Source organism: Chroicocephalus ridibundus, chromosome 1, assembly GCF_963924245.1.
Source record: "Chroicocephalus ridibundus chromosome 1, bChrRid1.1, whole genome shotgun sequence".
Lineage (NCBI taxonomy): Eukaryota > Metazoa > Chordata > Aves > Charadriiformes > Laridae > Chroicocephalus > Chroicocephalus ridibundus.
Window position 1 is genome coordinate 104,615,806 of NC_086284.1, and position 287,408 is coordinate 104,903,213.

Sequence of the window (287,408 nt, forward strand, 5' to 3'; positions counted from 1 at the left end):
TGGAGTAATTTACACCTCCTAACGCCTCCTGGCAGGTGGGCCACCAAGCCACATGCCTCCGAACTCCTTGTCTATGCCGGTCTACCCACAACTGTGGAGGAAGATGAGGATTTGGCATCCAGCTGCTGGAGAGCAGCACCGCTTCCTGACTTCTAATCTGGTCCTGTCGCTATGATCCAGGCTAATTTGCACGCTTTTAATAGCAGGGATTTTCTAGCTGGGATCACTCTGACATAACATGGTTAAGGAGCAGCTCTATGTGCAATTATGCCAGGAGGTCTGAGGGACAATGGCAACCATTGCTCGGGGCAGGCTGAAGGGCACAGATGGGTACAATGCAGCCCCAGCCATGGAGGGTCAGCCACCTCTCCAGACCCAAATCCTTACCATGAATGTTCATTGCAGCTGCAGCTGGCACCCCTCTGGCGAACAACAGGCCCAGCCAACTTCCACAAAGTAATTCTTGTGCCTTTTTTACAGCATGTCGCAGCTGCCACTGGTGATTGCTGGCTGTGACACTGGGATCTGGGCATGAACCAGAGGCATTCCTTGTAGGAACATGCCATCCTGCAGAGGTGTAATGATCAAGAGCAGCCCATTCACTTCAGGATGTGAAAGGCCACAGGCTCTGGAGGTGCAATTTTCATTCTCTCTGGGTCCCTCTCTCATTTCAGCCATGGGTAAGCATTGCCCTCTGGCAGACTTGCCTTCTGGCAGTGCCTGACACCCACTGATCAGGATTACCACAGCTCAGAGCTGGCAAGTACCTTGAAGAGACTGCTGCTGGGAGGTGCACAAAGCCGTCTGCTGCCTAGTTTTCCCTGGAGCTGTTGGCTTTTCATGGCATCCTGAGCATCAGGACTGTATTCTGGAGAAACAGCAATCGCAGCAGCTACTCCTGGGTCACTGCGGGGGCACTTGTCTTCACCCTGCCATCTGCGGGAGAAGCAATCACTACCATCGTGCTGGGTTTGCTCAACTACGCTGTGGAAACTTGTAGCAGAGGCAATTCATGCTCAACCACATCAGTGGCATCACCTATGTGCACAATGCCCTCGTGTTTCTGATCAACATCCCTGTCATGATCTTGGTTACCACTGATGTCTGTGGTGGACACAGCACCCATGCTGAGTTTTCAGGTTGTGTATGCCAAGTCGTGCCTGCCTCTGAGTAGCTGAGAGCCTGCAGGTAGTACCTCAGACATGGTTTGTTGCCAGCACAGAAGACATTATTTGGATGCCCAGGACCTGCTGTATGCCTGGGGATAGCAGAGGAGCCTTTAGCCTACCTGTTCAGGTCCATGTGTAGAGCCCACAAGAGCTCCCATCACAGAAGGATCACCTCTGCACTGGTCGGTGAGTAAATGCCCCTTATCTCCCTAGATACTGTCCCTGCTTTGGTTTGACTGTGGGACCCCCAGCTCCTCTCTCTTTTAAGCCTCCACACTGCTTCTTTACAGAGTTTTCTCATTGCTTTCATCTCAGCAGCCTCTCTGCACACCGAACTCCTCTGTGTCCCTGAGAGCAGGCAGCAGCCTGCATGTCCAGGCAGCCCAAGCTGGGACTCCTCACCCCTGCGGGGCATGAAAAAAAAATGAAATGTTTTCTGTCTGAAAGCAGAAGGAGAATTCCCCACACTGGACCACCTTTCTGCTTTCTTCTGTCACTCTGAAAGCAGGGGATTGTGTCCTCTAGGGCTCTGTTAGGAGCCCACTGTGAGTCCCCCGCACAAATGCTTGAGCGGGTGCGCAGACATGTCCTGGCCAGTTTTTGTGATCCTGCGGCTCTGCCTGCTCCATCTCAGCAGCTGCGGGAGAGGAGCAGACCAGAGCAGGATGCAGATGACTGTGATTTGACTGTGGTGGTGGTCAGATAATTGGGTTTTGGAGGATGTAGCAGTAGGTGCTGGGCTAATCTCACTAGTACAAGCCATTGCAACTACAGCTTGCTCCTTGCCTCCTGCCAGCCAACACTGAGAGCTCCTGTTGTGCCTAGCTGTTTCATAGAATCATAGAATCATTCATAGAATCATTGAATGTGTTGGGTTGGAGGGGACCTTTTAAGGTCATCTAGTCCAACCCCCCTGCAGTAAGCAGGGACAGGGGCTACATGAACTACATAGGGGCAACAGTGTGTGACTGTGTGATGCACCGTTGCAGAAACAAAACAAAGTCAGTTTTGCTCTGTACCCCAAATTCACTTTAATACATTTCCCCTGTAGCTCTTGGCTGAAGGTACTCACTGTAAAAGGGCAGGACGGCTTATTGCATCAGGTGCATGAAGCAGCATGTACAACATTTATGGGGATTATTTTACAGAGACTAAGCTGTAGATGATGCTTTCTAAAGAAAACAAGGGTGGGAAAGGAAAAAATATGCTTAAAACAAGCTAGACACATCTTATGTGGTTTCTTACATTTTTTCAGTATACGCCTGGTGTCTGGTAGGACCACAGAGAAAAAAACACTGTGTGAATGATTTTAAATAGCGTGGGGGGAAGAGTTTAGAGGTAATGTTTGTTCCAGTCAATCCAGAGTTTATGAGTGATGGCAAGTGTATTAGTGTGTGCCAGCCGCTGGATGGCATTAGTGGTCCAGGTTTCCTTTGACAGAGTCTACCTTCCACAGTACTTCTACTCTTCATTTGCTAAAATACTGGAAAATTTGTAGTAGCTAGAAAAAGAAAATAACCAGGCACGTTGGTTATTTTATACATACACACGACTCCTCCTGCCCTCTCTCATGTAAATGTTACCATCTTCATCCTTCTTTGGGAAACCTAGAGGTGAAAGAAGAAATTCCAGTTGCGCCTTATAAACCAGCAGACCAACCACCAGCTTTTATGAAACGGCCGCTGACTTTTTGCAGCCCATCTCATCCCAGTGTAGGGCACTGGATTTTTATCAGTGTTGGGTTCAGGCGAGCCCTGCTCAGTTGAACCAGCAGTGTGCGAGTTGCTGGTGTCAGGCCCTGGGAAGTATTTAGCTCTTCAGAGAAAGTCCTGCGTGGGGAATCCTGCACCTATCTGACAGGCATTCAGATCTAGGGACTGTGAAAAACCAAAGCCCAGCTGAGCCAGGCAAGGTATTATAAGTTATACTTAATTCCCTGTTAGTGCATAGATCAGTCCATTTCAATTAAAATAAGACCTAAACGGAACATTTTGGGAAGACGATCCTTGCTCCATTAAACAAGAACTGTTGTCGTAGGCTCCTTATTGCCCTTCTCCTAGTATATCCCTTTAACCAGACAACATGCTTCATGTCTAATCCCATTTTATACAGATTTCAGCTTCAGACCATCCGGCAAAAGCACAACTTGGCTAAGACCTTATAGTCTGTTGGATATGCTTGATAACATTAAGATTTGTGGGTGAGGGGTCTGAGGAAGCAAAGGGGAAAAATGATGTAGGCTTATCAGATCAACAAAAATCAGTTTCCCCTTTTTAAATTAGGTTTGTATTTTGGAAACCTTGATGAATCTTTGGCTGTGTGACAATATAAACTGTGGAAAAAAAATCTCCTTCCTTATCCCACAGTGCCTGGGGAGGACAGTTGATAGTTTTCTGGAAGAGAGAATCTGTCTCACAAGGGTTGAAAAAAACTAGTCTGAAAGGAGATCAGAAAGCCTTCACGTTTGTACAAGTGATTGCTCTAATTCCTCTGGGGACACAGAGGACATCTCTATATGGCATCTTACATCAGACTGTAATAAAAACAAGGGGCATAAGGACTTGCTTGTGGGGGAAAAAGCCCATCCATTGCAGAACATGGAACCAGTCTGTCATGTTCACATGGTTTGTCTAGGGAAAAAGGATTTTAAAGTGAACGGCACAGAGATACTTTGTGAGTTTTCTAAAATTGCAATAATCACGTAATGTCAACAGCTTCGGTAAAAATAGCAGGATGCAGTCTTTTGCCCTTTGGCTACACGTAGGACCTCACTGGGACAGAGAGAAGTGGGGAACGTAACAACCCCACGTAACATAAGCCCCTTTGTATGCATGAAATGGGAATACCAATTTAGACAACACCTGGCTCCTCCAACATACCATTTCCTGATTACACAGACCACTAAACAACTCACCCTGCTTCAAATACGAGAGCAAAATGCCGAGGACTCAGACGAGCTAATCCCATAACAGGATTTAGTAATGAAAGGGCGCAGGGGCAGCGCTGGTGCCCACTTAACATTGCTGGGGCTGAATTCCTTGAGGAGCCTCCAAGGTTTTTGCCTCCCCCTCTCCCCTCACTCAGCCAAATGTACTACGCTAGGCACGGAATCATTTGTTCCTTCCACTTCCAGCACAAGCACAGACTGCAGTTTGTCCATGTAGGCAGAAAACAAGGACCCATTGTGGAGAAACCATTTGCTGGAATTGGAGGGTAGAGTGACATTACCTGCATTAGCCTGGCAGGGCTGAGTTACGGGAAGACAGCAAAAGCCCTTGTGTAAATAGAAATAATGGAACTAATAAACATAAATCAATAGGCGCAAGCATTCAGCAACACCTAACACCCTCTGGTCCCCTCTGAGGTAGGATCTAACATCCATCACAGCAGGTGAGGGCAAGATGGATGGGTATGCTCTTGGCCCAGCCAGCTCTGGACTCCTGAGCTGCCCAAGACTGCACTGGCAAATTGCCTACGTCAAGGCATCTCAGAGGTTTAGGGTACAAGCAGAATACTCTAAAAAGCCAGAATTCACGAAAGTCATGGACTTGTTTAAAACTGTCCTGGAGGATGCATCTCCAGAGAAGCTATCTTGGACGCTGGTTTCACCTGCTTTCTGCCTTTTCCCCCAGCTCTTACAGCACATATTCTCACTTGTGAGAGTCCTTGCAGGGTAGCACTTTTGTCCCTAGCTCCTCAAGAAGAAATAAGGTATGTCTACACTTGCTGAGTTTGGAAGGAGCAGGGAGTAAGTGCAAGCACTGGATTCCTGATTATCTGCACTGAGTAATTGTTAGGTCAATGTTTTGGAATATTTCATCAGCCCCTCCAAGGTATGTTTGCCAACAGAGCAGGCTAGCCCATAGCTGTGCACAGGGGCTGTGACGTTTAGCTGCTAAGCTAGGAATCAGTCCTTGGTCTTCTTCCATATGCAAGGAGTAGTCTCTTCTGTCACCTCATCCTTCACTTTCTAGCATTTCTTAACCATATCTCACATCCCTTTCAAGACCATGTCCTTCCAAAGGGACTATAGGCGAGACTGCCTGGGACAACTGCTCGAAGCATGTGGTATATGATCTGCCCAACCACTTGTTAAGCTGTGTCTTAAATTGCAGTAGGTGAATCCATGTTCTTGGTTGACCTTGGGAAAAAAAAAGAGGTATTACACCAGGGGTATTTGTGGCACCACAGACAGCAAGAGTAAAAATGACACAGATTTGCACTGTCTGCTTTATTTGTTTATTTTGAGGAAAGGCAGTGACCACATCAGTGGCTACCTACAGAAGCAATGATGCTAAGAGTGGCTTAAAAATATAGACAAATTGAAGGCAAGCTCATTGAGCTGCCTGCCTCTGCCCCCCATTCCCCCCTAATTCTTGCCTTTCTTCTCCATTCCATTCCACACCTACACACGTGTGGGAGAAGATGGTCTGTAGCAACTCTGATCACTGGTTTTGCTCTCCGTACTGACATCTCCAAAGGACTAGGAAGCTGGGAACGCTTCCCATTGCTTTCCTTCCCCGGGGCAAGGATGGCATGGGCAGGCCATGCTCTAACCCACTGTTAAGTAAAAGTTCACTCTCTCTGACTTTAATATTATAAATGAATTATTCAAAGAGTCCGCAGGCACAATCGCCTTTTCATAAGGAGCAGGTAATCAGGAAAACATTAATATTTGAGGAAGAAAAGCTGCAGGCTAATGATTTAGACAGGAAGGGCAGGGGTACTCTCTCCCGTGCCTTTCATAAGCAGCTGTGCACCTCTGCCTCCCATGGTCCTGACACATTATGGGGTAAAGTATGATTAATTCTCCGTAAACGTGTTTGGGCTGTAAGTTTGCCTCAAAAAAGCAAATGGATTCGACATCACTGGGGGCAGAAGGATTGAAGGCCTACTCACCCTCGAGCAGAGGGGCCTCTTGCCCCTTTCCCCTGTCACTCTGCGGGCTGCAAGCATGTTTCGCCAGGTAGCCCTTTTAGGAGACAGGACAACAGGCAAGTCCAATGGACTAGAAAGCTATGTCCATAAGAGTTGCTCTGGGAGTATGTTCCTGCAGATCTCCATGCTGCTCAGAGTCACCTCAGTAACCAGGAAAACAAGTTACCAAGAGCCATGCTGAACGCTCTCCACAGGTGAATGCCCTGCTGCTGCAGCACATGGGCTCGGGAGCACACAGGTTGAAGTCATCTTTCCGCACAGCCAAGGCTGTACAGATTCCCTGAGTCCACACGGGGAAGGTAACAAGGCCAGACGTGCAGCAGCCCAGACCTCAGCACAGCAAGCCACCCGAGCAGGTAACAGAGCAAGCTTATAATGGCCCATGCCAAAGCCAGGACCACCACGTCCCCATGGTTATCAGTGACGAAGTTCAGCAGGTGATGCAAACGTGGTGGTGCCCACCTACTGCAAGAAAGCCATCTCATGGCAACACAGCTCCCAGGTCGCATCTCAGTCCCCATCTCCCCATGCTCAGGGGGAAGAGCAAAGCTGTGCCCTTTCTCCCAGAGGGGCTTGTGCCTGACTAAGGTGCTGATGGGCAGTGTCCGACTCTGCATGGTCGGTTACCGCTTGCTTGTTCCTCACCATGCTCAGCTGGCAACTCTTCTTGTGTTGGGGAGCAAGAATGAAATGCCTTGTTCATCCACTGCTCAGGCTGTAAGGGGAATGAGCCAGTGTTCATTTAGGTTTTACATGCACTGTATCTGCTCTCCAGGTAGTAATAGTGTGATGTATGACCTCCACTGAGGACTGCATGAAACTTTTGGGCTGTATAAATCCTACGCAACTCTCCAAATGGATTCAACTTTACATTGGCCATTGCTAAGCCTCTACCAAGGGGCAAGTTTCACCACTTGTGGGGCTGACTTTCAGAAAGCAGTCTTTCAGTCACCTGAGCCAAGTATTCCTCGAGTTTTTGCTGTGACTCCAGTCACTACAGGACAAATAACTTGCCTAGAGGAGAAGAAGGAGTGGTGGGGACAAGAAAAAGAGGCAGGGAGGTTGTGAGGCGCTACAGTAATGGAGGATACACAGATGAGAGGTGCCGGAGGGGTAATTTTTTCCCTGCTGCTACCACCAGGTGATGCTACAGAGCAAGCCACCAGAAGCACTGAAGGCTACCTCTGTAGGAGACCACATGCTTATAAGCTGACTAATGCCCTTTTCGAGATAAAATGACTTCTTAAAATCCATTCTTATTACTCAGACAGATATTTCTTAGACATCATCTCTGTGGAACATCCGTGCCTCTCCTGAATTACTCAGACGAACTCTTCCCTAAACCTCCCCGTAAGGGGGATTACTGCACAGCACTGGCTGCAAAACTTGCTGTCACATCCCCAACTACCAAAGCAGTCAGTGGTACAGCACACACATGCATGCACCAGAAGGATGTCCACGTCACTCAGTGCGCCGCTGCCTCTGAAGAAATAACATGGAGGAACCAGGCAACAACTAGTCACCAGAATTGACTCCTACAAATGGCCCACGGAGAAAGATGCCCCAGTTTGAAAATGGAGGAGGGGGGCATTTTGCATAAAACAGACAATCAGACGAACAAAACACCTTCAAAAGTTGAATCTGGAGTTAATGAACCTACTGGCTAAAAAGGCATCTCAGCTATAAAGAAGATGCTAACTTTTAAGATATATTATAGATGCTCCCCTCCTGCTAGCACCTCAGTATCGCACAAGCAGTATTACCTACCTCTCCTGCCACCTCTCCCTTGTGAGCATTTCAACAAGTACTGACTAAACTTGTTCTCATATTAGTCCAGCTGATTATCATAATTCAATTAAACCCAGAACAACTCATCTCAATCTTTTCTTAACATGAAGATTGCTGCTTCTGTTTCAGAAGTGAGGAAGGGCTTGTATGCCTGAAAGCTGCTGTTTCTCATCAGTATCAATGGATCTAGTGAAAAAACCCAACAACCATCTAACACCAAACCAAACTGCCTGTCCCTGCAAACACCCGATTTGTGGGCTTAGGCTGTGCCTTTCTCAATGGCAATGGCACCTCGAGTGACTTCTGGCTCCTCTCTGCTTTCCCCACCCAGTCCTACCTCTACCGTCTCCTTTTGCTGCACCGACACCACTGTTCATGGCGCTACTTGCTGTTTTCTTTACATTATTGCTAAACCAGTATAATAGCTTTCTGCTAAGGGAAGGTTCTCCTTTCCTTTTTGCAGGTACCAGCACCCTCCTGTCCATCCTTCCAGCCTGCTCAGGGCGCTAGACTAAGAGAAAGCTGATGTCTTGGTTTTGGAGAGTTAATTTTTGGGTGATTGAGCTTGCTCACCGCCAGGTCAGATTGTGCAAGGCAAGTAGTGAGGGAGCAGGACCAACACTGCCCCTTTGCACTGTTATTTGCTGTTAAGGGTGGTTCATATGTGATATCAAGTTGCATCCCAAGAGAAGAAGTGAGATTGGTCAGCCTGCCTAGAGGTGCCACAGAAATCTATGTTCTCAGCCTGTGTCTCCTGACGACAAAGCCTGCTGTTTGACTGGTAGGCTGTCTTTCTTGCTCTGCCATTTATAAGGGGTATCTTTCATGTAGGCACTCTCCTCGCATCTAGCTTTCAAAATTTTGGTTATTTCTAGCCTCTTAAAGTGCATCCTTGACATTTCAGACAGTGCTCGTGCTCCCTATGAAGTTGGCACTCATGCACTCAACACACCAGTCTCTTGCTGGTTTATCCCACACCTCTATCTTAGTGTATCTGCAGATGGAAGGGTAGAGGAGGAAAATGTTGCCACAAAGTGTGCCATCCCTGTCCTCTCTGCTGACCTTTGTGGGTTCCTTAGAGTTCCTTTCACAAAGGCAAAATCCAGACAAAAGCCTGCTGGCGGTTTTAGTGAGATGGTCACAAGGGCAAATGTCCCTTCTGGGATTTAGTTAAGGACAGTAAATGATTTTCTGTCTGTGACCTACATCAGGGCTGAGGCCAGGTTTCCAGTAGCAAAAAGGCTAATGCAATAACACAGATTTTGCTTAGGTTTACATGTGTGGGTTAAGATAATCCCACAAGAGACAAATATTTTCAATGATGGTCCTTTTTTTTCCCCTCCTCATATAGGCTTTCCAGTAATGCATTCTTTATCCATAAATTAGCAATGACATTGAAAGAAACCCTTTAATACCATAAACCGACAGCAAAACGGGGACTGGAAGCAATGGCTATTGCCTTCCCTGTATGTGTCCTTATGCCATGAGCAATCATACCCCCGGGAAAGCTCAGACTTTGCCATTATCCAAAGTACTCTGTGATTTTACATATCACTTCACTTGCAACCGGCAGTGAACGCAGATAACAGCATTTTTCAAAAGAGAGGCTAAGGTGGACAATAATTCATCAAATGCATCTCCTCTTTTACATAATCCTAGATGTGCGAGGGTGTGATCCTACTATTAGCCTGGCTGCAGCCTGAAAATTATTCAGAAAAATACTGGCTGAAAAAAACAGGGAAGGCATTATCATAATTTTTGAAGCATGTAAAGGCCTGGGAGGGCTTCTTCAAGGGACTATAAGTGGTAATAGATATTTAGCACTCATGGAAGCAGACCGTCCCTGCTAAAAGGGCTACTAAGCAGAGATAGTTACTTTCTGTGTATGGAGTTCAGGGTCTTGGAACCAGCCTGAGTTACTTTTACTTAAAAGCCAGAAAGAAACCTCCATTATTGCATTTTTGTTCCCGTTTTCAAAGAAAAAAAGAAGGCAACAACTTCTGGGTTGTGGTGAATGTCTTTTTTAAGCTACAGGCAAAACTGACAGGGAAAAGTAGAAGGCATGAAGTTCACCAGTACATAAGAAGTTCTAATTCAATCTGACTGTGATGGCCTGGTTAGGACGTCGTTGGTAAGCGATCCTTCTGCTAATTGTGTGCAGGACATAAAATGTCAGCTTACACGCATGTAACAGCACATCCTTGAAAGGGCGTACTGATAACAGCCTACAACTATTTCTCAAAGAACAATTTCCCTGACATTTTAACCACTTTTTCAGTTTTTCAGCTTGAGATGTCCTCTGCCATTCCTGTCTCTCAGGTACCTGAGTGCACTGCTCAGGAATAAGAGCCTTCTTCTGTGTAGAGGAGAAATATCAAAACATGCATTACAAAGAGAAAAATGCTTTATTTACAGATAATTAATTTTACAAATGGACAAGGAATGTGTGGAGTAAAGACAGAATTTTGCTTTTGATCTCTCCTTGTCCAATACAAATTTTTCAATAAGCAAATGCTATTTCATGCTTTCAATCACGGAATTACCGTCCTTGCAATAAGTTCTACTCTGTTCATTATGAATTGCCAAGCTGTTTTTTCTGAGCAAGCTACTCCATTATGCCCCATCTACCAGTTGTGTCAAAAATGACTATGTTTTTTGCAACTCTATCATTCATAAGCTCAGACAGAATCTTCATAGGGAGATGCTTTACTTCTGCTAAATTACCTGAAAACAAGGTTTGCTGATGTTGGGCAAATGGCGTTTAGCAAAGGGAGTTTTCTGCTTAGTCCTGCGTTCTGCTTTCTTTTAAAATTTTTTGGAGGAAACCGAACTTTTTATGCACACAATCACTGTGAGCCAAAAATAACAATTCTTAAATTAGCACTGAGTAGGTGGAGGGGTACAACTAGCACACCGGCTTGCCGCAACAGTCTGGATATATAAATGAAGAGATTGGACTTGACATGTAGAATAACTAGAACTGTCAGATGACTAATGAATTTCACTCATTATATGCTGAGGCCCTGGAAAAGTAGCTAATGAAGCGGGATTACTTAAAAATATGCCTATGTTAGCTGGCATAAGCCACAGTTGCGCAATCAGGTCTGCTGAGACACAGCTGCCTGCCCGCATGCACCCAACCGTGGGAGTCGCGTCCAACGTTTTCAGGGCTGCAGCAGGGGAGGGGGGTGGCAGCATTGAGGAGGGGGGATGGTTCTCCTGTGCTGTTGTTTGATGTGCCTCCAAGCCTGTGCCACGGCAGAGAAAAGCAGTCCCTGCAAGGGTTTCAGCCTCTGGCCTCTTCTTTCTCCATCTGGTGCTGACAGGAGCACCTGTAGAGTAGAGCAGGGAAGGGGATGCAGGAGCTCGTCTGAGCAGGGGGCAGCTCCCTCCTCCCTCAGACACCTGGAGCTTTCTGCAGGAACAGAAATATTACCCAATCGAGTCTGATGGTAGATGCCACCTACAGGTAAATACCCCTGACCCTTTTGGTTTCCCCCTCTTCTGGGGCAGCTGCTGAATATTGCACTGGTGTTTAAGCAGAACTGTGCCAGTGCCATGCACTGTGGTGGCAGGAGGCAACAGCACCTCTCTGCGTCGGACTCTCATACACTGCTGGATGTGTCTTGCTACCGTTTTGCTTTACGAGCTGCTAGAAAATGTCATGGCCTTTCTTTACCATTCTTCTCCGTGTACTCTCCATGTGCAGAGGACCTAAAGGACAGAGTAGATACTGGGTGTGTGAGAAGCCTGGGTGTCTATGCGATACTCTGCTGTAGGGTGCTCTGTTGGAGCCATGGGCTGAGAAATGGAGGATACAGGGTGTAACAGGACCTGCTGTATGATCGCCTGATTTATTACCTTGTGTTTGTCTCAAACCGTGCTGATAGCTGTGCAATTTCTCCTTTGGACACATATGAAAGCCCTCGTAGCAGAGGGAAACTAGCAGCCTGCAGTGTATCTGGTGGAAGGACACAGAGCAAGGGGCTGGAGCTCACGGTGTGCAAGGAGCACAGGCTGCCCAGAAGCTGTGAAACCTCCAGCCTTGAAAATATTCAAACCTTGATGAGGCAAGTCCATGCACAACCTCCCTGACTGAAATAAGTCTTGCTTTGGGCAGGAGATTGGTCTAGAGGCTTCCACAGGTCCCTTCCGACTTCACTTTCCTGTGATTTAGAGTCCCACTGATGCCACCAATGCCCCATGTAATAAAGATGTTCTGCACCATATTGCCTTCCTCAGCCCTCCTTAAAATACCTGAACTCTCCCCTCTTTGCTTTTCTCCCTTTCCCCGGACTCATTTCAATGAAGATCTCTCTGCATTGCTTTGCTTACCATATGGGGTAGTAGCAGCTTGGTAGTCTCATCTGTAATGCATGGACAATTCAGCACGCTCAGCTTAATCCAGTCCTTCTGGCTTTTCTTTGCAGAATCAAATGAGTGGGGAGCATTTGGCTCCTTGTCCTGATTTTTCTCTGTGAAGATGGCTGATCGTCAAAGCACTCTGCTCGTGTTGGCCAAACCTAGGATGTGATACAGCCTTCCTCAACCACTGCTTGGGCAAAGCAGCCATGCTGCAAGGGGGACCTGCTGGTATCTGTGCTAGCTTCACCTTGGTTGAGAGTTGAAATGATGTTCTGCCCCTTTTTTTTACCATACCTTTTCCCTTCGCTTTCACTAGAAGTTTTCCAAAATGGCAAATCAGATCAGAGTTACAAATCTCATTAACCATACAACTAATAGTCAGGCTGTGAGACCTTAAAGACTCACAAGTCGTTATAAAGGAACGTGTGTATCAAGTGTGCCCAAACCTTGGCTGAGGAGCTAAGCGTAGCCTAATAACCAACAGGGCAGGTTTTCCGTGGGCTGTGTGGAGCTGCCTGCAACATGGAAGGAGTTGATCTTGAGCTGCAGGATATGCAAAAATAAAACAGTGCCGTGCCAGACACACCTGCCTGGTGGAACAACAGGTCACCAGACTTAGTTGGCCCATGATGACAAAGCAGCATTGCCTGACACCACCTGGCCAAGCCAGTGACTCACACCCGCTCAGTGGTGAGGTTGCACTTGTGGCCAAAGGTGCTGGTGGCACAAACGAGGTACGCATCAGACATAAAGAGCCCAAAGTGGAGAAGGTGAATATAACTGGAAAGGGGAGGGAGGCCAGGGTACATACGATTTGGCCACAGAATCACAGAATGGCTGATGTTGGAAGGGAGCTCTGGAGGGCATCTCAGTCACCCTCACAGAGCAAAAGTGTTTCCTGATGTTCAGAGAGACCTCCTGTGTTTCAGTTTGTGCCCATTGCCTCTGGTCCTGTCACTGGGAACCACTGAGAAGAGCCTGGCACCATCCTCTTTGCACCCTCTCTTCAGGTACTTACATTGGTACATTGGTAAGATCCTTCTGAGCCTTTTCTTCTCCAGACTGAACAGTCATAGCCCTCACAGCCTTCTCTCATAGGAGAGATGCTCCAGTCCCTTCATCATCTTCATGGCCCTTCACTGGACTCCCTCCAGTGTGTCCATATCTCTCTTGGACTGGGAAGCCCAGACCTGAACACAGCACTCCAGGTGTGGCCTCACCAGCGCTGAAGGGGATCACCTTCCTTGACCTGCTGGCAATGCTTTGTCTAATGCAGCTGAGGATACCATTTGCCACTTTTGCGGCAAGGGCACAAGGTCCTTTTCTGCCAAGCCACTTTCCAGCTGGGTGGCCCCCAGCATACATTGGTCCATGGGGTTGTTCTTCCCCAGGTACAGGAGTTTGCACTTCACCATGCTGAACTTCATGAAGTTCCTGTCAGCGCATTTCTTCAGCCTGTCTAGGTCTCTCTGCATGGCAGCAGGACTTCTCAGTTTTGTGTCATCTGCAGACTTGCTGGAGGTACACTCTGCCCCATCATCCAGATCATTAATGAAGATGTTGAACAGGACTGAACCCAGCGTTGACCTCTGGGGTACAGTGTTAGTTACTGGCCTCCAACTAGACTTTGTACCACTGCTCACCACCGTCTGGGCCCACCTGTTCAGCCAGTTTTCTGGCTGAACCTCTCTGCTCATCCAGCCCATACTTCATCATCTTGTCTATGAGGATCTTATGGGAAATAGTGTTAAAAGCCACACTGACGTCACAGTAGGCAATACCTACTTGCTCTCCTCTCATCTACTGAGCCAGGCATTTCATTGTAGAAGATTATCAGCCTGGTCAAGCATGACTTCCCTTTGGAGTCCTGGTTGTGATTGAAGGGATGAGGTGGCCGAGGTCCAGGGCTGTCCTCCTGGTCTGGGGTGTTGTAGGAGGTGCAGCAGCCCTACACGGGGCTAGGATGGCTCATGGGTACATGGAGATTTTGACATGCAACCCAGAGTCTGATGAGATATGTTCGTTTATAAGCTGATGGACACCCTGAAGATCTGGCATTAAGTTTCGCTACCAGTTGTGAGCTACAAAACACACAGCACAACTGGGGTGGCTATCACTTGCTTGGGTTCATACGATTATTCGGAGTGGCCACTTGACTAGCTGAACTTTCCTAATCTGGGGCCATAGCACACTGTAAAATTTTAATAAGCCCTCCTGGCTGAATGAGTGGGGAATTTTACCTAAAAATCAACGTCAGGAAAGGGCCAGCATTTAATCTTGCTGATTAAATGCTTTGACTAAAGAGCTTGGTGTGGCAATGCCATTTAAAACCTGCCATTAATTAATCAATAGCTTGATGAAGAAAACTGATGTTTTATATTTGGATTTGATTTGCAAGCAACATAGTGATTAGCGAGTAGATAGTTAAGATACTGTATTTGATTTTTAAAGGTAGAACAAATACACAGTATTTGAGAATAAATAACCTTTATTTGATACACATCCAAGCATTAACAGCAACGATTGATTTGGATTTCCCCATCTTGACTTTCAGAGTTGATGGGGAGGCACGTCCACCTTTTTGTGTTTAAAAATCAACTTGTGTAGTTCGGCAGGTTTTGTAAAATACTTCCCGTTAAGACACAGCTCATGTTTATTTATTAATGCATTTTAAAATGTACTTATCCAGATTTGAGCTGAGTCATTACTTACTTAAAAAAAAACAAACACCACTTTGGCAGCTGGGGCAATGCTTGTGACAAGGTGCTCTCTGGCGTCCCATCGAATGGAGTCTGTGAGTGTGATGTGCTAAAGCACCAGCTTAAATTCCCTCAAAATCTTGAGCTGCAGAAATGACGCAGGAGCAGGCTGGCACAGGGGAAACGCCATTGCACCTTGTTTGCGTCTCTGAGCGGTGTTAGATAGCCGCTTGTGCTCATGGGTCTCAGGTAAATGCCAGAGAAAGATGGAGAATGTGGCGTGGGGTGGTGCCGGTAGGGAGGAACACAAGCACGGACAAGGTCTGGGAGGAAGATCCATTGCTGCCAATACATGGGGACGGTGGCTCCTTGTAAGCATCTGGTGGTGAACGTGAAGGAGGGAGAGACAGGGAAAGCTCAGCACTGCTCCAGGGGACTTTGAGGGGGCTGGGAGCCATGAGAGGAAGGAGCCTGACGGCCAAAGGCTCCTGACCCCCTCGAAGTCAGATTGACTTCTGAGGAGGTCAGCACCTTCCTCTCATGGCTCCTGACCCCCTTGAAGACAAACTGACTTCTGAAGCAGTCAGCACCTTCTTCTCATGGCTCTGGACCCCCTCAAAGTCAAAGTGACTTCTGAGGCGCCGAGGTGCCTTCCTTTCAAGGCTCCTGACCCCCTTGAATACAAACTGACTTCTGAGGCGGTCGGGCCTCTTCCTCTCACAGCTCCCCACCGCTGGAGCGGCCAGGAACCTTCTTCCCCGAGCGGGCCGGTGCGGCCGCAGGCCGTGCGGAAGGGGTCTGGGAACCCTTGAGAGGACGGTTTGACTCAGCAGCCGAGCCCCCTCCCTCCCCGCCCGCCCCCGCCGCCGTCCCGGAGCGGCCCCTCCCCTCCCGGCCCGCCAGCCGCGTGGGCCATTGTCACACAACATTCCAACTCCGAACGCCCCGCTGTTCGCCGCCGCCGCTGCCCATTGGCTCCCCGGGCCCGGATTGACTGGCCGAACGGCCAATGGCTGCCGGTTTCCAAGGCGGCCGCCGGCGCCGCCCCTCGCAGCGCCGGCAGTAACAATATGGCAGCGGCGCCTATTGGTGGCGGCGCGCTCTGAGCGGCGGCGGCGGCCGCGGGCGCCCGGCGGTGGGAGCAGCTCCCTTGGGCGGGCGGCGGCGATCGCCCGGTATCGAGCCCAGCCGCGGCAGGTGAGTGAGCGAGTGTGCGGCGGATCGCGTTCTCGTCCCCCGCGCCCAGCATCCCCCCTCACGCTGGTGCGCCCTGGCGGAGCGCGGCCGTTGCCCGGCGCCGCGGCCGCGGCCCGGCTCGCAGCCCCTCAGCCGCCGCCGCCCGCACCGTGGGGGCCCGGGTAGGGTGTGGGAGGCTGCGGCCGCGCTGCCCCGCCGCGGGCGGGTGGGCGCCTGACCTGCCGGGGCCCGCTTTTGTTCGCGGTGTGGGTCGCCGGCAGCCGGCGCCGCTCCCCCCCGCCGGTGCGGCGGAGCGGGGGCGGCCCCGCCGGGATGCCCGGGGCTTCGCCGGTGTCCGGCCCTGTCGCTGCGCGGCTGCGGAGCCGGCCCTGCCGGCAGCCGGCCTCCGGGAGAGCCGCTCCGGCGCCTAAAATGTCACCGCCGCCCCCCGCGGGGGGCTGCGCGGGGGCTGTCGGGCCCCCCCGGAGAATCCCCTCAGCCGGGGCTGTCCGGTGATGGCCCCGAGCGGGACGGGGGCGGCCCCCGGGTCCCTTCCCTTCCCCGCCGGGTGATGCTGGCGTTGCTGCGGGGGGAGCCGTACCGGCCGCGGTGCGGGAATGGAGCCGGGGTGTCACTTAGGGGAATCCACACTTAATGAGCGTGTAGCTCATTAGGATGGTGTGTGTATGTTCACCTGCGAGTCACTGAAGGCAGGGCACAGCCTGCCCGCGCTGCCCTTGCCGAAGTTAGGGACAGTGGAGTGATGCTGGCGGTCCTACAATTGACGGGAAGTGCTGGGACAAATGCGGTCTTAAACCGAGTTGCAGGAGCGGGTGCGTAATTCCAGTGCGGAGCTCAGTGCTACCTCGTGAGATTGGGAAGCACTGGGAGACATTGACTTTCTGCTCCTCGTTGGTCCTTCATTCCCACCTCCCCGTCTCAGCGGCAGCCAGAGGACTCTGGGCTAGTGCGAAAGCTGGCTGGAGCTAGGAAATAGGTAGCGCTCGTGACTTGTTTATCATTTTGCTATGTATGAAATTCTGATTAAAAAATTTACTGGAATAAATTAGGGGAGGCTGAGATCTATGGAGTGATTACTTGGGTGCCTAATGTGTGATTAGAGCATCTTTTTTCCTTCCTGTATTATTAAAATGCTTCTGTCAATTTCAATGACACTTCAATGCTGTGATACAAATTATTGAACAAGGGCAAACGAGACCTCCTTCACCTTAGCCGTAAGGGCCCGATACCGCAGAGACCAATTTCCTCCCGCCCCTCCTGGTTTGACAGCAGTTGGAGCCCCTCTGCCGAGTCCTTGCTCCTGTCACTGCGCAATCCCTAGCTGCCCTTCTGTTAGCAAAAGCTGCCTTGTTCAGGTAGAGTATTGCTTATCGGATTGCATGTAATGGTTCTCCTTGCTGCTTCCCAATAAGCCCACATGGATGGGACAGTCCACAGGGGTTTTGAAGGTGCGAGTGACCTTGGAAAGTGCTGTGGTTTTCTCTCCCAGCTTTTGCCTCAATTGCCCTTGTATGCCACATGCTCTTTGATTTGGGGACTGATGTGTGCGCAGGTGCTGGGAAGTGGCTTAAAACCTGATCATCACCCCCTTGGTACTTACTGTGTACATTTGGTAGTGGCAATGAACATGTTATGCTAGCATCTCTGTACTACTTGAGGTAAAACATGATTTAGGAGTGGGTGGGGAATGGGACTTTTTCTTCCCTTCCAGGCCCTGGAATGGTGGAGGTGGAAGAGGAATGTGACATACCCATGGGGACTTGGCTCACCTCTGCTTTGGTTACAGGCAGATTAGTCCTCCTCCCACTTAGGCTACGGCAACACTTGCTGCCCCAGAATCATGTTTCCCATGGAGGAAAAAGCCGTTTCCTTCTTGAACAGCAGAGCAACTCAGAAATAATTTTTTTTTTTTAAAGGGATTTTCACAACAGGAGTTTAATCTGTAGCCTTTTTGTTATTGTTATTCTTGCATTAATGATCCGGTTATGCTTTCTAGTGTATTAAAGGCAATATTCTGGGGTCCTTAAACAAATACAGTGCTTGTCATCTTTAATGATAACTGACTTTGGGATCTGGCCCTCCATAATCTCATGCAATGCTGACTGTAATTTACCTTAAGGGAAACAAGATATACTGCTGTTCTAAATGGTCTTTTTGGCTTCTCTGTTTTCTCTTGACCAAAGTAGAATTTGGTGAATCCTACCCGATGGCTGTCCAGTGATTCATCTGGTCTTGCTTGAAAGAGGACAGACAGTAGTGTGTTGGGTTTTTTTTGTTTTTTTTGTTTTTTTTCTATCAGAGGTGATTATGCTGTGTTGTCATTCAGTGGCGAGGAACATCGGAAGAACCTTGTGAAGCATCATTTGAAAGGATCACTGTGCATAATGGGAAAAAACACATTTGTCTGGTACTGGACCTCTCTATTTCTCAGACGAAGTTCTCATGCTGTAGTGAGGAGCGTGGTATAAATAGCAATGCTAGGTTTTAGCCACTGAATTCAAAGTTATGGTTTCCACAGCAACCAGCACTCAGGCCGTCGTTTACGTATGTAATATTTCCCCCTTTTTAAAAAGAAATAAATGTATCTGGCTTCTGGTGTTTTGCTGTGCCCAATCCTCCTCCGCAAACACCCCACGCTCATTCCTCCTGCTTTTGAGCATCCCTCTCCATTTTCCTTCTCCCAGTGGCCGTTGTCTTGCTTCATCCCAGCTCCAGCCTTCTTGCTGCTTTCTCCTGGGCCAGCGGCTGAGGGCACTGTCCACCAGATGCTGGCCTTTCCACCAGATGCTGGCCTTTCCACCAGATGCTGGCCTTTCCACCAGATGCTGGCCTTTCCACCAGATGCTGGCCTTTCCACCATGTTCATTTGTCTTCTGAGTCTTCCTTTTGGTACCAGCGCTTGCTTCCAGTTGTGCCCGTGGTGTGATAGGCACTGTGCAGACATGGGAAGAAACAGCCCTGCTTTAGAATCCCTGGCATATCCCTCAAATACCCACCCGTGTTTCCCATCTCTCCCTTATCTGAAAGGTGGTTGTCTCGCTGGTAGGTCCACGCGCTCTTCTGGCTCCTGCTCAGTCATTTCTCCCGAGGCTTAAAGGAAATGCAGCCAGGGAACTGTGCCCTGTGTGGAGGGCTCTGGGATGTGCTCTCCCTATATGAAGATTAGGATGCAATGCCTGTTTTTAAAAATGTTTGTCACATGAATGTGCAGTGTTGCTGAAGTGTTTTCATTTATAGACACGGGGTTGATGTATCTGCATGGTTGTGTCCAAGTTACAGTTTCCAGAGCAACTGGAGCTTTGTATCTTGGAAGACTGTTAACTAAAGCATGAAACATCACATCAAATTTTCCTTCCTTAAATTCTGTAATTGTAGTTTTTGCTACTGTTAAAAATACAGCTGTGCTTACCTGAGAACATGTTTAAAAACCTTAAATGACCAAGCAGATCTTCAGATATGTACCTCTGCAATGAGAACAAGAATGGGAAATTTCAGCCCCCAAAGTAATTATCTTTAGAGTTACAGACACTTTATTACAAAAAAAAAAAAAAAAAAAAAAAAGGACTGCCATCTCATCTGTATCTCTAACCAGAACTAATGACAAAAGTGCACTCTGGCAAAACTGAGTAAAAAGGCTGATGTCAGCTGAAAGCAAACATCAAATGAAGGATTCCCATGGCTGAAAAACTGTTCTAAGAAGGAAGGGGACTCGGGATCCCCTGTACGTGGAAGTAGTTGGGCAGGCCGTGGTGCTGGAGGCTCGTCTAATGTTTGTTTTTGTTTTTTCCTTCCTTTCTCTTCTCACTTGGTGACTGCTCCTTGTGAAAATGTGTCCCTCTTGCAGTGTTTCATGGATGCTTTTCCTCTGAGCAGTAATACCAAGGACCTTCAGCATCAAAACAGGTCACTTTCTCATTATAACTCAATTTGACCCAATGTTACTTTCAAAAAAGTTGATGTATCTGCATTGTAGGTTTTCTCATTGTTCTGTGAATAATTTGGTCAATAATAGGCATGTCATTCCCTTATAAATTGCCTACTGGATACTCGGATTGGTTTGAGCAATGATGCTGTAAAATGGTTTTTAGGTTACCTGAGGAATCTCAGCCAGGAGGCTTTCAGTTTTGGCTTGTGTAAAAAGGAGTTACAAAAAGAATATCTGGGGGGGTCTTTTCTATTTTTGTTAATAAACTTCCAGCTTGATGTTTTTATACATTTTTTTATATATATATATGTGTGTGTGTGTGTGTGTGTGTAATGTTCCATTGATGTTGCCGCCTGTAATAGCATTGTCAGCAGCCTATGGTTTTTGCTTAATAAAATGGAGGAACGATTCTTCTCCTACGAGATGGTTTTTAAATGAAACTTAAACCCAAACTTTGTGATCTTTGGTGTGGTGCCCAGATTATAGAAACAAAATGATTGAAACAGCAGCTGGCAATGGCTTGAAGTGAGTTGAAATACCTTGAACTTCTCACTGGGTCTCTTTGCTCGAAGGTAGGGATTATTTTTTTTCTTTGTAGTCAGCTCAATCTTTGCAATACGGCACAGACCAAGAAAGGATTTTACCTTGTTCGCATAGGAGCGGGCTGTTGCTCAGTAGCTGTTGCCCACCTCCATGGCAGGCGATGGTGCATGCTGGGTGGTGAGGCAGAGAAAGCTAGTAACAAGCTGGGAGAAGAGCCAGATTCTTTGCTGAAATGAGAACTGCCTGTTTATTTTCCTGCGTGCTCAGAAAGTGCTGGTGTATGGCGTGCTATCAACTTAATTGGCTAAATCTTTCTTAGTGAAGGTACTGATGCTGGGGTTCAACGTTGTATAAATGTGTCTATCTTGGCAGCAGGACACCTAGTTTTACTTTTCTCTAGTGCACAATATAAATACACCTCTTTCTTGACCTTTTCCATTAATTTCAGTGGACAAAGCCAAGTCTTGTGAGGAACCACGCATTTGAGAGTTGGAACAAGATACCTAATCCATTAACATTAAAGCAAAAACATAAAATTGTTTTAAGAATTTCTTCCCGTGAAAGAGCAGGCGGTGAGTAAGGGTGGTGAGAAGGGCTTGTATTCTTCACTAGGTGTCCTGCTGCGTCACCACAGCCCTTCAGTCCACCTGGGGACCTATAGCTGTAGTACCTGACCAGCTGCTTCTGTGGTAGCCATTGCCGGGGAAGTGATCTAGTAAGGCTGCAGTGGGCTGGAGTGTCCTTCCCACCCTACGTATCTTCCACATGGGAAGTCTCCCTTGCAGCTTGGGTAGACCCTTGGCTTTGAAAAGCAAGATAAAGGAGGAGAAGGTTAAGATGAAAGAAGAAAGGCAAGAGGTTATTGTCTATGCCTAAGTGATGAGGAGAGGTAGTCTGGTCCAGAGCATTGGATGTCACACTTATGGAGGCATGGTTCATGAAGTGTTCTGTTTTTCTCTAGATGCTGTTTTTGTTTTTGGAAAAACATTTAAAAAGTTTTGCTCTTTCAGACTAGGGAAAGTACGAACTTTTGACAGGGGCTTTGTGCTCATTGGAAACAATCATTTTGCTTTACGGTTGGGAAGCATTTCTTCTAGTAGCAGCAAATCTCTGTATTTTGAGTTTTGCAGCCCAGGCTGCGATAACATAATACTTGCAGCACCCTTGGTCGCAGTTATGTTGTGCATGAGAGAATTCTCTACTGCTTCACATTATTCAGCATGGCTTTATATAAAGTCTTAATTGTTTTCCCCCTTCATATGCTCTGTTCCTAAGATTAGTACAGTATTTCTCCTCATGGATAAATAATTTAAACACCTGGACCGATTAAATGCATGCATCTGAACTCAGAACAGTCATGACTTTTTTTTTTTTTATTTTTATTCAAAGACTGACTTTTCTGAAGAAGATTCAAAGCAACTGAAAATAGCTTCATCACAGAAACATCAAGCATAACTTGAAAATTATCACTATCATGTCATGAATTCTGGCAGTATACATTTGCCTTCCCATTAGCGACGTCTCATTGAACAATCAAGGGTTTATTGACAACTCGTTTACTTTGCCTAATTGTATGACTTACTGGAGGGCAGGACCTTCCCTTTGTAGAATGATGGCAAAGATGTTGATGCAAACTGGGTCTCTGTTGCGCAGTAACTTGATTGCTCTGTTGGAGGGTGTTTTGTGAAGACAAAGTTGACTGCAGGTTTCAGACAACCTCCAACTTTGGATTTGACCATGCATTACCTGCAATGCACCCCTCACCTGGCATGGCATGGGAAGATGCCAGCGTCCTTTGCGCCAAATGTGATGCCCCTGTGAAGTGTCAAGGCTCATGAGACGTGAGTGGGCGGCTACTCCAGAAGGTCTGGGCTCAACTTGGTGGTGCTGGGAGCAGCAGCTCAGGGGTGGCAACAGTCAGTGCTGGTGTGAAGAAAGAGCTGTCAGAGGAGTTGAGAAGCCAGTACCTGTCAGGCTCCCCCTCTCCCACTGCTGTTCCTGCTGTTGTGGGCTTGTCTGAGGGTTCATGCTAAACCCTTGCGCTGGCGGGGGCAGATGTGCCTCTCACTGGGGAGGGTGGAGGGTCTGCAGCAGTGCTTCCCTACCTGGAAAAAGTCCTTCCTGCTAATTTTATTTCTAAAGTGTCTTTTTAAAGAGGAAAAGCTCTTCTCCTTTCCCCATGTAAAGCCATACATGCTCTACAGCTGCCTCTGGAGAACTGCAACTCAAACCAGCTACCTAAGGAAAGAAGTCTTTTTTTTCCCTGATGTGAGAGCCACCTCATCCTGCATCGATATCAGTCAGTGCTTTGCTGTTTCATCTCAGACTGGCTGACAATAGCACTCTCAGATGACTGGAGTTTCCTCTCCCTTTGTTGTAAAAAATACTCTTAGGAACTACCTTTACAGAACAACTGCGTATCTCTAGGCTAAAGTTAAACCACAGCTGGAAAACATCTCTCATGTCTCACTCAAAACATCTTCTATCTAGAGATTTAAAACCTCATGCCAGAAAGCTGTGGACTAATACTTCCATGATTTCCTGCTATACCAGTGCTACTCTACAGGAACATGAATAACTTGATTGCCTGTGTCTTGTTTGTGTTATTCACAGAGGAAAGCATGGAGAAAACTACTGATGTTATGGAAGTTTCACTTTGCATCTTTGCATTTTGATTCCCCCCTCCTCCTTTTTTTTTTTTTTAAATACAGTATCCTGGCCAATTTGTCATCACATTAGCCCTCCATCTGGCTTTCCACCCTCTCTGATAAGCAGTGCTTGGTCAGGCACCAGGCTTTCAGCAAGCCAGGGCAATTCCTGCTTGGATCCAGTTACTGCTTGTCTGTCGGGCCCGTCTATTATTGTAGCAGTGGGCGGTTTTTGTTGTTTCGAATTATCTTTTACCCTAGTCCATCACAGTTAGTTCCCTTTGCTTCTTCTAAAGCAAATCCTATGCCTGCTTTTATCTCTCGGCGTAGTTTGGAGAGAGATGTGGCTTTTCTCATTAACCCTAGGCAGGCTTCCCAACTGCTTCCCATCCAACTTCAGCTCTTGCCATCCTGATCTCAAAACAGGCCCTTCTCTCTCCTGTTTGCCACCTCCTTCCACTCCAGCACCGCTTTGATCTTCTGGCTGTGGAAACCCCCTGAGCTTTGAAAGTTTACTGTCCTGCTGTCAATTGTTCCTTCACGATGAACGGCCTTGCAAATGGGCCAGGCTCTCTGTGCTGGGTCCCACTGCTTGGTCCCACCGCTCTCCTCTCTGCCAGCACTTTCCCTGTGACTTGCTGCCCTTAGTCACCAGTGAAGCCTTGGGCAAAAAGCAGCTTCCTCTATGTCCTGGCCAGTGCTCCAGCAGGGCTCTGTTCATCTCCTCAGCTCAGTTTGCTTATCAAAAGCATGTCTTAAAACCTTGAGAGTACTGCTTCCCAATCACTCACCAAATCCCTGCAGAGTTTTGGTGCTGTTTGAAACTTTTATGCAAGCCTTAATATATGCCCTATCTGCATTTCTGTCCACAAGTGCACAGCTTGCAGGAGGCCTCCATTTGTAGCTTGTTCCTTCATCATGGACCTTCCCTAGAGTTTGGGTAGATGCCTGTGTGACACAATTGCAGAGGCACTTTTAAAACTGTTCTCCACTGACTGTGACAGGTGATCTGGAGAACCACAGTAAAAACAAAAATATGCAGAGAGGAATGACTTCAGTTAATTTTTCTACTTACTATCATGTTCTTTTATCATCACGCTTTTAAGACATGATGGTGGGTTTTGATCCAGAGGATTTGATATCTGCTGTGCTGGGAGATGGAGAGCTGTTATGGTGACAAAGCAGCATGACAGCTAGTGATACTTAACTTGTTCCAGCTTGGGAACAAAAAAAGGTTAAGCATCTTCCCTAAAGAGACTTGGCTTCCCTGCCGTATTAGCCGAGACTGAGTGAAGGAGGAAAAATGCAAAAGAATGCAGAAAGTGCAGAAACTGGATGATGTGAGAAACATTTTGAGTTAAGGCTGTTGCATCCCCACCTTGTTACTAGTTCTGCTGAAGTCACTTCTTGGCTGCTCAGATACAGCTGAAGCAAAAGAGCCCCAGAAGGATCTCTGCCACAATGACTGCCTCTGGTGCCTGAGCTATCTCTTTCCAGATGAAACAAAGATTTTCAGCCTGGCGCTGTCTTATGTTGTTGTGCATCCCCTACGTCTGTGGGAGCGGGGACAGGTGAGACACAAGCTAGCTGCAGTGATTTTGAAGGCAGGAAGAAGCTCCAGGAGCAGTTGAGGCCAGGCAGATGTTGCATTTGTTGTTAAGCCCCTAGGACAGCCTCCCCAGAGCCTGGCTGGTACTGACACCTGCTTGTCCCTGGGGCAAGGGGTGCAGGATGCTTTAGGGACGCACGGATTGATTTGGGACATGCGGGTCCAAGTTACTTAGCATTTTGGACAGCCGTTTTGACAGGACTTTCTCCCTAAAACTAACCAAGAAGAAAGACTGTCAGCATTAAGTGACTTTTTTTTTTACAGCTGTTTGTCTTGTTTTGCTTGTAGACATTAGTGGACCTGTGTAAAAATAAAAATATTGCAAGACCTGTTAATGGGGGAGTGGTGTTGAAGTATAGTGTGGTCATATGGAGTGCAGGAAGAGAAAACCTCTTTCGAAGACTCAGCACGTGATGGTGAGAAAGCCTGTTGCGCTCCCACACCAGAGGAGGACAAATGTAACTTCCATTCACTCTGTGCTATGTGTGTGGTATGTGCTTAAGAAAAATTGAACGTAAGTCTCTACGTGTTAAAAATATACATATTGTGTTCAAGAAAAATTGAACGTGAGTCCCGCTACATTTGCGTGTTGCTAGTAAAATACATTTCATCACTTGGTCATCATTGTCTCCTGGGAAAGTTGCACCAGTTGTATTAACTTAATGGCAGATCTGCTAATGAAGTCAGTAGGTTTGGGATTTCGCCCCATGACTCAGAAAACTTTGTTTATTCTGTTACTATAGGCTGTGCGGTTACAAAAATGTGATTGCTTCGTGCTGTCAGTTTGCAAAAGGGTAGTTGTAAGGAAGGAAGCTTGAGCTGACAGGATTACCTGCCAGAATAATTAAGTGCATAGCTAAATTAATATAAAAAGACCAGACAAGTAAATTGCTTTTGTACAAATAGCCTTTTTTCATCTTTGAGGCTAGCTGAAGTACAAAGATCCCCCTGTGAAAATAAGGTGAGCAATTAGTATTAATTGATTTGGTTTTTAATATTGGTTGGGATGAACTTGCTGAGGATTAGTGTGGAAATGTATGCAATTTCAGGGGAAATTGATTGCATTTCATGTCTTCCTTGTGTAGCTTTCCCTTGAACTGCTAATGAAACTTCAATAACTAATGAACAGGATGTTTTATTAAATGTGCGTTCAGCTCAGAATAGTTAACAAATGTCTTTTTGGGATCCCTTTTCCTTGCTAGCTCCCTCCTTTGCTGGGTATACGGTCTTGGATTTTACTCTGTTTTTTAAAGATGTGTGTGGAGAAGGTAAGACTTTTGTGTCCACTCCTATATTCTCTTTGGAGAGTACTTTGCATGGAAAGGCTGTGATTTTTTTGTGTGTTTTGCCTTTGGTAGCAATTACTGCTGCTTGCAGTTGTGGCTTCCAGTTCAGAACAAAGCTGTTTTGTGTGTCTAGCCAGTAATAATTGTTGACAGTTGATGATGTTGGAGACCTCTCATTGTGGCTGGGATCTGAATTATACCAACTGCTACTGAACCCAAATTATAGGTTTTTAATTTTAGCTTCAGGGCTCCCATGCTGGAATATTCTCTTTCCTCCGGTAATAAACCGGGGGGGTGGGGGGGGGGGAAGCCAGTGTTAGAGGTCTTTCATAAACCTACCAAGTGAGACACAGAACTGAAGTGTCTCAAAGACTGCCTAATTTTCTGTTCTTACTCTTGTCTGCTCTCAGACTTTCCTAGTAACACCTAGTTACCGCATCCGGTGTCGGGGTTAAACTTACTGCATGTTTAAATCTGCAATATATATGTTAGGTGGAATATATTGAGTAAGAGGGGAATTGCTGGGAGAGTGTGTATCCAGTTACTGATGCAGCTCATGGACCACAAGCCACTTAAAACGCAGCCCGAGCAGTTGGAAACGGAGGGTGGCTGCTGCAAAAGGCTGGGGGGGGGGGCTCGATGATGAGACCCCAGCGTGAGGGAGATCTCGGTGCCTGCACCAGCAATGGTGGGTTGCTGCTGAATCTTTCTTGCTCATTGCTTTGAATGAAGTGACTGGTGATACCTGGGCATTTGTTGATTTATTTTCTTGGTAAAATTTTCGTGAGTAGGATGGTATGAAAATGAATGTGTCATTAACAAATGTCCAGGAATGCTGTTTGCTCAGAAGTGATTAGGAGATTAAGTAATGGATTAATTGTAATTATTCCACCGGAACCCTCCTAATGTGCGTAGACACAAGGCATGTGTCCTCTCTGAAAGGGTTGTGTCTGGGGCTTGCTCACAGCGGGGTGTGAGCGGGGGTGCGTGCTTTGTTTTACTTTGGAGAATTATTTGTTGGCAATTCATGTTTTCATCCTTGTTTCCCAGATTAAAACTGTTTGGCTTTCAACTTTGAATTGGCCTGAAATTTTTACTTTTCTTCTGCATGTGGAAATTGTTTGGCAAAATATGATTTTAGGAAAATGTTCTTTTGGCATCACGGGAAGGCTTAAGAAGCTTGTGAGAATGATAGAGCAGTTTTTCTTTGGTCACTTGTGAGTGTCTGGAGATACCTGCTGGGGCATGAGTTGAAGGTAGGCCCAAACCGGGTGAACAAAGCGGTTCTTCGTGCAGCCTCGTCTTCGCGTGAGGTCTTGTGAATACACTCTCACATTGTATTTGATTTTTTTTCTTCCATGAAATATGTCTGTGGAAGAGTAGTAAATAGTGACAGACCCTTTGTCCCAGGGATGAGTAGAAGATCTGGGCAGGTGCTAGTGACACTTCTCCAAAGTGCTCTCCCAGCTTCCAGCATCGTGCAATTTGGGGATTTTCCAGGCCAGCAGCAGCCTTTTTAGATTTAACCACATTTTCCAGAGGGAGCCAAGCAATGTGTTATTTTGCCCTTCCTATGAGTGGCAGTGGCTGTGAGACGTTTGGGTAGTGCAAGTCCCAAAGGTGGCCCCGACTGGCATGGCTCGCCTAGGTGGACAGGTGGTCAGGTGCCACCTGGTCGCTGCTATCCGTCTCCAGTGCAACCACGAACTAAGAATGGGGAACAAATTATGATTTAAACACAAGTGAAGGTTTATTTTGCTCCTGCTGTGGGCTTTTATGTTTCAACTAGTTGTGTGAGCAGCGGTGCTTGGGTTAAAGTCCTGCGTAGCAGCTTGTGGTGGTGTTGACATGAAATCCCCTACACCAGAGCATCTGCAATGAGGCATCCTTGTTGCAGATGCTCCAGCGTAAAGGATTTCACGTCCTTGTGAGTGTATTTCAGGGCATCACAGTCTGTGTGTCCTCCAATTCATAGGTACCCAAATGCTGATTCTCCTCTCTCACTTAATTTCTGATGGTCTGCACCAGTTTTTGGGATGACTGCATGCATTTCTCTCTGGATAATGTGAAGCTGAAATTTGGCAGTGTTGTCATTGTATATATCATCCATATCGGATATATGTTATGTGCGATGCTTGTGATGGGTCAAAGAAAGGCCTGCGTGGTGTTGACCAGCAGTCATCAGCCTGGGTGACGACCAAGTCCATGGTGTGGGTGGGGTTTTTTGTTTGCTCTTTTTTGTGCCTCAGGTCAAGGATGAATTAATTTCAATGTTAAAAGCTTGGGCATAGCCGCAGTGGGCCATTCATGGTTTTCTGAAGACAGTCAGTGAAGCATGTGACTGTGGAAGTACCTAGTGGTTCACTAATTGTATTACTCACTTCAGCTTGCTTGGGCCATCTGTGGTTAACGCGCTGCTGGCTCTGTAGCATGGCGTTAAGGTCTGATGGTTGTGGATTTTGCTTTACTCAGTTCTTTCTTGCCGATGCTCAGAAGAAGAGCTGGGCTTCAGCTGCCTGCCCGGCCCCTGCAAATAGACACCCTTTGACAGGGAGGTGTGGGACAAGTTTCCAAACATAGAGTTTGTAGGTGCTCTAAGCTTGTAGGAAGAAGCCGGGTATGAAAAACATTTGCAAAATGCTTACGAAGTGTTAAGACTTCAGACAAAACTGGTGGTTTACTAAGGAAACTCAATATCTTTTCTGTATTTGTTTGTCTGCCAGCAGACAGTCACTTGTCTTGTGCGTAAGCATGCCTGGGCCCTGCCAGCTGCGAAAAAGTGGAGGGACTGAAGGACAGGGAACAAAATCCAGCAAAGAAACACGGGAAAGCTGCTATGGGAGCCTTCTGGTAAAAATGGCCTTGAGTAAGTGCAATTAGTGGCAGCTGTGGGGTGTGTGTGTGGTAGGTGATTTTCTTGGAAGTTGTGGATTTACAACAGCTAAATAAGGTCTTCTGACATGACAAAAACATCCCTTGCTGTACCTTGGTTTCCATGTATGTTAAATTAGAAAACACACTCTGTCTTTTAACAAAGCAGACATTGTTAAAACAAAAGTGGCGAGTATGGGCGCCCTTGAATTAAACCAAGAAGAAAAACATACCCGTTTGCTGTCTGAATGTGGGTGTGAAGCCAAATGCTTGACTTAACTGAGGGATCCCACACATTGTCCCCTTCCTTGCCTTTTCTCCCTGTTGCCGGGTGGGATCTGCCCTGGTGTCTCCACCTATGGCCATGTCCAGAGGGGTGAAAGAAGCTAGGGTACAGTAAGGAGGCATCTGGAGAATGTGACGAATTGGAGGTGGGTGGAAAAAGTGCTTGTAGGTTTGGTCAACAGAGAGTAGGTCTCATTTATGTGGTGGTTTGGTTTTTTTTTCTTTTTTTGTTGTTTTTTTTTTTTTAAAAAAAAAACAAAACCAAACAAAGTGCCAAAAGACACTCCCCACCTCCTTTCCCTTCCTGGAAAATAAGAAAAAACAGCCTTCAGAAGGGACCCCCCAGGGTATGATAGATAAGCTGTCTGCATTTTTGTGGTGGGGAGAGGTTCCTTTCCTTTAGCCCCTTCTACACGTAGGCCCTTATCTATTCCCCATCTGAGCCCTGGTGCGCTCTGGTTTTGCTGACGTTTTCAAAGAGAACTAAACTGTTGGTCAAGTCCCTCAAAGCCTCCTTGGCAGATGGAGGTGACTGTGGCTGCTGCAAGTGGGGTCACAAAATGCTGGAGGGCGTCTCCTGTCTTCCCTGGTTTTCTACAGATCTGCGTAGGGCAGGTGTGTCAGCACAAGCATAGCCAGTTGCTGGAAGGAAAAATAAGTCTTCTGCAAGTATTCTTCCTCCTGCTGGACACCTGAAATGCCAGCTAGGTGAGCTTATGCACTTGCTTACTTGTTGCTGAGCTTCTGTAGCTGTTTCTGGCCCTGGCCCTTCTAGTTTGTTTTCTTGATCTGGCCTTCTGTTTCTGTGGAGCTCAAGCTTGAAATATGGGCTTGCCAGGGTGATATCTACTCTCTCTTTGCCTAGGATTGTTCCATTCAGATGGAGTAGTCTTAAAAGTTTAATGACTTTTTTTTTGTTTTTTGTCAGCGCTTTGCCTGTTGCTTCCTTTTGTCCTGCGGTGGGAGCAGGAGAGGCAGCAGCAAAGATGACTGAACCTTGTGCTTAAAACCAAACCTTCAGCTTGGTGCAGCTGTAGAAGCAAATGCATAATTTTTCTGCAGAGTACCCAGATCGTCTAGAAATATGGAAGGAGAAGAAGAGAAATTATGCTTCAGGTTGCTCTTGTGATGGAGATGTCGGAGGGTGTCCTTGGGCTTGGGTCTTGCCTGACCTGTTTGCTCAGTCCTGGGGTGAGATGAGGGAATAAAAAAGGGTATCGATGGAGCTCTGTACCAGAAACAGAAAACACCGTTTTTTCTGGAATGATTTGGGCTGTGCCCTGTTTGCATGCTGTAAGGGTCAGCAGCAGTAGTGAAAGCATGGGTTTGCTGCCAGTAGAGAGAGCCCTCAGCATTGAGGCCAGCTGAAATCCTAACTGAGGTCCATGGAGGAGGTGGGAGCACCCTAATGGGAATCATCGTGTGGCGGGATTGGGAATGGCAGCACATGAAATGCCTCTGGAGATTTGCCTGCTGCAGATGCTCGAGGTCTCCAGAGTCAATGAACAGCCGAATCTCAGTCTGCTGGGAGGTAATTTATTCCTTCTTTTGGTGGATAGGAGAGGGAAGAGCTCATACGTGGTGCCTCCTGGCAAGTGCAAGAGCAGCAGCAGTATAATGCAAGTGTCTAGGGCTTGGGATCCTGCTCGGTGACTTGCACAAGCCCAAGGGCTGTGCTCCGCCGCAGCCAGCAAAAGCAGTAGCCCCTGGGGGGGAGCTCCCGAGGCTTTGGTTTGACGCTGGGGAGCTGTGGCCGGCAATGCGAAGCAGGCGTACCCCTGTAACGCCTGGCAGGCTAACGGCACTGGTCCAGGCAAATTGGCTGGTGTGTGCGAGGGGGGAAGGAGGCCGCTCGAGGAAGTGTGCAGACTTGCTCTAGGATGAGATGTCCTGACCCTGCCAACTGGGCAGATAAAGAGGACTGACAGTGAAGTGGGGCTGCTGGTGCAGGCAGAGCTCGGTGAGGGGTGGGAGGTCAGAGGGATGCGTGGTCTCTGAGCTATGCAGCCCGCGGGCCAAGAGCAGGCTTGTTTATGTCAGCAGAGTCCAGCAGACATCTTCAGGGGCTTTCACTCATGACTGATGGTAGTAAATGTTGCTCTCTCAGATCTGCCCAAATCCTTGTTGACAGAAGGAATGTGCAGCTTCTTGCCTCATGCCTCTTGCTCCAGCACACCCTGCATGCACACATAGAGGGGGACCCGTTTATCCTGCTTCCCTCTGGGACACTGATAATCTTTGGGTTTTGGGTCTGGAAAGCCTCCTACTGGGTTTCAGCTCTTCTCTTGAAAGAGGAAAGGCTCATTTGAAGACATATTTCAGCATCCAGCTGCAAACATGGGGAGTCACGGTTGGGTTGTTATGTGGGGACCTTCTGAAAGCATTGGTGTTATGTGATCCTGTTTGTACACAGACATGATTTTTGACTGTGAGGGTGCCATCTACTGTAGCTGCTTCGAGCATGCCCCATGTTGGCATGAGGTGGGGGGAGGATGGAAACAATGAGGATTCAACAAATGACGAGGATTCTGTCTGTGACAGAAGTCTCTCTTTGGGGCTGGTGTCTGTCTTTAAATGCATGTATGCCCTCTCTGAAGCAGAAGCTGGAAATTGCTTTATATTTTATACTTTTCAAGGGTTTCCAAGGAAGCAATAAGAGTTGTCAAGTATTTTGAAAGTTACCCAAGAATGTTGCCCTGCCTGAAATCTGCATATGGCTTTTCCGGCACTAGTGTGCTCATTAGCTGATCTGCTAAGCTAAGCATCTCTCTTCATGTCACTAAATTATTTTCTTGGTCTCTGCTGTCAGTTGTACCTCAGTGTTGAAACTGCTTCCTCTAGAGAGCTATGCCAAAAATCGCTTGGAGCTGAATCTGCGGTAAGAGAGGACTTGGTACAGTCTGCAGGAGATAGCGAGAGAGGATTGATACTTTAATCCTACAATTATAGCGAATGATAACCATCAGGAGAAGAGTAAGGTTCATAAGACCAAACTACATGTAGGAAATCAGCCAGCATCAGCAGGTTGTAATGCAATCTGAGATGGGGAGAAAATCTATGCTCAATTTGTTTTATTTCTAGGCCTGCTTTGGCCTTCGTGAAAAGGAATAATCACCTATACTTTGGTCTTAGCTGTAAATATATTGTTAGTCAGATTTTCAGGTGTTAAGAAGAGCTTTGTTTCTGAAGTGATTATGAAAATACATAAGCGCTTGGGGAGACAAGAAGTTAAAATTGCCTTCACCAAGCTTGGACTGGCAACTCTGGATTTCTCCTCATCGTGGATAGAAAGAACAAGTTGTCTCAAGGTGATCACTGAGTCTCAAGTTTTACAGAAAATAAGAAAAAACCAAAGTTTTTTCATTTCTAGTACATCTATGCCCTTAATCATATTACATAGGTGTTTTATTGAAGTGCAGTCTTAACCTGAATAGTACCAGAGGTGGGTATTTCACCATGTTTCTGTGTGCCAGCTTTCCGTTTCCCCCTTCCTTCCTCTTCTTCCTCCTTTATTTGCCATGGTCACGGACCTGCCGGCGTTAGAGCAGTGCATGTGTGAAGCTGTAGAAGACCTTCCTTCAACCCAGAGCTCTAGGAGTCCGGAGTCGTCCTTCACCACCCATGTTGCGTGCTGTGTTTGTTGGTGAAGTCTGCTTTCACTCGTGCATGGTAGCCATAATCATCTCTTTAATAAATATGGGTACGCAGAAGTGTTTATACCATCAAAGTGTCTGATGCAAATGTACAATCTTCTCTCCTTCCTTGCACATCCTTCTTTCCTTCCCCAAGTACTTTAAAGCCTCCTTGAGATGGTGGGAGGAATTGTATGTGAAACTCTCTTTATCTTTCTAAGAGATGGTGTCTGAACCTGTTTGTACTTCAGAGGCAGGTACTATGCCTCCTTTTATCGCAGTGAAAGACCAGCTTTTCTTCTTTTGTTTGCAGGATGCTTTAGGCTTTCCCTTTGCTTGGTGGTGTCACAACCCACACAAAATGGGAAGACACCAGAAATACAGGAAAGGAGAGGCAAGTGTGCGTGTGTGTAGTTTGTTGTTTTCTTCTTTCCTGCGGTTGACTGTGGCAAGTAAATGAATCTCTGATATGTAGCAGTTATCTGGCCACTAAATGCTTGCCTTGATGAATTGTAACCAATGTGAAATTTCCTTTCCCTCCTAATTTTTAGATACCTGTTGAAGAAAATAAATACTTTTTTCTTCTTTCTCATCAAGTGCTAACAGCTAAATGCTGCTGGAACAGCCTCTTTTTTGAGGCAATAAAGGTGGCCGCGTTTGTGCCAGGATCTGATTTGTCTCCCAGATGAAGTGGAGCATTATTTCTTGCATGTGCTATTGCATATTTCAAGACTAGGATGATAATTGTTGCTGGTTTGACTTGGTGTCATATTGAGATGGAAGATTTGGCTGAGTCCATAGACTTTAATGTTTCAGTGGGACACGCTGTTCCTAGCTAATACAAGCTCAAAACTGAGGTCACGCTGTGTGGCGCCATAAAACAAGTCCTGGCTTCTCATAAGCGGGCAGTACAGTTGATATCGATGGAGTTTTTCCAGCTTGCCAACCAAACTTAATCTAGCCTTAAATCTTGTCTTTCAAGTTAGATATAGCCATGTCACTCATCAGTGGATGCTTTCCTTTAAAACTGCTTCCTTAGTGCTTTGTGGAAGAAGATAATTTCTACCCTTCTAAGATTTTGAAGAGATTGAGTCAATTTCTCTTTTGTTAACCTTTGCCAATGTTTTCTATACTTGAAATAATGTTTCTCCTTGCTGAGATTAAAATGTTGAATTTCCCATCCTCATTTAACTTTAAAACGTCCTGAATTTCAGGGCCTGAAAGCATGCAGCATTGCCAGAGGAGACTGAAGTATCTGTAGCCTTTAGTGCAGAGAAAACATTCAGAAGCAAAGTAGAATCATTTTGTGTAACTTCTTTTGAAAGAACAAGGTAAAACTTGTAGAAATCCTTAAAGTCATTTAAACACTGATACCTATCCATCCACCTGTATAGCTAAATCTGCAATGATGTCCAAGTGATAGTCAGACCCTGGATTTTTCCCTTCAGGTTCCTCCAAGATTTGTTCTGATGTTTGGGTCTGTTTTAATCTCCCTGTCTCGTTATCAGAGGCCTGGTGCCACTTACCTCTCTCTTTGTACGCTGGTCGTAATACCTGCTGCCACTCCAGATGCCTAAAGTAAACCTGCTGCTACTTCTGTTCAAGTAGTCTCTTTAATTGGGTTGTTGTTTTTTTTTTTTGAGGTGAATATAATCTGGCATACTCTCAGTATTTATTTGTGTTAAAGTGGTGTCAGTCTAGTGACCCAAAGGTCTAGTGTGCTTAAGCATTTCATGTAAAATAGCCACTGTCTCATAAAGAAAACGCTAATAAATAAATCAAAATCTAACCATGAGGTTGAGAGGATCACAAGACGCTGCTGCCCCATGGTTTGGTTTCATGCCTTGTGGTACTGGGTAACAACCCTGACAGGGGCTGCAAGATGGCTATTATACTGTATAATGAGAGTAAGGGAGTCAGCTGCATATAGTGGCTACTTTTGTTATCTGCAAGGTGAGTGAAACTTCGAGTGGTCGAGTGGTACCTGGAATGTGGCTGCTACTCCACGTGTCGCAGCTAGCCCCAGCAAGTGCTCCTTTAGGAGACTAAAGGCAGCCTCTTGCCTCGCCCGCAGTGATGTTGGACTTGTGTGGCCCCACGGCCGTCGAGGGGATTTGGTGCAGATGAAAGTCCATGTACCCTGCAGTCTGTGTGTCGCCTCTTCTGCAGAAGGAAATGGTTTTTGTCTCTCTCTCTTTTTTTTTTTTTTTTTTTTTACACACTGTCTTTTGAAAATGCAGCTGGTGGTCCCTTCAGTTTTGGAAAGCTAGTCTTGGAAAGAGACTACTGAGCTTCCTTAAAATAGCTAATTAAGTATGAATTTAAGCTTGTCTGTGCGAGAACCTAGCCAGCCTAGCTGTAATAGGATTGTTCCAGCTCGTTTTAATTGTGCTGATGCTTTAATTGTGTGGATGCTTTAATACAGGGTTGCATTTAGGAGCAGACTTCTCTCTGAAACCTGCAGTCAAACCATCCCACTGTGACTGTTGGAACCCTTGTTTGATGGCTGGTAGCTTTGGGACCTGCCAGCAGTTATGAGTGATCCAGGTAGCAAAGAACATTTCCTTTGATCATTCTTACTAGTCCTTGCTGCTTGTGCTGTGGATCTGAATGCCTTCGCACTGCAGATGACCCATGTCAGGGGTAATGATAATAGTCTGCCATAAATATTTTAAGTCAGGAGTTACTCATGCATACAGTATTCAATTTTATTTATTTTATTCAGTGTTAAGAGCAGAAGAGTTGAACACTCGGAAGTTCAGGGGAAACCCTGTCTGAAGACTGCTTGTGTGCATTTATCACAGTGGTCCTAAATAAATGGTATGCAATTGTGTAATGAGTTTATTTCTTTTTTTTCTAGGACCTTCGTTCAGGATGTTTCCTTTTAGGAAAGAATAGAACTTTTATTTTTATTTTTAAACGTGTAACCTCCAAAGAATATTTTAAGCATCAGTTTGCTTTTTTTTCCTTTTACTTTATGAAAGTAGTTTGTGCAGAAATAGCAGGACACATCTTTGGGGGGCGTTTGTTGTTGTTGCTCTGTTTCGCATCTTTTGTTGCGAACTTTACAGAGTTGCTATGTCTCTCCCTACCTCGGCTGTGGGAATTCCCTATAGAAATGATGCAGATGCTAGAGGAACCTCGGCTGTGCTTCATGTTCATAGCAATTGCTGGACCTCTCCTGACTACCAAATCTTCTTTGTTGGGCTAGAGAGGAGGTTGCCCTTTTAACTGTTAAATTCCTGTGCTATGAGCAAGGACATCAGTACTAACTGCTAAGACCTAAAGCAAGCGGGGGCGATTCTGTATCTCACTGACAGAAGCAGCTTTCAGCTGCTTTGCTGGGAAGCAGCCTGGCTCTGCGGCTGGGTCTCCTGCTTGATGGAGGGGTCCAAAGGTCTCCTCCTGCAGCTTAATCAGGACCTCTACTGGTATTTTGCCCTTTGGGGTTTAGATCAAGATTTTGGTATAACAGTGTCACAAACTGGGGAGGGGGAAAAAAAAAAGTAAACCCCCCCAAACCCTATCTCTGAACACTTCACTCGGGAAGTATTTTACTTTAATGGCTTGTTTTAAGCCTTGGCTTCTGAGCTCCTTTCAAAGCAGATATGTTGATGAAACTGGTTTGCAATATTTATAGAGTTTTGCCACTGAATTTGCTGTGTGTGAGAGGGAATTCCTTTCTTTTTTCATTGCCAATGAATTGCTAGCAGGTCGGTTCTCCTTTTTATGGAAGAAGATTTGCTTGAAAAGACTAAAAGTATAAATTCTCTATCTGATATTAGGCTTGAATGAGTAGTACTGATAAAAAATTAATGGCATGAAATACCCTGGATGATGATTTCTCGTCTGATGTGAACAAGTCTTATATTCTTCTTCTCTTTTTAATTGCCTGGTGAGCTTTCTTCTTAGCTATCCATATATCTATTTAATTTTTCTTTTTTTCTTTGTATCCAATTCCCTCGGATCCTGGTGCTCGTAGTTGGGTTAGCAGCGTACTCTGCCAGCACTGGCATTGCTTTTAGAGATCTGACTGGGCCAGCTGCTGACGCGTTTAATACAGCTCTGTACGTTTGATGTTTGTGCTGATAACCTCAGGCAGTTTGGGATGCTTCAACTATACAGAAATGGAGCTGAAATAAGAAGTTTTTATACTTGAAGACAGTTTTCTGCACTGGAGCAAACAGCAATTTCCAGTATTTATTTTTTCCTGGTGCATCGGTGTGACCTTTGGTTGTTGGCTGCCGTGCCATGAGCAGCTTTGCTGGTTCCCGTGGAAATGGGCAGTGCACCCAAGCTGCTTGTCCGAAGGCCATCCGAGGCAGCCCCAGGTACCTCCCCAGCAGGCAGCGTGGGCTGGACCGGCTGCAGCATCGCTGCTGCCCACAGCCACCTCCCCTGGGTGCCCTGGCATTGTGGGTGGGTGGCAGGCAGTGCTCCCCTCCCATGGGGAGTGTGGGGGGCAGCATAGCCCCTTGTGGGTGCTCCTGGAGAGAGGTGGTACTCGGTCTGGGAAGGAAAGAAGGGGCAGCGTCTCTGCCTTTGTGGGGTTACACACTTCTTCCCCTTCATGTGCATACTGAGGTTTTTTCCAGGGAGTAATGAGAGGACAGGGCAGAGGCAGATTTTACTCTGGAACAGTGTTTTGTATCACTTTGCAGCAGTGTTTATTTCTCATGGGCAAAACAAAATGGTCAATACCAAAGAAACATTAATTACTGTAGCATATTCTTCTCCTTGGCTTGACTATTGCCATTTTAAAAGTCTAGGTACAGCATTTTCCATAGCTTGGATTTGTTTGTGTTTGAAGTAAGAATTGTATAATTAAAACAGGTTTTCCTGCAAAGTGTTTTCCCTTAAATAAGAACTGTCTGTAGCTGGGTAAAAATAAGTAATGTTTTTCTTGAATTTCTTTTTCTTCTTTGAAGCTTTTTTTTAATATACTATACCTAATTGGCAATTTCTAATATTATTCTTTGTAATTGTTTTGTGGTCATTGTCTGCTCTGGTTTGGAAAGGCTCATTAGGAAGAAAAGCACTTGATCCCCAGCTGAAGAGTGGTATTTACGACGTGTTACGTGATCTTGGTTTGGTGGTTTGCAGAAGGCAGTTTTGCTGCTTTGGGTCCTGTCACTAACACAAGCGGCACTGATGAGGAAATTAATTTTTTCCTGTCTACTCAAGCAGTTTGTGTATACACTCGTTGGAAATGGTGGATTTCCTTGGGTTTTGGCTTTCTCATTTGGAAGGCAAGGTGCTCTGCTGTAGCCCCCTTTCTTCTGGAGGACCTGTTCCAAAGCTTGGGGCAGAAATTAGGATGGCAGCACTGCATTCAGACCAAACAGGGAGCTCAGAGGGTCTCTGAGCAAATGTGTGCCCATGTGGTTGAGATTATCTGGTATTAAATGAAACAACAAACGTGCGAACAAAATCCAGGTGTTCCGTGTGTCACTGACTTCTTGCATGCCTTGAAGGCTTATGCTGTGCTGTGGCAGAGTTGGGGATTGTATGGCACATCCATGTGTGGCTGTGTTGGTAAGCAGTCCCATGAGGTTGTTAGGTTTATGCACAGGGAATGGAAGGTGAGGGACGTGTTTTGCAGGAGCAGAGTGTGATTTAAACTGGGCTTCCCACAACAGTGTTCTGCAGAAAGAGCTGTATTGACAAGGGAGTGTGGGAACGTCTCCTTTCTTCCCCGCTGCCTCCCACGAGTGGGCAGATACCCCGGGCAGGCAGAGCAGTGCTGACTGCAGGCAGGCTGGTTTGGGGTCCCTGGCCAAGCAGGGGATTCAGTCAGTCCCTGCAAGAGGACGGCCTGTGGGGGAGCATGCCTTGCTCCACCCCTGCAGGGATCTGCCTGCGTGGCTGGGGTGCAGGGACAGCATGTGTCAACAGGGGCTCTCTGGAGACAGGGGCTGGGGTCTCTTTGTGCAGTGTGGGCATCTGGGCCATGGCTGCAACTCTTGGGGTCTTCAAGAGGACAGGTGTCTACAAATAATAATGAAGCTGTCTTTGTTGGAGGGGCTCTTTGCGTTCCTTGCAGTGATGTTTATATGCAGTGTGCTTTTTGAGCTATGCCTCAGTTGTTCCCTTTTCACACCTGTCTCCTTATTTTATAGTGTCTTTATGCTGGGATGAATTTGAGCTGCCCCTTGTAGGAAGTTATGTAGTCCATTCCAACTGGAAACTGGGAGCTTCATTCAGCTTCACTGTGGTAACCAAGCTTGCTGGAGCCATGTTGTACTGGAGATAAGGAGATAAGGTCCTCTGGGTATGGCACTAAAATACAAGTGCAGTTCTGCTGAAATTTGGGCGTCTGCTTAACTCTTAGGCTTGTGTTGTGTAAATATAGACCATGCGTAAATGTGTAGAGCCAAGCCTTGGCCTCTGCAGGACGTAAACTATCAGATGCAATGTGGAGTAGCCTGAACTGAAATGGAAAAATTAACTATGTTTTCATTATACCTAATGGATATGTTGCAAGAAACAAACTGTGGGTTTTAAAACCTGACGATTCCACAATAGCTGCATTTCTTTTGGCGCTCAGTTATATACCTCTGCACGTGTGTGTCTGTAGGCATCTTGGAAGAGCTAGCCTCTGAACTGTGTTTATGGAGCAGCTACCCATCAGGAATTGACCTGGGGTCCTACAGAGCTAAAGGCATGAATTACGACAGCCTGCGAGCCGTGGATCCTTAATTGAGGTTTCACATCCTTCCTGCGTCAGTGGCAGAAGGAGACTTACCAGTTGGTTGGATTCACAAAGACGGGTTCATGGAGACGGGCGCACGAGGAAGAGAGACCAGACGGAGCAGTTCTTCTTGTTCCTGCTATCCACATTCTCGATCTTTTCAGAGCCTGCTTTTTCAGCAGCAAACATGCCTGTGCTGTTACTTGGCGTGGTGGTTTTTGTCTTGCCAAGTGAAGAACTGATCCTGAAAGGCTCCTGTGGGGTACTGCAAGGGGCCTCCCCCTGCTCCCTCTGTTCAGGAAAAGTTGTGCATGCTTTTAGCACAGGCATCAACTCAGCCCCCGCTGACTTCAGCGAGATATGAGGGTGCTCAGGAGTGGGGGTGAGGGGCGAATCTAGCCCTAAAACTTTCCTGTAGTTTGTGTATTGTTATTTTTGGCTGCACAGAATCAGAAAGGTCACGTATATTAACCTTTTCTTCTTTGCTTAGTTTCAACATGGCTATTACCCTTTCTGCAATCTGGCTGCCTAGCTGAGTATGCTAATGTCTCGGGACACGTCTGTTTCCTGGTCTCTTTGGGTAACTATACAGATCATCTCCCTACCATTGTCTCAGACTAAATATTCCTTCGCAATTGGGCAAACTGGTAGCTGAATATAAAGGAAAAAGATCCTTTTACTCTCATAATGGATTCCTATACTAGCTGCATCGGTGGGCTATCAGGGGTGGGAGGAAATTGCCTTTAAAACTGTCGTCATCATCATCCCCATCGCTGGTTCAGATGCTGCTTTGCCATTGAAACAAGAAGCAAAAAAACTTTGCAGAATCTTTTCCTTCTGAGTTAATGAGAAAACGTTTGTGGCTGTAGTATACATTACAGTATTTACAGCAGGGTTGTGCTGTAAATACAAGGCTGAATTCAACAGTGGCGTTGATCTGCAGCTTGTTCATCCCACTTCCCTCCCTGACTCTTAGCCCCTCAAGTGAATTACGCCTTGTGTTCAGTGCAGGGCCATCTGTTTCCCTGTATGTTCTCTCTTTTGCTGCAGCCTGATTTGAATGGAAAGGTGAGTCTAAATACATATGATGAGGAGCGGCTCTTTTGTGCTCCAAAAGCTTGTTTTCCAGCGGAGGAGACAAGCAATTAAAAAAAAAACCAAACCCAACAAAGCACTGGGTGTTTTGCTGCCCTGCAAGTGTGTTCCTAATGGAAGAGTCTAGGGGATTACTGGGAGCAGAGTTGAGGGGCACCTGAGATTTGGGGTTAATTTGGCACCTCAGACATAAAGATCTCTTATGCTGGGGCCTGAGCAGCTTTTCAAAGATGCTGAAATCTGTATTATGACCTAAAGCTACTGCCAGATAGCCCCCACCCCCACATGTCCTCCTGATTCATGCAGAGGAGAGAGCTGTTGCTGCTATCTAGGTTTTTCTGTGCGATCTCCTTTTACACTGTAAATGGTAATTTAATTTCCACATTCAGAGACCTTAATTAATTATGAATAAAATAATTTATATGAATTTTAGAGCTGAAGAGTGATGGATTAATGGCTCTCTGGAAACATGAGGCCACTTTACCAGAAGGGATTCAGCACAGCAGCGGCTGCACCAGCTCTACCCTGTTCTGCCCCATGTCTGCATCCCTGTGACATGGAGTGGGAGGAGAAGGAGAAGGATTTCCATTTGTTGGCATCCTGGGGAGGCTGGCACTAGGGTGGAGACAAGGAAAATGCTAGTGACCATGTGGTGAGGTGTTCAGGGAGCCAGTCTGCTTGAAACCACTATTGATGGGGTTGATTTTTCACCAAGGGTTAACTTTCACCTGCACACCTCAAGTTGCATGGGTGCAGGAGCATCCAGGGCTGCAAGAAGACAGGGTCTGGCATGTGGGGTACAGATGGAAGAAGGAGTTGCCATCTCTGGCAACAGCATGGGCTTTGACCAGCCTGAGACACCTGGAGTAATATGCATCTCTGTCTGCACCACACTGTGGAAGTCATCTTGTGCACTCCATTTTCCACACTCTCTGGTGGGTGCTCCTGCCTGCCTCCTCTACTGCCCCAAGACCTCTGGCAGACTCAATCACCTGGTGCTTGCTTGTGTCAAGTAGGTTGAGGCTTCCTTTGATGGTTGGTTTTAATGGGTTTGATGCAGTAGGAATTTGGCTCCAAATGCATATTGTCACATTTTATGCACGGTCGGATTTGCTTCCAGTCCAGTGGAGTAGAGTGCTATGTGGATCAGCTCTGGTTGTCTCTTTTTGTGCCTTTTTCTTCCCCCCTCTTCTTTCTTTAGGGGTCATGGAGGTCCTTGAAAATCTTAGGCTTGGTCCTCAGGTCTCTGTACTGGCAAAGCTTCCAGTGATCTCAGCAGTCACCCCTGCCTTTGATGTGAGGCCGGTTGCTTGACGCCTCTGGGCATAAATCATTTCACAACTGCAACATTTATCAGGTGCTATTGGAATAGCTGTCTTCCTCCAAGAAGTGTGTTGCATTTTGGAGCTCTTTACAGTTCCTTTTTTCTTTTGTTATCGTTCTGCAGAGGCCAGTGGGCCTAAAATTACTGCCGCCGTCTGTCTCCTGGCTCCTGAGCAGCAGCGCCTGTTTGATGCCTGCATGCACACGCATATTGCACTGTCCTTCTGCACTCCCCTCCTGATCCTTTTTATTCTTGGGGACAGGCAGGCTACAGACCTGAGTCCAGGTTTTATACTCCAGGCACTTCTAGGGCCGAAAGGGCTTTGTTTTCTTTTCCTAGAAGCTTTGCTTGCAGAAGTGAGCAGTGAGCAGTCCAGCTCCTAGCAGTTTTATTTGGCAAAGTTTCCTATTCTGGGTTGTCTCTAGCTCTTCCTCTGCAGAACCAGTGGAAACATTATTGTTTAATCCCAGCAGCCTTCCTGAAGTTACTGGTTTTGTGTTTCTGGCTCGTCCCTTTCCCGTGTGCTGTGAGTATTTATCTCCAGTTAGCAATCCCGCTGGGTGATGCCTTGGCTTTGGATGCAGGTTGGGTATTGCGCAAGGTCGGTCTGTCTGGAGGGCAGATTGCCATCGACAAGCTTCAGTATTTTTTCATGAAACAATACTTAACTTCCATGGGTCAGCTGGAGGTGATGGTATCGTGTTGCTTGGAGTGACTGACAAGGCAGTGACAAAGCTTTATGCTGCGTAGCTCATTTTAGTATCACCAAGTGCGATAAACAGCTCGCTCAGACCCCAAAAGCAGCAGTGAAGGTAAATTGGGTTAAGGTTTTAAGTCCCGTGTAACAAACTATCAAAAAATAGCCTAAACAGAAGTGGTCAAATTACTCATGGGGCCCCTGGTTTTGTATGACTTCTTCATGCTTAATCATTTCTTTTCCAAGCTAATAATTTCATAGCATTTCTTTCACAAGGTTATAAAACAGAGGCTAAGTGAAACAAACGCCGAGTGTTTGCAGAGCGTGTAGGTGAATGCAGTGGCGTAGGTTGATGTACGCTTCAGCTGGTGCTCAGGAAGGAGAAAATTCACCTATGGTGAAGATGGAGCCAAGTCATAGGACTTCCCCATCGGTCTCCCCGTCACCCTGGCCCACCCAGCAGGAGGAGGGATGCTGGTCAGGGGGAAGGCTCAGCGATGGAGACCCCCATTTCTGTCCCCTTGCCCAGTTATGTGTCTGGCCAGAGCCCTGCCAGACAGTGCCCACCAGCTCCATTGGGTGGGTGCTTTTCTCAGGGTCCCTCTTTGTTTTACTCTGTTAACCTCTTGATCCTCATACCTCTCTGCTTTTTTTTAGCATGTGTTGTCCCTGGCAATCATCTGATTGCCCAGATCTTTCTCTCCCTCTTTACAAAATATAGCTTACATTGTTCTTCAACCCTTCTCTGTTACTCCTAGAGCGTTGGTGTTGTAGCCCAGGCTACTTTTGGTGAAAAGAAGATTCCTGATGGTAAGACAGAGGCACAAGCTAGAAGCCTTTACTGTTTTTGTGTGTATTTTCCCCAGTATCTGTTGGGCTAGGCTGTTTTTAAAATTTTCTTGAAGTTGTAAAGCAAAAAAAAAAAAAAAAAAAAAAGGCACGTTCACAGAAATGTATTAAACTGATACGCAGCCTGTTCTGAAAACAAGACATGTTCAGCTACTTGAGTATCCACTCTGGCATATAGCCATAGCCTCTCATACGGAATTGCTCAGCTGCTTTGTGAACCTGATCGCAAAGGTCTAACTTACACTAGTTTAGTTACAGTAGTAACTATAGTTACTACTGTAACCTATGCTAGTAGGTTATATTTAAAAACAAACAACAAAAAAAAAGGGGGGGAGGAAAAAGCAGAACTTCAGAGCTTTCCTGTCTGCATGTTCCTCCTGAATTCTGCAACTTTTTCAGTTCCTTCCTACATCTAATGTGATTGCTCAGCCTTGCTTCTATTTAACATTTCTATAGGACAGAAATCAAGTTTCTATAACTAATAATGACATACCATAGTGTTTGTTAATGAGATGGTGATACATTACCAAATAGCAAGATGAGAAGGATGTGTTTCTCTGAGACAACATAATGCAGTGCGTGTTGTCCTCTTCTTCAGGGTACTTTTTCAAACAAGAAAAAATGGGAGAAGAAAAAAAAGGAGGAAAAATAAACCTGACTCTTGCATGACTGAGAGATAGGGCTGTGTTCACAGTCCTCCCTACGCCATCCATGTCCCACCCGAGCTAGTTTGCCAGAAAGATAAAAGTCCAAGAGTTTACAAGGTCCCTCCCTGCAAATCCTGAGGAGCCTAAGGGGCGTGAGAGCCCCAGACTTGCCTGCTCATTGAAGGGACGCAGCAGAAATAATTTGGCTGCCTGAGGTGCCGCTTGGCGGGCCCATGGTTGGGTGCTGGCATGGCATCATGCCAGTGTACCTGCTGATGGGGGAGCTGCGAAGGGAAGGCTGTGGGGCAACACAGGCTCAAAAACACAGACTGAATGATTTCTACCCTCTACTTGATCAATTCAACCTGATTATTTCTAATCATCAGTCTATAGAAAGTCCCTGCACTCCTGGCTGGGAGAATAACTATATTCCCATTAGCTTTCAAAGAACAGTGTGGTTTTCCCTGATAAAACCCCGTGTGTGTTTCTGAAGGCTGTTCTTGTTTGGCAACGTCCTTCGGGTGTCCACAAGCGCTGGTCTGGAGGATGTCGCCTGTCACCCGTGGGCTCTGTGAGCCGTGAGCCTTTGGGCTCACCACCCCTGCGGGGCTGGTAGGTGGGCACGGAGGGGTGTCTGCTCTCAGCTGTGCGACGTTGCAGCTGTTATACCTCCCAGATGTGGGTGCGACTCCCCAGCAGGGCGAGCATAGAGGTCTGGCCCCTCATCTCTGTCTTCTTGTGCTGGCAATTTGCACGGGAGTTTGGTAAGAAACAGAAGGCTACGTCAGGGCTGCAGCAAGGCTTCTTTAAGGTGTTTTCATTTATAGCAAACTGACACTGAGTATTACTACGCTTTCGATAGAGGTGCGGGTTAATCTTACTTGCTTCCTACACTCACACCTCTACCTCGGATCTGTCTGCGTTAGACTCAATACTCATTTTGTTGACTTTTGGCAATTTCTAAACTAGCTTTAAAAAGTATTTGGAGCAAAAACGGGTCGCTTAGCAACCCGCTCCTGCCGAGGACTCCTGGAGAATGGGTCAGTGATTAACAATTATGTCCAATTGAGGTTAAAAATGCAGGGCAGTCTGCAACATTGCTGCTCTGACGGCTGGAATATTTCAGCATCACGATGCTGGGATTTATGGTGATGGTAAGAAAATTTATACCAGTTGTAGTTCTGACCTCATGAACATGATGATTCAAGACTTCAGTGTTATGAAATTGGACTGAAGCCTCTTTTCTTTACTGGTATATTACAAAAAAGCATTAAATGACCATCAGATGAGTAACATAGGCATGACCTATATGTTCTACATGTATTTTTTTCCCAAGGCTCTGGGCCTTCCCCTGACCATATGACTTCCCAAAGATCTGCATGGGAGGGTGGAAAATGGGGAGTCTAGCTATAGAGCAGAAATGGAGAGGGAAGGTGGCTTTTTGGTTTTTGGTCACCTATCTGAGTGTTGGCGCAGTGTTCCTCCAAGCAAGGAAACAACAAATGCCACATATGCTTGATGAATATATTTTTCTGAGCCTTATTTTGGCAACGTGATCATTTTCCTAAGTCCTCGGTGGTGCTTTCGTTTCAGGATGACGAGATCGTTGGCAACTCTTTCTCCTTTTACAGAGTAGGGAAGGAGGTGGCTAGATTGTGATTTCATTTACCCCAATAAATGTCCCAGTACTTATCATTTCTGCAGGAACTTACAGTGAGAATATTAATCATTAAAACAGCACTCTATCTCTTCGATGTTTTTAGAACTCTGGCAGTGAAATCAACGTTGTTTTGCCAAGTCATTTACTTTTATTGTCTAATCAATTTCTAAAGGCTCTTGCCTATTTGCTTCTTTGTTTAATTAACCCTTCTTTTCAGCCTTATCCCACCCCAGTCATCATCCCAAACTTGAGAAATAAGGATCAGCTGACAGCGCCTCTTCAGCAGTCACGAGAAGCGCTGAATTCTGGCAGCCCTGACTGGAGGTGATTTATATTCCTAAGGACTAATGTTCCATCACTGTCCGAAGCTGACAATGTCACGGGCAAGCAGGCAGCTCTTTTCCTTCACTCCCTTGACCTTCCCCCCGCCCCCCCCCCCCCCAGCTTCCATTGAATAGGCTTATTCCCTGCCAACTTAAAAAATACATATTTATTTTTAAAAGTTCCCTTTCAGGCTAATATTACTCATCATCTTAACTCACCTGCCACTGCTGATCAAGGAGAAAAATCATCTTAATACCCCTTTCCACAAGAGTAAGAGGATGTCTTAATGAATGCTTTCCTTTCTTGGTTTTGATCCTTAAACATACTTTACCATTGTCGGTTCTTTATGGCTTCTGTCTGCCAAACATGGGACTAAGTGGTAAAATCCATACTTGAGACTTTGCAGATGCTTTTAGGTGTCATTAAGGATTGTTAATATGCAGAGCATCGCCATGCGACAGAGGCTGCTAGAGTAGGAAATCAGATCCATCAGCTGTTGTTAGAGCTGCAGGACAGCAGAAATCAGTGACTGGGACTGGATTTGGACAAGGATTCCTCATTAGTACACTGAGGGAGTGTGGGGGTGGGATGGGGATGGAAAAAGGCAAACCTGAGCATGTTCCTTCTACTGCAGAAGATTTGGAGCATCTTTTGAATCCCATAGCTCTTGCAGTCACTCTGATGTCTCCTAACTACAGAAAGACTATGCCCAAACTTGATAGTGTGGACTACATTTGTATAAATTGAATTAATGTCCAGTTTCAGGCTATCTACTGCCTGCTTCCACAGGCCAAAGATTTTTCCTTCCTTCCTGGCTTCTTGATTAGTGTCTTAATTCCTGCCTTCCAAGGCTTTTCCTGGTTGTTTGTTTGCCACAAGAGATTGATTTCTACACCCATCTGTCCCAAGGCAGGTAGTTGCTTGGGGAGCACTTGTGCTTGTTTGTGGCAGTAGCGGTACAGTCAGGCAATTTTGCTGCTGGATTGAGTTGGCAGCGATCACTACTCAACTGTCCCATGCCTGTGCACAGCAGCCAGTTGTGTTCTCACCCTCCTAGGATGAGATGGGAGTTTTAACCCAACAAAATCCCTCTTTATTGGAAAGAAATTGGATGCTGCAGATGCTGCCTGCTGTGTTTCCTGCTTGCTTTCAGTGGAGCATCACGGTTTATGAAGGCTTTCCCTCTCCTACAGTAGAGGGACATTTTTTTTGTCAGGCAAACACTTTGTGGCTTGCAGCATGGGCTGTTTGGGGGTGCTTGTGTTGAAAGGGCTGCTGCCCATTTACCTGTGACTGTAGGCTGTTTGCTCGATAGCCAGCGTGAGCTTTCTGCCTTCCTTCCCTTGCACTGAAAGGCCTGGGAGCATCAGGGGTAGGGGGTGGCAGGGAGCAAGAGTGTTTCCTGCGGTCTGTCATGGCTCAGCAAGGAAAGGAGGCCGGCTGAACAATGAATCGTGTGTATCTGCTTTATTTACTTAACGAGCTCTTCTCCACCTTGGGAAGTTCAAAAGATTATTCTATGTGCTGATTTCTGATACCAAACAAGCTGGAAATGTTAGTGGTTATGTTAATGTTGCTCCTGGCTCTCATGGCGTTCACTTTAGATAAAAATAAAAATGGTTTTAATGTGCTTGGCATGGGAGCTTTGATTTGAAATGAGTGCTGTCAGCCATATTAAAAAGATGATAAATTACACTGAAAAACATGTGTTCGTTTCTAGTAGCAGCACTAGGGTTATGCCACAAATACAGTAAAAGCAGAATCATTTAATATGCAGATATCTGCCCCTCCTGGCTCTTACCATGCTGTGCTGCACTGTGGTTTGCATGTGTTGTCCCACAGTTGCTTTTTGCTGGTGGTGAAGCCAGTTCCCTGTGTGGCGGCTCCTGCTCACATGGGGCACTGGCATGGGTGGTGGCAAGGGTTGCCGTGTTATCCCATGTGGTCTTTCCTTGGGCTCCCTGCTCTCTGCTGTGCCGTGGGGGTTCCCCAGGCATCCTCGTTCAGCACATGGGGGGGCCCCTTTGGCATTGCCACGTCAGATTTGGCTTTGCACTGGCAGTGGCAAAAGCCCTGCCTCCAGGCAGAGGGATGCCTATGCGAGGGCTGCACTCTGGCTGCTCTCCTGGAGTCCTGCTTTTGGGGCTATTTTGGTCTGTTGCTGGTTGCTCTGTGTGCTCATTAAATTCAGCGGGAATTCATGGGTAAAAAGGAAGATAGAAAATGTAACCCAGAGTAAGCTCTAATAGATTTGTAGATGAAAACCAACTTGACATATTTCTGTATTCGAGAATTATAATCTAATCATTCCTTCACTTGCACAGCAGGGACTTCAACAGCATGTAGTTATTTACATATAGGGAACATTAAACAGCCACCTCTCTAAACCATATGTGAACATAAAATCTAACAACCACTGCTGAGTAATGGGTATCCGCGGAAGATATGAATAAAAATAAAGCAGAAACAAACATAATGAAAAGGTATTATTGCAAGGAGTAGCTGTGACAGCGGCATATTGTGACCCTATAAATCTGTATCCTCTTGAATTAACACTATACACATTGAACACGTGCAGAGGGTTTGCTTTGTATTCCTTTCTAGTTGTAGCAAGCTGGCGGGGGCTTTGTGATGTCTTACTGCTTTGCCATAAGGAACTAGAGGATGGCACACCACATCAGTCCAGACTGCTTCGGACTTGTTGTCATTGCTCCTTTGGGGCAGTTGTGGTCCCTCAGAAACTTGAAACCTTCTTTTAATTTGCTGTCAGCTAACTTTGGGGCTGGCTTTGTTGCTCAGTGTATTAACCTCCCAGCCAGTGTATTGCCTGTCTGTTCTTTGAGATGCAGTGCCGAGTAGCTGGCTCCTGAAATGGCTCTGGTCCTGCAGGGATTAGGATTAATTTGTCCAGGTGCTGAGACACACTCCTGTGACTGTATTGCTGGGGCTGCGATGTTGCCTGTGGTGCCGGCACGGGCACCTTGGCTTTGCCATAGTTACTGTGGATTCTCGACAGCTCCCGTGGCTGTTGCCAGGCTGCTGCAATGTGAGGGTATGTGCTTCGAGTGTTTGAGATTGGCAAAGGGATTTGGGGCTGTTCATGGTTTTTACTACTTTTGGGAGAAAAACGCATGGAGGGGCATCATCTTTGGAGAAATCACTGCTCTGTCTGTATCACATGAAATAAATATGCATAAAGGCTTTCCCAAAAATACTATGGTTTTATGGATTCTTTGCATTGGTTGATTAGTTTATTGAAATGTTATGCCTACTTTCCTGTCATTTTCTATTTTGAATACTAATTACAAACAGGAATTTGAAAATAATTCCCTAGTAAAGGAAAGGCATTACCAAATGGATGCAACTGCACCCTGCAGAAGCCATGCTTATCCCATAGGCATGTTTTGATGGTGGGGCTAGATACTGGGGTCTCAGCGTGAAGGTTAGATACAGAGCGCTGTTAGTTGTAAGTAAGAAATGTATTTCCCCCCAATAAATGCACGTCTGGATCTTCTCATCGCTGGAGTCCTCTGCGGTTCTGGTAATGGTAAGCCTGAGAAGAGTAACTTTTGTTGTGTTTTAGGATAAAAGGAAAAGCTAATTTCTGTGGTATGGGGGGAATATGACAGTGAGTTTCTATCACAGAACTGAAACACTGTTTCCTACTACTAAAACACTGTTTCTACAATATTTTAACAAAATACTGTCCTTTGCATCTCTCTCATCTTTTAACCCCCTGCATTCCTGTGTCCTAACGGGAGGGCAATGCAAAATGGGGATGGTGGTGGGCTTAAGAAATTTTTTGTTCTTAAATCCACACTATTTGTAAGTAGGATCGTGGAAATCTCAACTGTATTTTAATTTGGTTAGTCAAAGTATAATTAGTGCGAATGAGGTAAGAAACTAATTTAAACACAGCAAGTGTAGTGAAGAATCCAATTTTCAGAAATCAGTAGAAATATAATTGGAGTCATTAAGTGCTGACTTCGGTAATTAAGAGTCGGGTTTTGACGTTTCAGGCTTGTGTTGCTAATTGTCCATGGAGAGGGCAGAAAAATATTTTGTTTGCTGCAAAATTGGTCGCTCTCTGGACCCGTATAGCCAACAGCACGAGTGCTGCCCTGTGGCTCAGGTGAACCTTCAGCGTTTGAGATTTGCTTGCTCAGGTCCCAGGCTCCTCATCCCTCCCTGCCTGCAGCAGGGGACATGTGGCAGCATGTTTCGGGGCCACCTGATGTGCTGGGGCCTGTGCATGGGAGGCTGGCCCGTGCATGGCCTTGGCTCTGCTGCTATGGGGCAGTCCCTTGCGCTGGGGGATGGAGGAGCCCACAGCGGCCATACCCTGTGCTGCGGATTCATTGGGGTGGAGAAACCTGTCTGTGTCTGGGCAGGCATGGGCTTCAGCTGCTCAGTGTCTGGTCTCAGCTGGGGAGGGCAATTTGGCTGTCCCCGGGTCTTTTCTGGTCTAGGGGAGCCCCTGGGTGCTCCACTGTAGGAGCTGGACCAGTCCGGGAGTGGCTCTGTCTCAAAATAGGGACCTGGCCATGCTCTGCTGAGGTTTCGGTTGCGCGGCAAAGAGCTACCGAGAGGCAATACATCATTGACAGATGATGCCATGCAGTGTCATGACCCAAAAGCGGGTCCTTTATGCTAATATTCAGGAGAAGCCTTTTTTTGAAGCCAGAGGTGGATGCCTACCACCTTAATCTATCTTGCACTCAAAGTTTGATCTTGGATTGCAGGTCTGATAAAATAACTGGGTCTCTGCAGACTTCAAGTGCTGTTAAAGTTATTCATAAAAGAAATTGGTGGTAGGATAAGTGCATCCTCGTCACTTCTTGTTTGCAAAATTATCTCTAAGAAGTTGGGATGTTATGCATTTTTTAACTCCTGCAGTTCAACCAAGATGCTCAGCACGCTTTTGTTATGGTAATGGAGAAACCATAAAAAAACCCTGACATGCTGATAGTTATCATCATATAAAGTAAGCCTTATGTTTACTTTCATATTAAAAATGCTAATTTTCCAGAGCAATGGCATTTATAAGACTTTTTTTTCCTTTTGTTTTGTTGTTTTCCAAACCCCCAGATAATGCCCTTGTTTGGGCCTCCAGCCTGGAAGCTGATGTGATAGTTTTTTGTGCTTTTGAGCTTTCATACCCACAGACAAATCCATCATCGGCTGAGATCTCTTGCTTTGTGTTTGAGTTTGCAATTATCTTGCGGCCCAGTGGAAGCCAGTGCTCAGCTAGGATGTTGCTTAAAATGTGTTTTTAAAACTTTGGCCTTGCTCATTTCTTAGTTGTGTTAAAACCACCGGCAGTTTAAACGTTTATTTTAACCAGAAATCCCTTCCCCCCCCTTTTTTTTTTTTGCAGTTGTAGTGTTTTTTCACAGTGCTTTGCAAAATTGCGTTTCCCTTCTCTTCCCAGGGGATCTGACCTTTAAAGCTGAATGGGTGATTTCTTGTGTCCTTGTTCGGGTTTGTGTTAGACGTGGGGCATCTTCTGAAGAGTGCAGGATAGTCTTTGGGGTTGGGCACCTGGTGATGGAGCAGCCAGGGACGGGCACCCCGAGGGAGTGCTCATGGGAGCAGCCTCTGCCACCCAGCCATGGTCAGAAGAAATAATCTTAATGTCCCTCTGTGTCCCTTTGCAGCCACACGATTTTCTGTATAACGCATTCAGAATACCTGGCAATGGCTGAACAAAAGCCAGAGAAGCACTTTAAATAGTTAGAACAGATTGGGGAAATCATGCCGAGCTTTACCAACCAGGCTGGCTAGAAAGGACTGTCTCTTAGCTGCCTGGTCTTCCATACACCCAGCAAGCAGCTCTTGTATTTCATGACGGGAGGCGGGGTTCCAGGCTGGGGTGTGAGCTGGGCTTTCTGTACGTTGTTGTCCCCCTCTCAAAGGCACTGGGCACCCAGCTAAGCTCCTGCTCGCAGCTGCAGATTAGAGGAATAATGAGGATATGCTTTGGTTTAGGCATAATTTTTTTCCTGTTCCTTTTCCCTTCCCTGTTTCCTTTTGTTTTATCTCTTTAGACAGCCTCTGTTGCTGCCTAATTGGATTACTAGGTCACTCTACCAACTAAGTGTGGGCTGTATAGGACTGGGACCAGTCCCTGAGGCTTGTTTGGGGGGCTCATGTGGGCTGTCAGCCTGCTAAGCTGCTATAGTCCTGTGGGGCCTCAGTGGAAAATGGCATTTCCCCGACGAACCCTACAGTGGCCGCATGAAGGAATGGATCCATTCCTTCATCTCACTTAGCTTTTTAGCTTTTGTTAGGAAAAATTTTAAAATTCTTTCTTTTAAAGTGTGCTGTATGGTACATAGCCTACAAGTAGGACTGGCTGTCTTCTGGGAAACCTTGAATGCAGTTCAGATGTTTGCACATTAGAGATGAACAGCTCTTACTTAAAAAGTGTGCTCTGTATCTTAAACAAAACACCTCCTCGCAGTTTCCATGGTAAGCTCTCCTTCATAATTGAATAACAGTCATAAATGGTTACATAAAACACAAGCAAAACGCTGCACTGTAGCTGAAGGCTGCACTTTTCAGCTGTGTGTTTGCTCTTTGCGCAGGGGAGCGTGCCAGTACCTGACGGCGAGGCTTGACGTGGGGTGCAGCTCTCTAACCCCTGATTGCTGGAGCCTGGGTCTCTGTAGAGGCTTCTCGTGTTTGTCTCAGAGCCGCCGTGTGACTTGTCTCCAGACCCTTCTGCTAAGGAGAAGCCAAGTGGAGGAATCATGAAGGCCGAAATCTGTTGATGGGACTACACAGAGAAAAACTTAGACCCTCTGCTTTCAAGGTATCTCTCTGCCGATAATATTGTCAAACTGTCTCTTTCCGGAGCTACTGTATTTACCTAGAAGCTGTTAGACCTTTGAAAAATAAGAGATCTTGCCAAGGTAAGTACAAATGATGTGTCAGACCATGTTTTTAAAACTTTATTCTTTTTTTTGTCTCTTTTTTTTTTGTTTCTTTCTTTCTTCAGTGACTGAGGTGGTTTCAAGAAAGAAAAAAATAAAGCTTTGCTACTTCTGGGGCAAGAACTTCTGTGCTGTTCTGCCTCTTAGGTTTTTACAGTTTAAGTGTGTGGGTGTCTGTCATGGTGTGTGTCCCATCCCCCTCCTCATTTCTATGCCTCTTTTATTATGAGGATTTGGGTCTCGTTTGCTTAAAATTTGTCACGTGGACCTAGCAGCTGTTAAAAAGAACAAACAAACAAAAAAAAACACCAACAAAAAAAAAAACCCTTGGAAAACCCCAAATATGAAGTAGACCTCAGGGTTTTGATGCCTGAAGGTTGGCAATGCTGTATTCCCACCGGTGGAGCTCCTTGCAAGCAAGGGGTTCCTCCTCCCAGGCAAGAGCATACTTATCTATCTCTTGCACCTGGTGTGTGCATCGCTGACCCTTCCTGAGGGCTGTTCTGCCTGCACCCTGCTCTCCTGCCCGGCCTGAGTCCCTGTCAGTGGCAATCCTGGAAATGTGCCGGTGTGTTTCCCAGCCAGAGGCAGAGATGCTGGGCGGGACAGGGAAGAGCCGGTGGGCTCAGACGGGTGCATGGCACGCAACCAGCCATGTGTGCGGTGCCCTTCAGTCTGCTGCCCTGACCCTGCCTGTCACTGTGTGGCATGCTGCCCCCTCGCCCCAGATCCCTGCCTATGGGCCGTGTGGTGGTGGCGATGGATGCTGAGTTCTGGATTTAGCACTGTCAGCAGTGCTGCATGTGCAGGCGGGTGATGCTGAAGCGTGCCCTGTGTCCACGTGCCTTTCACCTTGGACAGGGAGCATGTCCAGGGGCGTTATGTCACCTTGGAAAGACTGCATGTGACAGCTTACTTGTGGATGTTGTTTCGCTGCTTCTCCCCCCCTGTAGCACTGCTGATTTGCAGGCAGCGGCTGCTCCTCCAGCCCTCCGCTCTCAGTGCTTCCCGATTGCTGCACATATGGTGTGTGAAATTACCCGGTGCTTGCCGGCCTACGTGCCACCGGCAGCGCCAGCTAGTAACAGAGTGGCAGACTGAACTCTGAATTTTCCCCTCTCCTCCGGAGGGAGGGGGTGAGAGGGGTTTTTTTGTTCTTTTGTTCGTCTGAGTTTGTATCACAAAATGCGTTGGAAATAAGCCTACTTGCCTGCATGCGGAGGGGAGAGGAAGGGATGCAGGGGAGGTGACAACAAAGCCATCGTCTTGTTTTGCTCCATCCAGGGAGCAAGATGCGGTGGGGTTTCCTACTTCTCGCTTTGGTAGCAGGTGCGAGTTGCCCCTGTGCTGACGGGTGGGAACGGGACATCTTGGCGGGAAGCCTGCGGCACCGGGATATCTGTGCAGTGAGCCCCTGCGCCTTGGGTGGGTGATGAGCTTTCCCTCTGATGAAGTATTTGGGATTTTCCTGTGGCTGTCACTGTCCCCTGCGCCCAGTCAAATGCATGTGTTCTGCCTCACTCCTGCACTCTGGTAAGGCAAGGGCAACTCTCGATGGTCCCCACTTTAAGGCAGCTGGTCCCTACATGTGGTGCCAGGGGCTGGGTGAGGAGGGGGTGCGAAGCAAGAGGTTTGCAGCCTTGGAGTCCCTGTGTAAGTCCTCAACCTCCCTTTTTAGGGAGGGAAGAAGAGGAGGGAGGTGGGGAAGGAGGATGGATGGTGTTGGCTCCATCCATCTTGTGGCTGTTGTGGTCCCTCTGCAGTGCTGCATGCCCCTGGGGCATTGGCCCTGCCAGCCTCCCCCATGGCAGAGAGGGGCACTGGGGCTGTCGGGCTGCCTAGGGGCTCTGGAAGACATCGCTCTGTCAGCTCTCAGCCCTGGTGTTCTCTGCGCTGCCTGAAATTGTGGAGGCCTCATTTGTTTCTGATGAAAGCCGAAGCCCTGTTGGAAAGGGAGCATCCTCCAAGGATGCCCGGATGTGTCTGAGAGGGGCTGCTTTCTACCCCCGCCCCCCTTTTCTGGTTTTCCCTCAGGTTTTTGCTAACTGTGAAGCTGCTAATGTAAAATGAAGGCATGGAAATTTCATATTGTAGCAATTAATCAGCCCTCCCTAATACTTTCCAGTTGTAAATTGCCAGCGCTAACAGATGCATGGTCCTGTTGCAGCCGAGCAGCTGATCCTGCCAGGAGCCGATGGTGGGTTATGTTTGGTTGGTTACCGCATCCTGGGAAGCCATAGTGTACCACTACCCAAGTATAGTGCTCTGATTAGTTTAACAGAAAGTTTCCAGTTATTAGTTAAATGTGTTTTCACTAATGTTTCCCCCCCACCACCCCCGTACTTAAGCAAAACTAAAATAGAAAAGGTGTTACCTTGTCACAGCACAGCCAGTGCAAGTTTCTAGGCTTTGGCTCGGTCCCTGCAGTGCGTGAGAGCTGGTCAGTAAATTCCTGTTTGATTTCGGTAGGTGTAGGATTATTTTTGCTGCGGACCCTACACACACAGATCTCCCTCCTTGTTGAGGATTTAGGGGGGAAAAGAAAGCAAATAACAAACGTGAGGAATTTTCCCTTTAACAATGTCTTGTTGCAGAGAAGTGGGATTTCTTGCCCTCTGGCATCCCTAAGTCAGAGACTTCGGAGCAGCAGAGGTCAGGATTTGGGGAGGGAGGAGGGGGGATTGGTTTGGGCTGCACCCTGCTGATGTGACTTATGGAGCGCAATTTGTACAAAGCAGTGCTGTTCCCATTCGCCCCACGTCTGCTGGACGTAGCTGGCTTGCGTGCTTTGATTAAAACGTTGCAGGGAGGGGAAAAGAAGGAAGAAACTAAGCGCATTTCCTATCTTAGATTTTTAGGAGACACTTAAGGGAGTACACTTGGATGAATAAGGGCAAAGGCAAATTGCAAAAAGCACTTACTAAACTTGTCTGGGGATTTCATCCCTGTAGTTTGCAGTGTGAAAGCTGGGCATTTCTTTTAAGAAGCGGCAATAAAAGCCGACAAGCCTAAAGACCCAGATTAATTTAGAAACTCTGCAGTTGGGGAGGGTGGGGGGGTGAAGGAGGGGTGGAAACAGAAGTGCAGCAACTCAGACTGACCTTTCCATCAACTCCACCGCTCTTCCAAAAACGCATGCGGCGTCCAAGCTGTGATCGAACCACGAGGTCCCCCAGGCGACACAGGGGCAGGCTGTACCTCGGACGCTGGGGTACCACCTTGCTCCTCAGATGGGACCGGACCTCCCCGTGTGGGGCTGCGTGGCCGGCGAGGGTCGAGGCTGTCCGTCAGGCTGGCCGATCGGCGTGGTACGGCGCTGCTGAAGTAGCGGTGCCAGAATCTGTCCTGAAAGCGCTGAGCAAGGCGCAGAGGCTTATTTTGCAATACGTAGCAGCTTTTTTATGCAACTTAGAGAAGCTGGCTTGCAGTTATATGCGCTGTCTGACGCGGATCGGTGGCTATTATAAAGGATTTAATTATCCTGATGACCCAAAGTAACAAAAGAAACAGGCCTGTTCACGTCAAGCTGTGATGGTACGCGTGGTTACATTACTTCCCTCTTTTCTTCTCCACCCGCCTCTCCAACATAAAGCTACAAAGTGAAAGATGATACCGGTATTCCTCTTTCCCAGGCTGCTATATACAATTGTTTCTATGATCTTTGTTTACATAGATCTAAGGCAGATTAAAGAGCCTTTTAAAATCAGAGTACTTGTCAGGAGACTGGGTGAACCTGTGTATGTAGCTCACCAAAAATATTTCAGACCTCCTGGTACCTTCCATCCTCCTTCCCTAATCTTACATTTGTGCAGCTGGGCATTTTGTGTCCCGCCACAAGCTCCCTTCTGCTCTAGGAAAATTTTAACCGTTTATGAAGTCTAGTAAAGCTACAGAGACATTCCCTCACGGTGTTTATTAAACCATATTCCCTTCAGCGGGAAGCAGAGAAGAGAAGCCAGTTTATCTTTCTATGGGGTCCTTTGGAGGGAGATGAAGACCTTAATGCAGGTAAATGCTCACACCCATAGCAAAGGTGAGCCCTTTCCATAAATAAGCTGCCATCCTGCCTGCAAGGACAGCAGTTGAAGGAGCAGCAGAGGCTTGGGGAGGTGTAGTGGGGCTGCCCAAATGGAAGCGATGCTGCAGGAAATAAAAGCTGGGTCTCCTCGTTCCCTTTTTGATCTTTGTCAATAGGATGGATCTTCCGACTGCGGTGGGTTTCACTTCAATTAGAGAGTATCTTCCCCTTCAGTTGTCTCTACTAGTTCCCTGAGGTAGGTCATCGTATGATCAAACTCTCTCCTGAAGCCATTTGTAAGCAGCTATACGTTGTGATACAAGTTTACGATCATATAGAAATATCGCATATTATAATTATGTGTAATCTTACCAGTTTAGGAAGTTATTAGATTACTTTGTGCAAATATTTTGACCTGTGTAGAATGGGAATATTTACTGACAAATTTGTTGAAGTCTTTTCCCTGCTTTTCAGTTGATAAAGGCTTAAGTAAAAAAGTTTGCTTTAGGAGTACGTCAGAGAAATCCTGTTTTGAAAAGCCATTTGGTTTCTTAGGAGCACGTGCACATGTGTTTTTCTCTTTATGTTCTTCGGTTTCAAGGGCATTTAAGCTCCATTTTTCAAAATTGAGTTATTTGGAAGCATTAGACTCTTTAACGTTACCTAAAGTGAACGAGACCATTTCTTAAATTGCTGCAAGTGTGTACCCATGTGCACAGTATGATCCTTATGGGGCCTGAGTAGCATCTTTGGATCACTGCGGAAACTTGGGAGCCCCTTACTCTTGCTTGTGCTTTGCCTCCAGTGACTTGGCTGGAGCTCACACAGCAGAACGCACTGTGGATATGGAGAATTGCCAGGTTTTTGTGACTGGCCAGGGAAATTCCGCTTATAAAACAGTCCCATTTCAAGAGGTTTTTGGGAGGCAGCTGGAAGAGCACAAACCCTTGCATTAGTTGCTATGGTTGATAAGGGTTTGTAGGCAGCTGCAGCTTGAGCTCTGAATAGTTCAGCTAGGTCCTTATCTTTACTTGCCCAAACGCTCCATCGAGTAAGAGCTGATATTTTTCCTGGGTGGAGGATCAAAAGGATGGTTGCTGCTTGAGCTCTGAGCTCTGCCATGTTCAGTAGAAACGGGGAGGGCTTTCTGTCTGCTTCGGTGTGCTGGCCTGTCCCTTGGAGCCCTGTGTCTATACCTTCTGCCAGGGCTGTGCCATCCTGTAGGCAGGGACAACATTTGCAGGGGGGCCCTGTGTCACACGTGTATGTGAGGAATCTGCAGCCCAAAGGTAAATGAGTTAGATAGACCTTCATCTGAAAACTGCTCTTTTGTAAAGGCAGAGGGCTAGGGGTGCCCTGTGTTGGCACAGAAGGACAAATTGGTGTCGTGTACTTTTGTGGTTATTCCAGTGAAGAGAACTGCAACTCCAGCTGACCAGAGGCTGGTGAAACGTACTCAGGAACTGTGGCAGAGGTGTCTGCCCTCCTGGATGTCCATCCATCACCTGTGGCAGAGGTTTTGGCTTCAGTCTCGGTGGTCGTTTTGCTCTTAGCATCGCTCCTACGGATTAAAGCAGTAATCTTTAAGTCAGGTGGCTTAATGAATTTCACTTAGTTCATGGTCTCTGCAGTGTTGAAATCTCTCATCAATTTGAACCTTTTTATTTCGGAAGTCAAAATGGAGGAAAAAAGCACACTAATTCAGTTTTAACACCGGGTTGTGTTGGGAGTACTATCTGTTACCAGTGGGGTACACTTAAATTCGACTAAGCCTTGGTAGGCACTGATCATTCGACTGGGAGGCCTGGGTGAGATTATTATATAAACCTCTCCTCAACAGTTTAAAGACTAATTAAATATTCTCTGTTCTCAATTGTAAGGGAGAAGCTGTTTTAATTACAGAAGCTTTCTTCCGACACGCGCAGCGCTCAGCTACCAAGAAGAACATGGTGGCTTCCTAAACTTCATCTTTCTTTCTTATAATCTCAGTTGAGTTCAGTGCAAAGCTGACCAGAAGATATGGCAGTAAGGTATAAATTATGCAGCCTTTTCCAGTTTGCGTCATCCAAAGCTGGTGTTTTTGAACATTAGCACGCAAGTTTCCATTCTTCACTGTTCGTGGAGAAAATGGAAAATAGTTTATAACCCTGCGCTCCCCCTTTTATCATTTGTTTACCATCTTTGCCCTGTTAACTGTCAAAAGACATTTCTTGAGCTGAAAGCTTCGATTTGGATACAAAAACTATCATGATCTTTTATAAAATACGTAAGACTATCCAGATGTGTAACAGGTTGATGTGAACCGAAGCTTTGGTAATTTTGAAAATGAGATGATATCCATGCATACAGCTCCTAGAAAACTGATCCATCAGTTATTTGTGGGTTTTTGAAAATCTGGAATGATTTCCTAATTTTGCAGGAGACTTAGTGTTCAATTGAGGGCTAACTGCTTCATTTCTGTCTGCCTCATTTACTCCCTTGTGTAAAAGACAAATAATACTGACACAAGAGAGTTGTATGAACAAATGCTTATGATCCAGTAGTGGTATGCCCTGCATAAGATATAGTTAATCCTGCCTTGGGGGCAGCAGGGTGCCTCATACAACCTTTTGAAATTTCTTTCAAGCCTGTGATCTAGGCTCCATTGGCTCAAAACAACCAGGAGTGTTTCACGTAGGAGTTCAGCTGAGTCTTGATGGAAGCCTGAACCATGTTTCTGTATAGCGTGGCATTTCATTTGGTTTCTCATGTTACCCCGGTTAGTCATCTCTCATCTTAATTTTTTCTTCTCTCCTGACTTGCAAACCAGATTCTGCTTGGTGGATGGTGCGTATCATTACAAGAATTTGCCCTAGCAACCAGATAGATTTCCATAAATAGCTTATCCCATCATTGCAGAGCATCTCCGAACCTCAGGATGTTGTACTGCAGTCTCTCTGAGTGGTTAAAGGCTTTAAAGGCTGTCGTTTTGTTTCTAATGGTCAGACAAAAATAAACCATGCCGTGAGTGGACTTGACTTTGTGCGCAGAGTAATGCTATTTGAGACATGAGAGAAATTCCTGCAATGTTTACATGCTGAAGAAAAGTGCCTTTGAAGCCAAAGTATTTTTTCTGTGTATCCATGTGTATGATTTTGTTTACAGCTTGTTATCTGAACAGTCATCTGCTCAGTGAGCACTTGATGTTGAAAGACGTGTAGTGCCTGGGTTGGCCATGCCATGTTGAAGTTATCTACTTAAGTGGCTGCTCTTGGACCTTTTCCCTTGGTCCGTGGAGCAGCCTGGCAGCACGCTTCCTAGGCTGAGGAGTGGGATGGCCAATTAACGAGGTTTTTCCTTTCTGGGAACACGGGCTATATGAGTCTCTGCAACTATTTGTTTTTTGTGCTAGTCAGCATGGGAAATATTTTAAGATACTTTCGGAGTGTGCCTGTTTTCTTTTCCCTGTCTCTCCAACTTAAGAAAATTCCAGTATTTGGGATATCATTGCATTTCCATAGCACTGCAGGAACATGAGGATTTATAGAGATGTGTTCGGCTGCTGATCATCATCTGCTGTGGCAATGCTTTTTGCAATGATTATCTTTTCATTGCTTTTGGAGGGCATTCTGCAGTCTGGCGTGTTGTTATAGTCTCCTCTACTGGAGAAACTTCACTTCTCCAAATCCTTTCCTCTAGCCGTCTCCTTTTTTGCTATATTTAAAATATCCCTTAGAGCTCAAACACTTTTTTTAAAAAAACCTTTCCCTAGCTGTTTTTCCTCTTAATCTTAATGCAAAGTCAAAATGAGGAATTTTAAATAGCTTGACATCACCCCTGCATTTTATGCATAACTTCTAAATGCAGTAGCATTGAAAATGTAAACGCTCTGCTATAAAACTTGAAGAATTCAGAAATGTCCTCATTATGCTTGGGTTTAAAACTGGATTTGAATCAGAGGGGGAGTAAAGAAAGCTGTTCTGGACTCGAATGATGAGCATTGCCTTGGCAGTGATCGGGGGGCTGGGCTGGAAAGTGGGATCCCGGGTTCAGGTTCCTGCTCTTCTTCCCATGTCAGATCTCCCAGGTGAATGACCACAAGATGGATGGGTCTTCTGGGATTTCTCTTCTCCTTTGAAAAGAAACTTTCATACCTCACCTGAAAGACTTTTCATATAAAAAAAAATATTTTTGTAGCTCTTGTTTTCCCATATCGTTTTTGACAGGCACCTTCTTCTGATGCTGGCTGGGCTGCCTGGAGGGGTGGGGGGGGTGCAGCAACTTGAACTTGCAGGTTCAGGATGTGCGGCTCAGTCTTTGAGCAAAAAAAGCCGAATTGATGAGAGTTTGACAGTAGAACCCATCACAACGTACGTTTCGGGGTCTGTGTGTGGGAGCAATCATGGAATATACTCTGCTGAAACGCCAAGTGTGAGGCTCTGTGTGCAGTCACAGAGTGTATTTACTCCACAAATTTCACCCTGCACTGTCTCTGGGGAGCAGCTGTGTTTTGGAGGGCTGGTTTCTCTTGCCTGGGCTTGCTTGTGTGCTAAGGGAAATGGCTCACAAAGTAACTTGGCTGTTTAAACAGCCTAGCCCTCGTTTTCAATGAGAACAACAGGTGTATTCAATGAAAAAATAAAATAAAGGCAAGATGTGCTAGATACCAGCTTCTATCTAGTGTCATATGAACCAGTATTATACCAAATCCATTTTCGATCATGCCCATATGTTTTGTTTTTTTTTTTTTTTGTGGTAGACTTTGCTGAAGAGTCAGCTGGTTCTCTGGATGCTTTCCTGAGAGGCCTCTTTGACTTTATCTGATATGAATTGTGAACCTGAATTTCATGGCGCGAAAGGAAGTCAGTGAGAAATGACATTACAGGCTTGGATGAAATGTCCATGGAAAATTCTTAAAGATGTCTTGGCGGGCTTTCTGTTGTATCCAAAATGGCTTAATTTGTTTTATGTTTACCACTGCAAATAGCTTTTAGATGATACAAAGAATGATGAGTTTGTGCTCATTTTTTTTCTTCAGTGTGATAGGTCTGGGTCAGAAGAGCATCGGCTGTTAGGAACTGAGGAAGGGGAACAAACGTGTGTAGTACCCAAGGGCTTTGCTTCTGATTTGATTGAGCTGTACCACTGCAAGCTTTTCTTACTCCTCTCTGCAAAACTAAAATGCTCCTTTAATACCATATACTTCTTTATTGATCTATATTTCTTTGTAATACAGCTGTGACCTGTTTAAGAAAAAAAAGAAACATAATCCAAAACCCAGAAGTGAATTAAAACAGTGGCAGGTAATTCAGTTTGAATGTGTGATGATGTGCAAGATGTAGGTTCTTGGGAGCCGGAAGTGACGTAGATCGTTAGTATAGAAGACGGAGGACCGCTCAGATTAAAGTGGGATGCCAGACATTGGTCTGCTCGTATGTATGTGGGAAAGAAGAGACAATCACATGTAGTATTTACACTGCATTACAGAGAGAGGGTTTTTTCATTATTTGCATTCTCCAGAGTATTCTATATCCTCTGATGTATTCTTGCCATGTGTGTTTAGTTTCCAGAAGTTTATATATATTACCTGCTTTCTGTTCCAAACAATGTAACATTTATTACTAGCTTCACGAGTTGTTGTTTCAAGGGGGAAAAATCTGTACAAAGCTGCCTGTAACTTTGAGTTCTGCTCTGGCACCATACCATATGCAGTATATACCATCTGCGTCAAAGAGGATGATTAAAAAAAAATGCGTATCAACCGAGTCAGTGTGTAATTGTCTTAAAGTCATTCATAGTCATTAAAATCTTTTTGAGGAGTGTTCCTGATGCTTCGCTGTTGGTTGGTAAGATGTGTTTTAACCCTTAACCCCTTCCCATACTGCAGCAAGAAAATAAAGCTTATGTTTTCAAAGTGGTGATGTGCACGTCTCCGCTCTGCAAGTTGTTACGGTGACAGGCAGTCCTGGTGCTGCTCTGGGGACCCATCCCTCCCTGCCTTTCCTGGAAAGCCCCTGCGCTCTGCTCCTCAACAGCCAGCACTGGAGATGATGGGATCCAGCCCTGTGAAGAATCTATAGAGCCAGGGCTGGGTTGTCCCCAAGGGGTTTCTGTGGAGCTGCGCCGTCCTCTCCCTTAGCATCGTGCAGGTGGGTCCTGGGCGAGGAAGGGCAGAGAGGGCAGCGGTGCCCAGGTTGCTTGTCTGCAGAAACAGGGGCAAGGAAATGGCAGTGTGTGCGCGGGTACGTGAAGCAGCCCAAGAGGTGCTGGGTAAAGCTGGGGCGTGAGGAGATGGGGAGGGGGCATCTTCTGCACTGGAGAGTTTGTAGGGTCCCTTCTCAGCCTCCTTCCCCAAGATGGGGAGAGAGTGCCACAACTGAAACAACAAGAAAACGTTCTGGGGCATTGCAGAAGGAAGCTTCTTGCTGAGAAATTACTCTGCTTACGGGTTGTGTGCTTGTAGCCTTGTGTACAATGGACAGAAAGACTGTATTGGACATAATTATAAATAAACAGGGGAACAACTGCAGTGCTGTAACATTGCTTTCCATGCTCACCTTCCTTTTTTTTTTTTAATTACTTGCACTTGATTGTTGCAATTGATTGCAATTTTGAGAGCTAATTTTAGTGTATAAATCTTATAATGGAAGCCTGCCAAGTGTTTGTGTAATGGAGGATAACAACTGCACAGAATTTGGTACAGGGTATGTTTGTCTTCCTTTCTCTACCAAATGTTGGTGACCGTTTCATGGACTTAATATACTTGTATATAGCCAATTTTCTCAAAGAAAAAAATTCAACCAACCCCCCCCCCCCCCCCCCCCCCCCCAAGGGAAAACAGAAGAGCAATTTGAACTGTGAGTTTTAAGAACAAGTTGAATTTAATGCTGATGAAAGTGATCATTGCCTTAGTTTTAGGACAAATAGCAAAACCAACTGAGTTCACTTTTAAACTTTGCATGATGGAACTGAGGGTAAATAATGTTGTTCCAACCTTAAGGAACAAATTCAATATGTTTAGCTCATGAAGTTAAAAGACCAGCATATGGGTATATAGATCTGGGCCCTTAGAAAATGTCATGGCAGTTTTCCTAGCAGCCTGGTCCAATTTCCATGAAGTTCAATGTCAGGACTTGCAGGGAGAGGAGATTTAGTTGCCACAGGGTAAAAATCAAAGATTTATTTCCAAGCGAAATGTTAACTCAGGAATAAATTTTCTTTCCACATCCATATTTTCATATATCTTGGAGTCAAGGTACAGTAAATTTGGGACTGTTTTGCAGGACTTTCCTCTTATTTCAGGTGCATTTGTCCAAAGAGGAGGAAGAAGTTTGAAGGGCTAAAGAGGATGTGAAGAATGCAGGTGGATTTGTGGTGTTTAAGGGACAATTTTTATGTGGATTGAAAACCGATACTCAATAGATTAGTTTTGGTGCTCGAATTCTTAGGTGAACTCACTTGTAAGATAAAGTACCAAAACTAATTGGAACTCATCTCATCTTTCTCTCCCACAGGTTTTTGGTGTCTCCTCTCACTTGTTTTTTACACTGTCATTCCAGTTGTGATTTGTCTTACATGCTTGTTTAAAAACAAGTTACATTTTCAAGCTCCTATTATACAAACATTTGTCTTGGTGGTTGTGCCAGAGTTATTCACAGATGTATGTTTTGGCAAAGTCAGGGCCAAGAGTGATGATAGCTGGAGGATCCACCTTCCTAAAACATCAGCTCGCTCTTTTGGTTTTGGGCATTTTTAGTTCAGCTCTGTGCCATATGGGTTTTACTTAAGGAGATCTCTTGTCCCTGCAAAAGCGTCTTTAAAAAGGATAGAACAGTTTAAATATGTTCAAGAGAATTAATTAAAATGCCTTTCAATTGAAAGTGAACGAGAGGGTTTTTTTCAAAATAAAGCTCCAGCCTTGTGAAACATTTTGCATCAATTACAAAAGGAACTTCAGTACATTTTTCTAAAATGAGGAATGAGCCAACTGCATCTGCTAGGTGTGGGAGTGACATTTCAAAATCCCACTGACAGTCGCGTTATCAAACTAAACATCATCTCTCCCTTACTGATGCTAACTGAGGAGCTCCCCATTTCTAGGGGTGAAATTGTCTCTTTGGAAAATGCCAGTGGAAGGCATGGGCACCTTCAGGCCTAAAACAGGACTGACCCCACAATTCTCTACCACGGTAAAATTTACTTTCTACAGGAAAGCAAGCTTCAGAGCCCCTTGTCCTTATTTGTGTATGGGTTCAAGCTGCAGCAGGGTAGGTTTAGGCTGGACATTAGGAAAAAATTCTTCACAGAAAGAGTGGTTAGACACTGGAATAGGCTGCCCAGGGAGGTGGTGGAGTCACCATCCCTGAATGTGTTTAAGACTCGTTTAGATGTGGTGTTGGGGGATATGGTGTAAGGGAGAACTTTGTAGAGTGGAGTTGATGGTTGGACTCGATGATCCCAAGGGTCTTTTCCAACCTAAATGATTCTATGATTCTATGTCTTGGCCAGTGCCAAGAGGGCTTCCTGAATTTAGTTTGCCAGGTCTCTTTGGTAATGACACCTTCGTCTTCCCGGTGCCAAAGAGGCAGTCTGCGGTGCTCAACACTGCCTTGATGCTGGTGGACCCAGTAGCTGCTGTCGGTCCTTCTGCTCCTGAGGCTGTGTGCTGGGATGGGGCCAAGGGGCTTAGCCGCCAGCCCACATGCCTGTCTCTGCTGGTCGTGGCCAGCTCTGGTCTCTTCAGGAGACTGTCAAAATGTCTCTCAAAAATGCCTCATTTAAATAGTGTATTTACCTAAGTCAGCTCTCCTTACCCTGTTAAAGAGGACTGAAGGAAGGGGAAAGTATGAAATATTTTCTGAGCAATGAGGACTTTCACTGTTGGTTTATATTTACAAGTTTTTTTCAGGTGATACAATAATAACATGTTATACTGTAGTGAATGTTCCTCAGTCTTAAGCATAGTCACAATTATCTACTTATTTACATCACAGTTTTCATTGATAGATTACTGGGTGCATTGCAAAAGAAGACCTTTGATGTCATATTGGCTTTAATGGGAATGAATTGGGATTTTTTGAGAAGTGAAATGTCACAGCAAAAGGTCACGCTGTGGTGCTACAGCAGAGCTGGGAGAAGACCTCTGCTGTATGCTGTCAAGCGAGCAGTGCTGTTTGCAGTTCTAGTCTTCATTAGTTTGTTTGCAAAAAGATGACAGGATTGTAGAATTATGTAGGTTAGAAGAGCTCTCTGGTTACACCTCCCTCTCAAAAAGCATTTACAAGCATTTTTGTGTGTGTGTATGTGTATAAACAGTGATCTGGTGCAGGATCATCATGCGTATTGCCACCTTGTTTGCTGTTGCGCATGTTCTGAGAGAATTTATTTGACACATTGGTCCGGAAGGGATGTACTCAGTCCTGTGAAAACTCAGGTCTCCTAGCTCTATCATAAAGAGATCAATTATATGAACTGGAAGAACGTGTCTTTGGAGAAACTGATGCAAAGAATGAGTTTGAAGGAAGGCTGGGTGGGCACAGAGAAAATAATACTGGCAATGTAGCAAACAGCGTAATAGAAAGCCAAAGCCGTAGACAGGACCAGGAGACAAAAAGAACAGTAATGAAAGAGAAGCAGTAACGTTAGAGAAGGCAAAGCTGGAAATGCAAGCAGAGAGGAGGTTGCCCTCTTTAATCTATTTGATTCGTAGATTCACTGAAACATGAGTACAGAACAGTGGTGGTGATCGTCTGCACCTGGTGATGATCATCTGCACCTGTGTCTCTTTGGGAATCCTTGGGAATACCCTTTGAGAGGGGACCTGCCGGAGGTATCTGTGAAAGCAAATCGATGTTGCTGCGAGTGCAGATGAGCTTGTTCAGCCAGGGGACATTTCTGCAAGGGCAGCTCTCGCTCTGGAGAATCAGTTGCAGAACAGAAACCAGAGGTGAAGACCCCAAATCCAGCCTGGCCTTCTGCATGACAGCAATCATGGCATATCAGGTTCTTTCTCCCCAAGGCCTGTGATCCTTCAGTTCAAGTGGCAGTGTCTCTCTTAAGATGTTCAGCTTCTTTCGCCGTGGCCTCGTTTGACAACAGACTGCCGTGCCCTCGGGTGAGACCCTCCGGCACCATGTTGCTTCTGCTCTGGAAACCTGTGCTCTGTTCAGCGTGCACAGTGTGCCTGTGGTAACGCCGGAGGAGCTGCTGTTGCGATGTGGTAACGACGCAGGAATCTGGCGAAAGAGTTTATAGCTGCTGCTGGCATCTCGTTGCCCAACACTGCGGTACTGCCTGGAGACCCCTTGGAGTCGGGGTCATGCAGGCATATGGCTGCTGGAGGAATGGCGTCGGGAAGGGGGATGGTTGGTAGGAGCCACGAGGAAGGCAGGCAGCGTGGGGCAAGCTGGGCCATAGGTGAAACAGATGGCGAAGACCTCTCAGGGAGGTGTAGAGGAGGACATGAGGAAAGTGGACATAGCGGTGGCGTGTGGCCAGCAGCCAGGCGAGAGAAGGGCTGTATCTGCAATTGCTGGTGTCTGGATTCAGGTATCAGCTGTGTTTTTATTTAAAACCTCTTGGCATACACTCAGCTGCTATTTATTATTTTTTTTTTCCCCCTCCTGAGACTTTAATATGCTCCTAAACTTTACAGTGCTTGAAAACCACAGTGCAGTTAATAGCCCTGGGTGAGCGGGGGGAGCCGGGGTGGGGAAGAGGGCAGGGGGATCAGTGCTGCTGGGAGGAGAAGACAAAGGCTGGGTTTGTGGGCTGGTGGGAACATGCCAGATAAGAGAGGGAGAGGAAGAGGATGAGAAACGGATGTCGGAAGCGGTGGGTCAGGGGTTGAGGGGCTGCAAGAGGCACACCTCGGGGTCCGGCTGCGGGGGCAGAGCAAAGCAGCCCAGTTAAAGGAGTACACGATGCCGCAAGAGTGGAGAAAAGATGCAGCTCAGCAGAAGAGGCTGGGGTTACTCCTAGGCAGCTTGTAGCCTTTTTTTAAATTTATTTATTTTTTAAATTTTTGGTAGGGCGATGTCGTTAGTGAAAGTCAGGCTTGGTTAAGGGAAATAGCTCGTTGTGGGGTGGGATGCTGTGTTCGTAGGACAAGATCAGATGTTCCCCACCGGTGCTGAAGCCAAACCAGCAATCTACCTTAGAGGCTGGTTCGGAAAAACACAGAAGAAACCATTCTGAGCAGCGTTGATGTTGAAGGACTGTGTCTGGAGCTGACTGCAGCCTGCTCCCTGTTTCTCTTGGCTTGCTTTTCAGAAAAAAAAATAATTACTTTCTTGAGCATCTGGGTGATTTTTTTTCTTTTTTGATTTTTTTTTTTTTTTTAAATGCTCCAGGACTGAGTTGCTGTTGAAAGGGATAGTATTATCCCACCTTTTCCTTTGTGGGGCCCCATGTTCCCACTGCCTTGCTTGTGTCAGTACCAGCACTCTCAGGCCATGTGGATGAAAAATGACCTGGTTTCATCAGATGCAGTTTTGGGCAACTTGATTTGACTGACATGTGGGTGCAGCCATGGGGTGGCATGAAAGAGCTAGTGGGGATGTGCAGCCTTGGGTTGTGCTGTCCTTTTCATAGTCTTGGTTAAAGTGTACTCTGAGTGACATCTCCTGCCTTTCAGTTTTAGTTTTACTGTCAATATTTAGTTGATGGGGTGATCAGTGCAGACAAAAACACCTTGCAGATCCCATTTGCCTTAATCCTTCCTTTCCTCTCAGCATATGTTCCAGTTAGTGCTCCTCGAGTGGAGCTGCTGCGAGATGAGTCAAAGCATCTGTAAGTGCCGCTATTACATTAATGCTTGTAAATAAAGGACAAGTTTCTCGAGAGCGCTGCCTGCTCCATGGGCTGTCCCTGGGCTGCAGCGTCAGACCTGCTGAGAGCTGCGTATTTAGAAAGCCGGGCTGATGTTCTCACGGAGATAGAGATGTCTCGCTGGCAAATGCTGCATAGCCGGGGTTTAGACTTGCTAATGGTGACTAAACTATGAGTTGTCAAGAATGTGTTGGAGGCGTGATATGAGGGGAAAAAATGGAATGAGGTAAGAGACAGGTCTTGGGCAAGAGCACAGAAAGGGGTACTGCAGTGAAAGAGAGAGGATATCCCTGGCAGGTGAATGGCAGAACAGCATTAAAACAGGGTTTCAGTATTAGATGTAGGGGATGATGATCCAAGAAATGTGTGTGTGTGTATATATATATATATATATATATATATATATAAAAAAAATCATGGAGGATAAGCCTGTAGGAACAGTGGAATGAATGAAACAGAAGTGGTTTAGTTCTAATTTTTTTTTTTTTTATGCAAGAGGTGGGTGTGTTGCTGAGACATGGAGACAGCTCTATGGTGGCTCAGTTTGCTGACAAAAGCATTGAGTTGGCATGAACAGTGTTGGGCCCAGGAAGGGCCATGGGCAGCTGGCAGTGCCCGAGAGGTGAGAGCGTACGTGCAGGTTGGGGGGATCGGAGCCAGAAGAGAGCAGGACAGGACAGGTTGACTTCACCCTGCCAGCAGTGTGCTGTGCTGGTGTGGTTCTACCCTACACCCCCGGCCCCAAGTGTTAGACCAAGTCACTGAAATATAGAAGGTGTTTTTTTTTCCATCTGTGCACATGTCAGCGTTTCTTGTTTTCCCCTCATTTTGTTCCTTTGCCATCTCTGCTCCTGGGAGCTCCCCTTCTGACTGCTCTGCTCTAGATGGGCTCTTTGCCCTTTAGCTCGCTAGACTTATGCTGCCATCACTTCGGAAGCGACCCCAATCCTTACGAGTGTGACATGGGTTCCCTCTGCCCTGTGGTCCTCAGGAGGGGACTGAACAGACCCCTTGATTGTGCAAGTTGTCTTTTCGATAGCATCGCTCAGAGACGGGATGCTAGGGAGATAGCATAACCGGCTCTTTCCACTCAGCTTCAGGGGGGTGGCTATTAAAAGCTGAGCTAGGAAGCTTGACAGGGTAGTGCAAGCTACGTGACGGTTGCTTTTTTTTCCAGATTTGCAGCAAGATAGGAAAAGCATTTGGACGTGACCTGTCTATAGCCTGAGATAATTTCTGCACTGGCAAACATGGGAAGAGATAAAGCAATGGAGAGCTAAGAGCTAAATCTCTTCTGTACAAATGCTAGGAGCATATGTAATAGGATTGTTGAATTGGAGTTACGTGTTTTCAAGGATAAGTACTGTATGTTGATACTGTACTGTCGTAGCCATTCTTAAATCAAAAAAAGGACTGGGGATTTAAAGTAGTTGTTGGGGATGCTTGGGTTTCACTCTGGGCTTCTAGAATAGCGAAAGAGAAGAAAAGGCCTTTGCAGATAAGACAAAATGAATCCCTAAGGAGGCTGGAGCTGTGACTGAGAGGAGTGCTGGGGGGAGAAAACAGGAGCACTCTGACCTCAACATAGTACGGTGTCAAAGATTTTTCTTACACAAAATACACAAGTAAGGAAAATGATTGTAGATCTCTAGGTGAACTTTGGTTAATTTATGTGATAAAATTTTAATTGTCTTAAAATATTTTTCACTTGTTTTTCTGTGGACCTTTCAAAAGACATATTAAAAACTGTGCACATCCCAACCTCTATGTTAAAATGCATGTTACTGAAGATCGAGTTTTGAGCAAGCTAAACTTAAAAGATGTCAGAACTGAGGCTGTCTGCCTAATCTTTACTTGTCCTCTTCACACGTGTGTGCTTTGATGCAGTGTTTAATTACAGGACACCTCCTGCCTTGCCAGCAGCACATTTGCTTCCTGGCTGGGCTGGCGGCGGGCACAGTGAGGTGCTGCCTCTGACCCTGGTTTTGTTGCAAGAGGGACTTGAGGATGGGGAAGAGGGACAGTCTTTTTGTTCCTTGTTGCTCTCTGATTTGGGAAACCTGAGGTCTGCTTCTCCTGGGCACTTGCTGGCCCAGGTGGATAAAAAGCTGGTCCAGGTTAGGTCTGGCTCATGGTCCTGTGTCTGTCACTTGTGCTCTTCAGCCCCTAGACAGGGGAAGGGAGGGAGATGCCTCATGTTGGAGGGAGATGCTTTTGGGGCAGCCAGGGGCTGGCTTTTGTGGGGCGGGAGAAGGATTTTGGCACGTGAGGCAGCCGTGTTTGGTGTGAGTGTGCCCGAGGAGCCGGTCTGTATGGAGCACATGGCGACTGAAGCTCTCCGAAGCTGCTGCCGACCAGAGCGCTGGACCGAAGCCAGCACAGCTTCTCCCTGGGGCTCCCCGCACCGCTCTGGAGGAGGTGGGAAACGGGAGAAGCTCCCAGCCCGGCCTTGGGTATCGACACAGATTTTAATCATAGTGGAGCAACAGTTCTGCCCGTCATTAGGATTTACGCCAGCATGTTTTGAGGCTTTCAAACTGATATCCTTCATGCACGTGTAGTAACGCAGATATAACTTCCCAGAAAAGTTGCTGATCTACTGTTGGTCCTGCCTGAAGTCCTTACAGATGCAATCCCTCTCTTGCCAAGTCCTCCTTGCTCCACAAGGTGTATGTGGGGACCCTGTTTTTAGCTGAGTTTCTGCCTGTTTACAGGGAAAGCATTTCTTTCTTGAAAACCCTGAGTCCCTGCTGAGGGCAAGCGACTACCAACACAAGGTAAATGAGCCTTTCTGGTAAATGGCCAAATGACTTTGTCCTGGCCCAGCGACTGTCGGGAGCCTCTCTTAGCCGTCATGAAGGTGTATCAGGACCTGGGCTGAGTATTTGAAGCTGCTGCCTGAAGCCTGAATGAGGGTCCTGCTCCAGCCTCAGTGCCTTTCAGTGCCTGGGTGGCATGGTGGCAAGCAGGCTGCGATGAGAAGCCTGCCCACTTTATTTCTAGTTTGGCTAAGGGGATTGCTACCGTTTCTTGCTTTTTGTTGTTGCAGTTGCTAATCCTGCAGGCAGGCTGATCATTCTCATGTGTTCTTGGCATTTGTTTTTGTTTACTTTTTGATGAAAATCCCCTTTTTGTGTTTTTTGTTTTGATTTTTCCCTTCCCCATCCCTGCCAGTGCTGGTGTGAATAAATGGGAAGATGCCTTACTTTACCTGCAGCATACTGGAGCCTCACTTTACCTGCCGTATAGTGAAGGGAGATGCTTTTATTTCTGTCAGTGGGTTGCTGGGAGAGGGAAGGTATAGCTGTACATCTGAGTTGTGGATCTTGGCCCCAAATCTACCACTGGGGCAAACTGGTATCCTTCCGGGGTGGTTGGTGGAGCTTGTGTGCAGTTTGGTGGATCCTTGTGGAGCAACCCCAGCTTGGAAGTTTTCATCTGAGAGCTGCTGCATGGGGTGATGCTGTGGGATTCGGGCCGTTTGCTCTCAGCAGTTGCCTCCTCTCTTTTTCAGCTGCGTCATTCTTTGACCGTAGCTGATACATTGTCAACTAGCAAAATATTGTTCACGTTGAATTACGGATGCATAAAACAACGACGGGCTTTTAATTGGGCGGCTATTCAGAAAGCAGGTGCTTCCTCTCGGGGTTTAAGTTACCAAATTCATCAGGGCATTTCAACTTCTTGCATTTTAAATTCCCTGATCCTAAAGAACAAAGTCATTTTCTCAGCTTTGGAGGCTGACATCTGCTTACAGGGATTAAGCGTGTTCCTGTAGTAGCGGGCACAGATTTTCTTTGTGGAGGGGGATATATTGAACAGAGTATTAAACCCCAGTAGAAGTTCCTGTACTGGGATGGAAATTGCTTTGCAGGTTTGGAGGGAGGCACGTTGGAGCTTGCTTATTTATTTGGCAGATGTCTGATGACGTTACATCATCTACAGCGCTTAAAGCCTGCGAGGGTTTTGAAAGGGCTCAGTGCTTTGTGGTGGGTCGAGTGGCAACGGCAAACTCTCCTCTTCCCGTTTTCTTGTTGTAGGAAAACAACCGTTTTAAATAACGAGCTATCAGCAAGCTCTGCCTCCCACAAACCTGTATTTTTGAGATGATGTGAAGAGGGTTGGTCAGGAAGAAGGGACATAGAAAATCTCAGTTGGATGGTGCTCAGGGAGTCATCAATCAACTCAAGTTTCCAATCTCTGAACAGCATGTGGTGATGATATTTGCTGGGGATAAGTGACCTTTTACTACTTTAGTTGGACAGGCGTTCTAGAGATTTATTTTTAAAATGCATTCTGTTTTACTGCCTTAAACCTATGTTGGTGCTTCCCGTTTAGCGTTTCATGAGAGCCAGACTAAACCAAATTTGGCCCCCAAGCGTAATTTTGCTGACAGCATGCAGTCTGGAGCCAAGCTTTTTATAAAACTCACGATCAATAGAAATGGTACAATTAGCTAAATCCAAGTCCAGTGGAAAGAGTTGCTTTTAAACAAGTAAATGTTCCCTGCAGGACTGGCAGCCCCAGATACTGCAGCCCTGAGTGCCTGGAGCTGACCGACTGCAAACCAAAGGGAAACTGACTTAATTGGGTTTTGTGGCTCTGGCAAAGCACAAACAGCAACAAATAGTGAGAAGCAATTTGGATTTGAATTATTTCCCCCCCCTGCATTAATAGGTCAAGGTGATGTTAGTAATAAAAATCCGGCCAGCTCTTTGGCTGCCATAGTTTGGCAGAGGTCTGTTGCAGGTAATGAGGGTCACGCAGATTAACACCAGCTGTGTGCATCTGGCATGATGTTTGAAGTTGACCTGTTAATCTTTCTCTTCCATTCCAGAAGCTACGTGGGACAACAAATGTTTCCCTACCTTCCTACTTGCTTCCGTAACGCCCTCATGTGAGTAATGACCGGGGTGGTTTTGGTAAAGACTTTTACTGTTGTATCTGCAGCTCCTGCCCACCCTCCTTCTTGCTCTGCTAACTTGGCCCTTTGTTGCTCTGTGCTAGGGCAGTGCTCCATAGCCTGCAGAGGAGAACGAGTATAGAAATAAAAATGTTAAGGCTTTTTTGAAATATGCATTGTAATACATAGTGAAATGTTTATACGAAAAATCGTGTCAGCAGCTGCATGTTTTATCAAAGCAAGTATATTCAGAAATGTTTATAGAAACATGACAGCACTAAATCTGGATAGTTGGTCACTAATCTTTGCAAAGATACAAAACTGATTAAATAAAAAAATTCCCCTGAGGCACCCTGTAACTTGCAATATATGTATGACCCAAGCTCTTAAAGGCTTCTCTCCTGCCCTTATTCTTCTCCACACTTCCTCCATGTGGTCACTCCAAATTGCTGCCAGCTGGCCTATTTGTCATGTGTGTTTGTTTGTGCTGCTTCTAATTTTTGACCTTTCAAAGAGACAGACAAAATCTGTGGCTTATGCAAATCTTTGAATTTGCAGCCAGCCTAATAGTGGCAGGGAAAAACGTAGGGAGTTTAAACCACAGAAGGGAACAGATTCTGTTCTTTAGTGCCTCACTATTGACCATAGACTCTAGCACGCCTATAAAAGAGCTGAAGCCTTGCCTGTTGTGTCTGAGGTTTTCTTACCTCCATGTTGCCTTCTGCCCTTATTTCAGACATCAGGATAGGTTCCTTCTGGTGTGTTTTCAGATTGACAAATATGATCCATTTTGTTTGTTACAGGGTAAGTTAGTTTGGTTTTTTGTTGTTTTTTTTTTTTTTTCAACTGAGTAGTTTTGTAGTGTAGTACCTTCACAGAGACAAAAACGGAACAAAAAAAATGGATTTAAAAAAATGTCAGCATTGTAGAGAAAGAAGAATGAAACTGAAGACTGATACATGATCAAACTGAATGCGCCAGTATGTGAATACGTGGCAGAACAGTCAGTTAACAGAAAGTGATAGTGAAATTGCGTGATATTTCCAGTTTCCCTAGAGTGAAAGCATGTGCAATTTACAACGGATAAAGAAATGTTATGTGTGTTACGTCTAATACGTTAATTCTGCCAGTGCAGTATCCCGAGGTTTCAATCCCCCACAAGGTTGACATTTATATTATAAAGAGATGCATGGACATTTATTGAGGATATAGACTGACAGTGCATCATAAAAACAAAAAAATAAGAGAAAAACGTGAAAGGTCTCCATTCTTTCTTTCCATTCTTTCTTCCCTTCTCTCCCATTGCATCGTACCAAATGTTGGCTAATGTCAAAGAGGCTGGCACTCTGAAAGCTGTTGCATCTTTCACAACAAACCGTGAAGTTAATTGCCTGTTTTTTGGGGTGGGGGGAAGGAGACTGTTGTGTGTGGCATTTTCGTGCTTGTGCATGGCTTGGGTTCTCTAAGAGCAAGTCTTCGGCACTTCCAGCTTGGAGCATCCTGCCCCATCCCACAGCTGCGTCGCCAGGGTGGTAGTGAATCAGACTGAGGTATTGATGCAGTATATAAACCAGGTATAGTTTGCCTGGTTAGCTGTAAGCTAGCCCCGTTTCCATGCCGTGCTTCACTGCCGAGTGGTGGAGGCGTGGCTCTGAGCTTCAGCTATACTTTTAATCAGGGCCGCGTGTTCGTGCTCCCCCTCCTTGCAGCGACACAGGTATTTTCCTCATTGCACAGTACGCAAGTTAAGGGAGCCAAAATGGCCAGAAAATAAAAACGTGGTGTTTTACCCAGCTGTGTTTTGTGAGCTGTGGGGCTAGAAGAGGGCTGGTGGCTGTATGGAGGCGGGAACTGTGTCGGCAGCACGTGGCAGCCCTGATGTGGAGTCGTTTCAGTGGGGTGAGGAGGGGCAGGGATGGGGGGCAGGTGGCTGCCTGAGGGTGCTGTTGGCCAACAATGCACATCTTCCATCTTGGTGGAGAAGGGATGGCTAGATGACATGGGAAATTACAGCCAAAACTATAGCAGCGCCTAGATACATCAATTTGGACTGAAAGCCCAGCCTGGAGACACTGTGTTTAATAAAGCTGCATCAGAGATCTTGCTGTCTTTTACTTACAGCTCTAGCGGACTTAATCAGTGAAGGTGTCCTGTGGCTAGTGCACATCCTTATTTCAATTAATGATGTTTGGGTGTGATGAATTGAAAGGCGCTAGGGTGGATACAGCCATCTACTCTTCCTTCGGCATGTTTCTTTGTTATCTCGCAGGGACCTCTGACTGCCCACCTGCACCAGAGTGCTAGTTAGCAGCAGTCTCCCCAGCTTTCAGTGCCTGTTGAAGTAAAGATATGTCACCGTTCACTCCTACCTAGCAAAACCTATATGCATGATGATCAGCTCTAAGCAGGTAACTGGAGCTCTGGTTAACATCAAGGGTGTTTTTGATGCATCTAAAGTTAATCCCATGGATAAGTCTTCTGCTGAGGAAAGATGGGCAGTTTCCAAGGCTGCAAGGTGCTTTGGTGCACCTTGCTTAATGAGAGCAAACAGAAGTGGAGGTCACTGGTAGCCTATGGAGCACAGTTTCAACAAGATTTCCTCTTGTGCAGAGCCATGTTCATCAACGATGCCCCTCAGAGGCTCTGACATAGGGTGGAAACTTCTCTTGCAGTGTGGTGCTTCCTGCCACTCCTTCACTCCAAAGCCCAGTGATAGATGGACATCCTTAATTAACCCTTCCTTGCCAGCTATAGGGTTGTGCTTTTTTCTGTGGATTTTAGAGCTTCTTCACTTGTATCCTGCAAGCTGATATCCCAGGAGATACCTTTTTAAGGACCAGCCAGAGATCCATGCTGAGAGTGGGGTGGAGAGTGAAGAAGAGGAGCATCTCCCTGGAGATGCCTCTGGATCACTTGTGCCGCAGGATCACCTGATGGGAAGAGTGCAGGAGACCTGAGGCCCTGCTGTGCTGGCCCAACTTCAGCCGGCCTGACCTCGGCTGGTCTCCAGATAGCTCAGCTTGCTTTTGCGGAACCCCAAAATGTGGAACGTGGTCATTTAAGTTTGAAGAGTTCCCTTATCTGTTGAGTGTGGCTACACTGGGGGAAGTGGGCCAACTGATAAAAGTAATTTCTTCAAGTTACTGAGTGCAGCATTCTCGACATACTTAAGCATACAATCTCTGATTACTGCTTTTGTGAAATTAATGCAACTGATACAACTATTTTATTGCTCTGCAATGTATTTCTGTGTTCTCCTTGCCGTTGACGTATTTATTGACACTTTAATACATACCTACCACTATTCATACATGCAGCTATCCCACTCCGTAGGGGAGTCGGGGGTGTGAGGGATAGAATAGGGGAGAAATAACTTCGGTCACACAGACTTATGTGGAGAAGGATCTGTCCTTATACACTGATATCTCCCAGAGCTTCTTACAGTTGGAACAGTGACAGCAGGCAGCGTCGGAGTCCACCTCCCAAATGTTGTGTTTAATCACAAATCGGGCTTTAACGTTCAAGTAACAGACAAATACTGGAAAGCGTCATAAGAAATAAAAGGAACAGGCAGGACTTTAAAAGGGAGTGGAGGGGAAACATACAAATGAGGAAAATTAATCAGCAGTTCTAGAACAATTATGGCTTTCAGAGTATGAGGCTTTTGCCAGTAACAGTGACCAGGTCTCTGCCCTTGACCTTGTTTAAGCAGTTAAATCTGTATATGAACTCTTAGTCTTATGGATCACTCAGAGAAATTATGCACCTCTGAGCGTTCAAAACCACATTTGTGCAAGTATAGAGGCATGGTCAAGAGGCAGTGAGTGTGTAATACCATGAATTTATACCGATTGTATGTATCGTGTGTCAGCGTTGCCACTGGTTTGCAAATACTCAGGAGTGGGCTTGCAGGAGCAGGACCATTGTTCGAGTATCGTGAACCATATATTCTTTGCCTGCTTTGTTCATAATGAGCTATGGCCTTCTTCCAAATAATAGTTTGGAACAAGATTTGGAGACTTTTTACTTTCTTTTAAATTTACTGGTATCAAAAGAAAGCCAAAGGTTTCAGACTGCAATTCAGAGAAGATGCTTCCAGTTGCTTCATGCTTTCCTCCTGCTCTTGTTCTGCACCTCCTTTCCTTCCCTGCTAACTGTGAAAAAGAGCCAACTTTTAAACAATGTTTCCTGGTCATGCCTCTCAGTTTCTTGTTTTCTTAATAAAGGGAGTCTGAACAATTTCCTGTAATTTTGATGCTTTTCAAAGCGAAATGCGCTAGTGGCATTTCTCAATACTGTCCTACCTTAGCATGGCTGTGCCACGCTTTGCTCTTGGTGTCCAAGCTATGTACAGAAATCCTCACAACGTTCTTCTGTTGTGGGTTGGATACAAGGGTGTAGATAGACGTGTGCTTTGTGGACTGCTAGGGACTCACAGGAGGTTGCCGTCCTGCTGCCGCTGGGTAGTACTGTAAACTGTTGGAAGTCAGTGGCTTTCAGGTTTTCTGGGAAATCCATGTTTGTGAGTGCTTGCTCTTTTTTGGCACTCACTGTCATCTGGTTTAGCAGAGAACTGTTTGCTTAAGTGTGTCCCCAGCTTCCCTGGACTGAAACGGGTTGGGAGTGCTGTGGCTGGCCCTAGAGCTAAGCTTATAGGCATCTTTGGCAGAACGGTGTGGAAGGAGGAGGATGCAGCTGTCATGGTCATAGGCATGGTTTGACTGGATCAAACCCTTCCACAAGCTGTAAGGAAGCTTCAAGGCAGCGTAACTGGATGGACCAACACTGATGAAAGGCTTATCTCCTCTTGATGTGGATTTGTCCTCTCTGTCAGGCACAATCCTGGGCATTTGACTGATGATTGTTTGGGAGGGTTCCCCTAAGCTTGGGGTCAATGAGCCTCTCATGTGGGAGGGGACATGTGGGGGTCTCTGCTCCAATCTCCTGCCCAAAGCAGGGACACCTCTGGGACCAGACCTGTCTGCTCAGGCCTCTTTTCCAAGCAGGTCTCGAAACCCTCCAAGGACAGAGACTGCACAGCCTCTCTGGAAAACATGATCCCGCTTCACTTTTCACCTTGAGCATCTTTATGGTGAAGATCTCTGTATATCCAGACAAAACTGCCAGTGATTCACTTCATGACCACCTTAACACAGTGTACCCAGAGTTGGTATGGGCACCACCAATATGGATGCCTGACAGAGACCGTAGATGGACACAAACTACGCCTTGAAATTAAAGATTTGCTCATTATGAGGAGCACAGCACTACCACAAGTAGATGGTAATAGAGTTATGTGAGATGTGACCTGGCAGTGAACAAGGGGAGTATAAATAGGAAGAGTAAGAAAAATAGCATGCACTTTCTGATAAAACTGTGTTGTCTTTCAATGGAATAACTTGATGTGTTTTTTTTAAAAGGGAAAAAGACCTATGAAGTAGCAAGAACAAATTAATGGAAAAGGAGAAAAAGGGAAAGCACTGAGACATAAACCAGAGGGCTGTATTTACTTAAATCTCTGAGAGACCTCTGGGGATGGCAAGTCCAGTTGCGACAGCCCTCTCTGCCAGCTGTAGTGTTTATAACCTCAAGTCATCCTGTGAAAGTCAGTGGTGGGAGCCCTCTGAATGGAACCTGAAGTCAAGATCTCTGCTCATGTCAGACGGCTTTGGGTCAGGCTGCGAGTGAGGGGTGTGAGGTCAGGTCCACCCTGGAGTGAGGTATTAACTGAACAGTGTGATTTTGTGTCATGCTTGGGTCTGGGGATGTTGAAACCATGTCGGGGCTTCTTTTCATTGAGGTGACATTGAGGGAAGTTTGTTTACCATCTGGCTGTAAAGATTTGGGAAAAAAGAGAAGAAATAAATTGGAGCTTATTTTCTAAAAATGAGAACATGTGCAGTCAACCAGCAACTTTTATTTTTATGCAACATGTCTAAAGTAGATGCAGGTCTGCCTACTTTCTTAGTGTGCATCCGTCAGAAAGTAATAGCAGCAGTTTATGTTTCTGAACTGTTTTTTTCTGTGAGGGTGTTGGAATACTTCACGGGGAGGATCAGTTGATGGAAAACAGTGCCATTAGCCTGGATCTGCCCAGTGGTCTGGTCTGCAGCATGGCTGGTGGTGGGAAGGCGGCTTGTGGGCTTGTGGCAGGAGCTTCCTGGGCCAGTCTCATTCCCAAAGCCTGCTTTGGGCTGTGCAGGCAGCTGTGCAAGAGCATCCTTGATTTTGCTGCATGCTTTCATGGAGAGTTTAGAGAAGCAGACTGTGTGCATCTGCCTTCATGACTCTTCCTTCTCCTGCCCATCCTTTCGGCTGGATTGTTCCTTTCCCTGACTTGCCCATTGCCACCACTTGACAGTGAGCTGTTGAGAAAGCGTCATGGCTTTGGATGGGTCAATCACACCTGCACTGTGAGGGTGGAGGTGTCAGTGACATGAAGGGGGTGTGTATGGATGGTATTGATGCTGCCATAATCTTCTCCTTCAATATAAAGCTCAGTGTGGGAGGGAGGGAGCGAGGACACTTGTGGTAGCCTGCCTGCTCTGGTGAAAGGTGAGAGTTGAGTGCCTGGACAGAAGAATTACTGGAAGGGTGCTTTCTGTTGTGCCAATGGAGTTAGCAGACATTTATAATCCATGCTTGAAGCTGCATGCTCAGTTTGTGAACTCTGTAAAGAGGCAGTCGCTCGGTTGTTTCCTTTGGATCTGCTGGGGCTGGAGGGACTTTCTGCCCCCCTAGTTCCTGCCTCCAACACATGAAGAGCCCACGGGAACGCACCTGCACATGCTTGCGGTCAGCCTTTCTCCACCCAACAGGCAGGTGAGCGCTGGAGGGAGCGGGCAGGGCTGTCCTTGCTGGGGGTGCTCCTCCGGCTCTGGGGAAAGGATGACAGAGCCACGGACTGTAGTCTCTGTGGGCAGGGTGGGGGAGATGGATGGGGATGGTGGGTGTCCGTCTGTGGCCGGTGCATCCTCTGCTGCCTGGCCTCCCCTAGCTCTGTGGCTGTGAAGAGATTTCTCTGTGAGCTGTGAGAAGATGCCTCCTCTGGGAGGAGCAGGGGGAGACTGAGCCATTAGAACAAATTTTGGGCTTTGGTGTATTGTCTGTCACACTCCTCCTGAGAGCAAGGGAAGAGACTGAGTCTTGGTCTCATGCTGGTGCAAGCTGGAATTTATCCCTAGAGTGAAAGGAGTCATACCCATGCCAAGTAACGTGTGGTCAGGTGCTCAGTCAGCCCTGAATTCACACCCTGAGTTCATGGCTGCGAGTGCGTTTCATCCTGTGGCAAGGAGTTAGAAAATGCAGTCGGGGCCAGTGCATGGAGATGTGTGGGGCTGGGATGATAACCAAGGACCCCCTGCTCGGTGGCCCCAGCAGAGCTCTAGGAGAGAGGAGCAGTGTGATTCATGGTCTGATGGTATGGGAGATGTAACCAGCGGGCTCCCAGCTGCCTCTTCCTCTTTGATGTCCCGACCCTGTGCTTGGGCAGCTGCGTGCTTGGCCAGGGCGGAGGACCCATCTGCCCAAACTCTGCCTTTTTTTATTCCAGCAAGGCAAGTTTTCACCCTAAGCTGTCCCCTGAACCAGCAAGCCACTGTCCTGCCACAAGCACTGGTACACGTGCCAGGAGGGGAGTGCATGGATAGAGTGTGAGATCTTTCTTTAAGGCAGCATGGACTTTGGTAGGTTTAAGCCAACTATGCCACTGTGGTTTTTTCGGTACTATTGGGCTTTATACTGGGGCTGGTATCTTCTGTCCTCTCACCATTGGCATAAAAACATAGACAATAGGTCAGGTGCTCTAGCTGACTTAACACAAGCGTGTTTTGAGTCAGGATTTCACCCTGGGTGAGCAGGCTGTGTCTGGATCAGGTGTTGGTGACACAGGACCAGGGCATCAGTTGTAATCCTGCCTCTGCTCAAGGACTGAGGCCACGAGCAAACCACTCGCTCTCCGCTTGGCTGTGCAGAAGATGGGGATAATACTTGCCGCACAGGGATATTGTGAAAGTTAATTTGCTAATTATTTATAAAGCACATTGGAGTGCTGCTTCAGTTCTACACAGTGTTATGATAACATCTAATTAGTAATTCCTTATGATGCTTCATTTTCTTTCTGCTATAAATATTGGCCTAATATAGGGACAACTCTGCCTGCGCTAGTCATCTCAGTGAATAAGCAAGCTTGATTTGGTTTGTAAATGGTCTCTCTTTCCCCCCACCTCCTCTTATGCCATCTTACCCATAAAAACGATGTCCCCTTTGGTGACCTGCTGCCTGGCTGGCATCTGTTGGCAGGGCGCTGCCTGGGGAGAAGTCATTCCTTGAATGGAAATGTCAGCCTTCTGGCAACCTACTTGCTTTTCCTGGGCTTTCGCATCCTTCTCCAGCCTCATGGCTCTGGGCCCTTTGTTACTGGGCTGGGGCAGGCGAGAGATGGCAGGAGGGAAAGGAGCAGCTGCTGTGGGATGATCTTTGCCCTCCATTTCAGTGGGATCTAGACCAAGAGCTGGGATAACAGGATGCAGGATTTTCTATCTTCTCTAAGATAGACATTCTTTCTTTCTTCCTTTGCATGTGTTTGCATCCTATATTGTGCTGCTGTATTTCATGTTGAGTGCAGCATCTTGTTTTCACTTCAGCCAGGGCAGTTAAGAGATTTCACACAGCAGTGTGTTGTTTTTCCTTCTCAAAATAAATAATGCTCAGGGACCTTTGCTGTACATCACACGTTGCTGGTTTTACCTGGCTTTAAGTGGCTTTGGGCTCTCTTGAAGGTGTGAATATCCTGTATGATTAATACTTCAATGCAGTGAATCCAAAAGCTTGTGATACCTATTTTTAGTGTTGAAAAATTTTGACAACTAATGTAAGCCTACGATATCCATCATTTGACAGCATCATCACCAGCGTACAGCTTGTCACTCTCATTGTGAGCTGATTTTTCCAACGAAATTAAAACTATTGGCAGGGATGAGGTGGAAGCGTGTCAGAACGCAGCATGAAAATGACAGCAACTACCGCCTAGTTTCTTTCAAAGAAACGAGAGGAGGTGTTTGGATTAGAAGTCTTGAATAAAACGTTCCTCCTTGAGCCTTCTCATCAAAAAAGGAAACAGTCCCTGCTTTGTGTAACTCTGGCTTATCATTGCGCCAGGCGGCAGTTCCAGTAAGGACTGACCGGGCTCGTGGGCACTGCTGCGAGGCTTGTGCAATGTGGGGTGTCGCAGCGGTACCCGCTTCCCCAGTCAGGGGGAGCTGGGTTGGAGCCACCACGCACAGCCAGGTGACCCTATAAAACCATCCCAGTGCTGGGGAGGAGCAGAAGCTCGTAGCAACTTTGGATACATGTGTCCATGCATGCTTGCATGCCTGTCCAGAAGAGCTTCACCATTGCGAGTGTCTTCTTGAGGCCAGATGACTAGAAGCAGGCCTCTTCTATAGATATTAGAAGTTATAGAGGTATATATAGATATATAGAAGCTGTAGATGCCCCATCCCTAGAAGTGTTCAAGACCAGGCTGGGCTTTGAGCTACCTGGTCTAGTGGGATATGTCACTGCCCATGGCAGGAGCGTTGGACCTAGATGATCTTTAAGGTCCCTTCCAACCTAAACCATTCTATCATTCCATATTAATCCTGTACACACAGAGGTGTTTCACCTGCACGCACTGGATGGTCGCAGTAAAGAGAAGGAGCCCTACCTTTGCCTGTGAAGTTATGTGCGCTGAGTGTCTGCAAGTAACGTGCCCCGAGTATGCACTGCAAAGTCGGTGTGAGAACTGCCAGCCACAAGCAGCACGGTGAAACGCAAGCCTTAAATTTTAACTTGTGCTTGCTCCAGAGGTGGTTCATGCCTCTTGTCATTCGTCTTGGTTTCGCAGGGCAAGGGTGCTGGCTCATCGCCAGCATCCACTCCCTGTAGCTCATTAGAAACCTTTTTCAACTACCCTTGCAGTATAACAACGGGGATCAGTTTTCCCATAAGTTGATATATCTGCTGACCTCTCCAAAGGAAAAAAACAACCCTGTAGTTCATTAGCTTACTTTTGTAGAGGCTGAAAGGGAACTATTTGGCCCTGAACAATACCTGCCTTTCATAGCTCCCCTCCTAATCCCAAATAGAAACATGAGGCTGAGAAAATCTTTCTGATAGCAGGGAGTATGGATACATTCAATCTAGTATAATTTTTCATGGTGTTAACATTCTTGAATTGTTAAGGGCTGTTTTCCAGGTTTTTATTGGACAAGGTGAAGGTAGGCAGCGTTAAACATCAATTTTAGGGGGTAGAAGTGATTCTGATGGCGGTGTGATGGTTTTCCACCAGTGCCCTCTTGTGAGCTGTGAGCTTCTACATCACAGAGATCCAGTTTGAAAGCTGAGGCTTAAAAAGGAAAAAAAAAAAATACAGCTGAAGTCAACTTTCCTCCTCAGTTTATCATTGAATATAAGCTGGCTCAAGCCAAACTGTGTCCCCACCTACACAGAGACAACCCTTTGCTTTAGCAGTATTGTTGGTCACAGTCCTTCCTGCCAGATGCATGAGGCTGCGCAGGCACAAGTGTTGGTGTTGCTTCCAGGGGAAGGAGGTCAGCAGGGTGAACGGAGTGCACAGCCCGGCCACATCATCCATGGTGATGTGCAAGACTCGGCTTGAACTTTGAAGCCCAGGTTGTGTTTATAGGGCTGTAGTTTACAGTGTTCTGTGAAAAAGGAACAAAATGTCGCAGTAACGTGTGCCGGGGTGCCTACCTGTGCTGCCAGACTGGTCTGTGGTTATGGGACGTTTGGAGTAGCACCAAGACTGGCGTTGGGTATCAGCACCTTGGTGTTCCTCTGGGGTCATTCCTGGCAGATGATAAGTGCTTGTTGGGCCTTGGGTCGTGTCCTGAAACATGCTTGACCAAAGCAGGTGATAATCGTGGTGGCTGGGACCATTAGGAACTGTACCATGGCTATAAAGACTTGAAGAAAGACCTGAGTGGCTCCAGTTGTCTGGAGGATGGAGACAGGATGCTTCTCCTATGCCATCTGTATGTGCAGGTGGAAAATAAGACAGATACAATCATGAATTTTTGAAGCACCTTGGCTTTGTAAATTAAGCCGTAGTTAAAGAGATATGGTCTGTGTAGCCCTGTGCAAGCGCAGCCGATGCTCTTCATATCTTATGTTGCTGCTGTGTTCAGGGTGAGTCACTGTACTGAAGTGACTCCCAACCATTTTTCTGCCCAAAGTGATAATCCATTGTTAAAATGATATTAACTCATGTGTGCTAATTAGCAGGTGTGCCAGGGTGTGAGAAGCCCAGGATGTTAATTAGCGTCGATAAGTACACCTTTATGCAGGATGCAGGCTTGGCTTGTGTCTGGTGGGAGTCCCTCTCTGCGCCTTTCACCACTGAGGACATGCTGTCCTGCAGTGGACCATGGCACAATGGGGGGGACCTTTCTCCTGTGGTCCCTGTGGCGGGGTCTCCGCATCTCAGCTGCATATTTGGGAGGGCCTGTGGACTCTCTGTAGGGTTGCTGGGATTTTTCCTGCTGACACTGGAAGAAAAAGGGGCTTTTCCCAGTGGTATCGCCTTTACTGAGCTGAGAAGGGGAGGGTAAGCGCGTGCCGCCTTCTAGCTGCAGGGGTCAGCTGATGGCCGCTTCTTCAAGCTCCTGGAGGTGATGTCCCCTCCAGTCGGCCAGCTCAGCGGCTGGCCCGGTTGTCTCCAGCCCGTTTTGGGCAGAATGTGCTAGGTTGTCTGAAAACAGGTTTTGGTAGGTCTTTGCTAATCACTTAGCACAGGAGAGCATTAAGATTTATATAAGTTGGCTCGCGGGCCTTCAGGGGAAGCCCACATCAAAAGGCGTGTATCCAAATGCGTCAGCCGAGCCGGGGTGACGGGGCCAGGGCCTGGAAATGCCTGTTCTTCTGCAGCAGCCAGGCGTGAGCTAACAAGCCACGGTGCTGCCCGGGAGGGCTCTAGGCAAGGCTGTTGTCAGCCGGCCACTCTGTGCCTTCCCCCAGCGACTGGGGCCGCCTGCTCCCTGTGGCCTGGACCCTGGCGGCTTGCTTGCCCCCAGCCAGGCTTCCCTGAAGGCCTGTCATCTGGTTTCTCAGCAAAGCTTTGGAGGAGGACAGGTTGGCTGGTATGTGGCCAGGGAGAAGGCTTCCCTTGCCTGTCTCTCCAGTCCCTCCTGAGGATTGCAGCAACAGTCAGATCAACCAAATCAAGTGCTGTATCTGCAACCCCCAAGATCTTAGCTACGTGATGGCACCTGTAATTCTTCTGTGCATCTCTCTGCATGCATCAGTCTTGCTATTTATTACTTGCTGTGTGTTACTGTGGTGCTATGGGTCATGATAGCAAGAGGTAATCGCTGCTTTTCTTTTATCCATCTCCACTGATTCAAAATCTGCTGGGGATCTGACTGACTTGGGACTTTCTGACTTATAACTTGGTTGTCTTGAAGCTTTCTGAAAGCAGCCCTTACAGGGAGGGGGACACATGGAGTTCAAGTTTTGCTGTGTACCATGGCGAGGATCTGCGATAGGGGAACAGTGAACCAGCAGGAAAAGATGCCCCAAACTGCAGTGACAGAATGCAAATCAACCTAATGCTGGCAGCAAAAGGGTGTGCCTCTCTTCGTCGTCTTAAGCTGGAAAACAGTTCAGACAATCACTTGCAATCTGTCGTAGTAAGCATATATGTTCCTCCTTTAGGACTGGCGCATAATTGCTTTGTATCTATGGGAGCTTGTGTGCACGCATGTCTGTGTATATGTACACATCGGTTTCCATGTAATGGCAAAGCCGTTTTGATGGGAGCAATTAAGGGTGGGTCATGTCGGAGCTCTGAACGTGGCTTTGCCTCTCGGGCTGTTCGAATGGGTTGAAGATGGTGAGTACTGGCCGTGCCCGAGTGAACCCGAAGGCAGGCAGCAGCAGCCCCCGTCGCCTTCTGAGTCACTCGTGGCTCACCAGACCTGCTTGCCTGCTCGGGCTTTGCTAGTTACCGGCGCCGAAAACTTTTGGAGGAGGCAGTCCGCTCCCCTAGGCTTTCTCCCGTTTGTTTCTCCTGCCTGGCCCACAAATAGGAGCTGCTGTCTGTGCGCATTTGGTGTTCAAATTATCCGTAAGGCTAAGGATTGATCATTTTAGTGTTTTCTATTCCAAACGGTGTGTCTGGTCCAATCCCTCCTTCCCCCTCTTCTGCTGCCGAGGTGGAGGACTCTGGTGCTTATAAGGAATGCCTGAAGCCACGGGGGGACCTGGTGCTTTCTAAGTGTGGGCAGATATATCAGAAACATCTGACGCTGCAACTACTTGGATGTAAAGTTAAAACAAACCTGCTGTTTGAAGTGGGCTAAAGCTGACTGCTGTACCAGGAAACTTGGCTTGTGCGCCTGTTTCTGATAATGGGGTGTGTAAGAATGATTGCGCTGCATCAAATCACTTCTCCAGCTATCTCATCTCTGGCTGGCCCAAAATAGTCATCTCCTCCCATCCTCTCCTCCAGCATCTGTGTAACCCCATAGCCTCACTACAGCTGTTTAATCACTGCAGTTGCACAACTGAGGGTATAACCCTGCGGGAGAACTGGGCTCCTGCACATACCTTTTGCCATTTTATTTCTATTTTCTTTTCCTAATAATTTTGTCCTTTTTCCAATTTGTGGTCATTGCTGGGCTGCAGGCAACAGAACTGCAAGGATATGATTATCACTTAATACTCCGTATTTTTGAAGTATCACACAGAATTGTAAATGTTAATTTGTTAATTAGTTTGATTTCTATTTGTAAAAAATACTTACCCTGTTGTCTACTTCATTCTGAGAGTAGTTTGATACCTGTTTTTCTTCTCCCATAATGAGTGCAGAGTCAAGGTAGGGGAAGTTGGCAGATAAACACAGCTGGTTTAGGTTTTGTATTGGTATTTCTTATTTATAGCAACCATTAAACAACCCTGCTTTTGAGGACGATGCTGCTCAAATCCTAATCCAGAGACAGTTATGTGGAAGAAGTGAATTAAGTTAAACCAGATCCATGAGTAATATTTAAATCCCTGTAGTTCCTGATCCTGCAAAGACTTTTGCACCTGTGGACAGCTTAGTGGGAGGCAATTGCCTGTGTGCTTTGAACACACGTCCTCTTACAGAAGCACGGTCCAGGTACATACCCAGGGAGAGATCCTCTGGGACTTCTAAGGGAGTTGAGGGAAGTGGCAAAAGGTGCAGAGTAAGTCAAAAGTTTTCTATTTTATGTCACGCTGGTGAATTGCTTCCTGACAATGCAATGAAACACCAAGGACGATGCAGTGTAGCAGTGTGAGGACGGGGACCAGGCGGCTGTTTCATGCGTAGCTGATGTGCAAGTCGCCTATGTAGGGTGACTGGGTATTTAAATTCTTGGCTTCTCTCGCAACTTGCCAGGCTGGTGAGTTAAAGTCACCCCGGAGGGGTGTCCTTAGGAATTCAGATTTCAGGAGCCAGCGGGGCTGAGTGGCAGCTCGTCTGAAGCCTGCGACGGGAGGAATTAATCAGGAGAGGGAGGGAGGAAAGGAAGGAGGGAGGGAGCGATGGCAAAAACCCAAACCTTCAAACACACCCAATTGACCCATCTCATCTTAGCATGAGACTTAACGAGTTACACCCACTCTGAAGCAGAAGGGGAATGAAACGCTGGCGCTTCCTCCTTTCTGTTACAGGCAGCCGGGGCTTGGGAAATACAACAGGCAAAGATGTTTGTGCTGTTGATGATGAGCGGTAAGCTACTTCACGAACGATACTACCTTTTGCTTGCGTTGTGCGTGCTGGGCTGGGGGGAAGGAGAGCAACTGAAGCTCAGCTAAAGCTGGGAAAATGTGTTTGTGGGGTGTAGTATCATTGTGTTGTCTTAGACGCCGTGTGTCCAGGACCCCCCATAAAGCTCTTCTCTCCTAAATTCTGTCTTTCCCCAGTGTGGATGGAGGTGTTGCTTTCTCTAAGTCACGTTTAATCAGGTCGTCAAGCGGTGTTTGCTTTTCCAAGGTTTGCACTGCCGGCAGGTAGCAGAAGCACATTGGGTTCGTTGTAGACACCGAGAGCTCAAACTGATTGAATGGGAGCTGGGGACTTAATAGCTAAATTCCCTAAGAGAGAAAATGTAGTATCATGTTACTTATTAAAGATGCTTCCCTTCTCCAGCTGTCTGGCTTTATTTTCGGTAATTACAGGTTGCCATGCTCTTTAATTGTTGAAAATGAGCCCCGAGAAAGGTTTCAACTTGAATTGAGCTCTGTTAGAAGTGTTTCTGCGAGGTGGGGAAATCTGAAACGTTGTGACGGGCAATGCTGCTGTGCTTTTCAGTAAGAGCGGGAGCCTGGGTTTGGTGGGGTTTCGCACTTGCCGAAGATCTGATAATGCCGCAGAAGCAGGGTCTGCGGGAAGTTTTTCCGTATCAAGTTGCTGATTTTTCTCCTAGTTACTTCTGCGATCGCTTACCAAGTTATTTTATATACCGGTTACTATCTTTAAATCTAAATTGCCTAATTCTTGGGTTGGTGACAGGAAATGTGAGTACAGAGCCCTGGCCCTGCAATTACTGTGACTAAGCATTAGGGCTAATAACCAAGCAAGCACCGTAGTCTCCCGGCCCTGCTCTTCCCCCAGCAAGCTTGGCTGCTGTCGAGGGGCCGGCTCGCCATCATCTCCTGGCTCGCCATCTGACCCGCTGTCTTCAGGCATGTTGTAGGAATGTCGGATATGGATTCTGCTTCCTGAGGGGCACGGGCTTGCTTTCCTACGGGCAGAGTTCAGAGCTGATTCAGAGCTGCGCTGCAACCCATCAGCCATGAGTAATCCTCCTGTGCAGAGGCAAAGTATAATGCGCACCTTTTTTGGGGGAATTAAGTCACAACAGCTGTAGCTGTTGGAAATGTTAGTGCTTTAATCGTTTTGTTTAATATACCAGAAAACCCATTGTCAAGGCAGCTATTAATTCACATTTTCACATGTGATTAGTGCAGTGGAACAAAGGAAGCAGGTTTTGTGGGTGTTGGTGGGTTGCTTGTTTTTCCGCAGTCCTTTTGGAGTTAAGTGATCTGTGCATTACAAAAAATACGTAGAAGATTGCAATGTCATTTACGGCAAACGTAGCTAAGGAATCAAGTGCCGAAGTGTGGCATGCCTGGTTACACTTCCCAGGGGAACTTGCTCTTTAAAGGGTGCACTTCTGTTTTTAAGTGGGTTCCAACTTGTTTTGAGGCAGAAACACTTTATTTTTCCAGAATGCCTGTCAGAAAAAAACCCTGCCAAACCACGAACTTGCATCATTTAAGCATTTTCTTGAGCTTTATGCTTTTGCTCTGGGAAATCAGTGGTAGGGCTCCCGCCGGCGTCCAGGACATAGGAGAAGCATTGATTTTTGCAACATTGCAGCAGTGGGAGCAAGCCTACTGGACATCGGTCTTTGGAGCAGACTCAGTTATTTTTAAATGGAGTTACACATTATGGCTTGAGTTGCAGGTAATGGCTACATGAAAATGAACCCCAAGGAAAATGCAGATAGTTTCCTGCAGGATCAGTGACCTGGACTGGCCTAGCATGGGGTCCAGTGAATGTCTGGGCATCCTCCTTGCAGAAAGCTGGGGCAGGAGGGATGGGGGGGGGGGGGGCTGGTCGGAAATGGGAGGTCCCCACCTGGGGCAACAGATAGGCTTGGGTGTAAAGCGTGGCCACACCGTGTGTGTCAAGGCCCCGTGGTGTATGGCAGCAGTGAGCCCTTTATTGCTCCCCCTGTGCTTTGGCTCTGATGTGTTAGCTGGTGCTGGTCTTTTGCCATGCTGCGAGGATTAATAGCACAAAAAAATAAAGGGTCTTTGGTGGGGGGAAAAAAAGAGGTCACCAGAATAAAATATCAGCTCCTAAACAATTTATTTAAAAAGAAAAATCCAATGCAAAAGTAATAGTGGCGTCAAATCTTTAAAAGAATTTGGCAAGAAAGAGGACGGCTCTCTACTGTTATGTCTTTCTCGGTATTATTTTGTTAAACTTGCGACTGTGGGGTGTGTTCCAGTGAGTTTTATGGCCCAGTAATCCATTGCTGGATGAGAGGAATACATTATTTATAGATTAGAGTGTTTTAACATCCTAGCATGGGGTTGTTTAAGGAGGTCAGAATACAGCACAGTGGAAATGGGATTAGCCCAGCTGTGCTGCAAACAGTGCAGAAGCGGGGCGGGGAAAAAGGGAAGTTATCATGTAAATATTTATATTCTTCTTGTGCCTTGCAAGGCATAGGTCACATAAGATTTAGGGGTTTCTAGAACCAGAATGTAGTTTTTATCTTTATTGGTTGCGGCATCTCAAATTCTAATTGAATTGTAAACAAACAGGAACATCCTTTTTCCCTGGCTCAGCAGGCTTGCTCTCTGCTGCTTGTTTGCTTTCTCCGTGGGATGGTGTTGAACGACTTGAGGAAGAGGGAGCATTTTGTGATAACTAACAAGCCCCTCTTCCTTCCAGGGGGGAACTCTTGCGTGGTTCCCATGGGTGAAGCCTCCCGCCATGCTCAGCTCCGTGCGCCGGTCCTGGAAATCCATCCCCATCGGCCGGCGCTGTGGCTGGTGCGAGAGGCTTGTGCGCAAATGGGTAGTTAGTTTGATTCACTGCAGAGTGCTTTTAATGTAATTGCTTTTTGAAACTTACAATTACGCTTTCAATAAGAGTTGGAATGCGATTTTCTCAGGTAGCTGAAACAGCCCTCATAAAGCAAAGCAAATAAATGATCCCAGCAGTGGCCAGCAGTGTAACGGGGTGCCCATTAGGTAACATATGCATCTGGGGGCCTGCAGGCTGAGGGGTCCTGTGTAGCTGCAGTCCTGTGAAGGCTCTCTGCCCTGAGCCCTTGCCTTGGCTCAAACACAGCCTGCGCCGGAGGCTTGGTGGTCTCACTGCTGCTGGCGCCCACAGCAGTGCCCGCTCTCCCTCGCTGCCTTCCATGGTCTTCCCAGGAGAGATGTCTCGGGTGGCAGGTGGGAGGTTCGCTCATGGGAGACCAGCAGTGGTTTAGCTCTTGTATTTTCTAGTGTTGTCTAGAGTTTTATCTAGATTACTGGGTAATTAAGAGCTCAGACTCACAGAGTTGTTAATGGAGTTTAACAAATTGCCCAGCATTAGCTGGGCTGCAGGAACTGCATGCGCGCTGTTGGGAGCATAGCAAGTGTGCCGTGGTGCAACTTCACCGAGAGTGGTGTAAGATAAACTGCATTCCTGTGCATTGCCATAGGTGTACCTGAGCGACCACTAACAAGCAGCACCTCTGTAAGCTGACTGGGGCCTGACCACAAATCACCTTGCATACATACATGCTGCTGCAATGGCATGAGTGTTTGCAAGTGGGGACATTTCAGGAATGGTTTGGGTCTGTCAGAAGATCGGACATATGGATTACTTGTGGACATAGGAATGTATGAAAGTCATGGCAGGTCTGCTCTTCTGCGGAGGTAAGGGGGTAGAGGTGGTGCTGGTTGGGTGGCCATCGTGGTAGAAATGGTTGTATTTGTTTCTGAAGAGGCAGAAACATTTTTTCCTGTGAAAGTTGCTCTGCATTTCTATTTCGGTTTCCCCTTCCAAACAATTTGGAACTGGTGGGCTTGGTTTCACATGATTAGTGCAAGAAGAAGCCTCACTTGTTGAGGGGATTTTATATTGGATAATAAGTGCAGAAACAGCACTTGAATAGCATTGTTTTTATGAAACAGTATTTTACTTTTTCCCCCCCTCTGTATCAATACTTGCAGTGCTAGTGTCATTGCCCAGATGCATTTTAGCTTATGGGGATGGCCACAGGGGTCTGCACAGCTGCCGGCAGGGAAATGTCTCTTTCCCATAGGATTTGAGCTATTGGGGTGGTTGTCCTGGGCGCTGGGGGTGACCCCTCTGAAGATAAGGCTCTCTGAAGTAGTCAGTGTAGAACACCAGCGAGTCAGATCTGCAGATGGATGAGTCAGGGAAGTTGCCAAACCTCATCTGTAGCACTTTGGAAGCTGGGAAGTGGTGCTTGGAAGCCTATAAAATAGCAGAGATGGGAGGGGAAAAAGGAAAGCGTGTAGATTTTGTATTAATTCCTGCCTCCAACATTTTTGGAGGATGCAGAGAGACGCTCATGCCAGTCTCTTCTTCCATACCCTATGTTGCTGTGTGGCTGCTGAAGATACGCCAGCAGCAGTTGGGCTTTGGTGAGCCGGGGCTGTTGTAGCAAACTCTGAAAACGCAATGTTGTGACTTTCCCAGGTGAGCAAACAGCCCTCTGTGGTCCCTCTAATCCTCAAGTCATTGGGAAAACAAATAAGCATTCTGCTGTCTGCTTCCCAGCTGAAAATTGCCTTGTTATTCATTTGCATTAACCTGGGCGGGGAAGGTATATTCAGAGTGTGCTCCAGGGCCCTTAGACATTGAAATGGAGACAAAGACTCCCCCCTGGGCAAGGCCAGGGCTGGGAAGGGAGGTGGGAAGCTGCTAGGTGCAGCTGCCTCCCTGCACAGGGGCAGGAAAGGGGCCAAAACCCTGGTCAGGACAGGAGCGATTTTGGTCCAGGTCTGGGATGTGCAGAAAAGGAGTATTTAATGGTTACTACAAAACAAAATTCACTTGAACGGCACTGCTTGATAGGCACATTCTTGCACGTTAACCGATGTGCCTAGCCAGAAAAAGCTAAAATGATTTTAACAGCCTGCACGGTATTACGCTAAATATTGCCAACCCCCCCCAAATCCAGTGTGTCGAAGGACATTAACCATGTGGTATAAACTTCCCAACCTGAAATTAGTGAACACAAGTTATCAATCTGAGTTTAAAAAAGTGCAGCTGTATGACTACTGCTTGCAAGCTCCGTGCCTGCGGCAAGTGTCTGAGAAGATGATTTTTGGGTTATCCCAGTCATGGGAAAGCTGCGTCTTGACGCCAAAGTCTCGTCTCCAAAGGGATCAGACTTGTCTTCGCCCGTGCCTGGGTTTTGCATGAATGCTGGCAAAACCTGGAAGGAACCATAGAATGGTTAGAGTTGGAAGGGACCTTAAAGAACATCTAGTTCCAACCCCCCTGCCATGGGCAGGGACACCTCCCACTAGAACAGGTTACTCAAAGTCCCATCCAGCCTGGCCTTGAAGACCCAAAACAGAGGTTGTCCGCTGCTGCTCCTTGGATGCAGGGAGGCTACTGGCCTGCTGTTGCCAGTTGCTTCCCACCTCACTTGGTAAAGGGGGACCCACGTGTGAGGCACCACTGCATCCCAATGGATGCCACGGCCCATGGGTTGCTGGAGGAAACCTGCCGACCAAGTGCTGTGGGACTGGAAGCATTAACTGCTCCCAGGTTTCCTGGGGGGTGGGAGGGATTTTAAACGATCGCTGCAGGTTTATGCAGTGAATTAAAGTGGTTACTGAAAACCTTTGCCAACCATCTGATGACTTTCACTGTAAGTGATGTGTAATACTTGTGCCAAAGGTTGTTTTGGTTGAAAATGACTAATGGCTTTTTAAAATTGTAACAAAGGAGCCTTTTTTTTTTCCTACACAACTGAAATGCTGGTTTTTACTTCCCCCCGCACCCTTTAAGCTGGAGGAAAGTTGCATTTCTGTTCACTTTTATGGCATCCTAGAGTGGAGTTGACAAGGTCCTGCCATAAGAGATGCAAGCACAGGCAGCAGGCACCAGAAATGCACATAGCCTTGGTGTAAGACGCAAGGCAGAATACAGAAGTCAATTCAGTTAGAAGTTGCAGGATAAAACTTATGACAAAAAAGCCAGTGGGAATAATTTCTTCGTTGCTTTTTTTTTTTTTGAACAAATTAATCTTAATGCTTTAGTAACATCTGGATGATTTCTTGGTAGTCTTTTTCTGGGAAGCACTTCTTTGTGTGTGTACTTTGTTGTGGAATGATAAATCACTGTAATTTACCAGCCTGTTTTTTTAAAATTTGGAAAGTCATACTATTTGATATGTCCCTTCAAGCTGTCATTCCTGGAGGCATATGAATGAATGCATGACATTTCAGCTTCTGTTTACTGTTTAAAACAGGTCTTTATGCTTGACATGGTTACCTGAACATACCTTCAAGTTTGGAATTTATGTGTTTGGTTTTTTTAAAGAAGAAATTAAAAGGAACCAGAGATTTTTGAGGAGGAAGTAGATGCAGTCAGTTGTTCTGGGCCATGTGGACTTGGTAAACCCATATAAATATCCAGAGCTCCATGAAGACTTTGGACCCATTGGCAGTGTCCCTGGGAGCCCCTTGTCTTTCCTTGCTGGAGCAGCTGACAGTGTGGGGTGTCTCCCCTGGTGGGGGGACAGCCGGTGCCTCTCTGCTGAAATGTGGCCCCCAGCCTTTTTGCAGCAGGGGATTGAGGCCAGAGGAAGGCAAAGTTGCACATCTGTGTGGGTACTCAAACAGCTGGAGTCTGTATTTCGAAATAACATTAAGTAACGTGGGGAATAAGCAGAACACGGCTGTCTGGGAGCATGAGAAAAACCACGGTACCTACCACAGTCAGCTTTATATTTATGCGTCTGGGTAAGCAAAAAGAAAGAAATTGAGGCTTTTTTTGTGAGCGTGGCTTTGAGAGTAAAAACATCCGCAGGACTGGGGGTGCTGGAGCTGCATCTTTGGGAGAAGGGGGCAGGATTATTTGGAAATAGAGGCTTTGGAGGGAAGGTCTACCTGCAGCCTCATTCAGGCTCATGGGGCTTCACAGGTAACGAAGAAACCTTGTGTTTCCAAGGAGCTTACAGCTGTCCTCGTTGGGATCTCCTTTTCCAGGGAAAGGTGTTTGGTAAGTGAGCAGGGAGAAGCTGTCAGCGAACAGACTGTAGGGAAGGGCAAGGATTTGGGATGGGATGGGGATGGAGGAGAGGCAGGTAGAAATAGGGGTTGGTCTCTCTGAATTGGATGTATTGGCCAGTGCTGCAGGGGCTGGAGTCTCATTGGGTGTGCATTGGTTAGTCCTCCTGGGAAACAGGAGGCTGAGCCACTTTACGCTTTCTGAAAACCTGGTCTCCATTGCCGAATGGTGTGGGCTGGTTCCCTCAAAGTATTAAGTGCCATGTGAAAGGGGAGCTGGGACTACCTCATCGCACGAGGCATGGTATAGCTTCCCCTGCCAGCACTAAATAAATGGCGATGAAATAATTGACAAGCCTGAGTCTGCAACGATAGGGAAAACAGCTAGAGCTTTGTGTGAGCTCCGGGACCAAGGATCACATGTCCTTGTCTCTCTGTAAAGCAGCTGGGAGCTCCGGTTTCAGTCCACACTGGAGCTTTCAGACTCAACTGTGGTATAAATACAGCAGGGTCCATGATCAGCTCTCAGGAGGTGATTGGGGTGGGTGGTGTCTTAGAAGAAAAACGTTTCCCAAGAACATGCCCCTTGTGTGTATAAAACACAGATATAACTACTTGCAAATGTATAGGAAGTATGTCAGTGGAGTATGCTATTTTTGCATAATTCAGCAATGCAGAACATCAGAGAAATGTGTCTTGTGAAAGTAAACAGTGAAGCGCTCTAACAAATGTTTGTTTGCTGCTGAGTACAAATGTGTAGGGGGGAAGAAGTTGAAGTCTTTGAAGGTTAATCGAAGGAGACCAGTAAAACCACAGCTCCCAGACAGTGAGTGGTCAGGCAGGCAAAATTGCAAAAAAATCTATTAAGAGAAAAAATAACATCCTCTATACTGAAATATGCAGAGCTGTAGAGATGGCACGATAATAAAAGGCTGAGGACGTTGTAGTATGTGGTTGGTGTAGAGTAGCAAAGAGCTATGAAGCTGCTATCCAGGGACGGCATCTTATTCCTCAGAAACCAGCTTTCCTTCTGGGAGTGCCAGTGGAGGCTTGAGGGATGGGGGGTGTTGCTTTTCAGCTGTGGTGTTTTTTGGGGAGGTAGAGCCTTGTGCTCATGAGACAAGCACGTAACATTAAAGTAAATGTACTGAGTGACGTTACGCAAGTAAACCTTCAGGTTCCTGGTCCTGCGTTCAGGGCTTTGTTGGATTCCTTTCTCCCCCCAAAAGCTTTACTTTTAAGTTGGTTTCAGTGTTTATTTTTTGAAGAGATGAAAGGAGGCTGCCTCTAGCAGGGAGTGTAGTCTCGTGGTTGGAGTGGGAGATGGGTTGTTCCTGCAACCGATGACTCGCCCACAGTTCAGGCATGGTTGCTTGGTGCCTCCGTGCCTCTGTAAAGGAATGTGGCTCCTCACACACAGATGTGGTGGATTAAGGAACATTTACAAAGTTTTCTTGATATTTATTGAATATATTTTGCACACTTCCAGTGCATTTTGCCCTAAGTTGTTTTCACCTAGAAGTGTCATCTACCAGAGGAACAAGAATTATGAGGAATTGCCTTTGGAGCCAATTTTGGGTTCAGCTGACCTCATTTCCAGGAGGTAGACCTGCCTGTCAGCCCCTGTAAATACATGCACCCTTGCACGGGGACGGGGTCTTAGTCTGAGCTCCAGGGTTTCCTGTGGCTGGGGGGCTAGATCCTGCTTGCCACCAGAGCCTGCTCCAACCTTGCCGTGCTTATCACAAGTCTGTGGCTTGATCATCCTATTTTTGAAATGGTTCCCCAACCCCTGTTGCCTGAGATAGCTGGATACCCCCCATCTGACTGGGATTTTCCTCTGCACAGAGGGTTTAGGAGAAGCACAGCTGGCCATCCTTAGCTTGCCTGTAATTTAGACAAGATTACAAGCAAGCTGCAGATAGCCAGCTTTTTAAGAGCAATCTTGAACCTGCTCATCAGAGTGTACATCTCTCTTTAAATTTACTGAGGCCAGCCAGCTGCTGAGAGCTATTTCTGTACAGGAATCCCTTTAAAGTTTAATGCACTTCTTGCTCATTGAACCCCAAAATGAGTCACTTAAGGGAGCGGCATCAGATTTTTAAAACCTCTGCCCACCTGTTGCTTCCACTGACTTTTCTGTGACATGCGTTGGTCGTAGATTATTCAGAGGGAGAAGTAAAACAAATCCAACAGACAGGTTTTGGCAGCCTGTAATACTGATGAGAAGGAATTAAGGGTTAAAGCATTTTCAGCAGGTATTTAAAGTTATTCTTTCATCAAATTCTCTTTAAAAAAATGTGTTTTTGAATATGGGAAGATAAAAGCTTTTAGAAGGTTTTATTCCTCTCAGAGCTACTGATTCATTCTCTAAATGGCAATAAAATTTCTTGCTTCGCTGCAATCTGTAATAAGGTGTTAGTCATGTCTTAATGTTCCTCAGAATTTGGTACAGAATGGAGACACAGCAGCTTAATGCCTTCTTGATGGCGTTGGCTTTCAATTACCCACTTCACACCAGAAGATACCAAATCTTGCTGCCGTGAGATCTTTGGCAAAATTCTCTGGAGGTCTCAGAAATGAAGACATTTGTGTGGGGGCGTGTCCAACCTCTCCGCCTGCCCGCTTTCTCAGCTCCCCACTCGAAAGGCTTTCAAAAGCTGGGAGGGTTGGCTGGGTCAAGCTGGCGGGTGCTCAAGGCTGGACCCACCCCACCGCTGCCTCCATCCTATGATGCTGCAGACACTCCTGGAGTTCAGCGAGGCTCCCGGCTGGAGCTCTTGAGAGGCGGCTTTGGGATGTTGGCAAATGAAAATAACTCTTTACTGCTAAAGCAGGACTAAATCTCACATTTAGAGTCACTAGTAGTAAAACTGATAGAGCAATAAGAGGATTATCTTCTTCCGACCTCTCTTTTTAAACCTTATAGATGAATGCTGGAGGCCAGGGATTCATATTCCACCATGCCTGACCTACAATTTATTGCAATGTTATCTCAAAGTAATTGAGTGGGTCCTACAGGTCTGTATATCAGACTAATTCTGGTCGTCTCTTAAGGAGGTGCATGTGATTCCTTTGGCTTCATTTTAGAGAGGCCTTTTATATGAAGCAAAGTGACATTGTGGTTTTTTTGATACTCTGATGAAATTATGCAGTGTTGAGCACAGTCCCTTCTGTCTAACTAAGGTATTTTTCACCACGACATCACCTGCTTGAACACCTCACCTATATAAGTGGATTTATTCTGACTTTATTTCAATGATACAGGGAAGTAATTTCTCCATCTGTAAAAAGAGATTTGAGACTCAGGGAGATTTAAGATACTTGCCTGTGAATCCATGGAATTAAGTTTGATAGAGGTGCCCTAATCTAGTACCTTCGCTGTAAGATACAGCCTTCGCTTAAGCTTCACAACTGAATAAACTAATAAACCTGTCAGAAAGCCTGGGTGTTGCATGCTGAAATTCTTGGCTTGCAATTGAGCAGAATGCTCTAGAATTTAAAAAATTTATAAAAGGGGGGGGGCTCAGCTCTAAAGGCACATGCTCTTTGAAAAATATCCCCCACGCATCTGACCTGACTGTACTCCTAAAATCTTGTTGAATATGGGAAAATAAGCGACAGCACTAAGTGTAAAGAAAACGACAGGAACATGAACGTGCCCGATGTAAGTACTGTGGGTTATTTCATCAGGCTAATAACAGAAAATAGGTCTACCCAATGGGACAGCATTGTATAACGTTGTTGAATTTATTCAGCGGTACAGAATGTGATCAGAAACGCTACCTGTTAGTATTAGCTGTTTCACTGGCAATCATGAATTTTAAGACTTGGGCTTTCGGATTGTTTCTGGCTGAGTGTGATTATCTCAATAGCTACACTTGAAAGCTGTTATTTTATTTTCGTTATGACACTGTAATAGTGCTCAAAGGATTAAACATAAATGTATGTGAAGAGCTTGATCCCTAAGAGTGTGAGGCAAAATTGTGTGCCTGGGCTGGGTTATTTTGATTTCACACAGAAATTGAGGGGTTTTTTCGCTAAATGACCATTTATGCTTCCAGCTTGTTGCAGTCCAGTGCAGATATCCATTTAATTTGGGCTGTCGTCAGGGATGTGTATGCACACTGGACTGTGCCGTTGGAGTTGGGCAGCCCGTGAGGATGCTCAGAGGGTGCTGAGCCAGTGCTGCATCCCTCTGGAAATGCCTGGAGATCCACAGGCCTCCCAGGTGAGAGTTTCCCTGCTTACGGTGGAGTTTCCCTCGCGTCCTTCAGCGCCGTTGGTACCAAGCACACCAGTGGAGTTGATTTTCCTGTGCAAAGGGGATTCAGCTGCAGCAGCAGAGGGCACCTGTACATTGATATCACTGCATCTGTGTCTCTACAAAATCACAGTAGAACTGACTTTTTTTAGTTTTGTTGCCAAAAAAGGTGATATGGCGACCAGAGTTTAGATTTCTTCATGTGCCTCAATCTCCCACTAGCTGAGAAGAGTTTGGGGTGTGCAACAGAGTAGCCACAGGGCCATAGGATCCAGCTGGGGCAGCAGCCGTGTGTGGAGTGCTCGGTCCTAAAAGCGCCGAAGAAAAAGTAGCTAAGGGTGTTGTCTTCTGTAATAACACATTTAAACTGGGCACTGAGTCACTGACTGCCCGCAGCCGTCCCTACTGGTCCCGTATTGGAAGTTACCGCCCCTGCAGCAGCGATGGCGAAATACGGCATTAAGCCGTACGGCTCAGCCTGTATGCCCAGGTTAAAATCAGAGCAGTGCACTTGGGTCCACCCATGGGGATGATTTTAGCCACCCCACCCTAACCAGCCCTCCTGTTGATATTTATGATCCCTTGCTAATAGGTGAAAAGATTAAGACAATGAGATGAAATCACAAAACATAAGAGTGAGGAGAAAAGAGAAAATACTGCATTATCTAAATTTTTACTGGCAAAATTTTATATTCATGGTATTTGAACTTCACTTGAATGATGGGCTGAAGTTCTTTTAGATGTTCTTGATAGAGCTAACACTACAGTGTTTTCCTTTGCAGTGGAGTAATCCATAAAGCTGTACCAGGTTTTTCTTCCAAGTCCTGTAGGTTATTCTTTTAATTAAAAGTGCAGTAAATTCAAGTGCTTTTTTTAGTAAGAGAGTGTTGAAAATATTCTAAATACAAGTCTCTCTTAGTCTAATGCAAGACCATTTTAATTTAAAGTCAACAAATATTTCAGCTGGGTTTCCATAACGATTATTAGTTTTTAATTATTTCTGCCATTTTCCCTGATTAAAAATGGAATTATTACTCTTCTAATTCTAAATCTAATTCTGTTTACCAACTTGGCATGTAGAAATGCTTCCTGGCTTCTTTCGTGAAAGGCACTGTAATCTCTGTGGAAAAGCTGGATGGCTGTTGCATTGATGTTTCTTCATCTAAATGGATTTGAAAATGCTGGTAGAATTTTGAGATTTTACTCAAGACTGGTCTAAATAGCACCATATTAATGTATTTAAGCATCAAGTTAGTTTTTGTGTCATCAATTACAACTTTGTGGTCAATCTAGTCCAGGATATCACCTTTGGTATCACGTCAGCTAAATTAAAATTTATGGTTAGCTGTCATGATACTGAATGTGACTTATCCTGTTTTATTCTTCTCTATATGCAAATTCAAGCCCATTCCAGTGCACATAGCCTGTACTTTTGTGCAGTGGCTTTCAACATCTTTTGGTTAGCACATCCTTAAAGCTGTTCCAGCAGAGGCGTGAATCCCTTAGAAGCTGTCAGTGGGCAGCATGCTGCGTAGCAGCTGTGGACACGCTCTCCCGGTCTCCTCCTGCGGATTCCCACGGGCCACTACAGAGACCACAGCTCAAAACCCACCAGAGAAGCTGCCGAGGCGTTTTGAGCATACGGACTTGGGATACCACTCCCGTGCCATGGGCTAGGCTGGCTTTAGCGTTTCAAATCATTGCTTGCGTATCTCCAAGTAGTGCAAGGACAGTCTTTAGGAATGATATCCTTTTAGTAGAAATTTAGCAACGTGTTACACTTGCACAGCTAATGAATAAACAAAGCTACGTACCTTTTTTTTTATTATTTTATGTTAGTACTAAGAACTGCATTCACTGTTGTTCATTTTGTTATTTAAGGCTTGCCTTAAATACAGGCTAAGTTAGAAAATATGTACAGTAGGACACTTCTCTGCTCACACCATGTGACACAGTTCTGAATATTTCTCTCAAACTCCATCAATGAATTAATTGGGGAAAAATCACGCACAGCTGACAAAAAATTATTTTCTGTTTCATTTTGATGGATAGCGTATTAGAGCGATGCACGCTGCAAGAAAACGTCTAAGTAGCATTCTTATGGGATCAACAATTCATAATTCAATTTAGTTCAAAGTCCCTGGCTGACAGGTTAAACTGAGAGCTGTCCTCATGTCTCCATTAATCTTCATCTGAAAGTTCCCTGGAAAAAAACGCTAGCCCGGGGATGGCTTCATTGCTGATAGGCGTGCTAGCAATCTTGCTTTGCATTGATCCACACTTCGGGCTGCTCACTTGAATTATGGGCTAATTCTGTCTGGAATTCTGCATAATTTTTTAATTTTGTTTCTTTTAATAAAGTTACTTGTCAGGGTGATATCTGAAATAATGACCTTGCTGTAGCACTGCGGGACAATACTTAACTTCAGTCACGTGAGTGTTCGTATAAAAAAATCTCTTGAGCATAGAGGGAGCCAATTTATGTTACAGCAGTGCTGGCCTTTGCTCAGATCTCCTATTATAGCATTTAAATACTTTCCTTGCAAGTGGACATTAGATTTCCGTGGGGGAAAAGAACATGGATTCTGGAAAACTTGCATAAACAAATTACACTTGGCAAGCGGGATGCTGCTGTGTTTTCCCTGCTTGTTAAAACTTCCAGTAAAAAGGTCTCTTGATGATACAGAAATGTCCCAGAATATAGGCTTGGTCAAAAGAAACTGGGAGCCAAAGCAGGGCTGTACCTTTTCCCTTTGAAGCACCATCCCACCTATGTTTGCAGTTTCTGCATTTTTCATGATGTATTGACAGAGAAATGTCAGGATAAGTTTCCTGAAAACAAAGGAGTGAATGAATGAAGTCTTTTTCTCTATTGTTCCCCAAACTGGTTACGGGTCTTTTTTTTCCCCTAAGCTTGTTAGGTTGGGCTTCAAAAAACAAAACCCAAACCCCAAGCAGTACAGCAAAACCAAAAGTGCTGGAGCAGGTGTTGCCTGCTTGTTAAGACAAGTACAGGACTCATTTCCTTTTCAAAATGTGGTTGGAAGTCAGGTTTTAAGGAGGAAGATCAAAATGGAACTATTGAGCATAAACTTACAAAGTCGGTCTGTGCCTTAAAATTGCACATTTACGTGCAGCGTTGTAAGAAGAACAGGTTATTAACCCTGCTGAGCTCCTGCGAGTGCCTATAAATCCCCGCACAAAACCTTCCTAGAGTTTTCCCAGCCTTTTTGCTTGTTAGGAAGATTAATTGCAGTCCCTCTCTTTTCCCCTCCCTTCCCAGTATTCCAGATCTCGTTAGCTGCCTTTCCTCATGGTCTGCGTTTTTCTCAGTGATTTGTGCCTCAAATTAAGCACCAGCTTGTTTTTATGAAAGGCTCCAAGAGATGCACTTACATTACTCAGCAGAGAGTCGGCATCACTTTCTGCCTGCCCACAACTAAATTATTCTTGTGAAGATTTTTACCTGCCATCTTATGTACCTCCATGTTGCAGTATTGGTTAGGGCCATCCAGGTTGGGGGTTTTTGGCATTTGTGTAGATGCTAGAAAAATGGTGGCAGTGTGTTGGGTGCATGCTTCCTCTGGGCGCCGCAAGAGTTATTTGACCAAGAGCCTGAACCCAGCAGCCTGGGATGCACTTGTATGCATGTTTGGCCAGAGCTTCACTCTGGTGAGACCCCACCTGGAGTACTGTGTCCAGCTTTGGAGTCCTCAGCACAAGAAGGAGATGGACCTGTTGGAACAGGTCCAGAGGAGGCCACAAAGATGATGAGAGGGCTGGAGCACCTCTGCTGTGATGACAGGCTGAGAGAGTTGTGGTTGTTCAGCCTGGAGAAGAGAAGGCTCTGGGGAGACCTTATAGTGGCCTTCCAGTACCTAAAGGGGACCCGCAGGGAAGGTGGAGAGAGACTCTTTACCAGTGCCTGTAGCGATAGGATGAGGGGCAGTGGTTTTAAACTGAAAGGGGATAGGTTTAGATTGGATTTAAGGAACAAATGTTTTGTGATGAGAGTGGTGAGACACTGGAACAGGCTGCCCAGGGAAGCTGTGGATGCCCCATCCCTGGAAGTGTTCAAGGCCAGGCTGGATGGGGCTTTGAGCAGCCTGGTCTAGTGGGAGGTGTCCTTGCCCATGGCAGGGGGTTGGAACTAGGTCATCTTTAAGGTCCCTTCCAACCCAAACCATTCTGTGATTCTAGGATTCGCACATCTCCTGTGTAAACAAATGCTTATTTTTTTTAATTTCATCTCTGAATTTCCTGATTTCAGCAGGGCATTTTTCCTTGTCAGTATGGGAGCCATCAGCAAAGGCTTCCGCCTAATTTGCTGGTGGGGCCGGGGAAGTTGTTTCCCTTGAAAAGTTTGAGCTGCCCATTGTGTAAAATGTTTCGCAAGTCACATTGCGCTGGGAAAAGTACATGGCGGGGCAGACTCTGCAAGCTGGAGCGGAAAGGTACCCTGCAAAAGTGATTATACATTCCTTTTCGTGGTTTGTTTTGTTGGGTTTTTTTTAAGAGGTAGAGAATATGCTCAGGCATGTTAAAACCTGTATGAGAAGTGATAATCGAGTGCCTCCCTCGTTTCCCACAGCCGGGCGTAGATAAGACACGCCAAACCTCCTGTCTGGCTCCTTTTGTTCGCAGCCCTCTCCCGCAGGGGGCTGCTGCATGCCCTCTGATTTGAGATGGAGAGGGGTGAGGTGGTCGGGGTGTTGGGGGGGCTGTCCGCCTCTTTTCCTCCACCTGCGGCACACCAGCAGGGCTGGTACCGATTACCAGCACTGGTACCCATGATCAGATGCCCGTCCCTGTCCCCATCCTGGGGGTCTGCACCCCCCTCTCACCACCGCAGTGCTCACTGTTGACCTCTAAATTAATTGCCAGGCCAGCATTTCACGGGGCCCTTTCCCTGCCCTATCACCCTATCCCAGGGAATGAAGTCTCTGCCACCGTCTTCCCCATGGTCCTCTGTCCAGTGAAATCAGTCAGACTTTTCAGGGTAAAGCAGAGCTCATCGCGAATGGGGGTGGTAGAAACTGGCCCCAAACCATGTTTCTACCCGTCGCTGTAGTAGTTTATTTGTTTCATTTCAAAACGGTTGCAGGCACGGCTAGTTCAAATTACTTCTCCCTGGCGACCTGCTGTGCTGATAAGTGGTCAGACGAAACGATATCCCGCATATTAATTGGTGCAGTGGGATTTCAAGTGATGCTTGGAGGACCGTCACTCTTGTTTTTAACATTAAGTTACTCTTCAAATGTTTTTATTGTCTTTAAAAGAGATTTACTGCCTGTGTACATAATTATTAATCTAATAATTAAACCTGAAATGAACCCTGGAAGTTGGTGAATCTGTCTGAAACACTGTGAACAAAGGAAGCCCGTCTGGTTTCTGTATCTTTTATAAACAAGCCTCCGGAACAAACGAACCAACAGAAATCCCACAAAAATGTCACAGTTAATGGACTTAATGTTTGCTACACTATATAAGGTTACAGAAATACTGGTAGCTAATTGCAACCTTACAGATGTCACCAGGAGGACGGTACAGGGGATGCTACAGCATGTGAGATGGGCTGAAAGGAGAGATGATTTTTCTCCAGCCTGTGCTGTCTTCGTTCGGCTCTGGAAAGTTTAAAGCAGTGAACGCTTTTTGCAGAGGAACAAGAGTGTTTGGTTGCTTTTTGGGTACCCTGCCTGAACGTAGCTGCTGTGGGAATTTCAGGTATTTTAAACAAAAATAAATATATAAGATGTTAACAAGGGTGTTTTCAAAATGCTTACTCCGAGTTTCCTTTGAAGCACGCTTTTTTATTTTGCAAATGGGAAAGCGAGATGTGCTGCCCTGGGACTGCTACCTGGGGCGATGCCGGGAGCTGGCAGCTGGGGAGAGCGGCTGCGCTGCCTGCCACTGCCTTTGCTTCCTCCTCCTCCTCCTCCTCACTGGGGCCATGGGGTCTCCTGGCCCAGAGCAGGGCGAAGGGGAGGAGAAGGAGCCTTGCTCATGGCCAAACCCTGGTGGGACAGCCCCTGAGAGAGGGGTGAGCAGAGCCGGCTTTAGAGGCTCAGGCACAGCCCGGCTGGTGAGGGGACTGCGGGCCGAAGAAAAGGGTCCTAAAAATGACCACTGAGGAAATGGTTTTTAGAAAGGCCAGAGAAATAACATCTTGTTTCTCTGAGATTTTTTTTTTCCGTTTTTTGCTCCCTTTTGCCTTTTCCCTTTTGGTGCGGAAGTACATGCAGGAGGCAAAGAAGAATTTCCCATTGCAATTCAGCAACGGCAGAAGCTGGGCTAAGCTTTTTGGTTTTGTGTGTGACTCTTCAAACCTCATTACTTCTTTGGGGGCCTGATCCAAAGCCCATTGAATTAATTTTCCACTAATTTCACCACGGCTTTTTTTGGGCTGGGCCCAAAGCGAGGTGTTTCAGCTTTCTGCAGGCAGGAGAGTTGCTGGGTCGCTCGTGTGGCTGCTTGTCCCGAGTGAGACCGATATGCATGAGCTCGACGGCTGCCTTTTTGAAGAAAAGGATGGTGTCAGTACTGTGAAGGGAGACGCTTTTCTCTTCCCCTGACAGACCTGAGGTTTCTGCCCACCCTCAGCACAGCCAGGAAGAGGTATCAGCTGCAGCATCGCAAAAAAGAGTGTATGTATTCCTGCCTGTTGCAATGACCGGGGGCTGCCTGGAGAAGCCGGGGTTTTGCGCGACAGGGACCAAGGGAGAAAAGAGCGACTTTTCTCTCGGAGCAAGCTGAGAGCAGCAGAGGAATGAAGAGAGGCACGGCATTGCGCAGGGCAAGGGACAGGAGCACCAACACAGCCTCCTCGCAGCGGTACAAAGCCCTTCGCCAGCAACACAGCACTTTTGCTGGAAGAGCTTATTCTAAGCTTGTTTTTCTTTGGGGAAAAAGAGAAAAAAAAAAAAAAAAAAAGGTGTTACTATAAGCTATGTCACAGTTTTGCTCCTGTAACTGTATTGCAGTGGCCTCTGCAGGCATAATCAGAGGTCATGCTCCATCAAATTTGTGACTGACACAGCGGCGCTGGCAAATATTTGTAAAGTGGGTCTGGCCTGAATCTTGAGGCCGTACTTAGGTTCCTGCACTGCATATAGCTGTCTTTCCTCATTTAATGTACAGGGGATACCTTTTTGGCAAAGATTTTGTAGGATTTGAGTTGGTTGAAAGCTGTAAATGATAAAGTGCAAAATATTGGCTTTTATTCCCCCTCCTCCTCTTCTCATTTAGGTTTGTTGGCGCTGAAAAGTGGGGGGAAAAAAACAAGTAAACAAGAGGAGGGAATTGCATTTAAAATATTTGATTTCCCTCTTGGGTGACCTGAAGGGATGTGTAGCCCATCAGTACTGAGTGCCAAGGTGATCTTTTAGGATGGGAAAGCTGTCTCTGAAGGCACAAAGTCCAGAGGTTGCCAGAGCATCTGTAGGGCAGATTCTGTACTAGCGATCTGAAAACTTCCCACAGTAAAGACCTCTGAACCAGCACAAAGAATATTGTCTTTCAAAAAGAGGTGCAAAGGCTGGTGCAAGCACTGCAAAACCAAGGAGTTTTTGTTTAGCTCAGTTGTAAAGGTGTCCTTTGCTTCTCTCTTTTGGCCCCTCTTTAAAGGGATTCCCTTTAAAACGTCAGCGACTGCTGCCATTTTTGTCTATGTCTTTGAGGTACATCCACTTCTGCAAAAAAAAAAGTTACTCCTTCTGCCCTAGGTCTGTAGGATCAGTGTGGAGATAGGGTGAGGCTGTGTCTGCTGGTGGAGTGGAAGGCACGGGGGGGTAACCTCTCCTGGTGGCTTTGGCACAGGAGGGAGGAACCATGGCTTCCAAGAGGACTGAAATTCAGGCTCCCTGGTAATATTTTTAACACCCATTTGAGTAAAAATCACTTTATCCCATAATACAGTGGGGGCTGTGTGCAATACAGGCAAAAACGGTGCTGGGAAATTATTGGGAAAGTGTGGTCTTTCCTGCAGTTTGGAGATCGCTCCCTTTGTCAGACAGATGCCATTCACGTGAATTCACGTGAGCTCAGGTGGGCTGAATAATTCACTTGTAACACAGGCATAGGTGAATATGGTCAGTGTGCCCGCAAATACACCATGTGTACATTTACTGCAATTTTTGTTTTCATTTGGGCTGGGAATGATGCCACAGAAAATATCAGTAGCTTTCTCAGCTACTAAAATCATCTACCACTCTTTAAATTTAAAGAGGAAACCGGTTATTTTCTTTTAGGACTATTTTGGGCTACATACCAACATGAAGCATTGAAATGATGGAATGACACTTACTACTGCTGAAAATATCAAGTGCTGTGTAGATTTACTGTGTCTTCGTTTGATGGTGAGGCTGATATTTCACCAAACTGGCATATTTGAAGAGGTACAGCTATTGTTTCATGAGATGTTTGCATTTCTAATGTACACTTTAGAATTCCTTAAAAAAATGCCACTTAAGCATGTTATAATATTTTAGCACTGTATAATGTTTCATTTATGTGACTATACCCCTCAGTAACTGCTACAGGTAAAAAAATTTTCTTCTTATAAATATTGAGGCAGAACGTTTTATTAGTGACCTTCTTTTATAAAAAAGGCATTGAACCAGAGCTGACAGTAAGCAATTTTCCACCAACGCTGTGGTCGTGCTTCAGCCAGGCGGCGTCTGTAGCGCTCTCGTTTAATAAATTGCTCTACCGGGTGACTTTCCAGTGATGTTTCACTTCAGGCTAGGCAATCAATTTTTCTTTCTTTTTTGGTGAATGGTTTATTCACTGAAATGTGGTTTGTGAGTTTGGGAGAGCTAGGAAACTCTGGAGCCAGTTATAGGCTGCGGAGGGCCACAGTCAAGCGATACTGTGTCATTGGAGCTCCCAGGTGGGATTAGGCAGACGCGTGGTGGGATCCGAGGCTCTAAGCGATCACTACAACCACAGATTTGACTTAAACTCACTCAGTGTTTTCAACTGAAAACTTAATTTTCCAGATATCTCAATAAAATAGAGAAAGAGTGGCTTCCCCACCCTCACCCCTGCACACGTGCACTGCACGCACCCTCATTCTCCTTTCCGTCTGCTACCCAAGAGGATATCAGTCCTTCAAAACCAGGGAGGTCCAGATGAAAGTGCTCTGTCTGGTGAGCCTAACCATCTCCATTTGCCACTTCTCCTGTGGGAGGCATCTTTGCAGGAAGCTTTCTTGAGTTACTGCATTATCGGATGCACCTGGAACAGTTGTCCTCAGTTTGTCTTGTAATTAGATGGCTATGCTTTTCATAATATTTAAATATTATGAGACGCTAAGAAAAAGTGAGAGCTTGGTGCTGGAAAATTCCCACCTAGGATTTGGAACACCTCTTCTTGCTCCTTCTCTGGTGATACATTTTGAATCGTGTTCAAAAGAAGAAAACTGAAGCTGGTTTTGGCAGTCTGCTCTGTAGGATGTCAGGAGCATAAAGGTACAAGACCCACAGCTGGTCATCTGGCAGCGCTGTCTTTGCACTAATTACAGGTAGCTTATGTGTGCCAGCAGCAACATTTTACCTTTATTGACCATAATTTGCAAAGCTAGAGGAGAACTTGAACCAACTACTGTGCCTGCCAAACTGTGGAGAATTAGTCCAGCTTCATCAACCTATTGGGTTTTTTTTCATATTGCTCAGAAAGAGCTTGAGTTTCACATCTCTTGAAAGGCTGAGCGCTCTCCTTCGATGCAACTGCAGTCCAAGGATCCCACCAAGGTTGGTCAGTTAATGAAACCTAGGGCAGTAATCATCTCCTGAGCAAGCCAGCCGGATCCACTGGGGCTGCTAGAGCACAAAGCTGCCTCTCTGCTACACGCTTGTGTTCCATTTGACTACAGATTACAGGCAGAGTTTGATCTGTCCAAGAGAAATTATTGTGCAAAACTTGTGTAGTCTTCAATCCTTGCCTATTGAAATGCATCCAAGAGAGAGATCACCCTGGCCTGCAGCTCCTGGGGCCAGCACCAGTCACGCTGGGATGGTGGGGACCTGCCTGCTGTGCATCTCTCTTGTCCTGGGAGATACCGCACACGCACTGGAGGCTGCCTGCTTTTAGGCAGGTCCCCTTGCTCCAGCCGAGTACCAGGGACTGTCTGAAAGCCATTTGCGAAGGAGAGAGTGAGTGGGAGGAAGGCACAGTCTATTTTAACCTTGCCTTGCTTGTTTTGTCAGGATAAAATTACTACGAAAATGACTATTTGAATTTATGATTTTTTTAACCTACCCTTTTCTGCCCGTGAGCATAAATCATGTCCTTTTGCAGCCTCTCGTTTTGCCACATGAGACAGTCCTGTTGTTTTCGCCTCTCAGAGCAAAGCTCTGTGCTTCATTGTGTCTGCCTCGCTTTTCTTGAAGGTAGTCTGGCCTGTATTAACCTTTGCCATGGATGACGAGGATTGCGTGTGTTATTCCAGATGAGGTCAATGTCTTCTGTGGCAGCGTTTACTCCTGTTTCTGCTGGGCAAGTCTTGTTTGGTGCGTCCTTTGATTACAGTTGCTTTTTTGTCTCTTTTATCACATCAGGGCTCTGGGATCAATACAAAAGGTCTCTTCTGTATTGTGACTTTTTCTAGTGTTGTGTCATCTGCACAAGTCACTGGTACATTTTTATCTTTGTGCGTCATCACCGAAAGCATTAAAAAACCTGGTCCCTTGAGCCAGATAATTCTCCTTTCAGCACAACCTCTTTGCAAAGTTTCTTATGCATATCATAATTCCTATGCCAGTTTTCCTCATCTTCAGCTTAACTAGTAGTTTCCTGGAAAGATATCGTCTGCCCTTTCCTCCCCTGGGAAATGTGTTAGAGTAAGAGATCAGAGTAGTGTGCCACAATCCATATTGCATTTTATTCGCTTTCTCATTTCTTCCCATGTCGTTCCCTGTTCTGTCTCTCAGATGTGCTCTCCAGCCTTGCGTGCTATTGAGGCCAGACGGATGGGTATGTCCTTGCTGGGATCGCTTGTTTTCCAGTCCCAGGCAGGATCCTGATCTGCAGGTTTTAATATAAAAATTCGTGTCTATGTCCCTGTGGTTGCTTGCACCGCTTCTCTCATAGTTTTGGGATGCAGATTCAAAACTCCTGCTGACTGGCACATTTTAGACTCTGAATTTTGCTCCTCAAGATACCTCAGACACCTCAGACGTGATGATTCACATGCCTCGCTCCCCCATGCCCTTACTGAAAATGAAGGCAAAGCATCCATTTTATTTTGAGGCCACGCTCAGAGCTGATGGGTTTCAGCTTTCCATCACGAAGCTACCTTAGCCTGACTTTTGATAGTTTTGGCTTTTCCTTTCAAAAACATCTGCTGATCAGTCCATTTCCTCACTCCATGGCAGTGTTCTCTGCTCCCTGCTGATATCTTCCCGGGGTGGGGCCTCACCCTCCCGAGCCCCAGGGGTGTCTTCCCCCAGGATTACCATCCCTCATAGGTTTTGCCCCCTCTTAATTAAAGAAACAACACCCAACGTGCGGCCTTTGGTGTTGTATGTTCCTCCTGCGGGGGAAGAGCTTTTCAGCAGGAGCTGTGTCAGGAGATGTGATGTACGAGTTGTGACTAAAACCGGTAAACCCAGATAAACTTAACTGCGGTGCGGATACATCTCTGAGATGGTGTTTGACTGATCAGGTTCTGTCAGGACGTGCAAGATAAAATCTGAGTGCTTAATTTAACTTTGACAGTGGCAAGCTGGTACAGACCAGCCAAGTTTTGCATGAATGTTTTCTTTTTTTCTGCGTGCTGGAGAAATGGCAAGGGTTTATGCTATGGTAATGCCAGGCTGAGAAACCTGCTCTGTTGCAGTTGGTATCAACACGCGAGGTGAAAACGGCAGCCATTTGGTCATATGCTCGCTTGCCTCTCCTCCCAGGCTCTGAATAAACAGTAGTTATAATTCCCACTGTTGGGTTTTGTGAAGCAGGGCTACCTCTTCACCTGCGGCTCCTTTTTGTTTCTCCCCTCATCTCTGGCAGCCCTGGCAGCAGGGCTCAGTGCAGGCTGAGGCTGGTAGTCCTATTGGTAGTCCTATTTTTTGGCCTGGGTGAACTCCCGTCTCAAGCATCTCCGCCTCGCCCTGTCCCACTAACATCTCCATCTTGCCTTGTCCTGCCAGAGCAACCCAGCTGTGGCGTCGCCGACATGCCAGGCAATAAGACATCTTATTTTCGGGAAGCGTGGGATGTTTAGTGCATGCGTTCTGCCAGATAAACGTGGCTTTCCTTCTTGGAATCACACAGTGCCCTTATAAATTGGGGGTATGGCCATCTTGGGTCTTTGTGCAGTGGATGAAAGCTCTATATTCATGCTTTACAGAGAGGAGAGGAGCCATGGGGAATCTCCATGGCTTACCCAAGCTGGTACGGAGGCAAGCTACCGGGCAGGAGTGGAGCTCTGGTCTGCAGTGCTGCAGCCACTGGCTTCTCCATCCTAGCCCAGCACAGCGGCCCTGGCAAACAATTTCAGTGAAGACTGAAACTTGCGAGGTACTGATTTAAAAATAGAGACTTTTAGAGAGAGACATTGGTACCAAAACTTCTACAAGGCATGCTATAAACTTAAAAGGACATCCTCTGCTTCGGTACTTTTCCTTATTATGCTTCCCTTGTGGCCTCATTGCGGAAGTTTTTCTTACTTTTACATCTTTTTTACTAATTATGTAGCATAGCTTATAATGCTTTTGTACCTCTGTGAAGTACGTCACTCTCCGTCAGAGAGAGTGCGGCCAAAACGCAAAAGCTACTCTGATCGTGCATTTGCTCGAGTTTAATTTGCCGCCTGATTTTCCATAGACCTCTGGAATCCCTCCCCGGTACTTAAGTTGGGGTATCTAAAATTAGATACTTGTCTTCATATCTCAGGCACCATCTTAATGATCTGTGTGAGGTCTTTGGCATTGCTTGAAAATCAGATTACTTACCTCTGTGCTTAAATGAGGATATACACTAAACGCTTCCTCTCCAATTCCCCCTCCCCCAATTATCGGCCTTAATTTTTTTCCGCAACATTTTAATCCTTCACATCCTGCCTGCAATGGCTCCCTGGTCACTCAAGCCAAGGGTTTCAATTTTTATTGCTGGAGACCGTGGTGTTGGGTGGCTCTTCTCCCTCCTCCTTCCTCCAGCTCCCTTCTCCCTTCTCCAGCTGCCCATCCTGGACTGCACAGGGAGTGCTCTGAGGGATCCATTCAGGGCTCTGTCTCCTGGCCTGAATATTTTCTTGTTACTTCTAAATAAAGGGTTTTTTTAATGCATTTGGCACGTCCCGTCCTCATTGTGTTTCAGCAGCTCTCTGCTCGCTTGGCACAAGCAGAAGCCCTTTTCAAGCGAAGTGTAATAACAATAATGCATAACCTTAAGGTAAATAAACAAACCGCACCTTATTTTTATTTCATCTGCATTTTGTGCATTCTTTTTCTTTTTTTTAAGTAACACATAAATGCACATGCAGTCCTTGTAGCTACCTTTCTCATTCTCGTCCTCCATGGAGGCCAAGTGGGCTCCTTCTTCCCTGCAACTCCCTCCTGGCTTAGCACTGGCTGCAGCTCCCCGGAGTGGGTTACAAAACCCCTCCGCTTCCCAAGACACAGCGTGCAAGCTGCTCTTCGTCTGCCCCACAGGCTCCAGGGAGTTGCCCTTGTGGCTTCCCGTAGATTTGCTTATGTCTGATGATCTGAAATTAGAATCCTTTCCCTGCTTTGCCCTTTTCTGTAAACGTGTAAAACCTTGCAGATGTCCCCCAGGGAAGAAAGGGGGATTTTCCCACCATTAAAAATAAAAGAGGAGGGAAGGAGAAAGACTTAAAGCACATTCAGATACTTTAAAAATTATTAAAAAACAAACAAACCTACAACTGTGTCAATTATTCACATCCCCTCGTATAAATATAGAAACCCTGAAGAGGGGGCTTTCCCTTGAGCTACCTGCTCTTCTCTTCCATTAATTTATTACCAAGGCCCCACGGTGTTTTGTCAGTGCCATGTTTCTGGTTTTGTTTTCTTTAGCTGTGATTTGGGGATGGTTCACTGTCGGCCATATAGAGGTTTTAGGTCTCCTGACGGACCTTCCTCCCTCCCTTTTTGACCTTTCTTCCCTCCCTTAGAAATTCTCATAGGTGTGGTGCTAGAGCTGGAGGAACAAGGCTTCCCACATCTTTCCTTTATGAGTTCCCCACAAAGAGAATGTGGGTTTATTTTTCTTTCCCCTCCTCTTCATCTGGAATGATCACCCAGCATTGTTCTCCTAACCGTGACAGACATGAAGGTTGTGTGTTCATGAGACGGCTGCAAAGAGGTTTTGCAATTCCAGCTCTGCTGGCCAGTTCTTACGGACCTGCGGATGGTCCCCCCGGCCTTGTCTGGATGGTCATCGTTGTCAGACTCCAGTTTCAGGAGCAGCTGTTCTCTTTGACAAGTAGTATAAGCCGTGGTTGTTTAAAATTCATTTTTCTCATAAACAAAACATCCCTATGACATTTTATATGTCATAGAAAGAACACACAAGAAGTAGAATGTTTGTCATTTATTTTCACTGGTTTAAAAGTCCACTAGCTTCTGCAATCCACTAGAGTTGGTCGTGGAACTCAGTGTCGTACATAGTTTCAGTGATGACATTGAGAATGGGGAAGGTTGGAGCGTTTCTGAATGACATTTCTGAACCCATGCGTGCACCCATCCGCGTCACGGAAAGCCCTCTCAGACACAGATCTGGTCATAGAGCAGCCTCTCTCCTTCCTTCCTTCCTTCCCTCCTTCCTACCTTCCTTCCTTCCGTCCGTCCTTCCGTCCGTCCGTCCGTCCACTCATCTCCTGTGGGTTCCAGTGTTTCATTTTGTGGAGGGCAGCCCAGGGGTATGGGATGGGGAGAGCCAGAGTTGTCAGGGCACCAGAACCCTGCAGCGTACTAGAGCATTTACCTTCTTCTCAGGGTAGGTGATTTGATAGATTGATTTTGGCAGCAATTCATATTAACTGGAGGTAATAAAGGCTAACAAAATGTGGCCTCCAGTTACAAATAAAGGGCCTGATTTTCCATTTCAGGAGACAGGATCGAACACCGGTGTTACAACGGCATGGAACTGGGATCGTGGGTGGGGAATACAGCCCAGAGCCACTGATTAATATTAAATAGTTTCTGTACGAAACAACTACTGCTTTCTGTCGCTGTATATACATCCTGATGGTTTATGGTAGAATTACTGAGGGCTTCTCAAAGCTGGATGAAGATTTGCTTAATGACCAACTGATCTCACATCTGCAGCTGCATTTGGAATCTGACAAAAATGATGCATCATAAAATCAGAAAGTAAAAATAGAATTGAAAGAGAGCTGACGTCCTTCTAGCCAGCTTTTCATGTTCACTGGTCAAGGGAATATACTTGCACACTAGTTCTTCCTTTCTGGAAAGGAAGGGTTTTGCTTTGAAAAGGAGGCTTTTAGAAAACTACAGCTTCCGTATTTTTCATCCATTAATGTTCATGTCAAGTGTCTGCAAGCAAAAAGAAAACAGGTGTGCTGTTTTTTGTTCCTAATCTCTTGGCATTGCAAACTCCTCTCAGCATGTGAAAGTCAAACCTCTCTTTGCTCTACCTAGAATCACAGGTAGCAGCTGTGATGAATAACAAGGTGCTCCTTTAATATATTTTGCTTCCCTACTATGCATTCATTTAATCCATTCATGGTGGTTTGCTGCGAGCTTCCTCGGTTTGGATTGACTTAAGTTGCTGCGTGATGAGCCCTGTGGGAACTTCTTGGCCTGATTTTTCAACGTGCTGTTTTGTGGCTATGAAATAAATACAGCTGTGCTACTTCCAGACCTTCAAAGAACAAGTGGAGTTGCACTGACGTATGTAGACATTGGCATATATGCATGCATACACGCATCATAGATGTATATATATGTGTGTGTGTGCATATGTGTTTCCAGGAGTCATCTCTAAGGCTGAACATTTTGTCTGGAGCATAGAAGTTCAAAAATCTTTATTTGATGTTTCATTTTTAACTAGATGAACTGTTCCATGTGTGAATGTTTACAACTGTCCAGCTACCCTGAGAGCAGTTACTGGCGAGTTACCGGTGGCCTGAATGTGTGATCAGCTTCGCCTTTGATCAGGCTCCACTGACAGAGCAAGTGTCCACAGGAGCAAATGTGTCCTGTGCAGGAAAGGTCTGTGTGCTGGGGAGCAAGCCGTGGGGCTGTGCTTGTGGTTGCTTCTGCCGTTCCTCCTGATGGAGGAGCATGGACATCCTCTTTTGCCAAGACCACCGTTGGAGGGAAGTCCTTGTCCGAGGCTGCTTCAGCACTGCAGACCCCCAGAACTGCTGCTGCTGCAGAGCCTGGGCTGTTGGGGTGAAATGGGAAGCATGGGGGTGACGACCATTCCAGCGTGTATTAATGTCAAAGAGAAGTATGAAAAACTGACCTTCTTCTTGAAAAGTATGACCTGGTTTCGTTTGGGAAAGGCTCTCCAAGGTGTAAAAGTTAATAGGAACAAAGCTTTTCAGGAAAGAATCCGTGGGTAATGATGAATCCTCCTCTTCTGGAGGAGCCAGCATGCATGGTACTCATTGGTTCGTGGCAAAGGATATTGCCAGCCCTTCTGATGTACTAGAGTGTAGTGAGGATTTGGATTATCCAGTTTCCAGGTGTAAACATCCATTTTGTATCTCCCCACCTTTTTAACAAATGAATGCAAGAAGAACGATTTTTGTCAGAGGAGCACAGGCGGCCTGGGGAGTGGGTTCTCACAGAAGTGACCAGAGTTCGCTTCAGAGACGATTTTTTGAGTTACAAACTCAGAAAAAGCCGCTTTGGGGTGGAAAATTTGATAAAATGCTTGCCACATCTATTTTTTTCTTCTTTTGGACAAGTTTTCTGGGGCAGCAGCAGGCAGATCTGAAATAAGATGGTCACAATGCCTTTTTCTTTGGAGGTGAGGAACGCGCATCACAGGGTTGCTGGTTGTGCGGTGGATGCAGGTGGAAAGCCTCTTGCCTGTAGGACCTTGTTTGTCAGCAAGATTCCCGTCTTGCAAATTATTGGCAGCTGGCATGGTAATGAGTCCATTTCAATATAAATGAGCTTCATTTTATTAATTTCTGCCAGTTCCTGAGCAATTCATGAACTGCTTTTCAGATCTCAACCAACAGCTTGGGGGAAGAGGGGGAGGTGGGGAGCAGAGAGGGGAACATGAAGGAGAAGAAAGAAAATGAGAATGTTTTTAATTTAGAAAGGAGCCGGTGACTCTCATTTCTTCTGAGAATCCAGCCAAGAGCGAGGATCACGATTTCCCCACCAAGCAGCTCTAATAACACTAAGGGCATCAGTAATCTCTTCCAAGGATTTTGTTCCTTGAGACTTTTGGAAAAGTTTGTAACTCTCAAAACTCTGCATGCAGTGTTGAGTGGATGTTTCACTGCCGATGTTTGGTTGGGAGAAGGGGGAGCTGGGGGACTTGAGAACTGGCTGGGGCAGCACACCCAGCCCTCCGGTGAGCTTGTGGTTCTTGGTACCTCACAGGACTGGAGCTTGAGCTGGCGTACTTGCGAGGGAGCTTGCCAGTGGTATCAGGCCAAGAAAGGGCTGGGATTTGGTGCCCACACGAGTGCACGCATGTGCGTAACTTAAGGACTATTCTTACGACTTGTCTTAGGTCTAAATAGGTGCAGGCTGGTCTCTTGTATCCGCGCCTTAGTGAATGCAATTAACCCAAGGATCCTTTCACCATATGCAAAAATGCATGTAAATGCTCTGCCCTACATGTCTGATTCGCCCTTGAAAAATGTTAATGAAAACCCTGCTTGGATAACTGCCCTTTTTGTAAAACAGACAGTCTGCACAGAGAAATCTCCCCTGCAGTCTTCCAGTTTGGGGCCTGTTCCCTGGGCAGTTGGGCCCCCCCTTGCTGCCAGAAGTTAAACCCTGGTTTACTGGAAGGTGCCTTTCGCGGTGGTCGTCTATCGGATGCAGGCATGTTTTTGGACCCGAGGTTTTCTAGCCCTGCCTGAGACAGACTGTCCTCAGCAGGGACATGTTAATGTCTGTTGGGATTTTATGGTACAAAGTGGTGGGAAGAGGAACTCTCCGCATTTTGTAGTTGGGGCTGATGGTGCTTGACTGGGTTTTTCGTTTATTCTGCCATTGTCAGATTTCATAATTCAAATCTAAGCACGGCATTTGCATGCTGTATTGCAGAGTGTTTCTTAGGTAAGTGATGATAACAGGACCTGGCAGAAGATGTCCTCCTGTATTGTATGTAAAGGGTTCCTGCTAACCCTTTGTCTGATTCTTTTTTTTTTTTTTTTCTCCCCTCTTTCTCCCCAGGTTTTTGGCATATAGTCATAGACTCTGACGTGAGAGTAATGGAGTCGCTGAGTGGCAGGTGCTGACAGCTTCTGCAGTCCCAGTAACTGTTCATTTTGGTATCATTTGCAATTCTATACCTCTAAATGCCACAGCTCTCTTGGGGAAGGTTGCGCTGGATACCAGTACTGCCTCGGAAGGTACATGCGTGTCCATATACTTTTCTCGAGGAGTTTGCTGTGTCGTATAATGGTTTGCGGGAGGGGAAAAGTTGGATTAGCTGCATGCGGTTTATGGTTACACCCGTTTAGCAATACAAAGGCATTTGAATGGCTATCAAGCAGCTACTGATGACACCCCTTCCTCCCTCTCTCCTCCTCCTCTTTGAATTGCCTGCAGGACCTTTTTGGAGTCCATCCCGTGCTTTAACATATGCGAGAGCGGCTTACAAAAAAGAAATGGCTGGTTAAAAGGTTCTGATTTGAAAACAATTAAATATGCTGCTGGAGTTTCCGAGAAACTCGAAGGCTTACTGTGGAATTTCAGCCTCTCTTGCCCTTTTGAAAAAACACATTTTAATTACAATAGAATGCATATGTTCACACTTGGTTATTAGTCTTGTACATTTTTCTGTGTGGTTCTTGTGAGTTCAGTAGAAATCTTTGTTGTTGGCTGGCAGATTTTAGCAAAAGTTTATTTCTGTAGATTCATTGCTCGCTGTGGATTTAATCATTGTTCTGGTTCTCACAGCCTTCAAGCTCCGCTCCAGGAGAAAAATACAGATTCGTCACCAGGGCCTCCCACTAGAATCTAATTTTAAATTTGCAATCTGTTGTCTTGCGAGGTGCTTCAAAATTCGGTTGGAAAGTTAATGTATTTCAGATTTTCTTCTGGAATCTAAAGGCCCAGCTTTTTGCAAGCTTGAGAGTTAGTAATTTAGGCTTAGTTGAAATGAGTATTTTGGTTTGGTAATTATTGTAAGAAATATTTAATACCGGGAGTAAGGGAAGAGAAAGGGAAATGACTGTTTTCAAAGACAATGATATTCTTTGAGGGGGCCGTCATCTGTGGTCATCTAGAATGTGATCCTCTTTATGTGTAACCATGTCAAATAAAACTCATCCAGCAGAAACTCAGCAGTTCAGCTAGAGTTCAGTCAGTCTGTTTAGGGAAACTGATGTAGGCAACGTTGCTTTTTCCAAATCTTTCCTGCAGAATTTGTGTTCTCCCTGCTCATACTCTAATGTTGATATCAGTCTTAAGTTTTAGTTTTAAAAAAACCCCAACAACTCAAACCCCTGTACTGTCCTCTTGATGTGCAAGCTAGCTAAAAGGTGACTTTCCTGGCCCCTTGAAGACTTCCACAATTTTGACATTTTCCCTGCTCTGAACCAGGCAGGAGCAGATCTTTTGGGAGAGAGGGCCCTTTTCCAGAGCAGCCCATAGCTTGATGGTCAGGCCATCTCTCGAGGATGTGGAGGAACAAGTTGCCACCCCATGCTTGCCTGACTGGGGCTGCAGATATGAATCTCAATCTTCCGCGTCTTTGGCAAGCAACTGAGTCACTGACGCTGGTACCTCGTCCAGGAGACGTGCCTGTCTCCCCGCTTCGGTTTTCAAATCTCTCGCTCTTGGAGCGGGGGAGCCTTTCATCCAAAGCGGTCTGTTCCCATGAAAAGTTTGGGTTTTGATGAATCAACATTTTCTGCTGAAAAATTTCCAACTGGTTCTGATTGCATTGTATGGTCTATGTGCGCTAATCTCTGCTAGCTTTAGAGAGTAATTCAGAACAGATTTTTGACACGTTGCAATCCTTGGCCGAGCGCGACAGACCTGTTTAAAGCATCAAGACGTGTCACACTTGATTTATGTTGTATCCTGGTGGTACCTTGATAGGTCTTTAATGGTCACCTTTGGATTCGGCGGGTGAGCTAACAAGGGGAGCCTTTGTCCTACCAGCATTTGCGTGCAACTCCCATTAACATTACTCATTTTCTTAATTTGATACAGATTTTTTTCATTGAGTGTGCTAAATTCAGTTAAGCCATAGACAGGCAGCATCTGGCAGTCGTAGCTGGAGCAATTTTAAGACGTTCCTGCCCCAGGGTGTCTGCTGCTGCCCCTGGGAAGGGGAGGCTGGGGCTCCCCTCCCCTGCCCAGCGCCAGCTCTCGCTCGCTGAGGACACCGGCGTCTGCTTCAGTGCAAATTCACTGCCTTTCCACATCTGCCTGAGCTGACCTAACAGCTCACTGCTGCCAAAAAATGGGGGATGTGCCACTGGCTGGTCCTTCTTCCCTGGTTCCCGCATCGCCCTCCAGCCATGCTGCCCCATACTCGCCCTGCTGTGTCCCCAGATGGGTACCCTTGTGCTGCCTCTGGCATGTGCCAGTTTAATTCACTATCCCAGCAAAAATAAACGAATAAAGAAAGAATTTCCCCCCTTCTCCTGCACCGAGTTTATTTTCTGCTGGTTTAGTGCAGTTGGCTGCATGAGCTGATGGTAGCTGATGGAAATGCTCAGACAGAAATGCAGAGGCGAGGCAAAAATGGGGGTGAGAAGGTAGGATGGGGGTCCCTTCCAGGGGGAGCCAGTTGTCTCAGGCACCCTACAAGCGGCCACCCTCAGCTTGACCCTCTGGGGTTGGCCATCCCCACTTGAGGTGGGCTCAGCCTGTTGTGCCCTGCATCTCCTGGCATCTGGAGGGGGAGGACAGTGACAAACTGTCCTGCATCGCTGCAGCTGGGTCAGCTGCCACCTGCCTGCCTGCCGGCAGCCCCATTGCACCCACCCTGCAGAATGGGCCAGCCTGCAGTGTAATGCCGGGGAAATGAGGGGCTCTAGGGTAAGGCCTCTTCAGCCGTCCGTCTGTCCGTCCTTCCTGGGTAGAGGAGCGAGGTATGGGCTAATCGCCGGGATTAATAGCTGTCTGTGGCATGTGCAAAGGCATCCTCGCCCAAAGCACCAATCCACGGAATTAAAAAGGGACAGCTCTTTCCTTTGAAGTCTGACACTTCTTGCCGGTATCTAGCAGATACTTCTCATTGTGTGAAATTGCTCAGTAAACATTCCTGCCGTCTGCGGAGAAAAGACTTTCTTCCTTCCATGAGAGTGTTTCTAGCGGTGTTATTTCCTCACGGGATGCAGCCTGAGCTGCTGCTCCTTTCCTTGCCAAGTTGTGTGTGGTTCTGTTACTTTTGGGCTGGGTGAAATTTTGCCCGGCGTGTATGGAGACTATGTCAAGGTGGTGGCACGGGGCTGCTTTCCATAGCCACGCTGCCTGGTGTTTCCATCAGCAAGGGTGCCTCGCCGGGTGGTGTGCGGGGGACCCTCCTGCCCTTCGGCCGCTCCATTTCTGAAGGTAAAGAGCCGCTCTTCAATCATTCAGGGTTTCGAGAGGACTTTTAAAACTGCTCTTTCTCCTTAGATAGGTGCCAGGGTGATGGCTGCATGGCTGGAGACTGGGGATAAATGGCTGCATGCTCTGATGGGCTTTGCAGCCAGTGGAAATCTTTGCAGCTGGTGGAAATCCTGTCAAATGAAAGTGTGGTTAGCAAGAATCTCTGAATGAAAGCAGCTCAAAGCATTACCCCGAGAGGGTTTCTTTTGCAAGATGGGGAGTGTTGAAGTTTGGTTTTAGACATCAGTGTGCAAGACAAAATGCAGTTTTTGTGCTATAAAATGTTTTAGAAGCAAAAGGTAACTGACATTTGTTTTTCAGACTAGTCCATATCAAAGGGCTGTAGCTTTTAAGGAATAATAAACCATGTCTAGGGATTTATAATGTTGTAATTTTTTTTTAGATTAAAACCTGCCCTCTGTTCAGTGCATTTATTTTTCTAAACAATGCATGATAGCCAAGTCTCATGACAGTCAATGGGAGTTCAGCCATTAATTTCAGTAGACATAGGGTATTTCCTGGTAGAGAGTTTACTTGACATGCGATTATATTTATTTTAGATGCAGAAATCTCCAGATATTTATGGAAGTCCCTGTTGCTCCAGCACTGAACAGATTTTTAGCCTCAGACACGACCTACTTAGCTGGGTAGAAGAGCAGAGAAGCGCCATCCTCTGACTGTGGTCAGAAGCATCACTGCAGAAGTTCAATTCCGCCATACGCGCCCAGGGCAGCCTACGGCAGAAACGGCTGTGCCTGCGTTTAGCACAATCGATTCCTCACTTTCTGTGTAATTTATGTCGGGCTAATTCAGTTCTGTGAGGCAGCGATAGCGCGTATTTAGATAGCCACAGAAAATACACGATTGCATTCATTCTGCCAGCATCTGGCTCAATACCCATCGGCGCATCCTTTTAAAGGAGAGGAAACTGCCCCAAGAAATTAAAAACTCCAGATTATTTTACTATCAGGGCAGCTTTTTTTTTTTCCCCCCAACCAAGACTAATAGAAATACCTCAAAATGAGGAAGTTTTGTCTTAGAATTTCTGTTCAAGATTTATGGACTATTTATCTAGATATAATTGTCTTGTGTGTAATTCAGGATCTCCTATTTAATTTTCAATGGCCAGGCCATGTACTTTAACATTTACTTTTATTCTTCTTCTTCTTGATCTTTGGCCAGAAGGAGCCAATACTACTGATAAAATATTTCTGACATTTGTTGAGTGAGATCACAGACCTCAAAGTGTTTTCCAAGGTTGAATCCAGATCATGACTCCCATCTGCTGGATGGGAAACCTGTCTCATGGCGGGATGTGCACAACTGAATAATGCAGGAGGCTAGGTAGGGAGATGGGGACAGAAACCCAGTCCCTGCATTCCAGCTCAGTTTTCTCTTTGCTAGATCAAAGCACTTAGATCTAGCTATCTAGCTATCTACTTCAGAGTGAGTAGGAAGGAAAGGTTATTTTTGTATAGTCTGAGTCACTCATGCTAATTTATTTTTCATAATATGGCTTTCTTGTATGGGGCTCTCTGTACCTGCTTAATGTTGCACTGTTTTTTTGTTCCAGAAATCAAACCTATCATTAGTTCGCTGCCGAAAAGTTGAGTTTGTACTTTGCTATTTGGTGCTTCAGTTTGCAGTTCCTAGCAAAGAAAAAGTTAAATCTCAGTTAAAGGCGTATATCCATCTACTTTTTGGCATCTTGTAACATGCAGATAAACAATAGCTGTTGATTTTTTGAGTTTGTAGTGTTGGCTGGAATTGCGAAGCTAATGCTAAGAGTCAAGTGAATGTGTGCAGAGCTGAGATTGCTAGCGCACTTCCGTGCTAAACTGCCTTCAGTTCACACCAAGCTTCAAGGTTCAGTCCGTCCCTCTTCTACAGTCTTCATTTACACCAGCATAGCTATCGTCTGGCTTTTTCCTACGTACTGATTTAACTGAGTTGTATTTATAAGTTTGGTGGTACAGTTGCTGGCTGCCTTAATTAATTCTGTGGAATTAGTTGCTCTGTTAAATCATGTCCTGCAAGACCCAGTGGAAGCTGTGGTGCACGTCTCGGGACAGGTTCTTTAAAAAAAAGAAAAAAAACTCTTTTGGGTAAACTGGGGTGTCCGTGTGTCGTCTTTCCTGCGCGTTTGGTTGCCGCCTTTAACGGTCCCTGCTCTCTCCCCTTGCAGACTGTGACGCCATGGGAAACGCGGAGAGCCAGAGCGTGGAGCACGCCTTCTACGGAGACAAGCACACCAGCCTGGGCCGCAAGCACACTTCCCGCTCGCTTCGCCTCTCCAACAAAGCCTCCCGCCGGACGCGACATGCTTCTTCTGGAAAAATTATCCACCGTAACTCAGAAGTGAGCACCCGCTCCAGCAGCACCCCCAGCATCCCCCAGTCCCTGGCAGAGAACGGCCTGGAGCCCTTCGCCCAGGAGGCCAACCTAGAGGACTTTGGAAGCCCCATCTGGGTGGACCGCATGGACATGGGCCTGCGGCCCGTTTCCTACCACACTGACTCCTCCGTCACCCCCAGCGTGGATAGCAGCACCGTCCTCACCGCCGCCTCCGTCCAGAGCATGCCCGACTCGGAGGAGAGCAGGCTCTACGGGGACGAGCCGCCATTCCTGGCGGAAGGCGACGGGAGGTCACATCGATACGCAGCTAACGGGACAAACTTCATGGAGACGGCCAGCTTCAAGAAGAAGCGCTCCAAATCGGCCGACATCTGGCGCGAGGACAGCCTGGAGTTTTCACTTTCTGACCTCAGCCAGGAGCATTTAACGAGCAACGAGGAAATCCTGGGCTTGGCTGAGGAGAAGGATGCTGAGGCTACCCGGGGGACAGAGGCTGGTGGCAGCCCCCAGCCGATGGTCGCCTGCCAGCGTGCCAACTCTATGAGCGACTTGTATTCCCCCAAAACCCCGAGTGCTACCGTCAACGGAGGCCCGCGAAACGCCTTTGGAGGGTACTGCCGGAATTTAGTGTCTGACATCCCGGATATTGGGAGCCATAAGATGGCATCAGTTACTGCTGAGGATACACCTTCCTACAGTAATTACAATACACTGCCCTGTAGGAAATCACACTGCCTTTCCGAAGGGGCCACCAACCCACAAATTAGCCATAGTAACAGCATGCAAGGCAGAAGGGCAAAAACTACTCAGGTAAGGCAGTTTTATTCTATGTAAAACAGAAGTGTGTGGTATTTGCGAAGCTGTATTTGTAGATAAAGATATTCCAGGTTCTTCCAGGATCTGTTTTCCTTCAACACCCCTTTTACAAAGAGGGGCTCTATCCAGGAGAGAGCTGAACTAACCAGTCTCCGGAGCTGGCTTGATCCCATCACTTCCTTATCTGCAGCTTTGGGCCTTTTCCACTCTTCACTGCCTCTGGAAAAAATAAATCTGCATTTGCCAGCTAAAGATTTTCCTGCATGTTTTGCAGTGCTGACGGTGCCTTTTTTTCCCAGGGTAGCTGCCAAAACCGATCACTCTGCTCGGGGACCTCGCGTGTGTTGGTTGTGTCTCCCCTCTCTGCCCTCCCTGCCCCATCGCCTTCCCCTGCCTGCACACGTGCAAGCACTCCTTGGCTCTTGTGGCTGGAAGTAGAGAAGAAACCTGCGAGTGTTTCCCCTGCTCTCCATGGTAGACACTGGCTGGGCTGAAATTTCACTCTTCTAATTACCGGGCGTTCGCATCTGTGCAAAACATCACCAGCAACAGTGCTGTCCCCTCGCAGGAGACTGCCAGTCCTGCAGGCTGCGGTGCTCACCCGCTGTGAACTGAAAAACTATGGGGGATATATGGAGGAGATGCTGGTTCTCCTAGCCAGGGAGGACATCATACCCTTCATCCTTCATCCTTTAACGGACAGCACAGAACCAAGATGAGCTTTTCTATCTGGTGCTCCTCTCGCCCTCCCAACACCAGTCCTGTGACTTGTGCATTGACGGCTGCTGTTGGGTCTTTTATTATGTTTTGCCTGGCTGTTCTTGACAGTGTTCTGCCTGCTCGAGTTACACAGCACCGCCTTGCACCACACACAGCAATTCTGCTTACAGTAAGCAGCAGACTACACTTAGAGGTGGGATAAAGGAGCTACAAATCATAGAATCATAGAATGGTTTGGGTTGGAAGGGACCTTAAAGATGATCTAGTTCCAACCCCCCTGCCATGGGCAGAGACACCTCCCACTAGACCAGGCTGCTCAAAGCCCCATCCAGCCTGGCCTTGAACACCTCCAGGGATGGGGCAGCCACAGCTTCCCTGGGCAACCTGTTCCAGTGCCTCACCACCCTCACAGGAAAGAGTTTCTTCCTAATATCTAATCTGAATCTCCCCTCTTTCATTTTAAGACCATTACCCCGTGTCCTATCGCTACACTCCCTGATAAAGAGTCCCTCCCCAGCTTTCCTGTAGGCCCCCTTTAGATACTTGAAGGCTGCTAAATCCTGCCCACCTCTACAAGCTGTGTGTGGCATACATATTGCAGGCATATTGCACTTGGTTTAGGTTCATTCAGCTGGCTTGCTGGACCTTCTCAGAGCAGTAGCCCAGCTGCCTAATGGAAGATGCTGGCTTTGGCATTTTTTACATGCACTATTTTTGAGCTGTGGGCACTGGCTCAGAAACATGGCCCGGGGACATAGACAGCACAGCCTGAACGGCGCAGGTCAGAGCTGTGCACCAGATTGCATGCTTCAGTGGCTCCCCTGATGTTATTGCATGGTTCCTCCTACATATGCCAAGCAGCGTCGTGGACGCACACCATGCCGCGTGACCCAGAAAAAAGCAAAAAAGCGGCACGTCGTGTCAAGGTCGGAGGCTGGCAGGCTCACGTCCCACTGCTGGGCTGAGCTGTTGGCAGGACACCAGCGTCAGAGATCCCAGGCTGGGTCGGGCAGGTTGCGGCGTGCTGCAGAGGAGATGCGGGGCTGCGGAGGTGCAGAGGGGCTGTCAGAGGGCAAGAGGAGCTTGTCTCCCCGCCCCCCCCCGCCTCTGTCAGCTGGCACTGACTTGTGAGAGCTGATGGGAAGGGGCTGCTGAGTGACTTACCGGCTGTGCTTGATCTGTGGAGATACGCTGCTTCTAAATATAAAAATGACATGCTAAAACAGGTGCTGCAGCGTCCCACAGCAGCAGCTTTGTACTTCAAAATCAGCTCTTTATTTTCGGAGGTATTTTTATGGTGCGAGCACAGAAACCCTTTGGTGCTCCATCAAGGCAGTGCAGGATAAAAAGAAGGAGAACAACAACAACAACCAAAAAAAGGGTGTTATTTGGCAGCCTTGAATGCAACAGCTTTTATGAAGATTGTTAGGTGCAACTGCTGCCTCCAGCCCTCTTTCAAGTGTATTTAAGAAAAAGAGAGCAGTGTCGCTGGTGAACAGCAAAGCATTTGTTTTTCATCTTGGTGCCTATCTTGACATTAATAAGATTCCTCTGAGGCACTTAGTGAAAGTCACAAATTTGCATAGCATTTTGTGAGGCCGCAGCTATACCCAGGGAAATCACTTTGTGGGGCTGGTTTCACTAGATCTATCTCCTGAGCCTGGAGACGGTGGCTATAAGGAGTCGTGGCACCGATTATTATCACATATAAATCCAACAAAATTAAAGCTTTGGAAAGGTCAAAATTCCTTCCAAGTCTTTAATTCTAGCAGCATATAGTAAGCATAAGATACTTGTCAGCAATGAAGTCATATTTGCCCAAGCCTACCTTTAACAAGCTTAGGGAAATGACTGTCATGTGTTTGATAGAGCAAAATGGAAGTCCAAATTTGCACACAAAGTAAAAGGACTAGTTCCTTGGTGAACCTGATTAGGTGGCTTTGGATGGGGTGAGAGGAGGGAAACTACCAACCTGTCTCCGTACCAGGTCCTCAGTCTGACAGTATCTCAGCACTTTGCTCGAAACCCCTGGTGTGAAGTAGCGCGTGATAGTTGCCCTGCCTGAGATGGTGGAAGCTGAGATGTGGAGCTGTTGCCCTTACTGCTTCGCTGTGTGCTCCTTGGCACTGTGTTTGCCTGTGCCAGCCGGTACTTCATCACAGTTTGGGGAATTTTGTTTCCCTCTTCCCTTCCCAGTCTTTCAACACTTTCTCAATGGGCTTCACGCTCTTTGATGACCACCTTGAGCATTGCCTCAGAGCCTGCCATACGTCTCCTCATGCTGTAAAACATTTCATGCTATAAAAAAAAATTGGTGGACCAAGGCAAAACTTTCACATTTTTTCCCAGCCTTTTGAACTGCCTCCCCCCATCCCGATCCCACAAAATAATAGTTATGTCTTAGGGCCACAGGGGCACCATGCAAAGGTGACCCAGGGCCAAGTGTAATATAGTATTGGACACGGTTTTCCCTCTTGACCTCCAGGCCAGTGACCTGTCACTGTTCCTGTGTTATTTAACAGCGCAGAGGTAGCTCCCTTGTTCACAGTCACCTAACTGAGCCTCATAGCCAGGAGTGAGGTTTCTGCCCAGATCACTGTTGCCTGTCTCCACAAGAATTCGGGTTTGGTTTTGCCAGTGGGGTTTTTTTTTCAGTTTTTGGAAAGTTGTAGCTGGGATATTTTACTGTGAGGGTGGTGAGGCACTGGAACAGGTTGCCCAGAGAAGCTGTGGCTGCCCCATCCCTGGAAGTGTTCAAGGCCAGGCTGGATGGGGCTTTGAGCAGCCTGGTCCAGTGGGAGGTGTCCCTGCCCACGGCAGGGGGTTGGACCTAGATGATCGTTAAGGTCCCTTCCAACCTGAACCATTCTGTGATTCTATATTTGCATGATTTTTTTAGTGTCACCTGCCCTGGTGCTAGAAATACTGCAAGATCATGATGGCTGCTTGTAGGCAGCTTTTGACTACTCTAGTTCCCAAAGAGGTCCCTGAAAGCAGGAGAGGCCGAGGGCAGTGTAAGTCTGAGACCATGGCAGTGTGTTTGTGTCCTTGTGTTTGATTCCTGAATCCAGCCACTCTTACATGCATGTTCAACTATATGTACATCATTGTATTTTCTAAACAGGCTAAATTTTTTAGAACTTGTCAGCAGCTGTAATTTCTCTGGTGTGCTGACCACTGCTACTGGGAAAACGCATCCTTGAATGTTACACAGAAAGGCGATGCTGAAATCACAGCCATATGTGTTTTGTTGTAATGCCTTATCCATGAGTTCTTTATAAGTACGTGATTTACATTAAAGGAAAAAAAAAGAAAGAAAAGAAAATCTCTCCATTCCAAATTTAAACCTTAAATTGAACTGTGGGAGTCACTTTCCACTAATTGAGAAGGAGAGCTTTTTAATACTGGAGAGACAATTATATTCAATATGTACAGGCGATTAATATTCACAGGGTGGCTTTGGGGCACCCACGCAGCAGTTCTGTTTTTCGTAACATTTTAACATTAAGGGTTCAGATCTGCTGAAGCGAGACTTCCCGGAGAGCTCTGCTGGGATCCTGTTTGGCTTTCGGAGCTGATGTGATGTAGGTGGAAAAAGCTTAATTGGCTGACATTTTCACCCATTTTTGCTCAAAGGGAGACAAGCTCTGGTTGGATACAGCCTGTTCTGACTGTGGGTTGTGAGATCCCCAGGATCCTACAGCCTGCTTGTCGGGATCCAGATTTTGTGAAATGGCCCTGTTGTGTTCTGCTTGCAGCTAAACATCTGCCTGTGGGAGACTCCCTCCTCCTCCTCCTGGTGGATGTTCAGAGACAAATGTAACCACATGCTCCCCTGCTGTTATGAGCCGTAATTGAAGTTTCAGAGGGGAATTAGGGAAGGGAAACATTCAGATACGGTTTTGTGTCATTTCCAAGCCCATCTTGCCACCTCCTTATTCCATATTTCCCCTCCGTGGATAATTTCTGACTGCTCTTTTCTCTAGACCATCAAATGATGGCGGGGGGATACAGCCTTGTGTAGGGCGTGAACCTCTTTTGACATTTCAAACTCCGCTACAGTTGGGTGAAGACATTCTGCATGTACAGAAGATGTTGTGGTCACACGGCAAAATCTGGTTGCCAGGCCATGGTTCCAGCAGCATTTCTGTTCATGGGTGTCTGCTGCGGATCTGCATGAGCCAGACCTACCTGATGCTGGCTCTGGCCCTGCTGGTCCTGCTCCTCCCCATCTGGTTTTTGTGATGGCCGAGGTAGTGATGGCAGTGACCATTAAAGCCAGAGACCTCCATGGGCTTCCAGTGCTGGTGTTTGCTCTGTGGGGAAGACATTAGGAGTAGTCCCTAGGAGGTGTGAAGGTACGGGTGGACTTTTCTAGGGAAGTGACGGTGTTTTACAAGCAGTATTTATAACATGGTTTAATTCCTGTGTGCTTTAAAATCCAAGGAGACACAGTGGCCAAAGCATTTCTGCATGGTCAACCACTCACATATGAGAAGCGTGGCTTGTTCCTCTCTGAGCTTTATAGCCCAGTTTGTGATTACTTCTGGAAAGCTCAATTCTAGCGTTAGCATTACAATAGTGCCGTCCAGGTTTTTTACATAACTTTTGAGAAAGAGCAGCAAGAAGATGTCCCTCAACTCTGCAGGAAAAGCAAAGTTTTTTTACAGCGTCTTCACTCCAGTGTTTGTTGTGAAGCTGAACAGGGGGAGACTGAACAAACTTCCTGCCCAACTGACTTGGAAACTGCGCGTCCTTCAGCCTATGTACTTGGCGCGTTAAATCCCCTTCTGTCCGATTTTCAAGTTTATTACTATTTTTAGGCCTCTGTAGGTAGCCTGAAGGAATTTGGGATTTCAAGCCTTAAAAAAAAAAAAGAACCCTATATGAAAAAAATTTGCAGAATATGCAGGAGATGAAACCAGGGTTTTTGTGGGAATTAGATCAGGACATACAGAGAAACCAATCTAAAATTAGAGTATCTTTCCAGTCGATATTATTTTTTTACTATCTCAGGGAATTTTATAACAGGTTATAGTGTTTCATTACGTTATGTAGGATGGCTAAACTCCAGAGAGCTGATACTTGTTTTTAAGTTGTGTGAAACTTTTTCACAAATGGATTTGTGGCATGGAGGACATAACTTCAAAATGTAAAACGACCACACTGGGTCAGTCACATGAAAGTACTATCCAGCCCAGTGCCTTGTTCCCCAAATAGCAAGTGCTCAGGAAAAGAAAGAAACGTGGAGAGTTCGGGGTGAACTTTTCTTTAGGGCATTCTTCCCCATTCCAGAAAATTAGTGATTTGAGCCTTCCTAAGCGAGGAATGCATCCAAGACTGTTGGGTTGACCTGTCCCCCATGAATTCTGAAATAATTTTCTCCTTTTGGCTTCCACTGCATCCTGTTCACTCTCCACATAATACTTGTGACCTTACAGCCTGCTCTTATAGCCCTCCTCGGTCATCACTTTTCCAGGCAGAGTGTCTTCAGCAGCTGAAGCGCTGCTCCTATAAAAGTAATTTGGTACATCTCAGTCTGTAGTCTGGAAAACATTGCTATTTTCAACCTAAATATGATTCTTCATCAGATTGACCCAGACCTTTAATCTTAGTCGCTTGACTTCAGATGAAATCGAGGAAAGAAATAAAGATAAAGACGTGTATCATTAAGTTATAATTAATGTCACACAGTTTAGTAACTGCCAGAAAGTAAGATGTTACTGGTTTTCTGCTGCAGTGTGCATCTCACTGATTCGAGCCCCTCTTCATGCAGTCTCGTGGTGCCTTTTAGATGGAGGTCATTTACAAGTTCTCAGATATAGACTGAGCCATGTTCTGAATCTCCAAAAGCCAATCCTTGAGTGGGACAATTTGGCTTGGGTGACTCTGGTCAGCCGGTCACTTTGTTGAGCCTCCAGGCAAACAACGTTCTTAAAACCAAACACCTCTGTTTTCAGCTACTAGCCACAGGGCACCAAGTTAAAGAATAGGGTGGAAATGGGCTTGGTGGAGAAGGGGTAACCACTGGTTTTGGTGGCAGCCCAAGCTTGCACCAGTGGAAACTGCTTGTGAATCCACATCTTTCGTCCTGGGCTGCCAGTGTGACAGCTCTGCTCTTGGTGGGTTTGAATGACAAAACCCATTTAACAGCTAGACCAAACGAGCTGTTTATAGCCTGGCTAACTGGAAGTGGATTCAGCGTGAGCCTCGGTGAAAGCTTGAATAGAGAGCTTCAGACCTCAACTCAGATGTCTTCCCTGCTCTGTCACCAGACTGCCCTTCCCAGATGGATGAGATTAGATCGAGTATTCCCTATTCAGGATATTTTAAAGCAAACAACAGTCACTCCCTTCAGAGCACACAACTCTGCCCCAATATTTTCAGGGAAAGGAGCATGTGAAAATGAGTGTTTTGGTCTCGGCTGGCAAATATTTTGATACTCTTTCTAAGATCTTAATTTGTTTTTCTTCCTTCACTCTTGGTCTGAAGCCAATGGAAAGCAAATCAGCAGTCCTGATACCTGATCTACCTCCATTCAGGCATGTTTTTTTTAAACAGTAGGACTTTGTCATTTATATATCTGAAGTGCTTTTACCATTGGCAATAATTGTATTCTCTGTAAAGCTACATATACACTGCATGTTTTTATTTTCAAGTACTTTCCACTTAAAAATCACAGACAGGTTGCCCCAGCTGCTTGTTTGCTGGGCTGTGCTTACTTAGATGGACGCAATTTGCAGTAGTGATCCTTTCCAGTGAAGTGCTCCATTGAAACGTTTCTATTCAGAGAGTTACAGCATGTGATCCTGTCATCATCCCAGATGGCAAACGTTTCCCTGCTCCCTTAAGTTAGGGGATTGCTCAGGTGAACACCTCCCAGATGATATGTTTTGATTTCAGGCTGCTGTTCTAGCAGCTTTCCCCCTTCCCCACTTCTGTCCCCTCTATTACATTTCTCAGGAAGAATTGCTGCTTCTTGGCATTGAGCGAGCAAAAAGTAACCTAACCCTGTATTTTACTTCGAGGATTTTGGTTAGGCATGTTGCCATTTGTTTGACTTGAGCACGGTTAGGCTGCTTGCGTTAGTTTATGGTTAGCTCAATCCCTCTAGAAACTTTCTTCATCTGGGTGGTCCATTGGGATGAAAGCAAGGTAAGTTTTGGGGGGTCCTCAGCATATCATTTGGGAACAGAGGGATTAAACACTGCAGCACTCAAGAACTGAGACTTCCTCCCACTGCTGGGGATGGAAAGTGGGTGTCCACCGCAGATCTGCGCAGGTGTCGGAAGCTGTGTGCAGGGACCACACTGCAAGAGGCTTTACTGGATTATGGGCTGATTCTTGTTCATGGTAATATATACTTTAGCACCCCCTAAAAGTCAGCGCTAAAGCCAGGGAAGAGCTGGTGTGCTCAGGACCCATGGTAGTGCTTTGTGCTGTTTCCTGCTAAAGGCCATGTTGTGCTTCATGCATTCTCTCACAGGCTTGGATTTTTCTCATATTATTAAAAAGCAAAATCAAGACATCCTCCCCCTTCCCTTTACCCAACACTTTAGCTCTTAGGAATACAAAACTAACTTTCTGGACATGAATAGATCACAAACTGATGCCAACGTCCTGAGTCAGTGAAGAGCTCCTCACAGTACCTTGGAAAAAAGGGTAAAGCTGCCCTATGTATTTCCCTGCAGCTTTCTGGGGGACAGTTTAATTTCCGACATTTTCTATCTCACAGCTGACAAGTCCTCCAGGGCTGAACTTACCTGAAGGCTGTGGGAGTCCCTGTGGGTCCATAATCTGCCTTTAGGGCATCTAAGTCAGCTAAGAAAACCAGGCTCCTTGGGGAAGTATGGTGGTCTACAGAGATGAGCTTTCTGGAAGGGCCCATATATTAGCTGGAAAACGTCTGGGCCATCAGTGAACCAAAAATGTTCCCAACTCCTGTGTTAAAGGCATCCAAACTAGCATGATGGCTTAATATGGAGTGAACAAGCCAAGTGTAATCCTGAGGTAACAGCCGTATATATCAGTCAGAGTTCCCTACAAAGGAAATGGGGTTGATGGATGACTGATGCATTGCTGTTTGCCACCTGCCTGTCCTGCAGGAGCAAAGTGGATGCGCATCTCCTTCCCATATTTGAGGATCTTCTGGGTGCCTGGCACCCAGTACCTTGTCTGTCTTTCCAAGGTGCCAAATTACACTGTACAGCATTCACCAAGACAAGCTCACAAAGGAATCCTGGAACCAAAATCCATTGAAATCCATGCCTTAAGACTTTCCCAGGGATTACTGCCCAGAAACCTGTGACTGTGATTCATCCTTTCATAATTAGAGTGAAGCTTTCTGCTAGGAGAAATATCTAGAGGTCTGGGATAGTACCTTTTTTGTCGGGAGTAATTTTGATTTCAGAGAACCATGCCCAAAACTTGCTTGCTTATTAAACCACTCTGAGCAGCTTTAATAACACATATAAGGGTTTGTTGGTTGTTTTTTTTTTTAAATTTCAATTCTTTCAGACATCTGAAGGACTGTTGCACCAGTGCTGTGAGTGCACAGAAGTAGGAACCAAAGCTGGTTGCATATATCAGTATCCGATCTCTTTGAATTCTCAAAGGTAACAAACCCAGCATCTCAGTCTGGTCCCCACATACAAATTGCAGTTGGCTTGTAACTGTACCTCACTGGACTTGGGAGCCGTCCGAGGAGGTGTAAACAAGACCCAACTAATCCAACAGAAAACTGCAGTTGGCCAGTGTTGGTTTGTGGCTGTCAGTTTAGTTCTCCAAAGCCTGCTGTCAGTCTGGTGCCTCCTGGCTAGTTCTCATAGAATAATGTCCTGTTGTACACCGGCCTGTAGGTATCTTCAAAACCCTCTTTCGTATCAACTCCCAGCATCTGGTTGAGGGGCTTTGTTCATTGCTGCGGTGGAAGATATCCTTCATGTCATTATTATAATCCCTCTGACTTTACGGTGAGTTATGTCAACATGATTCAGTATGTTTGTAACAGTCTTCAAAACTGTGTTCCTCCCAGACAGAACAAGCTATGGAGTTACTTTTGTGTTTCTCCGTTGAAGCTTTAAAACCATTTCTCCCACTCAGGTTTCAATCGCAATTTATGATTTATCTTTGCTTCTTGGAATGTTTTCACTCTTTTCAAGACAGATAGATCTTCTAATGCATTTATTACCAGACGTTCAAGTTACTCTGGAGAAAGGATTTCATTTTGATTTGGAGCAAGTCGTACCTTAACAGACCACCTTGACCATCAAGCGATGGTAGAGTCAGTACTGAAAAGAAAGAAAAACACTTATCAGGCCAATCTTTTTTTACATAGGAGCTTCAAAGAGACTCCGGGCACATAAAAGCATGCAAACCATCAGGCTGCTTACCCATCTATTTTAAATGTATTCTGTGGTGCTTGCCTAACTAGCAACCAGACGGGTTATGTGCAATTTCAGGCTGTTGCTGAACGTGAACACCTTATTGCTCTGTTGCTAAACAGGACGGGGAACAGAGGATTTGCATTCTCTTGGAGGGAGACCCTTCCAAGAAAAAAACCCACTCAGTCATCTTTTACTAAGGAGTACTTTTAATCTAATGGTTAATTTAGAAAGAAGTATTAACCACATAAGGAACTGTTTATATTAGGGAAGTAAGAGTTTTCCTACGAAATCAATCCCATGTGCTTAAAGTGCCCATGAATCACTGCTGTCAGTCAAGCAGGAGAAAGTGATTCACCAAGACATTTTAAGCACTTCTGTAACAGGGCTGTTGGTGGGGAGTTTGGTAAGTGCATCGTTATTGCAAGTGATCTGAATGTGTCCAGTCATGAGCCGGACAGTTGGGCAAGGCTTACCCCATCCAGTGGGCTCTTGCTAGCAGAGGCCAGAATCAAATATGTTCAACAAGGGGACAAAGACGCTTAGAAACTGCCCCAAAACTTCTTGCTTGATTTTTGCTAGCTGAAGGTAGACATTTTTTCTAAAGCAAAAGGGTTTTTTTCTGTATATCTTCTAAATCTAGAAAGAATTTTTTAAGCAATGTGGCTGTAGCAAACATACAGAGGTGTGACTATCACATAAGTATGCAAAAGCTACAGCACCAAGTACGTTAGCCTGATGTAGCTTGCATTACAGTTTTATTCCCCACTGGCTTGCTTTGCATGAAACCCAGCGTTCATGTGAGGAAAAACCATATCTTTAAGTGGGTTGCTAATACTTTCGCTAATATTTTACCCAATTGGTTCATCAGTTAAATTGTTCTCTGCATTTCATGGGGCTGTGATAATTCCACTTCATTACGCTCAAATGCTATTAGGGCTGTTGTAGCTGTCCTGGCACGTGGCCTGCTTGCTGGGAACAAGGGCAGCTTTCAGTCCGTCTCTGGTTTCTCATTCTGTGGCGAACCTCTCTGGTCTCGGGCATTCCACCTTTCCCTCCATTACTGTCTGCTGAACCTCTTTTCATAAACCCTGGGCATTTGCAACCCATATGGTAGCACTGCCAGTGGAAACGGTGACGCTCCTCTGTCATATTCAGCAACAGCTGGGATCCCAGATCCTGGTGGAAGTTGTGCTACTGCTTACTGCTTCCCTGTAAAGGCATACAGTGCAGCACCGTTGCTAAAGCCCGTTTAGTTCCCTTCTTCAGCCAGTGGTCTTTATGTGACTTTCTCCCTGCTTTCCACAGAGCAATCTTAAATCTAAAGGACAAACCCCCCATTTATTCAGTTTGTTGTCTCTATGGACTAAGACCTGTTGTGTTTGCAAAATGCCAAGAACTGCTATTCCCACGACATCCCCCATCTCTCTGTCTTGGAGGAAATATGCCTTCTTTTCTTTGCTACATGCTTTCTACTTGGTGTGACCAATTTAATGATTTCCACCTCCCTCTTGCTTTGCCCTCTTGTCCTCCCAGGCCCGAAGCTAGGTAGACACCAGTGGGAAGGCTAAGCGAGGTAGCACAGATTTTAGTTCCAGTCTTGCACTTGGTTCCTGGGGTGGTCTTTCCGGACAAAAATATTTCTCTGTGTGGAGACAGCTGTTTGCCAGTCTGAAAATACAAAACACAAGATCCCTGGTGAGGTGCAAAATATCAGGTCTCCTGAATCTTACACAGACCTAAATGAAACTTTAGGGTTTTTTAAACAATGCAATAAAACAGAACCCTCTGATGATGGCAATTAGAGGTCCAGCGTAACGTGCTGGTGATTTGTTATAATGCGTGTATAACGTCCAAAACCGTGGGCTTCAGAAACATGCATTCTGCAGTCTGCAGCTGTCTCCCAGCTCCTGCGATGTCCCTGGCACATGCCATCGGCATCCCGGTGGAAGGCCCAGGGATGCTGGGCAAGAGTCAGAGAGGTGATGACTGAGCCACATCCATAGTTCACTCTTGGCCTCAAGAATCTTTGCCTGGAAACTCCTTCTGCTAAGGAGTGAAATGCCTGTTTTGTTAGCAAGCCTCTGTGGTGCATCCCATTGTGGACCTGTGATGGTAATAAGTCTTCCTCGGAGGAGAGAGATGTTGCTGTCGCCTGAGGGGCTTTTTGAGAGCCTGAGCAGGAAACATGAGTAATTTTAAATAGCTCTCATCAAGGTTGCACAATGTTCGCTTTGCTTCTGGGCAGTAGGCTCTGGTAGCCATGTCAGTAGGTACTTTGATGCTGGATGTCATGTATCCCATGATACATGTATCCACATCGATCTTGTCAGCAGGGAGCCATGGTGCTCACAGTGTGAGTTGGGATGCTTAATTTTCAGCATCCTCGTTTGAAAATTTGCAGGGGTATTTCTGTGCCCCCAGTGATGTGTTCATCAAACCCTGCTACAGTTTCTTGCTTGGCTTGGGAGCGTTACCCCTTCGGCCTCAGCACATTTCTGCGGAAGCACAATACTAAATCTCTGTACTTTATGCTGAACTCTTAATTGAATGCCCTTCAGTGTGTGGATTATAGCACTGTGAGACGGCCAGAACAGATGCCAGCTGCTTCTTGAGAGCTTTTCATACCCTCTGATGAGAATAAGCTGACATTGCAGCAGAAACTCAGAAGTCAGAGACCTGTGCAATGAATTCTCTTAACCCTACTAACCCCGAGACCAATCTGCTCTTACAGCGGACTTCCGAAAGTGCTAAGCTCACTCAATGCTACGTTTCATAATTCATGAGTGTGAACAATATTAGCAGGCTGTAGGTTTTGAACTGTTCTGACCTTTGTATGCTGAGACCCTCCTCCTACCAAAGGGCTTGCATTGGTTGGTAAGAAGTCTTTGATACGGGATATTTAAGAGAGAAAAAGGGAGTGCAGGGAGCAGAGGAAGATTAGGGGCAGGGCTGTAGCATTATGCTGAAAAGATCTTTTGACCCGTCCAGCCTATCACTTGCATTGTGGTAAAGATTATAAAGATGTTTGCAAAACGTGCTACAATCTAAGCTCATGACCGTATATAACAGCCACTCCGAGTTTTCCATCCTTTCATTTTTTTTTTATAAATAGTAAGCCCATGTATCAGTTAGTGAGTATAATCTCCATTTATGGACAGGGAAACGGAGGTAATTAATACTGTGTCTCATCAGGGTTACACAAGAAGGCGGCTGTGTCACACAGGGCACGAGGAACCTTGACAGCCGGCGTTGCAGTGCTCTGCTTGAACATCTCTGGGTGCAATTCTGGGTTTGCAAAAATACTCCATCTGCTAAAAAGCACCAAGAAAGTTTTGTTCATACAGTGGCTGGCAAAATTACAAATCCTATCTCCCTTAGGTTGGTCGTCTGTTTTAGTAGCTCTTTATTTTTGCAAACCGACTAATTCTAGTTGAAGCATGAGATAGGCTTCCTAAAAGTTACATCAGCTAAAATTTTGGAATTGACTCTATACATTTTGTATTGCATGGATAAAATAATTATGGGACAGATTGCATATTTATTAAATCATTAACCTAAAATAAAAATCCCAAACCCTCAAATAATTTCTGTTGCCACCGTTATGTAATGTTCACTGCAGAATGCAGATTTGTTTATGCTATACGAGTGACACACTTTTTCCCTTTGAAAAAATTATGGAGGAAGAAGGCCCCGGAAAACAAATGCAAACCCCAGTCATCCTACGGGAATAACTGTCCCAGTGAACACAAGGGATCCGGTTCAGTTCTTTGGCGCTCCGGTTTTATGCCGATGTAGCTTTTGTGTTGGCAGAGGGGCAGTGCCTCCGGCGTGTGAGCGTCGAGTGGCTGTGCCAGCCCTGGCTCCCTGACGCATGGGATCTCAGATGGAGGGCTGTCATCAGGAGTTGCACCATCCAGCTTTTCGTGATGGAGTGCAAAAACTTGCTTGCGGCAGTGTTTTGTAAACATCGGTTTCTGAGCAGCACCAGTTCCCCTCTCCAGATATCCCTCCTTCCTTTGTGGTGCTGCAAGAAATGGGAAGATAATTGGCTTCCAAAAAACAAGTGTATTGGAACAGCAGGAAAAAACGTGTGGTTGAGAAGACTGCTCTGTACAGGCAGATGACTGCACTTACAGGAAGGCCTGCTCAGCTCATTCACATGCGGTGGGAGTAGAGGAATACTGGCCTGTCCAGAACAGCTTGTCTATCACTATGTGTTGCATTAAATAACCAGACTGACTAGGGTAACTGTGCTCATTGAGTGGGGAAGGAAGCGCTTATTCTTCCAGCTGGACTCCAAGTCTCCCTTGAGGGGTAGCGTTCATAAAGAACGAGCCCATCCGTTACAAATTAATGCCTTAAAAGTTAGTCAGATTCAGCAACACCCCTTCCCTCCCTCTAAGGTTTCCTCATGCAGCTCTTGCTCCACAGGAGGAAGGTTTCAAACAGAGCTCAGTGGAGGGTTTCTCGGTTTCTGCAGAGCTGCTCTGGGATGCATAGAAGACTGGTGCTTGAACCAACACCTAGCAGCTTGTTTTCTCTCAAAATAAATACTGCATTCTGCCACCTCTTCTCAGAGTCCCCTCATTTTTTTTAAAAACTTATAAATCAAGCACCAGCTGCTCTTGCAGTAGAGGTAGAGGCTGAAATTCCTGTTGTTTTGGCCATATTTCTCACCTCTTTGCATCTTCTTCCCTGTCTCCCTCCGCTCTCGAGTATCTAATGTAAAATATTTCTTTCCAGTTACAGGGCTTGGCCCTTATTTGTCCTCCTTCAAAAACTGCCACAGATGCCTTTGGGTACTGAGATGGTAGTGGTTAGCGCTCTTTGGGCACTAGCCTTGTTGCGGGGGGCAAGCTGAGCCACTCAGCCTTCGAAACCTGAATTCAGTCGTGTTGTTTCCTGTCTTGCTCAAGCCAGCCACATTCTTGTCTCTTCTGATCCTTCAACTGCAAGTTCTTGGGGACCAGGTCTTCTGTTGTTGCGCTATTTTGGCAGGGTCTGTCACCATGGGATTCTGGCCCGTTGTTAGGGTTTGTGATGTAGAAGTGACACAAAACAGAAATAATCTCAAATACATTAACTTCTCAGGAGAAAAAAAAAAGAGTACCTTTTTAGTTATATAATTTGCAAATGACAATCTTGAGATGTCTAAAATGTATCTTCAACTGTAGGTGTGAATGTACAATATCAATGTTTTCTTTTCAAAATGCGTAGGTTGATTGCTGCTTTTCTTGACACTGCCAGTTTTTGCTACCATATGTTCTCCTTTTGCAAAACCTTTAGCACTGTTAACTTCACTTAATGTAAACAGATGATGCTGCGTCTTATATTCCAAAATGCTAAGGCTGTGGAGGCACCACCTGAAATCGTGCGCGTGTGACTGGTCTTTTCTAAACTGTGCTGGAAGTTCTGCCTACCCCACCAGTTGTTTGTCTTCAGAAGAAAAAGAGATGAGGCATTTCCAGTGGCAGACAAAATGGGGGTGTGAAGAAATGTGGTGTCACCCGGGCGTTTTGGGTTCTGTCGGTGTCTCCAGAAGGCCAGGCTCAGCCAGGCTATTCATCTCACGCTGTGTCTCTCTTGCAACTAGGATGTCAACGCAGGCGAGGGGAGTGAGTTCACTGACAGTGGCATCGAGGGAGCAGCCACCGACACTGACCTCCTTTCTAGACGCTCCAATGCTACCAACTCCAGCTACTCCCCGACGGCCAGCCGGGCTTTCATCGGCAGCGACAGCGGGAGCAGCTCGACGGGCGATGGGCTTCGCCAGGGAGTGTACGAGAACTTCCGCCGGGAGCTGGAGATGAGCACCACCAACAGCGAGAACCTGGAGGAGGCCGGGTCTGCCCTCAGCGACGAGCAGAGCAGCGGGACCCTCAGCTCCCCAGGGCAGTCCGACATCCTCCTGACGGCCGCCCAGGGCACAGTACGGAAAGCCGGTGCTCTGGCAGTGAAAAACTTCCTGGTGCACAAAAAGAACAAGAAAGTGGAGTCGGCCACGCGCAGGAAATGGAAGCACTACTGGGTTTCCCTGAAAGGTACTGAGCAAGGGTGTATCCAGATGGGCATCTGCGGTGTCCTGTGGGTTGTGTGTTACTGCAGATGAAGAAACCAGTAGCTTAGACTCTTAACAAAAGCCACTGTGAACTTCAGTATAATTGACATCAAGTATGAGGAAGTGGTCCTGATGTTTTTCAGAGAGGGGTTTTTTTGGATGGTTGTCTATGTGCTCACATTATGGCATGCGTGTAGTCCACGTGACTGTGCTGCACTGAAGTGGGGTTTGTGCCCTGCTTCGAGTCCTGCTGGCACCACCTCGGGTGGCTTCTCCGAGTGCTGGGTGTTGCCTTTAAGAAGCCTGTCTACGGCTCGCTGACAAATTAAATACCTGTGTGCAGCCGCAGACACGTGACAGTGGGAGTTTGCTAGTGATGACACCGGCATGCCTTCGAAGAGGGGCTCTGTCTTTGTCTGCATTCCTCTTGTAACTCTTGCTCTTAGTGCCGTGGGCCTCTCCTTCTCCGAGATGTGCTTCACGAGTCTCAACATCCAGCCAGTTGCAGCACATCCGCCGTGTGGACAGGAAGCCATGGTTTGGTCATCGAGGCTGGCTTGTGACTTGGGAGACGTTGGCTCTGGCTGCGTCACCCATCATGTGGTGGGGGGCAGCCCTCGGCACCCGGCCGCCCCTGCCGGCCTCCTCGGCTGCCCCCGCGGGCCACAGACCCTTTTTTCTCTCTGAATTTTCCCAGTTCCTGCTAGGAGCGCGTTCCAGCCCTGTTTGGGGTCTGAGTGCTTATAAATGCACATAAATGTTAACGGAGCAGGGAAACTCAGGAGCTGGCCTCATAAAGCGACCTCTAATTAATCTTCATGCAATTGCATCAGCAGTAAAACACTCGCAGGGGTTTGGGACTGGCCTCGCTCTCCTCTCCTGTGTCCGGCCTCGCCTGTGAGCCAGGGGAGGCAGAGCCATGTCTCCTGCTGCGGGTGGGATTACCAAAATGCTCGGGATGGTTAAAGCCCCGTCCTCCCCACGCAGTGCTTTTTTAGAGTACTTCTTTTTTTTTTTTTCTTTTGAATTTGCAGCACTCTTTTAAAACCAACAGCAAAGTTAGGTGCCAGCTCTTCCTCGGGGTGGTTAGAGAGATTGGGGAAATGGAAGAGGAGAGAGGGAGGGCTCAGGGGCAGGGGGGAGCCCTGATCTCCTGGGGAGGGGGGGGGGGGGAAGTGGCAGGAAGGTCTTGCTGTGAGGAGCAGGCAAACAAAGGGCCATCTGGGGAGGAAAAAGGGGAAGGATGAGCACGGAGGCACTGTTATTTTAAAGTGCTCTGACTCAAGTGGAGTGTTTGCTCCTGAGATTGCTCTGCCTTAAGAACGTTAGTGTTTAAGCGAGGCTTTGAAGTTAACAGCTGCTATTGTTTGGCTGCAAATCGTTTTCTGGGAGGCTGGGTAACAGGGCATCCCTCTGCACCGAGAGGGCTGGTTCCAGTGGCAGAGGAACAATGTGCCAGTTTTAGTTTAAAACAACTGTAGATAATGTGGGAAGGTGGGAGAGAGAGGAGGAGACCCTTTTTTTTTTTTTTTTTTTTTTTTTCAGTCTTCCAAATTGCAGACTTGCTATACCTTTTTTACCACCACCCCCCCCCCCGGAGTATTGTCAAGATTATTTTGTAAAACCAAGCAGGTTGGTTGCTGTCCCCAGCTAAAACGTGCTTTTGTTTTTGGCCGTATAACCGTGAGCTGAAACTTATAGTGGAATATGGATTTGGTTTATGCTTTTTGTTTGTTTTGTTTTGGGGGTTTTTTTTGTACATCAGTCTTTCAGCGAGCACAGCTCATTCCAGTCCATCTTTCTTCCAGTTCCTCATCTGCGTCCAGCAATTAAATCGCTTGATCTTTGCCTTGCAGGGAGACTGTCACAGCTAGCAGCTGCAGGAGGCTGGGGCAGGGCCATGGAGGTTTGCCTGGGGGCCTGTCTGCTCCGGCACTGCCAGGGGAGATGCGCTCTCACGCCTGCCTCTTCCTTTCCGTCCCCTCGGTGGGGCGGGGTGGCTGTGGAGGACCCCCACTTGGGGATTTATAATGACATTTCTCATCTGGGGCTGTATTTTACTGCCCGTGACTTTCTCGGCTTGTGTTTGCACGTCTGTTTTAGCAATCCTCAGGCAAACAAAATGTCCCGCTGGGGCACAGCTTGGTGTACAGCACGTGGTGTGCTCCCATGGCATGGAAGCCACCACCTTGTTGGGCTGAAAACTGGGCCATTGCTCGTGCTCTCCACTGTAGGAGAGCAAACCTGCATGGGCCCTGGCAAATCCTCCCTCCTCCCTTTGACAGTTTTACAGATGATTTATAGTCCCAAGCATTTGCGCTGATTAGATGCAGGGCGGCCGTTGCGTTTAAATGTGTTGCTTGCTAATATGCGATCGTCTCTTTTAGGATGCACGTTGTTTTTTTATGAGACTGATGGCAGATCTGGCATTGACCACAACAGCATCCCAAAGCACGCTGTCTGGGTGGAAAACAGCATAGTGCAAGCGGTGCCTGAACACCCCAAGAAGGACTTTGTCTTCTGTCTCAGCAACTCCCTTGGGGACGCTTTCCTCTTTCAGGTTGGTCCGGTTTGAGGGTTTTACAAAGTTGTTCTCTTTTTCTGTCTCCGACCAAGGAGGAAATCTTAGCTCTGGTTGAAATCAATGGAAAAATCCTGCTGACTCCAGTACGTTTGGGATTTTCCTCTGGCAGCGCTAGAGGAAGGACACGATATATTCGGTAAACGCTACTCAGGAGACCTACCACCACATGTGAATCACCGTCAGATCTGCTGTTTTTATTGACTGACTGGACCCTCTTTGTGTAGATGGTTGGAACAAAGTAAGAATTGAGAAATATTCTTACATCCCTGTAAAAACTGGGAATTCTGCATGGTTTGACAGTGTGCTCATAACACAAAGATCAGGCCAGTTACCGTACAGGACATACAGTAGTGCATCAGATGTCCTGTAACGCTATCCACGTCTCTTAAGAGACATGTATCAAAGATGGGACCTTGTGGAGAAGCTTAAAGGGTTTACAAGACCAAGAGGAGCCTGAAGTGCAAGGGGGTACCTGAGCCTCCAGGTGCTCTCCCAGTGGCGCTGCCGAATCCAGTTGCCCCTAGTTTATACAGACCTTAGTCAACATCTTGCTGTTGCCTGAGAAGAGACGAAAAGTGCACGTTTAGTTTTTTTAATCAGAAAATGGAAATGTCTAAATTCCACAGGGTATGTTTAAAAAAAATCCAGTACTTATATCAAAGACTATACATCAATTGATGTTAGTTTCACTGAAAAAGATTTCTGGATTTTGGTAACTTCTGCTTCCTTGAGTGATTTTTAGGTTGGCATTCCACTTTGTTATTGCACGTTGTCACTAATCAAGGTGTGACACTCTTATTTGGAATTACCAGCCTGTGCTGAGGTGGTGCCAGTTCCTCCTTTTTTGATTCAGTTTTCTTCACGGGAGGAACCCCTTGTTTGTTTCCCTTTCCAGTGACAATGTATTCAGAGTTTCTTGCCTTCTTAAACCAGAAGCTGCTCTGTGGTAGGACATGCCCCCATGTCATCACTCCCCTGTACTCCAGAGCAAATCTTCAATATTACACTGTCTTGTAGGTCCTTGCAGCTGTCCTAAACAAGGGGCTAGATTCTTAAACTAGGGCAAAATAAAAACGTGTTACTGATTCAAATGAGTGTGGTTGCTGGCTTACATCTTAAAGAGAATGAGTACCTGATTGCATACAGAAAAAAAAATAATTTTTTTTTGTGGACTAGCTTCTCTGCCACCTGAGTCTGATTTTTCCTCAGCTCATAATGCAGTACTGCACTGCCCCTTTCTGCTTCATGTGTTTCCTGAGCAGGGTGCATGTATTTGCCACCTGGAGAGCTTCATCCAGGAGGCAAGTGTGGTGCTTATGGTCTCAGCATCTGCTTGAAAGGTTGTGGAGCACCACCACCTCCTTGATCTGCTGATATGAGCTGTAACATCTGTTCCATGCAGTTTTCTAAGGAAAAACCTTCATTGTCATAAAATTAATGCCAATGGATGCTAAATACTGAAAAGATCACATTCAGTACATTTCTTTTGTGGTAACACAGGGCCTTATTCATTAAAAGCCTGGCATCTTTATGCCATGGGTAGATTTTCATTTAACTTTGTGGGAAAAAGCAAAACCAAGCCTTTTCAAATAAAAACCAGTCATTTATATTGCCTTGCAGAATTTTTTTCTTGATGTGTCCCTTCCGCCATAGAACCTATGCATGGCTAGCGAAGCAGAAGAGAAAGAAGGGATGGGTGTGGGGTGAAGGGAAGGAGACCAGTCACAGTGGTGGAAGTAATGTGCGAGTGACTGTGCTGTAGGGCTTGCTCTGCTGTGCTTAGAGCTGCCAACGCACGTGTACGGCTGCTCAGCAGTGTTATTTAACTGCTCATGTCATACACGTCCGTCCACACATAACACGGTGCTGTAGTAGTGGTTTTGATGAGAAGAAACCACAGACCTGCAGAAGACTATTTCTGTCCTATGGAGACTGTGTACTTAGGGAGAAAAATAGGGTTGCTTTGTAATGCGTACAGATATTGGACATCTTGTAACAAGCCTTCCCACTGCATTGCACCTAGAGACATCACATTCCTCCTACACGATGATTCCTTGCTCAGTCAGTTCTTATCGTGCCTACACAAATCCATTACTTGCAGATGTCACATGCATTTTCCAGGAGCTCAGAGCGACTTGTGACACCACATACTTATGTATCAGATGTTTGCAGCTTGTTTATGTCATCTTTTCCGTTGAGAGGTGGAGTGATTCCCCTTGCCTACTCATCTACCAGAAGAGTCTTCAGCTCCTTAAAATCCATTCCAGATTCTTTTTTTCCTTCCTTCTCCCCAGAAAAACAAAAAGAAAACTGAATGTAATGGTGTATGGATAATATCCTAAAATTGAATAAGATAAAAATATGACCTCTTGCTGTTAACAATTTTGCTAGGCATTAACAAAACATACCATCTCATTATAAGTCCAGTGCTACTTTCTTCTCTACTGGGGGCTAGGTTTCACCACCTGACTGTAGGCAAAGTGTCTCCCATTCTGCAAATAATGTCTCTATTTTCAGCAGAAATTGCTCAGCAAGGGGGCTCAACGTGTCTTCAGCAGTGGTGATATGACACTGTAAGCCCCTCTCTACGAATGAGAGCTTGTGAATATTATTCCCCGGGCAGGGAGCCTGACCAATTTAAGCAATATACTTTGTACAGTGCCAACTGAAGACAAGAAAATTGGGTGTAAGAGATCAGTCTTTCCAGTGTAGACCCTTTCTTCTGCTTAGGAATTCTAACTTGAGCTAAGGAAAGCGATTATCGTTCTGGGACATGGGTGTTCCACCTGCTGCAGTACCACAGAAGTTTTGGGAGCATCACCCTGAAGTCCAGCCTGTACATACATGATTTCCAGAGTCAGGCTTCTATGGGAATCTCTCCTTGGCTTCAGTAAGCCACGTCCTTTGCTGTTAGTTGTGACCGCCAGTGAAGATGACCTTCCTCATCTATGCTAGCAACTGGCGAAGTCATACTGTGCTGTCTATTAATAGATCAGGTATCATCAGAAAGTTTAATTAGAACGAGGTGGTTTGGCACCTTGCTACTTTTTCAGCCATGAGCCAAATACCAGTGTGATTACTGCTAAAGGCTGACACTCAGGGAAAGTCTGCTGCAACCCTGAGTTGGCTGTAAATTTTGTTTTATAACCTACTGTAAAAAGGAATGAAGTTTAGTCAGAAGGCTAAGAAGATTTACTTTTTATTTTGAAAGTCTGGAAAAGGAACGCTTTGAAATATTCTTCTTTCTGAGTCAAAAGCCTCTAATCAGAGTAGCGCTCTTCCAAAAAAATGTACTGGTGTCCCATGCCCCAGCCTAGTATCTCATAGAATCACAGAATGGTTTGGGTTTGAAGGGACCTTAAAGATCATCCAGCTCCAACCCCCCTGCCATAAGCAGGGATACCTGTTGCTCAAAGCCTCATCCAACTTCTTCCTTCATTCAATATCCCTCATCCAAAAGGGAAAGTGCTCCCTTTTCCCAAACTGTCACACACATGCTTGGGAAGGGACAGTACCAGAGCTGTAAATATACAATGAGCCTGCCTTCAGTGATCACAGGGTTGACTTCAGAGTGCTTTGGGACCTTCAGAAGTGGAAAGCTTGTTTGTCTATGTATCATAATAAAGCTACTCGTAGATGTCATGGTCACGTTTTATGCCATTAATTTATTGCCAACTGCTGCATGCCAAAAAAGCTCTCCATACTGTGAAGCGAACAGAGGCCAGTGCATTCCCTGCCTTAAAGAATCAGGAGTTTAGAAAATGTCGTTAAATGTTGAGCTACCAATTATCGCAGCATTGCATCGAACAAGGAAGGTAATTCCTGAGACCTTGCTGGGAAACGCTGTACCGCTGCAAAGCACAGATATAGGTGTAATTCTAAGTGCTGAATGCCTAGTGGTAAGGTAAAAATGGCCTGCTTAAGAATGACGGGGTTTTTAGTACTTCTCCCGTAAGTGGATTTAAGGCTTTGAATCTTAAGATCAAAGGCAAAGGAAACTCCTTGGAATTGCATTTGTTAATCTCCAACCAATTTTAAAGAGGCTCCTGACTTCTTTTCCCTCTCTTTCTCTCTCTTCAGACCTCTAGCCAGACCGAACTGGAGAACTGGATCACGGCAATCCATTCAGCTTGTGCAACTGCGGTGGCGAGGCAGCATCACAAAGAGGACACCGTCAAGCTCCTGAAAACAGAGATTAAAAAGCTGGAGCAGAAAATTGATATGGATGAAAAGATGAAGAAAATGGGTGAAATGCAGCTGTCCTCAGTAACGGACTCCAAGAAGAAGAAGACCATACTGGATCAAGTAATCTCACTTGCTTATGTGAAATAAACCCTTAGCAAATATTTGAGGCTTTCTTCAGATTAGCGGTACTTCTGTCTGCTCCCACGGCACCGTGTGTGTGGGTGGGCAGAGCTCCCCAGGGCAGGCGAGATGTGTGCTGGCAGGAGAGCTGTGCTATATGCCCTAGTTGCACCTCTTCTCCAAACAGTGGGCACTAAGGTATAGCATGGTCTGTCTTGTCCTGGCCACCATGCAAGAGATTTGGCTAGCTGCTCAGAGCTTGAGTGAGGGCTTTAAGGGGGTGAAGAGGCTATCGAGCCATGGCAGCAGGATGCCTTAGGGAAGAGCTGGTCATAGACCGACAAGTGCTGCTGTTACAGTTGTCTCAAGAGTGCAAGAGGCTGGTCCTTCTGCTGGCAGATGGGGTGAAGGAGCCATCCTTGGATTCTACTTGTTGTAGGGGCCTGCATTGACCTCATGGCTGCAGCCCTGGCTGCCCTTTGGGACTGCCCCTTTTGACTTCAAGTGGACAACGTAGTTGGCGTTTGAGAAGCAGAGATTCTACAGCAGATGTCTCTCCCTCTGCCACAGCGGCACCTTATTTTAGGAAACTAACATATGGCTCCTGCTTCATTAGTTTGTAGCTTTTTACCACGGCTGCCAAATGCGCCTGTAATGCAAACCATAGGGATCAGCCAGGCCCTAATGCGCTAAGCTAAAGAGATTTCATACCCCCTGGAAACCTGTGAGAAGGGGGGAGAGAGAGGAGAGATGCTCGCCTCTGTTGAAAGGGTTCCACTCAAAGGCTGTCAATCACAGTGAGGGGGCAGAGCAGTCTCTCTCTTTATGTAACTGAGTTTTTCTAAACACTTTGAAACTGTTTCCTATCAGCAACTTCAATTATTTAAATAAGTCCTCACATAGGTTGATTATAGTGTTCTTCCGCTGATAATATTAATTATCCCCAGTGTACTACACTTTTTCAAGTATGGCAAGCTCCGTTGATGCTTGCAGCAATGCTTCTGCTGCGGCTGCTGATTTGGGGCACTCTGTATGTGGAATTTGGTGGGGTTTGGTCTTCTTGTTTCTCAGATGCTCTTGATGCATGAAAGAAGCCTCTTAAGGGACTGCTCAGAAGAGAAGCCTGGAACACAAAGAAAATTAAAAATGGAATTTTAATCCTATTAATTAGCGTTGTATCAAAGGAGCGGTTGTCCCAGGAGAAGACTTCTGCCATGAACATAAAAAAAGTTGTTTTCCATCTAATGAAAACTTTTTTATTATTTGTATCCTTTTTTGGGGGTTGGGAGGGTAGGGGAGAGCGGGCAAGAAGGCGAATCGAAACTTTCTTGAATGAGATCAGCATTGGTGAAAGACGTGTATTACTGGGAATGGTAGAATTTTCTCAAGGTATTTACCACCCTGTTCTTCCTCCTCTCCCCTTTTCCTCTCATGAGTCTCATTCTTCAATCTTTGCTGTACACAGATCTTCGTTTGGGAACAAAACCTTGAACAATTCCAGATGGACTTATTTCGGTACCGCTGTTACTTGGCTAGTCTCCAAGGAGGGGAGCTCCCAAACCCTAAAAGACTACTTGCTTTTGCCAGCCGTCCAACAAAAGTTGCAATGGGCCGTCTTGGAATCTTTTCAGTCTCGTCGTTTCATGCACTGGTAAGTTTGAACAGAGGCCAGGGGTCATCTTTGCCAACCTGCAAATCGGTTCATGTGTTCAACGCAGAGATCACGTCAACAAACAGCAGTCTGTGCCTGAGGGTGAGCCCTTACCTTAGTGTGCAGAATATTCTGTTTCCTGAAAGGGCTGTGTGTCCTGGATATAGATTAAAAAGCAGATGCTTGCAAGCTATGGCCTTATGGAAGTGGAAGAACCATGTTTCTCCCAAACATGTGATTTTGAATTTCCAGATCTGCACTATAAACATGCTTTCTACAAACAGATCTTCCTGTTACAAGAGCAGGCTCATCTCTAATGTCCATGTACATGGGCTTGATCCAAAAGTCCAGTGAAGTCAATAGGGGTCTTTCTGGGGTCCTCAGCACGTGTTGGCTTAGACCTCCTTGGGCACGGCTTGCTTTCTACCATATGGATGAATCTACTGGCCAATTAGTCTAATACCCGGTCTCCAGTGATCAACACCTGATGCTCCACAAGGGAGGGGAAATGTTCTTCCCTGCTACTTATGGTGTGGCAAATAATGTTTAAAATGGTTGTTTAAATGTAAATAATGTAACAACCCAGCTCTTAAAAATACAGGGAAATGTATTGCAAAGTGCTGGGCTTTTGATGAATTTAAATCAAGTTCCTGTAGTTTCGGCTTGGACTCCTGGAGCTTCACAGAAATAGCTGAGCTCCACTGTTGTCTTGTAGATGTCAGCTGTACCCTTCAATTGAATCCAGAGCTGTAATTCAGTCAGGGGCGGTTTTATTCTTTTATATATGAAAAGATTAGCGTCATCATCCTGATAATTGCTGGTGGATTTATATTTTTTTTTTTTAAGTGGCGGGCTGTAATTTGCATTTATGCTTATTTTTTTGCATCTAGCAAAGCACTGAGCGTTAGCCTGAAAAACAGTCTGCCTCTTCATGCTGGTGTCTCTTGAGAGCCAAGTGAAAAAAAATATGTTTTGAATATGTTGTGCTGGAAAAGCCACGTGCTTTCTTCTCCTTTAAGCAAACTCTCGTGTCCTCCTTTGCCCTCAATAGCGTGGAGATGGTGCAGTGAGTCTCAGATTTGAGCTGGGTGCTGCATGGTGATAGCATGGCATCCCTAGCTCTCCTGAAGGTGTTCCTCAGTACATTAGTCAGAGGATGTGCTAAGTCTCCCAGGTGCCTCTGCACAAACGTGCACGTCCCAGGTACAGCTAAGAAACGTCTCACAAGTCCGGGCTGTGGAAATAGAGACGCTTGCAGTAGTGTTTTGGTTCTCCTTTTCCTTGATTTCTCCACATTTCCCAAGGAGAATCACCATTACTCATACGGCGACGGTTCCCTGGGTACACAAGCCAGCCTTCCGTTCGTCCTGTCTTTATATGGGTTTTTGTATCTGCAATATCCCATCTGCAACTATCCCAAACAACCAGTTTCGCAGCTCTGTAGCTTGGGGCATAACTCAGAGATTTGGGTGTTCCCGCTCGGGTTGCCAAACGACAGTCACATTTTGCTAGTTTCGGTTGTGGGAATCCGGCACAAAGGTGTTTCAGGAAGTGTACAGCCAAGTTGGCAGGGTGCGTCTGTCTGTCTGTCTGTCTCGCTTCGCCTTGCGCTCCCATTCATACCTGCAGTCTCTCCTACCACTCCCTTTTCCGCAGGAGAGGAGCTTGCTCTCTTGAGGCCACCTCCGCATGGGAAATGTGCTTAAACTTTGGCCTAAACACTTCACCTCCCACTAATATTACACGAATTTCTATCAGAGCTTCTTCATTTGGGAAGCGTTCCCCAAATATTTTGTCTCAGTAAAAGCAAATATCTTCTCGCTCCAAAGGGGGTTGCCACAGGACATTTTTCAAGTCCCCAAGCAGTTAACTCTGCTCTAATTGAAAGGGTCATTTCAGCTCACTTTTTTTCTTCTTGTGTTTTGCTCACTCCTTCAAATGTTGTTATCTTTAAGAAAGTGCAGGTTTTAAATTCCTTGACCTATTTGCAAGCCTTTATCTGGTCTTGTAACAGCTATGAGTCAGTTCCAGGATGCCCAGAGTGCTTCCACAGGAAAGAGCAAAGAGAAAGACTGGGCTTTTTGGAAGCAGCAGATAAGTTTGGAAATTTCAGGTTTAGTGTGTCCAGTTTTGAAACCTTGTTAGAAAAAAAAAAGAAAATAACCCCAAACCCTTCACTGATGCTGAGGCTTTCCTCTGTGATGATTAGGCTGCTTCAAAATATCTCAGATTAAATGCCAAAAAATGGGGGAATGGTATTGTCCATTTTAATTTTTGATGTTTGACATTGGAAGAATTGAATTAAATTGCAGTGAGAAGGAAGCGGCCTAGCAGCATCACCGTTGTCCCTGTTGTGAGTACCCATTGTTGCCACAGTATTTGCCTTTTTTTTTTTTTTTAAACTAGATGCCACTGTTTGTTAGATTATGTAAGCCATGGTGCGGTGGGATGCTGCGACTTTTGATTTTAAAACCATGTGGCATTGACAGGTGGCGGCTCGCACAGGGGAGGCTGGAGTGAGGAGAAGGACGCAGGCCATGTCCAGATCTGCCAGTAAACGGAGAAGCAGGTTTTCTTCTCTTTGGGGGCTGGATACTACCTCGAAGAAAAAGCAAGGGAGGCCAAGCATTAATCAGGTAAGTGTGTGGAAGTTCGTGATATTGTTTTCAAGACTTATTTGTTAGCGTGCAGAATGCAGCCCATGCAAAGAGTCACTTGCTCCGAGCACTTACACATCCAGCCTTAACCTTGCCTGTTTAGTCTTTCATGGCATATAGTCATCTCATTCCACATCCTCTTCAAAAATCAGTGACTGTAATTATAGATAAGTATACAGCGGCTCCTATCAAACAAGGTTTGGCATTCGCACCTTCTTTAGCTGAATTAGTTGCATTTCTCCTGTGGTTGCATTTCTGCTGCTTCTGCTTTTGCTGGAGGTACTTTCCCTAAACTCAGGAGTAACAAAGCAGCAGTGTAAAACAGCTGGAGCTTTGGGAGAAAAAAAAAAAAGGCAGACTTATTTGTTTCTTAAATTAAAATTATGAGTTTGTAGAGTACTTTAAATGTAGCTGAGTTTGGGAAAAACTTCCTAAAGTAACAAAAAGCTTTGCATTTAGTAGGGACAGTCCCTGTTTTGCTTCAGATTTTTTAAAAAGCAAAAGCTGAAACATTTGCACCCAGTCACTGCCCAGATCTTTCTCTAGAAAACGTGTTTCAGTGTGGTAGTAAGGTGCTTTCATGTTATTCTTTCCAAACATCCCTAATTATAGCTTTCAATTTTTGAAAGCCATACCTCATCTAATTGCAGGAAATGTAGGCTTTGCTTTTCTTTCTCTTCTTTCACTTTTTGAGGGGAGAAAGGCTTGGGACACGTGTTGTTCTGTGCCCTGTGATTTCTTCTTCCTTCTGTTAAAGCAGCAGTGGGTGTTTGTTTTGTTTAGCAGCGGTTGAGTGCTGCAAAATTGTTTAGCTTGTTTTTAGCGAGACATTAAAAGTTCATCTAATATTTGGTGGCTGAGCAAAAGCTCAGGGTTTTGCTGGGACACAGCAGATGCCTCCGTGACTGTGTTCCCGGTTCTTTGCGCTGGTGCTGCGACATCCCTCTTCCTTTGTACTTTTCTTCCCCAAATCAAGTGCAATCACTTGTCCTGAGCTAGGATCCTGCCCATGCTGTGTCTTCAGACCTGTTTTTTTTTCCCTGAACTCACCTTTTTTTTTTCTTTCAGTGGGAATAAATGCTTTCTTCACGCTTCCTCCCCCTGCCCCCATCCCTACCCCCCTCACTCACAGGCGTGAAAAGGGATTTTGTTCCAGGTTAAAGAAAAGTCATACTGGAGAGAGTCAAAGAAAAAGTAAAGTTTTGAGAAAGTATCAGAATGCCTAAATGTAGTACCTGAACACATTTTTCCTGCTTGAGTATAGTATCAAGTATTGCCAAGTTGAAGTATTAAACTGTAAATCCCTAAAGGGCAGTGACCTTCTCCTGTCCTGCTTGGTCCCTGCTTCGTTTTAGGTATGGGATAGTTAACAGCCAAACCCAGCAACTTGATCATAAAGCTGTGCTGATGTGGAGCTATAAAAGTTAACTTTTCAGTTTTAATTATAAGCTTCTGCTGCAGTAACAAGCCTGGTTGCCCGTTTGATGCAGTCTTGTGCTGATTTGGGGTGGATACTGCAAATATTCCCATTCTGTTGTTCCTCCTGCACGGAGTCCTATTGATTTTGGCTCTCTGGCTGGTGCTGGGTTACCAGCTCTTATTTCATTAGAGAAGGGTTATGCTGACTTGTGGTACTTGAATGTTTGCTAAGTACTTTTTGAAAGCTGGTTTATTACAAAAACAGCCAGAAGCGGAGCCCTTCTGATTTCTCAGCCTTAGCTGAGGTGGAGAAGCATTTGTTTCCTCCACTTTACAGGGGGGGAAACGGAGCACAAAAGGAGATAAAATTTGTCCAGCTCCACCAAATAAGTCAGTGACAGACCGCTAGGCAGAACTGGCCTCTAATCTTTCGGCATGATGCCCCATCACCAGCTTGTCATTTGCCCTCCCTCCCCTTTTAACAAGCTGATATTTTCTGTGTTTTGAGATTAATATTTTTATTTTTCAGTTTGATATCCATGCTAGATGTTAGATACACTGTTCTTCCCTCAGCGTGTGCTGCAGGTGGTGCGGAGGCATGTTTATGTTTTAAAGATGAGTGGCTTTGTTGTTCCTCAGGTGTTTGGTGAAGGAGTTGATTCAGTAAAGAAATCTCTCGAAGGAATCTTTGACGATACGGTCCCGGATGGCAAGGTAAAACACCAGCTCTCCAGCTGCCTCCTTCCCCCCTCAGTTGCAGACAGCCTAAATGCAGTGTTGACTCTGCAACAAAGAGGGGACGTGGAGCCACCGGGAGAGGAGAGGACCCTTTGTGCACTGCAGAGCTTGTAGCTGCTCTGGGAGGGTTTGAGCTGGTTGCCCACGGTCAAAAGGGTTTGCTGTGTGTGGCATCCTAAATGCAGCTGGAGGTGACAGACCTAGAGGGGTGTTAGCACTGCATGCCAGGGAAATGCCTGCCCACAGAAGGACCTGGATGCCGCTGGTTCTGGAAGATGGCACCTTGTGATGGCCATATGGGGTTTTCATAATTCAGGGTTGGCACAACTATGAAGTGCAGGGCTTTCTCTGTTTTGTTCTCGTGCGCTTCTGCGAGCTTCTGCGTTTGCAGCCACAATTACAGCTGCTTTCTCTTTCCCCAGAGAAAGTCAGCTATAAAACAGCATTAAGACAGTGCTAAGAGGCACATTCTTCATGTAGTGCATATGGGTTTAGCTGCATGAGCCCACTTGCAGCAAATAGGGATTCTGCAGCTCCATCACTTCCTGGGGATTTATAGCTTGGAGTGCAACTCGGATGTATAAAAGACAGTAAATTCAAAATAAATGCTAAGATTTGCTATTTTACCATTCCTAGCTATAGGAATAGAACATCTACAACAGTTTTGTTGGCCTTGGATTGGCTTACCCAGAAACATAGTGCATTTAAGTTTTAATTTTGAATCTCTTTTTATCACTATTATTTTTTATTACATTCCTAGCATTCTCAATAGCCATAGGGTGAAATCCCAGGAAAAGCGCATTGCACCAGTGTAGCTGTGTGGGTGGCATGGGAAGGCACACTTTATACTGCTCAGGTAAAACTGCAAAGTTTCCTGTTCAGACAAGCCTTCAATCTAGGCTTATGAATAAAACGTCTTCTCTGTAAGAGGGCTTTTTGATACAGCATATAATGTTCCTAACACTTCTTATTGATGAAGAGGGAGATTGTATTTGGCTGGTAGAGTCATAATAGATTTTGTCTATTTAGAGGGAAAAAGAAGTGGCACTGAGCAGCGTCCACCAGCACAATCCCGACTGTGATATTTGGGTTCACGAGTATTTTACGCCGTCTTGGTTCTGCCTGCCCAACAACCAGCCTGCTCTGACAGTCATCCGTCCCGGGGACACCACACGAGACGTGCTGGAAATGATTTGCAAGGTAAAGGCTGCGAGCGTGCCCTGGAGCAGGGTGAAGTGTCTACAACGCTGAGCCCTTTCAGTTGAACCTCATAGTGACTTTCTCATATGCCAGTGCTCAGGCTGCACTGTGTTGGGGGATCAATTGTATGTTAGAAGAGAAACATGAATTACACTGAAATTTTCGTGCAAGCACCAGACAAGAAAAATTCCTACAGCTGGAGCTAAACTTGTCGTGCGTGTAGGGAGGGGAGGGTAGACTAGTTTTTGCCTTTTCCGCTCTGGCTGCTGTGCATGAGCCTCTGAAGTGCCTTCACACCCCGCTTCTGCCTCTGCTGCCACCTCTCATGTACTCACCCACCCACTCCCCCTCCACTGGAGACCAAGCCGTGTGCAGGACCCTTCTCCCCTCCCCATCTACCCCCCAACATCCCAGCCCCCAGCCCACTTCCTTTCACTGGATGCCCCATAGCATGGTAATGCATACGCCCCATCCTCACCCGACCACCCTGCTTCCCCCACCTCTTCCAAGCCCTTTCCTTTTCCATGGTTCCTTCCCTCCTCTGGCAGGCAGGTGGGTTGATCCCACCCTTTCCCAGGTGACAGGTTGTCCTTTTTCCAGGTGCCGTTCCTCCTTCCTTCCCCCTGCCACTTCCTCCCCTCCGGCTGGTGCGGGGGAGGAAGGCACAGAGAAAACAGCAGCACTGGGAGTAGGAGAAGGTGCCTGTGTTTGCTGTCTACATTGCGCAGTCGGACTCGCCTGGTGTAGGTGGCAGGAGGGAAGAGAGAGGAAAGCTTTTATCTGCATTGGGGGGGCAGTGGGAGAAAAGCCACCTGGATTTCTTTTCAAGATGAAGTATCAGAGACGTTTGGCCATTAAAAAGAGTTACATCTCAGCAGAGAAGTTGAAAGCTTTGACAAATTAAATACAAGCTTTCAGTTCTGGCAGGTACATAATGTATGTTTTGCGCTAACTGGCTGACTGCAAGCTAGACCCAACTCGAGTCACGTGCCTTTCTGAAAAGTGAGTCCTCTTTTGTACAACAACAACAGCAAAAGAAAGAAAACATTTATTACTATTCAGAGCTTAACTTTGGGGACTTTTAGAACATGTTGCATGTGCTTCCAAAGAGAAGGAAGGTGAGAGAAAGGCATTTGTTTGCAATAATTATACAGCGTGCTCATCTCTCTGCCAGGTGCACTATTAAAGAGTGCTGCAGCTTGTGAAAGCTCTTCATTGTATTCAGGAGAAGATGACATTTTTGGAGAGAGACATAATAGGGAAGCTGGATGACACATTATTAGTAATGATTTATTTTTAGGATTTATATTTTCCTTTGGGTAAGAGTGATTAACTCGGTGGGCCAAATCCTTAGCTGGAGTAAACTTGTGTAGCTCTACTGGTTTCGGTAGGTACCTGCTGAGAATCTGGTCTTTCACTGCGTGTTTGATGGTTGTGGGTGGTGGTGTATAAGGAGAAGGGGAGGTGGGTGAGTGTTTGTTTTTTGAAGAGCTATTATCTGTTTCTTTCCTTTCTGTAAGAGTTTTCAGTCTGGAAAACACTGATGGATGCCTTCTTTTCTGTAGCGTTTAATAATCAATCTCTTTCTTCTGTCTCTTGCATTCAGCTCATTTTTTCCCCTTTTATATCTGATCCACATCATTTCACATCAGTTTGCCATCTGCCATCTGAGAACCAGTCAAGTTCTGGTATAGTAAACATTTCAAGATCTACATTTCATATAAACCTCTTCATGTTTGTAGATGTGGTTAAATCTATCTATCTGTGCTATTAAACTGAGCTTGATTATTCTGTTGGAGAACATTAAGTGCACTCAAGTCATTGTAGAAAATGTGTTCTTATACTAACATTGCTGCTTGTTATTATACAGCGAGTTAGGTTTTGGAGGCTGCTTTGTGACACTTTTATGATTCAAGATTGGTGGGAGGAGAGTTTAAAGCATATTTTAAAATGGTTTCTCGAAGATTTCTCCTAAGATTTAACTAATAACATCACTTGGAAGCCAGGAAAATTCAGTGTATATGCATTAAATTGTTTCCTGTAGATAATACTGATCAGTGTGAATGCGTGTGTATGTATTACTAACATTTGCATAATGTTATATCTTAAAATTGAGCAGAAACACACACACACACTGTCTATGGATTTAGGCAGAGACAGCATGGAGAGAATAACACCAAAAATCAAGCATAGAAGACTGGATGGCATTTAGTCTTTTGACTCAACTGGACGAAAAATGAGAAGCAAAAAAGGTTGTGTTTTCTCACAATTCACATTTTTCAAATAGGCCTGCGCGAGGGGCAAGAAGCAGATTTCACCTAGGTCTCTTGGTCTGTGCTCAAAGTCTCTGAGAAGTTACTTAAGCCTGATGCTTTGCAGGCTTACTTTGATTTTGAGCTGGTGTTTTCCTACTGGAAAAGCTTGGGCCACACAAGTGCAAAGCTGGAGTAATACGATGGGATGGCTAGCGTGTTTCCATGATGCTGTCATTTCAGCGCTAATGAAGGTCTCCCACACCAAGCTGAAAGAATATGCCTGTCCCTTGCTTTAACTAGAAGGGAGCCAAAATGGGTGAATAGTTCGGGTTGTGTGCCGACCCACTACGCCACGTGGAGCCTGTTGAATCGGATCACACTCCAGGCTGTAAATTCTTCTTCAAGAGCACGTCGGTTTAGCTGTCGGGTTGTGCTTTAAATTGGGTTAGCTGCTTAATTTAGTCCAGACGTAGCCAGAGTTATTAGGAGAGAAATAAATAAACCGAGAAGCTTATTTGGACTGCGAAAAGGTATTTTGGGTGGTCTCGAAAGGATATTAATACCATTAAAGCTGCACTGTTTCTGCTCCCACCTTCCCGCATATGGATGCAGCTAGACCAGCAACAAAAAAAAAAAAGAGAAAAGGTTAATGGTATGGCTTTTAGGGCAGGCTGGCTATGTCCACTTTAAGAGGGCCTTTTCCTTTCTGTTCAGTAGGAAATCATGCCCCTCTTTGAAACAGTTTAATGTAAAATTTTGAGGTAGACAAAGCCTTGCTGCAGCTATACAAGTGTTATTAACTAAATGGTGTGGCTCATGTGCTGCACCATCGCAGCCTTAATGGTGATGACTCTCATTGCCTGCCTTGGATGGGATTGCAATGTAGTGGATGAATGGCATCCACCCCAGCGGATGGTGTTTCTTGGAAGAAATGAGTGGCTCAAAATATATGTGGGTTTTATCCAGCGACCTCTTCAGACGATGCTGTGCTCTGGCATAGTTCAGGCCTTCAGTGCAGCATTGGTCATCTTGCCTTTGGCTGCCTCCTTTCTAAAATGGCCAGCACACGCAATTTTCTCCTAAGCAAATCTCCCTGCAAAGACCAGTGTGAAGACAGGCGTCTCAGTGGTCATCTCCATGCCTGATGCGGTGCCCCATATCAAAGCAAGCAGAAGCCCTGTCATTGACCACGGGGACGGCAGATCAAGCTGCCACCTGCGGGGAAGGTTGCTCTTTGAAGATGCTCTCGGGGCACAGGCTGCAGAGCGGGTGCACCCTGCCCCTGCCCAAGGTGGCTCTCAACCGGCGGCTGTGTTGCTGAGGGGTGTCGGGGTGTCCTCGGCCCCGTGGGGAGCCCTGGGCAGCTAAACATGGGCTCCCTGCCCTACCTGTGCAGCTATGGCAGCTCCTGGCCTGCGCCCAGTATCTAGAGGCACCAGACTGGGTCAGTTCATGTCCCTCTGCTACAGGTTGTGATTTCTGCTGGCCTGGAGCAGGCTGGAAAGCGTCCCTTGGGGTCTCCTCTGCAAGGGGAGGACGTTTGGAGTTGCTTTTGGAAGTGACATGACTACGTGGCTGCGGACAGGGGCTCTCTCCCAGCCCTGGGCTTTAGTCAACGACAGGTAGCTTGTCAGCACAGGTCTGGCTGACCGGCGTTTACGCAGCGGCTGTGCCTGATGCTGCATGAAATGCAGGACGCGTACGAAAGCTTCAGCACAGGAGACCACAGCAAGATACACCGTGGTGGCAGGAGGAGGCTGCCAGGTCACCTGTCTCTCTTTTCTGCTGGGGTGGGTTTTTTCCACATGGAATTTTTTCCCCACTGGGTTTGCTGTACATGGCTCAAGCATTTTCCAGACTTTCAGAGAGACTTATCATGGATTTCTCCCTCTGGCCATGGGGTGTGCAGTCTCTGGGTCTATGTCTTTTCTGTGTGTTTAATTAGTGTGCAAGGTGCTCTTTAGTTTGTGTCTAGGCATAGTAAACTAATCTGACCAGAAACTAATCTAGGACTCCTATGTATCACTTCTGAACAATTAAAACTAATTCTGCTTCCCTTTAATTTCTGGGGTGTTTGTATGTGTGTGTGTGTAAGAGAAAAAACTACTGAAAACAGTCAGTAAACAATGAGCAAAGCGTGCAAAATGCTTTTCAAAAAGGAAAAAAGGGGGAGAGGGTGAGGATCTCCTACATTCAGCTCTTTTTATTTTGGCCTTTGATAGCTATCACATTCCTTATTTAATTAACTAAGTATTTGTCCGGATTACGGCAGTTATCCCGTTTCAGGTACTCAATTTCATATACAGATAATTTGGTCTTTGAATTGGACATATTTGAACATAGTGCTACATAGAGTGCAGCAATAGATCTGTCTTTTTTTTATTATTTATTTCTTCTGGTAGCTGTTTTTTATTCACGGGCTAATCTAGACTTTCAAAAACGTTCACTGTTCTCTGAGTATTTGCTGAAGGGTTTGCTAGGTCAGTGTGTGATCTTTTCCACAGGTCACTCGGTGTGCATTACTCATCATCTGTGCTGTGTGATCAGTCAGCTGAGTCCCGATGTATCATCCTCTTGGCTTGAACTGGATAAGCGAGGCTTTAAAAAACATACGAAATAGGCAATATGATGTTCTCGCATGGATTTGCAGATGAGCTATTGTTTTTAGTACAACCTAGGAAACTTCGATAATTTTCTCGTATAAAAATGAAAAGGCCAATGTATAAAAGCATATAATAGTGGGATTTCAAAAGTGACAACGAGAATTTACCTCCTGTATTTGTGAATCACTTTGGGGTTTTTCATTAGCTTTAGTAAATGGTTTATGAACTTTGAAAGTTACTTCTGAATGACATCCTTTGTGTTTATCATAATTCTAATGTGTTTTGATTACACACTGCATTAACCTCTCTTAAATCAAGTTTATTAATCATGCTGAGAAAAGGTCGTTAACATCTCCCAGACCAAATGCCGTATCCTCAGCTAATTATAACTAATTCATTAAAATGGTGTGACCTGTTTCCACTGGGATGTAATCCAGTATGCAACTCTTGGCTTCTTTCAGCCTTACAAAGCCGGTGTATCCTGAGCTGTTTTGAATTTAGAGGTCATACAGATTTTTTATTTTTTATTTTTTAATATTAACCTTGCTTGAAATTTACCACATTATGCTAACTCACTAAATTATGAAGATGCTAAAAAACCCAAAGCAAACAGAAAAAAACTTCCCTGTTACATTTTTCTCTGTTAGCAGAACATTTATTTTCCTCCTTGCGATTTTAAGTGCCCTTTGTATACAAAGGTATGCTCTGAGCCTTCTGCTGTAATAGTGTTTGCTTGTTTGTACAATAGCATGGGATGGAGCAGAACTGCCAGATAAGCAGAACCAAAGAGGCTGCTTAGAGTACTAGCACTGCCCTTGGCATCCTGGTCGGTGGTTAAATGAACGCTTATTCCCGTGGAAGAGGAGGAGGTTAGGTTTTTTGTTCAGGTTAGGAGATCATGGGCCTCTCGTGGAAGACGGTGCTGGGGCATTTTTCTTCCTATGAGTGTCAGGCCGTTCTCTAAGTGTAAGTGATGTGAGCTGTTGCTTTTCTCTTCTAAAGCCTCTTCTCCGTTTCTTGCAGACACACCAGCTGGATCACTCTGCTCACTACCTGCGTCTTAAATTCCTGATTGAAAACCAGATTCAATTTTATGTACCAAAGCCAGAAGAGGATATCTATGAACTGGTAATGCTACCTACCTAGTGAGCAAAATTAAATGACACTTGGTAGGACGCTATTAATTAGGGTTGATCTGATACATGTAATATGCAAGGTTATGCTTTTTACCTTGCAATTATAGTGCTTTGCAGGCCATAGCAAATTGGCCTACAGTAAAGTAATCTCTCCAAACATTTCATCCTGGGGAGAGAGTTGGTGTTTATCTTGTATTTGTGCATGCATGTGTCTGGGTGGGAGAGAGAGAGGCGGAACAGCCACAGGTAACGTGTGAAAGTCACTGAAACATACATTTAAGCTTAACTTCTCTCAAGGTTGCCTTTTGCTGTTGTTCATATTGTCCGTGGTGGTTTTAAAGACATAGTGTTGAGGCCTGAGTATTTCATGTTCAGATCACTTTGCCTGATTTTTAAGGAGGGGGAAATGCACAAGTAGTTGGGGTTTTTTTGGTTCGTTGTTTGTTTGTTTGTTTGTTTGGGTTTTTTTCACTAAAGGGGAAGATAAACTTTGAGGTTAAAAAGCTCTGGAGTTACGCATGAGAATATACTTTTCTAATTGCTTCAGTTGGATGTTTTCATGTCATTCATCTCAAAAGCAGACTTCAAAGGAATTTTGAAATCAGAGATTAAAAAAAAGACCAAACAGAGTTAGTGTCATGCTTTAACTCTGTGATTTTACACATGCACGCTGTACAGCTTTTTAAAGTCCTTTTCATTGGTGGCTGTTTTATTTATAAAAAGTAAAACTTTGCCAGTTATGGATGCTTTTGTTCATTTAGTAAAGAAGTTCTGGGATTTGCCATTAACACTGTCAAAAAAAAAAAAAGAGTGAGAAAGTACTAGTTGAGTACTAAGACTGGGAAGTGAAATATAGTTGGGAAAAAACAAAACTCGGAGGAGATAGATTTTAGGTTTCATTGGAAGGGCTTCGGTGACTTGTCTTACGCTGAGAGGATGTAGGATTGACATAGTCATCAGTTATTGTTTGTGCTGAAAAAATGAAATTAAAGCGAAACTCTACAGTCAGCATGGCTACGTACATGATGAAAGATTATAATACAGATAGGTGCTGCAGGGTTATATCTAATGTAGTGACACTAAAACAACACACATTTGTATGATTGCTTGTGTGTGTGCTTGTTTCATAAGAAAATTTGAGTTACTTGATTTAAGTGTTTAAATAAATGATTCTGGTGCAGTATGATAAAACTAATGCCTCTATTTTTGTCTAATATTGATGTCACCTTGCTAGAGGTATCTGCCATCTACTAAAATGCTTTTACAAACATACATTGCTGCAGAAAAGGTAAACATGATTTCTTAGGATGATATTCCTTTTTCTTGCAGAATGTATCAGATGTATTTAAATAAGAAATTGAGATTAAATACCCATGTTCCATTCTTCTTAAAAACCCTAATGGTGACGCTCTGTGCTCTGACACAGTCTTCCAAAAATTCACGAGCCTGGTTTATTACGTGTTAAAAATGTCACTAAGAGCTCAGGGGATAGTATTTAGCATTAGGTGCTGTACCAGGCAGTTATACTTTTAAGCAGCTTTTATTGTAAACTAAGTGTTGGAGAGTTTTGGCTGAAGCTTGATGTGCCAGACTTTTTACTTTGGGTAAGACGGCACTTTTAGATGGAAGTGTGAGACCAGAGGCCTCCTTGAAAATCTTGCAGGTAGGATGAGGGTGGGCTGAAGGCACTGGGGCTGCTGGAAAAGGTAGTCCTGGGAAAGGGTGCCAGGACAAGACCAAAAGTGGTAGAGGAAAAAAGGATAAGGAAGAGAAAATATTGAGATGATGATGATAATATGAAAATAATAATAATAAAAAAAACAACAGCAGCAATAATAATAAAAATAAAAATCCTCCTCCAAAGCTTCATGGCACAAGCCACCGTAGCCCAAATATGCTGCCTGCCTTTGGTGTCGGGACAGTGGGTCCATGGGGCACGGAAATGTAAGCAGCACCTCAGGGCTGCTGTTGGAGTGGCGCTCTGGTTTGGGCAGCTCAGCTGCAGCCTGTGCATCCCAGTTATCTCCCTCCTGTTCAACGAAGGTTCTTGCTTGAAAAGGTGCTTTGGGATGCAGGCAGCGCATGGCTCCCGTATCCCTGCGAGAGTGTGTCAGACGTCCTCCTTGGTTCTGGTCCTGCATGCTCAGTTCAGATGACTGGAGGGATCAGACTCAAGTTTTGTTCTGAAAATACTGTGATTTTTGCTTCTTTTTTTTTCTTTCTCCTCTTTTTAAAACCTTTGCTGAAATCTAGCTGAGATTTTTGTAAATGTCATTTGACTCTTTTCCAGGTTCTGAATAATATGTTCCTATATTTGAAAACTGCATTTTAAAAATATTGCTAACATGGCATCCTTATTTAGTTTTACATTTTATTTGACTATATACGATCATTTAAATGGGTATGTAACTGTTTTGTAATATATTATTTGCAATTAAACAGATGTGTAAGTGCTGATACAAGCAGGAGATAAAATTATATTTTTATTAAAGAAAACCTTTACTAATGAGTTACTCTTCTTTTTTAAAGAAATGGTTTAAATACTTCAGTCCAAACACTGATGCCACTTAGTTACAAAATGTGAATTATTGTAAATTGCTTTTTTACACACTCATACCAGCATGTAAACAGTATTTACCTGGGGGCTGTCATTTACCTGTGGGCGTGATTTTTTCCAAAGACAAAAGGATGATTTGTTACTTAAGTGCTAGCCTGTGCTATGGGAAAAACAGCTTCAAACCTTGGCTGAGCCAGCGGGTTCCAGAATGTCAAGGCTGCCTTAAAAGGAGTAAGTCAGGGCTGACTCCCAAAGATGTCAGCTCAGAGCCTCTAAATATTTGGTCCAGGTGACTTTGTCTGGAAAAGCTGGATTTCCCTGCCTCAGGTTGGGTGACAGGCCCTTTGTTGGGAGCTCGGGGCAGGACCCCGGTACAATAGCGAGCCACACAAGAGAGGAGAATGTAAGTGATTTAAAAGCACAAAATGTGTGAGCTGTGGCGGAGGGGTGTACTCCTGCTGGGGTGTTGCTTGGCTCCTGAAAGGCAGAGTGAATTGCACCTGTGTGAGTGGGCTTCTGGGTTATTACCTAGGTGTGAATTTGTGCTGGTCTCCCAGGAAGGATGTTAATGACCACTTCAAAGACTTGGGGGGCTCTTCTCGGGGCAAATAAACATAAATGTGTTAAAGGTGAAATTTCATGCTAAGAAAGAGCTGCATACCAGATCAGATAGTCTTCTAACAACTAAGAAATGTATTTGAGAAACAAAATCCCTCTTTGTGATTTTAATACTATCGAATAATTGAATTCCTGCAATGTCTTAATCGAAATAATATAAAAACATTAAATGATGACTGCCGATAAAATACAGGAACAGAAGCTCTGTTTCTTGTTTATTCAAAATGGTATTGACCGAGTTAAATAGATGTATCCTTGCTCTTATGTTGGCAGTAGTAAAACACTGCTTCCTCCTCTTTAACTGTGTGCTAACAGTAAAGCATAGTGACACTACTAATACATCTCACATGTGGAGAAAAACTGTTCAATAATGACCACAGTCCATTTCTTCCGCCTGTAATTAAAAAACCTAAACTGTTCAAAAAGATTGCAATTGATGTGTCCTCCCACAGTAACATACTCTTGTGGTTTTTTTTCTATTCAGCTCTACAAAGAAATAGAAGTCTGTCAGAAAATTACACAGCACATTCAAATAGAGAAGTCTGATGCATCCTCTGATATTTATGGTGAGTTTCTCTCCTTGATTTGTTTTCACTTTTCTACCGAGGTCAGTTCTAGTGTGTGCAGATTCTTGCTTGCTATTTGTTGACATACCTGAAAGGCCATCTGAACACAGTAAGAAAAGCACATCTGATTCCTGTGCCATCCTCAGAAAGCTCGCTCCCCTGCCCTGAAGCAGGACAGTTTTATTTGTAGTGCACTGAACACTGTGTTTCCCGGTGCTCGAGCTGTAGGATGTGCAGCTCTTTGATGAGAGCTACGTTGGCAGAAAGGACAGATGTTTTCTTGTTCTTGTAGTTACTCAGAACACCACCTACAGAGGTTGTGCAGCTGAGCGCCGGCAGAAAACAGCATCCTTTGCCAGTTTTCACATCTTACATGAATGCCAGCACCCCGGCGTTCATGGGGACCCTGCAGTGGGGCTTAGGAGAGGGCTGCCACTGTGCCTTGCCGCTGCTAGCAGACTCTCCCACTCTTCACCCCTTCCACCAAGCATGATGGCAGGGATGCAGCCAGGAGCATCGCTGTGGGTGGGAGTTGCGGCCAGGCAACTATCCAGGAGAGGCTGCTTTGCCCCTTTCCCCATCTGCTGTGGACACGCAAGGTGGGTCCTTGTCTCTCCCTGACGTTCTTGAGGCTGCAGGAGCCTGGCCCCAGTGCATACCCAGCCCTCGAGGATGCCCTGTGGACAGAGACAGAATCTGACACACAGCTGTCTATAAAACATAAAAGAGCGGAAGTCCTCCCTGTGTAATTTCAGCAAAATCCCTAATCTTTACCTGGGGGTGGTCGTATTTGTTAGCTTTCAAGTATTTCAAGTTACAGACCTCCAGCCTGGTGAGTTTGCCCTTTGGTCTAGCAATTACGGTTCTGTAGTGTATTTTTAAAGTTATTTCTGCAACCTACCCTGCGGGAAACCAATCTGCATCTTTTTACTGTTTATCTAAATATTCTGTTTTAATGACTAGAATAATTCTGAATCCCCAAACTGCTTAATATACAGCTGCAGTCCATTTGAATATTGAGGTCTGCTACAAAGCAGTGGTACTGACTGCATTTTTAATATTGAAGGCCTAAGAGAGAAATATTAACCAGCACAGCGATGGCCCTAGGTTCGGTAATTATGCTGTGCCTGAAAGCACTGCAAGAGTTAGGGGTATCATGGCATTTCCTGTTTATTTCCTTTTCTTCTCTTCTCTTTTTTAAAATGGCAAATGGGAAAGACTGTAAAAAGCACTGTCATGTCCTGTGAAATGAGATCAGCTGTGTGAGACAGGGGATGTATCTGTCCAGTGGCTCCGACCCTGCAGGGAGTGAATGATAAATGCACCCCAAAAAAGCTGACTTTGCTTTCATTGAAAGAAAATGGCAAAACTTACTTTGACCCTAAATGGCAGCAGAATTTCTGTAGTCTGCACGTGTCTCATAGAAACAGTACTATGTGTTCATGCAGCAACAAGTGTGTGCTGAAATACATGTGTGCAGGCAAGCAGAGGTGAAGTGTTGATCCTGCCTTGGTGCTGGGTTCCTCCTGAAATCCTTTCCCATCCTGTATGGTAGGTGCATTCGAGTTTTTAGTTCTTTTAGTCTCTTCACAGGATTAGCATTGCCAAAGCATACTTTTACAACCCAGAGGGAAACCTACAGCACGTTCACAAGCTACGGCAACATGAAGATCAGAGCTTTAAAATTTTGGCATAGAATCTTTTTAACGGGGTTGCTTAAGGGTTCTTATTATTGGTTTTGTTTTGAAAAAAACCCTAAATCAATAACTTGACTGCACACTCTCCAAGCAGCTGAGCACCTGCATAAGTCTTTGTGTGAGAGGGGCTGCCTTTGAGATTGGATCTCAGTCAGCCGGGCAGCGCTGGAGGCTCAGCCCCTCACGGGCACTTCGGGAAGTGCTGGGAACAGGGTCAGGAGCCAGTACTGAAGCCGAATGCTTAGAACCCTAAGGGACTTTTCATCCTGGTGATTGCTTGTGTTTTTCTGTGCAGCTTTGTTCAAGCCTCATACTTCTTGCCCGTTTTAAAAACATATGTCCAAATTCCCTGTGCCGTGATTCCTCCAGAAGAACTGAAGAAGTCTTCATTTTGAAAATGGATGAGATTATGAAAATCATTAGTGACGTTACCTGTTGCTGTTGCTAGTATTCCAGCTATAGCAATAATAATACTTGTAAATCACCTTGAATTTTCAAGATACTTCACAAGCAGCTATTAATTAATCCCAACAATGTAGATTTAGTGCTGTTATCTCCATTTAACTGGCATGGTATCAAAGATAGGGAGGTGAAACCCTTTCACTAAGGGTGCAATTAGGCCAGTTCAGTTCACTGGCCTGGCAGAAAGGTAAGGTAATAAAATAAATGAATAGCTGTCTGCTGGCTTTGCAAGCTGTTTTGGGCCAGCTAAGAGATCCTGGTGCTGGGGAGGGGACAAAGCTGCCCCTTCAGGTGTTAGCAGGCCTTTGGAGCAGCTTCGCCATCGTGCCTGGGGACACCATGAGTTCAAGTGACATAAAGAGGATGGAGCAGAGCCTTTCAGGGAGAGCTCACCTGGGAACATTTGATAGTGTCTCTACTCCCACCAGTGTGCCTGTGGTAAGAGGCACTCCTGGAGTGTCTGGCCAGTGGGTCGGTCCTTGCAAATGTTAGATCTGTCAATGTGATGCTGTTGCTGACGTCTGGACACATACATTCTTGCTTCTTTCACTGGTACCAGCCTCTTTGCAAAGGTTGTGTGGGCAGGAATCAAGGCGCACCTGCAGTAAGAACCTATTGCTTTCAGCTCCTGCATGTACCAGGAACATGCTGACATTTTTGTTAGCAACTGTCTGTCTCAGGGGACCGAGGTAATTTTCTGGAGGCGGATTTGTTCAGGTATTGTGCTGGTTCGCTGAGGCCGTGTGCACTCATAGATGCAGACTTTTGTTCTCCTGTCATCAAAACTTTGCAGTGAAGGAAACGCTCTGTCTGGGTCACCACCCATCTCTTCACACCTGTGTTTCAGAGTCCATGCACAGCTTGATTATAATCTTTTTGGCAGTGGTGCCAGCTTATGCAATCGCTGTTGCTTCCACCCACTCCTGCCCTTCCTCTCATGCAATGCTAGTACACGTGTTTGTGTGGAGCACCTGCAGAATTCAGCCAGATGGAAAGTGGCTGTACATTCATACTATACATGTGTATATACAAACTGCACATACATTTTTATGCATATATGCAAGTATATATATATACGTGTATCTACACACACACGCATATACTTGACTGAGTTATTTCCCATCTGGATGAGTTCCCTGCTCTGATTTACTGCCACTGGCACCGGCACTGCAGTGGGGCAGGAATGCTGCTTCAAATTGTTTACTGGATCCACCTGCATCACAACTCTGGAAATAAAGCAGTTTATCCATACCTGGGGTATGGTCACATACCCTGTCTGCGTAGAGGTTAAGTGTATTTGTGAGGTGACCATTTCAAGGCTGTTACCAGTTGCCCATCTCTCATCTCTTAAAGGTGATGACAACACATGTAATTGCTCCTTACATGTGCTCCACTCTGTACTTTTTTTTTAATTTTGAATGAAAGCTGAATTAAAAAGCAACCACACCTTAGCCTTGACAGATTGGAGGAGGCAGAGGTCTTCTCATGGAGGAGAACGGGAGCTTGGGACTGTTTGGGTGTGCTAACTTCTTCACACAGCCACAGCGAGAACTTGAGATGCAACTCAACCTTGTTTTAACTGTATGATCGCTGGCTGCAAAACAGCATTTCAGTTGCAAAAGGGTGATGATACCAGTAACTGATTATTTGTGCTGACTTGAACTGCAGTCTTGGGCATGCTTCACTGTGCATCTGGTTGAGGGTTTTCCAGGTAGGCTTTGCAGTGATGACAACCAATAGCTACTATTTTTTACAGCTGCTCTTTTGCTTAGTCAAGAGTTTTTTTCATTGACAAAGTTGGTGTTTTGAGCGAGCTTCATGAATTTCATCTTATTCAGGTTGAGCAGCTCGCGTACAGATTCCAAGTAGCTCAGTAAGTCACAAAGGGCCATATGCTCCTCGCTTCTAGGCCGCCACATTCTTCCCCCTCCTTTCTTTTTTTTAAATGATGGATGAAAAAATAACTTCTCATCCATAGCCACCAACCTGAAGGGAGTCCTAAAGTCAGAATAGGCTCCCAGCACATCTGCTTCCTCTTGGCTAGTGGCTAATTCCATGTCAAACAAGCGTCTCCCCCCAGAGGTTTGCAAATGTTTTTCTAATCAGAAAGAGAGCAAATGGTTACCTACACCCAGTTAGGGAGTAATGAAGTTTCAGAAAGGCAAATGTTCTGCTTTAGATAACTCTCAACAGTAAATAAACAAACCGTATTTAACTAACCACATTGTATTTCCTTTACACATTGTTATCTTACACAGTGTCAAACACAAATGGCAAGAAAATCACCAAACCCCAACATAATGGTACCGTTTGCACTGTTCAGATTAAGGCTGTGTCAGTACTTCCATTATAAGGCTGTTCTGTGGGTCTGTATTGTAGCTATGAAATGTGCATTGAGCTGAGACTTGGCAAATAAGAGGTTGTGCCAGGAGCAGCTGAGAAACGAAAGGGGGAAAGGGAAAGTGGCATTTTTACAAACTTGCCCAGTCCAGGGATTTCAAAAAGTAAAAGCTGGCATTCTGCTTTAGCAGGAGCTGTCCTGCCTTGTCCCAGTTCAGGGTGGCGTCAGCCAGAGCTCTCCATTTCCTGGCTTTTGTCGGCTTGGGTCACAAGCCACAGCTCTGCGCCGCTTTCGTCTGCAAACAGTAAAACTTCTTGAAGTGACTTTTTGTGGCAAGAGAATTGGAAGTCAGTTCCAATGTTTTGCAGCGGTGGTATCCTCAAATAAAGCTGTAGATGGTTTATATATAAACTCAGAAGTTCAGTTCAGGATTTTGTTAAAGCTACTTTCATTTTTTAACTTTCCCTTTATGTTTGTAAAGGCTTGCGGGAAAGGAGAAGGGAGGAATTCCTGACTGCTTGCTGCAGGGACAGCACAGCCTTACCTGTAGAGTGTGTAGTTGTTAGGCCATGCAGAAACTGGTTGGCTTTTTCTAACTGTCTGACTGGGTATCTCTCTAGGTTTCTCGCTGTCCTCCGTGGAAGAAGAAGGCATTCGTCGGCTGTATGTGAACGGCGTCAAAGAGACAGGCCTAGCTTTCAAGAAAGGTAAATGACTTTTTAAAGTGCTTTTGTTATTGTTTGTTTAATTGTGGTATAGACCATGAGCTTGCTGGGATGGGAGCTTTATGAACACACCAAAGCAGGATCCCAGTCCAAAAGAGATCGTGTTCTTCTGGGACAAACCTGAGGTACTGAATACATGGCTGTTCTGCTGTTGGCATCAGCTATGCTATACAGTCAACCTCTTTTAATTTTGAGTTGCTATATATGTAGTGGGGTCAGCTTGCCCCTTGCAGCTAGAAAGAGGAGCAGGGGCCCTCTTAAGTCAGTCACTTGCAAGATAAATGGGTACAATAGAAGCCATCATAGCGCTCTCTGTGGCTGGGATTACTGCCTCTAGTTTTGCTTCCAGCCTTTGCAGGAAGCATGACAGCACTTGGACCAGAAACCGGCAGAGATAACTAGGCTGCCGGGCTCGTCCCAGGGCAGAGCAGGATACGGCTTAACTGCAGTGTACCCAAGCTGATACTGCCGTGCCCTTACTGCTTTTCCCATTCATTGGCCTTTCCAGCCACAGGAGCTGGGCAGCTGAAACCTAAACAGATTTTAAAGTATAACATGGGGAGCGTGAAGAGTGTGAAGACACTCATCTCTTCATAACCCATCAATGTATGCAGAGTTCTCAAAAACACCTTCGGAGTTTTCTTGGCGAGTGGCTGTATGGTCTTGCAGAGCTTATTCAACAGTTAGCTATTGCCGAAAGCAAGGGGATCTGGTCTCCCCCAAACTGCTCCAGCCCTTTGCCTTGTGCCGACTCTGGCACTCTGCTGAGCCGCTTCGGCTCACCATCTTGATAGAAAACTGCCATGGCAGAAATGTGTGGCTGGTTTTCTGACCCACTAGCAAATGGAACTGTCTTGTGCTGCAGAGAAGCGAGTGTCAGAAGTGGCACAGTGGAGGGACTGGGCTGCGCAGGGAGAATCCTGGAAGGCAGAAGCAGGGGCAGGGCAGGGGGAGCGGGTTTGGCTGCAGGGAGCCTGGCTTTTCACTCAGCTGTAGCCTCTAACCCTAACTTGAGAAAACCACATAGGTGGTTCTGAAGGCTGCTGCATGTGTCTATTAGGCTTGGAAAGACCATCTTTCACTTTCCTGTCCCTCCTCACCCCACCTCAGCCCGGTACGATTCCCTGGCTGATGGGATAGGTATTCTGCCAAAAGCCTTGAAGGGGGGCTCGGGGGCAGCTCTCTGCCAGCTTGCCACAGGGAAATAAAACCCTGTGGGTTTCCTGTGAGGAGCAAAGAGAATATGATGGTGAAGGTGGGGGGGTTTCAGCAGAGCTTCCTTAGTTTGCTTTTAGGTAATGTTTAAACAACAATTTAAATGAATGCATGAGCACAGACTGCCTCCTGTGGGGCTGAAACGCTAAAACATGCTTTCAGTAGTATGTTGCTCTCCATAATTGAGATAAAAAGCCACTTCTGTATGAACAGTATTTGGCAGGATATATTGTGACAAGACAACCCAGAGTTTGCAGAAAGCAGGGAGGAAACTCTCTCTTCCTCCCATTATTTACATGCGTGTTTGCCTTTGACTGCACTTCCCATAGTAAGTCTAACCAGACGAGATACAATATTTGATTTGCAATCTTTCCTCCAATTAGAAAACTTAAAATTTATTTTATCCTAATAATTTTTATGATTTATCTTTTGATTTTTTCTGTTGGTCTGCGTTAGCCAGACCATTTTTTTGAATTTGAGGTGCTTGATTGTACTGAGATAGACATGATGCTTTATCCCAAATGATTCAAAACAAGTATTACAAATAGTAAATGAAGCCCCAGATATGATGTTTATGGTTGCAGGCATATTAATGTGCTACTATTATGACATGGCATCACTGAGTAGAATAAATGAAATAATGCGAAATGCTTGACTTGCCTTGTTTTGTCCTTGTTTCAAATATGATTTTATGGTCCATTTACCTCATAGCTATTCTATCTAGTTCATTTTATTCTCTCGGAAACTGCACGCCATACTACAGTTTCTGGGCGCAATTACATGCATTTAGAAAGATCTCAATTTTCCTAAAGAAGAAGGAAGATCTTTAGCCTCCTCCCTTCCACATTTCTTTTCTTGAATGTGGGTAGGTAATCTGTTTCCTGGAGGATGCAGCAGAGCTCTGCTCGCAGCTCAGGCTCATCGAGTCAGGCCTTTTATCTGGCCTTTAAGGGTGGCAAGACTCCTCCTTTGCATGGTTGCCCAGCCAGAGGACTGCATGGCATGAGGGCTGGTCACCCCCGCAGAGCAGCTCTTTCGACCCTATAAATTACAGCTTTCATCGCTGTAAATGCCAGGACAGTGACTAGGATGCCATGGTGGTCCCATTGGTGTGTTGGTGGCCATTGCAGAGTATGCTTTCCCACCGGCCGTGCCCAGTGGGCTGGCTCCTGGTGGGATGCCTGAGTGGGGACCGCTAGTGTCCCCCTCAAGTGGAGACAAAAGCTGCAGCAGCAGGAGCAGCCCCGACAATCGGGGCTGTCAGCACCGGTGTGCCCTGGTGTGCTGCTGCCTTCCCGACCCTAAAGATTATTTGGGATTAAACCCTGGTCCAGCTTGCTCTTGTCAGTCGGAGAGCGGGCCCGGCTGGCTGAGGGGAAGGTTAGGTTTCCTGCGGCACCTCGGAGGGCTGCATGTGGTCTGTCGGCATCGCTGTATCGCCCCCGAAGCAAGCAGGAGTCAGCTGTTTCTTCTGCAGATCCCCTTTTCCCTTGGGCGCTGGTGCTATAAATAACTCCTGAAATCAGATTGGAAAAAACCCATGACTAACTTACCAAGCGCTAAAATTTGCCTTTTGAAGATCTGTGTGCTAGGATGTGATTCAGTCAGGGCCAGAGAGGAGGCTATCTGAAGTCCTACACCATATGCTCCAGCTGAGCGGGAAACGTTTTCTCTCCTCCTAGGTGTATGGGTCGGTGACCACTTCCAATAAAAGCCTTCACTTGTATGGAAAGTTAAAAGCCAGATTCCCCTGTCCCTTGTGTAACGCCTCAGAAGTCTGATTCTGTCCTTCAGTATACACTTATTTAAGAGCAATATGTTGTGTAAGGTGACTTGCTGTACAGCAGCTGTTCCTTTGCAGAGAGACGTGAAGAAAAAGAGGTTATCTTGTTGCTGGTACGTTGTGAGGGACTTCCTGGGCACTGCGCTTTTAGGGATGGTACTGGAGTACTAGCCTGACAACAGATCTCGCAAAAGTCCATCAAATTCCAGTATCATTTGCAGTCATAAATGTTTACTTTATGTCTAGACATAACACTGTCTGGCACTTCATAAACACCTGGCTGAGCTCCTTGATGTCTGTGGGTAACAGAAACGTTACTGTGCAAGTCTTACCTGTTCCTTTCTGCGTTGCAGGCCTGAAAGCTGGCGATGAAATTGTGGAGATTAACAAGAAAGCTGCTGAGGAGCTGGACTCAGCTTTGCTGAAAGATGCCCTTGTTCAGCCTTCGCTGTGTCTTACCGTCCGCACCTATCCTGAGATAGAGGAAGGGCAGAAATTAATGCAGCCACCACCGCGTCGCTTGGAAAATCCATCTGACTTGAGTGACGGCACGCTGGCGTTTGCTGGGAGCAGCCAAGGTATTGGGTTCAGTGTAGAAATTACCAGGAGGAGGATTCACGCTTACAATGTGCTTGTGTAATCCCATTGAACCCTGCATGTAACTTCCATGGTGGAAGTGAGAGGAATCACAGTGTGAATGTCCTGGGCAGATAATGCACGGGAGCTCTGGAAACTGTAAGGTATAATCTGCGGTAGCAATGAAGGATGACTGTGCACACGGTTAGGCTGTGAAGCATGTGTCACCGCCAAATGCATGTCACATCGTCTAGCGGTGCCTACAGCAAGTCACAGAACTAATTGCTCCCTTCTGGGCTGCTCAGGAGGCGCCTTTACCTCTGGATTTGCTCACAGGATGTACGTATGGCAGGGAAGGAAAAGGGGATAAGCATTCACCCTCTCTGGGATTAGCCAGGAGCAGAGGAGCCCTGTGTGTTTGATGAGATGCATAACTAACTCACTAGGACAGTTCAAAACACCTAAAGGTGGGATTGATGTTACAGCCTGACGTATCTGCCTGGTCCCACAGCACACTGTGGTGGGAAGAGGCATCCCTGCCCACCACGCTGCCCTGGTCAGAGAACTGAACTGGCAGAAAATTAATCCCTAGCAAACGTGAATTGTTTGCCACTGGTTTAGCTTCCTGAACCAGCTGAGTACAAGCACCCGTGCCGGGATAAGGGAAACAGCTGCAGAAGAGCAGGATCGCCTCCTTGGCAGTTGCTAGCCATTACCTCTGTAAGACAGCAGTGTTGGGAATTGCACCGGGATAGCAGGAAAGCTCCTGTACCATGTCTCCTCTTGCCTGCCTTCTTAGTCAAGTCTTACCTGCCAGCTTCTCAATGTCCCCCGTACTCGAAAACAGAAGAGGATACTGGATGTACCTGCTTGCTTTATTTTTTTGGAATAATTTAAAATACAGGAAAAATGAATGGAATGGCCAAAACCAAGTAGTTGCTAGATAATCAAAACTATTCTGAGCTGAGGTAAATTTTGACTTCCAGCCAAAAGTAAATGGTGTCCGAATATGTCAAAATACCTTGTTTTCTCCCCAAAGTAAAGGTTTCAGAAATTTCAAGATAACTGTTTTGATAACTATGAAACGGTCTTGTTTTGGGCATTTGGAATGAAAAGCTGGAGCGAGAGGGGGGCTGTTCATGCACTTCACCGGGGTTAAAGTCAGCCTTCTCCCAGGACATGTCTGTCTGATCGCTGCAGTCACTCGGTGTAAGGGCTTCTGGGATGAGTCTGGGTGCAAACTGGAGCTAACCCAGGAGTGCTGTGAGTGCATTAGCGTGATGCTGAGCTGGAGCAAATGAGCCACAGTGAAAGACAGCTTGCTTGGGCTCAGGACCAAGCTGACTCATCTCTGCCTGCAAAGGGTCACGGAGGTACAGCCTGCCTCTCTGGATGCTGCTCTGGTTTTGCTTAAAATATTTACTGAAAGTGATCTAGCAAAAATGTCATTGTTCAGGTGATGGGAACGCGTAGTGGGGAAAGAGAAAGCTGGAGCCCTAGTCTGACTTTGAGGAACGTGGTTTTCATAGCAAGTAGAATAGCGCGAACAAAAAAGCTTAAAAACAGCTTATTGCAGATACCTCTGAGGGGACTGATAAAAGCAACCTCATGTAAGATGTGGGATAAACCCCCAAAGGCAGTTAAAATTGAACACTTTCAGAAGGACATTTTTTCCCTTTTAATTTTCATGGAACTTTTCCCAGTTAGGCTTTTGTGCTGAAAAATCAAAACTCATCTTGTACATTTTTATAGCTGGCCACAAGATGCCCCCATTTCCTACTTGAACACCAGCTCTTTGTGGGCCCCATCCTTTTGTCTCCTTGCCTGTGCTTCTTCACTGAACCCCCGAGTGCTGAGTCCTCATACCCTGACTTTCCGCTGAAGTGAGTGTCTGCCCTGGGTGCAAAGAATTGGGAACTGAGACTTTTGTATTTATGCAACATAGTGATTTCTAAGGCAGAGCAGTCACATTTCGTAACACGGGGTCTCAACAGCTGGTCTCAACAAGCAGTTTCTCTGCCACTGTCAGTTCTCTGCATCATTATTTTGAGGGTCTTCGAGGGGTCCTTTTCCATCCCGAGGGTGAGATAGTGCACGGTTTGCCAAACGTGTCTGAAGAGCCTAGCATTAGCCTTTTAACATTGTCCAGAATAATGCTGCATGCACTATGTGAAATGAAAACACAGGACGTGGCTGATGGACATGTCATGGCAAAATCAGACCTCCTGCCTCTGCTGCTTTGTAGGCACGATTTCCTTTGTGCTGCTCCCAACTCGAGTGATGTCTGCCCTCCTTTGTAAGCTTCTCCCGAGCTGGGTTTTTGTGGTTATCGCAGTGGTGTGGAACGGCTGCTTGTTTTTCCATGTCCTGCAGCGAGCATGTGAACTGTCTGGTGGGCCAAAGCGCCTGCTTCTTAAATAGCTCCCCAGGACCGGGGATAAGCTTTAAGGCTTCCTTTTCCCTTTGGATTTCTCTCGGTACACCTGCCCTTCACTTTTGGTGTCCTGTAGTCAGTTCCTTCCCTCTCTCTTTCAGGCGACGGGCGAGAGCTCTCTTGACATTTGCTTTCCTTCAAAACGCAGCAAACGTTGAGGTGGGAATCGCCTTCATTCCTCCTCAAAGGGGGAGGAATACTTTTTTAACCAACAGAAGCAACACAATAGCTCATCAGCGGATGTGCAGGTGTCTGTGGCAGCTTCTGAAAGCACCTGTAGTTGCCATATGAAATATGCCTCTGAAGAATGACGTTAAGACGGTGTTTAAAGCTGAACAACACCGATGCTCTAATTTGGGATGACTTAGCCTGAGGTGGGAGTGAAATCAAGGATCTGCACCCAAGTGTGCAATTGGGAGGCAGGTGTTTTGATCTTCCCCATCAATTTCTCTAAAAAACCAAATTTCTCTAGAGATCTCAGTGTTTTACTGAAATCTTTCTTCTTCTGGCTCTGTGCTTTTTCAGGGAGTCATTACCTAAAATGGAATCCACGTGGAATTTTGAAAAGAGATACATGCTTTTATTTAGGAGATTGTGGCTGTATCTTAGATTTTTGGTCTCAGCTCCACAGCTCCTTGTAGAGAGCAGTCAAGTATGAAATACCCACTGACCCATTTATTTGTGTCCTTGTTGATTACTGGCAGTTTGGCTGGCTAGGCAAATCAGCTCAGTGATTTCTGTTATATGCTTTATTTATAGCATGCAGATTTTTTCTTCAGTCCTGAAGTAGTGTAGCCCCCCCTTTCAGCAGGGGGGTGAAACATTGCTGGGCCAGAATGCCGGCAGGTATAAATCACCTGTAGGCACATCCATCCTCCAGAAATTCAGGGTCTGGTTGACCGATCATGCGGATGGCCTATCATTATCTTCTTCCCTGGCAATTCTTCATCGGCTGTGAAGGCAGCAAAGGGTAGATTTTTTGTGTGAGGCAAATGATACCGTGTGTTTCCAACAGGAAGATGCTGTGTTACATTTTTTTTTTAAGGAAGCTTTCCTAATGCCTTATTACTCAGTGGGAGGTCTTCCAGGAGCAAAGCAGGGCTGTGTTTCTGGGAGTCGACCTCCCTGAAGTGACTGCCAGCGCTCCTGTTAAATACGGCGTCTCTTACAGCTGTTTCATTATCTGGAACTACCTTGTATATATTGAGGTTGGGGCTAGAGCTGCAAATCAGCTCTGTGGCAGCGGTTACTTCATTGTGTTTACTTAACAGGTTATTCTTGAAATGCCCTTGGCTTTTATATCTCTAATTGATGTGAAAAATACCATCTTGGGTATGATTTATACTTTCCCCTAAGAATTTGTGCTGCATCAGGCTCGCAGAGCCACAAGTTTTGTTCCTTTCATCTATTGTTGTTTTTCCTGGCTTTGTCTTCTCTCCTGCTAATGCAGTCTGCATAAATCTGGTTGAGAAGGACTAGCTCTCATTCTGTCTGGAGCCCTGCAGCATGTTTTCCTTATTGCCTAAAAGGATCAGTGCGAGCTGTCTCTTCTCCCCACGAGGAGTGCTTTGTCTCCCCAACCTGCTCCACTCAATCCAGGGAACGAGAGCCTGAAAGCTGGAAACACAGCCTCACATCTCCCCAAATCGTAAAGGAGATATTTTGGAGATACAAAGGAGATTATTTTTATTAGAAGGGGATCTGGGGGTTTGGGAATGGGAGTGGGGAGCAGTATCCGTATTTGTTTGTGGTCTCAGCACAATTCACCAGCTTTTTTTTCCTCTGGGGTAGAATTTCTGAGGTTTAGGCTTTGCACGCTCCTGTATTTTGGAGACCTCTCGCATGAGGGTTAACTGCAGGGATAACTGAGAGCCACATAAATCACTGCGTGGAGTATATAAATGATGAAAAAGAAAGTACACCCCTGTTTTGAATGGGTATATTAATCTTCTAGATATGAAGTATTTTAAAGGAGTCTATTATTTTGTCATTCAGAAAGCAGGAGAACCAGAGCCTGAAGTTACCACCCACTCTAAAGACTATGGCATAAAACTGAAACAAAGTTGCACTGTAAGAATGGCCATTATTTTTCATTCCATCCTTGTCCTGTCACAGGTCCCCTTAGGCTAAGTAATTTGGATTTCAGAACAAGCTGAGACCAACAGTAACCTTAATTTCTTCAGGGTTATTTTCCTGAGGCAGATGACTAATTTCATGCCTTTTGTTGCATGTTAAAAAATACTGTTATCATTCAGTGCTTCATTTAACAATTCCAGGGGCATTTACTGTAGCAGCAATCTGAGGGTCTTCCATATATAATTAATGGCAGACATGCAGAACTGTTGTTCGCGAGATCTGTTTTCTAAAAGCTGAAAAGCCAAAGCTCAAGGATGCTGCCTCACTCGGAATTGCGTTCAGAGGCCTCATTCCTGGCTTTTCTAAACTCCGCCTGAGCTGCTGTTGAAATAAGCAGCGTGGCTATTAGCACCTTAGTTTTTGCGCCACGGCATTGGGTTTCTGACCCTTCCCATTTTAGTTGCAGTAAGCATCCCTGCTCCCATCCTTGCTAATCCTGATATTCTTGCTGTGTTGCCGCTCCCCCTGCCGGCTCCGCCAGCCCGAGCTGCCACTTGCAGAAGAAAAGGCTGGTTTTTTTCTGATCTCAGTGTCCCTGATTTCCAAGGTCCCTGAGCACATGCTTCATTTTTACATGGATGAAAATTCCTGTTTATTCCAAACAGGCTACTTAAGCGTATTGCTGGGGAGGGTGAGAAGTGATGGTGGTACAGCTGGTACAGGGAGGGTTTCATTGAATCTCCATTTTTCCCAAGAAGAGTGAATGAACCAAATGACATTCAGCATAGATTTTTCTATATTTGTGCAATTTATTACCTAGTTGCAATGGAAAGAGAAGCGATAGGCTGCTGTCTAAAGGGAAAGAGATTTATGGGGCTTGTTCTGTACCTTTCCAGGAAAAGCAGAGTTTCCCAGTTTGCTCCTGTACTGTTCTTTGGTAGCTTGGTTGACTGAAACTGTGGTAGTTGTAGCTCAGTTTTACAGGTCTTTCGACAAGTTAATCAATTCTGTGGGATTTCCCAATGGGACAGAACACCCCAGTGTAAAAATTATGTTTCCTTCTTTCATGTTTCAGTGTTTCACAGGTAACCAGAATTCTTCTAAAAAAGAAAAAAAATTCATACTTACCTTTTCTTTATTGTGGCTTTATAGGCGAAATTTTGTCTCAAATCAAAATTTAATCTGAGAGACAGTTCCTTAACAATTTGTATTAAAATTGTGCTGTTTAACGACAGAGTCTCTTCTGAAAGGTACTCCGTTTTCATAACGGGGCCATTCCCCAGCAGCATTTAGAAATGACACTTTCTGTTTAAGGAAGTTGCTGTTGAACTGCCCAAGTAAGTGATACTCTTCTTTTAAGACTACAGTCAGACATGAGCCGCTGAAAGCACTTGGCCACTGAAAGAAACCTTGGCAGCACTTCTCGCAGGAGCCCAGACACCCGAGTGTCCTGGCTGGGACTCAGCCAGGACAGTCACGTTCCACCCGGTCCATATTTCTCCTGCTGTTGCAGCTCGGATGGGAGTCACTCTTTTATTTCCCACTGAAAGCGATGAAGCAATCGCTGTATTTGACTTCCAGTATCGCTGAGTTCCGTCGGTGAAGGAAGTCCGCAGGAGCACAAGGCAGCTTTTGCAGGCAGGGGAGCGGTGGCAGGTGGGCAGGGAAGGACACTGGGCTCAGCTCCTCGGTCCCTGACACTTGCCGCCCGGCTGCAGCAGTCACAGATCTCTGCCTCAGTGGCACGGCAAGCTGTTGTGCTGAGATGTGTAAAACAACCTGCTTAAGAGACTGAGGCACCTTAAAATTACAAACCGTAGCTTTCAGCCATACGAGCCTGTTGTTGCTTCTGGCTTACACGCTGGCAGATGGCTGCCCTTCCCAGCACTTCCCTGTCGCTTCCATTGAGGGGACTAAATTAAGTATTGCCAGTTCCACAGACTCAGGAATAAGGCATCGTGATGCTAAAATTATGAACACGGAAGGTTTTCTGATCTGTATGCTGCTTTTTGTGTTAGCAGGATGCGGGCTTCTGAGCTTTGCACCACAGCTGAAAGAGCTTGGCTGGGAGTATTTATTTCCACTGCATTAAAAAAACCAAGTAATCTGGCACTGAGAAGCGGGCTTTAAGAGCAGTACCAAATATTGTGGCAGACTCATTAAAATCTCGAGCGACAGCAACCCTGCAAATTGGAAGCAGCACCGTGGAAAAATTTAGCCAAGTGTTGGCATGCTGCTTAAGCTTTACGTGATCCTCCAGGCCTTTAAGCCCCAGCACCTTTACTCCAGTGATATAAGACTTCCTTTTATTTTGTTAGTTCTAACCATAACTAGGAGTTATTTAACGGGCGTTAGTCGTAATGTCATGGATATTGGACTGCTGAGGCAACTTGGGAGCTCGTGTGACCTCCCTCTGTGCTGGTGGCCACATGGATTTGACCCCTTTTTCCTGCTGCTTTTTGGATTTCCCTTTCTAATTCCTTAATGTCAAGTGAATCCCACGCATTATTGTCCCTAGTAAATGGTAGGGGTTGGGCAAGCGTTCAGGTGCTGCAGAAGGAAACGAGCACATTGTCCTCAGAGCTCCTTGCACAGCTAAATAAAGATTTACAGGGCAAAAATAAAATGCTGTAGTGAGCCTGACAGAAATGGGACGGTAAGTGGAAGGTATTAAAAGGCAGGAACGTGCGGCATTATTGAACTGATTGCCTGCGTTTAACAACTAGCAGATAAACCTGCTAAAGTCGACATTGGCTCTGGCAGCTTCAGACATTAGAAATACCCTGAGCACATGTACTGTGTGACTGCTCATTAAGGCATAAGTGAAAGATTGCTGTCTGCTGGGTAAAAGTGTTTATACTGCAGGAAACAGATTAAGTGGTGTTTTAATATACAGGAAAAGAAAAAGTGGTAGCTTAAAAGCAAAAGCCAAAACCCCCAAACAAACATTATTTGCCTTGGCTTGGGGTGACAAACAGCTGTAGGATGTATTTCACACAGCTTATAATGGGAAATTAATTGCAGTGAAAAAACAGAGACTGCCCAAAACAAATTATGACCCATAGCACATTTTTGCTCTTATTTTTAAATGGATAGGTAAAGGGTTTCATGATATTTTTCATACATTCATGGAGAGACCAAAAAGCTGGTAGTCCAAGTTGATAAAATCTGGGCAAGGCTCAGGAAACCTAACTTCTTACAGAAAAAACACTTCTTCAAATAGATTTTGCATTGCCAACAACCCCTGCAGGCACATAAAAGACAGGGTAAACCCTATCTTTTCAGAAGAGAGGCATGTCTTCCAGAAGCTCAGCTTTGAGCTACCTTTTATGTCCTTTTAATTTCATTTGGTGTCCAATTTAGCTCCATCCCAGTACACAGAATACGTTCTGAATTTATTTCCGGATTTCTGAATTCCAGTTTTTCCAAATTATTTCCAGGCTCAACTAAATGGAAATCTTGTACAGTCGTGCAAATTGGTTTTGGTAGTTGTGGCTGAAGGCTTGCAAGAACAGCGGCTGAAGGCTTGCAAGAACAGTGGCTGACAGCTGGGTATTGAGGAACCCAGACCTGGATCTCTGCCCTCAGCCTCGATGTGTTAACCTTACCTAGGACGTGTTTGCAAACCAACATTGTGCGTTAACATAAAACTCCTTGGAAGGAGAGCAGTGCCTTTTCAATTGCAGCAAAGGGGCAGCGAAATTTAATTTTCTTAATCATTTAGGAAACATATTTCTTAGAGACTATAATTTCTGTATCATGAAACATATTTCAGTCCAGTATAAATACAAACAAATACAGTAGATGTGTGTCATCACCTTTCCCCCCCCCCCCAAATCTCTTGATTTTGAAAGCAGCCTGCCATTCTATCTGAATTAAAAAGACCATCCATGCTATTATAGCCTATTTGGCCATACTGAAATTTATCAGAATGACAGATGTGTGTTAGCATTACTGTGGCCTTTTTACTCACAGCGTTGCTATCTAGCCAAATGCTTCTTATAGACAAATATACGTGACTTACCTAAATTGAAATGTCTAATTGAAAAATAGCAAGTAACATGAGAGTCAGCATGGGACTAACATAGAAATGGTGCTGCATCCGATGTGCTAAATCACTGTTAATCTTTGTAAAATGTCCATGTTTCAATTAAGTAGCGAATAGGAGGATATGGCTGCTGGACCACCGAGTGCTGACAACATGATAGCTTGCTGTTGGACTGCTTCTATATGTAGGGCTAGCAAATGAAAAAACCCACTGATTTGAAAAATTTTCAGTTTTCCACCAAAACATTTAAAAGTTACGTGCTAACAATACAACCAAACCCAATGCTAATACAGGCTCTTGAGTCTTGGGTTTTAAAAAGCAGAGATTTTCTATGTTGCTGCATCCATTGAACTTCTATTATGTTCTTCTGCATTACCTGAAAAATAAATGTAATGGAATAAAGGGTATAATCCCATCCACTGTCCTGTTTGTGTGCCCGGATGCAGGCAGGGAGGTGTACTCGGAAACCACACTTCCCCATCCCGCCTCAGGAGTGGCACCACAGAAAAATCTCTTCCTTACGGGGTTGAGGGAAGGAAAGGGGAAAGGTAAAAGGAATTAGCATCTGGACGCGGCTGCTGTAAAGCACCTCTTTATGCCGGCTTGAAACTTAGAGTCATGCAGGAGTTTCGTGGCAGAGTTCATTCCATCATTGGCCATTATAATTTGCCACAGCTAGAAGCTGAACGTATATGAAATCTGTTTTTCTGTGAAGACTGGCCTAAGGTGTAGTAATAGTGCTTCTTACAGCTATTTGAGTCAGGGAATGAGATCCCCCAAAAAGTTATTTGTGCACAGAGCTCTCAGGGTGGATTTAGTTCTGCTCTTTCTTTTGTCACTTGCAGGTAATTCATCATTTATTTGCAAGAAGTCGCAAAGGAGTTATTAGCTGCATCAACACTATAGTCTCCAGAAGAGCGCTCAGGCATAGGGGTGCATAGTTGTTGCCACGTACTGATGGAAATGAAATTTAATTTTCAGTTAATGTAATAGGCTCCTGAAAACTGCTAAAACCAGGTTTGTGTCCTTAAAAATCAACATCGAAACTCAGTAGTGGGTGTGTTAGGCCAAAACTGCAAGCAATTTAAAGTCATCACATTTGACTTAACTTGGAGGAAGAGCTGATCAAGGCTTGCCTCTTGGCACGGCCTGCCCGCTCACATACTGCAGTTTCCATTTGAAACCACTGAAGTATAAAGGTAGGCAATTGCTCGCCAGCCAAGAAATTCATAATAAACGTAAGAATTTAAATGTGGCATTTTAGCTTTATCTCTGAATCGGCTTTCATAGTTTCCAACTAAATAATGTGTCTGGCCATAACCTGTTTATTTTTACACCTGTAGTTAAGACCTGGCCCCTGCTGTAAACCGAGGTAGTCCTTTGAGGTCATTGACCGCCTCTGGCATAACATCGTGTTGGCACGTACCTGCGTGCAGGGTGGGGCCTGGCCCTCCATGGGAATGCCAAGCCTGTTGCGCCCAGCTTTTTGACTTTTTGGAAATTATGGTTGGGTTTTCACGCACATCTCACTTTCAGCAGGGCACTCGCTTTGCGGCGACCCGGACAGCTCTGTTGAGACAGCTCCAGAGGAGGCAGAAGCGCACGACTTGGAGTCATCTGATGAGGCCGATAAGACGAGCAAGGTGAGAAAGTTTCATTTTCACATGACAAGGAGCGAAAGCGCAGTGCGCTCACAGCTGGCGTGCTGACTTCACAGCTGCACATGATTAGAGCACCTTTCCTGGGAAAATGCTAATCTTACTTTTAAGGTGTTTACGGATGATATTGAATGTAACAAATTACAGCTTTGATTATGGCACATCGCTACCTCTCAAGCAAGACTAGTGGCCTTTTTCCAGTGTCGGCTCACATCTTGAGTATCTTGTGATAATATTCCCACATAGTTTTTAAACAGGCTGGTTTATCACCTCCTTCACCAGAGCAGGCCAGCTAAAACAAAAGATGAGGTGGATTATTATGATATCTTATTCTTTGTTGATTTCTAGGCATAGGAAGAATGTAAGTTAAACACTATTTCCTTAAATCAATAGCATAACACGCATGCTAGTTTTTAAATGCAAACTAATTATAGCCAATCTACCTTAAATTGAAGCAAAACTCTCCAATTATAGCTAAGAGGTTGCGCAAATGGATTGCTAATTGCCATCTATTAAGGGATGGGTTTCACAGTGGTTGGTAGCTTGCACTTGCTCTGGTGCTGGGGAGCTTGCTGCAACATAAGGTGTCGTGATTAGTGGCTTTTGCAGTGGAATCAACTGAGGTTATTTTCAAGGCACTGGTTCCTTTTAGGTATGTGTTGCATAGGTGATAGTGTGAGCTTACAGCTATTTTTCTGCAGAACTCATGATCTTGTCAGTATCATATATCACTTAGCCTGTGCCTATGTATAGGTGTGTTTTTTCTTAGCTCTTGTTTTAATGAAAATGTGTTACAGTGAGATCTGAACTGGTCCCCATGCTATTCTACTCGTCATTGTAGCAAAAGGAAGGAAAAGACCCTGGCCTCTTGTTTCCTGATCTCTTATGTCATGCTAGCCTGTAGTTTTGTCTTTGATAGCCAGACAGTGGAAGTCAGATAAGAGGAAACATTCCTATGCATGAAATATATGCAGAACTTGCACGCAGAGAAGGTGATTACTCTTACAGTTTGTTTCCAGGTTTCATTACGGGACTCTTTCTTGTAAGTACGAAGAATTTCTTCTTGAGTAAGTGGAAGTGTTTGTTGGTACTTTAGGATTTTTAACTGTAAATATGGGGGACTTTCATATGCTCTGAAAGGAGTCTCTTTTGTTAAACACTGAAGCTGTGGAAGAGCACTGAGCATAACACATAGCTGCTTGGGGAATAAACGTTCTTGGTGTGTTTTCCGTAGCTTTCTATTTCTGAACCGTGCGACAGGCTGTGGGGTTCCATTTTGCGTCTTGCCTCCTGGATCTTCAGAGCTGTAATTGCCTGAAGCAAGGCATAAGGATTACATGATTAGCCTTGTGGCCCAGCAGATTTAGTTAAACTGAGAAATGTGCATTAGCAGCTCTAATGCTTAATATTCTTTGATTGGAAGAGTAACTGGTAACTCTAACAAGCCTTGGTTTCCGACGAGAGGGAAATCTGTTTTTCTGCAAATGAAATGTTGTCAATGGTACATGTTTTTTTTTTTAAATTCAGAAATATGTCTTGTTTTGTTTGTGTGATTTAGAGGGGAATGAGGCATTTTACTTCGCATTCTGGTTTTTATGGGACAAACTGCTTGAAATGGTCTTCCATAAAAACAGAAGCACACTTGTACATATAGTATGTATATAGTGTGCTCAATTTGGCAAACTCATGAATGCCACTGTCCCCGTTCACATAGAAGAGCTCTGTGCTAAGTAGGCTTTTGTTGTGGTTCTTCTCTAATGAAAAGTGCAGAAACCCCCAAATTATTTTGCGATGCCTATAGAGAATTCCGGTGTATAGTAGCGGGGAGGATGTAATTGTTTGCTAATCACATGCTAATTTTTAAATACAACAACAATGGAAAAAAAACCCTAACCTAAAAAGCTCAATCAACGAGAGGGTTTTCCTAATCCCTTTGCTTTTCTGTGTGCTTGGGAAAGCCAATCTGCATGGGGAGTAAGGAGTCTGCAACATGTGTTTTTCCATGGAAAGTCGCCACCCGGCTGGTAGGGTGAGGGGGGGAAAAAGCGAAGGTGTTTTCTGTGCCCTGCCACACCTTTCCATGCTTCTAGGATTATGGCGCAGAAGATTACGCTGATGTCCTCAGCGCTGTTTTACGCAGGTTATTTTTGTACGTGGGAAGTGAAACACTCTGCCCTCGTACCACCAGCAGGGGCGTGTTCCCCAGGATCGCCACGACCGCCACAGCTTCCCATCTCCCTCGGATGGTGGAGTTCAGGGGAGACTTTCTTTATTTTCTGCCCTTCTTGGCAAAAGCAGGGCAGAAGCACTCGTATCCATTCACTGCTGGGCAGCAGAGAAAATCCAGTTTAACTATGCTGGAGCCTCCCAGCTAAATGCAGAGTTCCCCGTCTTTCAGCGCAGATGTGACATTAGCAGACGAAGATCCAAAAATAGCGTTTGGGTTGCCTTTTGCCTTGCGATAGTGTGATCCTGAGGCAGGGCTTAATCCTGCAAACACCACCGCTCCGTGCCATGGTGCTGGTGGTCTGCAGATGCCCGCAGAGCGCTGCAGAGGACGAGAGCTCCGAGCTTCTCCGAGGAAACGTCCTGGCTCTCCAGCCAGCAAAGTGATCCTAGGGGAGAGTTAATAATTCATGGGAAAAGGAGAGGAACACAGTGCTGCAGCTCTCCTTCGTCTGCTCTTGTAGCACAAGCTGGGTAGGCTTTTTATGAAGGTAAGCTGTGTGAAATCCTACCAAAAGCTGGGCTTGGGTCCTTTTGGATTTATCTGTAATTTTATCACGTAGGTGATAGGTGGATGTATAACACAGGAGGTACTTGAATGTGTCTTGCCCTTTCCTTCTCCTCCCTCCCAGCTGTCTCTTTCCCTTCCCCCAGCCCAGCATGTGTGCACGTGGGTGTGTGTTTCTTTAGTAGTGGTGCGTTTGTTTCTTAATCTGCAAAAGCCTCCAAGCTGTTGTTGGTGGTGAAGGATTTGAAGGGTTCACCAGTAGCTCTGAGGATTCCTCCCTTTTCTGAAAAAATCTTCTCTTCTGTGTATCCTAAAGACCCGATAACATGGAGTTTACTTTTGTCTTTTTGTTTACTATTGTCAAAGGAGTCACAGTTATAAGCAAAAATGGGAACTATTCCATTAAAACAGTAGAAGCCCATTTCCAAGGTGGCTTGAGGTGTGCACAGTGCAGTGGTGTGGGATAGCAGGTGTTCTTTGGACTCACTCCCTATCTAATTTCATGATGCTTTCCCGGCATCAACCAGCCCTCTTAGGTGCAGCGTCTCTTGGGTTGAAATCTATGTAAACAGTAGGAAGCAGGTACGCTTTTTGGGTGCTACTCTTTTCCTTTAAGCCATGCAACTGTCATCAGCCTGAGTTGTGCTCCCAGTTGCTTCTGCTCTGGGGTGGACTCTTGACTTTCCCTTCTCTCCCCATTTCATGAGGGAGCCACAAGGAGGAGAGTGGTGGAAAGGAAAGCCTGATCTCTGCCACCTCTTCAGGCTTGTTTTCATCTAGCATGTGAATTCAGGCTGTTAATGAAATCTAGGTGATGCGCCTCTGTCTGTCTTCAATTCAACCGAATATTTTCAATTCAACCGAACATTTAATACCAGAGTAATTTCTTAAATGGTTATTTGCCTCTGTGGTGACCCGACTGTTTTGGCCTTTTAAATATCGTAGAACAAATTGAGGTTCAGAGGAGGTACCCTGAAAAGTGATTATATGTGTGAGTGCTTAGTGTTGCAGGTTACCAAAGGCTAAGATAGGTGTTGTGTTGCATCTCAAGATCAGTCTTTGTGCATGTTTCTTCCTGTAATGGCCCTTTGAATTTGATTGGGGGTGTGTTTGAAAAATCATCATTAGTTAAATACTGCAGGACACTCATTTTTCCCTGTTTCTAATTAAAGACATCTGCCTCTTGAAATGAAAGCTAATTACCTTGCAGCACTTGTGCTTAGGGGAGCATGCTGTAATGGGCTGTGTGTGTACATGCTTATACCATTTAGAGGTATTTTTTCAGAGAAAATAGGTCGTCTTCTCTCTGCAGCGTTATCCAAGACCAGAATTAAGTCTCGAAACCTTCAATGTGTTGCAATAGATGTGAAGGGATTAAAACAGGGATTTGAGGGGTCGGTTTTCCAGTAGCGTAGCTGGCTTTTTAAAGTTCTTTTAATTCTGTGCCTCTGTCCCTTCAGATGTTTAATATTCTTCGGCAGTGCCGTTTGTAGCCAATCGGCTCATGCTCAGCCACAGGCAACAGACATTTATATTCCCGGGCTGCCTTCACCTCCGCTTTGCTGCATTTCAGCTTCTCTGCGGAAGTTTTCCTCTTAACGAGCCTATGAGAAGCAGCGTTGAGTTCTCAGCTTTGCCTGGTAGCCGGCTCTTAGTTCCAGCTGATGTGGCGAGCGGACAAGGCCAGCGGCAAATGACACATGCGGAAAGGCTTTGCTTGGAGAAATATGGTCACTGCCCTTCCTTATTAAAATGCAGCCGTCTGCTGCGTTGTGTGCCAAGTAAGCAGCACGGAGGATCCGTCTGGAGCGGGAAAGCCTTTCGGATCAGCTGAATATGTGGAGAGCTGGGATTTTCGTCCGAGCTGAGTGACAGCTCTGGCAATACTGCCTTTCCAGCAATGTCGGCTCTTTGGAAAGTTAACCGTAAACTCAAGAACGAAAGCGCTGGGAGAGCCGGTGACTCTCTGTACCGTATGCTGTATTTGGTGAGCAGATCTACTGTGCAATGCTACTAGTCTAAGTAATCAGCGGCTAAACGAATTTTCATGCTGTTTTAATTTTCAGGTTATAAATTCGAGGCTGAGCTGTAACGCGTATACCCTGTAGAGGCTTTTTGTTATTGTGCAATGTCATTAGCAGTCCTGGCAACGCATGAAAGGATGCAATTTGCCTGAGTTTTGTTTGGGAGATCAATACTGCTTAGAGTTTGTCGTCCGTGGCAAAACAGAGGTGCGGCGTGCCGCTCAAGGGGGCAATCTGCCGGATGCCCAGGCACCCGTATGTCTTTATACGGCGAGTGCAAGGGGAAATGGCACTCCGCTCTCACAACTATAGGGCAGGCAGCCAAAACTCCCCACCATGGGCAGCATCAACGTGCTTTATGAGTTTAAGGACTTGCTCCTCCTGCGATGAATGGGAAGGATGTGAGCTTAGCCCCTCTGCTGAGCCCCCCTTCCCCCCGCAGAGGAGGGCTTAATGTACTTGCAAAGTAAACTTCGCTTAGCAGCCCAGTTGTGCCAGCCCTCCACCTCATTTTAAGGCTGCTAGATGGGATTGCGCGCAGAACTGTGCCTGAAGGGCGATGCCATAATTCTCCTAGAGAAATCCCCGTTCAGCGCTATCATTGTTGCAGCTGGCAAACAGAGCTGGTGCTGGGAGAAAAGGATCTGTTTCTGTTCCAGACCTTCTCTACTCTGTCCACTTTCTCTAGGAAAATGGGGACAGAGAGGCTTTTGTTAATACTGTTCGAGAGCTTTCAGCAAAATAGCTGCGTTATGAACCTCCCTGGGTGCAATATGCATCTGCTTTCTGCCTAGAAATTTATTTTTTTAAAGTAAATACAGGGTAGAAAGGATTATGTTCAGGAACGAAACAAGACAGTTTGTTCAACGAACAAGCAAGAAAACGGGTTTGTGAATGTTCTTGTGCTTGAGACTCTTAACTTGTCCAAAGAGTGTCGGGTGAATGATATTTGGGAAATAGGTAAAAGATGTGAGGCAGTGGCAGGCAGAGCTCGGTTGCTGCTGGCTGGAGCTGGGCATGGCTGAAGTCAGCGAGCTGTTTGTTAAGTGTGCGCAAGTGGAGATAAGGCTTTTAAAAGTCTGCTACGCTCCCTTTTTGGCATATGGGTGTAACTATTCCTTCTAGGGCACGCTGTGTGCCTGGATGACAGTTATCCAATTTTCAGCTCCTTGTTAGCGTTTAGCTGGCGTTTCATGGTGTAAGTGGATTTTCACTCTCTTTCTGGGTGCCGCATCTTTCTCTGTGACTTATTGCAACTTGATGCACCGGATGGTGAGCTGTCTGAGCGGTATCAAGCATGAACTGCTTAAAACACTTGGTTTATTTTTGGAGTTTGATCCATGTCGTGTTTTATATATTATAACTATTTTTAATTGTCTAGTTGGTTCTTAGAGCAAAATGTCACCAGATATGCCTTCTTCAAATATTCTTTCAAGAAACAGTCCTAACAAAGCTAAATGTTTCTGAGGGAAACCCTGCCTATTCTGTGTCTCTGCGGGCTCAGATTAACATTTATTAATTGCAAGGTTTTTGTCCCTTTCCAGCAGAGCAGGTAACTCAGGCAGGTTTTTTTTTTGCCTGTGCTGGAGCCAGACTTTCACGTTGTGTGCTTTGTGGATTTGGGACTGTTGAGATCAAGATCGCAGCTGTTGAAATGTAATACAAACTTCACCTAAAAGTTTGAGTGTGCTTTGGGTATACTTAAGAATACAGCGAGCATAGGTGGAACCTTGCTAATAAACCTTGCTAATAAATAAATCCAACTCTGTGACATGTGCCATTACCAGAAGCCGAGTTAGTTGGAAATTGACTGGTTAAACTCACTGCTTCCCGCTGCCCTCGACTTATAATGTTTTCCCTTTCTTCCTTATCTGAGTTAAACATCAGATATTGAAGATTAATATTTTTCCTGTAATAAACTGTGTCCAAAAGGCATTTTTGTGTAGACATCGGTTACAATTAGTTCATTGCTTACCTTTGTGTCCTGAAGAAAGTTATCCTTTGCATAACAAGCATCTTTACTAATATGCCTTGCAGTGGTACACTCAGGTGAGCATTTACAGCCATAAGATACCTTTAGGGAAAGTAACTGTATTATGGAAGGAAATATCTTGCTTATCTCTGGTATGGTTAATGTTCCTTCGTGGCTGTGTAGAGCTGTAGGAGCACTGAGAGAGGAAAATAGCTGTGTGTGAGCGGACTGCACAGCTTAAAAAATGCAGAGATTTTTTTCAGCCTGGCCCATCGCGAAGGTGTGGGGTAAGTGCAGGCTCTGGATGATGTTGTTGCTACCAGCTGGTGGGAGTGAAGTGACCTCCCAGGGAGCAGTGCGCTTTCTCCAAACTGCAGGGTGGTGGTGTGCTTTTTCTCTTTCCTTTTTTTTTTTTTTTTTTTTGTTTCTCCCTTCTCTCCCTGCATATTCTCTGTTGGAACAGGATAATTTGGGGTAAATTGTTTTAGTATGGTCTGGAGGGATATAAAGGCAGTGCTGTGAAGTCTCTAAATCTGGATTACGAAACCATGGCAGGATTAGACGTAGAAGGTTAGAGAGGTGTGATCAAGTGCAGCAGCTCTTTTCCCTCCCGTGCCCCCTCCAGGCCTCGGGGAGGGATGGAGACAGGGCTCTCCACTGCTTTGGCAACCCTAGAAGCCTGGGGCTGTCGTCACTGACACCAGAGACTGTACCTGCTCCAAGCTTTTCAGTGTAACGAAAGATGCGAGAAGATGATCTAACATGAGGAGGTGAAGAGAGGATAACTGTCTTTATATATAGACAGCTGATTAAACATTAAAGAAACCATCTAGATGGAGCAGCTCTGAAAAACCTGACTTACAGGGAAGAAATACACCCTGCAAGGCGTGTTTCCAGACGCAGAACAGATATACAGTTACTTTCCCAAAGAGCTTGTTTTTGAAGCCTGAGAGGCTCTGGTTCCCCAGGTGGCTCTGCTTCGCCTAAAAACAGCTTAAACAGTTTCTGTCTCCATGTTGTCTCCTTGGCTGTGTTGACGCAGCTCCTCACAGGACTACTGCAAACTGGAATAGGGAACTGGCAGCGGGCTGGGGTGTGTGTTTTGTTTGCACAGTCATTTTTGGTTCCCGATTCTTAGGCCTTTTTGTTTGTTTATTTTTTCAATCTTAAGTGCTGGATGAGCTTATTTTAATTACAGTTCATGCTTATCTGAAACCAGGAATGTTACTGAACAGCACTTTAACTTGAATTGTGCAACTCTTCCCCACCCCCGCTTATCCCCAGTCACTGAGAAAGAGGACAGATAGATATATGAAATGATGTGTGCATTTCTGGACTTGGTACCTGTTATAAAGCCCCCAGGCTGCAACTGCTTAACTGCAAAGGCTTCTCAGCTCCCATCATTCCTATAGCTCTTACTTAAAATATTACCGCTGGTCTTTCCTCTTCCTTCTTTTTAAAGAGTACAGAGCAGGTCGCTGCTTTCTGTCGCAGTCTGCATGAAATGAACCCTTCTGATTCAAGTGCTCATCCTCAGGAATTTACAGGACCCCAGCTGGCCACCATGAGACAACTCACAGATGCAGACAAACTGCGAAAGGTTATCTGTGAACTTCTCGAGACAGAACGCACCTACGTCAAAGTAAGGGGTTTCAATGTGGTGTTTCAGTCTACTAGTATTTCTCCTCTTTCCGGAAAACTTTGTTATTTTTTTCTCTAATACTTCCAATTATGTTCCATGCATGTATCTCTTAGTTAACGTACATTCGACTCTATAATCTGTCCCTAGAATAGTAATTTAAACTTCGGAAATAAGTAGGCTTTCCAAATTCTTATGCTGTCATTTTGAAATGATTTAGCTGGTGTGCAGAGGAACACTGCTGAATGAGAGCTGGTATTGATTTTGTAAGTAAAACTGTGTGAATGTTTCCTTTTACTATTTTAAATTCTGTGAAATACAGCTATTTTGTCTTATGCATGAAAGGGAAAAATTCATAGACTAGGTAAACCGTGATCTTTTCCACTTCAATAAATATTCAGAGGCAACTTGAGGAACCAACATGGGAATCTTTTTCTGTATTTTTAGGACTTAAATTGTTTAATGGAGAGATACCTAAAGCCTCTACAAAAAGAAACGTTCCTCACACCAGATGAGGTATGTTATCTGTTGCTTTTATTTTTGCTAGATAGCCCCACTTTCCCCACCCCCCAGATTGACTTGCTTGTCTGATCAAGGGCTATGGAGAAATTTTGAATTCCACTTCTTTTAAAATAATGGATTGAGAAGAGTATAAAGGTACTGCTCGATAACGTATAGTCTGTAGGTTTTTTTTCCTGGCATCCAATTATACAATTGGACTGAGAATTACTGAAGTTCTAGAAAAGATAGTTCAGCTGCAAAGTGATATTTTCAGCATCTTCTTTTTTTCTGTTATTAGCTGGATGTTCTGTTTGGGAATCTGACTGAAATGGTAGCATTCCAGGTAGAGTTCTTGAAAACTCTTGAAGATGGAGTAAGGCTGGTTCCAGACCTGGAAAAGCTTGAAAAAGTGGAGCAATTTAAGGTAATCTCATTGTTTACATTCTGAGTAGTACTTTAACAGTCTTTATAGTATTTTGTCTGATTGTTATCGCTGTTCATGTAAAAACCTACATCTACTTACAGTTGAGATTGTTAGCTAATACTGGAACTGCTTGAAAAACATCCTGCTGCAATTGTAGTTTATGCTACGTTTAGCTATATAGGGCACTACAAATCTGTAACGCCATGTGCTTTTAGATGCTATTCTTGCCCTTCTGCCAGATTTCTTGTCTCGGCTTGTCAGGAAAAGCTAGAAATGGAAAGCTACATCAAGTCTTTGTAAATTAAATTCTGTATTTGGGCTTTTGATGCATAGAGGAACTATATGGCAAATGCTTCCAACTATCAGCAGGTGTGCATCGAAGGTAGAAATATAAACTAAAGATATATAAACTTTGTTAAAAAAACGAATAGGAAAATGTCGAAACAGAAACTATGTTTTATTTCTAACACAGTCATGTACTGGATATGTGGCAAGTAGCTAATACAGTATTTGGTCTTTGGGGAGTTTTACTCTTGCTTTGAGCACTCACCTTGGTAGAGGACAGAATGTCTTGATGAATAATAATAATTCCACTGGGATTGCTCTTCAGCTAACATACAGCCTTGGAGGAACTACCGAAAGAAGTTTTCTTTTTGTGCATGTGTGGCTTTGACATCAGGTGCTTGTTTAAAATAAGCAGCAGTAATGAACGCTGCCCTTGCATAACTAGGACACAGCTTCTGTTTTGTAGGAAATGCGCCCTTAACAGAAAGGACAGAGATACTTTTTTTTTTTTTTTTTTTTTTTTTTTTTAAGTGGAGGAAGGCTGTGTGACCACTGTGTGCTCTGAGCTTTAGAGAGGAGTGCAGAAGAAGCCTCCTTATGGAGAGAACTCTGTCTTCTGAGCGCTGCTGCTTCCATCTCTTTCCATGAATTGTGCATCAACTTCACTTTCAGCTCTGTCCTACGTGTGCAGTCTGAAAGCAGCGTACAAAACGGGACTTCAGGGCTTCATGGTTTCAGTTCTGCAATTTGCTTCCCTCTGCTGACTGTAGACAAGCTGCCTATGTGTTGTCTCATCCCCCACCCCATGTTGTCTTTTTCCAAAGTGGGTAGCAGAGCAGATAACTATGACTCTGGCATAGTTATCTTAGGGAAAGGTTGTGTTTGGCCCTTAACACAAACTCATTTTCAAAAGAGTGAAGACCTTGGTCTGTTTGTGCAGGGGGATAATTAATAGTCTTGCTTGCAACTCCTTAGTATCTTGATCCATTACAAAGTCAGGTATGTCTGGTCCTTCCTGTTGCCTCTGGTCATTACTTAGATCAATAAGGTTTTAAGCTCAGGCATTGAAATACAGTTCTGGAGCTGTGAAGCTAGTTCCCTGTATAATCAGTTGTGTTTCCAGATCGTCATAACTGGAACTTGGTTAATGATGTTAATCACATAGCCTGAATCCCGGCACCAGGGCTGGGCCTGTTTCTTGCTAGATGGTGTGAAAACACTCTAAAAATGCAGTGTCCTTTCATCCAAAAGCTAAATGAAAACTTCATGTGACCTGGTAGAAGCGAAAATAACTAACTGGTTTTCATGTGCTTTTTTTCCTAATACTTTTTTTTATTTTTATTATTAAATCCTAGAAAGTGTTGTTTTCCTTGGGTGGATCCTTTCTTTACTACGCCGACCGGTTCAAGCTGTACAGTGCCTTCTGTGCCAGCCACACAAAAGTCCCCAAAGTCCTGGTGAAAGGTAAGAGCCGTGTGCTGGACAAACAGACCTGGGCATGCAGAGAGAGAGATGTCGCAGCGACACATTAGTTTGGGCTGCTGCAGGTTGTCCTTGTGGGTGATTGCCACTGCACCCCGAACCGTGTAGGGCAAGTTGTGGTGGAGGAGTGGGGGCACACATGTGCCTGGTTGCTCTCCAGGAGCCTTCGCAGTAGGGAAATGAGTCCACTTGGCCTGAGAAGCTCACAGAGTGCTCTGTGCCATGGGTGTTCTTGGACCACCGTCAATGTAATGATACCCAAGTAGCTCATTACAAGAGGTCCTTAACCTCGCATGTAGTTTTCCCACACACACTTAATATGTTCTCCCCGACATGTTTGGTTTCTCTTCGGTCATATGGAAAATGAAAGTTTTCATAAATGGGTGACGTGGCGCGTGCTAATGGAGCACTGTGTACTTTGGAACCAGAAGTGGTGATGCTTGTAGTGACTTCTGGATCCTCCTAGAGTTTGTGCTGTGAATCCTTGCTAGTGGCAATCCCATTGAAGCTCTGGCCAATGTGGTTGAACGCTGACAGCCACTAGGAAAGGATCAGCCTGGGAGAATGTTTTATGGAAGCTGTCTAAATATGTTAACTTCACTGTGCTCTCTCTCCTCACTCTTCCTCCTCTCACCTTTGTTCCAATTTGCCTGAGAAGTTCCCGTGTACAAATTCCTAGCAGAGCTTGGCTTGCTGAGATGGAGATAAATGAACTGTGGTCTGGTTTATAAATGCCCATGGGCTTCCTTGCCTTGGTGTGATGTGTGTTCCCCTGTGAAAGTGTTAATCTTTTAGAGTTAGCAGTGCTTCATGAAATTCTTTTTTGTACAAGATATTAAATAAACAAATGGTTCCAGTTGTAGGAGCAATGCTGTTAAGGGAGGAGCTCTTATTTTTCAAAGAACATCTGGATGCTGGACAGTCAAAAGTTTTGGGGCTTTTTGTTTCTTGGGTTCTTTTTATTTTTTTCCTGTACATATTTTTTTTTTTTCATTTCTACTTGTAAACTCGTATTTACCATGCTGCAAAAATACTTGGCAGCTCTGTGGAATGCATGAATAAATGATTTGTTGCTAGTCACATCCATGCTTTCTTTCAGCATCTTTTTGTTAAACCTTAATGTTAAGGCCGCAGAGTAGGTTGTATTGTTTTGCTTTTTCATTGCTGACTGTATTTATAAATGAGGAATGGTTGTGCTTTAATTATTGTAGAAACAGAACTTAAAATGTTATTCCAGAGATAAATCTCTTAAAAAGCCTGGTTGTGTATTTCAAGTGTAATTTTCTGTCTTCATCTGAGGCGCAGGTGGCTTTTGGATTTGAAACGGAAGTTGCTTTATTGAAATCAGGTGACTGTCTGCAAAAAAGACACCCAAACCTCATCAGGGGACATAGCTCTAATAAAAGCAGTTGTGTGGAATTGTTCCTGCACTGAATAACTTGTATGTCTAAAAATACCACCTTCTTCATAGTTCTCTCCCCATACAAATTTATGCTCTACTAGAGGGAGCAACAGAGGAAATGGTATTTTTATAAATTCAGTAGCAATCGGGTAGAAAAGATGACAGCAATCAGGTGTCCAGTCTACCTGTGCTCCCAAAACATGTTGTACTATCATGTTTACTGCTTCCTGCCTCCTTACTAGCTGTTGATTTTGTTGTTGTTGTTCAGTACTGCATTTTAAGGTTTAATGAGGTAACAACAACCAGACTCACCAATATTACAGGTGTACCTGTCAGACTAGACTCAAGAGTAGTGGCTTCTTACAAATACCCAATTTGAGCCTTGTCTTAAAGGAAACAGATGATTAAAACAATTTATGCTGCTCTAGAATAGTTGCAGGGCCAGAAATACTGTGGGTAGTGAAATTAAAAACTGCATGTATTGATACGGTAGGTGGGTGCCTGATGTTAAATCATAAATAGCGTTATCTGTGGCAACGTGTCAGTAACTCAAAACCTGAAGTGTATAAATATAATACTGTGGACCTGATAAATCTACACTTCCTGGCAAAATGTCTCTGGATAAGTGAACTTAAAGCTGGAAAAGTCACTTTATCAGGGCAGCTGTTATGATTTTTGATTTATCCAATTGCTTCATTTTAATCTTCCAGCCAAGACAGACACTGCTTTCAAGGCATTTCTGGATGCGCAGAATCCCCGACGGCAGCACTCCTCCACACTGGAGTCTTACCTCATCAAACCCATCCAGCGGATACTGAAATACCCTCTCCTGCTGAAGGAGCTCTTTGCTCTGACTGATGTAGACAGTGAAGAACATTATCACCTTGATGGTAAGGAGCTAACCTACGTTGCTCTTCCCTGTTTAACCTCTGATCTGGAGGTTAAACCTCTTCCTCTCAGAGGCTTAAAGAAACCTTTTGTCTCTTCCCCTATCTCTCTTATCTGTCTTCTAGTGGCCATAAAAACAATGAACAAAGTTGCCAGCCACATCAATGAAATGCAGAAAATCCATGAAGAATATGGGGCAGTGTTTGACCAACTCATAGCAGAACAAACAGGAGAGAAAAAAGAGGTAACAGATGATCAAATTTAAGAGAAAAAGGCTGTTATTTTGGTGTCTGTAGTCTGAGTGTTAAATTGTATCAAATGTTTACCTTTTGTGCTATGTCATTTAAGTGGATCCTGGTGCAAACAGATAAATCCCAACCCAATTCAAAACCTGCTTTTCCGTGTGTGGTTCAGTGAGTGAGACCAATGTAAAGTAGTAGTGGGTCAATTCATCTTCAGTGTTGGGTGAAAATCCCATCCCAGCCTGCAGCTCACTATTTTGAGGTCCATGTCTTGGCTCTCTTCGTTCCACACCATCTTGCGCCACCGGTCTGAGTGGACTGGCATGCTGAGGCAAGTCTGTACTTACATCTCTACTCGCTCTAAAGAGATGAAAATGTGAGGTGTGGCGTGTGAGAAACTGCTGTTTCTCTTTTGGAAAGTGTGTTAGTGGGCTTGATATATGAGAGCGCTTTGGGCTTTGGTCTAGATGTCTCATATGGCGCGTATGCAAACACATGAAGATCCAGTGTGGCTCAGTCCTGGCCGACCGTCTCGGAAAACCATGGAAGGTGTCTTGAAGTTTCAGACTGAGACCTGGGCTCTCCCTTTAATGATAAAACGTGGGTCCGCAGTCCAGCAGCGCAGTGAAGGAGAGCAGTGGGCAGGAAAGGGGGAATGGACTAAGGTTGAGGGGGACTCAAGGAAGAGATAGAGGCACACTAAAGGGCCGATGGGAGCAGTGATGGGGGTGAAGGCTGGAGAGAGACATGACTGTATGAAGTAATGGTATTGGGGTTTTGGTAATGGTAATGGGGGTTTGCCAACAACCAGGATGAAGAACAAACGTAAGAGGCATTGGGCTACAAGGCAGAGGAGGTCTGGGACAGAGTAGTGTTGAGGAAGCTGGATTGGAGAAGTGGGGAGGGAGGATCCAGGTGGTGGGTAGAGGGCAGAGACTATGGTTGGTGCTGGCAAGCAGCAGTGGAGCGAGCGTGTCAGGACATCTGTTGGGAGAGCAGTTGTGGTTTGGTGTTAATCTGGGAGAAGAGGCAGTAAACGCATATCTAAATATTGTTTTTGTTATCGGGGAGACCTCAGGTTGTTGTGATGATGGTATCCATGTCATCCTTCGGCAAAAGTCAGACGTCACTGAGAGGAGGATGGAGGAATAGGATAGCATGGCCCCTACCTAGACTGGGGATAGTCCTGGATTTGTCACTCTAGGAGACCATAAGTCGAAATTCCATTTGCTGCAATATTAGTAGGCATCTCCCAACAGTTGTTATGAACTCCTTTATTAGTCTGTTTCCAGCAATGTGGTTTCCACAGGTAAGCCTTTGGACGAAATCAAGAGCCATAGCCACTGTGAGGAGGAAGTGCTTTGACCGCTTCACGTGGTGCGGTCTCTAAGCTTCACCCCAAACTGTGTGTGTGATGGGGGCTATGCTTAAATGTTCAAATAAAGTAGAAATAAACTGGTAGGGAGAAAGATGGACAAAGGAACAAAAAATGCAAGGAAAACATCGGGGGTTTGCCTTGACTTCCCACCAAATGATGAGAGCTGGACTCTTGAGTTTGACTTCTCCTAATTTATGCTTACCAATTAAAGATTTACATGCATCTATTGCCAGCTGTCACAGTCTATGTGCACACGCTTGCAGTCATCTGATTAAATATTCCAAAAGTTTGCTTGTGTGTGTGTTTGTTTAAAAATAAAGTTCAAGCAAGTTTTCTTGAACTGAGAATTCAAATAAGCGTTGTTGAACTGATTACATACTGTGTCTTTGTGCATGTGTTTGCGTTGGCAGGTTGCAGACCTTTCGATGGGGGACTTGCTCTTGCATAATACAGTGATATGGCTGAATCCTCCTGCTTCACTGGGGAAATGGAAGAAGGAACCTGAGCTGGCAGCATTTGGTTTGTATCCCAGTAATTTTATTTTGGATGCCTAAAAGACTGCTGACTGTGCCTTAGCAGATATTTGTTGAAGGTAGTTGAGCATGGCCTTCTGCAAGATTGGCTTTAACCCAAAACCATATTTTTCTCTTTGCTATGATTCAAATCTTGTGAAGAATTTGGAGACCGCTGTAATAGTGTGAGAGTTTCTTAAACCTATATCCAAGGCTATGAATTAAGAGCTATATAGAAAGGTATTTGTCTCTGAAAAGATATAGTTTGGTAGTCTGATCGATGCCAAGCAACTCTACTTGACAACCTATAGGATGGGGCTGGGGGCTTGAAGAGGCTTTGCCTTTCTTCTCCATGCCTTTTGCCAGGACTTGTATATCTAAGCTTTAAAAAGTGCTTAAAAGCTAAGCCAGGACTCCCAGTGCGTTGCTTTGGAGTGGTCTGTCTGCCTCCGAGTAGTCTGTCTTGGGTGGCCAAACTACAAATTGAAAACGCTGTTGGCATAAATCTCAAGGTCTTTCCACTACATTGGAGTATGGTCCCTTGGAAAGGTACATGATTGCTTATATTGGCTAAATCATTCTCTCTTACTTTCAGAATTGTATCAAGTAGCTCAGAGTGTGCTAGGTTTCTTTATTTGTTCCAAAACTTCTTTACATGAAATGGGCTTTTTCCTTGTTGTTTCCAGAAAGCAATGCTGGCTAGGAAGCCAATGATTTGTATTCTTGTTTTTGCTTTATACCAAACAGATAACGAATGAAGACTCTTTCAGCTTTGCTCTGGAAGAGCATATAAAAATTAACTGCTTTCCTGTAAGTTGGGAAAGCACCTGGTCATACCCTGAAGCTGAGGGGCCTCAGGAAAGCTGCTAGGAATGTGCAGCAACTCTTAATTACTCTAAAAAGCTTTAAATTGGTTTCATAAAATGTCCAAAATTAAGTGTCCATGCAATTCAATCCTAAAACAAAGGGTGCATTTGAGGCCTGAAGAACAAGATCACAAGGAAAACTGTAGTCTTGAAAGACAAATTCCAGCTGCACGTGGATGGAAAAGAGGGATAGGATTACACCTCTGCCTGCCAGTGGTGCTCACTTTTTTAATTCTGCGTAGACCACTGTCCCACCTGGGAGGGGTTCAAGTTCTGGCCGAGCCCAGCCTCATCTGCTTGACTGGCTGGGTGTAGCTGGATGCTGCTCATTTGTCTGAGGTGAACTTAGACAGGGGGATTAAAGTTTTCTATATTTTTGTATAGAGCAGTTTCTGCTTGAATAGTTGTTCCAATAACTGGTAACTTAAACTCTTAAGTTTCAAGTGACTTTGAAGTAACCTGATTTTGTGTACTAAAGGCGGTTGAGCTTGGCTTTGGGGGGAAGAATATGCAAGAGGGCTGGCAGGTTTACTCCTGCCTTCCCTCCCTGACTCAGGTGAGGGCTGCCTGAGGAGTTGAAAGGTCTGTGTGCTTGGGTGTAGAGGAGACCCGTTCCCAACCTTATTGACTACATGGCTTTTGTTTCTGCCTTTCTCCTCTAGTGTTCAAAACCGCTGTGGTCCTTGTATACAAGGATGGTTCCAAACAGAAGAAGAAACTTGTAAGTTGCTTGGACTGTTTCGGTGGTGCTGTGTGCATTTGTGGTGCTACAGTCAAGATTTGCTTTCCGTAAGGCTGTGATGCTAGAGTGTGCCTTTGCATACGTGATTCTTGTTCTCTGCCGCACAGCAGAGGTTTTGAGTGATGCTGACTGGCCTGCTGTTCAGCCTGGGCGCAGCGCTCTGCAAGCCTTCATTTACTTTATCCTTTGCTCTCTGCTGTTCTAGTCATTCCCATGGCCTGCCACATCCATTCCATGCTGTGGAGTGGACTTCCACGAAACAAGGTGTCACCTTGAACATCTCTCTTGTGTGTGGCTGTTTGAGCCGTGTATATGAATCAAATATGAGAGCTGATGCCTGTCAACTTTCTTAGTGAAACACAATGCTCTTGCTTCAGTTCTGGCTGTTGCATGGCACTGAGCAAGTGCTGACTGCTCTTAGCTAAATTAGGTGTGCCTACAGGATGTATCAGGGGATCCCACTGGAGTTTGGGATTCAAAGTTAAAGTTAAGCTTGACAGTAAATGCATTCCTTGCTACTGTTGTATTGCAGAAAACTTTTTGATTCCCATGTATGGCATAAACCAAAGTGTGATTTGAAACGTTTGTATGGTTGTTTTCTGAAGCCAACTGGCCACAAAATAACTTTGGGGTGACTAAGGCAAAACTTATGCATGCTTGTGAGTGCATGTGCACTTGGAGGTGAGAATGCAGTGTTGGTCTCAAATGACTTTTGAAGGCATTGATACGAGTTGATTGGTGTAATGTTTGTTTTTGTCTAGAATTTAGCAGACCTTCATAGATAGGCACGTTAGCGATGCTGGTTACTAAGGTGTTGTAGTGAGAGAATGGGAATTGCAACAAGCCTCTAGATGGGCGTCCTGAGTGCAAAGCAAAAGGAGGCCTTTGTGTCTGGCTATCCCAGGGTGTCTCATTTCCTATCGGAATTTTGAAATTCTTCCAGGGAGGATCACATAGAGCTTCAATTTATGAAGACTGGGATCCGTTCCGCTTTCGCCACATGATACCCTTAGAAGCGCTGCAGGTTCGAGCGCTGGCAAGTGCAGGTAATGTTCCAGCTTCATGAATTGGTGTTATTATTAAGCTTATTATATTAAATTTCAAAATTTTAAACACTTTGCATAAGTGAAAGTGAAAAGAACATATGAGGTAGCTGTGAAATGTGACATTGCTCTGTGGAATACCTGAAAAGCTGGTGGTGAGGGGGGAAGGTTTCGTATTTTTATGGAACTGAGTGAGTGCATATAAAATACTACTAGATTTTGGTGATTTTTAAGTGTCTGTTGTTTCATTTGTCACTTGCCCACTGCTGCCTTCCAGTCATGAGACCTGGATGGTCTTAAACCATTTTTTCAGGATTATGGAATAAATATGCTAATCGGAGTTAAATATGAGAAACTGTTGTATGAAGTGCTGCTTACTTTTCACTTTAGATGCAGAGACCAATTCTGTATGTGAGATTGTCCATGTTAAATCTGAGTCTGAAGGCAGGCCAGAAAGAACGTTTCATCTTTGCTGTAGGTAAGCGCGTTTCCATATTTTCAGTGGCAGCTATATCTCTGGATCCCAGTTTGCCTTTCCTTTAAGGCAATCTGGGAACAGACAGTAGGGGAGGTGGGGAGAGGGTGTTAAAACCTTACTTCTGGCAGGCAGAATTTTGTAAAATGTTTTGCACCTTTATGGGAATATCCTTATTGCAATTTTCCCTTCACAAATCTACATCCAACTAAACTCCAGCACTGGATCTTTATGTCAGGTAGTTGGTCGTGTGTCCTGTTCAGCTGGTACCTTTCATGCCACCAGGTTCCAACCTCTGCTCTTAGGGCATTGCCCTTTCCTTAAGTAAACCTTGTCCGTCTTTGTTGTGATGGTTGCCCTGATGTGTTTTAGAGTTCAAATCAGACGTGGTACACAAGTTCACCAGGGTCTAACAGAGCTGATACCAAGCCAGTTCCTACCACTAGGTAGCAGAGAACTGCAGGACTTCCGCTTGAGCTGCGTTTACAGGAGACAAACTGACATTTAATTAGCCACCATAGGTCAACTTGATGTTTATTGGACAAAGAGAAGTGCATGGTTGGTATTGGAGGAAAAGGAAGCCTCAAGAGGGGTGAATGGCTAAATGTTTTGTTAATGAACAGTGTATTTGTTTCCTTGGATGTCCGTTGCAATGATTATAGATCTAGCTTTGCTTTGAAAATACTGTATTAAATTGAGTCTTTTCTGGGGGAATTGTGTGCCAGTCAGTTTGCACTGTCTTAAATTGCAGAACTGGTCATTATTTATCTCGTTTACAGCGAGCTTTGAGCAGTCCCCAAGAGATAACTCTGCCCTTTGTGTTCTTGCCTATTTTTCAGTTCACCAGAACACAGGAAGGACTTTCTGAAGGCAGTGCACTCGATTCTGCGGGATAAACACAGAAGACAGCTTCTTAAAACCGAAAGCTTGCCCTCATCCCAGCAATATGTTCCTTTTGGTGGAAAAAGATTGTGTGCTCTAAAAGGTGCAAGGCCAGCCATGAACAGGGCAGGTACTGTAGGGCTACAGACTTTCAAGATCCCAGTAACCCCAGCACCGTTGTAGGACATGTGGTGGTGTCTGTTACTTGTATATTAGGATTAGCGTTCTCTCCTGTGTATGTAAAAAAAACTTGCTGGTTTTCCGTGCTTCACCTCCTTGAGAGCCTTAAATTGCCTCTATTTACCTTGCTTTGCACTCAAGGCTCAGCTTCAGAGTGGTCCTTCTGGTGTGGAAGGAAGAAATGGGATTCCTGTCAATACCGATTGGCTGTGCACTTTAATCTGGAAATGGGTTTCAGCGGAACAAAGCAGAAGCCCGCTGCATATTTCTTAGAAGCATGTACAGAATCTTGAGCTAACCTTAGCACTTTTAAACTAAAATGCACAAGAAAAATCAGCTCCCCCGAGTGAGTGGCTTGGTTTGAAGAGATAGCTTTGTTTGTCCTCCATTTTAGCCTTTTCAGCGCTATTGCTAAAGGGCACGTGCTTCTACTCACGTTTTGAGAAGCACGCACTTGATACTACTATTTTTGTTAACGGCCTGTCCTAAACCATGGATTTTCCTTTTCAGTTGACTTCAGGCAAAAGCAATGAGAAAATCCCAGGGAAAAGCAGGTTTTCATTTTCAGAACACTAGATGATGGAGGGAAGAAACATTTGCTTCCAACTTGAAAAGTACATGGCACCGCTGCGTGTTTTGTTCTGGTCTGTTGTTTATTTTTTTTTTTTTTCTGCTCATTAGATCCAGCAATGTAGACAACCAGGCTTTCTGTTCCTCTTCTGTAATGGGCAGGCCAGACCAATAACATTCGCAGCATGGCTTCTCACTCGGGGTGTTGCTAGCCATCTGCCTCAGAGGCGCTTAAAATTGTAAGGAAGAGTCAAAGGAGGGCCAAAATGCAACTGTTCTACCACCGTGCTGCTTCAGTCAGCCTGTGGGGCTGCTCTGCTGTAGAGGCCAAACCTTTTTTCAGTTTGGCTCGTTGGTGCACTTGCATGATGAATTCTGCAGGGATTAAAGTCCCCTCTTAGAGTCCAGGCCTCTCACCACAGTTAAACTTTGCAACTGCTGAGCTGTTGTACTTAATGCATGTTTTGAGGCTCAGGGATATTAAAATGCAACCCTGCCCCCAAGCTAGAGTCTAATAAATACATCCTGAAAGTGCTAAGGTGCTGTTCAGTGGAGGGGGAGAAATGAGAACCTCGGAGTTCACCTGCTTGCCATGGAGCTACGTGTGTGTGTGCGCGTAAAGCGCCGGAATGCCTGCAGGTCCTTCAGCTGCAGGATTCGTCCCCTGCACTGCCTCACAAGCCTCTTACGAAGATGTTCCAACACAGAAGATGTGAATTTGCTAATTGGGCCAGTTGCAAAAGCTAGTAGACCAGCTGATGCTGAGTAAGGAACTTCTGAAAGTTTTTCTGGTTTGGGGTTTTTCTTCTGTTTTTTTCCTTCCCCCAGTAGGGAGGGAGCGGGGAAGGGAGCAGCAGAACCTGGAGAGGGAACTTACTTGCCCATAAATAACGCAACAATTGCAGCATCTTCTGCACCAAGGTAGCTACTTGGAAACCTGTAGTGTTGCTCTTACCCGAGACAAAGCAATTTCCCGTACCGAGGCGTAAGGTTAGTAGGTTTTTGCGGTGTGCTGACAGCGGGGCACTGCGTGTGAGAAGCTGAGCTGAACAGAGGCACTTTGTGCTGGCTGGCTGCCTGCCTACCGCTTAGGAGGAACAGTAATTGTGGGCCATTATCCCAGCTGTGGATCTGAGTAGCAGAAACTCCTTTTTTCAGCTGGAGAGAGACCTGTGCTGAGGAGCTGAGTGAAGTGTGACTTGCCCGCAGGGAGGATGCCGAATGACTAGGTCATTCGTGGGAGTCTGCCCGCTTCGTGCCTAGCGGTGCTTAAAATAAAGGGCCCCTGGAAGACTTAACTTTTCAAAGAGAGTTGTACCGTGTGTAAAAAGCCTGTGGGGTTTTATCTTTGTGTGTGCGCAGTGTCAGCCCCAAGCAAGTCTCTTGGGAGGAGGAGGCGGCGGCTGGCCCGAAACAGGTTTACCATTGACTCAGATGCCGTCTACACGAGCAGCCCTGAAAAAGAGCCCCAGCAGCCCACGCACAGTGGGGACACTGACCGCTGGGTAGAGGAACAGTTTGACCTTGCTCAGTATGAGGAGCAGGAGGACATCAAGGAAACGGACATCCTCAGCGATGACGATGAGTACTGCGAGGCCATGAGAGGTGCCGTGGCCGACCGAGACCTTCGGGAGCGGCTGCAGGCGGCCTCCATCACGAGCAGCCAGCCCTGCCGGGAACACCGCCCGCGCCCGGCCATGGACACGCACGCCTCCAGGATGACCCAGCTGAAGAAGCAGGCGGCCTTGTCCGGCATCAACGGTGACGTGGAGGGCCACGGCGAGGAGGTCATCTGGGTTAGGCGTGAAGACTTTGTCCCCAGCAGGAAACTGAACACGGAGCTCTAAAGCGGTCCTCTTCCCCGCCTGGATGCGTAGGTCTCCCCGTCCCACCCTCCATCCCTTCCTCCCTCCCGCCCCCGCACACCGCGGAGAGCTGATCCCCATAGATTGCACACTTGCACACACCATTTCGGCAGCTGAATTGGTCCAAAGCCATGCGGCCACACTTTAGGCAACTGTAAAACGCTCAAAACCTGGAACGGAATAAGCTTAAGGTCCTGTCTTACGTTACCAAGGGCTTTCACACTATTTTATTTATTCTAAAATAATCAGGGGCTGAAATTAAGTATGGGGAGAATATCATCACTGGAAAACAAATTACTCTGGATGTCTTAACCTGCGTGCGGTGAACTAGCTTAAACAATAGCACAACGAACAGAGGGTTTTATAGCCGTAAAACATCAGTCGTAGGTTCATCTCCTTAACGAGGAAACTGCCTTTTTAACGTGTACAGTTGCAGCATTCTTATTCTTTTCCCTCTTTAAATGTAAGAGAATATACATGTATTTTAGGAATGTGTGAGGAAAGGTTTGGGATTTATGTTGTGTTAAGTCCTCTTGGTCTGTGGCTGGTCTAATTTAATGTCAATGTTGGAAGCTCTAGTTTTACATAATATTGTAAAGATGCCAAACTCTCTTAAAAGAGATCCAAATTTAACACTTGAAGAAATATTTTTTTGTATTTTACCTGAGATGCAGGGGCACAAAGGGATAAGAGTTTTACAGCGTTAGTGTAGCTCCACGTCTAGGATACAAGGCTAGCTTTTTGCAGAGGGTTAGGAATGGTGGTTTTATATTAAAATATGAACTGGAAACTCTTATTTAGGTATAACTTTCTTCAGGAAAAGGATTATTGTATATGTTTGAGACTGGAGTTTAGTTAGATAATAAAAAGAATAAGATAAAATGACATGACTGAATTGTAGTGGACCAAACCGATCCGTGGTGTGACCTCACTGGAGCCGGTGTAGCAACATCACAGATCCGTTTGGTCCACTCTCTGGCAGAGTTTGGGCTTAGGGGACAGGGAATTCATGGCCAAAAAACTGACCTCATCCACTCTCCTACTGTGGGTGAAACTAGTGTATTTTAATTCCTTTATAAAAGCTTTTCCACTGCAATAGAGTATGAACAAGTTCTACACAAGCAAACCTCTTTAACATTTTAAATCTTTTATTTAAACATCTAAAACAGGGTAAAATGTGACTAAAATCTTGTGGTTTTTAAGTAGACTTCCAAATACGAAACACAAAATAGCACTTTTTTTTTTTTTAAGATTTATATAGCTTTTCCCATTTCAGTTTCACCTATAGGAAGAAAAGGAAGAATATATGAAATTTTCTTTTTTGTTGTTGGTATCTATTGATGTTTGACACATTAGTAGGTACTTTGAAAACCTGAAATTTTATAATAGCTTTAGGATTATATTTTATAAAATCCACTCTGACTATATTTTAAAACATAACAAAAATTATTCCCCCCAAAAATCCATCACTGTCTTTGTGTCCCAGCTAGCATTCTCCCCTTGCCCCCCCCTCCTCTTTCTGGTTTCTGGTGCACTATACTTGAGCTTATGAAAGCTTTCTCTATTAACTTTTTGCTATCTTCTGATTTCTTTTCGTAAAAGCTTTAGAAAGGTTTCTATACCCTTTGTATTATCACGTCATTGTTTTATATCATCTACCTGTCAGTTGTGTCCCAGCGTATTAGAGAAGCGGAGGTTTTAGCTGTCCTATGCTGTACCCAGCGGAATACAGTCAGCGCTGAAATACTGGAAGGCTGGTACTGGGAAGGTACCGTTGTTCTTGTACATAACGTCATGACATGTCTATGTCAAAGGTTCTTATATATTTCTTTTATAAGCTGAAAGAAGGTCTATTTTTATGTTTTTAGTTCTATGAATGGAACGTTGTAAATGCCTGTCAGAAATAAAATACTGGAAAAAAAATACACGAGAGTGGTGTGTGTGCGTGGGTGCTCTGGGCCAGGTGTCTCTCTCAGTAGAGGCAAGCAAGGAAGCAAGTCCTACAGTAGCCGAAGTTGTTGGGATCGCTCCCCTGGCTTTAATAACCTGTAGGGAGTCTCTTTAATAGTAAGGTTTCCACCCTTAGCCTGTCTTGGCTCTGCTTTTTTGGTGGGGTTTGGTGGGGTAATGGCTCCTTTGGCCAGCATGTTCTGAGGTTCAGCCTGTCCCACCTGAAAGGCTGGGGCAAGCTTGTTGGCCTCCCTTCTCTCCTATTGAAACCTCACTTTTATTTACTTATTTCCCCCATGGAAGGTCCACTCCTGGAGCCTTCCTTCTTAGAGGATGGAAAACGAGACAGGCAGGAGATCAAATGCCAGATGCAAGTATTTGGCCACAGTGTGCCTATTTGACATGCACCTTGTCACAAATTGAAGCTTCCCTTTAGCGGGACTGCTAGCTTTAAAATGGCACGGTCAGGTCTGTAACTAGCAAAAGTGTTCCTCACGTCAGTGAAACCTCTACTGAGAAATGGGTGCAAAGCCTGCTAATGCGTGCGTGTGTGCTCTGCAGAGGATAAACGTGAACAAGTATGAACTGTTTTTAAATGCCACAGCCTTTCTTTGGCTGGGTTCACGTGTTTGTCTCCCCCACAGTTTAGTTTTACCAGCTACTGCAATGTTTCCAACAACGGACTCCAGCTTTCAGATTATATACAAAGCTGCTTAAAGAGCATCATGCCTTGTGTTAAAAATTCATATTATGTGGCTCACTTATCACATACCAAGCCTTACACAGAAGGTATAGGTGGAAAGTGTAATGCTATGGAGTAGTTCTTGTATTCTCATCTACTAGTCTGTAGTTTAGGAAAGAGCCCTTGGGTAAGGCTCAGCTCATATTTTGCAGAAGTGAGAGTTGAGATTTTCCTTGTTACGTCCATAACTAGTCATGCCTGTTTCTTTTCCTGTGCTGCTCACAAGGAACCTTAAGTGCGTATTTTTAAAGAGAGAGGAAAGAAGTAGCAAATTCCAGAAGAATTCTAATTATGTTGGAAGAGCTCTCCGGTCTTGCCATGGCTGGTTGTTTGGCCAAACCCCCTGCCTTTGGGGTGATGAATTTTAGTCCAAATGTGAGGAGCGTGCTGTGGGTTGGTGTTTTGTGCAGCCTGGGCAGGAGCTTCCCTGGCCCGTGGGTGAGACCCTGACTCCCACCACTTCTCTTCAGGGGCACTAGGACGAGCGATGTACAGGCAGTTGGGTTACGTGCGTGAATTCTGGCAGATTGTCCCTAAAAGTTGGGCTGGTGGACACTGGGGAACTGGTTTATCAGAAAACAAGATGTTATTGCCAGAGCTGTGAGAAGAGCCTTGCACAGCCCCTTGATCTCGCCTGCAGTAGAACAGCAGCGGTCTTTTGTGCAGAGGAACAAGGCGCTCTGTAGCACTGAGGTTTGGGAAGTGCTTTTCTTAACTCTAGTTTTACCAGTCAGTTGGCTTTTATCGTCTTCTCCAGCAGAGCTGCTTTCCTCGCACCAGCTTCAGGACAACACAGGAAACACTTTGTTTGGGAGGCTATTGTCTCTGCAAATAACACGTCAAGAATGTGACCCCGCTCCCTGCCTGCGGCTATTTTAAATGTGGCCAGATAATCGTGGAGGCAGCGAACAGTGCTTCCCACAGCTCACGTTCCCACTCCCGGTGTCTTTGGCTACTTGCTTTCCTTTCCTTTTAATTTTATTCTCAGCAGTTGCTGAGGTACTTCTGCTTGAGCACTAGGCTTTTGTTTTTTAAGCCTTTCCATTGCAAGTCCTGCCATGCATGTTGATGGAAGACTGTCAGCGTGTCGGTATTACTGAATGAATCCAATCCAATATTACTGAATTAATCCAAGCATTTTGGGAGCTTGCTGCGGCTCTGCCTTATTCTGCAGGGAAGTGAGGGGAAAGAAAGCCTTTGAAAAATGGCTTCCTCTTCTTTTCTCTTTTCCTTCGGCCACATCCTGTTAATAATACATAGGAGCTCTGCGCTGTATGCGGGCATGAGCTTGAGTAGGTTTTTGCAATAATGAAATCTTGTAGCAGCCTTAGGGCCTGGGTAAATTGTTCCCATTTTAAGCCTGACAAACGGAGGCAGGTGAGGGAGTACACACAAGGTCATGCAGCAAGCCTGGGGTAGCGGTGCAAGGCTTGCAAAAGGCCCTTTAGCCATTAGTCTGGACAATGTTTCCTTTTCGTTAATGGAAAAGAGTAATTAGCTGTAGTAAGGAATCGTTTCTCATGGCAGGGTAATAAAGTGATCAGAAAAGTCACACAGCCTGCCTGGGCAGCAGGGATTTTGTCGTGGTTTAGCCACCGCCAGCAACTAGCACCACGCAGCCGCTCACTCACTCTCCCCAGATGGAATCGGGGAGAGCGTCGGAAAAATAAAAGTGAGAAAAAACTCACGGGTTGAGACAAAGACGGTTTAATAGGTAGAGCAAAAGCTGCACACACAAGCAAAGCAAGGGATTCATTCACTGCTTCCCATGGGCAGGCAGGTGTTCAGCCATCTCCAGGAAAGCAGGGCTCCAGCACGCATAACGGTTACTTGGGAAGACAAACGCCGTCACTCTGAACGTCCCCCCCTTCCTTCTTCTTCCCCAGCTTTATATACTGAGCATGACGTCACATGGCATGGAATATCCCTTTGGTCGGTTGGGGTCAGCTGTCTCGGCTGTGTCTCATCCCAACTTCTTATGCCCACCCCCAGTCCACTCACTGGTGGGGCGGTGTGAGGAGCCTAAAAAGCTTTGACTGATTACCAACAACCAAAACCATCAGTGCGGTATCAACGCTGCTCTCATCCCAAATCCAAAACATAGCCCCGCACCAGCAAGAAAGTTAACTCCGTCCCAGCTGAAACGATGACCAATTTGTTTGTCCATTATGTACAGCTCTGGTGTCAAGTTTGCTTTCTCCTTTCAATTCTGTGCTTCCAATCAATTTAATAAGAGGCGGAGGGATGATGGTGGGCCAGGGAATAATTGTAACCAATGAAGTATTTTCCATGTGACCTTCAAAATAAAGCCAGGGTTTCTGTGGCTGTTCCCCTCCACGCACTGATGTTACAGGTGATGCTGACTGCACACAGCCTCAGGGGAACATGCCTTGGTGTGCCCGGAAAGAGAACAGCTTGCGTAGGCTCCGTCCCCGGGGATTTCAGGAACCATGTGGAGAAAGCCCTGAGCAGCCTGGTCTGATACCAGAGCTGGCCCTGCTTGGGGCAGGAGGTTGGACCGGAGACCCTACTGAGGGGCCTTCCCACCTGCATTATCCTGTGATGCTGTGACTCCTCCGCCGTACCCTTCCATACCTGCTCACACAGGATGAGCCTCAGTTTGTTTGTTGGGGTTTTTTCCAGTCAGGAACAAACTGCAAAACGTATTTTAAATTTTCTATCAAAAGATGAAAATGCTGCGATGAAACCAAACAGACAGACTCCCGGGAGATAAAGCTTTGTGGCAATCTTCCATAGGAAATGGCAGGAACACAGATTTACTGTGGGGGTGGGACAACTGAAGAGACCGCAAGTCACCTTCTCCTGAGCCTCTCAGCCCCAGTGAGAAGTGTTCGGTGCAGATGTAGATCTATTTCCTGGGATGCCCCAGGTCTACTACACACAGTAAATGGCAGAAGTGCCTGTTTGAAGTGCCTTGGGGTCCTTGCTGCAAAAACATCACTGGACTTTTATCCAAACTGTGCTTGGGTGTATGAAATCATGTTTTCTCCTGGTTGAAGCAAAATATTTGAAATGAGAAAATCTCTCCTTAACCCCCTGTTCTGGCACATCAGAGTTAAAGGTACTACTCCCTCTCCAGTCCAGTAGGTGTTTGAGGTCAGCATCCTGCTCAGGATGCAGCTATTCTGGAGGAGGGATCTCCTGGGGAAGGTTGACTGCAAGGGGCAATGGAGGGTAGGGTATGCCTTAGGGCTCGCCTACAGACGCGCCCTGTGTCCTGCCTCAAACAGCACCCATAGCGTGTTGTCTAGGGAAGAATAATAGAGCAAACATTTGTGAGAGTTTGACCCCTACGCTCCCCACTCCTAAACACAGGCACATAGTGCTGTTTCATGGCGCAGTATCTTAAGGCACTTCAGAAGATCCCAAGGTCAATTCAGCTGCCCACATAGAGTCAGTAGTAACGCTTATGGCATCTAAGAGGTCCAAGACATCTCTCTGCGTGGGGGTGCTGGGGGACACAGGTGCCTCAGGTGAGCTATGCGCTTCTGGAGGGGCAGCTGGAGGATGGTGGGTAATCCTGGGCCAGCTCAGGTGGCATTAAAGGCAACTGAATCCCACCCTGGGGGTTTAGTTACTCTCCAATGACTTCTGCTCCAGGGGGCTGCCCAGTGTGACCTTGAATCCAGATAAGCTTTTTGCATCCAGACATCCTTCGGCAAGGAGTTTTAGAGGTCTGGTACCCAGGCACGGATGTGCCACCTTTTTTTGGTCATTCTGAATTTTGATCCCACTAGTTTCATTTGACATCCACCAGCTTTTTACACGGGAGGAAACTGTGATGAGTCAGTCTCTACTAACTTTCTCCACATCACCCATAACTTTAGAAAACTTTGTCATATTTCTCATTGGTCAGCTTTTTTTTCCAGACCGAGCCCTTTCTGGTACTCAATGAGCCGTTAATCTGGCTCATTGATGCCACGGGAGTTTTTCCCCCCCAGAAGACAATAAAAAGTATGAAGGCATGACAGTGAAAGGAAGTAGAAATTAAACGTCTTGAATATGTTGCCAGCAAGTCTCACAGGGATTCTTAGAGCGGTTAAATTTTGCAGAGCTCCATGTCTGCCTAGGGGATGACAATAAAAGGCACAGAAAGGAAATGGTATCAAAATAGGGTATGGTATATGCAGCAGTTCCTACAGCAGTGGCAAGTTAATGTTTGCTACGTAAGGTAGGATTATATTCAGCTTGTAATACTACCAGATCAATCCAAAACCTTCAGGAAGTCAGTGAAGTGGTGAAATCAAGAAAGAGAGTTGGTCTATGAAGCAGAAGGCAGCACACAACCACAAGAGCGCGCGCACACACACACACACAAGCAGTGACAAGTGGCTTGTGCGTGCCAGCTCGCCGCGCGCCTCACCGCACCGCCTCTGAAATCCTTCCCGCTCCTTTGGGCTTAAGAACTCTGTGCTGCCGTGAGCCAACCGTCTCTGCATGAAACGGAGGAAGGCAGGGGGAAGCTTCCTCCTGCAGCTCCTCCTGCAAGGCTGAGCGCGGTTTGGAGAGGCGAATACCGATGCCGTTTTCGCGTGCGCTCTCTGGCTGCGTGCCAGATCCCTATGTCACATCTATGCAATTAGCTGATGACCCGTGCGCAATCACACGTTGTTACAACAGCCAAGTAAATCTGCTCGTGGGGAAAAATTGTTTGAAATTAAACAGGTAACCTGAGGAAATGAGAAATAATTAGAAATAGCACATTAAAAAAAAAGAGGGAGCAAGAGGGCCTGAAATTAATTAATGTTGCAGGAACCAGATCAAAGCCAGAAACTGAGATTCATAAAGCTGCAGAGAGGCGTGAATAGAATATTAAGTATGTGCTGTACTCTCCATGAAAGGAGAGCAGGCTCCGAATCAACACCTGGGGTGCTGGGAATGTGGCAAGGAAAAAGCCAAGCTCTCCTCCATGCCCAAGGGCCAAGCGCTGGACGAAGCTTTGAACTCACTGTGCCTACAAGAAATGCTCAAGGTGCCATCTTGCACCAGATGCTCTCCCGCTTCTTAGGCCCCTAAGGCTCCCCCATGTTCATTCAGAGGGTAGCACATGGCCACAGGAGCATTTTGCTCGTAGCCACAGCGTTGGGATCTCCACAGCACAGACACAGGCTCTTCTGCATCAGCTGGCTTCATAGAATCATAGAATGGTTCAGGTTGGAAGGGACCTTAAAGATGATCTAGTTCCAACCCCCCTGCCATGGGCAGGGACACCTCCCACTAGACCAGGTCCCTCAAAGCCCATCCAGCCTGGCCTTGAACACCTCCAGGGATGGGGCAGCCACAGCTTCCCTGGGAAACCTGTTCCAGTGCCTCACCACCCTCACAGGAAAGAATTTCTTCCTAATATCTAATCTAAATCTACCCTCTGTCAGGTTAAAACTCTTTCCCTTTGTCCTGTTGCTACACTCCCTGATCAAGAATCCCTCCCCATCCTTCCTGCAGCCCCCTTCAGGTACTGTAAGGCCGCTATAGGGTCTCCTCGGAGCCTTCTCTTCTCCAGGCTGAACAGCCCCAGCTCTCTCAGCCTGTCCTCGCAGCAGAGGTGCTCCAGCCCTCTGATCATCTTTGTGGCCTCCTCTGGACCCGCTCCAACAGGTCCATGTCCTTCTTATGTTGGGGATCCCAGAGCTGGACGCAGTGCTCCTGTGTCTCTGCCCTCCGGGCAGCGCAGCACGGCTGGTGGCCAGGGGCTGGGCTCCTCAGGCTCTCCGGGAAAGAGCAGAGGCCGAAGAGGTGTTTCTGGAGACGGTGCCAACGGCGATAGCCCGCCCAGCGGTGTCCCAGGGTAAAAACTCCTGGCCACCTTCTGCTGCCAAAAATCCCCGGGGCTGCCCCGGGAAGGGCCGCTCGGCTGGTGGTGACCACGCAGAGGCACAAACCGGCGACGAGCCCGGCGGCTTTTCTGTGGGGGAGCGGGGCCGGGGTCGGGGGCAGAGGGCAGAGGAGGACACTGATCTGCAACACAGCCCTCCTCCTCCTCCTCCTCCTCTTCCTCGTCCTCTCGGGAGGGACGTGCCGCCGGGGGCTCCTTTCCACGCCGCGGCCAGCGGGGGTCACTCTTCCCCCGCAAATAGCGCGGCGCCCGGCCGGCCTTGGCGATCCGGCTCGGTTAAAAGCCGGGGGATTTCCGCTTTAATAAAATTAATAACGAGGGAAAAAAAAAAAATAATAAAAAAAAAAGGAATTAAAGGCACTCCTGCTCCGGCGGCGGTCGAGCACCGTCCTCTTTGCTGGCCTTACGCAAGGCATCCCGCGCGGTTGCGGGGCTGCCGTCGGCCTGCAGCTGGGTTTTACGTCATTCCGTCAGAGAAAGTAATTTCCAGGGATAGAGTCAGATTCACTTCTTCTCAGCGGAGATTAAACCCCTTTAATTAACTCCTCAAGGGGCATTAGAGAGTTCAGTATCTTTGTGGTTGTTCAAGTGCTAATAATGCTGGGACCGATGCTGCGGATCAGCGGGCATCTCCTCCGACGAAGGAGGGCAGATTCTCCCTGAATCGTGCCTGGTATTTTGTCCTAGCTCTCCAAAGGGACCGAAGGATCCCACCGAGGATTTAGGAAGGAGAGGAGGGATGGGGATAACACCTCCTATTGCTACACCTCCTTTTGCTTGTGCAAAAGGTAATAGTGTGTAGATGGTCAGCTGCCCGGCATTGTCGTGAGGCCTCTGTCAGTCCTTTGGATGACAGGCAAATTTTGCAGAAAGGAGAAACAGAATTTGTACCCTTAAATCTTGAAGGTGGCACGAACGTCCCATCTCCCCGGTTGCTTTTGCAGGATCTGCAAGGCAGTGTGGGAGCCAGCAGCCATTTGCCAAGACCATTTACAGATTTGTACGGAGAGTCTTCCTCGCACGCCCTGGCTGGGCAGTGCCTGGGTAGGCCGAGGCAAGAGCCTAGCATCACTGAAGTTTGCTTTGAGATCTGCTGCAATGTGCTTAAAAATGGTAAGTGAAGAGCGTTCAAGAGTTTTCCATGATACCAGGGAGTTTTGGGAAAAGCCCTGCTGTTGGAGGATGCAGAGTGATGTGGACACACGCTTTGGTAGAAATGCAGTGCAGAAGAATGTACTCCATCCTCTCCCACAACTTCCTAATACAGCATTAAAGAAAGCCCTTTAGATCTCCATCAAGAAACTAAAAGACTGAACTAGAGGAAGAGTATCGTCTTTCTTCGAGGTCACTGCAATGGCAGGCTATTGAATTATACGCAGGAATAGTATAGAAAAAGAAGACGAAGACTGCAAAAAAGCCACTAGCTTAAAAAGATAAGAAAATCCAATCCTCTGCCCCCTTAAAACTTCACGAAGCATGAGAAAATGAGCACTTGTTAATGAAATGATTTTTAAATGACCCTTCTTCTCTGTCTCCCATTTAAAAAGTAAAGAAAGAGCTGTTGTTTAAAGTAAAACAAAGCGGAGAGTGCTGGGATAAAAATTACACATTTGCACAGCAAGGGCATTTTGAAAACAGTCTGGGAAGATTCACCCCAGCGTGGTACAGACAAGTTGGAGCTGTGGGGCTCAGCGAGCTGCATTTCCCCAGGGAGCCACGAGAGCTGTTTTCAAGGCGATGCAGGGAAAGGCCCCTAGCAGCGAGCTGCGATTGGCATTATTTCTGTAGATGGCCCCAGAAGACGTTTCAGAATGTTGTGCCAAAAACAGGAGTTGGAAGGTCATAACACCAGTGTGGAGACTTAAGATCAGGGGTGGGAGGGGGGGCAGTGAAACAATGTCTCTCTGAGGAGAGAAATGAAGAGAGAATTTCAGGAAAAAGGAAACAACGTAATGCAATCTACAATCCCAGTTACTTACCCGGAGGACTTTTTTACCTAGGGCGCTAAGGCTTGAACCTGCAGAGCGCTGCCCTGATCCACAGTGAGGTCTGTGGGGCAGCGCGGACAAACCCCCCCATAGAGCGCTGGCAAGGGGGCTCACCTTCTCCAGAGGGGCTTTCCATTTTTCTGCTTGCTGTGGCAGGTTCTCACAGTCACGCGTTTTAACCCTGCATTAGGCTGAGGTCTGCAGCACAGGGCGAGACCTCTGCTTGCTCTGATGTTGAAAATCCACAGGGACGCTGCTGCTTTCACCTGGTTGGTTTTGCGGCTGGGCTCTAAACAGATAACATGTTGTGGTACCAGCTGGGTAACACTTCCCTTCCTCTACACCTATATCTGCTTTCTAACACTGTGCACCCTTTAAAATGCTGCCTTATGGCTCTACACTAATAAACTAACACAAAATATACAGCAGCAGTAGGCAAAGGGTGTGCTTAGCATGAATCAAAGGAAGTAAGACTTTGCAAAACTATTATCCCAAGCACTTTGTCAGTCCACAAAGATGTCCCATCCCTGGAGAGACTACTACTGGGGAATGAGGAAGAAACTTGCAGGATAATAAAACTTTGATCCCAAACGTGCACAAGTTTAGAGTAGTATCATGACATAGACAAGTAATCCCCACAGCCGTGTTTAAGAAACTGCAGCATCAACGCTGACTGATCTCTGACTGGTCCTACCACTTGCCAAACATTCTCCCTGTTATCGTTAAATGAAGTTACACCTGGAGTGGCAAAACAGATCTGTTTGTGGGAAGCATAGTGTATCGATTAAGCTTTCTCTTGGATTCTTGCTCTCTGGTCCTGAAAACAATATCAAGAAGAAATGAGGAAGGTTCATCCCAAAATTTAACTGTGTTGCTTTTCAGCTAGGAAAGGGCTCCTCTCCAGTTTCATAAAGAACTGTAGTTGTTTGGAGTTAAAAACAACAGTTTTGCAAACTTGAGGGCTGTGATGTCTGGTTTTGATGGACCATGTTCTTCCTATGTTTCCTCCGTCGCTGTCTGAACAACTACAGCCAGCCTCACTTGCAGAATCATAGAATACTTTGGGTTTGAAGGGACCTTTAAAGGTCTAGTTCAATGAGCAGGGACATCTTCAACTAGATCAGGTTGCTCAGAGCCCTGTCCAAACTGACCTTGAACATTTCCAGGGATGGGGCATCTACCACCTCTCTGAGCAACCTTTTCCAGTGTTTCACCACCTTCCTTGTAAAAAATATATTCCTTATATCTAGTCTAAATCTTCCCTCTTTCAGTTCAAAGCCATTACCCCTCCTATTGGAACAGGCCCCGCTAAAAAGTTTGTCCCCATCTTTCTTATAAGCCCTCTTTAAGTACTGAAAGGCCACAATAAGTTCTCCCCGGAGCTTTCTCTTCTCCAGGCTGAACAACTCTCTCAGCCTGTCTTCATAGGAGAGGTGCTCCAGCCCTCTGATCATCTTTGTGGTCCTCCTCTGGACTCACTCCAACAGGTCCATGTCCTTCTTATGTTGGAGTCCCCAGAGGTAGATGTAGTACTCCAGGTGGGGTCTCACCAGAGCAGAGCAGAGGGACAGAATCACCTCCTTTGACCTGCTGGCCATGCTTCTTTTGATGCAGCCCAGGATACTGTAGGCTCTCTGGGCTGTGAGTGAACATTGCTGGCTCATGTCCAGCTTTTCATCCATGAGTACCCTCCAAGTCCTTCTCGGCAGAGTTGCTTTCAATCCCTTCATACCCCAGCCTGTATTGATACTGGTAGCTGCCCCGACCAAGGTGCAGGACTCTGCACTTGGCCTTGTTGAACTTCATGAGATTCACATGGGCCGATTTCTTGAGCTTGTCCAGGTCCCTCTGAATGGCATCCCATGCCTGAGGCATGTCAGCTGCTCCACTCAGCTTGGTGTCATTGGCAAACTTGCTGAGGGTGCACTTGATCCCACTCTCTATGTCATTGATCAAGATATTGAACAGTACTGGTCCCAGTATGGACCCTTGAGGGACACCACTCCTCACCGATATCCATCTGGACATAGACCTGTTGACCAATACCCTCTGGCTGTGACCATCCAACCGATTCCTCCTCCACTGAACAGTCCACCCATCAAATCCGTATCTCTCCATTTTAAAGAGAAGGATGTTGTGGGGGGACTGTGTCAAAGGCCTTACAGAAGTCCAGATAGATGACATCCGTGGTTCTTCCCTTGTCCATTGATGTAGTCACTCCACCATAGAAGGCCACTAGGTTGGTCAGACAGACTTGCCCTTGGTGAAGCTGTGCTGGCTGTCTTAAATAACCTCCCTGTCCTCCATGTGCCTTAGCATAGCTTCTAGGAGGGTCTGCTTTATGATCTTCCCAGGCACAGAGGTGACACTGACAGGTCAGTAGTTCCCAGGGTTGTCCTTTCTACCCTTTTAAAAAATGGGTGCAATGTTTCCCTTTTTCCAGTTGCCAGGGACTTCACCTGACTGCCATGACTTTTCAAATATCATGGAGAGTGACCTGGAAACTACATCAGCCAATTCCCTCAGGACTCTGGGATGCATCTCGTCAAGTCCCATAGAATTCTCTATGCTCAGGTTCCTGAGGTGGTCACGAACCTGATCTTCTCCTACAGTGGGAGGGACTTTGCTCCCCCAGTGCCTGCCTAGCTGTCCATCCACTCAAGAGATGTGGGAAGAGAGGCTGCCAGTGAAGACTGAGGCAAAAAAGTTGTTGAGTACCTCAACCTTCTCCTCATCTGTAGTTACCAGTTTGCCAGTCTTGTTCATTGCAGGGGTACGCTTTCTTTGATCTTCCTTTTCTGGCTGACATACCTGTAGAAGCCCTTCTTATTATTCTTTGTGTCCCTTGCCAAGTTCAGCTCCAGATGCACCTTGGCCTTTGTGACCCTATCCCTATGCAATCGGGCAGTGTCCCTATACTCTTCCCAGGATACCTGTCCCTGCTTCCACTGCCTTTTAATTTCATTCTTGCCCTTTAGTTTGACCAGCAGGTCTTGATACAGCCATGCTGGTCTCTTGCCTTCCTTTTCTGATTTCTTCCACCTGGAGATCAAGAGCTCTTGCATTCTATGAAAGGCATCCTTAAAGATCTGCCAGCTTTCTTGTGCTCCCTTGTCCCTGAGGGCAGTTCACCAGGGGGTCCTACTGACTAACTCCTTGAACAGCTGGAAGTTTGCTTTCCCAAAATTCAGGGTCCTGACTTTACTCTTCACCCGTACCGTTTCCCTCAGGACTGCCAACTCCACCAGTGCATGACCACTACAGCCCAGGCTGTCACCGACGTGCGTGCTCACGTTGGTGACCATCAGGTCCAGTATCACATCCCCTCTGGTGGGGCTGTCCATTACCTGATTTAAGAAGTTATCCTCGATGCACTCCAGGAGTGTCCTGGATTGTCTACAGTTCGCTGTGTTACTTTTCCAGCAGATGTCGGGTGGTGGAAGTCCCACAACATGATGAGAGCCTACGAGCACGATGCCTCCTGTAGCTGGAGTACGAAGGCTTCGTCAATAGGCTCCCCTTGATTGGGTGGCCTATAGTAGACACCAACCAAATGTCCTCTTTGTTGCCTCAGTCTCTTACTCTTATCCATAATCTTTCAACCTGTTCATGGCTGTTCTTCAGAGACAGCTTGTCACACTCCATCTATTTCTTGATGTAGAGGGCAACGCCTCTGTCTCTCCTTCCTCACCTGTCCCTTCTGAACAGCCTGTAGCCATCAATAGCCGCACTCCAGTCATGGGATTTGTCCTACCAAGTTTCAGTAATGGCAACTAGATCATAGCTTTCTAGCAGCATGGTGGCTTCCAACTCCTCCTGTTTGTTGCCCATGCTGTGTACATTGGTGTAGAGGCATTTCAGCTGGGCTGCCAGCTGTGTTACCTTCTTAGAGGAACATCCCTTAATTCCTTTGGGGTATTCTACTGCTGTATCCATGAGGCATTGTATGCAATATGTGTTTCTGAAAACTACCAATGTTAGTCACGCGAAGGGATGATGTTGCTTTGCTGATATAATTAAATTCAACTGAATTTGAGCCTGAAGGGACTGTTAATACAGTGCAGTGTAAGGGCAAGACAGAAATGCTGACAAAACAATCTCGTGAACATGTAATCACCTCTCGTGCTCAGGCGCCAGCTGGTAAAAACCCATTACAACCATTTCCATTGACATCTCTCTGTTATTTTGGTGACAGCAGAAGAACCCTTCCAGGAGCAGCGATGGGGTTTAAGGTGATGAGGAGGTTTTTCATTAGTTCGTTTTGGCTGGGGGTCCCAAAGCTAAGTTTAGACTGCTCCCCTGGGCATGCTCACACTCTCTCGGTTGCTGCTATTCCCATCTGGTGCAATGGTGATGCTGTCGATTGGGGGCACTGTAGCCTATTGCACTGTGAAAACTGCTGTCACACTGTCATGGCAGGAGCTGGAAAAAGCCATTAAAAGTCAGCAGTCTCAGTATATCCCTGGCAGCCTCAATTTAAAAAGAAGTAAATCAAAATCAAACGACACTGGTAGCTCAATTTGCTCAGGTCTACTTGTGGCTGGGGAAAATTCTTTCCACTGTAACTTCTTCACAGAGAGCATAAGTAAAGTTGTCCCATTAAAGCAAGGTGTTCACCTGCATGGGACTGTTTTGGAGGCTGGGATGTGCAAGTGTATTCAAGATTTACTTTTCTCCTTTAAAGGCAAAACACAACAAGAGATGCATTAAAGTTTGCGTGAGACTACATTTCCAACAAACGTGCCTTTTCCTCAGTGTGATAGGGGATTTCAGTCTTTCATTTGATTTGGTACTAATGGAAATTACTAATTTCTCATAACACGGATTTGTCTTTCCTGATCCTGGGCTTAACTTTCCCTTCTTGCAGAGAAACATCAGTGGACACATAGGAATGAGCTACGTCTCAGGTGCGTTGTTGAGTGAATGTGGCTCAGTCCACGGTGAGATGATATGCTCTGAAGTTCTGAGGGAGCCTTGTTGTGCCTTCAGATAAAACGGCACCTGGACTGTATTTGTTTCCTCTAGCTGCTGATTAAAGAGGTGTGGATGTACCTACTTGACAGTAAGCTCTGCACCCTCTGAATATCTCTCTCTTCTGCTAACGGAGGTGGTTCCACATTGGTTGTCCTGGCAGCACCACGGCTCTGTGGGTTGCTAATGCAACAGGAACAAAGGAGAAAAGTCTTGTTATCACAACGGTGCCGATGAATGAGCTTTTGAATGCTGAGCACAAAGCCCTGCAGCTTGCAGCACATCATACCACACTTCCGTGTGGCTCGTCGCATTAAATTAGTGGGTTTCAGCATTTTCATCTGGCTGTTTTCGCTGTGCTGTGGCATTGCACTGAGTATTAAGTTAGGATGATAAGTCTTGCAGTTTTCATTTATGAAAGTTTCAAGAGAATGATTGGTGACCGCTGGCTGCAGTGTGTGACAGTAGATTTCAGAGTCAAATGTCAGGTGTTCATCTCTGCAAAGCCTGCCTTCAAATAATAAATATGAACAAGTTGTAAAAAAAACTCTTTCTCCTTCTTTCTTTTTCTATTTTTCCTCTGGACTTTGATTCAGCTCTGAGTTTCAAAATGTGTTAAAAAAGACCCTATACCACCTTAATGGACTTCACAACAAAATCTCTTTTGAGGACCAGTTAATCAGTGCTTTTTGTCCATATAAAAGTCCTGTTTCGCTTAAAAGCTGTTATACTAGATCAGTCAGAAACAGGTGCGGAGCAGAGCCTTCAGTGCATGTTTGCATTAGCATTTTAGCTGGCTCTGGGGCGTGCTTTCCAAGCCAATGTCCCAGTCACCCCACTGACCCTGCCTTGGTTCACATCACAGGGAGACTCTGGTGCCAATGACCTGGTGCCCTTCTGGATGAAGTGAAACTGGAGGATTTACTCCAGGAGCACACCTCATGCACTCTGGATGCTAACCGGGACACGAGGGTCTGAACCAATGACTCAGACACACAGCTGCTGAGACCTCCAGGGCTTGCCATGGATGCATGTGCTAACAGAGGCCCTGGAAACACCAAGAGGTCACGCAGTACTCTGAAGTGCTTCTTGGGCAATGCGAATCACAGAATCACAGAATGGTGGGGCTGGAAGGGACCTCTAGTCCAACCCCCCTGCCAGAGCAGGGTCACCTACAGCAGGTTGCACAGGAACGCGTCCAGGCGGGTTTTGAATGTCTCCAGAGATGGAGACTCCACCACCTCTCTGGGCAGCCTGTGCCAGTGCTCTGCCACCCTCAAAGTAAAGCAGTTTTTCCTCATGTTGAGGCGGAATTTCCTGTGTTCCAGTTTGTGTCCGTTGCTCGTTGTCTTGTCACTGGGCACCACTGAAAAGAGCCTGGCCCCATCCTCCTGACACCCACCCTTTAAGTATTTATAAGCATTGATAAGGTCCCCCCTCAGTCCTCTTTTTTCCAGACTGAAGAGACCCAAATCCCTCAGCCTTTCTTCATAAGAGAGGTGTTCCAGTCCCCTAATCATCTTGGTAGCTCTCTGCTGCACCCTCTCCAGTAGTTCCCTGTCCCTCTTGAACCGGGGAGCCCAGAAGTGGACACAGTACTCCAGGTGCGGCCTCACCAAGGCAGAGTAGAGGGGGAGGATGACCTCCCTCGACCTGCTGGACACACTCTTCTTGATGCACCCCAGGATGCCACTGGCCTTCTTGGCCACGAGGGCACATTGCTGGCTCATGGTCATCCTGTTGTCCACCAGGACTCCCAGGTGTCTTTCAGCTGAGCTGCTCTCCAGCAGGTCAGCCCCCAACCTGTACTGGTGCAGGGGGTTATTCCTCCCCAGGTGCAGCACCCTACACTTGCCCTTGTTGAATTTCATAACATTTCTCTCTGCCCAACTCTCCAGCCTGTCTAGGTCTCTCTGTATGGCAGCACAGCCTTCTGGTGTATCAGCCTCCCCTCCCAGCTTTGTGTCATCAGCAAACTTGCTGAGGGTGCACTCTATCCCCTCATCCAGGTCACTGATGAATATATTGAACAGGAGGCCAAATATTCCTTCAGGTTTGCTGTAAGTCTCTTGCATCATGAGGAGAAGGAACCGTGAGGCTGGATCATGCCCTCTTTCAGCTCTGCTGCATCTCTGGGCCTCAGTGGTGGGCCTTAGGTGCCCACATCACGCCCAGGCTCTGCTCACAGGGAAGAGTGGCTAGAGCCTGTTCTCAATGATGGGACATCGTGCCTGCTGCTTCAGTTAGGTGATGTGGCCAGGGTTTATTACTGTTAGTGCCGTCTGGGATGTGCTGATCCACCAAGAGATGCTGGTGCTGATGCTGGTTGTCCTGGTTTGCCCTCTCCCCTTCCCTGCTTTCCAGATCAATCTTTTGCTATCCCAAAAGGTCTTGGACCTCCCCACCGGCCCTACTTATTTCCCTAATGCTTTGGGGACACATTAGCCCACCTAGGGAATATGGTTTTGATGTGCTTTGAACATGTTTGCTTCCCTGTAGCTGTGGCTCTCTGATTCCCCCTGAGCTGCTAATCTATATTCCGTCACCCACAGCCCCCCAAATCCCCCACATTCACCCTGGAAAAAGGGGAGCAAGCAACCCCCGAACCTCCCTCCAGCCATCCTTAGTGCAGCTGCTTTGAGACATGTTTTTCCCCACTCAGCCACTCCCCTGAGGCCTGTGAATTCTCCTGGAGGTGATGGAGGCCACGCTCATGGGCACACCACAAGTGTTTGGGAGTGGGCAGAGAGGGCCTGGGGACATCTAAGCAAAGGAAATGTGCTTGCCCAGAAGATATCACGATCAAATGTTGCTGGAGAGCAAGAGAAGAGGGTGAAAAGATAAATCTGTCAAGCCATCTGGTGCTTTTCATTCATCTTCTGACACTTGCCACCCCTGCAGAACTTGTGTCCTCACACAGCCCGTCGATCCCTGCACACCCAGCGCAGACACACTCCTCTCTGGGGGGCAGCCAGGGTGTGGGTGGCCTGACTGTGTGCCATGGGGATGGAGGGCAGGGCATACAGCTGCCAGAAAACCTGGTCCTTGCTGCTCTGGTCACAACAGAAAGGCTCATAGGGGCTGCGTAGGGCAGTGTTCACAGTGCTGCTTCCAGCCCTTCACCTGCCATCCTCAGTAAGAAGGCTCTAGGCACGCTCCACCTAACATGTGCCATAGGACTGGTGGGACAAGTGCTGTGTATGTGGCCTGTGTAATCACAGCTAATTTGGGTTTGGGAAACCTCAAACCAGGACACCTGGAAAGCAGAGGCTCGGATGATTTTGTTGTAGTTGCTAGTCACTTAGTCTAAGTTAGAAAGTTTGGAGGAAGGCTGTGGGAGACCTGTGTCAGGTACGTAATGGATATGCCATCCCAAAAAGTTTAGCCACTGATTGGTGGGTGTAGGGAAGTCATGAGTCTTCAGAGGGCAAGAGATGCCTTCCTGAATGCAAGTATGTGTTTCTGAAATACCATCTGGCAATGAAAAAGTTGCAGCAACATCTCATGCCTTTGTTATGCCCCTTCACACCTGACATGCCACCATCCACAGCCCAAGAATGATGAGGTCCTCCATGCCCAGGACCTCTGGCTGACCTGAAGCACTGCAAGGACCCACAGAAAGTCATTGCTCTACCTTCCTTCTCAGCCATCAAAACACCCATGAAGACCAGTGATGGGCTACCTGGTGGGCTGTCCTGATGTGTCTGCCTCAGCCATGTGAGTAAGCCTGCCGTGTCCCCCAAGGGGACACGCATGGGGCTGGAGACCAAAACTGGAGTTGTGAGGGGATTCAGGGGTCTGGAACTGTGGCACCACTCATCACTCAGCATTTCCTATCCCCCTGTTCCCATATCATGCGTTTATACTGAACAACGGAGCACCTCTCGTCAACCCCAAACTTTGTTTTACTTCACTTGCGCCCTTCCACAAGTGCACCGTCCCTTCTTATCCTACATGTGGCCTACAGAGAGTGCACTATGTGGTCTTTCATCTATGATGCCATTCTAAATATGAGAGCTGACAGGCAAGCCCTAGTCATATTTGCTAAATGGCTTTAAAATGTTACTGCTGTCACCCCTTTGGTCTGCCTGTCTGTGTACAGCCGCATTTGCCACAGCGGAGTCAGCAGCAGAGAGTATTTGTCTGCAGCCCCTTCCTCCATCCATCTTAGCATAAGCCACAGAAGAAAGTGAGTTTTCTGAGCCTATCCCACTGTGTGGTGGTGGGACAGCCCACATAGTCATCTGCTCTGGGGCGAGCGTCCGGCAGCTGGGGATGGCTGGCGTGGGGGCACCCTAAGGTACTGACAGGAGATTTGCCAGAACTGCTGTGCTAAAGCCTGGGGCAACCTGAGGCAGGGCCACGCACTAATATCTCATTTCTGTGACAATGCTAATCTACTTCAAAAAGACAATTGACACCATCTTACTTCACTGCAATTTTGGGTGTCTCTCACCCTGGCGCCCTTTTGTGACACTGCAGTTGCGACTGCCACCATTTTGCTGACTTCGTGGCCTGAAGGCAGTTCTGCGGCCCTTGGTGAAAGACTGCAGCTGAATGGTTTTTCAACGTACCGTATTCTGTTCAGAAAATAGAAAAAATCATTTTTTACTTTAAGGTTGATCAAACACTGGAACCAGTTGCCCAGAGAGGTTGTGGAGTCTCAAAACCCAGCTGGACACAGCCCTGGGCAGCCTGCCATGTGTGACCCTGCTCTGAGCAGGGGCTTGGACTAGGCAGCCTCCAGAAGTCCCTTCCAACCTCAGCAATTCTCCTGCATTTCTTCTCCCAGTACCACATCTTAATAGCACATCAACATGGCATTGCCACCTTTTGATTCTGTCATACCGGACCATAACTATTTGCAGGCTTTTGTGCTATGTTCTAACATTTTATTTGCTACAAAGCAAGAGGTGTTTCTGTGTCTGGAAGGGAAAAGTTTTGTGTTGAATGTTTAACTTAGTTTTTTTGTTTAGGAAGAATAAATAGTTTGTGTACAGCAGATTTAATGTCCTGGGCAAATAAATGGAAAACATAACAGAGGAACAATACACAATTAAGACTATTTCTTTTTAAGGGATCTCTGTACAGATGCTACCTAAAATATTATGACAGTACATTAGGCAGATTGGCTTTGACCATGAAATGATTTCAAGCAATGTTTTAATAAGATTTTGTAGCCGATTTCAGTGAGCATAGTTTAGGAAATGCAGCAAAGCCTCAGAAACCGAGTATTGAAGCATTCCAGATAATATCAGAAAAGTTTAAAATTGGAGATAGAAAATCCCTAGCCAATTATCTCCGTTCAGCTAGGTAAAACAGGATGGCTTCCCATGAGCATTTGCACGTACGTTGAACAGAACATTTCCCGAAGGCAGTAATTCTATTTCAGAGATCTAGGTTTCTCTCTGTGCCTGTGTGTATAGGCAACATCTGTCTCACAGTGGAAAAGCATCTCATTAACCAAATTAGCAAAATAGCTATCACATAATTTGATCCTGCTGATAACTTCAGTACTACCTCTGAAGTTCAGAGAGCGGACTACTTTACTTTAGCTGATACAACAGGTGAGGTCTGTGGGAATGCTGAGGTGATCGCTCAAATAAACGTCATAGCAAATATGCTTCGGGGACAGCAGCTACCTAATAAATGAGAAAGTCTTGGCTGTTAAAATTAAAACTATAACAAACGTAAAGATTACATCACTTATCTACCAGGAATTCAACTTTGTAGATTCTGAACGATTTGGTCTCAGTCCAGCAAAGCCCCTAAGCACGTACTTAAACATGGTGTTATTGATCTTGCAAGGATCACTTGCCAGCTTAAAGGTAAGCATATGCATAAGTACATTAGAAATTCAGCTCACAACAGTGATCCACAAGCTACTCTAAAACAATGCGTGAGCACAGCCGAGGGCCAAACCACACATCAACCAAACCAGATTATTTTCCAGCAGAATAGAAAAAAAACATTTCCTTAAAAAAAAATATGAAAGAAGGAGCTGGATATTTCTTAATCACCGCAGGCGTAAATGGAGGAAAAATTGCTAATCAGGAATCTATTGATAACCACACAATTCACAATCATTCCATTTGCATTGCATGGAGCTACACTGCCGCCTTTTAGACAGTGTAAGGAGAAAAACCTAGCTACCGGGAGTTTGAAAAAGAAACGTAGGCATGCAGTCTGAAGTAGGTTTAGATATGATGAAGTGTAATTTGAGGATTTTCCTTGGATATTTGGTGTAAGCATCTTTTTAATTCTATTTTATTTTTCTTTTAAGGTGAACCTTTTAAATCTGCTACCAAAGGTTAGTCCCATAGGTAAGGCAAGTGTAGCTTCCTAGTAAGCAATAGCTAGGATGAATCTCACACAGACCCATGCTCTGACCTTTGTTTGAAGTATTGTGTGTGGGACCTGCAGTACTTCAAAGACTTGTGGTGTCTTGCTACTTTCAGGATAGGTAAGGAAGCTGGAGTGGACATTTCACAGTGTGAAAAGTCCATCTTCTGAAAGTATACTTGTGCTTAGGTCTAACTCAGATTACTGAAGGCAGTAGCACTTCACAACCCTCTTTGCTCTCAAGAGATGTCTTTATGCTCACTGTGAGGAAAATAAGTGGTGCTATGGCCATTTCCAAATGGACACGGGAGAAAAGGAAACCTGGGACACACACGGGTTTTCTCTGGCAGATCAGAGATTTGATAGATCTCAGCCAGAATCCTTTCTATAACAACCTTTCCATTCTGCAGAAAGACAATGCCAATCTGCATGCTTGTGTACAGTGCTGTTAACACAAAATAAAATGGGCATCTTTAAAGGAGGACCTTCCTCAGAGGATGGACGGAGGAGCCCCTGACTTTATGCGGCACGGCCAAATGGGGTGCTGGAGGTGCTACACAAACCCTGCGCCCGTAGGAGAACAAATTTGAACTTCTGCATGTGGGTTACTTCCGTGGCCAGAAGGGCTGCTGTCCTGATACAGGCATCCACGGTTGGTAAAGGAATTCCTGCAGTCAGCGGTGGTCCTGCCCTGTATCTGCATCCCAGCCCCGTCTGAGCTTGTGGAGGCCATCCTCTACAGCAGGCTGGGTTTGCCTGCGCTCATACTTTCCACTGCCAGGCCCCGGCTGCAGAGGAGCCATCCCGGTGCCAGGAGGAGCTGAGGGAAACTGTCGCCAGATCTTAGCCTCCAGGGAAGCGGGACTGACTACTTCGCTGATTTAAAAACTCATCTCATAATGTAATTCACCTCTTCTGAGGAGAAGGAGCGGGGGGGCGAGGCGGAAAAAAGAACATTACCCCAGTGTAAAACTTCCTTTCTTTGTGCATATGCAGCCCACTGTTAAGGGCATCAGTGAAACCTGGTATAATGAAATAATTCCCCGAAGAAATAGTGTGAAATTTGGACCTCTAATTTTCAATGGCTGTAGGAAAAAACATACATGTGAGAAGAGAGGGACTTTCCTTAAGGCATATGGAGGCATGCATGGATAGCTGATCTCATTTAGAAACTTGGAGCCCCGAAACCCCTAGTGTTCACCAATGACTTTGAAAGTGATTTGGTCTATAATAGCATTAAGAAGTGCCAAGAGAAATCAAGTGCTTATTGTCAGTGCTGCAAGAGCAGACACAGAACCCATTCCTTTCCTTTTGTGCTATAAAAATAAACACACACAGGAATGACGGTCCCTGACCCAGGAAACAGACCGTCTGGGTACAAGCACATAATTAGGAATAGTTCTCTGCAGAAGCCCTTGTACAGACAGAGGGAGGGAAATACAGGCACAGGCAGATGCAATAACTTTCCCTGTGTCACTCGGCAGAGCCCTGGTAAAGACCATGTGTCCTGACTCCCCACAAAATGATGATAAAATGGTATGTTGACAAGAAGGATTTTCCTTGGCGTAAACCACAATGACATCAAAGATTCTGAACTAATTTGTTTTTTGTCAACTAGATAAAGATATTAGGTTAATGCCTTTTGTTCCTCGACGGAATGTTTTAGTCAGTGAACAGAATTAATTGTGTTGACATAATGGATTTATTGTTTCAACAAAATGCCTGTCTGTTTTCACGCAGTGGATAAGGGATTTGACAAAACTAATGCTGATATCAGGGGATTCTTATATGGCTGAATTATCAACCTGATAAAATGCCACTAGTGTAAAAGAGAACATGAAGGAAAACAAAGAGTCAATAGCCCAGAGGCATTAGTGCTCATAAGAAGTACACAAAGAATACATTAACTTTTACAGTTCCCGTGGCTTTTTGTGATGAGCAGGGTGCTACCGATACAGACCATATGCTCCCACAGACCCCTGCTTGCACAGGTGAAAGCCCTCTTCCCAGCAACCTGTCAGACCTGCCTACAGTCAGGATTTGTGAGTAGGGAAAGCACTCGGCCTGGGCCAGCACCATCCCTGCTCTGTCACTGCTGCTGCAGGACACCTTTCTGCACGCCCCTGGGAGCAAAGCAAGGAGCTGGAGCAGAATCACAGAATCACAGAATGGTAGGGCTGGAAGGGACCTCTGGAGACCGTCTAGTCCAACCCCCCTGCCAGAGCAGGGTCACCTACAGCAGGTTGCACAGGAACGCATCCAGGTGGGTTTTGAATGTCTGCAGAGATGGAGACTCCACCACCTCTCTGGGCAGCCTGTGCCGGTGCTCTGCCACCCTCAAAGTAAAGCAGTTTTTCCTCATGTTGAGGCGGAATTTCCTGTGTTCCAGTTTGTGTCCGTTCCTCCTTGTCTTGTCACTAGGCACGACTGAAGCAGAGAACAGTGAATGTCGCTGGTGGTGAATAGCCTGCAAAATCCAGCTGAGAAGCTCAATGTTTGCAATGTAAAGGATTTCTATGGAGCCAGGACATGAAACCTGCTTATACAAAAGTACCAGCCAAATTTTTTGTCTCTCTGTGCAAGCTACTTCTATCAGCATCAACAACCGAAAACTGGTTGTGCCCCTTCAGCGCCGGGCTGTAGCCTTTCAGACAGCACTCCCCAGACTGAACCGGGAGCTTTACGTTTAGGAAGAACCATCAGACTTCTGCACTTGTGTCCAAGGAGAGAATGAGTTGCGTTCATGTGCTAAGCAATGAAGGGCACATCCTGTCCGCGCCAAACTTGCCCTGCATTGAACTCTCCTGACCCAGTTCTGGGCTTCTCTCAGCTCTGAGTGGAAACAGGCTGGAGGGAGGCGTCGGTGATGTGCGGGAACAAGGAACACAAAGACAAGGGGAGAACACAAAAGAGATGAAAAGACTAGAAAAAGAGTGAGGTAAAGATGAGAGAAAGAAAAAAAGACGAAGAAAAAAGATGAAAAGATAAAAAAGCAGAGAGAAAGCTATTGTCATCTGATTCCTTTGTCCCAATCTAGGTTAATGTCTCAAAATGTTAAGAAGATGACTTTGCTGCTTTTCTTTATGCTTAAAAACAGCTAGAACTTGTCTTCCTTTAAAGGAGACTAGGTAGTGCAGAATAGTTTTCTTATAGTCCCCAAGCCCCTTGTATATGTACAAAATGATCAAGGGCCTGGAGCATCTCTCATGTGAGGGAAGGCTGAGAGACCTGGGTCTGTTCAGCCTGGGGAAGAGAAGACTGAGAGGGGATCTCATCAATGCTTATAAATATCTAAAGGGTGGCTGTCAAGAGAATGGGGCCGGACTCTTTTCAGTGGTGCCCAGTGACAAGACAAGGGGCAATGGGCACAAGCTGGAACACAGGAAATTCCGTCTCAACGTGAGGAAAAACTTCTTTACTTCGAGTGTGAAGGAACACTGGAACAGGCTGCCCAGAGAGGCTGTGGAGTCTCCGTCTCTGGAGACATTCAAAACCCACCTGGACGCGTTCCTGTCCAATCTGCTCTAGGTGACCTTGCTCTGGCAGGGAGGTTGGATTAGATGATCTCCAAAGGTCCCTTCCAACCCTGACCATTCTGTGTGATTCTGTGAAAATCAGCAGGTGCAGCTGAGGACATGCGTACAAGGCCAGTTGACCTACTGCCGGCAATTCCTGAGCTAGCACAGACCAGGTGTTGAGGAATGGTATCACCGCTGGAGAGGGTGTTGCATCAAAGCAATCACACCCTGTTCAGTGAGTGTACTGTCTCAGAAGCAGCACATTCAAACCAGAAACAAAGTCACCAGTTGCCCAAAAGAGATAAGCAGTAAGTAACGAGTTTGGGACATGTAGTGAAAGCGTGAGGGAGCTGGAGAAGGAAAGGTCTGTGGGGGTGGGTCACAGGGAAGTAACACTGGCCAAAAGGAGCACATGTATTTGGATGCACAGAAAGATGGGAGCTCCAGAAATGATGTGAAATGGAGAAGTTTTTCTTCCTAGAGAAGGACCTGGGTTTCTGTTTCTGACCACAGCAGCGCTGCTCCAATCCTGTGGTAGTTTGGATTGGATCAGCTGCCGGATAGATGGCCAAAGCTGACTACAGACTGATCTGCATTACCCAAATGTTTGCTGGGAAGGCTCTTATCTTTGCTGTTCAATTTACATTGCCAGAACACGTTGCCTTCTTAATTTGAAAATACACCACAGAATAGCACACTGGGTAATTGCAACAGGAAAGCACGCCTTGCAGCCAAAAGCGAGCCGTGGGAACTCCTGTTTCTTTCTCCTTTTACTGGCTGTCTTTTTTCTCTGAAGATTTCTTTCAAAATAAACCATACATGCGTGAATGGTGTTTCCTTTCTTTTCCAGTTGGACTCTGCGCTATCGCCCTGGGGAGGGAAAGTGTCAGAAGTAAACAGAGCCCATTAACTAATCTGTCCTTCAGAAGAAGGCACACTCAGCTCCGGTGCTGACACCGGTGGTAAGTATTGCTGCGGGTACTTGGCTGCGCAGCGCCGGGAATTTGATAACAGGCGGCGAAGGGTTTCTGTGAAGAGAAATAATTGCAGCAGCTGATAGAATGAATTGAAGGAAATTAAGTCAAAGTAACCACATGTAGATGAAAGAGCCCTTCATTTGCACCCACGAAAAGCACCTGCAAATAGTTTTGGCAGAAACTGTAAGTAAAAACAAAAATATGGAATTTTCTTTTTCCTTAAAAAGAGAGTCCTTTGGTACAAGGCTGTATGGTGACTTGATGTAGCCAACACTCTTCCTCAACAGAGAGGATTAAGGTAAAGATATCTCAAAGCTGTTCCCATTTTTCCTGATTTGTGAGTAGGAGAAAGGGGCTTAAGCCTTCCTCAGGTTAAAACAGAAGAATTTTCTGCTCCTGCATGTTTTCTCTCTGAAATTTATGCTGACATGGCACAGAGCACTGAAACTCCCTCCTCAGTGCCCCACGTGATTTCTTGAACTGCCCAAAGGGCAGAGAAAGGAGGTAGTAAAATTGAGAAAAACCATGACAAAACAACTGGGGGAGAATTTTGTCCTCTTGACTATGACCAGATTAGTTTGTGTAACCGAAAACCCTGCAACCATTGGATTTGGAGATCATTATCTGTGCTTCTATATGGAAAAAAGTGGGGGGCCCAACTTTCATGATCTTCATTTATTTTATTTACATAAAGCATAACCTTCCTTATCAAACAGTTGTTTTGTATTTGGGCGCTTTTTTTATGCTTTGGAATTTGTTGCGTTTGTTGCGATGAACAGCTGAAGTGACCCAGCAGTAACCAGTGAGATGCTATAGTCCTCCAAACATGGTTTCCAGCACTTTCCCCAGAGCCTGCATGGTTTTTAATGCCTATTTGACTTCCTATTTCGTACAGCTCCGGTTGCACAGAAGTCAGGCAGGAGGGGACCTGCCCTACACAGGTCACCCTGAGCTTGTGGGGTGCTGTGGCGAGGGAAACCTGCCCAGCGCGGTCCAGCGAGGGATGTCTGCTGGCACTGGGAATCCCTCTTGGGATCAGCTAGCCCTGACTGGGCAGGGCCAGAGGCAGAAACAGCGACAGGCTGATTTTGTGGGGAAACGTGGTTATATTCAGGGAGGTGAAAAATTGTCATTATAGCTGAGCCAGGATGGGCCAGCTGAGCTGACATAACCTGGGTGGATGCTAACTCATGGGGTGGGCACCCTTCTGGTTCCTCTGTGTCTCACAGGGTCCCGGGGAGGATTTTGGTTTGGCCAGGGGCGAAGGGCTCTGCTGATCCCCGATTAATTTGGAACTGCATGGTTGACTGAATTTTTGAGACATTGCATTATGTTTATTTTTGCTCCCCCCGCCTTTCCTCAAATAAAAGGTACTTTTCTTGTCAAAAGCTCTTAGTGCCCATGAGAGAGAGGAAAACCGTGCCTGCTAAGGTGACAGGACAGATTTGTTTTCATTTGCTAGCGCCAGAAATAGACAAAGTGTGATAAAAGCTACCTATTCTGTTTCATATTATAACAGATCTGGAGCACACATATGGTCAGTTCGCTCAACTCATCACATCTACCGGCGGGGAACTTCTGGCTGAGGGAGCAATAATTTCAGACATTCACATTGGATCAGCAGCTGCACGAAGCCCATACACAGATTTCACTTTATTTCACAGCACTGAGCATCTACGCCTGAGAAATCAGGCCCTCTGAAGGTATTGTCAGTGACATATCCAGTGAGAATACAAAATAAATATAGTGACATAGCCAAAGTTACTAATCGTACTTGAGACTTTACACTGGCAATGGTTTGGCTTCATTACACATTTTTTACATGCGTTTCTCCCGTCACTCTATATTATCTTTATTGCACAATTTGTTGTCTTTATTCTTTTTATTTGACACACTATCAGGAGACAGAAACTGCCATAAGAATGACTAAAGCATTGGTAAGAAGAGGGAGAGACTCTTTTTGTAGTCAGTATTTGTACAGCGCTGAGAAAATCGGGGTCTGATACAGAAAAAGAACTTTCAGACACGGCTGCCACTTAAGTTGTCCCATGAGCTGCAGAACTGATGAAACCTCTAGCTCCAGTAGCTGAGTTTCTTGTAGGTTTGTGTCCTTAAGACCCTTTCCTTGTGATAATAACCTTGCATCCCTGCATATACCCTTATGCCACCATGAAGGGCAATTAACAGTGCAGGTAGCGGTTAGGCAGGGACCCCTCTGCGCCGACGGGTGGGCGAGAACATGTTGGCTTGTTGACCAGGTAGCTGCTGCCAGGGGGAGGATGGCTGAGCTCTGCCCGCCTTTCCCACAGTGGTGACAGTAATTTGGGTCTGTCTCCTTTGCCTGACTTTCATTTTCATGAAGCTTGTTAATTTTTGGTTTTAAATGTTGCTGTCAAATGTCATTGCGACTGGCCAAGAACCAGCGCTTGCTCTGGGGGGGCTGGGGAAACTGTCAGACAGGCAGATGGATGGGTAGACAGTGCAACCGCATAACTTCGTTTCCTTAGGGAAGAGACAACAGCAATAATGGACAGATGTCAATGTTAAGTAGTTGCTGCTAATGTTTGGAGAGTGTGCGAGTAAGAATTCATACTGTGGGTGGGAAAATAGGATGCTATATAATAATAAGCCATCTGAGACAATAATTTTATACCCATATGGTGGAATCCTTCAACTTTTTCTCTGTAAACAAGGAGCAGGAATATTGTAGGACAAACGCTTGGGAACTGAATAAACAGGAATATGATTTGTCACAGTGGTTCTTTACTCAGGGATGAACAAAAGAAATGTCTAACACTGACTGCATAGCAGAGTCTTAAATTCTGCCTCGATTATCCTAAACTCTGCTCCCAATTATGTCCTGGAGAACTGATTAATCTTGCTGGGATGCTGGGTACAAGACGAGCCCAACCTAGGTTATTTGATCCAATAAACTTTCTTGATTCCTCAGCTATAGGTAGCAGGGAGATGAACTGGAAAATGTGTTGTAATTTAACCCCAGCCAGCAATTGAGCACCACACAGCCGCTCGCTCACTCCCGGGCAGGGGGTGTGAATCAGAAGACCAAAAGTAAGAAAACTTGTGGGTTGAGACAAGAACAGTTTAATAATTGAAATAAAAGAATAATTATTAATAATAATACTATTAATATTATTAAGAATAACAACAACATCATCATCAACAACACCGCACTGAGGAAACGCTCAAAGGATCACTCAAAGCTTCCACTATTTTCTATAAACTTTGTAGAATCAACACAATGTCACCTCCAAACCCCAATGCATAACTATAGAGAGACTTCTTGTAAACACCAAGTGCATTAAATGGAAAATTTCCAAAATCTCATCACATTTTGGAGCAGACACTGTGTTCTGAGCAGAGACCCCATGAAAGAGAAAATTTATGCAGCCAGCCTCCTTTTGTTAGTTCTCACTGGATCAGCAGAAAGAAAGAGAGTTTCCACTGTGTTGGAACCACGCAGGAGCCTCAGTTGCCTCTTCAACTCTCTTTTTAACGAGAAAGACAATTGTAAACTCTGATTCACGTGTTTTATCAAGGTTTCCATTGCTTTTTGTCCAGGAAAACATATCGGTTGCAAAAAGTAGAAATCTAAGTGTTGCTGCTTTTTGACATATCTGTAAAGGACAGTTGTGAGAAAAGGCATTTGACAAAGCAAATTATGTCACAAAGTTTAAAAACAGGGGAAAATCCCACAAGAGTGTGAATCTGTAAGTTATCTGTTCTCCATATCATCTCAAAGAATGCCCAGGGCTGATCAACGGCTTCCTCACGTGGACATCTGCCCTCTAGAAACTGTGAACCACTGCTTCATGCTGAGGCCATGAGGGTGATCTTACAGTCTCTGTTCGTCTGTACAGCATGGGAAGGGCCATCCGAGGCCAGGGGACTCCCAAGTTCTTGAGCCAGTCAACCCCAGTTGGCACACTTCTCCAGAAAATTGTATCTGGCCTGTGCTGAAATGTGAGGATTCATCAGTGATCATTGATTTTCCTTATTACTGTCCATACCTCCTGTCCCCAAGGAAAGAAAAATTAAGAGTTCAAACAGGGTACAAGAGCGCTATTAAGAGCTCAGTTCACTGCCCCATTTCCCCCTTCCCATTACCGCAGAACCTTACTTACCAGAAGCTTACTCATTAATTTCCACCCTGTTGCTTTAAAAAGCTAGTATGTATAACACGTCTAAGTCTTAAACTCTCTTAAACGAAAACATTTAAAAAAAAAACCACTTTCAGAATTCTTGAAATCCAGATAGGTTTCATTCTTTATTGTCAAAAGGTGACTCATTAAAGAGTATTTTTCCATCTGTCTGCAGAAACAATTTTATATCTTCTCCTGAAGGGTGTAGGGTCACTGGTATAATGGTTTTCTCCTGTAATAATAGGATCCTGATTGCATATGATGGTGTGGGGTTTTTTTTAACCTTAATTAAATTGTTCTATGCATTTGGCAGCAGTAAGTGATTTGATGGAAGTCCTCAAAATTTCAAAAGCATGACTTTTATGTCTCTCACTACAGTGAATGTACAGAATGAAATTAATTTCTAGCATGGTCTTTTACCCATTTAGAGACACAGCTCTGCACAGGCAGAATATAATACAGTTCACTGGATGAACTTCAAACCTGTTCAATCCCAGTTTCGGAAACACCTTGAACTTCTTTTGGCAATATTGTTTGCTGTGAGCAGAATGCTCTTGATTTTTGGGGAGAGTATAACATCTCCCAGAACTTAACACATACCAGTGGCATTAAGCAACAGAATGGGAAAGCTCGGTTTGCAGAGGGAAGGAGACTGCTGTGTTGGAAACAGACCCATGAACTGATAAAAATAAACCTTCAAAATCCTTGCTCACCTTTTGGGCTGGATCTAAGGTTTCTGCGTACCTATGCTTTCCCCGTGGTCACTGGGGTGTTTAGCAGAAAGTTGACACAAACTCTGTGGCTATTTCACATCTGTCTCTGTGCCAGTGATTCATCAGTAAAGGCGACCACGTAGGAAGAAGCTCAGGGTTTCTGAATCTCGGAGGGAGGATAATGTGGCTGAACAGCTTGGATTATCATGCTGATGCTTTTGTCTACATCAGCGAGTGTTGTGGTCCAGTGGGAATAGATGTGCAGTTGAAAACACTTGGTGCCGGCAACTTCATACCCACACTTCGTGCATTTTGGAAGGGCTACATTGGATGAAGGTGAGCCCGGTGCCATGAACTGAACACTGTTAGTGGCCAAGTGCGTTAGGTGCAATCCTGGAGTGCATCATTGTGCTTAGTGTGACTGTTGGTTAGGAGGCACGTCCACAGGTCCAAGTGCAAAATATATTCAACCTTTCCCTGAGGCTGAATAGGATGCTCGCGTGACACACCCCGGGTTGTGAGTTCATTGACTGAGGCAGGCACCAGTGAGACTGGGTCAGCCACCGCAGAATTGTTTCACCAGCATCCTTCAGCCGAGCTAGCCCTCGGTCAGTCCTCTCTTAACAACTGTGAACTGAAAGAATTCCCTGAGTCATGGAAGAAACTGCACTTACATCCCAATGGTTGGCTTGTTGCGCAAGACAGGCCCTATAACAACAGTTATTTTCTCAGCCTAAAGAAAGAAAAGTGCAGATTACTAAGTAATGCATCAGAGCAACAACCAAGCAGAGCAACTGCAAGGCTGGTTTCTCAATGGGATAAGAGAAAGGACACAGGACAACCAGCTGCAGCAGCTTGGTACTACCAGAACCTGCCATTTGCGTCTCTGTCTAAAACCATAAGAAGCTGATGCTAAATTAACTTGCTGTTTCCGCGGGTGGCTGTGCTGTGTGGCGGCTTCTAATGCATTTTGTGTCTCAGTGCTACTTGTTACCATGCATGAGCAAACAGGAAAAAATGTACTGCTGTAAAAAGCTGCCTTTTAAATATGTATTACATGGCATTAAATTTCTTTAGACTGTCTTCCATGATCACAATGCGCTGATTAGGGTTTTTGTTTTCTTTTCGTTTTGGGGAGTTTGCGTCTCCCAAATCTAATTTAATCTCCGTTGAGTTAGGATTTTATATTTTTGTAGAGCTGTGCAGCATGAAGAAAGAAAGTGCGTGAGAATCCACAGGCACTCCTCTTAATAAAATAAAAGGGGAGAGCAAATAACCCATCATTAATGTCTCATGGAGAAAGCAACTTCAGAAATCCACAACCTTAATTTTTTCTTAGCTGGTTCAAAACCATAAGTGAATGCAACTGAGGCGTGCCCCGGACAATAGAAAATTTTAGGCTGGAGTTGTGAGGAGTGGTAAAATCACTGGGTCCTGCGCACCGATGCTGTGTGCCAGTCAGGGCGTGAGAGAAGCAGCAGTTCTTTGCAGATGTACATATATAAGGAAATCTTTTGTATTTTTGCCATGTCCTTTGCCTCAATTTAAGCTGCAACAAGCCGTTGGCAGCATCATCAACACGCTCTGGCATCCCGCCTTTAACGAACATCTATATTAAATTTGCTTCCTGACAAGCAAAAAAACCCGCCAACCCTCCTCCAACCCAATTAAAATACGGCGCTATTTATTGTGAATACGTAACGATCAATGTAACAGGGCTTCAGAAAACTTGCAAATAGCAATGCACTGTTTTGAATGCACCCAGTGAAAAGAGAAGGGTACTTCAGAAATGCTACGCTAGAGGCATAAAATAATTGTACCATAAGCATAAATGAACGGATGCATTACCAACGCGACACCTACACACTTTAAATTGTGTAATACAAGCATCTTTATGCCCACTAACAAAGCCTCCATAGAGATATAGCAGAAACATGTGTTTTGAGGAGAACACTGTATGCGCAGGAGGCAACAAAACCCACCCATAATTCACATACAGATTGATGGTTTTGAATAGATAAAAGGATAGCAAGAAGTGGGATCCATTTTGCTGAACCTGTGTTAGGATTTAACCTTCTCTGCTACAAATCAACATCACGTGCACTGAAAAAAAAAAAAATCTATCGTCACTCCCACTGCTTTCCTGAGTGAAGTGCAAGTTTTGCACATGAGGGTACCCACGATTTGAAAGAAGGCTCATTGACAACTGACCAATCTTTTGGATCTGGCTTAGAACTTTAAGGTTAACTGACAAAATATCTCTTATACACACTTTCTAAATTGGCAGTCATTCAAATGCCCTAGTGATGCTGGTGGAAATTTTACAAATAGGTTGCAAACAAGACATGTAAAAGTGATTACCATAGGGAGGATGATCTCCTTGCTTTCCCCAAGGCTCTTAGCACTGGATAAAGAGGTGAGAGCAGTTTATTCCTGTCCTTATTCCTATCCTAGCCCTAACCAGGTATTAAAGGTTCTGCATCAAGCTATGGGATGACCGCACGGACAGGATGCTCATTGCCTTTGGGGAAAGCAGAGGGGCTGGTGGAGAAGGGGTGGGCAGGGGATGCAGTGAACCGGTGCTAGAGAGACTCGTGGGGATGCAGCTGTGGCCCACCTGCAGTGACAGGGGTGGTGAAGGGGCTACTGAACCTCTCAGTATTGCTGTGGATGTATTGCAGAAAAGATGCTTATTCTAGCTGGGGTGTAACTTCTTCTGTTTACATCCACCCGATGTTAACACAAACAAGCAAATATTTCAAACTGTAAGTCCTTACTAGATAGATATGTAGTTAATAGAAATACGTATCTGGTAGTTGTCTTGTGTGAAATGTCCTTTGTACTTCAAAAGTGTTTCATTGTGTGTACCTAAACTTGATTTAACCGCTTTCCAGTGTAGGATTCTTTGTGATATGCAGTCCCATTTGAAAACCGTATACAGATTTGTAGGTACTTTTAATATATCTCTTTGTTCTTCTCTGCAGATAGTGCTCAGCAAAAAACCAGAGCGTCTGTATCAAACCATCGTGTCCCAAAGTTCTCTAGGTTCAGTGAGTTAAAATCTAAACTGTGAAAGTCACAAAGTGTGATTTAAAAAGTCAGCAGTCATGAAAATGCTAGGGGTGCAAATCCTTTTTATGAGTTCATAAGCAACTTACTTCTCTAGTCACCTGTCTAGATGCTGTGTTGCTATTTCTTCTTTTAGAAGAAACTTTGAAAGATAAACAAAAACGTAGAGAATAATTTTTAGGTAAGTTTGAAACAGAAATAAATATATTCATTGGCAATGACAGAACTATAAAAAAAATCTACAAAAGCTGGTATAACTGGGGCATGATAGCATTGAGTAGATCATGAAGAATTATGCTTTATAGTATTTTGTGCACACTTTAAGTATGGGGGGAAAGCGGATTTTTGTACAGTAAATTCTCTCAAACCTCAACATGTTATAGTCTTGCAAAGCTAAAGTAGATTTGCCTGCATCACATAAAAACTCTTAAACTAATCCTTAGCCGAAATCTAAGCTTTTCTGTGGATAGCTAATGTAGGTTTTATGTAGCTTGTCATGTAATCAATACAGTAAATGGTTCATCAAGAAATCTGCAGTTAGGTGTTGTGCTGAACTGTTTCATTAGGATGTAAGCTGTTTCGTGGGATTAATGAGGTGCCAAATTTCATGTGTATAGTACTGCCATTGACTTTTAAGGTATACTCGTAGAAAACAGACATGTGGTATATATGTGTGTGTGTATGTGTATATGTATATAAATTTTTTAAAGTACTTTCAGAAGTTGGTTCCTTTATTGTTTCCTTATGAAGACGTGTAGGCCAAATCACCTATTACAAGGATTGCCTCTGTGCTCTCTCCATCTTTCCTATGGCACTGCTGCAGCGCAGTTCCCAAAGGTATGAACTTCTGCATAGCTGAGGCCTCCCCAGTACAGGTAGAAACGATAATTTTCTTCTCAAGTCTTACGGACAGTAATCCTGTAAATGCACACCAGGACAAGACTTCCTCTTTCAGAAACAGCGTCACATTATTGACTAGTGAATGGCTTGTCATCTTTTCTGGAGGTGCTTTCCATTTAGCCAGCTACTCCCCATTTTTTACTGGGAGTTTCATCTCTCCTTTCCAATTCATGCACATGTCAACACTACGGGGTCAGGTGTGCAAACCAGTGCAGAATGAGACTTGACAGATCCTGGTGACACATATGAAGGAATGTGCTTTGTTTTGCTTCCGTGATTTTCAAACTCCTTTTATAAAGAGAGCAATTCAAGAGAAAAAAAACCTGGCAAATTTCCTTACACTTGTAATTTGGGGGAAGAGGGAGGAAAAATCTTATTTCTCTAGAATAGTAACCAGAACTGATACTGTGTTTATCAACCTCATATTTCTTTATCTATTTTTCAGGCCACGTGCACTTTGGGAAGAGATTATACTTTCATTGTTGCAATAATATTTCAGTTACCTGTTCATTCTTAAACAGAAAGCTTCAGATATTTTATATAATCTATGGAAATCTGCTTTCTCAACAGCATGTGCAGTGCAGTTACATTTTATTAATGCTTTGAGACAGAAAAACTACATTGCCATATTGAAAGCCAGTTAAATGCTATGTGAGTAATAGGTCTTGTTTTTCTATAACTGTAATAGAAACGGAACTTTTTCATTATTATTGCTTAGATATCACAAAGTTACATAATTATTTTCGTCTCCTCTGGATACTTAAGCATTATGTTAGCTGGGGTGCCGGGGGCAGAAATCAAATAAATAAAAAGTGTTAGTGTTGCTGAATAATCCCTGGAAACACATAAAGCGAATTGAATTTCACATTTAGTAAAACTTTTTGCTTTCTGTTTTGAAAAACTAGAGGCCTTTCGAGAGCCCTGATGCGCCAAACCCTGTGGACTTCAGCTGGGGCTGCATCCTGGGAGTGGCTGCTCCCGGCAGCTCGGTAGACACAAGGCTGCAGGAGGAAACATGCCCTTGCACAAGAGCTGCCCTTGTCCTGCTGGTCAGTCCGGGTCAGGCCAGCTCTTGGCAGTTAAAATAACCATATGAACACTACAAATTCTTCCATTTGTCTTAATAGACCTCTACCAGCTGCTGGCCCAGGCCTGTCTTCTGATCTTGCAGGACACAGTTTACAGAGGTGCAGTAAAATTAAATGTACTGGCCAAACCATATGCTCACCTTTTCTTTGTTTTCTATTTGTTCTCTTTAAGCAGGGCCTGTGTGGATAAGTGTTGTGGTTGCTAATGAAGAGACATGGCTTAATTACAATCATGACACAGTGGAGATGACACAGTCTTTCTTAAGTCTAAATGGCTTGCTTGCTCTTTGGCTCATTGTATTTCCTTATGCTTTCAGAAAAAGAAATAATGGCTCTGTCTTAAAGCCCAGAGGGATGGTAAATGTGGGACGGTGGCCGGGATTATGGTCGTCGCATGAGTATTGCCCAAAGTACTCCTCTTTCCTCCCATCTGTGTCACCCAAAGAGCATCCATCACACAGCTGGATGGGCCGCGTGTCAACTAAGGGAGTGTATCTGTCCCCGGCAGCCGACCTGAAACCTGTAAGCCTGGCATCTATATCACAGCGAGACTCACTGCTGTGAAATCTTCTTAGTTCACTCCTGGCATTATTAACACAAAGCTAAACTTCTGGTCCAACTCCTTAGCTCCTTCATTTTCCTTCTTCCTTCTTCCTTTTTCTTTTCTTTTCTTTTCTTTTCTTTTCTTTTCTTTTCTTTTCTTTTCTTTTCTTTTCTTTTCTTTTCTTTTCTTTTCTTTTCTTTTCTTTTCTTTTCTTTTCTTTTCTTTTCTTTTCTTTTCTTTTCTTTTCTTTTCTTTTCTTTTCTTTTCTTTTCTCTTCTCTTCTCTTCTCTTCTCTTCTTTTCTCTTCTCTTCTCTTCTTTTCTCTTCTCTTCTCTTCTCTTCTCTTCTCTTCTCTTCTCTTCTCTTCTCTTCTCTTCTCTTCTCTTCTCTTCTCTTCTCTTCTCTTCTCTTCTCTTCTCTCCTTCCCTCCCCTCCCCTCCCCTCCCCTCCCCTCCCCTCCCCTCCCCTTCCCTTCCCTTCCCTTCCCTTCCCTTCCCTTCCCTTCCCTTCCCTTCCCTTCCCTTCCCTTCCCTTCCCTTCCCTTCCCTTCCCTTCCCTTCCCTTCCCTTCCCTTCCCTTCCCTTCCCTTCCCTTCCCTTCCCTTCCCTTCCCTTCCCTTCCCTTCCCTTCCCTTCCCTTCCCTTCCCTTCCCTTCCCTTCCCTTCCCTTCCCTTCCTTCATTCCCATAGGTTTTTTTTTTTTTTTTATGCTAACATACCATTACATGTTTCACCAGTTGTCTTGAAGCACCCTCCCTGATTGCATTAGAATGAAATTACAAGCTTTTTTGAAAAAAAACCCTTTATTGTTCTAATTAAAACTTCGCACCTTACTGGAAGTCACTGGAACTGCAGAAGAATATTAAGTTCTAATCCTTTTTCATTTAAGCTGACAGGACGAAACCTCAACAGGATAATAATAATACAAACTTCTGAAGTGCTTGGGATGGCTTATATTTTTCCTCCATCTTTTCACATTTATAGTTTGGTTTGCTTGTCGGTTCCCTTTGGGCCATGCACTTCATATTAAGTGAGCGTTATCCTGGACCTTGCCTACTTTAGGATTTATTTCAAGGCAAACTGTGTTAAATTATGGGGCTGCATTATTAAGAGGCCATATGGGCATCAGGCTTGAGAGAGAGAAGCTTAACAAGAACACAGGAAAACAATCTTCCAGATCCTCCTTTCTTCTCCTAATACATAATCCTGAGTGCAGGAAAGAGATAAAATATTTAAATACCGTGGTGGAGGACCATAAGGGACAGCATGTTGTTAAACTTCTCTGAGAGCACTCCATGTCCAATCATCACTTCTGCTGGTCTTGCCTGGCACCCTTTTAAAGCAGGAATATTTTTTAAATATTCTCTGGCCTGAAGTAAGCATGAAGAGCAATTTTCTGCATTTTCTGTCACGTTTATACACTTGTCTGCTACTACTCACTGCAACAGTTTTATTCCAGATTCACTGCACACAATGAGAGCCTTAAGAGCAGGGGTGGTGGAGGCAAACACCTTTTTGACATGTGTGAGCCCATCCCAGTTGCATCCGATGGGTCTTGCTGTGGTGCAACCCTGTTCCACAGCCACGCACCGCGCTGGCGGCCACGGGGTCAGACTTGCCGCCAAGCTGTTTGCGTGGAGGGGAGGAGATGCTTTGTTTAACCAAATCATATTCTGTGCGATATTTCCACCCCTGCAGAATCCTTCTACTGTACAGTCTGGGATGGTAGTCCTGGGGATGCAGAGCTACCGTGCCACCAGAGGCGGCTGGTTTTCTATGGATGGATTTAAGAAGCTTTTTGCACTCCTTGGTCCCCTCTTGCTTTGCAAAAATTTTTCATACCCCTGAAACATTCCCCATACAATTGCAAGATTTATCCAGTTGGCGTGCGATATTAGAGATTTCACAGTAGGTATAATTTGATGTCTACTGCAGAAATTGATTCCTTAAATTTAACTTTTTCTTTCTCTGAGAAACAATTCAAAAATCAATGGCAGGGTAAAGTTTAAGGAATATTTAAAAAATTTATTTCACAATGTCAGACTGGATTATAAGGCCATAATATAAAGTAGCACATTTTTGGTGCCAACTTTTTAAACAAGAGGGCAGACTGCTGGGCTGGTGGATGGCTACTGACTCGCTGAGGTGCCAAATAAATACTGACAAGAGCAGTCTTTTCTGACAGTAGAGGGATTATTTTTCATTTGAGTTTATTCAGCTAGTTCAGGTCAATGCCTGGTTCACTCACAATGTGGCGGCCAGTTGCTATTGCAAGAAGCAGAAAAGCTTGTTTTCCACACTCGAAGTGAGGGGTAGAAGCTGGGCCCTAGAGTCTGCGAGCTACTGGCTTTAAAATCCTCAAAGCGCTGGGACCACAAATCACCAGTTCAGATCCTCTCCTTATGTACTGTAGAGAACTGAGGTATTACCTTCACTTGTGATTTGCCCAAAGTTGCATAAAAAGAGGTAGTTGACTAAAATACATGAGCCCAGACTTACAATAGTTTTATTGAACTAAGAAAACCAATCAGTTAATTAAAAAATGAATCAGCCACACTCAGTGCCGTAAGAAGGCGGTGAGTACGTTTAAATAACTGCAAAGATACAATGTTTTGTGAAATGTGAATGCCAAACTCAAATTGAAATACTAAATGCCAACTTTGGCATAAAAATTTGTTTATTTGCAGGTTACAACACCTGTTTCCAGTTATTTTGCATGTAATTCTTGTGTTTTACGAAAGCGGCTTTTTGGAAGTGCCCAGACTAGCATAAACTGTGCTGAACATCAAGGATTCGTTCTGCAATTACAGAATTGTTCATCTGTAAAGCTGCACACGTGAGGACGGGGAGAACTTTGCTGTTGACATTTGGAGAATCGCTGCTAGAAATTTCACTGCCTTGGGATGTAACTTCACATCTAAGAAGACTAAAAAAATCCCATCTACTTACACACTTTTTTTCAAGTGCAGAGAGTCTACAAGCACGTAGATAAGGGTGATTCATTTATTTGGTAACTTTCTAAGGTTGTTTTTACAAGGTCCTTCACCACCAGTTGTTGCAGCACTGAACAGTCATGGGGAAGGAGGGAGGTCTGTGCACCGATAATTAAAGGGAAACAGAAGGCAAAAATTAATGTCCAGCGTTCACGGTGGAAGAAGGTCATGAATGGAGTCCTGTGGGGATTTGTATGGGGAGCTTGTGCTGTTCAATGTGTTCCTAAATGATGCGAAAATGGAAAAAATGAGGTAACAATATTCACTGATCACACTAAGTTATTCAGAGCAGTGAATGCAAGGCTGATTGTGAGAACTGCAGAAGGACATTATAGGAGTGAATGATGAGATGATGAAGTGGTCAGTGAAATTCATTGTAGGGAAACATGAAGTGGTGTACATGGGAAAAACAACCCTAATTTCACATATAAAATGATGGCCTCTAAGGTGATTGCTACCGCACAACAATGAGCTCTTAGGTTTCTAATCGTTTGTTGCATGGAAACATCATCACAATGCTTGTTCTTGATCACACTAGCACCCTGAAAAATAGGGATTATTAAGAAAGGCGTAAAAATAAAACCAGAAAGCAGCATGTCCCCATCACACAAACTCATGCTGTGCCTGCATCCTAAATGTGTATTCACATCTGGCCTTCTCAGTTTGGAGGGGATGCAGCTGATGTAGAAACAATACCGGAAGGACAACAAGGACAATCGGACGTATGGAATAGTTTCTGCATGAGCAATGATTCTCCAGACTGAGAAAGAAAGGACAATAAAGGGATATGGGAGCAGTGTATTAAATCACTAGTGAAAAGGAGAGAGTAAACAGGGAATGGTTGTTTACAGAGTCTTCCAAGAAAAGGGCTAGGAGGGGTCAAATGGGACAGCCATCCCTGGAGCTCGCTGCAGAAGGAGACCATCCTTCACAGAGCGTGCAGTTCAGATTTGGGGCTGTGAGCTGCACAGCATTATAGCTGGTTACCTTGGCTCACAGCGTTATTGAACAAATGGCCAGGAGCAAAATCCACTGAGGGCTAGTAAATATAAAAACACCGAAAAGACTCTAAGCTGAAAATTGCATGCGGGGAACTTCTGGGAATGTTCTGGGGAAGGATATCACTTGGCACACTGTTACTCAACCACATCACTTAGCCACTAGCTGCTTTGGAAACAGGGCAGTTGACTAGGGGTATGTGGGGTCTGATGAATTATGCCTGTGGTTACGTATGTAGAATAATGTATTGTACCTGAAGAGCACTTTGCCAGGACAGACAGAAGAGAAATGTGTCCCTAACAAGCTACTTTCCCTGCTCCATCTTCTCCTATAGGAACCTTGGCATGAAACTGCAGTGAAAATCAGTGTTAAACTTTGAAGTTCACAGCCAACTGTTTTTGTGTGTGGAGCAGCTGGTGGCACTAAAGGAAAATCAAATCAACTCACAATGAAAGCGATGAGATATTAAAAGCACTTGGGGGAAATTCAGTGAAATATTTGGATGAAAGTGTAAGTTCCGCTGCTGCCCACGTCTCAGCTGCAAGCAGGGAAGTCAGTTTTCCTCATCAGCAGCTCCCGCATAAACAATATTACAGTGGGCTTCAAATCGCAAAGATGCTCCTCTGCAGTTGAGGGATGGCTCCTAATTATCCCTTTCCTTGCATATGATCCAGTCTGCAATAACCCTGTGTCACACACCCCTGGCTCTGCAATGACATTCCCCTCTCCTCTTTGGTATTTGCCCTCAGCCAGATTGATACTCCTTCATTAAGTTCTCTCTTTACCTTTATATTATAAAAGCTGATCCCTCCTACTCATCTATTAATTGCAATTTTGGTCTATACATCAGTCTGTGCTGAGAAGACAGAGGAAAAAGTGTGGCTTGCCTGGATTTGTTCGTGTTGGCAGAAAAGATGCAGAAAACCCCCAGTGTTGCCTAACATGAATTAAAGCACCACTTGACACCTTGTTTAGACACAGTTTAAGGCCTTCGGCTTGGTCCCATTTCTCATCTTTCTGCCCTTCTATTTATAGGTGAGGACAATAACATTACAAATCTACCTGAGAAGACTGGTGTTAGGATTAATGTTTCTGCAGGTGCTTGAAGATGATATATAGCTGATAAGTATTAAGAGACAGATGGACCGAGTCCAGAAATCTCAGGAATCTCAGGGCAAGATTAATTCACGTTGTCGGGATTTTGGAACATTTGAAGGCGTCACCCTCCTCCTCCTGCCCCTGTGGGACTCTGGTTTTCTCTGCTTTCTTCCTTATTCTGCTCTTCCCCTGAAGATTTAACCCCCTCCTCCCTTTCTGCAAACCCCTGCCTCCTTCCTGACCATGTACTGGCCTACCCTCACCACCACTTTTTCTCTGCTTGCCTGAGAAATTCCTGCATTTCTAATTTTTCTCAAGTGGCAAATCTTTTCTTTCTTTCTGTTTATTTTTCTGCTGCAGGTGCAGAAGCCGCAGAGTACGTGGCTCCCCCTCTCCGTTGTGTCCCTGGAAGGCTGAGCAATTTTGGGGTGACCTATCATCCTTACGGAGGACTTCAGGCCTCCCTGGGTTTCTGGTATACGGACAACACATTTCTCTTCGTTTTGACTTCCTAGGTGAGTGGAATGAATAGGTTTTGATTTGGCGGCACCATGCAGTCAGGAGAAACACACAGTGACTAAATCTTAGCCTATATTTTGAATGGCTTCATTGTTCCCTTTATTGATATTTTAATACATGTGTTTTATATTCCACCATGCCGACTGGAGCTGACCATGGCCCCTTATATCCCTGGGCTGATTAAATTGCTCTCTGTGCACCCGCTCCGTAGTTCCCTATTCATTACAAACTCACATTAGCTTCTAAAGCAAAGTCTCCTTGGTAATTGCTATTCATTATGAAAGAAACTTCCATTTCCATTCTGTGCTAATTATTATATTCAAGCTGGATCTTTCCATAATTCAGAGAACCAATTGTCCATCTTTTATGGAAGCAATGCTAATTCTTCCCACCTCTGCTGTCATTCTTCCCCTCTCTTGCACAGTAAACTGGAGAATAGTGTAAACTCACATCCGCCTTTCCCCTTTTAACCATGACTTGGCAATAGCCCGTAATTCTGTTGTCTCTGCTTACCCTCTGATGCCTGTTGCCCACACAAAAGCAAAAAAAAAAAACAAAACAAAAAGGGTTTAGAAATGGATTGTGCTTCCCCAGGGAGATGTGGAGTTTTTATTTCACTGTGTCTCTCTGTTGTTGCTGCTTTGTAATGGATTTGTGGTAAGGAACATCTTGTCTGCAGTACCGTGTTTAAAATTAGAGAGGAGAGCAACACATCGCTTGTACCTTTTGTTTCACATTTCTGGGACGTGTTAACAACAAGCAGTGGAATTATTTGTTTGGCTGATTTGGTCCCTGAGACCACAGCAGGGTTTAACAATCTTTTTGACTTGCTTTATTTTAGACAATGGGTGGTAATAAGCCAGAGAGCACATTCACCGCGCTTTTCCTGCTTTCGTGCGGGCTCCAGGTCACCACTAAAACAGTCATTAGGCTTGGAGTTGTTTTTAACTTCCCAGCGTACACACACCTTTATTCCACCCCGCAGCTGCTCCGAGCAAGACAGCCTCTCCTGGCAGCTTTTCTAAGCGGCGTTTGACACAAATTGGTCCACGTTGCCTGGGCCCGTGCACCGCCCTGTGCTGCTCCAGACGGAGGTGTTTTTCTTCGCATGGCTTCAGCCTTTATCGCCTAAAACAGAATCTGCTGTTGTGTTGAGTGCCGTATTTCTCTCTGTCCTGCTATGACCTTTGCTGGATGCTCACGGGGTGGACACCTGTTGTATGCCTTTGGCTGGTTAAGGTCCCTTTGGAGAGAGGTGGTTTTCCAGGAAGGTGGGGAGGGGAGCCCCTCTGCTATCTCCAGTGCTGCTGGTCCTGCAAGTATAGGAAGGGTGAGGCTGGAGAAGGGACCATCCCACCTCTCCCCCTGCCCCTAAGGCCTGCATAAGCTTCACTCACCCAGGACCCTCAGCCTGGTGGTGGCGGGGGAAGGGGCAGGGAGGCTGTTTTCAAAGGGGCGGTTCTTCCCTGCCATCCCCCTGTCTAGCTGCTGAATTTTACGCAAAGTGGGTGTGAAATGATGACAAGGCAGAACTGAGGTGTAGTTGGCAGAGATAACTATGAGTGCTCAGAATGCAAAGCACTGGAAGACAAATCCTGAAGTAATGGATAGTGTGTTGTCGGCACCAATTCATCAAAATCGACTTTATTAAAAAATCACTGTACTGACCAGAACATCAGCAACCATGTACCTAGTTTTTCTTTATGTTATGCTAACCCTACATCAATACAAACTCAGTTGATTTCACTGAAGCAAATCTAGAAACAGCTGGCTTGATGCAGTGCCAAAGTCACCCATCAACCTTCCATGAGACTCTGGGGTAAAATTTGTGACATATACAGATGGGAATTAGCCTCAAGTTGATGAGCTCCCTGTCACTGAGAGATCATTTAGTCAGGTTGTACCCCAGGGCTGAAATCTAGGGACTCCTCAGTACTTACCTGAGCTTTGTAAGTGATCCTTTCCAACCTTTGGCTGAGCTGACAAAGTTTTTCTCAAGTCAAGGCTATATGAAAAACAAAGCATAACAAAAGATAATTAAATATTTATATATCTATAGTAAGCACACAAAATGCTATGGTGACAATGGCAATAAGAGGTGACATTGTGGGTTCTGGGGGCAGGAGTTCCCAGTGCAGCTCTTTTGTGTCCCGGGTTGGAATTTCTCCTTCCACCTACTGAACCTCTGTGCAAAACAAACTGGGGAGTGGGTGATGCTGTTCAAAGCAGCAGAGAGGATAAATGGTGCATTGGGAAATTAGGAGGACAGCCAGCATTGTAATCAGGAGACAGCTGGATTCCCAAGAGCTAAGAGCCTATAAGCTGGTTCCCCAAGGAACCAAGCCAGGAGAAGCCAAAGCAAATAAAGCAAGCAGCACGCCTCTTCTGAGAGAGACTTTGAGAGTCATCTTTTCTGGGAAAGGATGGCTTCCAGAGAGCTTTCCCAAAGCAACGGCCTTTACACTCATGGCTTTATCCCAACACACCATTGGGAAAGACAGGGCATCAAAGCACCCAGGACTGCAGAGAGCGACACAGGGAAATTTGAGGCCATTTTGTGGGGAAATGAGAGCAAGGCCACCAGTGAGCAAAGGGGAGGATTCCTGGAGGTAGGCTTTCGTGCAAGGGCTGGACTTCAGGAAGAGCAACACTGTGAGGTTGACTCATTTTGTCTTTTCCTTATTAGACGATGGTGCAAGATTCCATCATATTCATGAGGGATCAGGATTGCACTCCTGCCCTGAACCAGTATGGGACTGTGTTTTAAGTACACACTGGTAAAAATAACCATGTTATTTAATCTAAAGAAGAGATGTTAAGTTCTACAAGCCACATTTGACAAGATGGATATCAGCTTATTAAAACAGACACGCCGTGTCACTGTTTCTGAGGCTTTTATATATGCTTCTCATACAAGAAAGGAAAAAAAACCTGAGTTTTTTTACTCATTTACCTCAGTTTGCCAAGATATTACATATTTTTAAAAAAGCAACCACAAAAGTCTTAAGAATGTGACACACCATCTCACCTTGAGTGTGCTCAGTGCTTACTTCTATATTAGCTGCATGTTTGTGCATCTCTTCAGGAGTGCAACGCTTCGGCAGTTCAAAGAGACCATAGAACAATAATGACAGTTTTCATTGCACTTTTGAAAAAAAAATAATTGATTATATTATCACCTGAACTCAGGTGTTCACCGTTTCACTTTGATCCAGGACATAATTAGATATCCTAAGGACATTTTTGTCTCCTTTAAAACTTGGGTCATAACCGCAGCACTGCAGACTCAGCAGGGCTCAATTTTGTGGAGCTTTCAGCTAATTAAACCTCGCAGTCTGCATTGGTTGGAAGCAAACATCTTGTGTGGGTTTGTTTGGGTGTTTAACAAGAGGAAAATTAATAAATATCCAGCCTGCATTCATTATAGCAGGTTTTTTTCTCTCTCAGCTATGCCTGACCCTGGTCTCTTCGTTTGCTATCTGGGTTTAGAAAACTTCAGGCAGCATGGTGTGAGGGTGGCTAAGTGGGAGGAGGTTTCTGTTATAATTATGAAGCCAGTAAACTTGAGGCCAAGTTCCTGGAAGCATAAGCCCGAGGACTCATCACTCACTGTAAATATTTTGCACAGCTTTTGCAGATAATTCTGTACAATAATTGCCATCTCTACTCAAATAGAAATGTGATTAAAGCGCTAGGACACAGCCCAATTTTTCACTTAGCTAGCAAAAGTAATGGCAGTAGTGGCCCATCAGTGGCTTGGGCTTCAGCATGAGCTCCCAAACTGAATCTGAGGATTTGAATCTGGAGCATGTCCAGAGAAGGGCTACAAAGCTGGTGAGGGGTCTGGAGAACAAACCTTATGAGGAACGACTGAGGGAGCTGGGGTTGTTCAGCCTGGAGAAGAGGAGGCTGAGGGGAGACCTTATCGCTCTCTACAGCTACCTGAAAGGAGGTTGTAGAGAGATGGGGGCTGACCTCTTCTCCCTGGTGACAAGTGATAGGACAAGAGGAAACAGGTTCAAGTTATGTCAAGGGAGGTTTAGATTGGATATTAGGAAACATTTTTTCACTGAAAGGGTTATTAAACATTGGAACAGGCTGCCCAGGGAGGTGGTGGATTCACCATCCCTGGAGGTGTTTAAAAAAAGGGTAGATGGGGCACTTAGGGACACGGTTTAGAAGTGGTTTTTGTCAGGGTAGGTTAAAGGTTGGACGTGATGATCTTAAAGGTCCCTTCCAACCTCAGCAATTCTATGATTCTATGATTCTATGAGGTTCCTGCTGAGCCTACACATCCCGTATTAAGGTCCGTGCTTGCATATCTGCTGTTATGTGTGGCAGCCAGTGTGAACATAGCGTGGCTTTCCCTACATGCTCTATGGTTGCAGCTTTGTGGCAGTGTAGCTATATTCCGACTCCAGTTATTTTATGCAGCATGATAAGGTCGGAGTAAATTCATAGTTGCTAAAGGAAAGGGGGTTTTATGCTTATATTTATTTATCCGGCTCCCTGCTCTGAAATATGTGAGGAAAAGGAAAGCTGGTTTGGTATGCAGGCTCCTTTGGCGGTGGCCTTACAGCAGAGAAGGGCCACCACAAGAACCAGGATTCTGCTTCTGCTCTGAAAGGCGCAGCGGTGAATTTAAGGCCAGGCTGGACGGGGCTTTGAGCAGCCTGGTCTAGTGGGAGGTGTCCCTGCCCATGGCAGGGGGTTTGGTGATCTTTAAGGTCCCTTCCAACCCAAACCATTCTATGGTTCTATGAATTACCTCCAACGTTCAGACTCGGCTCTGAAAAGGAGTTCCTCGTCCGCCAGAAGAAACTCAAGTGGCAACAGAAAATACGAAGTCTTGATTGTCTTCTGAGGAATTTACGATTGAATGCACATTCTGTGGTACTTTGGGGTAATGAGAATTAATATCCATCAACAATCTTAAATGAGAATTTGTAACCAAAATAAAGTGTGTTTGATATCTGTAATGATAATGTTCTTTCACAGCTGCTTTTGTGAGGGGGGAATAATTTAGCAACAGTATAGCTGATGTTGACTTTCTAGTTTGTGGTGAAATTATAAAGTAAATGGTTCCTCCAAAGAACTCCAGAGGTGTTTATGGGAGCTAGAGGCACACTCCTGAGACAGCAGGCTGGAGATCTGATGCGTTGCAATATTGCAAATTGCTGTAATTTCACTGCACTGCCTTCAGCATGCCTTCTTCCTATGGAAAATACCCTTATAAGGAAAAAATTATGGGACTTGTCTGTAACTTTTAGGAAAATGAATTCATGCTAAAATGTCCATGTCTTTTTTCCCCCCACATATGAAGTTAGATCCTACATGCTTATTACCCACAGAAGTACTTATATTTCTTTCTAAACCTAATGGGAAATTTTTGCAGAAGGAAAAATCCTTAAATGTGAAAAGGCCAGAGGCTTGTACAAGCTAAATAAAAGAAGATTAAGATCAAATACAAAAAGCTGGTGTAAAAAGACAACATAGTTTCAGAAGAAAATATTTAGATAAGGATTATTTGGGACACTGCAGAGGAGAGAAGAGAAGGGATTAGAACTAAAGAGGTGTGCTTTTCGTCATACTGAATTCTTCCCCACATTTGTCATTCCCCTTCATCCATCTATATCACATCTGCTTGTTTAGCGTCCTTACAGCTACACATAGTGTCTGTCACTTAGTGAGGACAGTGATGCAGAAGGCTCCGTTGCAAAGAATTCCAACCTGGATTATTTTTCACGAGAACAAAGAGTCATAATTGTACACTCCTTTCCTACAGAGGGCAAATTCTTGTTTAACAACACGTGTTTCATACATTTATTGTAGAAATACGAAAACAAGATAGATGAGAATTTGCCATCAGGACCACTGGGAGCAGGCAGCTTTTCAACATGCTTTTCCAGCCATTACCTATTTCATCTTGAATTTCTGGATAGAAGCCAAGGCTATTGATTTTGCCTAAGGTTTTCAGTCAAAAGGTACATAATTTTTTTTTTAACTGCTCAGGAAAGTGATTTTAAGGGTGGTACTTTTTTTTTTAATAATTTGAATGGAATTTGATAGTCAGTGTTATTGTTATTTGATAGTAAATTGCTGTAATATTTGAGATGTAACATTTCAAGGCATGGGAATCATTACTTGTCAGACACTAATCTGATGGTCCCACTTAAAAGAAAACAGTAATTTTTACAGATGCAGTATAACATCTTCCAAGAGCCCATCAAGGGCCCTGATACAAGGTTTATTTTGTATTAAATGGTTGTGTACATAGAGTCCAAATGGGTGTAGTTATTAGAGGTTTTAGATCCAATCAACTAGAATAAATTCAAAAAGCCTGACGCAAAAGTCTTGTTTAAACTATCAGGCATAAGCACACAATGTAGTTCAGTGGGTGTAGAGTGGACCCTTGAAGTATTTGCTCACATTTTAAGGCAATCTTTCCCAAAGACCCAGTGTCTGAGCCTGGTAACTGAGTTACCAGGTTAATTATTTGTGCTGGAAAAGCAGTTCATTGCCATGGCTGGTAGCACTTTGCTTAATTGGGCCCTTAACCCTTTCAAGGTCCCAAGCCCCATCAGCCGAGCCAAGCCACCGCTGCCTTGAGCTGGTCACCCTCAAGCACATCCACGTGCCACACACGCTGGCACAGGGCAGCTCCTGGCTGCAGGTTAAGGACATCATTGGGGAAACCCCAGGGGGGCAATGCTGGCACCGTTTTCGCTGCCTTGCCATACACGGAAAGAGCACTGGAGACTTTGCCTGGAGGACAGGTTTTGTCAGATCTGGTGGTGGCCATCAGTGGGGTGGTGGGAATGGCCAAGTGACTCCACCAGTGCCAGATCCGGGAGCGGGAGGGAGCTGCTGGGCTCCTTGCCTATGACCAGAGGCAGCAGGAGCAGGTGTGCTCACCCTCCAGGGCTTTTCTCTCAGCTCTGCCTTTCATCTCACCCTGTCCCCATCTTGTCAGAAGAGGCTCAGCTCCGTCCTCACTGGCTTGAGCAACCCCCTTTTCTCTCCGTAGGGGAAGCTCAGGCTGCAGCGGGATGCCAGGAACAGCTGTAAGTGACTGCGTGAGCCCTTCCAGGCTCGTGCAGAGCAAAGGCAAAAGGTTAGCTTAAATCGCTGCTGCAGGCACGCTCTTCAGTCTCCTGCCTTTGGGATTGTAAGGGAATGCTATTCAGTCTTAGATAAAAGTAAAGACTTCTCTTTTCAAGGTTAACTGCTCTAAAGGATCCAATGTACATATCCTGAAGCTGCTGGGTGCCTTGCAACAGTCGGAATAGGGGAGGTATTCCAAATCTGGAGACATTTCAGCACGCGGTTCCTAAGATGTTTTTTCCCTTTTCCCCACAAACCTGAAGAAATAGAAAAAAATCCCCAAAACAAAACCCAAACCTCGCAACTGCTTCCACCAATGCTTTTGTGTGGAAAGGTAGGAATCAAGTGATGCCTCTGGTCTTGCCCGGAATGGTTTGGGTTGCTAGGCGCTTGCCCTGTTGGATGCCTCATTCAAAACCAACTTGACTGTTACCGAAGTGCACGTCCCAGTGGATTACACTGCACATTTGCGTGCAGACTTTTTGGCCCATTAGTTTTCTTAAGAGATAGTAGCTACTGCCTCGAGACGTGTGCGCTCCTGCTCTTGACGTGCACTCCCCATGCCTGGTCCATGAGGAGGAAGCTCAGCAGCCACTAATTCTGGTTTACAGGCCCCACGTAGCATTTCAAACCTGAATTAGCAGAACCTTTTAAGAGTATCATGGCCCTCTTCCCTACCCCATGTACGGGCTTGAAAGTCTCTTTCGCCAACGTGTTCAGAGACCAGGCAGTCAATAAGCAATTTTTATATCCTAATGGCTTCTAAATTGCTGATGATTTAACGGGAAGGGAGAATGAGCTGGAAATGCTGATAGTGCAGGTATGTATTTCAGGAAGGCACAGAAGAAAAGAGACTTTTCAGTCCTTGAAAAGGATGATAACCACAATGTAACAGAACACTGAAATTTGGAGGTGTGAACCACATAGATAGTTTTCTGATGGCTGGACAGTTGTAACTGCATTAGTGGCTTTTTGTCACTGAACAGAGATAACCATGCTGTACATCTGATGAGTATCATAAAGCCTAATTAATAATTGTAATGTGCTTACCAGCTGACAAGGGCTGTTGACAAGTGCTAGGTATTGTCACGCTTAATTGAGGGGTGGGTACCTGGCATTATAGCCGTAAACTTGAAGATGCTCAGATACTACTGAGGTGAGAACTGTGTGAAGCAGGTGGACAGATTGCTATCACTGAAATATTGCTGAACTGCACATTAGGGGACAATATATGCCTATAATCTGTATTTTTCTCTTTTGATATTGATTAGAAGGGGTGACCTATTACTGGCTGTGGCCTTACAGAGTTCCTTTATCCTACATGTTTCAAAGGGTGGACTTAAGAAGTTGAGTAAGAGAAATACCATATTAACTAAATCCTGCAGTACTGTATGAGCTCTTCTATTTATCTGCCAGAAGATATGAAGGGGCGCGTGTCCTGATGCATGTGCGTAGCCTGCAGATTGACAGACTGTGTGGAGATAATTTCTTGTGCTCAGCAGAGGAAGCAGCTCACCTGGAGCTGCTTGGACACCCAACCTAATTTGGAGCTCCGTTGTCTCTGTGCTGTGGTATGGTGTGTAGGGGAGATATATCCTAACACCAGACCTTGGGTGATAATCTGAGGCCTCAGCCTTGTACCCCTGGCTGGGATACAAGGCAGTGATTCCAGGTAGGATTGAGGGCAGGAATGCTCCTGGGGCAGCAAATGATGGATTCAGAAACCTTTCACCTTCATCTCCTGGGGCATTGGTTGATGTCTGTCCACTCTGTGAAGATTATATTGGTCAGGGGTGTAATTCAGGCTCTGGTGTGAGCACCAGAATATCACCATTCTGGGGCTGAAATAGCTCCCTTGGGCACGTGTGGTGCAGCAGCTGCATCTGGCTACCACCATCTACCTATGGTGCTCCTCTCCAGCAAGGATGTGGTGGCAGAGCACTTGATGCATATGTCATGGTAGCTTTTCTCTTCATCTGGAAGCACAGACACATGAAGCATCTGCTTGGATAGCTCTTGGTATGGGTTCACCATCTATGTTGGAGAAAGCTCACACTTGCCCTGGCATTGTGGTGGAGGCCACTTCCACAAAATCCTGCTGTCCCTGGAAATTCAAGCAGAGGACTACAGGGGGTTGGAGAAGATGCAATGCCTCTCTGCTCTGTGTGTGCTCCTGGGTGATAACATTGTCATGCTCTTCCCAGGTGGGCTTATGTGAGAATGTCCTCACATGTCACTGTCACGCTTGTTTCCATGGAGCTCCACAGTACCCAGGCAAGTTGTGCAAGGACAAAAAAAGATCTGCCTGTCCTCTGGTCAGAACCTGAGAGGCTCTTGTTTTACTTTCTTTGAAACTAGAGACTGTTTGCATTATAATAGGGCAACCGGAATTTTGCATGTATCTTCAATAGAGGTGGCAGTAGAACCTCATATGGCAGAAATTCTCATATTGGAGAAATTTTGTAATAACTGCTCAGTAACACATTATTTGATACTCTAATTGAAACTCTATGGCTTATTCTCACTTGGGCTATTGCAGAGATAGACTGGACATAAATATATTCAAAGCATTTATTTTTAATAGACCTTTTTTCTCCTTTTTGCTTTATAATTAATCGAAATATTCAGAACAATACTGAAGAAAGAATATTCTGTGACTGCAGATGGCTCTGGGTGGCTGAAACCAGAAGAAGGCTCGGCCTGCAACTTCTCCACTGTCCTGTGCTAGGGGCAGGGCATAGATTAATGCTGCTTTTTTTTGTTTTTCTTTTCTTTTTCTTCTGCTTGTAGCCCAGGAGATGCATACACCTACTGGACGCTCAAGATTAGAGAAATGGTGCAGTTTCAGGCCTAAGGCAGTAGCTTTCTCAGTCAGGTTGCTGCGCAGTGCAGGGACATGGCTGTGGCACTGGGGTACTGCTTTCCTTTTCCTTTAGCAGACGTAACCAAGACACAGCAGCTCCTACAGCCTTTCTAAAGGAAAAAAAGGGGTGTGTGTGGGGGTGTGTGTGTACGTGTGAGAAGGAGGGCAAGCACTGTGTGTGGCAGGTTCCTTACCTCTTTGAAAAAAGGGTAAGTATCTTTGGGAAATAGATGGAGAAATACATCTATTTTAATTACCTTCCTCTTAAAAACTTCATTTGTTTTTCATGGGAATTTTCATATAAAATTCAATTCAATAATGCTTCTCAGTGTGCAGAGAGAATAGCTTTGGTTTTTTAAATAGATCACATGGAGAAAAATGGTGGGTTTTTATTTAACAACTTCTTTTTTGACTTTCACTGGTGAGACTTCTGAATTAAATATTTAGAATTTCTGTCATTGTTTAAATATTTCATTTGGAAAGTTCATCTGATAATGAATTACATTGACAGAAAAGAACATTTGCTGCAGCATATGTTGTTGTTAAAAGCCAAACCTTGCTTGGATTGAAAAATATTGTCCTTGAAAAAATTGCACCCGGCTCTTCTCGCATTCCATGTGTGCATCCCAATCTCGCATTCTGGCAGAACAGGTCACAGAGCCGAACAAAGAAATGCTGGAGAAAATTGAACATTTTCCCAATGAGGATAAATTTAAGTTATCAGAAGAGGTGCAGTGTCATAGCACTGATAATATGTCAGGATGATTGCTGTATCTCTGGAAAGTATTTTTGTTCAGTACTTTCATGAAAGTAGGAGTGCACTGTGCCAGCTGAACATGTGCCATCTGATGGTTTACATTTTAATAGACCAAATTCAAATGTGAGTTTGCTGGCATAAGCTTTTAGCACAAATCTGGGAGAAGGTGGTGATCTAGAAGACACAGTTGGGAAGGCTGCAAACAAATACAAAAACTACCACCAAATGTGCAGATGCATTCTGCACTGCTAAAGTGCTGTTTGTAGATGGTCTGTAATATCATAGGTCTGACTCACACCAAGAGAAAACAAAGACAAATCTGGGCAGAGGCTCTCGCCTCAGGCAGGGTGGCCTTTCCACCTTCGTACACAGAAAACAGCTGCATCAGGGAATGTAGGAGATGGGAAACTCTCAACATTAAACAATCAGGAGGCATACGTGGGATATTGGGGAAGCAGCTGTATATTGAAGCAAGAGCGAGCTGAATGACAGTTTGGGTACCTACCTGAAGTTTTCTCAGAAAGAGAAACGGGTTTGGACAGGTAAGAATGGAAGTTCAAGGAGTTGCATCTCCCCAGGAGCCAGGGCTTGTAAGTAATCCCCAGGAGGGGAGATCCCTGGAAGCCAATGATTTCCCATTGTGGTTCAAGTGAAAAAAATTAACAACCCAGCACACTTCAGCCTCCCCACGTGCCTTCTTTTCCTTCTCTTCTCTGTCTTTATTTCCAGCTCTTTCGCTAGCCCCAAACTACACCTTACTTCTTTTTTTTTCTTTTTTTTCTTTAGGCCTTTTGGTAGGCAAACAACTTTGCTTTGAATATGGTGATCACTTTGGTTAAAACATCTTTCAGAAAATTTCTTATAAGTTTGGTTAAATACTATGAATAATACTGAAATGTCAAGATAGTTCTTCCTTTTTCTTGCCTCCACTCTTCTGTTTCATCTAGAGTTTGTTTCATTTAGTCATGTGGGTATTTCATGGTAAATTTGTAAAGATTTATTTTGCAGCACCCCAACGCATTTAATAGGGTATTGATCTGTGAATAACATGGCAGCTGGGACACTTTTCATTGATCTTAAGGAGTTTTGGCATTATAAGTTGCCTGGTGTTGCTATTACTCCACAAGTGGATCTCCTGCAGGATTCGTGAGGGGTTTTTCTAGAGTGCCACTGACAATTATGGTATTTAGAAGGAGAAAGATTTGTCCCCTTTGGACTTTGCAAAGTGTCTTTGGGGGGATTGCACCCACATATAAAGAGTATTTGGAGTACGAGTCGAAGTTTGTTCCCCTAGGCCAGCACTCAAAACACCACCAGCTGTGCTTTCAGGAAAGTACCTAAGCCTTGATTCCTGAGCTGGACTATTTCCTGACCGTATTCTATCCACGTAAAAGACAATAAATGTTTGCTACCCTTTTATTTTTGCAGGTGATGAGTTCCTGTGTGTGGAAACATCAGTTCCTTCCTTCCTGCCCCTGGAAGGCGGGAGTCTGAACAGGGTAGGCAGCGAGTGAAAAACATTTGCAAGCAGCAGTTGCCTCCGTCATCTCCCTCATCCCAGAGTTCAGGGTGATTTATAAGATGTGGCTAGTGAAAGATTGCAACTAGGCCACACTTCATAGCAGTGGGCTCCGTGCTCTGCAATGTTATTGCAGGCTCAAGGGGCTTTCTTTGATAAACAGCTTGTGTATTTATGTCATCTCTCCTACTATCAAAAACGCACTGTAGAGCCTGAAGAGGGAAGTGCTTATTAACACTAGAGCACTGCCGGGCATCTGGGTGGGCTTAGCACATAAGAAGAGGTAAGGTTTGGATACAAGTTGATGTTGCTGCATCCGAGGCCGAAGAAAGCTCTGGCACAGCTGCTGAGAGGAGCAGCGGCGCCAGCAGTGCCGGGCGGCGCTTCGAAGGATCCCTGGGAGTGCTCCCACAACCTGCCAGCTGCTGGCTTCTGGCACAGAACGTCTATCACATTACAGCGATTGCCGCGCAAAGACTAAAACTGTAGGGCTTCTTTTGGCCTGCTTGAGGATATTTATTGTGTTGCTGATTTGTTTGCTGTTTTGCCAGAAATCACGCCAGGCTGCGACGATCTGGTTTTGAAGATGTTGTTTTGCTCATTCACAAAAATCCACTAGTGCTGAAGCCAGGTAAGCTCCGTCAGAGGCAAAACTGTGTTGGAATACTTCTGGGATACAAGCCTGGATTTTTTCTATCAAGAATAAAATAGCCAAGTCAAGAATAAAAGTGGGGAAGCCTACCCAGAAGACAGAAGATCAGAGGCAGGAAATACACGCTGTTTGTACGTGTGTAAGGCCCTGACACCGCAGCCTTACCTCTAAAGCTGATTTGGTGGTTGCAAAAATTAACTGCTGTGCTAAAGAAACAGCATTCCCCCCTCGGTCTTATTCCAACTTCACACATATTTTGAATTGGTGGCTTTGTCTGAGTCCCTGTTTCATCCCCTCCCCTTAGGTTACTACAAATAACTGCAAGTTTACTGGTATGCCTCAAAAATGCCAGACTGTTTCTACAATATATACATTATCACCACAATGATCTTATTACACCAAAAGATTAAACCTTATTAATTGAACTGAAAACAATCCTTATCTCTTCTGAACATGTGCTCTGCAAAACTCTTAATATAGATTCTAGGGAAGCAGATAAAAACTGAATTTTTTCTCTCATTTCCACCTGTGAAGTCCTGCTGCTGTCATTGAGGCATCTGGGGTATAACAGAAGACAAGCACTGGCCAGTTGTTTTTATCTTTAATGAATAAAGGCTTTCACACTTGTGAAAGTCGTATGACTCAGGATGGGCAGCCCTTCACAGCAAGAATGTTAGGAACGCTAAAAATAAAAGCCTGGGGAGCTTTTAGAAAAGAAAATTAAATGTAATATGGTGATGCTTCGACTGGGTTGGAGAAGAAATGCCACAAATGATAGGTTTTGTCTGGAGATGTAGAACTTTTAATCAAATCAGTTTAGGCAACATTTAATTTCAAAGAAGGCCTGCCATCTTTAAATTGTAGGCTAACTGCAGGAGATGCTAGAGAACGCTACTGTGGCAACCACCTGAACGGGATAAACTGGGATTTAAATTTTCTTTCAAACATACCAATCACGGAAATTTTTCGAAAACAATGAAAAAATATATTCATCTCAGACCTTCCTATTAATGATCACGTCTCTCTCTGTGTGAAGAAAAAAGCAGCTTTATACAAAATGCTTCATGTTCCTACTCATTTCACAGCAAAGGGACGAGGGGTTTCAGTGGGTGTAAGTGAGGTGTCTGAAGTCCCCTTTCTAGGGTCTCCCTCTAGGAACAACCTCAGGACAGAGGGTCCTGGGCACCAAGTACTAGATTCTGCAGCCAGAAATATCGTAGAACCTACTCAGGCTGGATCTGTCCTGGTGAAGAATGATTCCCTGACATCTGTCCATGAACTACATCTAGTTCATTTTTCATGCTGCCAAGTGGATAGTTTTCCATCCCTTCCTTTAGCATAGCATTGTCTGCTATTAATTCTTATGAAGATTCAGCAGTGTAATAGGTCACTTCTTTGTGTCCATCTCTTCATCAGGTTTCAGCTGTCTCTAAAGGCGTACGGAGGCAGATAACATAGGAAGCTGTTGCCTCTGACTCTCTTTAGACACTGGGTATCTTCAGAAATACTATTTTTGCACTGTGTGTCCCTGTTCCAAGTTAGGCAATTTTTCTGCATTAACACTTCACAAAACAAACAGAAGTTAAATGAAGGGAAATTGAAATTTCTGCACCGCATGTTAATCCAAGGGGAACATCATCACCTTGTCATGGATTTTATGCACCATGGGATTTAAAGCGTGAGGCGCAAGAGAAGCAAATGTGTAAAGTTATTTGGGATATTAGGCAAAAAGACTTTCTGCAATGCTGTTACATTACTAGCCAAAGATTATTATTTTTTGCATGCTGTCATTTTCCTATTTGCCATCTAGACAGTGGTCTCTTGTTAGAGGTAAGTGATGGAGAAAGAAGGTACAGGAGCAAAAGCTACCTCAGTTGAAAAGAAATGGCTCTTCAGTGAAGCTGATTATGAACGTATGTGACTCTTTCTGCTTGCACTAGGTATGTTGAACTGGCTTTTCGTGTTCTGCCACATTAGGTAAAAGATCTTGGGGAAAAATAAGTGCCAGGTTACGGTATACCTGGGGCGAGCCGTAGAGCAGTGTATATCCACTGACACAGTAATAATAGCCTTCCAAGAAAGAAAATGCTGAACGACTTGTCTGACATCAACACTCCTCTGTTTTTCCATAAGAGCACCAATAATCAGGATTCTTTTCAATGTGCCACTGATTCAGGGTGAGATTTTTGGAGGTGTTGAGAAACAACTTCTTAGCCCTCTCCCCACCTCCCCCTCAGCATCAGTGATTGCCGTTAGCATTTCACAACTCTGAATTAGAAACTGCTATCTGCTCAGGAAGAGGAAGGACGTTATGCTTAAAATGTATTTTCCTAGTGTATTTTATTCCAAAACACCTTTAGTGGCTGAAAATGGGTCACAAGAGGGACTTGGGGGCTGTACTGCCCTGCTGGGGAGCAGCAGGTTCCCAGAGAAGCTGTGAGAAATGATGCTAAGTGGCAGCTGAGCTCATCACAGGGTTATCTCCTCACTTCACCTGCTCCCCAAACTGTAAGCGGCATTCAGAAGAAAAGCTATGAAAGAAGAGTGGGAAATCTCTTCTTGCTCTCACACAAGGGGATTCATTGGAGAAAGGTGTTACCAAAGTGTCACAGAGAGACAGGGAAGCAAGATGTCCTGACTCTGGGGTCTGTTTGAAGCTAAGAGACAGACCAACCAAGCCTTGTCCTGAAACGTTACCTATTTTCTGCTCAGGCAGTGCTGTAGTTGCTTTAGGTTCACATTATTCACCAAGAATATAGAACAATGGGTGCCTGCAGCTGACTTACTCACCTGCTCTGGAGAGGAGAATGGGGAGGAGAGCAGAGCTGGGAACACAGAGCAGGAAAATACACAGGTCATACAGAAAAGCTTGACACTGACGTTAAGGTTATTAATTCCTTAACATAGAGGGAAAAGCAAAGGAGAGAAGAGAAGAGAAGAGAAGAGAAGAGAAGAGAAGAGAAGAGAAGAGAAGAGAAGAGAAGAGAAAAAAAAGAAAAGAAAAAAAGAAAAGAAAAAAAAGAAAAGAAAAAAAAGAAAAGAAAAGAAAAGAAAAGAAAAGAAAAGAAAAGAAAAGAAAAGAAAAGAAAAGAAAAGAAAAGAAAAGAAAAGAAAAGAAAAGAAAAGAAAAGAAAAGAAAAGAGAAAAGAAAGAAAAGAAAAGAGAAAAATGGTCAAGTTCTGTATGTGCATATCTGTTTTATAACAAAATAATAGGATTCTGTGGCCAACAGTGAAATATGATTAGCTAGTCACAGGTATTTCTGATATTTCCCCATAATAAAATGGCATGTTTGAATAGAGAGAGGAACAAATAATGAGATTCTTGACTTGCCCCCTTCCTGTGTTTTAATTGTAAACAAGCAGATGCAATCCATAACGCTAAATAAGATTTCCCCACATTTCCTTCTGAAAATGGTTTTAAGCAAGATAAGGCACTAAAATTTAATCCTTCTAAGAATGTGCAAATACTGAATCCTTGATGCAGACACAATCTTACCATGAATTTATATGGGAGCTTTAATGGTTTTGTAAATTAATCAATAACACGGTTAAATTATATTTGCTCGGCTAATTATTTTCCATGTCCTGTAAATTAGAACTTCAGTAGTCTCTAAGAAAAATCAGTCCTGCTGCTTGTATCGCATTTGTGTTTACTTACTGATATGTTATTAAAATGCTTGTTTATTTGTTCTGCTATAGGCTGGTAGCTTTTTTTTTGCTGTTTGAGTGGCAACTATGGGGTTGCAAAGCCATGCAAGGATAATTACATTATTATATATTTAATATGCCAAATCCATTTTAGCAGATAAACACCATGCATTTATAGACTCTCCTCAAAATCCTCCTTGTCTCACTTTTAGGGGAACAGGATTTAACCACCCTCTTCCCCCAAGAAATCTTCAGGACGTTGATTGGGTTCTTAGCGTTTTGACTTTCAAGGGCACAGCTTCAAACATGGGTTGAATTAGATGACATCCAGAGGCTGCTTCTAACTTGAATTATTCCCTGATTCTGTGGATCCGGTCAGCCAAGAAGTTTTCCCCACTTGCTTTTCCCGAAGTCCCGTACCCAGACCCCCATCACTTATGGGTCTGCATGAGACAACTAGTTTGCAGCACCCAAAGTAGCAAATTGTGATTTCAGTTACACAGATCCAGACTGTTTCATGTGATAGCAGTCTATGCAGTTCCTACATCAATACAATAAGAGTTAGTGTGGCGTCTCCAAATGAATGCACTGGGAAAGTATACGTTCTGCCCAACAGAATCAAGTCACCCTTTACTGGTGGTCAGAAAATGAGACCCTTCATAGGAGACCAGGGGCTGCAGCAGGAGCTGAGCTATTATCCCCCAGAGTCCTTGCACCTGCGGCCGCACCTCACCTTTGGGAGGAAGGCACTTCCCCACTCCCCCTCCGCTTGTCGGCAGAGGCAAGGAGCGCAGCAGGGCACCGGGGCATGGGGCTGTAGGGGCAGTCAAAAATGACATGGGCCTTCAATGCACAGGGCAGTCATGATCCCTAAGCCAGGAGGGTACAGGGTCCCTCCCTTGCCTTACTCACAGACACGGCAAAAGGGGCTCGAACTGCCAGGGGAAGCTGACTGATGGCAAGCAGGAGCTAAAATTGCAAATACAGGCGTTCGGCAGGAGAAATGCAGAGCAGGCAGTGTAGTTTCTGTGGGATCAGATACCACTGAGCCCCACAGCAGTAGGAACAAACCCCAAAAGACTCCTGCTTAGCTTCTCTCCCACTTTAAAATACTTTTGGAGCCGCCACCAGACTAACTGCACTTTTCAGGGCAAGGCGCTCAGTGCTGCAGACAGCAGGTCTGATTTCAGAGATATAACCAAAACCAAAAGGGCATAATGGAACGTTGCCTGGCCACAAATCAGGGCTCAAGGGACCAGAAACAGAAGGAGAGGTGACCTGCCTTCATTCTTTTAGCATGTCTTTATAAGCAGCAGCCTGCTGCAGAGGTTGCAAAAGCAGGTAGATATGAAAGCCAAACTGAATATGGAAAGATTTGTAGAGTGCTTCTTACTTTCCCTTGCCTCCTAACCATAGTTTTATGCACGCACGCACAGAAGCACACTTAGGGAGCATAAAATATTACACGTAAGTGGGACTTTTATCTTTTCACTATCTTTGATATGCCAACAAGCTGGCATATTTAGCACTGCACTGCTCTATTTTTTTGCATTTACTCTCTGTTTTTGAAGATATATAAATGGCAAGAAAAGAAATAGAGGCAAGAAAGTTCAAATGAATAGCAGGAGACTTGTATTTCAATATCTAGCTAATTATATCCTAAATTGATCTTTTACAGTATAACAAATTAGTTCTTGTCTTAATGTATGGAGTACTACTTTATAACAAAAAAATCCTAGTTTATGCTTAATTTTTTATTTTCCCTGTTAAGGCACATGCAGACATCAGACTGAATATTTCATGCATACCTTTGTAGCTATATGAATTTGTAAAAAGAATCCACAGTTACATGCCTGTTTTTTTTTTTTTTTTTTAGATTTTTGACTCTGTTTTCTCTTGCTCTGACTTTCTCACATTTCTTCACCTGATGTTTTCCAGGGTTGTCTGCTGGTCACATCACACAAGAACTCTTGAATGCACAGTTCATCTGCTCCCTATAATTATTATGTTTAATCTTTTTTTTTTTTGTAAATTAAAATGATGTTTTGCTAAAGTATTTGTTTGTATATGAACAGCTCTAATAGGTCTTTACTTGGAGAGCCAATATTTTCCTTTGCACTAGACTCCGTCACAGGGTAATTGCTGGGTTCACTTTTGCACAGGAAAACAATTCGCTACCTAGCTTAAGTGACCATTCTATAGACCTGATTGTGCAATCATTTCAGCATGTGGACATCTCCAGAAGCCTGCCTATCCCCACAACACTCGGTAGAGCAACAGAAATGTATAAAGCTATAGACGTGTACAGGTATTAGCAGGACTGAGGTCTCTTATTGTTCCTTTCTCCCTCTTAAACGGTCTTTTGCAGCTTTGATTATCCTCTGCAGAACGGTTTCAGGTTCAGAGTTCCTTTATCTTTTGATTTGCTTTGTTCCTTGATCCCGTCACTGTAGTACTCTCCTTCAAGCTTCAGAACAAAAGTAGTCTTGGGAGCAGAGGCCCTGTGGCAGGGAGCGGGGCTCTGCTTTCCTCCTGGCAATTTGCCACCGAGCTGAGCCGAGGCAGAATATTCTTGCTTGTTCAGTGCAACAGCTTCAGTAACTGCACCAGTGCACACATAAGACTCCCTACTGAGACCAGTCCATTTCCTTCGCACAGACAAACCTGTAGACAATAGCTAGAGTTAAGGGTAGGGCTTGCTTTTTTTTTCTTTTTTTTTTTTTTTAAATAAGCAACTTCAATGCAAAGCATTTTCTTTCCTCAGAAGGTACATTTATCCTAAGTGGCTCTTGCTGGTTTACGCACACCCTGTCCTTTCTCTTGCTTTGGAAAGTTGTTCCACTTGATTGCTCAGTTTGCTTCTTTGAGTCAGTGGTGGCAGGGGAATTATAAAGGCTATGAAGGCACAGCCAAGTCCCAGGTAGCCCGTGTCAGATTTAAGTGGATTTAAAGTTGTGCTGACTAACTCTGAAACTTTCTTTGCACAAGGGACAAACACTTTTGGAAAAAGTTGCTCCTTTTTTTTTTTTTTGCCAGCAGTGTGTATCTGGTTCAGGGAACCTGCTGAGGTGTGCTCACCTTGCAAAGGCAACATGGTCGGCGGTGCTTTGCAGATTGCCGGGCTGCTCCTTGGTGGCATTGGCATGATCGGGACATTCGCTGTCACGGGCATGCCACAGTGGAGAGTGTCTGCCTTCATCGAGAACAACATCATCGTGTTTGAGACCATTTGGGAAGGCCTGTGGATGCACTGCGTCAGGCAAGCCAACATCAGGATGCAGTGCAAGGTCTACGACTCCGTGCTGGCCCTCTCGCCGGACCTGCAGGCATCCAGAGGGCTGATGTGTGCTGGGTCGGTGCTCTCGTTCCTCGCTTTTGTGGTTGCCATTATTGGGATGAAGTGCACACGGTGCGTGCGGAGCACCTGGCAAGCCAAGGGCTATATTATTCTGACGGCTGGGCTCCTCTTCATCCTCTCGGGTGCTGTCGAGCTCATTCCAGTCTGCTGGGTTGCCAACACCATCATCAGTGACTTCTACAACCCCGCGGTCAATGTTGCCCAGAAAAGGGAGCTTGGAGAGGCCCTCTACCTGGGCTGGGCAGCTGCCTTCTGCCTCATTGCTGCCGGAGCCATATTCTGTTGCTTTTACCGCTGTTGTGAGAAAACCAGAAGCTATGGATACTCCGCACCAACCCACTACTCCACTGACAGCCAGCATTTGCACAGGAAGACCGAAAGCTCATACTCCAAAAGTCAGTATGTCTAGATGCCTCCCGCCTTTTCCAGTTTTTGAAGCATTCAATCCGTCTGGATGGATTTCAGTTTCAGTACAAAAGGGCAGCTAGAAAGCTGTTTTTGCCTTCTGCCCTGTAACTGCTGCTGTTGGGGCTGCGTTTTGGAGCTGCAGTTACCCTCCGTGGGCTCTGCTGTGGCTAACGCTGCAGCATGGACAATTTTAAGGCATGGAAAGGTGAATGTTTAATGTTATTTCAATAGTAACTTGGAATAGCTTTCGGGTTGTGTGGCTTTGCTTTGGGTTGCATTTTATGTCTAAAACAGTAATAAAGGGCTTAAAGTTCCACTGTGATATGAAATTCTGGCGTACTGCAAAGAAGAGGGGAGTTAAAGAGCCAGTTCTTTTTTTTTCCTTCCTGGGAAAGAGGGGATAACAGTAAATAAGGACAAGATAATAATGGTTTGAAAGGAAAGCATTCACTAAGGGATTGATTTACTGTAGGTTTAATGGAAGGTTGCATGAAGAGTTTATTCAGCAGAGGAAGGTAGGCTGAAATATATGAAAAATATCCCTTATTTCAGAGAATAAACATAGTTCTACATTCATCCTAAGTATCATCTTTTTGGTGAAAGTTGGTATTTCTTTTGTAATCCATATAGGTCAAACTCATTCACATCCTATTTAGAAGCAGCAGTATTCCCTTGCAAATCCCTCGTGGCTTGCAGTGTTTTGCAATATTACACAAATCACAAACACTGTGTCGGTTAATTGCTGCAGGACCCTGTGATATATATATTTTTAAATAAGGGTCTTCTGTACAATCAGGCTGATATTTTTGCTAAGACCCACTCACGGCAGCATATAAAGAACATAATCAGTGAGAGTATCTGTCTCTTCCACCCTTATAATTCTGTGATTTTCTCACAGTTCACATTAAAACAAGCTAAACGATATTTTTAATAATAAGATCATGAACCCATAAGAAGAAACAATGTAAAGAAAACAAGTCCACTGAAAAATAAATAGTACCATGCAAACTAATTTAATAAATGACCCAAATTAATCAATAGTAGTAATAGTTTAATAGAATTTTGTAACCAATGGATAAGATGTTAACTCCAGACCCACATAAATCAATGGAATTTTGCCTTTGAATTAGCTGAGAACACAATTCAATTTGTGGTGTTTAATGGAGAACAACATTCTTGTTCTAGAGTGTGATTGACTGTTTTAAATATTTTATAGAATGTTTGTCATGTGATTATTAGCTCTCTAGTAAATGCCTTGGACTATTACTACTTGAAAGTTTAGAAGAAAATTCTTCACTTCATAAGATGCAACTCGGAACAAGCTAGAAGGAATTAAAACCTGCTTTTGAACTCTCTTCATGGTGTTTGTAAGATACACAGTAAGATGTCCTTGATTATGTAATTTTATTTTTCTTCCTTATTTTTAAGCAAATTGTTTCTACTTATATATATATATATCTGTGTGTGTCATGTGCATGACCTTTCTATAATATAGCAGTGTGTGGCTATATTTCCTTTGTATCCCTTCATTAAGTTTTTTACACCAGCACAGTCTCTTTTCCTGGGGGAAGAGAGTGGAGGAGCAATCCTGCTGCTAGCGGCACCTTGGGAATATCCCACACAGAACTCGTAGCTAGAACACCAGGGTTTATAACAATGTCTACAATAAAGTCACCTGTCTTGTTCAGCCCTCTAAAAGGTAGGCACAAGATCTGACTCAGAAAACGACATGTATATATACCAGTGCACTCTAGTTATGTCTGCTTTCAAAACACGGAGTGACTCATAGAGTATTTATCTACGGGTCTGAGGTAAGCCTTAGTGAAAAATGAGATAAGCCTGAGAGCTCTGTAAAAAGTCTGCATGCATCAAATGGTACTGCTACATCAGGTAGTATTATCTGTTCCCAGTAAAGCACACACTGATCTAGTTGTACAACCGAAAGAAGATACAAGAAGACTGTAAGAAGCCTTAGAAAACTATCCACAGGACTAATAGGATCACAAGTCCAATGGCCTGTGTGTGGGACCTTGAAGTTTTTTAAAATCTCCCTTAGAGATCCTATATACGCTGCAACCAGTTCACCTTACAATAACAAACACATATTCCTCCTGTAAGTACCTCCCAGGTGCATCCACCATTTCCTTTAAATTGTATCTATCTCATCCATATGCCATATATCCAAGAGAACTGAAATTAAAGCTTCCATTTTAAACAGAGCTGGCCTCCCCCAGGTTTGCACAGTACATAAACCCTGAGTGGTTTGAGCAGAGGGTCCCACCTAAGGGCATATATACAAGCACAGAAGAACTGCTTTGCAATTTTATGAACTTTCAAATATCGTATCCTGTAATTTAGAACTCATTTTTGTGCTTACAGACAAGAGAAATTATTTGGGAAATACGCAATATTGCCTCCATAAATGTAAACCGGAGGTGTCTAGCTTGTTCCCCTTTGCCCTGTGCTTTGGGTGCTTGTATGCATTCCTGCAATGTAAAATGGATGTGGAGCCGTTCCAGGTCCACCTGGTGCCCTCTGTGCTGTGTAAACTGAATGCACAACTTGCAGGTGGGAGGAGAGTAATGCTCATCTAACTCGTATGAGTGAAGCTTCAAGATTTCAATCACTGCTCCGTGATTGAGCAACTGGGCTTTCGTTTATAACGAGCCTCTTCCGAAATTCTCCCACTGCTGCTGCAACAGTTGCGGAGATCTAGAAGGTAGAGCTGCCACCTGCATTACTCGGCACAGCTCTCATGTGAGCTAGACAGCAAGGTGGTAAACACATGGGTGGCAGCAGAGTGGCAGCTTCAGGAACTGCTTTGTGCAGGCAATGCAGAGCCGTAGCAGAGCCTGAGCGTGGGTGAGCTCCTGCTTTGCAATTGTATATGTGAATGAATCACCTGACACAAGAGGTTATCACACATCTGCAAATCCGGTAAGGTCAGCTGCATATAATGGATTTCTCTGTCTCTTTAAGGTGAAGTCCTGAATAGGTGTTGTACTCCCCAGTGTTTTTGAATTATACCTGGTGCCTATATGTGAGACTTTATATGTAGAATCATAAAATCATAGAATGGTTCAGGTTGGAAGGGATCTTAAAGATGATCTAGTTCCAACCCCCCTGCCATGGGCAGGGACACCTCCCACTAGACCAGGCTGCTCAAAGCCCCATCCAGCCTGGCCTTGAACACCTCCAAGGATGGGGCATCCACAGCTTCTCTGGGCAACCTGTTCCAGTGTCTCACCACCCTCACAGGAAAGAATTTCTTCCTAATATCTAGTCTAAATCTCCTCTCTTTCAGTTTAAAACCGTTACCCCTCATTCTATTGCTACACTCTCTCATAACAAGTCCCTCCCCGTCTCTCCTGTAGGCCCCCTTCAGGTACTGGAAGGCCACTATAAGGTCTCCCTGGAGCCTTCTCTTCTCCAGGCTGAACAACCACAACTCTGTCAGCCTGAGAGCGCTGCTTGCTTTTTGTTCAACTCTCAAACATGACTAGTAAAAGAATGATAGAAAATGGAGCAGGGAGAAGTTAGGAGAGGCCATACCTTGTGCCTCATAGCCAGGAAGGTTCACTACTGAAATACAAGAATGGCCTTACCGTGTCAGCCTGGAGACGTATTGAGATCTGCTGCTGACACTGTCAGGGGCAGGTGCCTACAGAGCAGCAGGAGACCAGGGCCAGTTGGGCTTGGAGGTACTGTCCCCACTTCCATCCTCCCATACTCAGGGTAACTTTGTGCTTAATGAAACATCAGGCTTGTCTGTGTTTAAGCCCTTCACCAAGCATCATACCCTGACCCCACACAGTGGATACAGTGGGCTTTCTGAGCCTGAGGTATGATACACAGCTCCCCTTTCCTGCTGAGCTGGAAGAAGGGCAGTGCTGGGTAACTCCAGCCCTGTGAAGGTTCTGGCCAGTGCCTACAGTCCTGACACAGGCATGTCCACTTGCAGAGCAGGGTTGAGCCCCTGAACTGATCCCCTCAACCAATGCCTGACTCCGTTCTGCATTTTGGGAGCTTTTAGCCCTTGGACTTTGCCTGTGACTCTACCATGGATCAACTCCTAGGCAGCAAAGAAAGCTGACCCCTTGCTAACCATGCTGCCTCCCCACTCATCCCACTGCCCTGTGGAGCTGGTGGACAAAATACTTTCCTGCAAAGTCTCAGCAAGGAACCGACACCTAAGGGACGCAGGCCTTTGGCAGTCCTGAATATGTCTTGCTTGAGAAATTAAGAGCAAGCTGACGACAACTAGTTTACCTGGGCACTGCCAAGAGGCCCATCGACACCATCACTAGTGGGACATCCCTTCACTAGTGAGAAGTGGTCCATGTAGGGCCAAAGAGGACAAATAGGAGGAGAAGATAGTGTGAGTAGAGTTCACTCTATAAAAGGTGATCTCTATTAACTACTCCATTGCTTTTCTCAGTGAATAAATACACCAAAATTATTCCTGAGAGACGTTTGTGCAATAAAAACTTCCAGCGGTGGCTACTCTGCAGCGTCCTTAGCAATCTATCCTGGTATTTAATTATAATTTTCATTAAAAAAGATTTTCATGAAGCTTAAACTAAATCTCCCCACTGCACACTAAGGCTGCTCCATCATTTTTTTAGTCCCATCAACAGCAGGCATAGAAAAAAGACTACTGCTTTCCTTTAAAGAAGGCAGCCGTGTCCATATTTCAGGGCAGTTACCATCTGACCTCTAGAACCTTTCTTGCTTAGTTTAGTCATCTCTAATTCTTTCCTCACTGGCATGCTTGTTTAAATTTCTCCTCATATTTGTTTACCTCCTCTGGTTGTTTTTGGCTGGTCCACCTCTTTCTTGAAGTTTGATGCCCAAGACTGGGCAAAGAATCCCAGAGGAAGCCTCATTGCTGCTGAGCACACTGAATATACTTATTGCAGGTTATCATAGCATGGGTCAATGATTCACAAAACCGAGCAAATACCTTCCTTGAATACGTTAAATGCACTGCAGTTCTATTATTGCAGGCTTCAAGATCACCAGCTTTCCTGTGCTGTGGGACTTAACCATTGCCAGTACATTGACCAGCGGGGTGTCTAATGCAAATTTCCTTGCTGCAGGTCCTCCTTTATTGCTAGATCCCTGAGGGTAATAAGACGAGACCCCAGAGAAATCCTTGGCTCCAACACTAGCAGAAATCACTGTCTGGAAATAGGGACATGATAGTTCTCCTTTCAATATATGCTTTTGTTGTTTTATTCACTCATAGATTCTGCATCCACATTACATTATTTTTACTCCTCTCCATCCCTTCAGTGTCTCTGTTAATTTCCCACTGCTGTGTCAAGTGCTTTAATTAGGTCCAAATGGATTAGATTTTCTCAAATTTTATTTTCTAGAAAATGTTACAAAACAAAAACTGAATCTATTTTTAGTAAGTGCATGCTACATTTTACTTAACTTTCCATTTACTTCTAGGTATTTATTCTTTTCTTCATAATGGATTTGAAATAATCTTATACTATTAGATTCTGACTCACAGGTTTCTAGTTGTGCACGGGGTTTCCTACCTCCTTACTCATTCCCTTAGTTTCGCTGTTCTCCAGACACACAGTATCACTCCCAATTTGGCACATACGCTAACAGTCCTTGCTACCAGATTTGGAGCTGCACATGCAGTGCAGTGCATTTCAGTGGAAAATTACAGTGGAAAACATTTCAGTGGAAATTACTCTCTTTCTTCAGTTTGTGCTTACAAAGATTTGGAGTTTTTTATTTACCTTGGATACAGTATTGTAATTGTGTTGTGCTCTCCTTCTTCTATATCCTTGTTGTTACTTACATTCAAAGAAAAAGGAGGCTAGCTACCTGTCTTAGACTCAGACTTACAGCCTAGCATACCTCTTCCCTTGCTGTCCTTTATTATTTGTATATTATTTGTATAGCACCTTTTTTATTCTATTTTTTGAAAAGCCTAATTTGGATTGACTTTTATTTGGTCTCATTTTCCCCTTACATTTTCTGACCTCTTAGATATATTTTCTTTGCTGGTTGGTTACCTTCTCTATTCTTCTACCAAATACCTTCTCTCTGTGGAGCTATTCATCCGTTTGAGTATCAACATTACTCCTACAAGTCTCTCCTTTCCTTCTCCGTGGGACTCACATTCCAGGTGCTTCCTAAGGAATTTTTAAGCCTCATCCACATTCACGTTCCTAAGCTGTTGAGTCTAATTAATAAAGAATAACATGATCAGGATCAGAGGAGTTGTTCTCCCTTGGTGCTCCAGGCACTTTCACCTCATTGGCAACGGTTTTCTGGAGAGATACAGACCCTGACCCTCTCATCTTAATGATCCTTCGCATATCATTTTCTGCCTCATGTGAGCCCTGTTCCATTCCAACATAAAAGCATCGGATTTGCTGAGGTCTTTCCCTCCTCCATTTTATACCTGTTTTTAAGGCACTCAGCACACATCAGACTGTTTTCTCTCTTTTTTTTTCCTTTCCCTTCCCTGACTTCCGGCCCCTTAACTCCCAACACACGGTTGGTAGAAATAGTTATTAGACATTCCTCCTTCTTCTGAAGTATTGCACTCTGTGCTCAACTGCACATTTCTGATCTGGAATGAAAGTAGCTACTGCTTGATCATGGACAAAGAAGTTCATATTTGGACTGGCTACAGAGTATGCTGCAATTAGGAACAGCGCTGGACTTGCCCCTGCGGGGAAGCAGTGTGCCCATGCTGGTGAATCATTTGTGCCCTTGCAGGCTGTGGGCTGTCACCGTGCAGAGACACTCAGCCCCAGGAAGACGCATCAGTGTGCAAAATTACAGTGACAGTGGTGCACCCTTGGAGCTGCTACGATTCCCGATGCTGGAGACGATGTTCTGAGAGTAAGTGACAAAAATGAATTGTTTCCTGCACGAAATACTCCTGCTTCGGTGAGTGTGCCAGCACAAATCCAAAGTGATTTATGACTTCCAGGAAGAGGTTCTTTTGTGTGAGTGCAGGAACAGCTGGTTGGCTGGGCAGGGCTTCCCTTCTCCTCCGCCTCCTCTCCTCTCCTTCTGTTTGAAGGGGAATCGAGGTAAATCAGGAGATGAAATCTGGCAGCAACACAGGCCCCAACAGGCAGGGGCTGCGCTGCTCCTTCCTAGAGCATGCCCAGCTTGCCAACCAGGGAAAGCTAGCCAGGGTATCCCAGGGAAGAGGCGAATCCCAGTCCTAAGGAAAGAATAGTAATGGAACATCCTGGCCAGAAGCACAGAGGCTTGATAAAGGACTCTGGATTCAGGTAGTGAGAGAAAGGGGAGAGTGTGGGGCTAGAGGGTGACCCTGCTGAGTGCTGCCATTGGGTGCACAAGGTTGAGGCTAGTGGTGGTAGAGCTCACGCTGCTACTATTTATTTTGGATGTGGAAATTAACAGTGTAGTTAGTTACGTTCAGGAGGTGGGGGTTGGGAGAGGACAAAAAGTGAGGGGAACAGGACTGGAGAGGGAGGAGCTCAAATGACGAGTGAGAAAGATGAGAAAAAACTCTGCTCTTCAAAGTTGGAGATTTACTTGGGTAGTTACCTGTACTGCTTGGTTACTGGAAGGCTACTTCAAGGGTGTATTATTATGCTGTCCTCCAAAAGCAATCTTTCTTGGGATTCTGAGCCTAAGAGCTCGTTTCTAACAGTATCAGGTAGTCTAATAAAAGCTATTACCTCTTTCTACAAACCTTGCCTTGCACCTATCTTTCGGCCATCACTGCCACAATATACCTTCTCCTTTTTTATTCCATCACAGTAAATCATGTAGATAAAAAGAGTTCCCCTGTGCTTCATCCAGGAATAGCCTAACTGTATACCATGCTGATAACCCTTATGAAAACAGTCACTACTGCTTTGGGAATCTGCCACTGTTATATTTACAACAGCTGAATGTGAACTGTGCAATCAAATGCCCCCCAAATATGCTTTGAGGTCCTGTCATTAAACAGCAAAGTAAGATAGCATATTTTCTGGCAGGTTCTATTTCTATCAGGATGACTGCTCCCTGTACGCAAGTATTGAGGTGACAAATACCTTGTAAAAGCCTGAAGCAGTTTAGATGGATTAAATACTCAAAGGAGTATTTAATATTTTATTACTGTAGGGTTTTATTACACTGAACTCGAGTTCATTCACAGTGGCCAGGAGACGGGCTTCCTCAGACATGGACTATCATTAAAAGTTTGGCAGTTTTGTCAAGCTGTGAATTTCAAGCATGCCGAGAAAGATGACAGAAAATAAATATTAGTTCTTTTCAGTTCAACTGTCAATCATGGATTGCCTCAAAGCTAGAGTTAGGGGTCAGCGCCCAAGTACAGTGCCTGTTATGTGTCTGGGGGAAATCCCTCTCTAAGCTACACTGAGCAGATGTTCCTCTCACTCCAAAATGTGCCACGCTTGAAGAGAGGGGGAAGGAGATGTGCCTTCATCTTTTAACATATGTGCAGGCAGCAATATTAAAGTTAGCACAAACAAAACGGCCTCTGTTGGCTTGGGTCCATTTTCTCCTGAATTAAAACAGAATCGAAGTAACCTTTTGCCTCACCAATAGGCTCAAAATACAGTAGTTGATCAATATAACATAGAAAGTAATGTAACCATTAACTCAACTATGATTTCATTGACCAGCCCTTGTAAATAGTTGAAAACAAAGTGGTTAACCCAGCATGTAATGAATGGACTAGTGGAAGCCACGAGCAAGAAGGAACAGATGCCACTCACATGTGTTTCCAAAACAAATGCTTGTCAGTCAATCCTAACCCTATTTGTTGTATGCTTAAATCAGATTTTAGCAGATCTAGGGCTGTGTGGCTTCACCCAGCACCTCTGCCCAAGGGGACAGGCTGCAGAGTGACTGCAGAGCCGCAGCCCTCCCGTTGGCTGGACTCCCCCTTGCCAGGCTGTGCAGGTGGTTAGGCAGCTTTGCAGCCTCACTGCATAACTGCAGCCTCTGGGAGGTTAAGAGACCTAACTGCAACTCTTAGTAATCACTAATCTAAAGTGCGCTTTTGATAAATCTGTGTAATTGCCTGTTCCAAAAACGTTACCGAACCTTAAGTTTAGCTCATTAGCCTGTAGCATAACCAACCTATCTATTCTTGATGAGAGCTCGTAATGAATGATGTACATTATAGTTGTACATTTGTACAAGAGATTAAAGTCTATTTGTCTCTATACAGGTACATGTGTATGTATAAGGACTCTAAAATTCAATGTACATAGAAGATATACAAAGAGGAATGAAACCTGCTTTCTGGAAGGCAATTAAGTGTTTACATTATTGATGCCTATAATTAATTAACTGCTGGGGATCATTGGCATGTTCTGTTAATCATGTGGGCGGGAGATGGTCTACTTCCTCTTTTTCAATGGGCATCAGCATTTTAAAAGCTAGGGAGGGAACAGTGGTACCGCCCCAGGAAAAGATTCAAATGAGCATCCTGATTTGAGGGGAAGAGAAAAATGTAAATCTGAACAGAGATCCAGGGAAAGATGAGGTATAAAGGCTACATGCTTCCTCAGTTGACTGTTTTCCTCTTTGAAGGCAAATTTTGGGGTGGGCATGTTTGCATAAGAACTGGTATTCTCATCTTGAGGCAGGTAAGCATCCAAATAGCATAACAGATGGATGATACATAGAATGAGGAGACTTCTAAAGTCTAGTCAGTTGTAAATGACTAGACTTTGCAACTGACTAGTCTAGTTTAGGAAACTAGACTAATCAGTTTCCTCTTATTTCTTCTTCCCTGATACTAAAGGCATTGTATCTGCCATGCTTAACATGTAAGCATGTATTTAATTTCTACTTTAAGAGCTGTCTGCAGTTCAGAGTGATTTTGAAATAACTCAGTCAACTAAGCATTTCTTTCTGAGAGATCAGGTGAGCCTTTAAGTGGAAGTACAGTTTAGGGTATACAAGGGCGTAAGAGCTCCCTCCGGGCTGATTCAAACATAGGGTTTTTCTGCACAAGAGAATTCTTCCAGTGACTAGCAAAGCTGGGGACTCATTGGCATTTAAGAGGTTGATGAGATTTTTTACTGTGAGGGTGGTGAAGCAGTGGAACAGGTTGCCCAGGGAGGTTGTGGCTGCCCCATCCCTGGAAGTGTTCAAGGCCAGGCTGGATGGGGCTTTGAGCAGCCTGGTCTAGTGGGAGGTGTCCCTGCCCAGGGCAGGGGGGGTGGCACAAGATGATCTTTAAGGTCCCTTCCAACCCAAACCATTCTATCATTCTATGAGTTTCCAAGATATTGGTACTGTTCCTTGATATTTTTTTTCCAACCTGTCTCCTGTAGTTGATTTTAATTTCTGAAATTTATTTTCAGGTTTCAAAACTGCCATTTATTGGTTTTCCTGTCCTGCTTCCTTCCCCTCAGGTTTCAGTAACAAGAGCCATCCTGCCACTGGACAGTACATGCAGCAGTGTAGCCTGGGTGTTCCTCTCTTACGCCTACAGCTACACTGGATGTCACTCACCACAGGTACTACTTCCGATTAAAGATCAAAAAAACACTCAACCATTTATCAGTCTCTGGATGTATTGCCACACAATCAGCATATGATGCACTTTAATAGTATTTCTGGGAGCAGTTTACCTTCTATACAAACCATGCCCTAACTGTCACAGAGAGTAATTTTATGCATGACCTCAATGGCTGACCCTCCCAGAGTCATGTAAGGAAAAATGATTTCAGAGCAATCCTGCTAGATAAGGCAGTCAGATAAACAGATTCAGGGCATTAGGCATGGTCTGTTCTCCAGTGAAGTATAATTTCAAGAGCTGGCTCACTGAAAATGTTGCAGAAAGAGTTTTCTGTTGAAAAAACTACATTTAAATGCTGGTTTGGAGAGAGTTTTTCCATAATGAGTTGATTTCCTTTTTGAAGTTAAAATAACACATGAAAAAACAGTTTTGAGAATTCAGAGGTATACAAGATGGATGGGGACTATACGCCTCTTAAATAGCACAGGTCTTGTGTGCAGTCTTCTAAGGGAGCAGTCTCCTGCCAGAGAAAAGAGTTTCTTTTTGGCAGGTAACCATCTATGACTTCTGGTTTCATCTCTACCACCTTCTTCTTTGCGGCATTGAGCAAAGTGCAGTAACTTTTCTGCATCACGGGATTCTTTTTTTTATGTCTGCAGAAGAGTGATGCAATAGTCATCTCTCTATAAGAACAATTCTGATAATCTATTTAGTTTCTAAAGGTTACATTTCACATCTCAGCTGAAGATATTTTTTTCTCTCCAGATTCCTGCTGGCAGACTTGAAGGCAAAAATGAATTGCCCAGATCCCTTGGGAGTATGTTCCACATGGACCTATAACATTATACTATATAACTTGCATTATCTGGCACTCCTTCCTTGCAGTTAGTAACCGTAGGAGGGAGGGGGGTTTGTGGGCTGTGAGTGATTTAGATGGGCAATTCTCTTTTTCATGGGTTTTAGCTTTTGCTTTGAATATATTGTGTAGGCACCTAAGGCTGTAACTAAATTAATACCACGAAAGTCAATGTCTGATGTTTCCAAACACACAGAGCCCACAAGACTACAATCCACAAGCAATCGAAGAATATGTCTTTCTTTGACAGCACATCTAGGGGCCTTCATAGTCTTTAGTGGGCCAACACAACACCCTTTTTTTTTTTTTTTTTTTGACTAGCCCCGTTGGTTCAAAGAGCTGGAGTAACTAGAAACGCATTAATTTCAACAACACCCATGAGTTGTCATCATATACTATTATCTCAAGGCAGGGAGAAGAAAGTTAAAAAACCATAATGCAGCAGTTATTCCTAACTTGCCCTAGGCAAATCAGTCTTTGGCGTGCATTTTTGTCCAGGCTTGTAGCTATCTGTGCAGGCTGAGATACATGCTTGTGGGAGGGATCTCTTGACTTCTTTCAAGGTGCATTGTACACCGAAAGAAAAGCTCATCCTTTTCATATTAGACAATTGCCCCCAACCCCTCCTAATGTTACCCAGAGAAGATTATTAGTATGGAACACAATGACAACGCTATCCTTCTAATGGGGAGAGAGTCTCATTGAGGATTATTTCCTAACAGCCACCTTACTTGTGGATTCAAAACCAGAAGCTGTGAAACTCTGCCAGCTATTTAGTTGGTCGTCCTTGTGAATTATGCAGCTGGTAAAGCTTTGATCTTGATTGGAATACTTGACTTTCCTGTACTTGTCTAATATAATGATTATACTTTTGTATTTGATCAAAACGAGGAATCTACATTAAAGAGCTACACCAAGTACCTTCTAGCTTCATTTAAAAAAAATAAATCAGATGCTTTCCCAGGGCTGTAGCACTCAGAAAGTAAGTCCCACTCCAAGTCCAAGTTTAGCTTTTGTCATAAGAACAACTGTAATGACCTATTTTACATAATATTTTAACAGATGGAAGTTCAGACTTTCTGTACTAAATTTCAACATAGCTGCAGTTAAGAAATTGTTAGCCCTGCAATTAGGTACCTTTAATTGAATCCCTGACACTTACTTAATTACAACATCACTACAGACACTCTATGAGAAGCAGTAAGATCAACTATGACACACCCCTCCCAGTTTCCCATTGGCTGGAAACTTGTTAGGCTTGATGGGTAGGCGCTGTAGTCAGAGGAGATTTCAAAGCAAATAAATAGTAGGTCCTTCTAGCCAGCCAGAAATGGATTTCCACCTGTCTGAACCTCAGACTGGAGCAAGCTGCTTTTAAAAAAACCCCAAGAACTTGCTGTGTGAGGAAACTGCTGGAGAAAATATTCTTTCTTGCACCTTATACTTCTTCTATGAAAAAGTGATTTTGGAAGACTTTCTAGGCCACCTCGCTTGAGGTGTCTTTTTCAGAAGAAGCATGGCTTGCTGTGTATTACAAATCACTGGTCTAATATTTGGAGGCGTCGGCATGGTCGGGACTTTGGCAACCACAATTATGCCACAGTGGAGAGTTTCTGCCCACATTGATAGCAACATCGTGGTGTTTGAGACCATCTGGGAAGGACTGTGGATGGACTGTGTCAGTCATCTGGGCATCAGGCTGCAGTGCAAATTCTACGATTCTGTCCTGGCTCTCCCGCAACCCTTGGAGGCATTCAGAGCACTCATGTGCATTGCAGTGATCTTGTCAATCATTTCCTTTTTGATGGCTATTGTTGGCGTGAAGTACACTCACAGGACCAAGGAGGATTCCCGGGGCATCAGTGTCTTCATACTGGCAGCTGGAGTTGCCTTTCTCCTGACGGGCATCCTCGTTCTGATCCCTGTGTCCTGGACTGCAGGTAGCATCATTCACGACTTCTATGATCCGAAAGTCCCTACGCCACTGAAACGAGAACTAGGAGCTGCTCTCTATGTGGGCTGGGTGAGCGCTGCACTTCTCATCGCTGCGGGAGCAATGTACTGTAGCTTCTGGTGCTGGGCTGATGCATCTGCAAAATCCAGGTATCCGTCGCTTTCCCGTCACAGATTGCACAAACCTGACTCTGCAGGAGGGCCATCCCCAAGCGTGCATGCCTACGTGTAGTTGCTACACGTGTTCTTTCTGCTTAGTGTGTCGATATGTACTGATTGACTTCGGTGTCTAATTAAACTCTAAGTCTGTAATGGAGGAACAGTTTTGTTCATTTGCTGTTTACTATTGATATATATATATCTGCTCTCTAACATGGTTACAGGAAATGTTATTACATGGGCATTATGTTAGAGCACAGCCAGAAGAAAAGTGTCACCATTTTATGGGAATGAGGAATGGCATGGGAGCAGCAGCAGCCAAGAGTCTCTCAGAGAAGAGGAACAGCATATGGCTGGACTGGAAGGAAGGCAGCTGCTGTGCAATAGCACCATTGCTCTCCCCTAAACCCATGATGTGCAAAGGGAGCAGTGCATTTTACTTTAAGGTGAAATATTCATAAGGACTGCTCTAGGACAGTGGTGAGAAGCATGGAGTTGGCAGCATGGCTGAAGCAGCCACTGAAAGAAGGGAGAAGCCGCTAGCAGTCTAACTTCCAATATTGGCCCACAAATGTTCATGTTCTCCCATCAAAGGCTTCTGTGATTGACTACGGACTTCACTGATACTCGTGGAGTTGATGTAGCCTTCTTATCTCTTCTGAAGGGCACAGAATACAGCTTATGGAATAACAAAATTTTTAATCACTTCACCAGACTTTGCCATGTATGTATTAGCTTTCTGTTGCTTGCTACCTCTCGTCTTCTATGACTTCTCCTGTTCTACAGGTAGCACCTCCTCTTCTATAAAATTCAGGACAGGCCATCTGTCTTTATGCATTTTAAAGCACTGTGCTAATGTAAAGTATCATTTAAAAAGCCAGGCAATGCAAAAGTGTAATCCCCACTTGCCCATTGAAGGATCAAGAGTTCCTGCCTACATCTTCCTTCACACCCACAAAAGCCAAGCCATAATGTTCTGACTGCATTTGGTTTGTAAGACTTATTTTAAAATGTAGACTGAATTCCCTGATGCCTGTCTGTCCGTTCTGCAGTATTCAACAGTATTTGCAGTTGCGCATTTTTTTTTTACCCACACCTGAAAACTTGGAACCTGCTTTTGACAGCCTGCATGACACAATGTTGATAAGTGACCAAAAAAGGTCCAGTTCAAAACAGTTTTTCTAGGTCTTTACACAGAAGTAATCATAGTAGTATATTGTTGATAATTTTATGACATAGGTACTCGGTTTGATCCTTTTCTGTGTCTGTGACTGGTAACTGACAAAGGTGTGTAATGACTTTTCGAGTTGAGCAGAGCAATGCCTCTGTATATTTGACTGTTCAATTTGAAGCAGAACATGGAAAGATGAATTTAATTAAACAAGCCTTTTATTAACTTGACTTCAGATGTACCTAAACGAAACAGTGCCGCTGAACATGGATATTCATTACATATATTATCTAACGCGCATTTGCATTTAAGACAACCAGCTCAGATCTTTTAGTGGGAATCTTCTAGTCACCAGAAAACAGGTTTAATGTATCCCGCTCATCACTTCAGCAGTCAAATCAGCACTTATTAATTCTAGATGAGCTTTTAAGAGAACACTTGTAAGTAGGTTTTCTAGTGCTAAAACATGTATTTTTTATGTTGTCTTATATCCGCTGATGCTTGTCACAGCAGCTGTCATTGGGTCAGACAGCTCATTTCAGTGGAGTCATTCGGTTGACTTTGGTAGTAATTTATCCTACCCCATGGACCTCCATCTATTATTTTATTGTATTTATGTCCTATAATACATACTTTGTTTAATAAGTAACTATTTGGTGAGTAAGCCAGAATTGCACTTTATGGATTTATTTAGATACAACATCTGCGATTAACAAAGCAGAGGACAAAGACATATGCAATGCAAATTTGATACATATTTATATGTAGGTAGTGAATTTAAATGATGACATATGCAATGTAATGCAACTTTATGCAGATACAGGTGTTTAGGAAGTAACTAAGTGCAGTTTTCTTAACGTTAATTAAAGGATCCTGAGTGCTTTCACTATCAGTGGGTTCATCTAGAAATCAAATTTGAACGGGGTGTGCCATTTACAGTTGTAACCTTATTTTCAAAGAGCAGAAAGATTAAAGTTCTTTATTTGAGCATTTAACATTAATTTCAAAGAAAACCTAAGCCTTTTACATCTAACGTTAACACCTGATGGCTTCATATTCCTCCACTTTTCTCTTTTACTAGCCAACCAAAAGACGAGCTCAAACGAAATCTCTAAGCTCAGACAATCTTGTGCTTGTGCGTGGGTTTGGAATCTCACCTTGATTCCAAGCGTACAGCTAGGCTGGGCTGCTGTTTGAATGTCTGGGTTTTTATTGACACAAATGGCAATTTCTGGTGACGGCAAGTAGCACTTTAGACTTACCCAAATATGTTTAAAAGTCCGTGACACTAAAACTTATGAATTTAACGCAGGAACAAATTTCTCATGAGAAGATAATCTGCAAGAGATGTAACACAGTGGTTAACCTTTTGCCTTTGAACAGAACAGAAATTCCTTTATTGTGGATTCTGGTGGGGAAAACCCCCTAAAGATGAATACTAGATATTTTACTTCTGCATGCAAGGAATGCATTTGGCTGAGTAAACTGTATGGGTGTATTTGCATCTGCTACGGGAGACAGAGTTTATTCTTCTTCCCTTTCCCCTGTTCAAAACCTGTGATGCTCAGAACTGGCTAGTTGGAAGCTGCAGTTTGGAGGCATGAGTAAGAAAAGGAAGTTTTAAGGGCTTTAATGAAAACCTGTGGTTGAGCTTTGAAAATAAACTGCTGCTGTTCATGAGTTTTCTGAGAGTAACAGGAAGAGCTTGGCTTGAGGGGAGCGACGGAGGAATTTGCACAGGTCTCCAGTGCCCAAGGCCACACCTTCTACCCTCCATCTGCTGTTCCAGGAGAGCTCCAGCCCCTTCTGGATTATATTCAGCCAGATCCAGTCCCAGGTAACCCTGAGTGCCTAAGGCTCTTGGAGCTTATTTAGATGGCTGAACATGTCCTTCCCACTTGAGACAGGTGAGGAGGGGATGCTCAGGAACACGCGTAATGCAACAAAGACATTTAGGGAAAGGGCCACCTTGTCACTCCAGGGTGCAGGAGGGCTGTGGAAACAGAGCGTTGGTTACACACTAAGCGATGGAGGACCAAGAGGAAACAGGGTTTGAATAATTGCTATTGACTGGACTTTTCTCTCAGAAGAAAAGGCCTGACATATGGGTGTCATTTGATGCAGATGGGCCTGGGATTACTAAAACATTGTGTGCTGGAGCTCTGCTTTCGTGGAGGCGGTAAACCTGCTTTAGTGGTGCTGTGTTCACATTCCTCTAGGCACAACTGTCAGAAACTTCAGGCCTGCTGTATTTGTTAGTAACAGCTGATTAAATATTGTGGTTAAATATCTAGTTTAATATTCTGGTGCTATCACATAATTTAATATTTTGTGATTGCAGGACAAAATGACTTTGAAAATATACGTGAATAGCTGAAATTTTGCTATGCATTTGAAATAAGTGTATGAACCCTTCAGGTTTTTTTTTTTTTTCTTTTTTACCAATGTATCATTGTTTCTTTCTTATATTAAAGGGAATGAATGTATTTCCCCATTGCCAGGGAAAGACAGCTTCAGTATTTTTATAATGTCCTTTTCTGATTCAGTCTTGGTTTTTACATTAAGCTTTGGGTTTTGCTAGATGATAAACAAAGTGGGTCTGATTCCTTGGGAAATAAAATACACAAAACTGATTTAGTGTGGACTTCCAAGACTTGCTTATAAGAAGTTTCCTGAAGCAAACTGATATTTCAAAAGCTGGTCCCAAAATGTATATTCATCTCCGAGATGAAAAGAAAAGATTATGGAGCAAATAATCCACCACTAAGATGCAGACAAGGGAATATATTTATGGCAAAAATGATGGCTTAGCAAAACATTTCATTATAACAGAAAGATGAATCAGACAGGTTTTGAGACAAATAAGTGCACACGGTCATCAGTCCTGATATGCTCTGTGTGAGGGACATTAAGACTAAACAAGTTTGTGTTAAAAAATGTTACAACTCTACTGAAAATCAGTGTGAGGACTCGCAAAGCCAGAAATGGGAGCTTGATTGTGTCCTTCTGATTGATTGTAACCATGCTTTTGAAAAAGGCACAAGAGGTCTTTTCAGGGGAGTCCTACGTCATCTTTGAAAACTGGGACAGAGCTGACCCACCAAATAAACAATTCCTTTCCTTTGTATCTGGTACGGAAACGCTCTCTGACTTACACACTTTGCTTCCCTGATTTGAGTCTCAGAGTCTGAGTAAGACTAATTTGACCTTTTATGACTACTTTAAGAAACAAAGAGCAAAAGAAAACAAGAAATACCCTGATAAGGGTAGGACATTTTCAGCCGACTCGGAGAAAATGTTCCAGCTGTCAATGAGGACGAACAAAAAATATTCAAAAGCACAAAGATTTCATTTTTAGCAACATCAAGGAACAGAACTGGCTAGGGAAAGGGTTGTGACAGCAGCATTAGCAAGCCACGTACACCTGCAGAGCCAGCATCAGAGCGTCTGTTCAGTTCCAGGGAACAGAATGGATTGAAGCAGGTGTGTCCTCAGTGAAAATATGACCAATTGCATCATTTTTAAAACAATTAAAGGAAAAAGGGAGAATACTATACTGAACTCAGCTGTTTGTACCAGAAGA

At 45.3% G+C, this 287,408-nt stretch overlaps 3 protein-coding genes across 15 annotated transcripts; all 3 read left to right on the forward strand.

Annotated features, from left to right (window-relative positions):
* Positions 1 to 16,023: 16,023 nt before the first annotated feature.
* Positions 16,024 to 208,365, forward strand: TIAM1 (TIAM Rac1 associated GEF 1). Of its 13 annotated transcripts, none has more exons than XM_063346803.1 (29): positions 16,024 to 16,156; positions 52,830 to 53,156; positions 73,841 to 73,900; positions 118,331 to 118,509; positions 123,894 to 124,873; positions 140,579 to 141,026; positions 143,431 to 143,603; positions 147,708 to 147,932; positions 149,398 to 149,583; positions 152,073 to 152,219; positions 154,299 to 154,373; positions 155,427 to 155,597; positions 161,479 to 161,583; positions 165,251 to 165,332; positions 170,453 to 170,539; positions 173,909 to 174,133; positions 184,226 to 184,332; positions 192,540 to 192,719; positions 193,164 to 193,232; positions 193,516 to 193,641; positions 195,282 to 195,390; positions 197,521 to 197,700; positions 197,824 to 197,942; positions 199,729 to 199,837; positions 201,359 to 201,417; positions 202,382 to 202,484; positions 202,872 to 202,959; positions 203,796 to 203,968; positions 205,951 to 208,365. In XM_063346803.1, exons 5-29 carry the CDS (start codon positions 123,905 to 123,907, stop codon positions 206,433 to 206,435), a joined length of 4,800 nt encoding a protein of 1,599 aa, XP_063202873.1. In that variant the 5' UTR covers positions 16,024 to 16,156; positions 52,830 to 53,156; positions 73,841 to 73,900; positions 118,331 to 118,509; positions 123,894 to 123,904; the 3' UTR covers positions 206,436 to 208,365. The 13 variants fall into 13 exon arrangements, 12 of the variants coding, with proteins under 12 accessions (XP_063202873.1, XP_063202896.1, XP_063202887.1 ...); XM_063346826.1 differs by having other exon boundaries at positions 52,830 to 53,056; XM_063346817.1 differs by lacking the exon at positions 118,331 to 118,509.
* A 59,845-nt stretch (positions 208,366 to 268,210) lies between these two features.
* LOC134525287 (claudin-8-like) lies at positions 268,211 to 270,560 on the forward strand. The gene has a single exon (XM_063356071.1). It carries the CDS (start codon positions 268,515 to 268,517, stop codon positions 269,187 to 269,189), a length of 675 nt encoding a protein of 224 aa, XP_063212141.1. The 5' UTR covers positions 268,211 to 268,514; the 3' UTR covers positions 269,190 to 270,560.
* An 11,498-nt stretch (positions 270,561 to 282,058) lies between these two features.
* On the forward strand, positions 282,059 to 282,727 carry LOC134525355 (claudin-8-like). Its single transcript, XM_063356194.1, has one exon. The coding sequence runs from the start codon at positions 282,059 to 282,061 to the stop codon at positions 282,725 to 282,727; it is 669 nt and encodes a 222-aa protein (XP_063212264.1).
* Positions 282,728 to 287,408: the final 4,681 nt, after the last annotated feature.

Coding starts and splice junctions, on each gene's coding strand:
- TIAM1 (XM_063346786.1), top strand. CDS start 88,637: ATGTTTGTGCTGTTGATGATGAGCG. Junction 170,540..173,908: donor AGGCCTAGCTTTCAAGAAAG/GTAAATGACTTT, acceptor TCTGCGTTGCAG/GCCTGAAAGCTGGCGATGAA. Junction 199,838..201,358: donor ACCTGAGCTGGCAGCATTTG/GTTTGTATCCCA, acceptor TTTCTCCTCTAG/TGTTCAAAACCGCTGTGGTC.
- LOC134525287 (XM_063356071.1), top strand. CDS start 268,515: ATGGTCGGCGGTGCTTTGCAGATTGCCGGGCTGCTCCTTGGTGGCATT.
- LOC134525355 (XM_063356194.1), top strand. CDS start 282,059: ATGGCTTGCTGTGTATTACAAATCACTGGTCTAATATTTGGAGGCGTC.